Source organism: Polyodon spathula, chromosome 16, assembly GCF_017654505.1.
Source record: "Polyodon spathula isolate WHYD16114869_AA chromosome 16, ASM1765450v1, whole genome shotgun sequence".
Lineage (NCBI taxonomy): Eukaryota > Metazoa > Chordata > Actinopteri > Acipenseriformes > Polyodontidae > Polyodon > Polyodon spathula.
This window is the reverse complement of record NC_054549.1, coordinates 22721380-23007431: the sequence shown is the minus strand read 5'-3', so window position 1 is coordinate 23007431 and position 286052 is coordinate 22721380. Positions and strand designations below refer to the sequence as shown.

At 40.2% G+C, this 286052-nt stretch overlaps 8 protein-coding genes across 9 annotated transcripts; 5 read left to right on the top strand and 3 right to left on the bottom strand.

Annotated features, from left to right (window-relative positions):
* Positions 1 to 15400: 15400 nt before the first annotated feature.
* On the bottom strand, positions 15401 to 35470 carry gpr173 (G protein-coupled receptor 173). Its single transcript, XM_041273178.1, has 2 exons — positions 35363 to 35470; positions 15401 to 16832 (listed from the first exon to the last, which is right to left on the bottom strand). Exon 2 carries the CDS (start codon positions 16650 to 16652, stop codon positions 15525 to 15527), a length of 1128 nt encoding a protein of 375 aa, XP_041129112.1. The 5' UTR covers positions 16653 to 16832; positions 35363 to 35470; the 3' UTR covers positions 15401 to 15524.
* An 8039-nt stretch (positions 35471 to 43509) lies between these two features.
* LOC121329161 lies at positions 43510 to 64448 on the bottom strand. The gene is made up of 4 exons (XM_041274564.1): positions 64319 to 64448; positions 52861 to 52910; positions 49816 to 49880; positions 43510 to 46633 (listed from the first exon to the last, which is right to left on the bottom strand). Exons 1-4 carry the CDS (start codon positions 64351 to 64353, stop codon positions 45095 to 45097), a joined length of 1689 nt encoding a protein of 562 aa, XP_041130498.1. The 5' UTR covers positions 64354 to 64448; the 3' UTR covers positions 43510 to 45094.
* Positions 64449 to 85676: 21228 nt separating this feature from the next.
* LOC121328315 (forkhead box protein P3-like) lies at positions 85677 to 142874 on the top strand. The gene is made up of 15 exons (XM_041272929.1): positions 85677 to 85735; positions 92403 to 92491; positions 107270 to 107403; positions 127853 to 128015; positions 133336 to 133416; positions 134703 to 134811; positions 135072 to 135264; positions 135618 to 135722; positions 136380 to 136467; positions 137164 to 137244; positions 138219 to 138372; positions 138731 to 138807; positions 140390 to 140491; positions 141339 to 141460; positions 142228 to 142874. The coding sequence occupies exons 4-15, from the start codon at positions 127869 to 127871 to the stop codon at positions 142310 to 142312; spliced, it is 1344 nt and encodes a 447-aa protein (XP_041128863.1). The 5' UTR covers positions 85677 to 85735; positions 92403 to 92491; positions 107270 to 107403; positions 127853 to 127868; the 3' UTR covers positions 142313 to 142874.
* Positions 142875 to 145531: 2657 nt separating this feature from the next.
* ccdc22 (coiled-coil domain containing 22) lies at positions 145532 to 167069 on the bottom strand. The gene is made up of 16 exons (XM_041272928.1): positions 166771 to 167069; positions 165153 to 165330; positions 161053 to 161185; positions 160460 to 160566; positions 159434 to 159518; positions 158977 to 159146; positions 157871 to 158083; positions 157182 to 157373; positions 155943 to 156062; positions 155724 to 155840; positions 154776 to 154877; positions 153423 to 153530; positions 153059 to 153154; positions 152320 to 152379; positions 149641 to 149715; positions 145532 to 148737 (listed from the first exon to the last, which is right to left on the bottom strand). The coding sequence occupies exons 1-16, from the start codon at positions 166818 to 166820 to the stop codon at positions 148624 to 148626; spliced, it is 1920 nt and encodes a 639-aa protein (XP_041128862.1). The 5' UTR covers positions 166821 to 167069; the 3' UTR covers positions 145532 to 148623.
* A 14780-nt stretch (positions 167070 to 181849) lies between these two features.
* Positions 181850 to 185977, top strand: LOC121328344 (pyrin-like). The gene is made up of 5 exons (XM_041272961.1): positions 181850 to 181908; positions 183145 to 183439; positions 184447 to 184485; positions 185037 to 185086; positions 185818 to 185977. The coding sequence occupies exons 2-5, from the start codon at positions 183175 to 183177 to the stop codon at positions 185851 to 185853; spliced, it is 390 nt and encodes a 129-aa protein (XP_041128895.1). The 5' UTR covers positions 181850 to 181908; positions 183145 to 183174; the 3' UTR covers positions 185854 to 185977.
* A 2597-nt stretch (positions 185978 to 188574) lies between these two features.
* slc38a5b (solute carrier family 38 member 5b) lies at positions 188575 to 232692 on the top strand. Of its 2 annotated transcripts, none has more exons than XM_041273845.1 (16): positions 188575 to 188772; positions 201954 to 202145; positions 204457 to 204544; positions 205574 to 205689; positions 217318 to 217391; positions 217871 to 217963; positions 218969 to 219050; positions 221338 to 221420; positions 222131 to 222189; positions 224434 to 224568; positions 225315 to 225394; positions 226411 to 226511; positions 228436 to 228560; positions 230201 to 230345; positions 231193 to 231296; positions 232132 to 232692. In XM_041273845.1, the coding sequence occupies exons 2-16, from the start codon at positions 202051 to 202053 to the stop codon at positions 232234 to 232236; spliced, it is 1485 nt and encodes a 494-aa protein (XP_041129779.1). In that variant the 5' UTR covers positions 188575 to 188772; positions 201954 to 202050; the 3' UTR covers positions 232237 to 232692. The 2 variants fall into 2 exon arrangements, with proteins under 2 accessions (XP_041129779.1, XP_041129780.1); XM_041273846.1 differs by lacking the exon at positions 188575 to 188772 and adding an exon at positions 194629 to 194713.
* A 2939-nt stretch (positions 232693 to 235631) lies between these two features.
* On the top strand, positions 235632 to 252822 carry wasb (WASP actin nucleation promoting factor b). The gene is made up of 13 exons (XM_041274147.1): positions 235632 to 235893; positions 243047 to 243187; positions 243753 to 243839; positions 245832 to 245928; positions 247398 to 247439; positions 248444 to 248482; positions 248842 to 249037; positions 249416 to 249458; positions 250492 to 250645; positions 250887 to 250978; positions 251155 to 251307; positions 251735 to 251846; positions 252601 to 252822. The coding sequence occupies exons 1-13, from the start codon at positions 235786 to 235788 to the stop codon at positions 252654 to 252656; spliced, it is 1320 nt and encodes a 439-aa protein (XP_041130081.1). The 5' UTR covers positions 235632 to 235785; the 3' UTR covers positions 252657 to 252822.
* A 4205-nt stretch (positions 252823 to 257027) lies between these two features.
* On the top strand, positions 257028 to 270165 carry tspy (testis specific protein Y-linked). The gene is made up of 8 exons (XM_041274146.1): positions 257028 to 258482; positions 260889 to 260966; positions 261805 to 261916; positions 262821 to 262981; positions 263641 to 263717; positions 265071 to 265171; positions 266371 to 266421; positions 269310 to 270165. Exons 1-8 carry the CDS (start codon positions 257400 to 257402, stop codon positions 269522 to 269524), a joined length of 1878 nt encoding a protein of 625 aa, XP_041130080.1. The 5' UTR covers positions 257028 to 257399; the 3' UTR covers positions 269525 to 270165.
* Positions 270166 to 286052: the final 15887 nt, after the last annotated feature.

The window sequence follows — 286052 nt, the reverse complement described above, 5'->3', positions numbered from 1 at the left end:
AAAATGTTTCTAGTAAAATTGCCCGTACTTGCATTGAAATCTGCCTCCCTTGCCTGGATACATTTTTTGGTACATAAATTTTGCCTTCTCCGTGACCAGCACGCCACTTGCAGGAGCACCTAGCTGGTTGCATTGCACGCATAGTTGAGTGATTTGAATACTTCTAGCTCAAAGTGGGGTGACTGGGAGAGCGGTCAGTTCATAAGCCTGGTTCACAGGCTTGTTCACAGCTTGTACTTCCACTCCATTGCATCATCACTGTGTTGTAGGTTGTAATATAGTCAATCTGATAACACAGGGGCTCCGTGACTGGCTTCCAGTCATTTAGAGCAGCAGCTGATTAAGAAGCAGGAACCAGGTGTGAGGTCCATGGGTAGGCTTTCCAGTAAGAGGGATGTCACATTCATAAATTGGAATGATGAAATGTAGCTGTCACCATGTGGATATATTCTGAAATGAGAAGTGTTTGTCATGACTCAAACCCCGAGAATGAACGTGAGATCGATTTATAGGGAGGTGCACTGAAAGAAACCAGTGGAAATTGTGTTAAATGTTACTTGAATTTCTATTTGGCTGCATTCACGGAGTTATATCCAACATAATTGGCTTTAACTTTGATTATAAGAGGACCATTAATTGAACTTTTGAAAGCTATTGAATTTCTGCTTCATGTAATGAATTTACAACACCAGTCTGTTTTGTTGGTTCAATTGAATGTATATTATTGTGTATTGTTTCTGAATTACTGTAAAATTTACAAGTTATTTTTATTTTATATTTTAACTACAGAAAAACCTACTTTTTACCTATCAGGCTTGTATTTTACAGTTCAGTGGAGAGCAAAGTAAAAACTCAAACCACAAACTACCGATGTCACAAAACGAACACAAATCAAGCTGAAAGTGCAGTTCTTCTTCATTCAGTTTTTGTAGCATAAAACTAAACTTTAATTAAACCCTAAAATATGCAGATTCTGATTTCATAAATTGCTTTGTATTTTGTTTTTATATATTATCTATTGCTCGTTCTTCTCTGTTTGAGCTTGTCTGGAGAATCCTAACTGCCAGCACTGAACAGCCTTCCTCATTCCATTCAAATCATGTGACAGTGTGACTTCAACTGTGTCAGCTCTTACTACTCTAGATAGATAGCTAGCTAGATAGATAGCTAGATAGATGTAATTGAAAGGTTACATGATATGTATAATCAGAATGGAAACATTTCAGTTTTTACCGTGGCGCTTTCTTCAGAGGAAAAACAATGTCACTTCTAAACGTCGCAGTGTATCCAGATCATGCTCCCACCTGCCACAGTGCTGGTTCTCTGATTTAAAAGGAGTGGTGTAGGAACCAAAAACCAGCTTTGTTGCAGGAGGGAGCATGAACTGGATGCACTATTATGCTCATAACATAAATTTCTCCTACGAGGCTGAGAAATGCATCCCCCCCCTGACTTATGATCCATTGTGTGAAACAGTACTTAGTCTTACTTGGCCTCACCCAAATTATAGTATTCAAAGATCAACTTAAAATAGTTGAAAAAGGGCAAGCATTGGCTGGGGGTGTTACATCATTGGCTAACTGATTTATTTTGCAAGAAATGTGTGATGTCAATGTGGGTGTGTTTTGTTTGGTACTGAGGTTTTTAATTTTTATTGGAATTGAAGTGTTCAGTGTTTATTGAACTTGGAAACTCACTGCCTTTTTTATAGACTTAATATACTTGAAAATAAATTCTCATAAGTGAGTCTTGAAACACTATTCCAATAGCTGGCGAAACTAAGATCTAAGTGAAGTAGTTGAGTATTTCTATTAATGCTGTCGGTGTTTGCTTACTGAACAGGTTTTTCTAAACCGTGTATGTATTTCCTCGGTTTCCTTTCTTGTCTTATTCTGGTTCTTTTTTATTATTATTTTATACAAAAAATATGCATTTGTAAAAATTGTTGTAAATAAAAGTCTATTGTACACGTCTTTTTGACTGAAGTGTTAATTTCATTTTAGCTTTATTAAGAAATTAAGAGAAATTAATTTTATGGCCTAAAGATTTACATCCCCTAGAATTGTAGGATTGAGATATATACATGTAATCAAAAGAACTACAAAAATTGTATTGCAAAAGTCTACCGGAAGCCATAATAGTAATACAGTAGTCCAATTTTTTATTCAGTTTTTTGTTGTGTATGGAAAAAATACAAAGCAGTATATAATTCAATATGTTAACGTAACATTATTCAGCAAGTTTCATTCGACTTTATGAAGTAGAATTTCATTGTTTCATTGGTATAACTACACACTCCCTGACTCATTACATGTTTGTTTAACAAAAGTCCATTAAATTATTAGATTTTTATCTTAAAAGTAGCCCATTAGGACCATCCCATACACATCGTATTGTGACCTGAGTTTTGTTACACTACAAATGGTTAGTACTGTGTAAACAGCAACGTGTATTTCTTATAATGGTTACACAAAATTATAAACATTTAATGCATGGATAATGTTTAAACTAACAGCACCCATACTCCCAAGAGTCAGAAACTCAGTGTTGTCATTTGTGAACAAAAAGCATGCGTTGTAAATGTGAGACATATGTAGATTTTTTTACAGTTTTATTCAATTTTATACAATTGGAGAATCATTTTAGATTAACCTTAAATTATGATGTGCTGGGCCAATATTGAATCTGTCCAAACACGTGTATAAAAACAGCTAAGTTAGAATAAAGGGGCTGACCGTATCAAGATCTGAAATCTACAAAAGGGACCAGCTCTTTAAAAACAGAATGTAAAGGTAGCAAAGTTAAACACAATTTTAGCAAACAAGTGTCCCGCTTCAATTGCAGTAGGAACTAGTCATATGAATAAGTTTGCCCCAGATGTGTCTTGGAAAACATAAGAAGTGCTACAGATCGATGGTTAAGTGGTCAGTGCTACTCCTATCATGTATGCAGGATTTTTTTTAACAAGATGACAGCTGTACATTTGTAAAACACAGACCCCTGAAAACACTAATATCCTGTTTCCATGAACCACGTAACGTGGGTACGTGCTCCAGTTGCCCATCCATACCTCCACTGCCATGTTTTTAAATTACTCGGTTGGCTCAATTAGGACAGGAGCCCGAATTCTCTGGTCCAATTTCACACCTCAGGTTGTCCTGAAAGTCTGATTGCGCTGGCAGGAAAGAATGCTGTAAGGGATGGGTACATACCATATAACTGGATGTTTTTGCTGGTATTAAATTCGACGGATTTGCTACCTTTGGGGATTTTGATGGTTTTTGAATTGCCGTTTTTAACTTGGCAGGGTCACAAAGAAAAATGCAACGCAGTTTTGCATTTATACTTTTAATTCCAAAAATATTCAATTAAATGTTTACTTAATGAAATCTGTCTGCTAAAACAGTATCTTACAGTAACTCATTAAAGTAGCATCCTCAGTGTAACTGCAGCAACTGGGAGAACAACAAAGAAGGCCTTCTAATCAGTTAGACTAGCAAGCACTGGTAAAATCCGCTCTGTTTTTTACGGTGCAGAACAAATTTATTTTAACGTTTCGTTTCTGGACTTTCTGATACCTGCACGGTGAGTGTCTTCTGTAATATCTACAATGTATCAATAACAATCAACCATTTTGTTACAGACTTTCTTACAAGTCTGACACATAATGTTGGCTGTTAATTAAACCCTTTTTGAAAGAAAAAAAAGAAACCCCAAAAATGCTTAGCTCAGTTTACAGTGCCTCTGGGTTTCTGACTGCCTCAGATCAATTCCAGATTTTTTAAATCCTTTGATGGAAATGTCCGGGCTACTTTTAATTTTTTCAAGCAAATTGGCTTCGTCATTGCCATTCTAATATCCACTTTGACATCTGACACATCACGTTGATGTTGCATGTGAATGCAAACAGGGAAGCCGTACATCTATAATTCACCTTGCAGAGCTCCAATGAGATTTCTGCTTTAAAACAGGCTGTGGGATTGTTATCTCACGATGCGGCCTTCAGTTTCTGGAAAAAAATGGAATTTGCTTTGGAACTCCTACACAACGTATGTATAAAAAAAAAAGAGGAGGCTTGAAAAGCACTCGAATGACTGGAGAGATTGTGGGAGACAGCTAGGCCCCATTGTAGGGCTGACTAAATATATCTCCTGATTTGAGGAATTAGCATGTGGGGATGTTGCTGTGACAACCAGAGACATTCAGGTGTGGGAGCCCAACTGCTGTAGGGAGCATGGAAAAAAACAGGTTGAAATTCCGATATGTGGAATGGGGTAAGCAGCCTAAAGATAACCAAACCTGTGGAATACAAGTTATGCTTAGATTATATGATGACCTTGTTAGATCAAATTTAGAATACTGTGTCCAGTTCACTCAAACACATAATATTATTGCTTGGGTTTGTGTGTCATGAACTTTACATACAGAAAATCCCAGCTCACTTTACTTCCAAGACACATTGCTCAAACCACAAGACTAGACCACGCTGCTTCCCTCCCTCCCAGTCCCTCAGCTCAATCCATAAAACTAGCCCACACTGCTTCCCTCCCTCTCTTCCAGTTCCTCAGCTCAAACCACTAGACTAGGCCACGCTGCTTCCCTCCCTCCCAGTCCTTTGGCTCTCCCCACTAGACTGTCATTCTCCCCTGTTGAACAGGGCGAGTGTTGGGAGATGTGAAGTCAGCTTGCTTGGAGGTTGGTGATCACAGCTGGTTAATGGGATTGAGAGGATTTGTTGTGGCTCAGCCCTCCTGGAAGGGAAACAGTGTTGAGAGAAGATGAGGGGATTAGGCCGATCCTCAGCAGATGGTCGTAAAATGAGCAGCAAGAGGCTCTTCACACCACGGGTGCCAGTGAGGAGACGCGGACAGTTCTTCATAACACTGAGCACTTAGTGTGCAAGGACACCGGAAAGCATGGTGACAGCACTGTAATCACAGGGCTTAAGCAGTGGGGGGAGCACACAGGAGGATGGTACAGAGCAGGGTAAAGCACAGGGGAGCAGGGTAAACCAGTGTGAAAGGGGCTTTAGTCTTGCATCCAGTCCTGGGTATACAGGGGTTCATGAAGGCTAAACAAATATTGTGAGCACACTGTGGCCCAGCACAGATGCAAGATGGGAGGATGTTTTCTAATTCAACCAAATCAGAATACACAAGAACAAGGCATTGATGAACTGGGGTACATTTCACCTTGTATTTTTACATTTCGCCACAATTTGACATCCCTATCGTCCCGTAACATAGCTTTAAGTCTCGCGAGTAAGAACATTTCATTTTAAATCTCTCAAGCATGTTACAATCCTCCAATAGGGATGTAAGAATTTGCTGCCACTTAGTAGTTGGGGTGGATTTAAAGTATTCAGAATGAATCAATGTGAGATGATTCATGTCAGGAAGGATGCAGATTGCCCAACTGCACCTTTTTGTTTTTGTATCAGGGAAGTTTTATCGGTTTTTATCAGTTAAAACCAAAAATCAGAAGCTCTGCTTATAATTAACAAGTCAGGTTATTTAATTGACATTAATCAGTTTGCGTGTTGCAATGTGACTGTAACAATGATTTAAACATGTTGGGAACGTATTTGAAGAGTAAGTAGCTTCAATGTCATTTGAGTTACTTTTTTTTAAAACAGCCCTTACTATTTTATGTTGCATGCAATCATTCAGAACGATTGCTACAAGATAGCCATCCTCATTCCATTCAAATCACTAGACAATTTGACCCGTCTATACCAATGTAGACGGGCCTGCAAATTCGAATGGAATGGTGAGGGCTGTTCAGTCCCACCATTTAGGATTCTCCAGACAAAGCTCAAATCAGATTAAAGATTTCAAGAAACATGACAACTCAATATCAGTTAAAGTATGATAAGCAGATACAGTAAATAACAAGCTTTGGATAAAAATACAAATAAAATATATTTAATTTAGGACTCCCTTGCAGCAGGTATTAGGGACCCCCACATTGTAGATTCACTCTCCCTGTGCAGCAGGTATTAGGGACCCCACATTCTGACACCCCCACACTGTAGATTCATTCTCCCTGTGCAGCAGGTATTAGGGACCCCACATTCTGACACCCCCACACTGTAGATACACTGTTCCTGTGCAGCAGGTGTTATTAGAATGGTAAATCAATCTTGGCAAGCATGTTCCGAGATAAAATGAAGAACACTTGTCCCACAGTCACTCTGCATTGGTAGTACATTTGGGATACCACTGCACTTATGAGATGGCTTGATCTTAAAAATATTTAGCGTATATTTACAGAGATGATGATCTATTCAGGTATCCCATGATGCTTAGTAAGTAATGAGTCTGAGTAGGACAAAAAGGGCAATAAATGACCCACAATGGTCATTCTTTTTCAAGGCTTGTGACAACACCATTTCAACTGCAAATTTTTTTTTTGTTTTTTTTTTAAGACAATTCAGTCAATTTAAAAATAACTGTTTCCACAGACCGTGAATGCATCAAAAGTAGACATTTTTTTTATTTTTTTGAGATGAAAAAAAAAGAGTTCAATTTACAGAAAGACTCCTAAACACCTCCTTTCATGAGACCGTTTTCATCCGGGACCTCACGAAATCACGTCTTTTTTTTCTTTTTCTTTTTTTAACCACAAAAGAGGGGATTCAGCCCTCGAAACAGCTGCCCAAAAGCAGCAGAAAATACAAAAACAAGGAAAATAAGAAAATCCCACTTAAGAAAAAAAAACTTCCTTACTGTAAATAAAATCAGAAAGACAAAAACAGTTTTGATTATTATTCATCTGTATGGGGAGGCCAGAAACATTTTTTTCCATATAGACCCGTGTTCTATCATATATCCCTTCTTAATGTTAACCTTAGTAATGTTAATTTCTTTATTTAAATAGCTTCTAATTTTGGTTTCCTATTTTTAACCGTCATATCATTATTTTTGCAATCAATTATTGTGTTGTGTTAAATTATATATATATATATATATATATATATATATATATATATATATATATATATATATATATATATATATATATATCTCCATGACTGCTTGTTAATTAACTTATGCAGTAGTTTACATTAAAAATACAACTGTGTTTTTAGGATTACCAATATCAATCCAGTGTAAGATATTCTTTTCATCCTTGCTGAAGATTCAATGAAAATATTGGTTAAGTGTATCAGACATAGAGGATACACCAAGGCCTTTCATGGAAGCATGTAGTTATTCCATGAATTGTGATGAGGCTGAAAATCCCGGCTGAGCCCCCAAAAGGGCTGATTATCCTCATGACTAAAATAACCATTTTATCAGTGTTCATAGTGTTGTTCATACAAGTAGAATGCATGGAAAAGAAACCGAAATTAAACCACTGAGTTCAGAGAATGACGTCAGGTTAGCAACTCAGTGTAATTTGGATTCGGCGACTCAATCTGTCATGCACTTTGAATGAATACAAGATTCCAAATTGTTACACTAGTTGTGAACCACTATATATGATATATATATATATATATATATATATATATATATATATATATATATATATATATATATAATATATGTTATATCCACAATGCTGGGTGAATATTGTTTTTCAGGAGATCTCCTCTTGGAATCGATCTTGCATTCATCCATATTCAACAACAGAACAACCGGGCAAATCGCTCTGTTTCAAATTACCTTGGTCTAAGGAAAGAAAGATCTCTGAACCCAGCTGCTTCACTTAGAGTTAAACATGCTTTCTGTTCCATACATTGTACTTGTTATATAAATGCAATATCAAATGTTCACAGAGTGCTAGGGTTATTTCACTCAATCGTTTATTAAGTGCAGTCCTCCATATAGCCAACAAACACTAGTTTGTTATGTTTAAAATGTGCACTATCCATAAAACACTAAATCACAGATTCAAATAAAACTAAGAAGGAACTGCTTCCTCATATTGTTACTGATCGCTACTTTTTCCCTTTTTTTCCTTTTTGAAACTATTTTTATATATTTTATATATATATATATATATATAATATATAATATATATATATATATATATATATATAACTCAAATTTGAATTGAAAATTGTTTCAGCCATTTCAGTCAATAAGGTTATACAATGTTTTTTTTTTTTTTTATAATAATCATTTAGATATGTTGATTCAAGATTTGTCAGACAAATCAAAAGGATTTTTATACTGGTAGTCCTGATTTACGATCATAATCTTATTCATGCAGAGGAAGTTACAAGATTCATCCTTAACTATTAAACATCACGTAGTGCTCTTAGAAACATTTCTAGTCAAAACATTTTGTCAATGAATTTCTCCACTTACTGGATCACAGGTATGTAGTGGCATAAGAGTTTTGTGTAGTAAACAGCGTATGTTTTGGTTTGGTATTCTATCTTTATCTGTTGTCAGGTCCCCCAGGCCACAGATGAATAAGATCAAACCTTATATAGCTGTTAAAAAAAACATTTAAAAAAAAATGCTTTCCCATGATGACACCTACCTGCCAAAAATCCATGTGATCTTGAAGGTGGATTTAGAATTTTGTATTGACATTTAAAACTATCTTCCACACTGAAGCCCAGCGTCTCTAACAACTGAGCTACTCAAACCCACTGCCTTCCGCACTGCAACTCTGCGCTCTCTCTAACTACTGAGCTACTCAAACCCACTGCCTTCTGCACTGCAACTCTGCGCTCTCTCTAACCACTGAGCTACTCAAAGCCAGTGCCTTCTGCACTTAAACTCTGTGCTTTCTCTAAATACTGAGCTACTCAAATCCAGTGCCTTCCACATTTCACATGGATTTTTAGCAGATTTTTAAATACCAGTTTGTAAGGAAAAGCAGTTTTTAAAACAGTTAGAATTAGTAAAGTTGCCAGTATGAGCACACTCCCAATATTCAAAATTCCACTGTTGATTTATTGTGGCAGAATGTTCACTATTGTGCACTAGAGTCACATTCACAATAGGCTGCATTTCGTCATTACACATGCCGTGTTCATTAGCTCCGACAAGGCCAGAACTCAAAACCAAAACCTTTATTACTTCAAAGAACCTGCGTTAAAAAGTGAATATCATGTTCTCAAATACAGTTAATCATTTAAGCGTGCATACTATATGTAAGCACACCTCCACTGTATATTCCAGCTGCTGGGTAAATACTACACACAAGGGGGAAGTTAATATGCAGTTATCCTGTAAGAATGCCATTGCAGTGCTTTCATCAGCCAAAGTGTGCACAACAAGGCAGTTTTACACCATGAGACTGGCTAAGTTGTACACACTCATTTATAATCAAGACTTACATTATTTTGTCTTACTGATTTATACCCCCAAATTCCTGGAGTTTAGCTAGTTTTAGGTTTACAGCTATAATTTAAGCCAAATTCAATAAAAAATAATACTGAAGCATGTCATAAATACTAATTTATACCAAGAAATGACTTGGTCACACTAATGGGGATAAACATTTGTTAGACTTTTCTAAATGATTTGAAGGTCCCATTAGTCTAATGTTCTAGAGACAGGTGATGATCAACAAATATCCATACAATAGGTCACGTTTTATTTCCAGTGTCATAAATAAGTACTGAATTAATATGCAATTAACCATTTGCTGAAGTTTAGTTTAGTAAAAATTGAACAAAACTTCAGAAAACAGTTAGTTGCATATTAATTAAATACTTACTTACAACACTCAAAATCAACCGTGACCAAATGCACCTTTCTCACTCACTGTGTGTCTACAAAGTAGTACACAAAGCTACTGAACTTGGAGGACAGTTCAAATTCGAAAATAAAAACTAAATGTGAATATTGGAGTCCATTGCTGTCCCTTTCAGCGTGAGCAAGCTGAGATAAAAAAGGAGGCAGCATATTATGAATCTAAAAAGAATATATACTGTATATAAAAATGAATAAAGTTTACTTCTTTGCACTACTGTGCTAATACTGGCACCTTTTCCTTACAAACGTGGCTGATATTTTAAATGACATTTCCCCGACTTTCATTATTAACTTCATTACCAGGTTCCTCTTCCACCCTGATGCTTGTGGAGTTGAAGTTTTCAATTTTTCCATGTGCTGGTTGAAAATCAAAACTAAGTGGATCTTAGTGCTGGGACAAACATTAATGTTTGAATATTTTTTTTATTTATTTTAATTTTCATTTTAGAGTACACAATTATTTTCTCGATTTTCTCCCCTATTTAGAATTTTTATTTTTTTTCCCCTCACCGCAGCACCTCCCCTCACAGCTGCTCAGGAGAACTGAAGGTTCAGCGGGCGTCCTCCGTTCCCACGACCGAGACAGCTTCCTCTTTCACACCCAGGAACTCGAGAGCGGATATCAGTGAGCTGCCGGGTTTATTTCTAAATGAATGCCCAATTTATGGCATAACAGTATTTCCTGAGCATCACCTCTTCCCTAGAGCAATAATACTGAATTGCTTGTTAGTCTAACACAGTATGATGCTTATGGCAGCACAGCACACGGCAGAGGCTCTTATATTTACTTTTCTACTGAAAGAAAGTCTATTTTAAAAACCTCCTACAGTCAGAAAACTTCAGCTCCACAACAACCAAGGGTGGAGTGAAATGATCTTCAGAAAACAGTAAGAAAACGTCAAGTAAAATATATAAAAACAAATATTTCCAGAAAATGTCCACGTAAGTGAGTCCTGATAGAAATCAAATAAACTTCCTATCTGCACCCTCCCCTCTCCCTTATAGCCCCATCTCTGATCCCCACATCCCTCACACACACACACACACACACACACACACACACACATGCGCGAAAAAAAAACGTAATCACTTTTTTTTGTTATTGTAGTCGCCTTTACGTCCAATATAATGCCTGCAGTTATTTTCAGTTATTTTTACAAAAATAATATGCCTGCAGGGTTTTTTCTTCTTCCCACAAAAAAGAAAATGTTTTTTCATCCTTCTCTTTCTTTTTTTTTCTTTTTTTTTCTAAAGAAGCCCCCTACCCACCCCTGTCCCCCCCCGACCAACCTCCCCAATCCCGTACCCCATAGGTTTCCCCCCCGGGGGCGCCCCCGCCCCCCCCACATCCAACAAAAAAGTGTCTCAAAATTGTTTCTTTTTCACATCGCAAATGATGTGTTCCATCGCCTTTACGGGTATTAGTTTTCAAGAACGTTTTCTTCAAGCAAAAAACACAGCTTGCCTCAGAATCGGTCAAGTCATAACTCCATTGTCAGTTTGTAACTCCATTAGAGGCGATAAAAAAAAAAAAAGTCCTCCACAATCCCACAATTCCACAGTGTTTTTTTGTTTTGTTTGTTTCTCCACTGGTGACTCACAGCTTTCCCTGTGGTGGTTCCGTCACCACGGCAACAGTGAATAGCATAAAGATCAGTGGAAACCGAGTTGGTTTTCCTGGTTGTATTTTTTTTTTATTTCCTTTGTGATTCAGTTTGTGTAAGGCCATAAAATGTAAACTATGTTTCCGCTTTTTTATTTCTTTTTTCATTTTTTTTTCAGAAACACTTTTTTTTTTACCCACCCTAGCTTCTTTCTTTCTTTTTCATGAGCAGATAGGAAAAGGAAACAGAATGAAGTCATCATACCCCCAAAATGAAAAAGACAGAGCCCTAGCCCTCTTCAATGGCAGCGTGGACAGGCAGTGGTGCTACAGTGGCAAGCCAATAAATAACCAGGGTAATAACAGCACAAAGACGGCTACAATGGTACTGAGTGTGACTGCTAGTGGTACAATGATACCCTAGTGGGAACATTTCCATATTCCAGTCGTACCATTGTATCATAAGACTCCTTTGCATAGCAGTTTCACCCATTCCACATCTTACTATACGCCTGACTAGCCACGGTGCATAGGTAACAATTTCAAGCATGTATTACTAAACAAACAGTAAAACCAGGAATGCATCAAACTGCTATGTAATGGGAGTCATTTATTACATTTCATGTTTCAATATGTAAACGTTAGCTTCTGTGTTTACTTATACATCAAGGCAGTTATTTTGTCCACATTGCAACCAAGCTATTTTTCTTTCTTTCTTTCTTTCTTTCTTTCTTTCTTTCTTTCTTTCTTTCTTTCTTTCTTTCACCAATGTGCTCCTAAACCCACTGCCTTCCACACGGCAGCCATTAGTTTGAAGGTTGGGGTCTCTGTTTTTATTTTTGTTTAAAATAACTTGTCCTAAAATACAGTAACTAACCTCAATTTACACCATTAGACGCACATTAGCATTTGTGAATTTGCAAGTGCGGTATATTTCTTCAATTGCCACTGTCTGGTATTCCATTGCAGTATCCTGGTACCATATCTGCTCCCAATCCATTGTGAAATTGCCATTGCTAGTAATGCTGTGGTCTGCTAATGGGTAAGCTGGGGGTTTTGTAGGGTGACGGTTATAAAGGTGTATTTCAAGGAAAACAGGAATTAACTGAGTTTAGTACAGTCTTTCAAGGCCTGTGTGTTCACTTCACTGTCAAAACGTCCAAGACGCTTTATAAAAATAGTTATTAAAAAAATGTGTTAAAAAATGAGAAGAAAAATAATAGCTACAGCGAGTCGAAGGAACTGACTTCCTCTAAATCTTTTTTTTTTAAAGGTCTCAAATGTATTGTTTAAAATAGCATTTCTTTCTTTTTTATATAAAGAAGTATTTTAACATTCTAATCTGTATTGGAATAAGTTTCCTTTGTGACTGTTGGTTTAAAAAAAAAAAAAAACAAACAGGAACAAAAATGAAAGCAGAGATTTGCTCTCTATTGAAATCTTTCTAAGTTGTTTCAAGAAACATCAGTATTTTTCTCCAGGGTCTGTTAACCCCACGTTATGATGCTGGGGTCATTTCTTGTTTAAATAAATAAATAAATAAATAAATAAATAAATAAAAAGTCCCTTCTGGCAATTTTTCACTTTCTAATATTAAGTTATTGATGTTGCAAAGCTTTTCTAACAAAACTGTTGTCTGGTACACACGACACAAATTAAATATTTTTTTGTAGAAAGGCCACACTGCTTCCCTCCCTCCCAGTCCCTCAGCTTTAACCACTAGACTGGACCACACTGCTTCCCTCTATCAGCTCTAACCACTAGACCCCACTACCTTCTACATGTGAAATCTTAAAAAAAAAAATAATAATAATATAAATAACTACCTAAGCTCAAGGGTTTACTAAAACAGAACACAGATTTGATAATTCAAGCACGTCATTTTCTCCTGCTTCATGTTAATTTTCCAAAACAAAGTTACAGAATTCGTCTTAACACTCTCTGGTTGCTTCTCAGTTTGTAACATAAAAGGCAATTCTGGAAAAGTACTAGAACATACGAGAAGAGGTCATTCAGCTGATCAAGGGGCATCCCCTCAAACAGCACCATTTGCCCCTGTGTTTTGGATACTACACCTGGTAGGCTATCACATGCATTTATAACTCACCGTGTAAAAAATACATTTTACTCACATAGTGTCTAAATTGAAGAGTAAATTACTCAATGACCCAAGCCTTTATCTGGAGCACTGTCTTCTTCTGTAATTCCAACTGATAAATCCTTTCTTCTACCTCGAATATTTCCCAACCCTCCCTGCATGTTCTGTTTACGTGTTTGCGAACAGAGAGTCAAGCTGGACAGACCAGTTTCTGCTTGTTCTAATGGAAACAAGCCAGACTGATTTCAGGCTGCTTTTAACTTTGTGTTTAACTCAGCAAGTATGACAGTATTAAATATTTGCCTTGCTATGTAATATTTTGAAGGGCTAAAACAAAGCCTCTATATTCATTTCAAAGAGGTCTTCACTACTAGTTCCACCTGCAGGCACAAGTACACTGGTTTACACACATGTATTCTAAGGTACATTATTGTCAACTGCTATCAAAACTGCTTTTCCAGAACTGTCATTTTGTAAACCATGGCCTTGAGAAAGGACACCTGCTTACTTTGGCACTGACAAAAAAGCACTTCTACTACAGTTCTCTCAAGGCTAGCACTGTGAAATAACCAGAACTGCCTTGTTTTATAGAAGTAACGCTGCAGCATATCTTTAAAAGGGAATGTAACGCCGACACCATCTCATCTCACACCCTAACCCACAACATCGAACGGCCAATCTGAATTTTTAAAGGAACGTAAACGGGACATAGAAGCTCAAGGCAACATTATGCCTCTTTTTATTTTTTTCCTCTAGGAATCAGCAGGAAGCTTGAATGCTGTCCTCCCTGTAAAATTTGTATGCCCAAAGATTTTCATTTTAATCCGCAACTACCAAATGCTCAATCGCGCTCAATTTAGAAATACTAAAAAGCAATTCAGCAACAAGCATTTTGATGAGAGGTCTTTTCACAATTCCCTTGTAGTCAAAATGTCTGTCCTCGAATTTCATTTTTACTTTGATTCTGGTGAAGCCCGTTCCCTGTTGCTTACTGTCCGTTCACTTCCATTGTGAAAGAACTCCCATCTGAGCCACATCCAGTCCCCTAGCTCTAACCACTAGACTAGGCCTCACTGCTTCCCTCCCTCCTAGTCCCTCACCTCTAACGACTAGACTAGACAACACTGCTTCCCTCCCTCCCAGTCCCTCAGCTCTAACCACTAGACTAGGCCACACTGCTTCCCTCCCTCCCAGTCCCTCATCTCTAACCACTAGACTAGAACACACTGATCCCTCCCTCCCAGTCCCTCAGCTCTAACCACTAGACTAGGCCACACTGCTTCCCTCCCTCCCAGTCCCTCAGCTCTAATCACTAGACTAGACCACAATGCTTCCCTCCCTCCCAGTCCCTCAGCTCTAACCACTAGACTAGACCACACTGCTTCCCTCCCTCCCAGTCTCTCAGCTCTAACCACTAGACTAGGCCACACCGCTTCCCCTGCTATTAGGGTCCCATCTGAGCCACACCTGATTGAATGTGTGGAATACAAGTGTGTGTTTCAGGTGGCGCCCTAATGCCTGCAACACAGGAAGTGATTTGGGGGCAGGAACATGCAGGAATGTTGAGCTTCACCCTGAAATTGAAATCAGAGGAATAGGGGAGTTTTTAAAGATTTGTCACCCCTTTCTTATCACAGGGGAGAGGCCAATTTGCTACTCTCTTTTATGGTATAATTAATTACCTTTAAGTCGACTGGAATTCCTCACTGTAATACTAGCTTTTAATCTTTTCATCAAATAAACAGAACTATTCATCCGCTAGACTGAGAAGGTTGTTTCTTTAAAAAAAATCCTCTGGCTACAGGTGTAGTTAGTGTTCTTTAGTAGCAAACAGGATCTTGCTTTTTAGTTCAAACCTTATTTTGTGTTTGTGGGATATATATATATATATATATATATATATATATATATATATATATATATATATATATAATCTTATAGGGATCCCCTATAAACCCCTTCAATACCGCTTGGAAGAGGTTAAAAGTAGAACAGAAAAGGAATCCCTTCAAATGGTTGTGTTGTACATTTGAACCTGAATCTAGGTTAGAAAGGGAGGGCAAAATACAGCTTCCTCTAGATTCCCTGCACCACTCTTCTTTCACATGACGCAGTAGGGCTCGCGGGGCAGTTGGGGTTTAGTCCTGCAACAAGGGGGCAGATGAGCCAGAAGACCTTTCTTGAGGTCTTTGTTGAGGAAGAAGCAGATGATGGGATTTACCCCGGCCTGGGCAAAACTCATCCACACTGCGACGGACAGGTAGCGGTGAGGTACGGTGCAGGCCTTCACGAACACCCTCCAGTAGCAGGCCACGATGTACGGTGACCATAGGACCAGGAAACACAGCGTGATCACGTAGAACATCCGGCCCAGCCGCTTCTCTGCCTTGAACTCCTCCATGCCCAGAAGCCGGCGGTTCTGGTTATGAACGTTCTGCCGGATCCCCAGCAGGGTAGGGGGCATGGGGCCGCGCCCAAATCCCGCGATCCAGTTGGCGGCTGCTTGGCCAGTGGCCCCCGGCCCGTGGAACGTCCAGTTCTGGCTGATCGCCGGGACCATCTGGACGGGCTTCATCTTGCGATGCTTGTACTCGAACAGCAGCAGTTTCATGTAGACCACGTGGGTGGCCAGGATGAGGACGGCCAACATGAGCATGAAGCCCAGGGTGTCGTTGGCTTTGAAGTAGCGGTGCTCGAAGATGCACTGGTCCTCCTCGCGGATGAACTTGTAGGTGCCCACGTCGAACACTGGGGGGAAGGCCATGGCCACCGAAAGCGTCCACACCATGCAGACCACAGCCACGCAGGTCCAGAAGGTCATGCGCTTGGAGTAGAAGCGGTGGTGGGCGATGGCCATGTAGCGGGTCACACTGATGCAGAAGAGCATAAAAGCCGCGTGGAAGCAGAAGAGGATGGCCATGAAAGCCACGATCTTGCAGCTGAGCACGCTGTAGGTCCAGGCCGAGCCGTTCTTGATAGATACCAGGACAAAAGGGAAACAGACGGCCGAGCGGATGGTGTCTGCCAGGCAGAGGTCCAGGAGGAAGTAGTAGGGGGCCTTGTGGAGGGCTCGGTCCTTCAGAATGAGCAGGGACACCACCAGGTTGCCCGCCAGACTCGCACAGATGATGAGCCCGAGAAGGACCAGCTTGACATATGTGGAAACGACGGAGGAACCGGATGCCAGCGGGTGGCTGGGTCCCTCGCTGCTCTCGCTTGCGTTGGCCATCCTTCCTTCCGTCCTTCCCTCCTTCTTTTGACCTTTTTTCTTGAAGTCCGTTCTTTTTTTCTTTCTTTCTTTCTTAGGTTCGTTCAGAGCTGGCCCCCCTCCAGAGTGTCTCTCTTGTGGTTTCAGCAACAGCACGGTGTTCTCACTCTGCAGCGCCCCATCGTCGTGTCCCAGCTGCACCTGGTGAGCCAAGCAGAGAGGCTTCATCATTATCCATGGCAATTGTAATATGATAAGCAGTAGTGATGTATGTATTAAATTACATTACAACTATGAAGGCAGTATATCAAAGCCTATGGTCTATATCACTGATATGACCAAAGGTTAAAGAAAATAATGGGTTAAGTTCTACTGGAAAACAAAGAAAAAGATGCTTTGGATTTTTCCACATTATCGACCATGACTTTGAGAATCATAGAATACTGCTGTGCACTGAGCAACAGCTTAAAGTCCCAATATTGTGGCCATCTTAGGTTACAGTTCAAAGTGCTAGGTGCCCTTACGGCCAGTCTGGGCAAGGTGTAGTGGAAGCTGTTTCCAGTGCCGTTCAGCTTTAAACTGTGCTGTGCGGAAAAACATCATCGAAAGTTGTGTGCTGAAAAAACTTTTGAATAATAACTGTTGTAAGCGAAGGCTGTGTTTAAAACGAACCCTACAAAGTTGTTGTTTCAAGGGACACAGAAGATATGACAGCTTTTCCTTAACACGTGGGCAGGAAAAACACATTTATGAGCAGCTGTCAGGCACATTTATTAATTTAAAAGCATTTGATACAAATTGGGGAAATTCTGCGACAGCAGGGGATCGATCGCACTGCTATTCAGTGTCGAGATAAAATTTAAAAAAATGAAAAAAACGAATACAAAAAAATTAAAGATAATAACAATGGGGCCTTTTACTTTTGCACTACTACCTCCTGAGTCAGCTATACCTGACAAAAGGATACTGGAACGCAGACAGCCACCTTTAACTACACCTTCCCCAGACCAGCCAGCTCAGCTACACCTGGGAAAATGCAATGGAAAAGAGGTATAATATTTTGTCAGAGAAGTTGCCATCTGAAATGGTTTCTGAGATATTAACAGGACCAGTTGATGATTCTTTTTAGCTTTAAATGACTATCTGAAACATGATTAGTGCTGTCTAAAGTTTAGCATGATTATCTGTTGTTGATTTCTGTAAAATGTTCCAACAGACTGTTGCTTTATAGGCAGTTGAATACCTACTACTATTGGACCTGACTAGAGGAATATAGAACACTTCATTAGCACCAGACCTTCTGCAAAATGAATAAACAGCTTAAATCTTTTGAAGTTTCTTTCAGATGCAATGAGCTCAACTTGTTTCTACATTGCTCATCTTAAGTATTACAGAGAAAATTAGTGGTTGTGAGCACATTGTCTTTTTATGAATATATAACACTGTGTAACACATTTTTTTTTTTTTTTTTTTTGTTCCTGGGTAGTAAGTGTTATTTCCTAATTGCTTATGCCTCAGAAGTATAGAAAATGGCTATTATTATTATAATTGTAAATCTCGAAAAACTACTCACTTCTAAATCTTTGTAGTCATTTTTGTTAATCGTTAAACAACTCAAGTGATAAAGCTTTGTGAATTTCATTATTCACTTCCCTAAATCTGCCCTGTAACTACACTGCTACAGACTTCTGATTTCCAATCCAAATCTACCCGATACCACTGCTGTATTTTCTGTTCAATTCTATCAACAATGTGATGCTGTGTGTTTGCAAAACGTTTTAACAAAGATTTTAACAGAACGATAATAAAGATGTGGTTAGAAAAACACTTTAATGTTCACGCACATGCATTCAGCCTTGAGCCAGAACCCCAAGGACATACTAGAAAATAAAACGATGCGCCAAGAGGTGTAAAAATCTACTCCATTGTCCCACATCACAATTAGTATATATTTTATAGCATGCAAGTTAAGGGTACACAACACATGGGAACATGTAACACAATACAATAAAAAGGTCCTTATGTACCCTTTAAGAGGTTTTGCATTTAACATTATGTAATGCTTTATTATGAGCACACAGTATACAGTTTTATTAACACACAGACCTAGTGTGATACAGTGTAGCTGTCCTATATGAGACACAGTATGAGCAGATCTATCAGGGGAAGAAGCGATTCAGCCCAGCACCTGGATACACCTGGGGCCTGTTGCACAAAAGTGGTTTAAAGTTATCTGGCTAACTTCCAGGTTTAATTGTGAAATTCAGGCTTATTCGTTTTCACAAAACAAGACAATAACTCAGGCTTAAAACCATGGTAACATATCACGCTTAAATAAACCTACTTCGAAGCAGGATAATTAAGAATAATCCTGACTTTTAAGTCCAGTTTTAAACTTCTCACAGGCTACCGGTACTTAAGGGACTCTTGCAGACACGGCTACAGTATTTTGATCTGTAACGCAATTAAGTAGGGCTCATAAATTGACAGAATGATTAAATAAATACATATATTCAAAGAGGAATGAACATATTTGTGTGTGTGTGTACTAGGGTGGTCATCTGGCTCCAGATTTACTGGACCCTTTGAGTCAGAACAGGATTTCAAACTTGTCCCTAAACTGAAAGCAATTAATGTGTAAATGAACGATTACAACTTTGCTACAATGAATAATGGTGCTTAATTACCATGTGCCTCAAACAAGTCTATAATTATAATAAGAATGAATAAACTGCTTATGTATTTGTATTGTTATTATAAATTTATTTTTTCAGCTACTTGGTCGCTATTTATTTTCTGTTAGTCGATATTCAATTGCCAATAATATGCAAATACTCTCCAAAGCAAAGCATCACCCCATTTCTCATCTATTCATCCACAGCTAATCATTATAGATCTGATGGGAAGCAGCTGATCAGTGTGACTTGTTTGCTATGCACAGCAATTCCGCCACAGGATTAATCTCAGCAAAGGTGTAGTTAATTTACACATCAATTACTTTCAGTTAAGGGGAATTTTGAAAATCCGTTCTGTCTCAAAGCGTCCGGTAGATCTGGAGCCATGTGGCCACCCTAGTGTATGTAAGAATTTATTTTTTACTACCGTCTATTTACGCCACTGCATTTACTTACGTTATTGACAGAAGAGTCCAAAAAACATATTTCTGTCTTTGCTGGACAGTTTAATAAAGACTACCCGGGCAAAACACACTCGACACTGCAATAGAATGCGTGTTAATGGTAGGTTCCACGCGCATTGACAGAAAGTTAACCCAGCTTGAGTTATCTTGATCAAATTAACCTCGATCTACATTCTTGAAACCAAGTTAGCCGGTTAAGTTATATCAAGTTAATTCAAACTAGATCACTTAAATTAAGTCACGTTCATGAAACAGGCCCCAGGTTAACAAAGATTAATCCTGATTTTTAAAACTGAATTTTTTTTTTTTTTAAATGCTATCACCTTTTGTACCGAGGGTGGTAGATGTTGGTGCTGTAATTATAAGGGAATTTCATGGGGCGAGGGTGTTTAGTGATTGCCAGGATCCAATTAATAATCCAGTTTCCACCCTGTAAGAGCGAAATGGGATAGTAGTCCTCTATCTGGTGGATCTTCTCAGACCCTCCCTTGAGCAACCAACCCGACGGAGCACAGCCCTACCCATATACAGGTACTCTGCATAGGTCTAAGATTTATGGCCATTTTTGTATACAGTCGACGATGGCGAAAACCTTAATAAGGCAACAATGTGCAGAGCTATAAGGAAAGTGTACCTTGCTCTGAAGAAGTTGCTGCCAGTCTTGGTGAAATTTCCCGGACTATAAAATGTTTTTGTAAAAAAAAAACATATACAGTGGCTTGCAAAAGTATTCAGACCCCTGACCAATTCTCTCATATTACTGAATTACAAATGGTACACTGAAATTTCGTTCTGTTCGATATTTTATTTTAAAACACTGAAACTCAAAATCAATTCTTGTAAGGTGACATTGGTTTTATGTTGGGAAATATTTTTAAGAAAAATAAAAAAAATGAAATATTTTGCTCGCAGAAGTATACAACCCTCACACATTAATATTTGGTAGAGCCAATTTTCGCTGCAATAACAGCTTTAAATTTCTTTTGGGGTAAGTATGTACTAGCTTTGCACACAGTGTCGGAGTGATTTTTGGCCCATTCTTCTTGGCAGATTTGCTTCAGGTTGGTTGGACGACACTTGTGGACTGCAATTTTCAAATAGTGCCACAGATTTTCAATGGGATTGAGATCAGGACTTTGACTGGGCCACTGTAGGACATTCACCTTTTGTTCATGAGCCACTCCAATGTTGCTTTGGCCTTGTGCTTGGGATCATTGTCCTGCTGAAAGGTGAATTTCCTCCCAAGCTTCAGTTTTTTAGCGGACTGAAGCAGATTCTCTTGCAGTATTTTCCTGTATTTTGCTCCATCCAGTCTTCCTTCAATTGTAACAAGATGCCCAGTCCCTGCTGATGAGAAGCATCCCCACAGCATAATGCTGCCACCACCATACTTCACTGTAGGGATGGTGTGTCTTGAGGCATGGGCAGTGTTAGGTTTGCGCCACACATAGCGCTTTGAGTTTTGGCCAAAAAGCTCTATCTTGGTCTCATCTGACCACAAAACCTTTTCCCACATCGCAGCTGGGTCACTCTCATGCTTTCTGGCAAACTCCAGACGTGCTTTCAGATGGTACTTTTTGAGTAACGACTTCTTTCTTGCCACCCTCCCATACAGGCCAGTGTTATGCAGAGCTCTTGATATGGTTGACTGGTGCCCCATTACTCCACTCTCAGCCACTGAACTCTGTAGCTCCTTCAAAGTGATTGTTGGCCTCTCTGTGGCTTCTCTCACAAGTCTCCTTCTTGTCTGAGCGCAGAGTTTTGAGGGACGTCCTTTTCTTGGCAGTGCCTGGGTGGTGTGATGCAGCTTCCACTTCCAGATTATTGATCCAACTGTGCTCACTGGGATATCCAAAAGCTTGGATATTATTTTGTACCCTTTCCCTAATCTATGCATTTGTAATACTTTATTTCTAACTTCTGTAGAATGTTCTTTGGTCTTCATTTTCCTTGATTCACAGCCTTACCAATGATCCTTCAACAGTGGGGTTTTTATCCAGAAAATGTGACAGCAACTTTAATGGTTCACAGGTGGAGGCCAATGATAAGGTAATTGTGTCCTCGTTAGGGCAATTTCTTTCATCGGTGCAAACTGGGAGTTTCCACAACACAGGGGTTGAATACTTATGCAAGCAAGATATTTCAGTTTTTTTATTTTTAACATCAAACCAATGTTACCTTACAATAATTGATTCTGAGTTTCAGTGTTTAAAAATAAAATATCAAACAGAATGAAATTTCAGTGTACCATTTGTAATTCAGTAATATGAGAGAATTGGTCAGGGGTCTGAATACTTTTGCAAGGCACTGTATATTTTTTTTTTACAAAACCTAATTTTAACAGGCCACACACACCATAAATCCCCCACAATTACCAAAATATCATCGTGTTGTTTAAAATAAAATAAAAACATACTGCTTTTAAAAAATTAGATATTTTATTTCTTTCTTAGTGAGTTTTGTCTGGTTTGCTGATAGGCAAAGACAGTATGGTTAAAGGCATCATTAGGTGGGGGGGGGGGGGGGGGGGGGGGGGGGGGGCGGCAGAAGGACTGTAAACTTGGCAACAATCAGATGTACTTGCGATCGCCCTGCTCTACTGGAGAAAGAAAAAAAGTAAGATCGCTGTGGGTCCATGACATCACCAAGAAAAGAAAAAGGGACAGCGAATATTATTGGCTGATACAGGAGCTCTGGTTTGATGAAGGCAGATTTCAAACCTACTTAATGTTGTATCATACAACTCTGGAAAATCAGAAACCAGAACCTCGAGCTTTTCCTTCATTGTACTTTTTTTTTTCTCGCAAAGGAGCCTCCTACATTCCCGATTGGTTGCTGGTAGCTTACGTCAAGGTGCGGCAAAAGTTGAAAATATTTTACCTCCTGCGCGTCGCTCTGTGATGCCACTTCCCTCTGCAGCTGTGCGTGATCGCCTTCAATATGAAAACAATTACTTTTGCCACGCCGCGTCTGGTGTGAACGGCCCTTAAGTTATATCCTGTTATCTCAAACCAGGGGCCTGTTTCACGAATGTGGTTTAATAAAGCCAGGATTAATTTAAGGGTGTCTCTTAGAGAGTGGAATCTGGATTATTAATCGGATCCTGGCAATCACTAAACACCCTCGCCCCATGAAATTCCCTTCTTATAATTATAGCACCAACATCTACCACCCTCAGTACAAAAGGTGACGGCATTTAAAAAAAAAAAAAAAAAATTCAGTTTTAAAAGTCAGAATTAATCTTTGTTAACCTGGGGCCTGTTTCATGAACGTGACTTAATTTAAGTGACCTACTTTGAGTTAACACGATATGACTTAACTGGCTAACTCGGTTTCAAGAACGTAGATCGAGTTTAATTTGATCAAGATAACTCAAGCTGGGTTAACTTTCTGTCAATGCGCGTGGAACCTACCGTTAACACGCATTCTATTGCGGCGTCGAGTGTGTTGCCATGGTAATCTTTATTAAACTGTCCAGCAAAGACAGAAATACGTTTTTTGGACTCTTCTGTCAATAACGTAAGTAAACGCTGCGGTGTAAATAGATGGTAGTAAAAAAAAAAAATCTTACCTACCTCACTGTACGCACTAGGGTGGCCATCTGGCTCCATATTTACCGGACACTTTGAGACAGAATGGATTTTCAAAATTCCCCTTAAACTTAAAGTAATTGATGTGTAAATTAACTACACCTTTGCTGAGATTAATCCTGTGGCGGAATTGCTGTGCATAGCAAACAAGTCACACTGACCAGCTGCTTCCCATCAGATCCATAATGATTAGCTGTGGATGAACAGATGAGAAACGGGGTGATGCTTTGCTTGGGAGAGTATTTGCATATTATTGGCAATTGAATCGACTAACAGAAAATAAATAGCGACCAAGTGGCTGCAAAAAATAAATTAATAATAACAATACAAATACATAAGCAGTTTATTCATTCTTATTATAATGATACACTTGTTTGAGGCACATGGTAATTAAGCACCATTATTCATTGTAGCAAAGGTGTAATGGTTCATTTACACATTAATTGCTTTCAGTTTAGGGACAAGTTTGAAATCCTGTTCTGTCTCAAAGGGTCCAGTAAATCTGGAGCCAGATGGCCACCCTAGTACACACACACACAAATATGTTCATTCCTCTTAGAATATATGTATTTATTTAATCATTCTGTCAATTTATGAGCCCTACTTAATTGTGCTACAGATCAAAACTTATGAAAATACTGTAGCCGTGTCTGCAAGAGTCCCTTAAGTACCGGTAGCCTGTGAGAAGTTTAAAACTGGATTTAAAAGTCAGGATTATTCTTAATTATCCTGCTCCGAAGTAGGTTTATTTAAGCGTGATATGTTACCATGGTTTTAAGCCTGAGTTATTATTTTGTTTTGTGAAACCGAATAAGCCTGAATTTCACAATTAAACCTGGAAGTTAGCCGGATAACTCTTTAAACCGCGTTCGTGAAACAGGCCCCTGGTCTGGTACGTCCCTCTCCGCTAGCTTCATTTCTCAGTTCTTACCCAATCTCTTATATATTATTTTGCAATCCCCACTTGCCAGTTGTTATAGCATGACCTACAGCTCTGGCCAAAGCCAGTAGTTTGCACATTTGCTATATTTAATACTGGTATGAGGCTCTTTTCTGTTGACCTCAACATTAATTTTAGCTCCAGTACATTTTGCAATTATTCCAATTGAATCAGTTAAAATATAACTGTTTCTCTTTTGCTGTTTTTCCAACTAAAACAAAGACTGGGGGGGGTACCCACATGATGACCCCTACGAAGTGCACCACCCAGGCCATTGCAGATGGTTGCCATGGTTGCACTTTGGTTGATTCCTGGAGCCAGCATCGCTGCTGTTGTGTGAGCTGATGCGCCAGGGAGACCAAAAATAGGCGAATCTCTTGAGCCAGCATTACACTTGAGCCATCAACACATCAGCAATCCACATTACCTGGAGGAGAAGCGCTGAAGGCTCATATATCATAGCAAAGCTATGTCTTGGTTGGTCCCCACCACTGCTCTCTCATTTTATCTTGGCAAATCCAATATTAGCATAAAGTAAACGACAGCAACTGTCATGGAATAAAAATCAGGACCCTCAAATGTATGACATTCAAAGGGTGGGGGGGAGCATTTAAGTGAAATATAAATCAACTCAAGAAGCATGTCATGAACTAAGAGTGGCTTTGCAGTGCTTATGCAAAACTATCGCGATACACAGCATCTCTAGCGCGTACCTTTAAATTAACTCCATGAGCAAACCCTTCAGCTGTTTATTTGCTACAGAGACTGAGAAGCAGTCTCCATGCTCTTCCAGCCCTCTTAACATGCTAAGCAAACGCAATGCTTCACACCAGAAAGGAGGTCAGCTGCTGTTCCACACGCCAGTGCATGTAAACGTAGATCTGTCACAGTAATTACCTAGCCTGTTGCTAAGATACAGGACTGAGTGTGTGTGTGTGCATGTGAATATACAGTAGGCATGGCTGTGCTTTTGTGGGAGAGAAAATATCACCAGTTTAAAGAAAATAAATCTTAATAAAAAATAAACAAATGCATTTCTGTGATAAATGAGGCCTATGGGAGTGTTGTGAGGTAGTGTAGCCTAATGGTTAGAGCTGAGGGACTGGGAGGGAGGGAAGCAGTGTGGCTTGGTCTAGTGGTTAGAGCTGAGGGACTGGGAGGGAGGGAAGCAGTGTGGTCTAGTCTAGTGGTTAGAGCTGAGGGACTGGGAGGGAGGGAAGCAGTGTGGCCTGGTCTAGTGGTTAGAGCTGAGTGACTGGGAGGGAGGGAAGCAGTGTGGTCTAGTCTAGTGGTTAGAGCTGAGGGACTGGGAGGGAGAGAAGCGGTATAGCCTAATCTAGAGTTATTGGTTTTAGCCCAGTTCTGAATGCGATCAAAATATGGTTACCATATGACTCCATCTACACTAAGACAGTCTGGGACAGTTCAGGTTTTTCAACTCACACCCTAATGCATTCTAGTTAAGTGTAGTCCTGCTGTGAAAGGAACCTGAGCGACAAAACATACCAGAATGCACTGTGGTGTGTGTTGAAAAGCCTGAACTGTCCTAGTGTACACAGAGTCATATGGTAACCCGAGCCTAGTGGTTACTGCAAAGGGACTGGGAGACATGCTGGCAGTAAGTGCAGGCTTCTGCATGCAAATTTCTATCTGTCACAATAATTACAGCTGGCTGTTGCTAAGCAACTGCACCTTATAGCTTATGTGTGCGAATGTGTGTGGGTGTATGTGTGCAATTGAAGGGAGAAATGATCTCACAGAAAACAAAAACATTTCTCATGTAATTCAGGGAGAATCTCTATGGGACCAGCAGAGAAGCAGTGTGGTCTAGTCTAGTGGTTAGAGCTGAGGGACTGGGAGGGAGGGAAGCAGTGTGGTCTAGTCTAGTGGTTAGAGCTGAGGGACTGGGAGGGAGGGAAGCAGTGTGGTCTAGTCTAGTGGTTAGAGCTGAGGGACTGGGAGGGAGGGAAGCAGTGTGTTCTAGTCTAGTGGTTAGAGCTGAGGGACTGGGAGGGAGGGAGTAAAAGCAGTGTGTCTTGGAAGGATTATTCCATGTAAAGTTCATGACGCACTGACCAAAGCAAGAGCATCCTTGACCTTTTTCTTCCTTCGCAGTAAATGTGCCTTGGTGATCAAACATCTGCAGAATTTGTGGAAGAAATCTCTGAGTGGCGGGAAGGCTGTGCTGTTGATTAAATGCGGCTTGGTTTAGGACGAGTGGCATAGTAAAGTTTCACTGAAATCTGTTTTCTATACGAGGAGAGACAGAATGAGGACATGGCAGAGGAAAGGAAAGAGAAGAGGCTTGGCAGGAATCTGCCAAAAACAATGCAGTATGTGGTATTTATGAAATGTGGAAAAGCAACAAACAAAATGGGAATTATAGCATTGCTTACCACAACTGGTTGAATATAATGCACCCCAAGTATATGTAACAGGCAGTAAAGTGTTATCGATTCTGACCCATGTCAAGATGAGCTTAAAAGCTCTATAACCATGAATACAGGTCATTTTGCATTATAGTTTGTGGTGTGCCGCATAGGTGTAATTTATACAAGGGATGCAGAGGACATGTCCCCCTCACTTTTTTCAACTACGGGGAAATGTCCCCTGTGTATATTATCTGTTATGTTGTGTGTGGTTTGTTAAATGTTGGTGTATAGTCATTGGTACACGGGATATAAACGGGTCTGTAACACGAGTGTTTAAAATGTATATTTGTATTTAGGCACGGGATTGTACATCACTTCACGTACATTTAAAGTAGTTAATATGTGAGCACGAGGTTGCACATAGTTAATTCACGTGCTGGGATTCAAGTGAATAATTAATTAGTAATTGAATCCCAGCACAACAGTATATATAGATGCACATTTTCACATACTGGCGGTTGGGTGTTCGGTGAGTGGAGAACGGGAGAGAGAGGAGAAATTATTTACAATTGCTATTGCGTGCTGGTGAGACCAGCACGATACTTGTTAATTTATCAACTCACTGTGTTTGTCAGTGTGTCTGCCCGTGCACCGTTTTGTTAAGTATAGTCCGTTTTTGTTTGTCTCTTATTTTGGCGTAGAGTGCCGTGTCCTGTTTCTGTTTGTTTGTTAAACTGTTTTATTTTACAATAAACTGGCGCAAGCAAGCGCCACCAAAATTTCATTTCATCCGTCCTGTCTGCGTATTTCATTCCTTCCTGGTTCTGACACCGCCCACTTCTGCCTTCTCTGTGACACGTGGCGTCCTGCGTGGGATAACAGCGCCTCCAAGAGTCAAACCAGGAGAGGTGTTTTGTGTGGGGGGAAAAAAAAAATGGGACAAAGTGGCCAGAGGAAGCAGCAACCTCCCCAGCAGCCAGAGCAGGTGCTCTGGTTTGAGATGACTGCGTCCATGGAAATTCGGGACGAGGACCTGGACACATTTGTGGAGGCTTGGGAGAGCCAGGGGGGATGGTGCCTCCTGTGCAAGCGCTACGGGCATGGAGTGGCGGACTGCCCTCTCCCAGATACAGAAGGGAGGTAGTTTCCACGTCAGCAGCCGGAGCCAGAGCACCTGGAGGCCCAGGAGAGGAAGGTGAGGAGGAGGCAGAGAAGGGGAAAGGGGAAGAGGAAAGCAGAGTGTCTACCGCCCAAGTCTCCACCAGCAGGGGAAGAATGCCTGCTGGTGTTGCCTCCACAGGGAGAGGAGCCGTTGCTGCCATCTCCAGCGCCAGAGGGACAGGTCCCACCGCTGTCTCCAGAGCCGCACCAGTCCCCTGCAAGTGAGGGAGAGCCGCAACAGTCCCCTGCAAGTGAGGGAGAGCCGCACCAGTCCCCTGTAACAAGGGTAGACTACACGCCGCTCCCACCTCCGTCGCCAGGAGACTACACGCCGCTCCCATCTCCACCGCCAGGAGACTACACGCCTCCGCCACCTCCACCAGCAGGCGCAGAGCAGCAGGAGCTGCCTCTGCCTCTGCCACCTGCCTCTGCCTCTGCCTCCGCCACCTCCACCGGCAGGCGCAGAGCAGCAGGAGCTGCCTCTGCCTCCGCCACCTCCACTGTCCACCAGCAGGGTGAATGCCTGCCGGCAGAGCAGCAGAGGATGAATGCCTGCTGCACTCTGCCTCCGCCACCTCCACCAGCAGGAGGAGAGCAGCAGGAGCTGCCTCTGCCTCCGTCACCTTCACGGGCAGGAGACTACCTGCCTTCGCCACCTCCACCAGCAGGAGCAGAGCAGCAGGAGCTGCCTCTGCCTCCGCCACCTTCACTGGCAGGAGACTACACGCTTCGCCCAAGGATGCCTGCCACGCTTCGCCCAAGGATGCCTGCCACGCTTCGCCCAAGGATGCCTCCGCATCGCCTGGGGTTGCCAGTCGCTCCGCATCGCCTGGGGTTGCCTGTTGCTCCGCATCGCAGCAGGAAGTACTGTGGCCGGAATCCCACCAAGGGGAGCTGCCAGCCACAAAGAAGGGGGAGGAGGTCTGGAGACCACCAACCCCAGCAGCAGTTACACTGTCGGAGATCGTGGGGGAGGTCAGGAGACCTGCTCCCACTGCAGCAGTTTTGCTGCCGGAGATCGTGGGGGAGGTCCAGGGACCTGCTCCCAATGCAGCTTCTTCGCTGCTGGAAGTACGGTGGTCGAAGCCCCACCAAGGAGAGCTGCCGGCACCGAAGAAGGGGTGAGATCAGGAGACCACCCCCCAAGCAGCCTTTCTGCTTCCAGGACTGCCCTGGCAGGAGTATGCCACCCTGCTGTCAGCATTGTTGCTGACAGCCTTACAACCTGTGGGCCCCTTGAAGCCTCTGGTCCTGGCCCAGGACTTTGTGTGGGACTTTTGGGCTTTTAAGGGGGGGGCATATGTGACAAAGTGCCCACCCCTGTGTATATTATCTGTTATGTTGCGTGTGGTTTGTTAAATGTACATCACTTCACGTACATTTAAAGTAGTTAATATGTGAGCACGAGGTTGCACATAATTAATTCACGTGCTGGGATTCAAGTGAATAATTAATTAGTAATTGAATCCCAGCACAACAGTATATATAGATGCACATTTTCACATACTGGCGGTTGGGTGTTCGGTGAGTGGAGAACGGGAGAGAAGAAATTATTTACAATTGCTACTGAGTGCTGGTGGGACCAGCACGATACTTGTTAATTTATCAACTCCCTGTGTTTGTTAGTGTGTCTGTCCGTGCACCGTTTTGTTAAGTATAGTCCGTTTTTGTTTGTCTCTTATTTTGGCGTAGAGTGCCGTGTCCTGTTTCTGTTTGTTTGTTAAACTGTTTTATATTACAACAAACCGGCGCAAGCAAGCGCCACCATCATTTCATTTCATCCGTCCTGTCTGCGTATTTCATTCTTTCCTGGTTCTGACGCCGCCCACTTCGGCTGTCTCTGTGACACCCCCTCACGTTGCGGTGGCACTACATCTCTCAAAAATGCATTTGTAAAATCACTTGTCAGTACATTAGGACCCAGCAGAAAACACCGACCAACTGATGCAGCGTTGGCCTCGCAGTGCATTGTGGGCGATCTCAAGCAGAGAGGAAAAAGCTGAGCCCGGTAATAAAAGAACTGTTTCTTTTCGATGTGACATATCTCAATCGTGATATCATTTCCCATGTCTATGGTCTCAATACTATAAAATATTTGCTATTTGAACACTGGGATTGTCATAGAGTGGATGTGAAATACCCCCTCCTGTCCTCCGAAGAGAGAGTTCAGGACCACAAAGGCGCCAATCTGAATGAAATCAAAGTTTATTTTTAATGTTATTACTACATGCCTCAGCTACTGAGACTGTCCTCCACCTTGAGAAACAAGTTTTCCATATTGGACACACTCCCATCAAAGAAGGTCAACTCCCTCGAAAACCGTACTCCGTCCAATAAATGCCGCCCTCAAACAAGTGCTGCTCTTGAATGAACACTGCAGCTGTTTTAGGCAATTTAACATAAACGTTATTGAAGATATACAGCAATTATTATTTTTAACTATGAAAAAATAGTTTGATTTTCACCCCTCTCAATGTCAGAAGTATAGGGGGCAAGCAGGGCGCCTGAGAGGGGCAAACTGTGCAACTAATCTAGGCATGTCTGTAAGGCGATGTCCATGGATTTTCAGGGAAGGATGTAGAGATGTAAGCAATGGCAAGTGTTGGCGTACAGCCACAGTTAAGTGGGGTGCTTGTGTATCCTGGTACGGTGCCATTATCTCTTATGGCTTCGCCCATGCTCTGCTTGTATCACAGCTTGGTTTTGCTGTATGCCTTGCTGTGGATTTGGCTGCACTCTCCCTATAGCCTGTGGTCACAGCTTTTAAATATACATACATTACACGACTGGTCGACAGCCAGATTGGATTGTGATCTCTCGTCCAAACTCAGCCTGATCTGCTTTTGAATTGGAAAACGCCGGTCTTGCAGACCATGTATAAAATAAACTGACATGGCTTGAAACTCACACACCTGTCGATGTCACCCCCTCCCCCCCCCCCCCCCCCCCCCCCCCCCCCCCCCAAATATGTGTTCCCCTTCTGAATATTGGTACCCCCTTATTTTTTTGGTAACAAAGTTATCTTTTGTTGCATATAAGTCTATATCAATGCATTTTCAACTAAAACCTTCATTTAAAGACCACTTTACCAAATCCTAAACTTGTACTATCCAGTCCCCTCTGATAGGTCCAGTCTTGCCTACAATAATACATGATAAAAGCCTGCAAACATTTCCTAGCAGTATACAGTCATGATTTACATACAAATAGGATACATAACAAACATGCACCTGGGGGGGACAAATGTTTGTTACCCTGGGGCTACAAATATTCAGCGAATGTTTGTTCCTGGGGGGAACAAATATTCGGCAGAACCAATATTTGTTTACACCGACAATCAGTCCTGGGTTTCATAAACCCCTTCAATTAAGTACATTATTGAAATAATTAGGGGCAAGGAGTTTGATTTTACATTAAGTTGTTTCTCTCTTATATAGTAGCTGCACACTCCTGTTAGTAAACTCATAGGTAAGATTTATTCATGCTGTGATGGGAAGTACAATCAGTTCATTTAGAGCAGATTTAGATGGATCATTTCAATATTTGTAAGAACAGACTTCACTGAGAGGAGTTCTGAACCCCAGGGGTGGTTGCAGCAGCAGGGCCAGTGTGAGATTCTAACCCTGCTCAAACTCCTGGCTCCTGACCATTTCAGTAATAATAATAATAATAATAATAATAATAATAATAATAATAATAATAATAATAGACTGCATTGAGGGGAATTTAGAACCCCAGGACTGGGTGCAGCAGCAGTAGCAGGGCTAGTGTGAGATTCTAACCCTGCTCAAACTCCTGGCTCCTGATCATTTCAATATTAATAATAATAGACTTCACTGAGGGAAATCTGAACCCCAGGATTGTGTGCAGCAGCAGCAGCAGCAGGGCTAGTGTGAGTTTCTAACCCTGCTCAAACTCCTGGCTCCTGGTCATTTCAATATTAATAATAATAATAGACTGCACTGAGGGGAGTTTGAAACCCCAGGACTGTGTGCAGCAGCAGTAGCAGGGCTAGTGTGAGATTCTAACCCTGCTCAAACTCCTGGCTCCTGATCATTTCAATAATAATAATAATAATAATAATAATACTTTATTGAGGGGAGTTGTGAACCCCAGGACTGGGTGCAGCTGCAGCAGCACGGTTAGTGTGAGTTTCTAACCCTGCTCAAACTGCTAGCTCCTGATCATTTCAATATTAATAATACTAGACTTCACTGAGGGGAGTTCTGAACTGGGTGCAGCAGCAGCAGGGCTAGTGTGAGATTCTAACCCTGACCAAACTCCTGGATCCTGATCAATTCAATATTCATAATAATAGACTTCATCAAGGGGAGTTCTGAATCCCAGGACTGGGTGCAGCAGCAGCAGCAGGGTTAGTGTGAGTTTCTAACCCTGCTCAAACTCCTGGCTCCTGATCATTTCAAGGTTAGACGTGTGTCATGTTTCTCCGACACTACATATTAAAAGCTAATTTTGTTCTGTAAACTGGCCTAGGATTACTTTTTTGGTGGTCTCGCAACTTCATAGACACCTGTAGGTGACATTACCCTTCATGACAGGTTTTAACTTTGGTCGCTTATAAAAAAAAAAAAAAAGTCACTACTATTAAATGATATTGTAGGGGGTCAACAAAGGTCAAACAAATATTGCTGTGTTGTTATCAACAGATATGTTTTACTCCTCAAGACAAGGAATTGACAAACTGAGGTCTGTTTGACCTTGTGTGTTCTGTGTCTAGAGCAACACACGCCAAGAAATTGATAGTGCTTGGATATTGTTAGGAAAACAGAGCGTAAGCAGAATTCACAAAGATCAGCTTCGCAAACATGCAGTTAGGTAAGAAATGTAAGACAGACACTTCTGAGTTATCAAGTTTTTTCCAGGGTAATCAGTGGAATAACTTGTATTTATTTCAAGTTCCACAGCAATCCCATTTGTTGTGTTTTAAGGGATATTTTGCCTGCTTATTGTCACCGTTTTTGCTTGGATATTAAAAGGTTTGACTGTGCTTCCTAGAACAGCAGTCACTGTAGCTACCAAACTGGAAAAGGTGAAGTGAAGCTCCTATCACTACGAATGTGGCAGCAGTCGTGGTTGGTTTTATACGCGACTCCAATGTATTGAAGTTACGCCTCGCTTTAGACTTCTAAATGCAACCCTGTTCCAGGCTTTCCCAAGATGTCTGCCAATAGCTCCAGGCACAATCCGGTTCATGGCCTTCTCGACGTGGCTGCCCGCAACGCTGCTGGGTGATTTGTTCGAACCCCAGTGTACCAGAAGAAACAGCCAGACCCGCAGCTCAGAATTGCAAATTGACATTAAAAGCCGTCGATCTGCTACAATCATTGCACAACTCGCAAAATAAAATCTGTTTGCAAGATTGCTGTTTGGGTGAAGTCAAAAACTGAAGTTTGTCATCGTCAACGTATGATTGCATGTGCAACTCCATTCACTGGTGGGGTCTTAATTCAAGTTGCAAATTATATCATTTTAATTGAAGCAGTGGTGTTATTTTTCTTTTCTTTTATTGATTTGAAATGTAATTTTAATAAATTAGGTCAGATTACTCAAAGTTTTCTTAAAAAAAAAAAGGGGGGGGGGAATGGGAATACCACGTTATAACTATGTGCCCCTGCTACAGAAGCTGCCCCCTCCACTTTTGCATCAAAGTTCACAATACATCTTTATTATGTTGGCTGAAAACAAATACCTTCCTCTAATAGGTGATTTATAGTATTTTGAGCAGCTAAAAAAAATGAACACTGTGAGTTCCATCCCTACATATTATATATGAAGGCGAATGTCTGTGTGGGAAAGAATATCTCAAAACGTTGGAAACCAAGGTCTGTTTACCTGCTACATGTCCATACAGCTCACACACAGATGCTCACTGCCCTATAACTCTCATACGCTTTTATTGTTAGTATAGAATTATACTATATTCTTAGAAAACCTTTATTTAATCCAGTTTCACTGAAGAGAAGGGAAAGGTTAAAGAGAAGAGCACTAAGGGGCCGAGATACGTGGCCGGTTGTGATGTCACCGTATTGATTTGACGCATGCAAAGCTGCCGCTCTGATTGGCTAACAGTTCCTCAGTCATCTACAACTATTTGCTAAATAGTTCTTGTATTAGAAATGTTGTTTTGCTGATTGCCAGACATAGGCAGGCCTGAACCAAATTAGCACTTTTTTACTTACATAACTGCATAACACCAGCTGGATTATCTGTGAAATGTTGCTTACAATTTGAAGCTATTTATTTGACACTTCAGAAAAATAAACAAAGAAGCACACAGACACACACGTACACAGACAGACAGACAGAGTGAGCCCTGATGCAGACAACTGTTGCACAGACAGATCAACAGACTGACAGGTTTGCAAACTGGATAGAATTACAGACAGCAGATACTGTAGACAGACGGGTGGGTAAATGACAATGGCCCATGGAACAAAGAAGGTTGCATTGAACCCCCCCCTCTCTGATTCAAAGTGAAGGGGGTTTTATTGTGTGCAGGCCTGAGTTCTGGGCCTGGTGAACCGGCCTGTGTGGGTGGGGTGGTGGGAGAGGTGTTGTGTGTGTGTGGTGGGGGCGGGGGGGGGGGGCCCCCGCCCCCACCCACAACGTAGGGAGGAGAGGTTGTGTGTGTGTGTGGGTGCGTGCGTGGGCAGGTGTGTGTGTGGGCAGGTGTGTGTAGGGGTGTGGGGGTGGTGTGTGTGTGTGTGTGTGTGTGTGTGTTGGTGTGTGGGTTGCTTCGCTATTGTTGAAAACTGGGTAGCATCAGCAACAGTCCAAATACTGAGGGAGGGGGCGACGGAATCTGCACCAACCAAACCAGCTCGAATCACACAGTGAACACAAATACTACATGACTGTTCAGATTATGTTCAATTATAAAGAACGTGGATTCAACCAGGTGAATACTGCACATTCATTTTTTTAAAAAAGGTGCTTTTTTTGTTTTGCTTTCGCGTTGAGATTTAAAAAAAAAAATCTATAACATGAATGTACCACATACAATTAGATGCACTATAAATGAAAGTCCAGTGGAATACATTACCATTGGGTTAACAATACAAAATAAATACAGAAACAAAAGACAATGAAAAAAAAGCGATGCGCCCTTTATGAGAAATGAATATCGGTGTGGTGCTTGGGGCACCACGACCAACAAGTTACATCTGAAATATCGCAAACCCCGTGACATACACACAAAAAGCACCAGATACTGTATAATTAAAAAATACAGTCTGTGCATAAAACACGAAACCGTAGACTACACAGATAATTCTTATGTATTTTTTATATAAAACTGTAAATCGCCCTGGGTAAGAGCGTCTGATAAGAAATTAACAATAATAATAATAATAATAATAATAATAATAATAATAATAATATAATCTGTGAGGTGTTAAACGATTACCACTATAAACCACATGAACAGAATGGCCATAAAACCCTATAAAATATGGGCGAAAGCGAACGTCTTATATGATGACACTGTCGTGAAAAATGTTTTTACCTACCTATTTTTCTTGTTATGTAGACAAAAGACGTGCTTTAATTCCAGGCCATTTTGGTGCTGGCAGAAGTGGTGGTGTGGTCGAAAAAAATCACCTCAATGAATAAACACCCACTACTACTTATATAAAGGTACGTGTACTATATATAATATATATATAGATATATATAGAGAATATAGATATATATAGATATATATATATATATCTATATATATATATATATATACCTTTATCCACAAATTAAAATAATTTTCCCCACAGATGTAAAAGGGAGTATCAACTAAAACCACCCAAAAACAAAACGTACTTTAAAAAAACCGTGTTTCCTTTTTTTTTTTTTGTTTTGTTTTTTTTTTTTTTTTTGCGCGTGCTGTGTCCGGAGTATTATTATTTTTATAGTAGTATTAATTTACTTTTAAATACATTAAAAAAAAAAACAAAAAAAAAAAAAAAACGGCTTGGTTCCTGTTAAAAGGGGCGTTGTACTATCAGTAACATTGGGAACGGTATGGAACCCAAACACGAAATACAGGTTTTAATGAACAGAAATGACCGTTTCTTCTTTTTTCGTGTCCATTCCATCTCTTCAGTTTTCCCCATTAAACCACCATACCTCGACACTGGAATCCGACGGTGGGAGGGGGGAAAATATTTAAAACAAAATAAAAATAAAAATAAATGTTCTTCTTTTTTTCCCTCCAATATTGAAGTTTGCTTCACATCTTGCCAAGCAGAGCTTTTTTTACTGTTTATGTGTTAAACGCCACACAGTCCGTGTCCAGTACGGTATATATCTTATTATTTCATTATTACAGTTGGCATTGTTAATTTATGAAAATTTTCTAAGGTATAATCCCGCCCGTTTACACTGAAATGCGAGAAACCGTTACCTTTCTTATCATATAAGCGTTTGGCTGCCAGCTTTCACCTTTCTATTGGCAGCCTGGCGACAATATCGTTCTATGTGGAGAGCTGTGCATTTTGCACATAGATAGGCGTCCCGTATTCTTTTCAAACCAAGGTGTGCCTGAGTTTCCTACCAGGAAAAAAACATACCACCGACTGTAACAGACCCTGGTTAAATAAAAAGGATGTGGCAAAGCCTTTGGAATCCTGCGCGGCTGTTTGAATAAATAATGAAAAAGAGAAGAAAAATAAATGTGACCAAAAAAATGAAATGGCTGTTGGAAACAGCGGCTCTGGCTTTGCGCGCCGTTTCGGCTGTGCTCGGGTCCGTTCGGGCAGCATTCGAGCCCATTCGGTAGTTCTCGCTAGAATGGAACAGGGAGTTGATGAAGCGGCCGCCATTGTGACGGAAACAACCGACCTCCTTCTTAAAGGGAACGCAGGCTAATTGTAAGCCCCGGTTTAATTTAACCATTTCCTCAGGGGACTCTAAACTGTGATTAAAACAAAACTGAAAGAACAGAGATGGGGAAATTCGATTGTTATAAATGTATTTATGCTGCATCAAATCTCACAGCGTGTAAATGTAGGACATACAGAGTTGATTGATCTAATATGAAACTATTTCTTATACATTTTAATATCTAAATAATAATAAAAAAAACTTGTCAATGTCTCCGTGAAGCCCCTTTATAAAGTTGCATTTATTTTGTATTTATTTACTTAACACAAACATAAAAACACCGACAAGACATATTAGCATGTCATAGTTTTAATGTATAGTTTTTGTGAACTCTAAATACATAAAAACGACATATTTACAGGGGTAATAAAAAGAGATAATGACGTCACTATTTTTATATGCATGGGATAAGGTTTTTGTTATATAAATTCAATGTCATAAAAAATGTTATCTTCCAACAAATTATATAATATAATATATATATATATATATATATATATTATATATATATATATAGAGAGAGAGAGAGAGAGAGAGAGAGAGAGCGAGAGAGAGAGAGAGAGAGAGAGAGAGAGAGAGAGAGAGAGAGAGAGAGAGAGAAAGAGAGACAGACTGTTGTGCAGCAAAATGAACAATAAGAAAAAAGAAAAGGCTATTTTAGGTACTTTAAAATGTAGAATAATTGATTACAAATCAATTATCAGGACGTTTCAGACTATTAGTCCTTCATCGGCTGAATATGGGTTTCAGTGAGTTACAGGAAAATAGTTCCATCTAGGGTTCATGTGACGTCATAAACTACCAGACCAGTGGTCGGGGTGCACAGGAGCCAATAAAATAAACACTTTGCGCTAATTAGGCTAATTAATGACTACTGTCCATCCGTTTAAAAGACAATTTCAAGCCGTGTGTGTGTGTGTGTGTGTGTAGTATTATAGTTATAGTTACAGCTCGATTCTTTTTTGTACACGTTGTGCTTTATCATCGGGTTCCTATATATATATATCTATATATATATATATATATATATATATATATATATATATATATATATATATAATAAAGGTTATTGAAACTCAACGGATAATGCCGGTAAAGCATTCTCAAGCCCACTGACTTTAGATATATAACTGACTTTATATGGTTCCGCCTTACATGCTACCCCTCAGTTCCACATTTAAACGCAAAGCAGTTACCTCACATATTTAAATTCAACCCTGTAGAAACAAACCAGCACCACAGAAAGCGGGAGAGACACAGTCACACTGCGCAGCATATGCGCTCGGTAGTACCACAAATACACGCGTCAGCTCTGCACCTGGCAGGAAACAGTGGGTTTTCCTTAAGCTTCTCGCCCCAGTGTGATCTTTCCCCCGCTCGCCGACTATAGCTTCACCCAGCCTCGGCTGTTTTACAACCGTCACGTCTCTCAACACCCCCACCGAACCCTCTCAACAAGCGCTGCTTCAAAGAGTCCCAGCGGCGGTGGCCGGGATTACGCAGCGGGATCCGACTGTTCCGCGCTCACTCCCCCAGTGCGAGCTAATTGATCCCAAGGGCGCGGCTTGTGGTCTCATTCAAGCGGACTATTAAATAAGATGAAACGAAGCGGCCCGTGTACAGTTTTGAGGGAAAAACAATCACTTAAAGTGAAAATATCGGGGTTGTTGGCATTTCTTGAAAAGATTATAGACGTATAGCCTACTTAATATGTATCATTTGTTCATCTGTTTATATTTCTAAAACAAGGCTTTCAAACGTATTTTTAATTTACTTAACAAAGACATTAACAGCATTTACAAGACATAAAGGGATATAATCATTTGAAAGAAATAAAATATATGACGTCATATGCTGAATATGATTTCGTGTAAATAGCATAAATATAAGGATTTTGTGCCATCAATTTAATTTCATAAATATACAGTAGTCAAAAATAAAAGAACATTCATTTTATTATACACATAACGTCACTCGTGTAGTTTAACGAGCGCGTCATCTCTGAGACATCTGACATCTTTGGGCTGTGCAAAAAAAAAAAAAAAAAAGTGGTTCTTTCATGTCACTAATCGTTTATAACCTTCCATACTACTGCTGGCAACGAGAGTAGGAACATGTCAATTTGACTCACAAAGTTACATTCATGTAATTTCAAACAGGTTTCAAAGGTTGGAATCTATACAGACTGGATGCTCAACAAGGCCTGCTTACCTTAAAACGTGCAGAACACACCAACTTTCAATATACCAAAGTTCCTGTCTAAGTACCTGACGTTAAGTATTAAAGATTTGACCAGTATAACTGATACACATCAATAATACTACAAGACCAGTCAAACAACATACCTGAACTGGCCAGGCACGGGTTGAGTTCAAAGCAGACACCTGCCGGGCTTGTCCTCCAGGGGGCAGTAGTTCTCCCCCACTGTGGAGCTCCTGGGTATAAAGCGGTCTTAGTTCTCCTGAGCTGTTTTAGAGAGTCGCATACAGGGAATATGCAGTAATGGGCTATTCTGAACTGGGGATCAATATTGAATGTTGTTCTTTCAACAGTAACTCGGCCCATAAGCTGAGGTGACCAGGAAGAGCAACCAGAGAATAAGACGTAAGGGCCACATATCATGTAGTTAGCGGTTCAACATAGCTGAGATTCTCTGAAATATTTTGTTAGCTACAATCACATTTGTTATAGGAGAGAAGCCATTTTGGCGTACAAAGTAAGCTGTCCCGTTTGTCAGGCGGTAAGGGAAGTGGAGTCTAGAGCCAGCATGGCGCCCGGTAAGCATTTTGTTTCTGCAGGACGGTACGCTGTGCCATCAGGCCCCCCCGCTAACGGCTACAGCTGTCCGAACCGCTGGGCGCCGGTTGTGAGCAGATGGCATGATACCTGATTCTGTGTGTCTGCCAGAGACATGAAAAGGACCAGACAGGAATCTGAATGAGCCTTCAAACAAGCATACGAGTGACATCCATCCCACATCACCGCCACGGCTGTGCAGCAGAGTCAGACTCTGTGCTATCAGTGTGATGAAAAGGCAAATGACCGTAACAATATGTACAGAATACTACAGAAGAAGGATTAGCAAGGAAATCAGAATTTGATAAGCGAGTCTCCAGGAAGATGGACGGGTGGATGGACACTCAGACACACTATACCCCCGGAAACATCTAATCTAAAAGTGGTAATACCAAGCTCCACGGCAATTGAAGAAGTGGTACTCGTAGAAACATGAAAAAAAAAGAGGTGTGTGGCACACATACGTATCAGATATGTTTCAAATCCGTTATAAAAATGGTTGTGTTCAATACAATAAGGACTATCTTAAAAGGTTAACTTGACTGGTGGAACTTCCAAAATAAAAATAAAAACTATGGTCGAGGAAGTTAATGTTATTTATCAAACACAAAATAAGAATTACACTATGTAACACAATTTTTGTTCCTGGGTAGTAAGTGTTATTTCCTAATTGCTTATGCCTCAAAAGTATAGAAAATGGCTACTATTCCCCACAAACTTTGCTTTTGTGACCAGGACAGTGATATTTCAAAATATCACTATTTCCAATGGGAAAACGGGCAAATGTGTGTCTTTTCGTTCACATAAAGTCAGAAAAAAACAACATATGAATCCAAATTAACATGTATTTATACTAAAGTAATACAAAAATGACTACAAAAGATTTAGAAGTGAGTAGTTTTTCGAGATTTACGATTATATTGTATTTACATTTCAGCAAGACCAGGCTGATGACAACGGCAAAGCCTGGGTGCGCGTGAGACTATGTGTCACTGGGCAGTAATATTTGTGTAAATTAAAGTGTACGTGAGATATTGAATGAGTCTGAATCGGACACCAATGGTTCATTAAATTAGTGGGGGAAAAAAAAGCAAAAGTATTCAAGTCAGTTCAAAGACATTGTGATGGCTCTCTGCTCCACCGTGAACTGCAACGTTCCCCTATCCCTTTCTAAACATACATAGTAGACAACCTAATGCTATCCAGCAGGTTTCATTTGACTTTATGAAGCAACATTAGTTCATGTGATGCAAAACTTTGGGCCAGAGTTGTCTATTCATTTCCTGTCATTAAACAGTATTAATGAATTTGCAGTGCACCTTTCCAATGCCATAGCTGTAGATTACGACGAGTGAGTTGAGTGACTGTAGCTAATAGTTGCATAGGTACCAAATTTATAGATTATATTTGTGATAATATAATAGGTAATAGATTTGCAATCACAGCCACCCTTTATTTTTTATAGAGTGCCTTTCATAGTGGACCATCATCAAAAAGCATTTTATAGAGGTAGGCTGTGAACTGTGCATTATATGCAGAGTCACTTACAATAGGACGTTGATTTAACATCTCGTCCACAGGGTGGAGCACAAGGAGGTTAAGTGGCTTGCTCAGGGTCACACAATGAATCAGTCATTGGTAGAGATGATATTTGAACCGGTAACCTTCTGGTGACAGTCTTGGACTTTAACCACTGGACTACACTGCCTGCCATACGTTTTCTCCCTAGGTGTAAGTACTGTATCAGTCACAAATCGGCAGTTTTTAATGAATGTTTTCGTTTTATCTGGTACTACACAAGGTTAAAAGGAAATTATGTTTGGCCACTAGGGGGCGGGTAACTGTATTTTGTAAGATATTTTCCATTTACCCCCCCTTCTGGCGAATTTAATTACTAGAAATGACAGACATTGACACAATGTATCCATATTTTATATTCAGAAGTACAACATGTTTAACATTAAAAAAAAACATGCCCCACCCCAAGAAAGAACTTGTATTTCTGTAATAATTATATAAACACACTGGAATAAAAACAAATAAGAACTCTATTTGCAAATATAATTCATAAACTATAATCACCTGAAATATTTCAGCAGATAGCAAATCTGCAATAACAGAGTAACATAAGCAAATACACTATATATATATAAAAATTTTAAAAAATCAATGCGTAACCTTAATACCAGTTTTATATATTAATACGACACAACAACTTCAACACTGCTTCCCTCTCTCCTAGTCCCTCAGCTCTAACCACTAAACTAGACCACACTGCTTCCCTTTCTCCCAGTCCCTCAGCTCTAACCACTAGACTAGACCACACTGCTTCCCTCCCTGCATCCCAGTCCCTAGATAGATCTTCAGGGGTGAGTTTGGGAGGCCCCACCCTATATAAAGATCAGAAACTTTGTGAGTTTGGTCTTCACCATACAGGTGTGTGGAAACATGTCATGCCACGATCAAAAGAAATCTCTGAGGACCTTAGAAAAACAGTTATTGTTGCTCATCAGTCTAGAAAAGGGTTACAAAACCATTTCTAAGGATTTGGGGCTCCATCAATCCACTGTCAGACAGATGTCTACAAACGGAGAAAGTTCAAGACCACAGTCACTTTACCAAGGAGCGGTCGTCCTACCCAAATCTCTTCAAGAACAAACTGGAAAATCATCAAGGAATTCACAAAGAACCCCAGAGTAACATGTAGGCCACTCTTGCCTTGGCTAATGAAGCTATCAGAAAAAGACTGAACAAGAATGATGTTCATGGAAGGATAGGCAGGAGGAAACCAATGCTCTTTAAAAAGAACATTGCTGCCTGTCTGAAGTTGGCCAAAGAACACATAGATGATCCACAAGACTTCTGGAACAATGGTCTCTGGACAGACGAGTCAAAGGTAGAACTTTTTGGCTTCAATGAGAAATGTTATGTTTGGCGAAACACAAACACTGCGTTTGAACAGAAGAACCTCATCCCAGCCGTCAAGCATGGTGGTGGGAGTGTGATGGTTTGGGGCTGCTTTGCTGCCTCGGGAGCTGGATGGCTTGCCGTCATTGACACAATCATGAATTCTGCATTATATCAGGATTCTAGAGGAGAATGTCAGGCCACCCGTCCGTGAGCTGAAGCTGAACCGAAAGTGGGTCATGCAGCAAGACAATGATGCTAAACATACATGGCTGCAGAAGAATAAATTGCACGTTTTAGACTGGCCTAGTCAAAGTCCAGACCTAAACCCCATCAAAATGTTGTGGCAGGACCTGAAGCGAGCTGTCCATGCAAGGAAGCCCTCAAATGTCATCGAGTTGAAGCAGTTCTGTAAGGAGGAATGGGCCAAAATTCCTCAAAACCGATGTGAGAGACTGACCAACAGTTACAGGAAATGCTTAGTTGAAGTCATTGCTGCTCAAGGGGGTGCCACCAGTTACTGAATCTAAAGGTTCACATACTTTTTCACACATGGATGTTGAATGTTGAATCATTTGTGGATAAATAAATGTTGAAAAAGTATCATATTTTTGTGTCATTTGTTTAATCAGGTTATCTTTATCTATTATTAGGACTTAGATTAAGATCTAGTAACATTTTAGGTTTGAAATATGTGAAAATCCTAAGGGGTTTGCAAACTTTTTCTTGGCACTGTACGTACATACAAGACAGGGTACAGCGAAGGTAAAGTCATGAGTTTCTTGTAAACGCTTCAGAGGGTTCTGAAACACAATGCTTACCGGCTTCAGTTTGATTTGCAAGCCAGAAAAATGAAAAAAAAAACAAAACTATTTAATAACCTTCTTAGCACTGTCAGTCGCTTGGTTCTGTGCTTGTTTTTTGGGACAAATACAGTAAAATCCTGTCTAATCCGACATCGCTTGGGACTGAAATATAGAGTATGCCGCATTAGAAAGGTACGGTAAAATCTAATAATGTATACAAGAAATAAATAAAGACAAGAAAGACAAATAATCTGAATATTACAATACACACAGTAGAAGTGCAGTCTAGGTATATTCTGGAATACATGGATTTTATTCACTTTCTTCACAGACTTGTGCAGAGAGCGAGCAGGCAGGACCAATGAAATATTTCCAATTTGAAAAGGTTGGATTTTAGCAGCCCATTTTGACATTTTGACCCAAAACATAACCGAGACGAAACAAATAAAACTGCTGAAAAACTGATTTATGACCGGTGATATGTTTTTAAACAATATCGAAACAAGTGTGATTATGATGAAAATAATATTGCAAGAAAACTAAACCATGGTAAACTATGGTAAAACTGCAAAATTACAGTGGTAAACTTGCGCAGATGGGGGCTCCTCACTGAAACATCATGTCAATTCAGCACCTAACGCAGAAACTACAAGAGATAGTCCAAGAATGGATAGTAAAATGAAATCTATTGCATTCAATAGGCCATTATATTGGGAACTATTTTCAGCTGTCAAATGTAATGTGCACTGGATTATTTCAGTGCAATTATTTGATGAAACAAATATCACTGGCTTCGATAAGACAAATACAGTTCCGTTTTCATTTTCTTCCATATTTTTGATAGCGAATTGACAAAGTTTACTGGAACCCAGGCTAACACGGTGTGGTCGTTGGATACTGTCACACCTTGGGTGTATTGTGAAGCAAGAGATGAGAAGTGGTGACATCATACAATGACACAAACACACTGGTGTGCCATATTGTGATTCTTCAATGGCCATCAAGGTTAATACAGAACCCTGGTGATGCCACTGCTATGTCACATAGCCCATTGAAATACATAGGACAGTCCTTACCAAGGTATAACAAAGGAAATTGCCAAACTAGGTTTTTATTGGGGCTATTACTAAGAGCTTTAAGGGTTGACTGCAGTGCTTAATTTGTACAGAGAGATGTGCCAGGGTGTAAGCAGTGACAATAATACCGTTCTTATGAACCGCACCTTCAAAATCATAGCAAGTTTACTTGACTTTACTGTACTAGTGTCATAAGTTTACATTCATGTATTCCACATCATATACGAAGTAGTAGTATACACAGAAAAAATATTTAAAAAGAACCGCAGGACAAAATAAATAAATAAATAAATTAAAATATGGCAGTAATTTCAGCCTATTTTTTAGCTTCTGGATATATTCTCCAGCTATAGACCCGTATACCTTTGCCTGGGCTTGCGCTCTCATCATTGCCTGCGTTGAGATGCATCACCTCTGTTATTACAGCCCGCAGAATGGGCAGCTGCTCCCATGGCACTCTACCAAAAACGAACGTGAAAGTCCCTGGCAGGGGACTGGCTCTGGCTCTGTCTTTAGCGCACACAAGAATTTACCGAAGCGATAACACAGTGTTGAGGATTTTAAGATACCGTTGGTGCATTATGGTAAGCCTGACTGGAAATGCTAAATTCTCAGACAGCATGCATTTCAGAGCCATGGCACAGATTAAGCACTGGTTACCCGTTCTTAAGAAGCAGTAACAGGAAACACACTTGATGGGGTTGTGAAGTTTGTATTATCACACCTGTAGCTTCTGTATGGAAACAGCAGCAATAGCAAACACAGGTACAGGCATCTTCCTTCAGAAGCAGAGGCACAAAAGGTAAATCCCCACTATCAGGAAGACAGTAGGTTGATAGAAGCCCACAGACATGAGGATCGCCAAAGACCAACAGGCGAAGGAGCAGTTGAGAACTAGGTTAAGTCTCTCATCCACCTCCCTGAACAGTGGTAGTGGTGATGGTGGTGGTGGCGATGGTGGCGGAGTCTCCAGTTTAGAAACTACCTCCCGGTCACCGCAACCACGTTTCCTCGCAATTACAAACTCTTGGGTGTCTTCCCTATATCCAGGAGACTCTAGGGCCCAGCTCTCGCTTTGGGATTGAGCAGGAAGTATTTGGCTGGCTCTCAGAGTCTCCAAATCGCTCAAACAACCTTCTGGTGAACCGCTTGTCTCAGGGGTTACAGGAACGTCAATGCCTGTGAAAAGCATGGGTTGCCTGGCCGTTGTCATCTCCTGGACGTCTTTACCTAAATCCAAGTGCTCGTCCTTCATGCATTCTACATTGCTTAGATCTTCAACATCATCACTTCCCTGTCCAGTTGTTGTTTCAGGCGCGGTTGGAGTTACCACATTTTCGGGTTCCACCAGACTTGTAAGCGAGGACTCTTCTCCTGTAGGGCCTGCTCTGGTTACTCCAGGAGGAGGCCAAAAGACCGTCACCCCGGACAGATCTTCACCGCAGGTATTTAAAGGATTTGCAATTTCTGATTTCCCTGCTTCGAACACTCTTTGTCCAAAACTCTCTCTGGGTTCGCGCTTCTTCTCTATGGAACTGGATAAGACATCCTGTATCGATAATTCAAGCCCTGCTTCGATTAGATTCAGCACTTCCCCTATATCATTGTCAAGCAGTGTTCCCACCTCTTCTTGAGATAGCTGTAAGATGTCTTCAGTTGCTTCAGTGAAAGTATCTCCATCTCCCATTCCCCTTTCACTGACATCCTCACCTGCCTCTATCAGAGACTTCTCAAGGTCTTCCTCAACTTGCTGGGGTGAAAGAATCTCCTCGCTTCCCGTGTGTGAATCTAGAAACGTTCCACCATCTTTCATGTTCCCTTTTTGTTCCATGTTTTCAATCGTACCTGTCCCTAAAATGTCCAAGCACAGATCTGGGAAGCTTGTAGACATGGCGTTTGAGACTTTTGGGTCTGGAATGAAAGCTTTAGTTTGCCTGTCCGGTTGAATTTCTTCTGCTTCTTGGATGATTGGAGCAACTGGAAGGTTTGGGGTGCCTAAAATAGAGGCGATAACCGCACTAAGGTCTTCAAGATTCCAGTCATTACCTAGGCTGGCATGTTTGGGCACTTCTACAAAGGCACTCGTATGGCTGGGTTTGAAGGTGAGGTTTTGTAGTTTTGCTGTGTCTTTCCGGGGCTGGGTTTGAGGGATTGCTGTTAATACCTTGTGGCTGGTCTTGGGGCTAGTCTCTGGGGGAGATCCTGGGGAGGTGGGGGGCTCATTTGGGGGTACTGGTAACAGGGTGGCCTCTGTTAAAATTGAATGAGGGTCTATGTTGATTTCCTTGGTTTCGGGTGAAAGACTTGACACATCCTCAACCTGAAAGAAAAACAGACGTCAATTTTCAATAACCAAACTGGTTAATTTCCTCACCTCTTTTTTACATCTTTCGAAGCACTCAGAATTATTAAAGTTATTAAGCAAAAACTTTCATATGACATGTTTGCCTTGTTTTACAGGAAAGTCTGCTACTGCTTCACTTCCTAGGTCATTTCACCCTCACAAGTGTTTTCTTGGCATATTACTGGTTGCAAAGCATGTCATTCACTAGGGGAAGCAGCTGATTAGTTACTGACATGAGAGAGGGCCTGGAAAGGGTGGGGAAAATGTCACTCTCCAAATGACCAAGGAAATGAGAGACTGAAAACACGTCTTGCAAATTGAGATTCAACCTAGTGTAGTACAAGACATGTTTTAAAATAGATGTGCAGTGGGTAACAATGTATGGAGTCATTTTCTTAGCTACATCATTTTAGACCTTTTAACAAAAAGGTAAAAGGCACCCAAAACCATAACAATGCAACCATAACCACACTATAAATTTATTTCCTGAGCAAGAAAATACTCAATTATCAGAAAAAAGTGGCACAGAACAATATACGGGTACAGATCATCTACACCAGTATTAAAAAAGTCAGGATCTTAGTTAAGGTCACTTCTGAGTTAATAAATCCAAATGCAACATTTTGTGATGAGTCCTGAGTGTTTTTTTTTCTTCCTATAGCTGTATTTCAGCTCTCTTCACCGCACACAAAGCATGCTAGCTGCCTGTCCTATTTGTTTTATTTCATTTGAAAACTCATGCCATGCAATCTTTTCCGTGCCGCTCTTCCCGTTGAAGGGACGCAGCCGACACACGCAAGATGCTTCTGGGAGTTTGAGTCCTAGCAGGAAAAACAATTCTGAATGTTTAGTTTTTTAAACAATGACTCTTACTAAGCGTGTATATATATATATGCAGCTTCTGCCTTCGCCACCTCCATCGGCAGGAGCAGAGCAGCAAAGAGGGTGAATGCCTGCTGGGTCCTTTTCCACCAGCAGAGGGTGAATGCCTGCTGAATCCCTTTCCACCAGAAGATGATGAATGCCTGCTGGTATCACTTTCCCCACGATCACGAGGAGAGGAGCTGGAGCTGCCTCCGCCTCCATCACCATCAGGGGGAGAGGAGCAGGAGCTGCTAATTTCGCTGCAGGAGTTCTGGGGCTGGAGTCCACCCAGAGGGAGGTGCCGGCTATGAAGTAGGGGGAGAAGTCAGGAGACGACTGCAGCAGTTTCGCTGCCAGAGATCTTGGGGGAGGTCTGGAGACACTAACCCCAGCAGCTTCTCCGCTGCTGGAATTGATCCGGGTGAAGGAGTCAGTATGGGAGCTGTCAGCATGTCTGCTGACAGCCCCACCATTGGCAGCATTTCCACTGCCAGTGGTACAGCGGGAGGAGAGACTCGCCCCACTGTCAGCACGTCTGCTGACAGCATGGCCAGTAGCAACCTGGCTACTGGCACCATTACCGCCTATGAACCCCTTAAAGTCCCTGTTCTTGGCCCAGGACTTTGAGCAAGACTTTTGGGGTTTTAAGGGGGGAGGTGGCCATATTTTTACATACGCTAATGTAATGTGCATGGAAAATACATGTGGCAACGTTGCCCTGCCCCTGTGTATTTTTGTGTTTTATTTTGCATTTTTGTACAGCTTGCTGTAGTAGTCCTCTGTGCGTTACCATCGTTGGTAATGTCACATGGCCAACTTTATTTACTTTGGTTTGTGTTTGTGTTATTAAATCCTGCGCGCCTGTGTGGGGGTTTCAACTTCACCCCCCAGTTGTCTCTCTGTGTGCTTGAATGGCGGCTACCCACACGCATGACACAGGCAAGACCCTGTCACAAAACACTACTGCTATTTCAGCGCAATGATTTATACATTTAAAATAAGTCGAGCACTATAATATGTATGTGTGTGCAATTTATTTGTTCTTTTTTTAACCTGTCGTCTTGATATTTCGGACACTCTGTCCCAGACAGGTCCCATAGCCGTAACAGATGGAGTAAACAGACGGTGTATGCAATTGATATCTTAAGTAGGAGACACAGGTCATTTGCTTACCTTTGGTTAGATGCAATCTCTTGGTAACAATCCGTGACTGTAAATCACACCTAAAACCATTACTAGCCAGTAAAATAACCAGGCAGTAGTTTTATAAATCACATGTTAAATACTACCTGCCCTATATATATATATATATATATATATATATATATATATATATATATATATATATATATATATATTATTTTTTTTTTTTTAATGGCTGGAAATTACCTCCATGAATATGGCCCAAAATGTGTAATGTTTTTGCATGCTATAACTCTAACCCATCCTTAACCCTAACCCTTTTCTGATACAATTGTGTACTTACATACATCATGCAAAAAGATCTACACAGTATGTAGATTGTGAACTATGCATGAGAACATTTAATTATGTGTAAGTACACATGTCTTTAAGTAAATACATAGTAACTAGAGACACAAAGTAGTTTTAGAAAATGTCATTTGAAATGTTTAACCCTTTCTTGGTGACCTCATATGGGGACAGATTAAAAAAACAAATCTCTCCTAGTCATGTATATTGTAACACGGCATGGAAGGGGTGAATAGTTTCCCTGCCAAAAACATGTGCGAATGCACATTTTTGTTAATTACTTTATCGTTTAATTATCACCCACACCTGGATTTACAAATTAGGACCAGGTGCAGGGTATAAATAGTCAGCAGCCAGTATACTCAAGGCTGCTCGGTAGAAGGAGGCAGAAGGGTGCTCTGTTTCTCAGCATCAGAAAACGTACTGTGCTAACCTGTGTGGTTTTGTGTTTTATGCCAAGTAAATGGCTTAGCCGTCCTGCATGTTAGTCAGGGACCTGTTATTGTATAGTCAGAGCTCCAAAACAGAGCTAGGTGTTATTTTATGTTTGTTTATTTTGTGTTTGTGTTTAATAAAAGTGTGCACAAGCGCTATAAAATTCCATTTCCGAGTCCTGGGTCTACATTCTTAAAGGGGCAACAAACTGTGAGAGTTGCAGCTCATTTACTATATATATATATATATATATATGGAAGAGGGCAACTCATATGCGTCTAGTCCATTATGGAAAGGGTTAGGAACACTGCAACACTGGGAGGTATGCCTGAAAGTTTAAGCTAATCTAATGCTGAGGTTGGACTCACCTCTATTTGAATTTCTGGTTCTGGTTTCACTGCGTCTATGCCCACCTCCACACCATTGGAGCACCCTGTAAAAAACAAAGCAAATTAATCAATTTAAATGTATTTTCTAACCGCTAATTAGTGAGAGAAACACTATCAAAAAATACATACCCTTTTAAAAACCCATGAAAGGGTGACAATAAATTATCAGGCATTCACTAACAACCTGGCAAAATAAGCATTAAAATACCCATAATAATAGCATAGCAGTGTGTGAAGAGGCTGACGTGTGTCATGGCATCGGCAATGCTGGCAATGATACCACTGACAGCACCAAGACTGGCTCTTCCAGCCCCGGCAAATCCCTGGAGGCCAGCAGTAAAAGATCTCGAGGGCAATAGCGGAAGGGGCATCCCCAGGTGATGCCGAACTGGCCTTCCCAGGCAGTGCAGGACAGGAAACCCCCAGGTGGTGCGAAACAGGACAGGAGCGGTCCCTCTGAAAGCGATGGCAGCAGCAGACCCTCGTAAGACGATGGCAGATGTGGACTCTTGGGAGGTGACATCAGGAGGGGAGACCCCGGCCAATAAGATGGCAGCGGGAATGCCACTCCCCCCTGATGATGGAGTCAGGACCAGTCGTGGTGCTGGGGTTGGCCACTCTGGCAGTGGCTGCGGCGGTGTTGGCCCTCTTCACGGTCAGGCTGTTTTCCCCCAGTGGTACCCTGACAGCATCACGTCCTGGAGCTGCAGGCAGTCTCCCTCTGGCGGTGGAAGTGGGAGCAGTGAGTAGTCTCCTTCTAGCGGTGGAGACAGGAGCAGCAGGTAGTCTCCCTCTATCATTGGGGACTGGTGCGGGTCTCCCTCAGTCACTGGAGATACTGGTACCTGGGCTGCTGGTCTCTCCATAACTACCTGCAGGTAGCATAGGACCACCTCTACAGCCTCCTCCAGTGACCTTGGCTAGTGTCCTCGCTGCAGGATCTCTTACCTGTCCTCATCCGACAACTTCAGGACATGAATTACTATGGGGATGGACTGGCCCAGGATTCATAGTTGGCCTGCGACTTGCTTCACTTTCATTCTTTTATTGATTTTTTATATATATATATATATATATATATATTTTTTTTTTTTCAAAAAAAAAGAAAGAAACTTCACCCCCGCAGTATTCCTGGTCTGACGCTTGGAGGCGCTGTTGTTCCGGTTCTGACACCTATTGTGAACAGGATGACGTCAGACCAGGAAGTAACTGCAGCACAACACAGCAGACATGGGTTTAAACTGAGACACTACAGCGCTCAGCTTTCTATTAACAAAAACAAATAAAAGATTGAAACAAAACACAAAACACTTGGTAAAATAAAATGGCGTGGTGGCCAAAACAGACAGACACTAACAAACAGGGGAGGAACGCTAAACAAGTATCGTGCTGGCCCACCGGCACCACAGCAATTGTTATTTTTTCTTATTTATTTTCTCTCTTGAGTGAGTGCTTCGTGCCTTTATATAAGCAGCTGTGCCGAGATGCAATTACTCCAACATTAATACACCACAACATCCACTATCATTAACCGCTTAATCCTTTTACAGTGTTGGTGAACCAGAGCCTAACCCGGCAGACACAGGGCGCAAGGCGGGACTACACCCTGGACAGGATGTCAGTCCATAGCAAGGCATCACACACACACACACAAGGCAATTTAGAGTGACCAATCAACCTGAACAGCATGTCTTTGGACTGTGGGAGGAAACCGGAGTACCCGGAGAAAACCCACACGAACACAGGGAGAACATGCAAACTCCACACAGACAGACCCCTGGGCTGGAATAGAACCCAGGACCCTGGCACTGTGAGGCAGCGCTAACCACCATGCCGCCCACATACAACATCAAAACAAAAAATACACATAGGAGAGGGGCACACTGAAACACTAATAAAGCAGGCATGGTAAAGCATAGACAAGCATTGTAAAGCACAGAGGTATGGTAAAGCATAGGCAAGCATTGAAAAAGCACAGGTAAGCATTTTAAAGCACAGAGGTACGGTAAAGCATTGAGAAGCATTGTAAAGCACAGAGAGGTATGGTAAACCATAAGGAAGCCTTGTAAAGCACAGAGAGGTATGGTAAAGCGTAGGGAAGCATGGTAAAGCACAGAGAGGTATGGTAAAGCATAGGGAAGCATTGTAAAGCAAAGAGAGGTATGGTAAAGCATATTTAAAAAAAGAACTGTTAAATGCAAAGTATAACAATGGGGAAAGCATGGGAAAACTGCAAGATTACCATGCAAAATATATAGCTTCTACAGGAACACCTTAAACATTGATGCGCTTGCTTCCAAAGCCTTGCTTCTCATTCCAAATATCATGCTACTCATTCAATGTGGCGCATTACTAGCGCGTTATAAATACTGCCCCATCGCAGACCAAACAAGCTAAGCAACCTTATTAAGCAGCTGGTGAGAAGAGCTCCTGCGGAGGGGCTACAGGGGAGACAGTCATACGCACACATGTCACTTCACACATTTCAACACCTGTCTGCAGAACCGCTTATCCGACTGTCATGAAACGTGGTAATAACATTATTTAGCAGAAGCTATAGTAGAATAGAATATTATGTGTATAGAACTATTTTATATGCATTTTGAAAAAAAAATTCAGAATCTGTTTCTTTTGCATTTGTACATTAAAGAAGTGATTTTCCTTCAGCAACATGACTAGGTAACCCATTCCATCCCCTCCCCACTCTCTGTGTGAAGAAGTGTCTCCTTCAGCAACATGACTAGGTAACCCATTCCATCCCCTCACCACTCTTTGTGTGAGAAGAAGTGTCTCATTTCCTTTGTCCTAAGTCATCAGGTACTATTAGTTTATTGATCAATAAGGATACATTAATCCCTGAATATATATATATATATATATATATATATATATATATATATATATATACGAGCTCACAAAGAAATGGAGAGATCCAGTTATTTTAGGATATAAGAAAATGGATTTGAAAGCCTAGGCTTAGCGATGGAAGCAGAAGATACCTGAGGGTTCACATTATTTACTTACTGCTTATTTCATTGTCCATATCTTCTAGTTCCTGATAATCCATGTCAAATCTGTAAAGAGAGGAAATCAGTCAGGGTTAAAGGTGCTAAGAACAATTATTTTTATGGGTATCCTCAGGAGTGAAATACACACAGAGTGTACAGTCGGGAGCGACAGGCAAGAGACAATAAAACAAGTGCTAGAGTAATGTCATTATAGGGAAATGGGAGCCACGACCATACCACATTCTGAGCTGCTCTTATTACAATTACTCTAAGACCTTAGATCTGATCTAGCCTGTGTTGCATATATCAAAGACAGGCAACTACAACTGAAGAGCAGCTGAACTCCTCAACCTTAACACAAACTAGGGCTCTACATTTACATTTTTAGATGAGATAGTGTTTTTATTGGCCCGATTATATATATATTTATATGGATGAAGGCTATACTTGCATCCTGTGCCATTAAAAAAGGCATAAAAAGTGATAATTCCTCTAGAAGAAAATAAACTTGAATTTTGACCCATTTGACTCCGAGACCATCACTTTCAATTCAAACACAAAATGTCTCATTTTCAATCACTCGACAACACCCAAAGTACAGAAATGTTCATTAATGATCGACAAAATGAGACATACAGCTTGTACATTAGTATCTAGGAGAAACTGGAGAGGGACAGGAAATTAAAACAAGGTAAAGGCAAGCAACTAAATAAAACTGAAGCGCTAACGGATAACGACACAAAACGTCTGTAGAGCACTGAAACACTACGTTTAAAAAAAACCAGCTGTACTGCCGAACCTCGTCTTTTTTAATATTAGCATCATAAGGGTATCCATGTATGTAAAAAATAATAGATGGGCCTCTTCAGTGAGTTACAGGAAAGCAATTCCATCTCAGGTTTCTGTGACAGTTTATAAATTACTCGACCTTTGCTCTTGTAATTTATCACAGAAACACTACATGGAATTATTTTCCTGTAACTGACTGAAGCCCATCTATTATAGATTCTCATGTTGTCATGTTCAGTTACTAGTATCTGACTGATCTCAAAACTTCAAGTTGGGTCTAAAGGACCCCACTGATGACAAGGTCACCCATTCCATCCCCTCCCCACTCTTTGTGTAAAGAAGTGTCTCCTTCAGCAACATGACTAGGTAACCCATTCCATCCCCCTCACCACTCTCTCAGCAACATGACTAGGTAACCCATTCCATCCCCTCACCACTCTCTGTGTGAAGAAGTGTCTCCTTCAGCAACATGACTAGGTAACCCATTCCATCCCCTCACCACTCTCTGTGTGAAGAAGTGTCTCCTTCAGCAACATGACTAGGTAACCCATTCCATCCCCTCACCACTCTCTGTGTGAAGAAGTGTCTCCTTCAGCAACATGACTAGGTAACCCATTCCATCCCCTCACCACTCTCTGTGTGAAGAAGTGTCTCCTTCAGCAACATGACTAGGTAACCCATTCCATCCCCTCACCACTCTCTGTGTGAAGAAGTGTCTCCTTCAGCAACATGACTAGGTAACCCATTCCATCCCCTCACCACTCTCTGTGTGAAGAAGTGTCTCCTTCAGCAACATGACTAGGTAACCCATTCCATCCCCTCTCTGTGTGTGTCTCCTTCAGCAACAGAATTGTCTCACTTCTGCAACATGACTAGGTAACCCATTCCATCCCCTCACCACTCTCTGTGTGAAGAAGTGTCTCCTTCAGCAACATGACTAGGTAACCCATTCCATCCCCTCACCACTCTCTCTGTGAAGTCACAATGCACTCATGATGCACATGAAGTGACTAGGTATCAGATACTACTAGTTTATTGACCAACACAGGAAGAAATCTGTAATCCTGAATTTAAAAAAAAAAAAAAAAGATTCTGATCACAAAGAAAGGGAGTGAAACGGTAATGATATTGGGATATAAGAAAATTAATTTGAAAGCCTTGGCTTTGCAATAGCTCAATCAATGCTTATCCAGTTCCTAAGAGTAGGTAGATACACACACACACACACACACACACACACAGACACACAGATTATATATATATATATATATATATATATATACACACACACACACACACACACACACACACACACACACAGTACCAGCAATTGGGGATTGTAGTGCCCATGTTTCCTCACTGAGACCCCTTACTTACTAAATACACTGGTGTCTTTGAATAGATAATCATCTCCTCTTTAAAAACATGTCTAAATATTTTAATGAGCAAGACATCTCGCAAGTCTCCCAAAATGTTCTCTTTTTCTTAGGAAAGCAGTACACTGGAGATGGGGAGTTTGATAACTTCACTCAGACTACTTGCTCACTAAATATCTTGGTATCTGGAAATAGATCATCGTCTCCTGAGCTCGTCTTATTAAATGCGAGTCAGAAGATTACTCGTTCTGTACATGAGCAAGTCACCATGGTACCCTAATATATATATATATATATAGTATATTAATATATATATATATAATATATATAATATATATATATATATATATATATATATATCTGACAATTCATGCACAGTAAAAAGATAAAGTGAATCAGTCTATATGGTTACCTACTAGACAAATACAGGAAACGCTAGCATTATTTTCACAACAAATGTTTCTCAATAAGCTTGGACTAATGACTAAATAAAGTCCCTCACATGAATTCTGTACTACATACCCTTTGGCAATGAATTTGTATTACATTTTTAGAAATGTTGTAACAGTCTGTGTGAACTATGGAGTTCAATAAGTTGCTCTGCCATAACTTTGGGAAAAAAACAAAACAAAACACGTACAAGCATGCATTATAATATAGATACACAGATAGGAAATGTAACATGGTACAGCTGTGCAGACTAAAGGGGATATGAAAGCTGCATTTGTCTGTTGCAAGTAAGTTTACAACAGCATTGACAACTTTGAAAGCGCGGTAGGCGTTTTTTCTATAACCGATCGTAGACTCTTTTGACCTATACACCCTGCAGACAACCATGGTGGAAATAACATTCCCGTTGAATAGCAGTTTGATGCATTCCTGGTTTCACTATGAGTTTAGTAAGACACACCTGAGCTTGTTACCTACACAATTTGGTTAATCAAGTACACATTAAAACCTGGAATAGGAGCCTTATTCGACAGCGTTATGGCAGCCACCAAAAAAACATGGTCATTTTCTGCATGCAACCCTACAATGTTAATACAGCGCATATAAAAAGAGATGTGGGTTACTGCTTTGGTGGTTAAGATGTACAATATTATGTACTGTTCTGTATCGTCGGCTTTAAAAGGTCAGTTTTCTTTTTCCTCCTCTTGTCTGTCGCCAAGGTCTCATTCTGGGGGCCGTTTTCCAAAAGCAACTTGAGCCAAACGAACATCGTAACATCATCGTAAGAGGAACGTGTCAAATCTGATGCATTTCCCAAACACCGTCTTTAGTCAAGTAGTTCGTTAATAGCGTTGTGGATTCACGAGTGGTCTGGGGCAATCGTGTGGAGAGATGTGAGTCGTGAACGTAGGCTACATAAAGGCATTGCGAGAACACTCCCTTCTTGCTTTATCTGGAAGTATGGCTTTGATTCACAGAATTGTGGAGCTTAATTGTCGCAGACGTCGCCCTTGCAGTACATTAGTTAGAATTAATGCCAGCATAAGAACACATTTAAACCTGTTCGATACACTCTGTGACAAAGAAATAGTTAGAAGATACCGGCTTCCACGGCATCACCGGATTTGAGGAGGAGCACTCAACGCAATTATGCACTAACTGTGCAACTGCTATGTTCGTTGCGGTACTATGCCACAGGAAGCTTTCTCCAAATCGTAGGAGATGGGCTGGGACTCAGCAAAGCGTTTGTATCGCGACGAGTCCAACCAGTGACGACAGCACTTGTTAGGCACGTACCCGAGTACTTTCCCAAGAACTCAGACAGACGTTCATGACACACACAGAAGATTCCATTCAATTGCAAACATCCCTGCAGTTATAGGGGCAATTGATGGTACACTAATTCCCATAACAACCCCGTGGATAGATGAGCCTCTGTACATCTGCAGAAAAGGCTACTCGGCAATAAATGTGCAAGTTATCTACAACCATGAGGGTATCATCACGGACACTGTGGCAAATTGGCTGCGAGGTACCCACGATGCCTTCATGTGGTCCTATTCTGCGATATCCCAGGCAGCACACAACAGGGCAATTTGGCGATGGCTGGTTACTGGGGGAGAGTTTATACCCATTAGGGCCGTATCTCCTCACCCCTATTCTGCATGAGGAAAATGCTGCCGAGGAAAGATTCAGCAACACGCATCGTCTCACTAGATGCATCATTGAATGTACCTACGGTGTGTGGAAAATGAGGTTCAGATGCACTGACAAGTCCAGTGGGGGACTACACTTCACACCAGCTAAATGTTGTGCTGTGATTGTGGTTACAGCAATGCTACACAACATAGCAGAACCTGAAGGAGAAGAAATAGATGCGCGTGTTGCTGATGAAGGATGAGAGCACACTGTAGGGATTGCTACTCGGCTCTGTCTCATACGCAACGTCTTTGACCATTAAACCCAAGAGAGACACTGAATTACAGCTGGCATTAATTTTTTCTTCACATTATTCATAAAGTGTGATATAGACATTGTTAATATACACAGATAATTGTTTTAAGAAATAAATTATTTAATTCCTGTATATAACAAATAAAAAGGTAACATTTTTAACTTGTGTCAATCAAATAATTGTTGACAAACATAAACAAATAAAAACCTCAGTAACAAATAAATGGCAATTATTGGCTTGAGTCATGGGGGATGAGTGTCGAGGTAGTGGTTCACCACTGTGAATCTGCAATGAAAAAAAAAGTGAGTGGAGTGCATGAAGTCTTGATTCCACTCCAAACAAGTTTATGTAGACCTGTTCTTATTAAAATCAATTATTTTGTAACTGAATCCTCATCCTTGCTGTGACTGCACCTTCTACAATGCACTTTAAGGTCATTTTTAAGAGGCAGTTTCACAAGGTGTTTTGGGAAACGCATGTGAAGATCGATCGAACTCAGCTGCGGTCAATCGTGAGAATGACCTTGAAACCTCGAGTTCCAGCGTTATCGGGAAATGACGCCCTGGGAGATTTTGAGAAACACCGCGTAATTCTGCTCTCCGTTAATTGCCCAGTAAACTCCTTCGGGTGACTCAAACCAAAACACAAACTCTATACGGGCGACATCGGTTAGAAACAGGGGAGAGAACATCATCTTAAAAGCGAATTGGTCGGTCTCGCCATCATAAATCGGCAACGCAGTCAAAGTAACTCGCCAAGTTCTCCGTGTTGGTGCGCACATACTAACTGACCTCTGAGACGAGACGTTCAGGACGCGGATACGCACCAGTGCTGAATGGAAGCTGTTGGTCAAAACAGTCACAACTATGACTTTCTGTGCTCGTAGCGTTTCCAAAAATGCATTGTCGGTCGTTAAAACAAAAGTGGAAGACGCCTGGTAAATCGGTAAGGTAACACGAGTGCTGTCCGTCTCCCGGACACCGAAATTCCACCGGTCTTCGTCTTCGCCGGCGGCGTCACCGGAGCATTCGGGCTCGCCAAACTTCTGAAAAAACTTCAAGTCCACCAAGTCGAGCCCCGCAGCGTCCACAAACGAGAACTTCCTGTTTGGAGGAGCATGCGTCTGTTGGCAGACTCTGCAGTGTCGGCTACAACTGATAAACCTTGCTTCCTAAGGATAGGCAAGGGCCTCTGTAAGAGACGGAAAATCAATGCTGCTTCCTCGTCATCTTCATCCTCAGAAGCTGAGTTGTTGTCACCTGAAGCAGCTTGGGCGGTTATGGTCAGCATGGCCTGATTACCGAACGGACAACCGGGGCAGTTGCCCAGAGGCCTCTGGCCACCAGGGGGCCCCCAACAACATGTCATGTAATGTGCATTTATGCCACTGAAATAAATTAGAATGAGCAAGTCAACTGTTTACACACTCACTGTTTAAGCACACCAAATTGACCAATTAAATTGTGTGAATACTTTCTACCAGAAGACATACCCTTTACGACTGGTACAATGGTAAGGGAGGATGGATTTAATGTAAAGGCTGACAAAATTAAGAAAAGCCAGCTAAGAGCAAAAGTAGAAAAAAGCATGGATCGATGCACTCCTAGCGGGTACGTTAAATGAAAGCAAAAAAAAAAAAAAAAAAAAAAAGGAGAAAGAAGCGAGAGGCAGCTCTTTTACAAAGTGTGCCTTCTATCGACTGCTTTTTTAAAAAGGAGCTTGCTAGTTGCTCGTCAGAGGAGGCACCTGTTGCTAGCTTGTCGGCTAAAGTTAGCAAAAAACCAAAACCGAGCGGCCAAATATCCAGCGTCAGGAGGTAGGACACATTCCCTAACAAATGATTTATTTTCTTGCCGCTTACCGAACGGAGAAATAGTTTTAAAGAGATTGGCTCATTTACTCATCTACTACTTTGCCTGTAAGGTTTTGTCCACTAAAACAAATGCGTTTATAATAGGATTCAGCAATTGGAAGCACTCTGATCATATAAATGAACACGAGAAGAGCTACAGCATAGAATTATTATGCTTGTGTTATCACAGCGATGTAATGCAATTGGTACTGTTGATGCATCCCTTGTGCGGCAACTGGAGGGGGAGCGCAAGTATTGGATAGAGGCGCAGAGGGAGGCGCGTTGTTGCCGTGATCAAGTTTTTAAGTGAGAGAGGCCTCCCATTCCGTGGCGACGATGAGCTTCTAGGGTCAGTGCACAATGGAAACTAATTGGGAATTTTAGAGCCGATTGCTCAGTCTGATCCCTTTTGGCTGATCACATTCAGAAATATGGTCAGAAGGGTAAAGGCAGAACATGCTATTGGTCTTCTACAATCCAACTTTTTCGTTCTTATAACTTTTTCATGACATTAAATACCCCTCTGTATAGACGGTCCTCCTCCTCTTTCTCTGATACTTAACCAATAGCAAAAGGACAACCCATTATTCTGTTACTATGTACCATATGTATTTAATTTAATTTAGTGTGTGTGTGTGTGTGTGTGTGTGTGTGTGTGTGTGTGTGTGTGTGTGTGTGTGTGTGTGTGTGTGTGTGTGTGTGTGTGTGTGTGTGTGTGTGTGTCACTATAGTCTAGTGTGGCAACCTCTGAACTCAGTGCATTCCTCTTCAGACCTGTGGTGCCCCAAAAGGTCTACACATTTGGTTTTTGTCATCTTCCTCCTTCATGTTTCTCCTTACTGCTTGGGATCCTTTGAGTCCAGTGGCATTATCTCTTATTCTCCATGAGACCCTTTAGGTCCAACAGCAGTCAATGCTGGGCATTCCAAAAGCCTTAGAGTCTGGCCCCTTCTGGTCCACAGCACTGTTACAGCTTGCAGTCAGTGCTGGGCAAGAAGCTTGTAGGAGCAAAGGCTCTCATCAATTGTTAGCAGTAAATGCAATTTGAACCAAACAGTCTGCTATCTGCAATATTAGTCTCTTTTCCAAAAACAAACATTAGTATAGTGTTGCGCTGACTCAACATCAGCACTTTGGAAGAACTACAGCTCAATAAGGGATGCTTTGGGGAGTCTGTCATGTGACATGCATGAAACTCTTGATACACGACGCGAGGCAACTTTGTTGTGTGGCAAAATGGAACGCTTGGAGACTGCCTTCATGAACCATTTCTGGGATGCCGCCCTACACAGGTTCAAGACGACGGATGAGCTGTTGCAGAAAAGCGACATTGATTTAAAAGACTGCTGTATGACTGCCGGAGTCTTTGTTGTCATTTGTGGCGTCACTTCAGAATGACTTTTCAGACTTTGAAAAGACTGTCATGGGTGTGTGCCAGACCTGCCAGCACGACCTTCATCGGATAAGGAAATGGAAAGCCTTTGCAGATGAAACCAGGGAGCATGAAGTCATAATTGAGGGGAGCCACAAATTTCAAGTTGAGACTTTCAACGTGAAGATTGATCAGTTACTCAGCTGTCTCAGTCAACGACTGGATGCATACAGCCCTCTGAACGATTGCTTCGGAGGTCTGTTTGATGAGTCTGACACCAGTAATATTCATAAGTGGGCCAATCGCTTTCCTCTGCTTACCCAACTGATTTGGTTCAAAGCTTTGCAGACGAGCTCATTCAATTTAAATTCTTGAATCCTGCTCAGCAGGATAACTCACCCTCAAAACTGCTGCAGATTGTTTTGAGAAATGGCCTCAATCAACCTTTCCAGACGTGTTTATTGCCCTGAGACTTTTCTTGACTCTACCTGTAACTAATTTAGAGGGCAAACGATCGTTTTCGCAAATGGCAAGAATGAAAAACTATTTCAGGAGAAGTATGTTTCAGAAACGCCTTAGTGCGCTTTCATTGACAGCTACTGAGTCCGAACTTGTCAGAGAGCTGGACTTTGAAGACGTGGTGACTGAGTTCTCAAGGAAGAAATCAAGAAAGAGGCCGATCTTCTAAGGTAAGAGGCACATTTATTTATTATTACATGCAGTCATGCCCGCTGCTGGTATGTATGATTTCATTACAATTACAGATGGCGTGCTGCTCATTGTTGATTGGCTGCTGTAGCCTACCGAACAATCAATCTAACCAACATTGTTTTACATATAACTAGCTGAGGTTGAATTGATAGGAGGAGGGGTGGGAGGGTGATGCGTTCGTAATTCTGGGGCCCAGAATTAGTTAATCCGGCCTTGATGGTCAGGAACGACAAAGCGTTGTTATTTGACATGAAGCTTTATTAGTGGTCGTTGTTTTAAAATGTCTCCCCCCCCCGCCCACAACTCTCAAGAAAAAGAAAAAAAAAATGTTTTAACCAAGGGTATTCCACAAGAAGAAGCAGCCTAGACCCAAGGTCATGAGGTCTGCCTCATTTCAAATCAAGAGCCGGTTACACTAGTACTGAGGCTTTTGCTTCAGCAACACTGCAAACAAATAAACAAGCTAGTGGGTGTGGCAGGCGTTACATGCAGGTAGGTAGGTAGGTGTGTCGTTCTGTCTCTCACAGGCCACAGACACAACAAAGCTGTTGTATTATCCTTTATTTTAATTATTTTCAAGCAACACATATATTGCCCCACTATTATTTATCTAATATGCCTCTAAAATTGGTTTCTGACTCAAATTAAATACAAATAAACAAGCAAGCAAACCGGGAACGGGGATCGCTACAATACATACATAATATACTATTTATATATATAATATATATATATATATATATATATATATATATATACACATATATACACACACACGTGTGTGTGTTTCTATGTGCAAGGGGGCACTTTTAGTTAATGAATCGTTTGCAGGCTTTATTTAAACCAAATGCTTCTTTTTGAATAGTTTGTGTGCACTAGTAGAAATTATTATTCACTTTGGCATTTCTTTTTCGTATTTACTTTGTTTTTGTGTTGTTACTTTTCACTGTTTGTTCTTTTTTTTTTCTTTTATGCACGCTGCGGCGGCAAACGATAGAACGGTGGTGTTTGGAAGTAAAGTCCGCACGGGAGGGCGGAGAGAAAGAGAAGCACAGGTGAGGCGAGCGTGCTGTTTGAAGACGACGGTTGCGCACCTTGGACCACGTGACTCGTGCAGACGGACATTTGATACATCGAATGTGTTATTATATATATATATATATATATATATATATATATATATATATATATATATATATATATATATATATATATATATATATAAAGCATTTTAACACGGGTGCGAATAGGTATATAGATAATAAGCTTCAACCCTGCTGTTAAAACCATCTGCCCAATTCTAATCGTAAAGGAGCTGCATGCGTTTTAACCTAGAACCTATAATGTTTATAAAGTAAAATCCACCTTTCACACTGTGTATTTTCTATCTGGCATTGCTGACCGGGTGCTCGTCTATTTTGGGATTGTAATTTGTGTCCTGAGGATGCAAACCGAGCGGCTGTTGCAGTCTTGCCCCCGGCCCAGGGTGAGCGGTGCAACTACGATAACACAGATGAGCTTAGTGATACAGCTGTACCCCAGTAGCTCTCTACAAGCCCAGTTCAATGAGGTTCGCAAAAATCGGTGCTTCCCAGCCTCTGTGCTCTTAAAACCAGAACTGGATTCCAACTCAATCTGGATTACATGGATATACAGGGATTTGGTAATCGATTTGTCAAAGATTAACCCACTATATAAAACGTATTTCACAACATACAAGTAAGAACAGTGTATTGCAGAACCGCTTAACTACAAGTATACACGTGACCATTTGACTCGGACTGGCACATTGCAAGGGGCGATCGCGTATCCATTTCCACACACAGTTGGATCTGCCGTTGGACGACGTAAACAAACTGGACAGCCAAGGTTAGAATAATATCTTGCTGGAATTGAACAACACTTAAGAACACACTCTTGTAAATTTTTTTTATAATTAACAAATTAATTATAGTCAGTCGTATATATATATATATATATATATATATATATATATATATATATATATATATATATATATATAATATATATATAGTATATATATAGAGGTGTCAATTCGTTTGTCAAACTAATTTTTTTCTAGACATAATTTTGGTATTAAGAAGTTTATCGTACTGAAAATTCATGACTTTTAATGTTGAAAAATACTTTGAACTCATTTTTGATTCATATAAGTACAATATTAAGAGGAAAGTTACATAATTATTAATTAATTCAAATTAGTAATCATGTAAGTTTTTGTTCAAACCAAGATGTTATACTTTGTCTAATTAGTGTTAATGTTTTCGTAAATAGTTTTTGAATAGGATTGATACATGACGACACGCATGTAATGCTGTGCGTAAAATCAAAAAGTACAAAAATCTGATACCGTGTTTTTGTTACAAGGCCTTTATTTTGAAACGTCCCTTTGCAGGTAACCGTTATTTTGAAAATAATAAATAATAATAAATAATAATAATAATATAATAATAATAATAATAATTTATTAATAATAATAATGAATATGTTAATATGTTATGTATTCAATTAATATTAACGATGAGATGAATTTAAATAATTCATAATTTGAAGTTAAAAATATTTTTTTGCTTTTGTTGAAACTTCAAAAGTTTCCAACATATTCAATTCTAATAAACCTTAAAACTAAATGTTACGTCATCACGAATAAGCACACATAAAGAACGTGCATTAGGATTGACTTTTTAAATTACATTTTACGAAAATAAATGTATGCAATTCAATAAGAAACGTTTCGAAGTCTTTCTCCACGTCTTCAGTAATACACACTGAGAAAGAATTGTACTGAAACGGGGGTCGTTTAAGTCACGTTTAACAATGATTGGTCCCTTATATATATATATATATATATATATATATATATATATATATATATATATATATATATATATATAACGGTTCGTTTGAGTAACAATGTCTAAATATAGCAGAAAACATCGCTTAGCTCACGTGAGCGGTCTGTTGAATTCCCCCGGATCAGTCATTTGCAGTCTCGAAATAATTCCCTTCCTAATGGTTGAAGCAGGCCAGGGAGGGTAGGGGGAAAGGATTCGCCCGTGCTGAGACAAGCTGGACCGTGTCTGCCTTGTTTTCTGCCTAAAATGAAGGGCTGTTTGGGGATGTCACAATACCACTGGTTGACGTTGTGTGGTGTCAGAGTGTTATATGCAATGAAGACTTTCTTGGGTGTTATGATGTTTGCTATAGTGTTATATCGTGAGTGTACACGGGTGTGGCTGTTGCAAAGTGTTTTTATTATTATTATTTCAAAACAGTAACTACCAATTTGATTGGGCAGACCAGTTTAAATGTTAAGAACATTGTTCAATTCCACCACCTTTCGTGTTTTCGCAGTAACTAACTGCATTAGTTTTATATCAGCTAAATGATTAAATGAATTGCATTTATTATGATATTTACTGTGATATTTTAAACCTAAAAACATAGTCCTTTTAATTTTATAAGGGAATATTGTCAATTGACAAAATCATTTCACAGTATTAACATTAGTACCTTAATACACAATATAGCACTTTTATAGGCTATTTATACGTAAATATTTAGATATTATGTTTTTGTAGGTTAATTGTCTGTCGTATCACAAAAACATAGCCAACCAATTTCGTACTGAACAACTCAATTAACAATCTTTACGTCACAAATGATGTGAAAGAAATAACAAATGCATAATAATAATAATAATAATAATAATAATAATAATAATAATAATAATAAGAAGAAGAAGAAGAAGAAGAAGAAGAAGAAGAAGAAGAAGATAAGAAGGCTGGTTAACACTTAATACTTCTGTTTATGAAAAATAAATGCAAGGGGAAATATGGTACTTGAAAGTCCACGAGATGGCGCTAAAATGTTAAATTTCCAGAGACACCAAAAAAAAAAAAAAAAAAAAAAAAAAAAATCACGTGAATTTTGTGTGTTGCCTATATTGGTTGGATTAGAACAAACGATAACATTGTTAGGGCCCTGGAAAGTATGTTGACTTTTGCACAGTAAAAGCAACATAACGAATGATATAAACGTTTGATTTTTATTCTTGAGGCAGGAATATGTAGTCTGCTGCTGGAAGTGGTAGCAAGGGCATGCCATTGACATGTGACTTATCACTTCATACATGCATTTGTAACTGTTTTAAAGACTTGATATTGATACAAGGACCCTTTATGTTATTCAGCTTTCAATACGTCACGTCTCTTCTTCAAGTATATGGAGAGATTTAAATTCAGGGATGGAGATAAGACTCCCATTGCAGAGCAATTTGATCCATTCCTGGTTTTACTGTGAATTTAATAAGACGCACCACATCCTGCTACCTATACACTGGCCAATCAAGCTTGTAGTAAAACCTGGAATGGGAGAAACCGGAGATAGACTTGGGACAGAGGTATGGAATGAGTTACCCTAGTCATGATGTTGCTGCTGAATCTCTGGGACCCTTTAAGACCAAACTTCACAGAGTTCTGAGATCAATCAGCTATGAGGAACTGGATCGCAGTGTATCCAGATCATCAGGGGTTCTGGGACACTAAGCAGGGTCGGGGGTCAATTCCTTCTGAATTTAAATTAATATTTGAGAGACATAATTGCCGTTCAACTGCTTTCATTTGAAGCCAGTTTCATTGACTAACAAACCGTGACTTCAATTTAATTGTTGCCCCCATGGGAGAAGCTCATTTAAACAGAATAATGTGAATTGCAACTTTAATCAATGGTGTGTTTGGAATTGATTTTAATAAAGAATTGGAATGGACCCGGACTCTGACACTCATAAAGTGATCTGCAGTTGCTGACAATGGAAAACTAGTCATTTAAAAAAAAAAAAAAAAAAAAAAAAAAAAAAACAGTTAAAGTAGCAGTGAGTTTGAAAGCTCAGTCAACCAGCAATCCCATTCAGCCAAGGACGTGACTCATGAGTTTGTTCCACTTGGGTATTAAAACTAATTCACACTTTTGGGGTGGGGGTGGGAATAACCACATTATATTACATTCATACCAGTCTTATTGCTCATATCCTATCTCAGTAATGTTGCCTTGGTTAATATAAGCTTTTTAAGTTTTGTGGTGTATCGAGAATGATAAAATTATTGTACTGTATTAGGGGTATAACAAATGATAATGTCAGTTGAATAGGTTGACTAATAGCCAATTTACACCAACTATATATATATATATATATACACACACACACACATACACATACACTGCTGTGCAAAAGTCTTACTTATTTTTCTACTCTGATGCATTATGAGCATCAACAATTTACTCAAAGCCTTCACTAGTGTTTTCTACCATTATAACAACCTTGACTTGCATAAAGAAGGAAAAACATTGAGTGAAATGGCTCACATCACTCATATTTTCAAGGTGTGGTATCCGAAGCATAATCAACAAATACAGAGAAGCATCATCTGTAATTGACAAACCCAGGACTGGAAGAACCAAAAAAGCTCTCTAACAATGATGAGCGATATTTAAAGATAATATCTTCAAGGAATAGAAAGAAAACAAGTGTTGAATTGACCAGAGAACTTGCAGAAGGCACAGGTGTCGTTGTCCATCCATCAACAGTCCAAAGCACCTTTGACCATTGTTCCATAGTCCAATGTGGCAGAGCAGAGCTCTGCCCTATATAGATTGGCAGGGATGGGGTTAAATTCCCCTACCTGCCTGGGTTTATTGTGTTCAGGTGGCTGGGGTTGATCGGAGTAATTAATGACCAATCAGCACCCAGCCACCTGACATAAAAGGAGGCCTCAGCTTCCCATTAGGGAGTGGAGGAAGCTAGTGGATGGTTGTGATTGTGAGTGTTGGGTTGCTGGTTTGTGAATCTTCTGGTCCAGTGAAGGCATTGTCCAGCCTGGAAAACTTTATTTTGTAAGTTTTGCTTTGTTTTATGTGTTTGAATATCTTTGTTTTGGCCCTTGTGTCCTTTTATTTTGTGTTTAATTGTGAATAAAAGTATTCTTTTTTTGAATTGCAGTTTGTCTCTGGGCCTCTATCCACTTGCCAGCCTGTCATGTCCAATTTCTGTGTTCTTGTGCATATTTTAGCCTTTTAGTCTTTCACACTGTCTGGTGCTCTTTGTGAACATATGGGTTGTGTGCTGTCTTTTAAAGCTGCTTGGCATTTTTAGAAACTATTAATGTTCAAATGACATTTTATATGATAACTGCACTTCAAGTTCTGATTCAATTCAAATGGCTGAATACAATTTAAATACTGGCATTGCTAGTTTGCTACAAACAATATTTTTTAGATTTGTAGTTTTGCTTGTTGTAAAACCAGTGTTAATGTATATAAATTAAATGCAACCGTTTCTCTCAATACGGTGCTGTTTTACATGCAAAACATTTCTCCTCCAGCGTATGTTTAGTTTCTAGTAGTCCCTCTAGGACTCCTCTACTTCTGTAGACATAAGGATGGAACTACGACCCCCATTGCATAGCAGTTTGATCTATTCCTTGTTGCACCAAATGTTTGAGACCCACCTGAGCTTGTTGCCTATACGCAGGGGCTAATGAAGCTTGTAGGAAAACCTGGAATGGGTGGAACTGCTCTGCCTTATTTCTAAACCTGGACAAAGAAAATAAAGCTGACTCAATATGGGTCAGAATAACAGACAAATTCAAAGGGCATAATAGGAGCATGTATAGACCTTCAGATTGTGAGCAAAATAATCTGTTATACAATGACATTAGAAATGGTGTAGCAAAGGAGAAGCCATACTAATGGGGGATTTCAACTTCCCCCCCATATAAAATGGGGGGGGGGGGGGAGACCCAGGGGGGGGAGCACGACAGACGAAATCGAAATGGTGGAAATGACAAATGACTGCTTCCTAACGCAATTTGTCAAGGCACTGACTAGATTCCAAAATGTTTTTCCAATATTACAACAGCAAGAGAACATTCAAAGAGAAGGTTATTTGTCTAAGATACAAATGCAAAATCATAGATGAAAGAAAAAAATAACAAATATATTAAATGATTACTTTTCACAAGTTTTTACAAAGGATGATATGGACAACATGCCCCACATGTCAGCCAGTTCCTATCCAGTTTTAAATAACTTTAGCATAACTGAGTGTTGTGTGAAATTTAATTACTTTAAATTTAAAAGGAAGTTGATGTGGAAGTAAATAAGACAATTACTTCACAGAGTAATTTTAAAAGGTCCTTTATTATTTCACACACACACACGCAGTTACATACACAGATGCTATACTGCGAATAACGATATCCCTAACGGGACATAACCCAACAAGGTTACATACAAAGATTATATTAATCACAGATCAATACAATCCATGAGACGCAACTGAACTAATTCTTACCCTTCCAAGCGGATCGGGAGAGCCCTTCGACCCTGGTAAGAGAAAGCAGCTGTCTCCAAGAAATTACCGAGCAGGACTGCGCGCTAATCCTCACGGCTGACTCTCATCAGAGCAGAGGAGAACCCCGTCCTTTATAACTTACCAAGTTAGGCTTTTGCATGCGAGAGAGTAATTGGCCAGATCACTCCCTCGAGGCTCGGCCCTCTGAATAAACTATTCCTTTCCCTAGAACATTCTAACCAAAACAAGTTATATAAACGTGACAAAAACAAGTTATATAAGATATGGGGTTATTATAGGGCAAGGGCAAAGATGAACTCGAACGCATTTCTAGAACTTTCTAAAACACACTTTTTTTTTATTACATTCGGTCCTTCGGTCGAGATTCATCTATGCACTGCCAAATACATTGTTCGCTGTGTAATTCTACGAAGATAGATACATAAACATATTTGCCATACACACAGAAGAAATACAATTCCCAATAATATTAAGATGGGATGGATTAATATAGTTAATGTTCCTTTAGCCTTTGGTGACCATCCCTCAAATATGGACCACCATGCATCTTGTGCATTACGTTCAATAACTTTCCCTAACCCTAAGATGGTATTTTGTGCCATTATCGTTCTAATTTTTAATACAGTAGCATTGTGTTGATGTTGTTTTGCTAAGTCAACTAATTCAGACGATCGATTCAGCAATACTTGATGTTTTTGCAGGGAAATGTGAATTCCTGAATGCAGAACTTCCCACTGGATCCTGGTGAGAAGCTCTTGCTGAGAATGATTGGTTAACAAATAAGTATCATTTCCCCAATGCCAAAGATATATGTCTGATAAACACCCAGAATAAGGCACATAAGTAAGTTGTGGATGGGCATGCACCGTACTTACACATAATTTATGAGGGCCAACTTCGTGCAAAATTTCCCTCAACGGCTCACGTCTCCATTCACACAACCCCTGTCCGTCTGTAAAACACGGGTTAGTATATCCTGTCCTTAATAAGCAAACCATGCCTTGGTCTGTCTTGTCACAATCTAGTAAATCATATGTCTGATTAGTATGTGTATCCAACCACATGCCTGTAACCTGAAGATACCAGTGAGCTCCCCCAGCAATTATAGGATGCACATAGTACTTACATACAGGCGTCACTCTCGTTACATTATGCGTAACATATCTCCCTATACACATAGTTTTGTTACACATAGTAGACTCTTTTACCACATTCACCCATAACTCTGAAATATTCCAAATTTTTGATATTCATGATTACTTTGTCGTAGAATCAATGATTGTACTTTGGTACGTTGATGAGATGCATATAACATTTGTAATGTACATTCTGTCCAGTTCATCCACTTGGTAATGTTCTGCCACTGTTGTAGAGTTACGTTAGTTATGTCTATGACCAGCTCGGATGCTACTCGGTCCCAGTACGCTTGATACACATGCATGAGCGCACCGTCGGGCATCCACTGTACAATTTTATCCAGGGCCATCCGAGTATTATAGCCCACATTTTGCAATTTATGTGCCGTTACTTGTCCGTCAATTGTGTTCATGAGTCCTAGTCCAGTCCCTGTTCCCCCCAGTAGGGTATCATACCAGGCACGTTTAGTTCGCCAGCCACACACAGTGTCCCAGTGACGTTGGCGAATGAACACTTTGTATTACCATTGCAGGTGAAGTTATCTTGGGTTCGGGTTTTGGTGTAGTTATTCCAGCTCAGCGTGACCCGATCCAGCTTTGTTAATTGATGTCCTGGAGACCAGGCCTGCAGCATCCCCACCACTGCCAATATCGCCTTCGTTCACCATACCCAGTGCTTCATGGTGAATCTGCAAACAAACATACACACTCACAACTCATTAGTTTTCTCTTATATAACATTTAGTAGCTGGGACATGTTCCCAGCCCTCTTCACCAGGTTTCATTATTGCTACCGTATTATCTTTTCCTACTGCAATCACATCTGCCGATTGTGGCGGTCCTTCCGCCTGTTGTACCCACACTTTAGCTCCATTAATGTCCGTGGACCCAAACCCTCCTATTCCTCTAGCTGTGTTAGTTAAGGGTTTATTCTGTGACATCATTCATATTATATGGTTTTATCAGTAATTGTGCTATCTTGTCTCCTTTGTTTAGGACAATTGGTACCTCTGACGTGTTAATTTAGACCACAAGTCTTTTCGAGGGATTTTTTTTTTTTTTTTTTTTTTTTTTTTTTACCACCTCCCCCGTTCCCCTGGTTCCCTTAGTAGTTACCACGGAATGTCCACTGTGTATTCTCTTTCTTTTCTTCCTGTGTGCTCCAGTCTCCTAAGTCACCCAGTTCTCTAATTTTAACTACCACTCTCCCTACCTCTGTGCCCACTTCTGATATTAATAAAGCCAGTATGGCTCCCTTATATGGTGGCGGCGCGTCTCGTATTACAGCAGCGCGTGCACCAGCAGTCAAAGGGAACTCATCTACTTCATGCGCGTGTCCGGTATACACAGCTTCTCTCATAGTTAACTCCCGTAAGCGCTGTATGCATTCACTCAAAGTTCCCCATGAACCCCTCATTTCAGGCCAACTTTGCAATGTAGGATATTTTTCATTTGCTCCTTCTGCCATTAAAGTAAGGAGATTAGTATCACCATTATTTCCATCCATTCGGTTATGAAAACCTCTGCACCACTGTCTAATAATGAGATCTGTGCTCAAGTCCAAAAACTCAGAGTAATCACCGACATCTACACGTACATTTCCTGCTCCTGTATCGTATAACCGTAACAACCATTTATCAATTGGTTCACCTTGCTTTTGACGATATCGTTCTCTGATATCAAGACGCTCTTGTTGTGTGTAATCCTCAGTAGACAATTGAGCAGTTATTATGTTGCCTTGTGGACCAGCAACTTGTCTGCGTCTAACAATAGGTTTAGCTTGCAAAGGGGGTGGTTTGGATTCAAGGTCTGGTTCATCATTTGGATCTGGGTCAGGATTATCCGGGTCCCAAATATAGTCCCGGTCATCCGTGTCCGAGCTCCAAATGTCACCATCCCATCGTTCCGGATCCCACCCTGCTACATTTGCACTAGCCAGGAACGCACGGATCTTTTTCTTACTCGGCGTTTTCTTTTTTTTAGCATTAACTTTAGCAATATACACCGCAGCCCTCTCTGCCATTCCTGTCGTTTGCTGTAATTTTCCTCGCAAAACATCACACTGTGCCTGTGCAAGGGATGCACGTCCCATTGCATCAGACAATTCTACTATTTGCCGTTCTTGCCTTTTTTTTACTTGTTCCAACTCCTCATCCTTAATGCGGTAAGCCGTATACACAATCCATAATCTACGTTGCAATGCTCGTATTGGATCTTTATTACCAACTGGTACTTTCTTTAGACATGTCGTTAATTGTTCAGGTTTTGCTTGTTTCAATAGTTTAAACGAAGATTCTGGCAGCCCTCCGCCCTTTCTTAATTCTTGTGCCCCATCACTATAAATGGTTTCATCCCATTCAGGCAGCACCTCAGGCTCAAGCTCCTTATTCTTGCGTTCAAACATTGTGATTATTTACGTCCAAACTTCCTTTTATGATCCTGCCGACAACGCCAATAATGTTGTGTGAAATTCAATTACTTTAAATTTAAAAGGAAGTTGATGTGGAAGTAAATAAGGCAATTACTTCACAGAGTAATTTTAAAAGGTCCTTTATTATTTCACACACACACACGCAGTTACATACACAGATGCTATACTGCGAATAACGATATCCCTAACGGGACATAACCCAACAAGGTTACATACAAAGATTATATTAATCACAGATCAATACAATCCATGAGACGCAACTGAACTAATTCTTACCCTTCCAAGCGGATCGGGAGAGCCCTTCGACCCTGGTAAGAGAAAGCAGCTGTCTCCAAGAAATTACCGAGCAGGACTGCGCGCTAATCCTCACGGCTGACTCTCATCAGAGCAGAGGAGAACCCCGTCCTTTATAACTTACCAAGTTAGGCTTTTGCATGCGAGAGAGTAATTGGCCAGATCACTCCCTCGAGGCTCGGCCCTCTGAATAAACTATTCCTTTCCCTAGAACATTCTAACCAAAACAAGTTATATAAACGTGACAAAAACAAGTTATATAAGATATGGGGTTATTATAGGGCAAGGGCAAAGATGAACTCGAACGCATTTCTAGAACTTTCTAAAACACACACATGGAGTGTGGTAACCAGCGGTGTACCACAGGGATCAGTATTAGGTCCTCTGCTATTCCTAATCTACATTAGTGATTTAGATTCTGGTATAGTAAGCAAACTTGTGATATTCGCAGACGACACAAAAATAGGAGGAGTGGCAAACACTATTGCAGCAGCAAAGGTCATTCAAAATGATCTAGACAAGATTCAGAACTGGGCAGACACATGGCAAATGACATTTAATAGAGAAAAGTAAGGTACTGTACGCAGGAAATAAAAATGTGCATTATAAATATCATATGGGAGATATTGAAATTAAAGAAGGACTCTATGAAAAAGACCTAGGAGTTTTTGTTGACTCAGAAATGTCTTCATTAAGACAATGTGGGGAAGCTATAAAAAAAAAAAAAAAAGGCTAACAAGATGCTTGGATACATTGTGAAAAGTGTTGAATTTAAATCAAGGGAAGTAATGTTAAAACTGTACAATGCATTAGTAAGACCTCATCTTGAATATTGTGTGCAGTTCTGGTCAACTCGCTACATTGCTGCTCTAGAAAGAGTGCAAAGAAGAGCGACCAGAATTATTTCGGGTTTAAAAGGCATGTCGTATGCAGACAGGCTAAAAGAATTGAATCTATTCAGTCTTGAACAAAGACGACTACACGGTGACCTGATACAAGCATTCAAAATTCTAAAAGGTATTGACAATGTCGACCCAAGAGACTTTTTCAACTGAAAAAAGAAACAAGGACAAGGGGTCACAAATGGAGATTAGATAAAGGGGCATTCAGAACAGAAAATGGTAGGCACTTTTTTTACACAGAGAATTGTGAGGGTCTGGAACCAACTCCCCAGTAATGTTGTTGAAGCTGACACCCTGGGATCCTTCAAGAAGCTGCTTGATGAGATTCTGGGATAAATAAGCTACTAACAACCAAACGAGCAAGATGGGCCGAATGGCCTCCTCTCTTTTGTAAACTTTCTTATGTTCTTATCTCTGTGGAAAGGTTATCCCTTACCTCTTCATTCAGCTCAATGGGTTAAAATGCGAAGCGATTACAAGTTGCGAAATAGTGTGCCAGAAGATAGGACAGATGACTGGGTATGCTTTACACTGTGGGACAGATTTATCTTGAAAAAATCTATAAAACAGCAGAGGGAGATTCATTTTTGTAATGCATAGATGTGTGTGAGACCTTTGAAACACTAAAAGAAACATAATAAATTCAATGACAAGTGTCCTTTGAAAAAGACTTCTCTTCGTGACGTTGTCACTTAATGGAAGGGGTTACCTAGTCATGTTGCTTAAGGAGACACTTCTTCACACAAAGAGTGGAGTGGAGATTGAATGGGTTACCTATTCATGTTGCTGAAGGAGACACTTCTCCACCTAGAGAGTGGTGAGGGGATGTGATGGGTTACCTAGTCATGTTGTTGAGGGAAAATCATTTTGTTAATGTACAAATGTAAAGCAACAGATTATGAATAATTACATCGGTACCTTAATTAATTTTTCAAAATGCATATGAAATCATTCTATACACATAATGTTCTATTCTATTAGCTTCTGCAAAATAATGTTAATACCACTGTGATGAGTCAAAGGGATTTCGGTCTGTGATTCAGCCTCCCGACAGTAGATGGCATCAAACCAACTCGGGACTTCCCTTACCAAGATCTCGTGACCATGGCAAGAGTCATCTTTTTGAGGGGCGGCACCTTGGTGAGGGGCAGAAGTACGAGTATGTAAATTCCAGCCACTGGAGTCAAGTGAAGGATAAGGACACTTGTCAGTTGGGGATTGGTGTTCCACTGACTACGGAGGCAGGACATTACATACTAAAGGGAACGTACTACTGTGTTCGGGGTTGGTCCTAAAGTAAAATAGGCAGAGTAACGGGTGGAGGGAGAGACTAGTTTGGTGCAGTGGGATTTTTGAAAACACTAACATTTCTTTTGTCTTTTTTTTGTTTATGTATGGTTCGCCACGAAGACGATTAAAGACAAGTTCTCACTATTTATTTTGGATTTCACCCCTGCATTCCCTCCCTCACGCCGTTTTGTTTTCTTTTGTTATTGAATTATTTTGTTGTGTATAGATAATAAAAATAAATTATTTTATTTCTGTACACATAAATTACTGTCTGGACATTCCATTTAATACACTCTTGCCTCACACATGGTGTTAGCAGTGGGATGGATCCAGCTACAGTTTTGGCAATGTTTAGGAAGCAGGAGGAGAAGTGAGAGGAGAGAGAGACACGGCCTATGAAGATGCGAACGAAGGCGCCGGCTCAGACCCCACTCCTGCCCCTAAACTAACTCGGACCAACCAACCAATGAAGCCCAGAGGGGGTAACCAGACCTTCAGACCATGGAGGTCGAGGTTAGCCCCATCCTGGGTGAGAGAGAATCCCCCTAACCTGCCGGTCGCAGACTCGCAGGACAGATCAACTCCGTTGATGCTTCCTAACCAAGTGTGCTACCGATGTAATGAGCCTGGACACATTGCCAGGAATTGTGCAGTAATGAAGGTGGACCTGGCAACAAGATCCTGGTCAGCAGTAACAGGTAAGAACACTGGGGAATGTCGAGAGGGCCCTTATCAGTTAAGAGTACAGGTCGGGGGAAAGAGTACTTACCCATTTGCGGACTCTGGGTGTGCACAAACATTGATTCGGCAAGCTCTCTTGGATGGGGTAGCCTGGGAGCCACAGGGTAAAGTGGCTATCTCCTGTATTCATGGAGAAACTCGGGTTTATCCCACCACTAAAGTTAGACTTATTGTAGGTGATTATTCAGCTTACGTTAAAGTGGCTGTAGCGCAATGTTTACCATACCCTGTTCTCCTGGGAAGAGACTGGCCGTTTTTTGATCGTATTTTAGGTCGGGAAATGGTCTTAGTTTCTACCAGGGGACAATTAAAGCAACAGGAGAAAACAATTGGCGAGATTTTTCCGTTGCAATCCGATCTGTTTAACCCTAAAATCCGCCCAAGAAAAACAAGAAGAGAGCGTCGGGTGGAAAAATATGAGGGAACTCTGAGACGACAAGGGGAGGGGTCTGACACAAAAGTAAACCAATCGCTTAAACGGCAAGGAAAGGGAGTAGGTATTCAGTGTAACCGGGGCTGCGAGGTTACTGAGGTGGAAGGTCATGTAATAAAAGACACTCCTCTCTGTGTACCTAACCATTAGGACCATGATATTGACTTGGGATATGAACAACAAAATGATCCCACGTTACAGTATGCTTGGAAACGGGTTAGATATATCAAGGGGAAGGATATGCAGGAAGGACAACCGGTGGTATTTCCGCATTTTTCTGTATCTGGGCACTTATTATATAGAATAACCCGGGCTCCCGGGACGGGACAGCTCGTAAAACAGTTATTGGTTCCTAGGCCTTTTCAGTCAGAAGTCATGAGATTGGCGCATGACATTCCATTTTCAGGTCATTTGGGAACTGAAAAGACTCAGGAACGAATTCTGGCCCGGTTTTTTTGGCCTGGGGTTTATGGTCTTGTGCGGAAGTATGTATCGGAGTGTCCTGAATGTCAATTAGCTGCCCCTAAGTCAGTTCGCCCCGCACCTCTGGTTCCACTTCCAATTATTGGGGTACCGTTTGAAAGGATTGGTGTAGATTTAGTAGGCCCTCTGGAGGGAACAGAGTCAGGATATCGGTATATTTTAGTAGTAGTGGACTACGCAACGAGATATCCAGAAGCTGTTCCCTTACGCTCTATGAATGCAATAGCTGTAGCGAATGAATTGGTAAAAATATTCTCTAGGGTGGGAATCCCGAAAGAAATTCTCACTGATCAGGGCACTAATTTTATGTCAGACTGTATTCAGCAACTATATAAATTATTGAAAATTCGTTCAATTAGAACCTCAGTTTTTCATCCTCAAACGGATGGGCTTGTTGAACGATTTAATCAGACTTTGAAAAATATGTTGCGCCGCTTTGTAGATCAAGAAAAACGCAATTGGGCTAAACTGCTTCCCTACTTGCTCTTTGCAGTTCGCGAGGTACCACAATCCTCAACGGGGTTTTCCCCGTTTGAGCTCTTGTACGGTCGGCAGCCGCGGGGTATCTTGGATCTCATAAGAGAAGGCTGGGAAGAACAGTCAAAGGAGTCTAAAAATGTAGTAAAATATGTGTTGCAGTTACGCGATCGCTTAGAATTAGTCGGTCGATTGGCACATGACAATCTCAAAGTGGCACAGCAGAAGCAACAACAAAGCTACAATATAAATGCAAGAATTAGGAACTTTCGACCTGGAGATAAAGTGTTGTTATTGTTGCCCTCATCGGAATCTAAGTTGTTTGCTAAATGGCAGGGTCCCTTTCAGGTTATTCGAGCAATTGGTAAAGTCAATTATGAGATCCGACAGCCTGGGCGTCGGAAAGAAAGTCAAATTTATCATGTTAATCTCCTGAAACCGTGGAAAGAACGGGAAGTCCATTTTATATCTCCTGTACAGGAGGGAGAGGATTTTGGACCCTCAATTGAGCCAGAGTCAGCAATTGAGGTCCCGATGGGGGAACAATTAACTCCTGATCAGCGTGAAGAGGTAAGCAATCTAATTAATATGTTCAGTGATGTGTTTTCTAACGTGCCTGGAAGAACGCATTTGATTGAACATGCTATTATCACTCCGCCAGGTCTAAGAGTTAGACAGAGACCGTATCGCATTCCAGAGAGTCGGAGAGATTCTGTTCGAAGGGAGGTGGAGTGTATGTTGAAACTTGGGGTAATTGAACCTTCCCGAAGTGAGTGGTGTAGCCCAATAGTACCAATAGACAAGCCAGATGGGTCACTACGATTATGTATCGATTTTAGGAGGGTGAATGCTATCTCCAAGTTTGATGCATATCCCATGCCTCGAGTAGATGAACTCTTAGACAAGCTGGGGCAAGCTCGGTTTATTTCAACTCTGGATCTGACGAAAGGATATTGGCAAATTCCATTAACGAAAGCCTCTCGTGAGAAAACGGCATTTTCAACCCCAGAGGGTCTTTTTCAATTTTGTACTATGCCGTTCGGACTTCATGGAGCGCCTGCTACTTTTCAGAGACTAATGGACAGGGTTTTACAACCTCATCGAGAGTATGCAGCTGCGTATATCGATGATGTAGTCATTTATAGTTCTTCCTGGAGAGAACATTTGACTAGATTAGAAGCCGTCTTACAGTCTCTGAGGAGGGCGGGGCTCACAGCGAACATGGCAAAGTGCGCTATTGGAAAAGAAGAAACTAAATATTTAGGTTTCATAATGGGTAAGGGTAGAGTGAAACCGTTGGTTTCAAAAGTCCAGGCTTTGTTGTATTCACCGGTACCTACCATGAAAACCCAGGTGAGATCACTGTTAGGGTTGGCTGGTTATTACCGCCGCTTTATTCCACACTTTTCCACTATAACGACCCCTCTCACTGATCTCACTAAAAAGAACACTCCAAATAAAATTAAGTGGAGTGCAGAGTGTCAGACAGCCTTTGAATCTGTTAAAACTAATTTGAGTCAGGCCCCAGCATTAATAAGCCCGGATTTCAGCCGAGAGTTCGTCCTGCAGACAGATGCATCGCAGACTGGTCTGGGGGCGGTTCTGTCCCAGGAGAGAGATGGTATAGAACACCCGATACTATACATCAGTCGGAAGTTACTGCCCAGAGAACAGAGGTATTCAGTAGTGGAGAAAGATTGCCTGGCAGTGAAATTGGTGGTGGAATCTTTAAAATACTATCTTCTGGGACAACCTTTTGTACTCATCACAGATCACGCTTCTTTAAAGTGGTTAGACACGATGAAGGATTCAAACGCTAGGATTACGTGGTGGTACCTGGCGCTCCAACCCTTCGCCTTTCAAATAAGGTATCGTGCGGGTAAGTTACATCAAAATGCTGATTTTTTTTTCCCTGGAGGGAGGGAAAAGGGAAGGGTTAGAGGTTTCCGACTGTTCCTTCGGCTCCACTCTGAGGGGTGGGATATGTGATGAGTCAAAGGGATTTCGGTCTGTGATTCAGCCTCCCGACAATAGATGGCATCAAACCAACTCGGGACTTCCCTTACCAAGATCTCGTGACCATGGCAAAAGTGAGGGGCGGAAGTACGAGTATGTAAATTCCAGCCACTGGAGTCAAGTGAAGGATAAGGACACTTGTCGGTTGGGGATTGGTGTTCCACTGACTACAGAGGCGGGACATTACATACTAAAGGGAACGTACTACTGTGTTCGGGGTTGGTCCGAAAGTAAAATAGGCGGAGTAACGGATGGAGGGAGAGACTAGTTTGGTGCAGCGGGATTTTTGAAAACACTAACATTTTTTTGTTTTGTTTATGTATGGTTCGCCACGAAGACGATTAAAGACGAGTTCTCACGATCTGTTTTGGATTTCACCCCTCACTCCCTCCCTCACGCCGTTTTGTTTTCTTTTGTTATTTAATTATTTTGTTGTGTATAGATAATAAAAATAAAATTTTATTTCTGTAAACATAAATTACTGTCTGGACATTCCATTTAATACACTTTCGCCTCACAACCACGTTTCATGACAGTTGGATAAGAGGCTGAATCATTGGGATACTTTAAGACCTGACTTGACAAAGTTCTGCGATGAATCAGCTACTAGGAACTGGGCGAGCACAGATGGGCTGAATTGCCTCCTTGCTTTGTAAATTATGTTATGATAATAAGCAGGTACCAATCATATCGGAACAATTAATTTCTAGTTGCATTAATTTAATAAAACATTTGTATGAATGGCAGATAGCTGTACGACTCAATTTCCAAGCTGCTTTTTTTTTTGTTAGTAGTGAAATTGATTGGTATTTTTTTTTCTTTCTTAGAAACAGGCATCTGAATATCAGCTACAGCTTCAGGGTTTGACAGTATATCAGCAAAGAAAACAAAAAATCCAAGAACAACATGAAAGAAAGAAAACAAGAAAACACCACTGCCGTTTCATCAAGGTATGAGATCTGTTTCAGGTTTGTAATAGTGCTGAGTGGTTCAGTATCACTACTTCATATTATTTCTAACACAGAGGATGGTAATATCCATGGTATAAAAATTCAGTGGCTGTAACCATGTTCATTACATTTATTTCACTTTAGTGTGCCACATTGGTATATTTTTCAACCCCATTGAGAGTCAACCACAACAGCCAGTTGGGGATCCTCCAATCCCCAAGCCAGTTGCCTCTTTATGCTACAAATAATATCGACTAACATTTCATCTAGCAACATGCATTGACCCAGGAAGTGTAACAGATAACCTGAGAATAAGGCAGAGAAACTGACCTTTCTATAACTTTAAATACCAGATGTCATTGCTTTAACGTGACTTTCCTTCAACACAGTACATTAAAGACTGCACATGTGGCTCGTGGCAGTGCAAAACAGGTACAATTGATGGGCATTTCTTGCTACCCTTGTAAAAGTTTACCACGGTATTCTTGTAGTTTTACCATGCTTTTCCCAAGGTTTTGCTATGCATAGTTGCCCTGGTTTGCCATGTTTATCAATATGGCTTATCAGACCTTGCTATTCTTTACAATGCCTATGCTTTACCATGCTTTCACTGGCTTCAGTACACTTTGCTGTGCTTTTACTATGGGAGGTAGTTAGTTATAAGGGTAGTTACAGTCGCTTTAATCATTAGTAAGCTACACTAGGTATTCATAAACAAAAAAAGGTCCCTTTAAATAAAGTGTTGCCAAGCAGTCTTTAAAAAGATGCTAAAAATACTGAAATTGTCTCATCAGTTTTCCGTTTGTTTTGAGTCTAACTTGTAATACCAAGAATACCACAGCTTGCAAGTCTATACAGTACAAGCACCACATACTGTACTATTTCAGTGGGAAAAATCCCCTGCCTTGAATCATATCACTCAGGGGTGTTCCATTGCCACTGAGGTACGATTACTATAATTGAGAATTACGAGACATGCACTCAATGTGCAATCTGTATAAAATTATACAGTGCTAGTAAAAACTACAGCTCATATATACACACCCATACCAATTTCCACTTTGCTTCAAATATCATGAATCATTTTTTTTTATTTATTTTTATTCCCTTTGCAATTTCATGATACTTGCAATCACTCCAAGGGGCTGTGTTGCTCCGAAACTGAGTTTTCATATTTCAGCCTTTATATTGGCTTTGAACTTGTCTGGAGAATCGTAAGTGCTAGCACGGAACAGCCTTCTGCATTCCATTCAAATTATATGATACGTCGACTTGTTAACTCGGCTAAACCCTGATTCTCCAGACCAATTACAAATTAGAAAATAGACACCCTTTAAGAATAGGTCTGTATTTTTACATTTGGTGGTAGACAGTGATAAGCCATTTAAATATTGTTTTTTAATAAACGTTTTTTGAAAAAAGATGAATTGGAAACTGAAATTGGCTGTTACAGAATACCACATGACATGAATAAAATGATGGTTTTCAAAAGGCAGTAATAATGGGTGTTCAGCTTTAAGACCACTCCATTTCATTGTCGGTTCCTTATAATGTACAATATGAATCATTCTGTAGTACAGACTTTTACTTTTTGGTTATGGAGAGTTACATAAAAATCCCCTTTTATTCTTCTAATATGTTTTATTTCATCATTAAAAAAGGGTGTTTTGTTCTTTAAAAAATGTTTTGAATGTTTAAAATTAAGAAAAAAAGCTTTAAAGAGCAAAACAATTTGAAAATGTACCCTAATGCAACCCTCTGTAACAAAACAACCACATAGCAATTCATATGATATTTGTTTCAACAAAAAAAGCTGTTTCAAAAAAGTTGTTGAACATTCTTTTCATCAGTTCACCATTTACAGTGACAGAAAATTCTATTTTTGATCAGAAAACAATTTTTTTTTTCTTTTCGAAAAGGAAATCAGAAAAAGTATCTTCTGTTTTCCCCCGAATGTTTCCTGAGACAAGCTAGGGGCGTTCCTGTCTGTCTCTCAGCGCAGAACGCTAACGAATGACCTTTTGCAACCACAAGAGACACAGTATCTGGAGCTTTGCTAAAAATAATGCAGCTAAGACGATTTTACCAGGTAAAAATACATATTGTCTTAATAACACGCTCACGGCCGCGTCATTTTGATTCTAACTGGAGTTTCCCGCGGTCTAACGGTTATTTTGTAGATTGCAGATAAGCGACTGCCATTGACAGGCCGCCATTTTCTGCGCTCCTTATAATAGATGAAATAAAACACAATTAAACTCAGTTGCGCCCCACTGTGGAATCATGCTAACCACAGTTCTAACCCATAAGATTCTGTCTGAACCTTGCCATTTTTTTTTTTTTTTATCGGCTTTTGAAAAAAACAGCAAAACAGCAAGATCGTCTTTCTAAATATAACGCTACTGAATGCTTTATAGCAATGGACGGAATAGAAAACAGACAAGTGATGTCGATACAGTTGATCTAAATTGACGCACCGAAATATTCAATAACGACCAAACTTGTAATTGTTATTTTAAAGACAAAAACACATTGTAAACTGCCAAAGTTCTCAAAAAGGTCATGGAGCATTGTACTTGGTTTGATATATTTAAAGCTGAAGATGATGGCTTTACTCCATATAAAAGCTGGCAAAACTACATTGTATCTCCAATTACTGTGTATTTACATAGTAGCTACTTAGTAAATACATGTGTACGTACACATAACTGCAACGTTAGGCATAGTTACAACGTACCTAATGTGTAAAGCTTTTTGAGTGATATAACCCTAATTCTAAACCTTCTATACTTGTGTATTGTGCAGAAATCTACACCTTAAGTACATTGTACATAAAGTATGTGTAATTACATATAATAACAATAGTAACTACACAGTAATTTAGACACAATGGGAAGGGTTGCCTAAAAGTCTATCATGGTATTAATGCTTCTCTCGTGGTTTTGCTGTGCATTTACCATGGTTTAATCTACAATAACTCTCTGTGCTTTACAATGCTTGCCAATGTGTTGCCATACCTCTCTGTGCTTCATAATGCTTGCCAATGCTTTACTATGCTTTCACTGTGCTTTCTTACACTTTAATGTGAAAGCCAGGGTGTCCTCAGCTCACAGCACACCAGCGAGCCCTGTGGTCTGGCCGGGCACCTGCAGACGCGCCTGTAAGCTGCTCAGAGCTGCGTTGTCCTCCGATGCTGTAGGTGGCTGCATGGTGAGTCTGCAGTGTGTAAAGAAGCGGGCGGCTGATGGCACACGCTTCAGAGGACAGCATGTGTTCGTCTTCGCCGCTCCCGAGTCAGCACAGGGGTGGTAGCGGTGAGCTGAGCCTAAATACCATTGGACACGACTAAATTGGCAAGAAAATAATAAAAATAATAGTTAGCAATGACTAAATGTAAAAAAAAAAAATAATAATAATTGTGAATATTTTTATGTACCTGTAAATCCACATCCATCTGTCCTATTACTCTGTCTCCTAGCAATGGGAGAAATCTTACTTCTGTTTGTGTTTTATTAATGAAGTGTTTTTTTAGCCTTTTTCTTAAAGAAAGGTCCATATTTAAAAAAAACAGACAGTGTAATATTTTACTAAACTGAATATGTGCTGTTTTATCAGGCTCTTGTATTGAAGTTGGATCAATAACAGTATTGATACATTATACACCACTGTAACTGAACAGTATATGTGAAAAGCAATGTCATTTTGTAAAATAAAGACATAACATATGAAAGTAACTATATACCGTATACCAAATCAGCTTTTATTGAAAATGTAAGGGACTATTTAAATGGTGGAAAACTGAAAATAGACAATTGAAAACATATTGCCAGCTTTGTGACCAGTAACTAAAACTATAGGTATTTCACAGGCATTTTGCTCTGCTTGTAAATGGATAAGTACACTAACTTTACAAACAAGACAAAGTTAGTTCTACGTCAGGTCTTAAAGGATATCAGTGATTCAGCATCAACAACATGACTAGGTAACCCATTCCATCCCCTCACCTCTTTGTGTGAAGAAGTGTCTCCTTCAGCAACATAAATAGGTAACCCATTCCATCCCCTCACCACTCTTTGTGTGAAGAAGTGTCTCCTTCAACAACATGACTAGGTAACCCATTCCATCCCTTCACCATTCTGTGTGAGGAAGTGTCTTGTTCAGCAACATGACTAGGTAACCCATTCCATTCCCTCACCACTGTGTGAAGAAGTGTCTCCTTCCCTCTGTCCCAAGTCAATGCCCACTTAATTTCCAAGTGTTCTCTGGTCTTGTAGTAGTTGGAAAGGGAAGGTAGTCAATAAGCCTTGTAATTATACATTTCACACAATAGTATTTCAAACAGAAATATAGCGAGATGGTAGACGTTATTCCTATCAAGACTAGGTAGCTATGTAGGAGTTAGGGTTATCGCACTCACCTATGTAGGAAACAAGGGACCTTTAGCTAAAATCTAATTGACTGTTTCACAATACACTTTTTAAAGTTTGGGAGCTATAGTCTTAAACAACTCATCATATTATCATGCCATCATCTGACACATCACAAAAGCGCGGAATAAAACTGCAACTCATGACAGTCTACTTGCATTGTCATTGGTTTCTGGCAGCCCAGACAATGTGATTCAAAATGAAATTTCCAGTAATGCGACATCATCATCGGTGTTGACAATTCAAATGCAATTGCGCACGAATAAGCAAATTATTTCCTACTGAGTTCTTATGAATCAGGCATCAGCCCCACACCCATTAATTTGAAAACCACAGTCCCTGCTGTACTGCGTTAATGAGAAACCATGCTAGCGTGCAAGTGCATCTGCTCATGTAAACCAGTGCTGATTTAAAGGGTTATTTAATGATGGTAAGCATGGGTATGCCACTGATATACAGTAGACATTTTAAAAGCTGATGAAACTTGGTATTAACATTACTTAGCAGATTCTAGGATAAACAGTTTGTGTGTCAGTCCATGCATTGGTTCATCTGTATGTCACATTTATCTGTAATACTGCTGATCCCCATGTGATGAAGCCTGGTATTAGCACGTTATTGGGAGTCAGATATTGGTGATATATAGAGGTGTCAGTACTGTACGTCACACTTTTTACATCTTGAGAAACACATTCCATTTTTATGAGACTTGGTGTAAACATTACAAATTATTGAGAACTATACAATCCAGTGATGTTTGAAGGTGCATGTGTCCAATCACAACCCAGTCCTGGAGGGTGCAAACCTCAGGGTGTGAGAATTTGAATTTGAACCAGTAGTCTGTGATCATTCCTGTATGAAAACGTTAGACCACTTTGTGCGTTTAAATAGGTAAACAACTTCTAAAGTCTGACCCATTTTACCATTTGTGGAGTTCCTTTTCCCTTAATGCTTTGAACTCATTTCATGTGTGGCTTATTAACGTCATCTGTTAATTTAGACAGTCACTAATTTGACATTTTTCCAAGATTTTCAGTTCCGGTGGTTTGATCTCATAGGCAAATCAAAACGTGTTCTAATACATTTGCACACTGCTGTATATCGTTTTTCATAAACTTTTACAAGATTGATTCTGTGGCTGAATTCAAAGTACTTCATGTGCTCTTTTCAGAGAAAGTATAAACAAGAGGTTTAAAAAAATGAAGAGAAACCTGTGATGGTTAAATGGCAAACAAAATAATACATTAAAAAGACAAGATTTCCGTTCCGCATGTCAGACTGAAACCCATTAAAAGGTTAATGACGCTTGTGGTTTTTACAATGTCTTACACGCTATAAAAACCAGGTTTGTTTTTATACATTTTCTGTTTTGTTATTTTCACAAGTGCGGCACTTCTATTGTTCTTGAAGGAAGGTAAGTGCATTTGTTTTTATTTAATACAAAAGGCTTATTTGTAGAAAGGTGAACTCCAACATCTGTTCAGCTATTAAATATTTTTTACGTCCATTTTAAAGGTTTTTTTTTTTTTTTTTTTTTTGCATTAAGATGCATTGAATATACATGATCAATTTTTTTCTCCATCAGGTAAAATGACATAGTCCATTTTTACTATATATATATATATATTATATATTATATATATATATGATATATATATATATATATATATATATAGTACATTTCCATTGAAACAAAGTCCTCTTTCAGGAGTGTGAGAAACTTTGTTTCAGGAGACTAGCTTCCAGGCCACTGCATCGCACACCAGGGAGACTTGGGGGTTTGGTACAGCAACCACAAACCAAGGTCTCCTGAAACCAGGTTTCAAGCCACTGCTCCAGAAAATGTGGCGCTGTGTGCCCTCAGCTTTAGACTTAGGGTTATTTGTATATATGTTTTGAAGCATTTTACAGCACTGGGGAATCATTCTGGAGTGCATAGACTACCTATCTGTGGTTATCTCGAGACTACATCTGACACTAAATGTTTAATACAATCTCCCTGATACTGAAAGCTGCTCTGAAACGCTTTCGTGCATCAAATAGATTCCTTTGTTTGTTGTAGTTTTACCTATCAAAGTTTGGTACATAGCAAGTGCAGTAAAGGAAGTTCATGTTTAATTTTAAATGGTTATTTTAATGAATGTTTTAATTTAAATTGATATAGGCTTCTGATGCCACGGTAACTACAGTGACTCACTTCTATTCAAATCTATTGTGTTTGATGTAATTTACTACATGCAGAGGAATAGATCTTTGCATCATTAATTATTTAAACTTTCAGGCATCATGGCATTGAGTCTATTTATCCATTTATTTTCCATCATTCTGTATTGTTTATACATTATTATATTACTTCTAAAACTACAAATTGTATGTCATGTAAGTTGTGCATTTTTTCTTGTAAAATGTTCACCTTTTGGTTAATTTTACTCTATAGGCAATTCATTCACACACACACACACACACACATATATATATATATATATATATATATATATATATATATATATATATATATATATATATAAAGCATTTCCAGTCTAACTTCAATTTTTTTTTTAAAGAGGCACAACATATTAGTGTGAGGATTATATCGTGCAAAAAGATGTACACATTAGGTACATTGTCACTATGCATAATAACATTGTAGTGATGTGTAAGTGCACACGCATTTACTAAGTAACTACTATGTAATCAGAGACATAATGTAATGTGTTACCCGTTTCCCCATAAACTCAAACACTCATAGGCAAACCTGTCATGAGAAAGGCATACGCCAAAACTTTGTTTGTTTTATAATAGGTGTTTAAAATGTCAACAAGTTATAAATCACGCAAATTCTAATATACTTTTATGGGACCAAATATACCGTGGGTTTCAATATTGAGGAGTTTTGGCACCTCACCGAAATTGCAAAGGGTTATATGATGCTGCAACTTTCTTCACATTTTTACTCAAAATCATTGTGTGCAATAATAAAAACTATGAAGTTGTACGTGTTTTTCATGTTTGAATAGCTTGAGTTCATTTTCAAATTTCAAAAATGCTAAATCATTTTAAACACATTCGAAAGACACTTTTTACTGTGTGTTTGTTAACTTCAAAAGGTGCAGCAATGTAGCTATCGCCAGACTGACCCTGCAGAGGTATACTCCCAAATCATTTATCACTCCTTTTTCTAAAAACAACAACAATGCTCATTTTAAAAACCTAAGAGTCTACTTTTACATGCAAAAGAAAAAATGAAGCCCTTTACCTTGACCAAAAATAAAAATAACTTATTAAAACACTAACACAACAAAAAAACAGGATACCATTAGAAAAATGTTGCATTTGCTTAAACTTAATTTACAGTAAAGTTGAGTTATTTTTCAGACAGTCTTTATATTTTACTAAAAGCAGTTTGATTTTTTTTTAAAAAGTAAATACAATAGAAATGCAAATGCTCTGTGCGGAAAGCATGGACTTGCATAACTATATTTTAAAATGGATTTGGAAATACTGGCAAACGTAATAAATTAATGGCAAACCTTTTGACTAAAAGCCTTTTTCAATATCTTCAAATACGAAAAGAATGCAATGCATGCAGTGACAGACGTTTCATCTGGAAGACTCCAGTAGTTCCGTATTAGAGAAAGTCTTCAGGTCAGTATATTAAATTAGGCTCTGTGGAATGTTTAGTACTTCTGGATGATTTGATTTACATTGATTTGACCAATAAAATGGATTTCAGTTTAAAATATGTACCCCCCCTGAAATAACTATATTGTAGTGTATTTTAAATGTTTTCATTTGCACTCTTTTTGATTAGACCCGTTTTGCACTAGTCTGTGCGGCTACTGAAATCTATAAGTGTTCAGGATTGCTGGGTGTAACAGATATATGTGCTAAATTAAATAAATCAATAACATGAAATACTGATTTTGTTCATGTAAAGAAAATACTTTTTATGCAAAGCTAGCTGTTTGCCAGTGTTGCAAAGTTATAGATTAAAAACCCAACATGCAGTTGAAATCCTTTTTAGGTATTTTCAATATTTAATAAAAACCTAGACTGTCTTACACAAAGTTTCATGAACATTAAACAGGCTACATAACAACAAAATGGAATGGACTCAAATTGCATCTCCTTACTAACTGATCCGTGCTTTACAGTTAGAGCCACAGTATGCCAACTATTAAGTTAACAATAATTTTAAAAGGCCCTTCTTGGTATAAAAGATACTTTTTTATTTTATTTTTTGACGACTTTAAAAATTTTAATGCATTTCAATACTTTGCATCCGAGCCTCATCTGAATGCAATATTTTGTAATGATTTTTTAATAAACGGCCACAGATTCAGAATGAATTCAGGTGGAACACTACAGGAATAGCGGCTCTAATATCTTAGAATTCAAAACAATTTGCGTACCTTTACTTTCCTTTTAGTCACCTCGCTATTCTTTACCTTGCTTTCACTGTACTCTGCTATGCATTCACTACATGAAGCTTTTATAAGGGTTAGTTTACTCTGGTTTGTTTTTTTTAATATGCTTTACCAGACCTCTCTGTGCTTTACAATACTTGCCTATGCTTTACAGTACCTCTCTGTGCTTTAGAATGCTTCCCTATGCTTTATAATACCTCTCTGTGCTTTACAATGTTTGCCTATGCTTTACCAGACCTCTCTGTGCTTTATAATGCTTGCATATGTTTTACCATACCTCTATGCTTTACCATGCCTTCACTGTGGTCTATTACATTTTGCTGTGCTTTCACTATGTGAAGCTTTCAGGAGTTTACAGTGTTATAGACTGAAACATTCAGCTTATAATTTTTTTTTTTAATTAAAAAAAGGTTCTTATATATCTTAGTGTCTTGTATCCTGCACTCATATCTAAGCCTGATGTAACTATCAGCACTGTTACCTGCTCTTGAACTGCCCCCGATATCAAATCACGCTGTGTTTTGTAGGACTGAAGTCATTGTATTATGTGTCTTGCTCTTAATTGTACTGTAATTCTTGATATGTATTTTTTGTATACAACTGTAAGTCACCCTGGGTAAGGGAGCCTGCTAAGAAATAAATAATAATAATAATAATAATAATAATAATAATAATAATAATAATAATAATAATAATGTAACCTCATCTACTCCAGACATTTGTAGTTTTAGGTCGGGGGTCCTGAAGAGCCCCTATCCAGCAGGTTTTATAGGTGTCTTGACATCATCAGTGGCTAAAGATCTGGAACACCTGTTAATCTTGACTAAGTAAGCCAATAATTGGTTCAATTAAGTAACTCAAAGATTGGTTGAAACGAAAACCAGCAGCCACAGTAGCTCTCCAGGAGCAGGGTTGGAGACCCCTGTTTTAGGTTCTATATTGAAGTATAGTCATAATGTTTTTCAACAAAAATGAATGAGCATCATGAATTAATCTACTGAGAGAATTCATTTGACTCATGACATGATAGGGAATAAACTTGTCTGTGAGGTGCTTCAGTGTAGTCTATTTTAACGATCTAAACAGTATCATAACAGATAAAATGCTTGCGCTCTCTTGGTTTATGTCACTAACAATCATTGATGGGATTGTAGCCTTATCACATATTAATAGGGCCCTGCAATATTCACGGGAGAATTGAAATGACAGGACTAGCCAGCAATTCAATCCTAAACCCCCAGATGTCTGTGTAGCCACTCCAGCTAAACTTATCTAAAAAAAATTAAGAAATTAACACATTCAATTCGGGATAATTAGAAAATACCCCCTAATTACGAGGGACAATTATGGCCATTCTAGAAATTGATGCGTTTTAAGAAAAAGCTTACCTCGAGACTGGCTGTTTTAAAACAAATAGATGCACCAACAAACTCAGAAAGCATTTCTTTGAGAGACTGCACGCAAATATCCACCTGGTGTCTCCACTCTCCCTGATTGCAACTCATTGGTAAGGGACTAGTGGATCTGATAGAGTGGTTTGAAAGCTGTAACGTTAGAGTTGAAATGTATAATAAAGTTGCAGAATTAATAAATACATACCGAGCACTGGCACAAGAGTTGCACAGCACAGATGCCAGTATAAACAAACATGGAGACAGACTCCCACAAGGTTTATGAAAGATTGACGAGCGATTACAAACCTGATCAATGCAGAAGTTTTATTCAAGCAGCTCCCAAGTTTCTGAAGGCAGTAAAGATATTTGACCCATAACAAGTTTGTAGTTTGGTTAGATTGCGTTCCAGGGTTTGACGCTTGCTGTAAATCAGAAATGGAGAGATAGCAACTATATGCAAAAGGAAACGGTAGTGGATTTTTTTTTTTTTGACTGAACTCCGGTGGAATGCAAAATAACCGTTTCCCAATTTAGCAGGAAAGGCTCAAATATTTGTCAGTTGTTATCAATTCTGTGGGTGCTGAAAGAAGTGTTTCTTCGTATTGACACAGATATCAAGGAAATGTAATTTAGTTTTTTAAAAATGCGTAAAAGTGTACTGGTAAATTAAGACCTATAAATAATTTATTTATACTTTTGTAAAATCCTGTTATACGTATTGAGAGAAATGTAAGGGGTTAAATACAGGTCAGTAGCCAGCTACAGCGTTTATTAATCTGCTAATACCTACTTTGTAGTGCTGGGATGACCAATTCAAATGGGTAAAGTAACGTAATGGGATGATTGTTTATTGATTGCTCATTACATGGCTTTCTGTGGTGGCTATAGCGACAGCTTGTGTCTGTAAGACTAAATTACAGGTTTAAAAACAAGTGAAAAACACAGGGCCCTGCTTCGTAGATACAGAGTCTACAGATTTATTTAGCAGTAGTATGTCTCTAAATGTCAAAAGCTTTAACATTTTTTTTTTCTCATAATTCTACAATTGTAATTTTTAAAAAATCTGAAATGTGTCTAAACCAGCGCAATGTAACCAATACGGTCTTTATAGTTTTTAGTGCTGTTATTTAAAACATGGTAGACAATTTTATAAGTACATAAAAATGAAAAATGTTGTGTAGAAAAATGATTTTGTTAAAAGTTTTTATTTTGTTAAAATATATATATATATATATATATATATATATATATATATATATATATATATATATATTACACTATATATATATATATATGATATTCATTACTGATACTATATATCTGACAGAGACACAATTTAGAATGGTGACTAAAACCAGTGACGTATAAAACGGTTTTTAAACCAGCAATACATATATATATATATATATATATATATATATATATATATATATATATATATATACACACACACACACACACACACACACACACACATATATATATACATACATACATATATACATATTGTCTGCACATAGCCACCCCCTATAGTAGGTTATTTTACTGTGTTGGTGTGTTCCCCATTACTTATTCTATGCCAGTACCAAAATCCAGTACTACGTCTGCTAGATTAGCCACAACATGTGTGGATACACCCTAAGCTACTCTATACTGGGGTTACTAATTGACTCCATGTACACTAGGACAATGCAGGCCAGTTCAGGCTTTTCAAATCACATCCCCAATGCATTCTGGAAAGTGTAGTCCTGCTGAGATAGGTTAAACATACCAGAATGTATTGAGGTGTGAATTGTAAAGCCTGAACTGTCCTAGTGTACACGGGGTCATGTAGCAACCCTACTCTCCACCAGACAGGGTTCAGATTCCCAACACATTGAATTAGCAGGATTCTGTAAAACAAATTTACTTAAATTGAAGTCACTGTTAGTCAATTGAAATCAACATCCAAGAAAAGCAGTTGAACAATCACAATAATTATGTCTCTTATTAACATATCAGGGATTGAGAATTGATTTTAAGAAGGAATGGGAATTGCATCATATTTTGACTATGAAAAACGCACACACAAAGAATCAGGTGTTATGTTTCACACAAACGATAGGGGTTCTTTAAGTTGGTGCCTGTCAAAAAAAAAACTCGACCACAAAAAGTCTCAGAATCATGCAGGAGGAGAGAGAGAGGGAGGGAAGTTTGTGTGTGGGCAACAACGTTGTTCTCCTGCCTTTCTTTTGAATGCTGTTTCATTCCTTTACTTTAGGACTTTTTTTTCAAGTGAAGCTTCGATTTGGGCGAGAGAAGGAGGAAGTTACTGAGTTTGACTGTCTAAGACCCTCTACCCACATCAAGGTAGGTAGGCCCCTGTCTCATTTATGCTTCAGGATCTTCCTCACAGTTATAATTTCTGTAACTGTTCAGGATCCCACTTTTCTCAGATCAACCGTGTTTTAAAAATTCTCGAACTTCTTTCACAAGTTGTACTTTTATGACCATTTTTAGTCAACAATGTTCTTCATAAGAGCATATTTAAAAATGTCTTCAGGATTACTGGTTATAACTGATTTTTTTGTAAATCAAACCAGGTTCATTGAAACCTTATTAAACATTGCAAATACTATTAAATTGTGCTATTTAATATAGCATTGCGTTGAATCCCGTTTGCAAATGTTTGAACAAATGCTGTGTAAACTATTGGGAAAGAGAAATGATGAGAACAAGCAAAGATGAACACGACAAGAGATATTTTCACAAAAACATCGCAAACGGTTCCTCTGTAGAATAACATCATTGGGTTACAGGTTTTTGAAATATATGTTACAGAACTAATGTTGTACATTTTTAAACGGGGAGTCACAAATCAAACAGACAGCTCGCTGGATTTTAATATTAGAGTTCATTATTTTAAGAAACCGTATTTCCTGTTCTACTGTGACAAATCCAGATGCATTTCAAAACTACATTGCATATGTCCTAGTATGGTCCTGGTTCAGAAAATGGGGACTCTCTGTCTGCATTTCAGCCATACCACATGGTGACCACGATAACAGCCTTCATTTTGATCTTCACCGAGTTTTATCATTCACTCCTAGCCTCCTATAGAAGTTTTGGGTTCGGCTAGAAATCAGCAAAACTCTTGATTTTAGACGATAGTTATATGATTATGAGGGTTCTATGTGAATTCATTGGTTTTGCAGACAAGCCACATCAGGGGTTCCGAAAAACAAAGTTGACTTAGATCACACAAGCAAGTCTTACTGTGCAGCTCGGGCTAAAGTGTTGCATCACCTTAAATAATTAACACATTCTGCTTCATAAAGTCGAATGAAACCTGCTGAATGTTACGTTACTGTATTGAATTACACACCACTTTGTAGTTTCGCCTTATAAACTAAAAACTGACTAATGGAAAAATGTGACATTTCAAGTGTCTAACATGAAATACTGTACGACTATAGTTTTGTCATTTTTTTCATTACACGATAAATAAAATATCTAAATTAACTTTGGGCATAGGTGTAGATATACCTTTCAATAATTTAAAAAATACATATACTAACAGTTTATTATCACTGGAAAGAAGGTAAAGACATTACATTTCAAGAAGCACAACGTTTTGTTCGGTGATACCTTGAAGATAGAATCCTCTGAATGTGTCAAATACAACAGCTGTTGTTCACAAAAGTCTCTTCAAGTAAGAAGTGAAAGGAAGTACCTCTTGCACCTCAGTTTAGCCTAAGAAAATAAAAATAAAAATGTTTTACTAAAACGTTCTGATTTCTTGGCTATACACAAAGGTTTGGGAATGAGAAGAGGCTGTTTGGCCCATCAAGGCTCATTCCTTCAGAGCACATTTGTCTAGACCTAAGGTGATCTAATTTGATCTGATCTGAATGTTTCTATCTTTTTAGATACTTCATCTGAAGCTATTCCATGTGTTTACAACTGTTAAAGGGCTTACTACCTTCTGTTCTAAACTCTACTCAGTCGTCATTTCTATTGTTCTCTCTCTGCTAAACCTGAAGGGTTTACTCTACCTAGGATTTTATAACTGATGTTCTGCTTGAACTGAAAGTCTTACAGAAGCTTGTGTAATTGTTTCTTGAATTTCTGACCGCTATATAACACATATGCTTAATTTATACACATGCTTCTTTGCTGTCTGTGACTTTTGCAAAGCAAACTTTCAGAAAGCCTGTTTTGTTTCGACGCCTCAAGTACACACATCCGAGTCCAGAACCATTGCGGCTTAGAAATTGCTTTTGTCGTCTTTTCGATAAGCGTGTTTCTACAATCAAATATTTGTTTTCTGTTGTGTTCACCGCTTCAACTTGTCTTGCTGCATCTCATTTTGGAAACAACCTTGTATTCATTGAAATCCAACGACAGAATGACTGGACGAATCGCACTGTTATGTGGCTTTACTAAGAAGTGATTCACCGAAACTAAGCTGTTTATTTCAGGTTTGAATATACTTTCTTGTCCATACATTGAACTTGTTATTTAAACAGAACACACAAGAACATTCAGAGTGCTGTGGCTATTTTACGCCTGAGTGGCCATAAACAATGCACTTTACAGTGTGTCTCTAACCTCTGTGTAATTACATGGTAGTTACTTAGTAAATACATGTGCACTTACATATTATTACAATGCTATTATGCATATTTACACTGTACTTAACATGTACATCTTTTTGCTCGATATATGTAAGTATGAAAAGGGTTAGAGTTGGGGTTTATTGTTAAAAAAAAATACACATTTAGTACATTGTCACTATGCATAATAACATTGTAATGATGTGTAAGTACACCTGTATTTATTAAGTAACTACTAGGTAAATACACAGTCATTGGAGATACCATGTAAAGTGTTATCATAAATTCAATGACAACACACTAGAGACTTTACAGTGTCTTCAATTATTTGAAATACTGAAATGAGGGTAAAATGAAGAACCATTTTCAGCACATTGAAAGGGGGGTCAGAGATAGCGTTAATGAAGCTAGACGAGGGGTTTTGGAAGCGTTGCTTTGCAGTCTTTTAACGCTGGTTTTGCTGGTCTATATGGAAATGCGTGCTGGGTTTGGGTTAAGCTGGCATTTCAAGGCTTCTGTGTCGCAGTACAAGAAAGATCTGTCAGAAGTGTTACTTTCTGTTTCCTTGTTCAATCTTTCAGAGATCATTCAGACATGTTGTGCTTTGTTTGATGTCGGACTACCAGACAGTTTCTTTAGTGAAATTCTCCACCATCGATACAGATGTGGCTATTGGAATAGTTTTGGCTCGCTATCTCCATATTTGAGTGCTCTGATAGGCAGGACTAGCATTGGCTATACTTTTACAAGGGTTTAAACACATACAGGGGAATTGTCTTTTGCATATCAACTCCTGAAGGGATGGAATTGTTTCCATCATAGTATTAAAGTGGAATTTGATCATCTTTCCTTCCCTGGCTTAAAGGATCCTCTTTGTAAATTGCTTAGCTCCTTCTGCTTCAGTCCACATTAACAACTAGACCCATGTCTTATTTATTCCGTTGATCTCTGTATGCTGCTGGTTTTTAAGTTTGACCCACACATGTTTTAATGTGGTGTATGCACTTTGCAATTGCCTTTATTTTCCAGGACCCCCTTTGTAAACGAGGCCTCCGTCTCAATAGATAAATCTCCTGATTTTTTAAAATAAACTGCTTCTAACAAATGTTTGTATGCTTTGCAATTGAGATGGCTGCTTTATCTACATTTGCCTGTGTAGTTTGCTGTTACAGTATGTGTATTGGCATCCCCGCCTTGTCCAGAACACAGCTGCCAGAATGCTTTCTCCCATATTACTCCAGTGCTTGGGCCCCTACATTGGTTCCCAGTGAGATACCGAATTGATTTTAAAGTTGATTTCCATTACATGAGAGTAGATGTTAAAACTTCATGCTGATTTGAACTCGGCTCTTGTCAAGATAAGCACCAAGATGCACCTTATAGTCTGGTGATCGGAGGTTTGAACCCAGGCTATGTCATTGCCAACCGTGATCGGGGGTTCCCAGGGGGAGGTGCACAATTGACCAAGCGCCACCCGGGTAGGGAGGGCTTAGGTCGACAGGGCAATCCACAGTTCACCACGCACCAGCAACCCCTGTGGCTGATAGGGCGCCTGCGAGTCTGCAGTACAGCCATCAGATCTGTGTTGTCCTCCGGCACTATAGGTCTGGTGGCTTCGCTGTGGATCCGAGATGCGAAAAATGACAGCTTGGCAGGAACACGTTTTGGTGGACGCGTGTTTCAACCTCCGTTTCACGAGTCACCGGGGTGTTGCAGCAGTGAACAGGGATTAATAATAATACAATTGGCGTTTCCAAATTGTGGAGAAAACTAGGGTAAAAATCATTGGCAATGATGTGGCAATTATATATATATATATATATATATATATATATATATATATATATATATATATATATATATATATACACAGTACTGTGCAACAGTTTTAGGCAGGTGTGAAAAAATGCTGTAAATTAAGAATGCTTTCAAAAATAGACATGTTAATAGTTTATATTTATCAATTAACAAAATGCAAAGTGAGTGAACAGAAGAAAAATCTATATCAAATCAATATTTGGTGTGACCACCCTTTGCAGCATCAATTCTTCTAGGTACACTTGCACACAGTTTTTGAAGGAACTTGGCAGGTAGGTTGGCCCCAACATCTTGGAGAACTAACCACAGTTCTTCTGTGGATTTAGGCAGCCTCAGTTGCTTCTCTCTCTTCATGTAATCCCAGACAGACTCGATGATGTTGAGATCAGGGCTCTGTGGGGGCCATACCATCACTTCCAGGACTCCTTGTTCTTCTTTACGCTGAAGATAGTTCTTAATGACTTTCGCTGTATGTTTGGGGTCGTTGTCATGCTGCAGAATAAATTTGGGGCCAATCAGATGCCTCCCTGATGGTATTGCATGATGGATAAGTATCTGCCTGTACTTCTCAGCATTGAGGAGACCATTAATTCTGACCAAATCCCCAACTCCATTTGCAGAAATGCAGCCCCAAACTTGCAAGGAATCTCCACCATGCTTCACTGTTGCCTGCAGACACTCATTCGTGTACCGGTCTCCAGCCTTTCGCGAACAAACTGCCTTCTGCTACAGCCAAATATTTCAAATTTTGACTCATCAGTCCAGAGCACCTGCTGCCATTTTCTGCACCCCAGTTCCTGTGTTTTCGTGCATAATTGAGTCGCTTGGCCTTGTTTCCACGTCAGAGGTATGGCTTTTTGGCCGCAAGTCTTCCATGAAGGCCACTTCTGACCAGACTTCTCCGGACAGTAGATGGGTGTACCAGGGTCCCACTGTTTTCTGCCAATTCTGAGCTGATGGCATTGCTGGACATCTTCCAGTTGTGAAGGGAAGTAAGCATGATGTGTCTTTCATCTGCTGCAGTAAGTTTCCTTGGCCAACCACTCCGTCTACGGTCCTCAATGTTGCCTGTTTCTTTGTGCTTCTTCAAAAGAGCTTGGACAGCACATCTGGAAACCCCTGTCTACCTTGAAATTTCTGCCTGGGAGAGACCTTGCTGATGCAGTATAACTACCTTGTGTCTTGTTGCTGTGCTCAGTCCTGCCATGGTGTTATGACTTTTGACTGTAAACTGTCTTCAGCAACCTCACCTTGTTAGCTGAGTTTGGCTGTTCCTCCCCCAGTTTTATTCCTCTTACACAGCTCTTTCTGTTTCAGTTAATGATTGTGTTTCAACCTACATATTGAATTGATGATCATTAGCACCTGTTTGGTATAATTGTTTAATCATACACCTGACTATATGCCTACAAAATCCCTGACTTTGTGGAAGTGTACCTAGAAGAATTGATGCTGTTTTGAAGGCAAAGGGTGGTCACACCAAATATGGATTTGATTTAGATTTTTCTTGTGTTCACTCACTTTGCATTTAGTTAACTGATAAATATAATTTATTAACATGTCTATTTTTTAAAGCATTCTTACTTTACAACATTTTTTCACACCTGCCTAAAACTTTTGCACAGCACTGTATATAGTCACCTTTTATGAATATTTGCAGAAGCAGACTAGGCAGGATCCATGCTGGATGATATTAAACAACAATACAAATTGTTGTATAGCTACACCTCATGAAGACACACTGTCAAAATGCTTTTTTTTTTCCTTTTGATTTGTTTGAATCAAAAATGTGTTTAAGCAAATAAAATGTAAGAATGTTTTGTTGTTTTGAGTTTGTGTAATTAGTCTTATCTGCACACATATCAACAATCAACCATAACCAACAGTACAACCTTCTACAAAAAATGAACACAACATGAACGACCTACAATTTGTAGTTTTTAGAAGAAGTAAAAATTAGATAATGTATAACACTGGAAAGAAATTGATAAATAGACTCAATAACATGATGCCTGGAGGTTTAAATAGATTACAACATTAACTGTGTGCTAAATGACATCACAAACACGTCGATAGATTTAAATTGAAATAAGTGAGGGTAGTTGCCATGGCATCAAAAGCCTAAGAGTGCCTCCACTTTTTGTTTTCAAACACACTTTCCCTTGACAAGGAAGCACTGTTACACTTGCCAACCTCCACCCAACACCAACATTTTTAGCATATTCTTGTCATCTTCACCTATGGCCAAAAGGTTTGCATCACCTAGGTTTGAGCCATAATTAAAAAAATAATAATAATAAACTATGAACATAAATGTAGATATTTTATGTAACATCATGTAATCAAAGAAACTACAAAATGATATGGCAAAAGTCTACTGGAAGCTGTAATAGTTAGTATGGAATTTCATGTTAGATTTTTGTCAGATTTTTAAATTTGTCAGCATTTTGATAACTACAAAGCGGTGTGTAATTCAGTATGTTAACGTAACATTATTGAACAGGTTTCATTTGACTTTATGAAGCAAAATGTATTAATTCTATATAGGGTGATTCAAAATCTTTGGCCAGAGCTGTATAGACCTTTTCAAAATAGAAAGGTGTGTATGCTCTGGTTTATTAAATACAAATAGCACTTGTAACTGTATAGTTTATACTCTAAATAATATAATGGTTATATTAAAACAGGTGCAATTGAACATCCAGCTTGAAATAAAAGAAATGTGTAAAATGGAGATAAATCCAATGCATGCTGTAAAAATACATGCATTTCCAAATGCAAAACAATCCTATGATTTGAAACAGTTGCAAAGGTTGCTGTGCTGTATTTCTAATGAAGACCAGAGGATATGATGCATGTAGGCTGTTGAAAGCAGATTTATCTGAATAAATACTGTATATGTAGGACGACATCATTTGTTTGACGGTTTGAGACAGTCCCTAATCCCGTAGTCCTAAATCTATTTGAAATTGTGTAGCACAGAGAGCCACACAAACAACTGTCTGATATCAGCAATCCATAACTATTACACTCAAATTGTGCTACTTTAAAACAAATACTAAACTTAAATTCAACGGCAAATATTTTGACTTTTTCAATGTCTTCAAAGTTCTACTCCAAAGGTTTCTCATTTAATTTATTGTGTTCCTTTTAGTATTTCTAAATCAACAATAAAGGCTAGAGCCTCACAGCTATTTAATCCAAATTGTATTTATTATCTAAAAGGAAAAAAATAAAAAGAATTGTAGTTAAAAAAATAAAAGTACTTCCAAGTGGCTAAATTAAGGGTTTTATTATTATTATTATTATTATTATTATTATTAATAATAATATAATCATAATATAAGACGCTTTGGTCACACTTTTTTTTTTAATTTTTTTTAAAGTGTTGTAAAAAGTTTTGAAAATCACGATTTTATCACAGACCACTAATGAGGTGTAGTGAATTGCATATTTTGTAATTACTAACAAAATAGATATTTAATCTTTTTTTTTTAATTGATTAAACATTTTTATTCAAATGATCAGTTAATCATATTTATCAGAGTTGAATAAAATGCTCACATTTTCTATAAACATCTCAAGTCAGTTTAAAATGACATGCATTTACTTGAACCAAATACAGTACTTTATTTTTTTGTTAAAGTTTTTATTTTCTTGGTTTGACATTCATTATTTATCCATATTCTATAGTTTTCATTTATGAAATTGTTGGATAAATTGAACGCTTTACAAAAATGTGTAGTTATGTATTTGTTCAGTTAATTTTGATAGATGTTAACCATGTGTCTACGAGGCATCACTACCAGAAGTCGCAGTCTGTCTCTCACACAAAATTGGCATTTCATCATAGACACAATTTTTTAGTGTTTCTGTTGAAGTCACTGAGAAAGAATTGAATTTATTCCATTTATGTTAATATTTCTTTTGATGTTGAGAGACTTCTTGCCAAAATATTTGTCATTGAATTAAGTTTTGCTCAGTTTTTCTAAATCTAGCACTGCTAATACAACTTTCACACAACTATTAAAAGCTTAAATATTTATATTAGGGAGACAAAAAAAAATCACTAAAATGTTTCATGTATTACGTTTAATTTGCAGTTGGAATGTTAACTAAAAGTCAAATAAAAATATCAATTGCAATATACAGTAGCATAATACAAAAATTTCTACAATGATTAATTTATTACCAGAATCGGGTATTATACAGTAGTGTGCCTATTTATTAGAACAGACATTTGCTTCCTTTTTTGAGTTGTTGTGCATATGAAATCATACCACTGGAACGAAAAGTCTTTTTTGTCAAAATAGGCAAATTAAATAGGCAAATTTAATCTGTAAACCTCACATCTCGACTATACTGGACTACATGGCACCCAATTGCACCAGTAGTTGCATCATCTTGTACTTGCATTGGACTGCTCCATACCTTAATGTATTCTACTACTGCTCTCAATTATAACTACTTCTTGTGTCTTGTATTTGATTTTACTCTTATAGGTGTCTGTATTCATGTTTTTTGTATTTGCTCTTATTTGAAATCATTCTCATCCATTCATCATACTTACTATTTACTCTTACTGGGCTTTACTTGTATAAGCAAATATTTACTATATGTTGTAACTGCTTTTAGTGGAACTCACTCTTCCCTATACCTTACTGTATTCTTTATTTTGCTCTTAAACTAGATATTATTGTTCTTTCATAACTGCTCATCTGTATTACAATATTCTGTAATGTGATACTTTGTACTGTGATATTTTGTAAAAATTGTAAGTAGCCCTGGATAAAGGCGTCTGCTAAGAAATAAAAGAAAGAATAATAATAATAATAATAATAATAATATAATAATAATAATAATAATAATAATAATTACTGATCGGCCACACATGCACTTCAATTAAAATAGTAACAAATAGCCACAAATGATAGAATGCATGAGACTTTTTAGAAGTTGTTTAAGATGCCTAATTAAAGCACAAAGTGCTCTAACATTTTCACACACAAGGTGATTACTGATCGGAAATTATAATTCTCACATCCTGAGGTTTGCACGCTTCAGTTAAAGGATCAGAATGCAAGAATAAATTATATCGAATTCAAATCAAATACAATGGGGCTGACGAAACCTCAAACTCCCAAAAAACATAGTCAAAAGAGACAGTGAGAAATAAATGCAGCAGGTATTTCATTGAAGGGAGTTGAAGTAGTTAGGGCGTTTTATTTCTCCTTTTGTGTGTGGGTGTGTTTTTTTCTTTTAAAACTCATATGTAATACTGTGTAAGTACACACGTACTTGCATAGTAACAGTAATTGAAGCCACTATGTGAAGTGTTACCAGATTGCCATTAAATTTCAGTTTCTTTTGTATTTCTAAACTCAACACTATTGTGTTTCACAAGTTATCGATCATTCTTAAAACATTTGACCAATATTAGGTTAAATAAACCAATGTAAATGTCACATAGCTTCCTGAAGTAAATATCTAAAAGAGATGGTTCACATGGAGTTTACTGTGTAGAATTCAGAAATTATCACAGTTTGGCTCAACTGGTAAAACCACAGCTGCATCTTGTGCAGGGTGTGCGACGTCGCTGGACTTCGCTGGATATTCCGGGGGGAGTGTCCCTTTGCCTCTGGCGCTCTTGTGGGTTAGGGAGGCAAAACTGGCAGGGACTGTTTCTCCTCATAGCTCTACAGGGGACCCTACCGGCCAGACGCCCAGTGAGCTCAGAGCAGACACCTGCAGGGTTTGTCCTTCAGAGGCTGGCAGCTCGCTGACGTCCGCTCTCGAGTTCCTGGGTGTAGAAGAGGAGGCTGGCTGGGTCGTGGGATTGGAGGACGCCCGCTGAACCTTCACTTCTCCTGAGCAGTGCTGTGACTTCTCCTGAGCAGCTGCATGGTGAAGGGGGGGGGGGGGGGGGGGGGGGGGGGGGGGATTGGACATTCCAATTGTGGAAAAAAAAGGGGGTAAAATAATTGGGCACACTAAACAAATAAAGAAAAGCATATTCATGTGAAACTATTTTTCCTATAGGGGACGTCCCTACATGTAAACTTTTTAATGGGGATGATTTTATCAAACTTTGTCCTCAACAGAATAAAATAATTTGCCCACACAGATACACACACTCAGAATTAGTCACAATCACGCTAATATCGCTCCTGTTCAAGACAGACTCTGCTTCTTATCAGCACAATTAAATATAAGAATATAATGGAGACGAGCCCCTACACCTAATATCTACTATCAAACAGTAATTTCCACCACAGTCTGGTATTAATATGTAACAAAGGATTGGGAATGAGAAAAAGGCCATGCATCCCATTATGACTCGTCCCTTCTTAGCACACCATTCTCCCCTTCTGGGGTGGGGGGCGGGGGGGGACTAATTTAAAAGCACAGAATCTTTTTTTAAATGCTCCCAGTGTTTTAGATTCTATGGCTTCACATGATTAGCTATTCCATGCATGTGTAACTCAATGCTCAAAGACTTTGCTGAATGATTTGAAACTCCTATTAAGCAATTTTTATTAAGCAGATAACACAGGTGCCAATTACATTTATTAAGTTTCTTTTAATAGTTCTAAATTCAGCTCTATTCAGTGTTATGGATGACATTTAATGCTTCAAAACTATTTTTTATATAGCCTAGTATATCTAAATATACTATATTTGCATTGATCAGGTAAAGGGAGAAGAACAAGCTTTACATTTTAGACCCCCCAAATAGAATGGAATGTGTTCCTTAGCATGGTTCAAAAAATCTGACAGTACTTGTGATCTGCAAATGTCAACAGCACAACACTTGTTTCTTTAAATTTCCTCTTACAGCGGAAGAGACTTTTGAGGTATTGAAAGCCAGTGTTAGTTAATCAACTGAACACTATCATCCTGTCAAATTTATTCTCGCCATCACATTGCGTAACAAATCGCAACAGAGCCCCCTTCTTTTCCCCATGCCCGTCAACAGAAATTGACCAAACACTAGTTTGTAAAAAAATAAATAGTCATGTGCGCATGTTTTAGGACACCCCATTGCTCCTGTAATTGATTTGTTGTGCTGATGAAAATAGGTTATTAGTGATCTAATTTCATTGACGACTTTTATAGGTCACACATGCAACTAATTAAAAATAGCAAGATAAAGGAAGCACAGTGCTACAAAATATAATAAAAAATAAAAAAAATAAATAAAGATAAAATGCATGAGACTCTTTAGAAGTTGTTTAAGATGCCCGATTAAAGCACAAAGTGGTCTAACATTTTTACACATTAGTACCTCTCTCTCTCTCTTCAATTCAATTTTCAATTCAAAGGTGCTTAATTGGTATGACTATACACTTTATAAACATATTTAATTACAAATAGTAAATAGAACAAGACAAATACACTGAATTAAACAGAGAGAGAGCGAGAGCGAGAGAGAGAGAGAGAGAGAGAGAGAGAGAGAGAGAGAGAGAGAGAGAGAGAGAGAGAGAGAGAGAGAGAGAGAGAGATTGTTTTAAAACACTAAGAGAATTTAAATTTTTACTCTGTAATCAGTGATACAGAAACAGGTACTAATGTGTTCTTTAATCAGATATCTTAAACAACTTCTAAAGAGCCTCATGCATTTTAACATTTGGAGCTCTGCACTCCCTTTCTCTTGCTATTTTAAATTCATTGCATGTATGGCCTATTAAAGCCAGACAGAGAGAGATATTTCATATGGTGCTGTTACATTAAACATTTTTGGTGGTGGATCAAACACAAAAGAACAAAGGAGGGTTAAGGAGCGCTTTTAAGTGCACCTGTGTTGCACCCTGTTATATTTACTAACAGGTTTTGTTAAATAGTGCACTGCAATAGCAAGCTTTAAAAATAAACTCTTTGTGTACTGCATGCACTGATATCAATGTACAGCTATGGCCAAAGGTTTTGCATCACCCTATAGAAATAATTCATTTTGCTTCATAAAGTCCCATGAAACCTGTTGTATAATGTTAGCTATCTGTAAAAATATCTAAATGGTCAATCTTAAAATTCCAGTTGATGCACAACCTTTGGCCGTAGCTGTCCTCTAATCTGTCCTGTCACAGCTTTTTAAAGCTCTGTTGTACAGTAGGTCTTTTCCAGTATACACTGTGCCCTGAAGAGAAAGCTTCCTTTGGTTTCAGTATGTGTAACACAACTTTCTTCCGTCAGCCTGTGTTTGAACACAAGCGGTGGGCGCAGCTGTGTACCGAATTAGAACATTGTTTTTCCCTTTCAAATGCAAATGGTTTCCTTCGTATTGTGACGGGATCGTGTAAAAACCCCTTGTATTTTGTAGTCATTTCAGTTAATTTTGTTGATTCTGTTGTCCCGGTTTAATATCTAGCGGCCGCTGCAGTACTGTAAATAAACCTGCGGCGTGCAGAGAGGTTCTTTGTCATTGAGTGCAGATTGTGCTGGGTGACGTCTCTGTAATAAAACAGGCTAGAAAAAATTGCACTCAATAACTGCTATTAAACCAAAAAACATTGTTTTTCAGTTTATGTACACAGTTAAAAAAAAAAAAAAAAAAAAACACTAAAATGATTCAATTCATATGATGTTGAAAAAAAGACCTAGCCAAAATGTTTGTCCCTTGAATGGAAGTTTATTTTAGTATTTCTAAACCCAGCACTAAAAATAAGGTGGTATTTTGATAAATTTTTAACAGGGTGATAAGTGATTCAAAGTTCAATTCTGGTCCCCACTATACAAAACTGGTATTGTTCTGTTTAAAACTTGGGTTCGTTGTCAGACAAACAGCTCATATACTCAACCAACTCTCTCCACACAATAAAATAAAACTGGTCTTACTATAAATATATCAGATAATACTATACATTAACTCCAATTACTGTGTATGTACACAGCGGTTACTTGGTAATACATGTGTACTTTACAATTACAAAGTTATTATGCATAATTACAATGTACTTAATGTGTACAATTCTTAATGGTATATATATATATATATATATATATATATATATATATATATATATATATATTTGTTTGAGAGAAATTACTTTATTAAAATGGGCATGCGATTTTTGTGATTTCAAAGTTTTAGTATTCACAAATTTGCAATTTTGTAGTTTATAGTCACATTACATATTTTGCTAGATGACAGTAAAACTATATTCTCAATATTGGCACCTAAGACACCCCTAAACAAAGAAAAATATCAAAAATCAAAATATGGGTTGAAATGATTCTTTCTTTTAATTGTTTTGTTTAATATAGGCACTAACTTTAACAAAAATAATAATTATATTGGTAAAAAAAAAAATATTTTGTCCCCAAAACGCAACCTCAAAACTGAGGTTTAACCTATTTTTTTTTTTAACGGATCTTCGATAATTTGCGTAACTGCTGTTTGCAAAATTATAAAATGCCCATTTAAATATTGGGTCACGCCAATGAGTCTAATGACAGGAATCTAGTGTATTGCCAGTAATGGTCTGGTGTGTTTTTTCTTAATAAAATATCGATATGGTGAAACTGTGGTTTGCTATGATATGCTAACACATGTAAAAGAGGAGGAAACATTGAAAATAACAAGATGTTTTTGAATTAATCAGAAATTACAAATCCTGTTTGTTACGGGTAATCGGAAAATCTCTTTCTGCAGAAAATGTATTTATATATATATAAAAAAAAACTACACTCTACGTAACAATAAAACATTAAATTATGCTTGATTTTGAAATTCTAAAATAAACTCACTGTGATCACTTTTGACTAGAAGTATTTTGAACACATTGAGAAAGACTTCATTGAAAGACAAAATGTTTGCCATTTAATTTATTAGGTTTCTTTTAGTATTTCTCTAACTAAATTAAAATATTACAATCCTACAATTAAAAAGTCAAATCGTTAATTATTAGTATTCTCATCCAGCACTATTAAATGTTATAGTAAAACAAAAATAAAATCAATAAATTCAATGAAACATGTCCACCATAAGTTTTTATCCATGTCTTCAATGTAAAAAGTTATTGATGATCTTTACAGTTATGGATGAAATAACAAACATTGCAGAAAGACAACCTTAAAATGCAAAAATCAGTAATTTCTGTCTTATTCTGGAATCTACTTAAAAACAGGAAAAAGATAAGTGGTCTGCAGTATTGAGTGGAGTTCTCTTTCCTATACTGCTAGAGCGCTCTGCAATGTGAAGAGTGGAGTTCTCTTTCCTATATTACTAGAGCGCTGTGCAGTGTTGAGAGTGGAGTTCTCTTTCCTATACTGCTAGAGCGCTCTGCAGTGTTGAGTGAAGATATCTTTCCTTGACTGGTATACAGCTCTGTATTTTCTTTTCAATTAATTCTGAAATGTGTTAATTTATTTTTTAAATGAACTTCTTAACCTCTCTAAAACTGATGAAAGATTTAATAAACTATAGACAATATTATTTTTAATCAAATTGGCTGTAAAAAAAAAAAAATTAAATCCTACTTTAAAATAGTCAAAGTACTTTGTTTCCATATTTCGTTCCCCTGGTTACACTTTGTGTACTTTTCACAGACAGTTTCTTCAACCATCCTGTCTGTCTGCTTCTAGATCCACCTACCGCCCTTTCTCGATGTTAGCGGCAATCTTTTTCATTTTGAACCAAGTAGGGGGAAAAAATGATTGCAGCGCTACAGCAAGAAAAGACTCATAACATCATAACTCAATCTCATCTTGTTTCCAGTATCAGTCTCTCCCATGCCATCTGCAGTCTACAATTCAGTCTGCAACCGGACATCAGACAATTGATCATTTCAAGAGTCAGCAATATGTTTCAAATATAACGCTGCGATACAGACAACACTGGACACAGCAAAGGTAATGTCATGTGTTTCTTGTAAACACTGCAGGGGGTTCGTAATGCTTTAAGTAACATTCAGGATATTTTACACAAACTGCAGAGCCAACAAAGTCACACAACAAACTGCAAATTCCTAGGAATCTCAGTAGAACAGCTATTTGGGATCTTGAATTTATTCGGGATATATGTGACAATATGTTCAGTGTAAAATCTACAAATTTAGAATTTAGAAAATCCATTTTGCCAGTACCCTTTTAAAAGTTTACCACTGTAAATTGCAGTTTTCCCAAAGCTTATGCTATACATTTGCTGTAGTCTCTCTGTGCTTTATAGTGCTTCCCTATGCTTTACCTACTCTTTCACTGTGTTTTAGTACACTTTGCTGTGCTTTTACTATGGGAAACTTTTATCAGGGTTAGTTTACCATAGTTGTTTTTTTAACTGGCTTTATCATACCTCTCTGGGCTTTACAATGCTTATATATGGTTTCACTGTGCTTCATTACACTTCGCTGTGCTTTTACTAAGGGAAACTTTTATAAGGGTTAGTTTACCATGGTTGTTTTTTTAACTGGCTTTACCATACCTCTCTGGGCTTTACAATGCTTACATATGTTTTCACTGTGCTTCATTACACTTTGCTGTGCTTTTACTAAGGGAAACTTTTATAAGGGTTAGTTTACCGTGGGTTGTTTTTGAATGTGCTTTTCCATACCTCTCTGGGCTTTTCCACACTTTGCTGTGCTTCTAAAATGGGTACCATTCATCCACACACCTGTGAGTATTCTCTCTAACCAGTTCATGGTGTCATACCCAATGCATATCCATGATACGAATTCCCTCAAGGTGACAGAATCGGGTGTTAGTGTCTCTTTCCAAGGAAATCCTTCAAAGGCACAAGTCTATAGTAAGATGGTAAACTGTCCTGCCAGTAGAAACTGTGTAGGAACGGTTATTTGCAGAGTTTGCACACTGGTGTAAATATAGCCTGTGTGTAGGCTTGTGCAGTATTTATTTAAAAAGCAGGTCAAATCGTGGGAGAGCTCTGCTAAGGGTGCTGAATTTGCCTGACATTTCCGTTGCAATCAGTTCTTTAAGTGTCTATAGTAGGTATGGTGGCTAAAAGGAATATTTTAAGCAGACAGCACAGTTAGAAGTCACATGATTTTAGTACTGATTGAAGTTTTTAAAGTACCACTCTCTTGTACTTCTTCTCCTCCACTGTGGAGGAATGTCCAGCCCAGAGCAACCAGACTAATCCCAGCAGGGCTAAAGGAATGAGTTATGAAAAGAGGCTGAAACAACTGAATCTATTCAGCCTGGAACAGAGAAGAATCAGAGGGGACATGATTGAAGTCTTTAAATTATTAAAAGGAGTTGACAAAGTTAACCCTAACCAAGACCAGAAACCAGGACTCATTGGTAACCAATGCAAGAACCTGTAAATCACATGTTTCAGTCTGCACCATGGCAAAAGTGTTCTCTCTCCCACACTGGCCTTTATCGAACAGATATGAAGGCTTGAACCGGATGCACCTTGCTTGTTTACATGCCTGGAAAAAGTTAGTATCACAAGGACTGAACCTTGGCTTTAGTCCCATGGGTGGTTCAGATATAGATGAAAACCTGGTGCTGTGGTTAGCTGCATGACTTCACAAAGAACATAAGGTGTTCTAAAGATCAAAAAGACACCAGGGAGAGTTGTTTCTTTTTTTTTCTGTTGTTGTATGAAGATAATTTTGGGTTTTAGTTAAAAAATGTATAATACATATATATATATATATATATATATATATATATATATATATATATATATATATATATATATATATATACACACACACATACATACATACATATACATATATATATATATATATATATATATATATATATATATATATATATATATATATTTTTTTTTTTTTAAGATTGTATTGTTGGGGAAAAAAGTGACATTTGCTGAAATGTCAGCCTGTTATCTGGTAGTGTTTTGGGGTTTTTACGAATTTAACATGTAGGCAGATTCTGCATGCTGAAGTACAGACAGGGGCACGAGAAGGGTCCTCTGCTCTAAGCTTTATGCTCATTTGCCTAAGCGGGCACAGCTTTTTAAATTGTTTTCTAACTTTAATTCACTGAGACATTCATTATTTTAACTAGGGTTACCATACGACTCAATGTACATATATGGCCAAAAGCCACCCCATAGAATTAACTAATTTTTTTCATGAAGTCAAATGAAACCTGCTGAATAAGGTTACGTTAACATATTGAATAACATACCATTATGTAGTTCCCATATGACAAACTGACAAATTGAAAACTGACATTTGAAAATCTAACATGAAATACTGTACTGCTATGGCTTCTGGTAGACTTTTGCGAGATCATCTAAATTATGTTCATATGTTATTATTTTTTTCGGTCCATCATCCGGTTCCTAGTAGCTAACTGATCTCAGAACTTTGTCAAGTCGGGTCTTAAAGGATCCCAGTGATTCAGTGTCAACAGCATGACTAGGTAACCCATTCCATCCCCTCACCACTCTCTGTGTGAAGAAGTGTCTCCTTCAGTAACATGACTAGGTAACCCATTCCATCCCCTCCCCACTCTCTATGAGAAGAAGTGTCTCCTTCCCGCTGTCCTAAGTCTATCTCCACTTCATTTCCAACTGTGTGTCCTCTAGTGCTGGTTTCTGTGCTGCTCTTAAAGTACTGGTTCGGGTTAACAATGTCAACTCCTTTTAAGATTTTAAAGACTTCAATGAGAAAAAAACTTAGGTGAGTGTCATTGTTGATGTCTTCGGATTGCTCAGATACTCATTATACACTGGATAAAATCATCATATGTAAAGCTGTAAACCTTTGGCCAGAGCTGTACAACCTAACAGTATACCAACGATATTTAAATCTTTTCTGTTAACAGTTTTTAGTCCTTGAAATCATCTCTTTTCACCTAATTACCTCTTTGTATAGAAGTATGTTTATTAGGCTGCGGGAGTGAGTAAATGTGTGATTCACCAACCAGACCCGTTCACACCTAAAAGAATGATGCTTCTCAATACCAATGATGCGGTAATAGAGAGATTTAAATTATTTTTTATATGTATCTAAAAAGAAAACTTGATTCACACTGTACAAAATGATGGGTTTCATTGCACACAAAATAAAGTAAAAAACGCCTCAGAGTTTCCTATGTCAAGGGGTTCTCCCACGCTTTTATAATACGTTTTAGTGCTGATTAGGCTCATTTCTTTACCGTTAAAAAAAACCTCCCTTTCACATTGACAAACAGTCACACCTTTATAAAGAAATAAACTGGTCACGTTTTAGTTTGCTGTTCCCGGCAATGTAAATGTAAAACAGTACGATCAGCCACTTGATAATATTGTCTTCATCAACCCTTTGTGGATGACATTGGACTAAGTAAAGGGTTGTCAAAAATACAGTTGGATTTTTTTTCAACTGGCACATTAACAATAATCAGTAATACAGCGCTGTGAGTGTCTGTGTATGTATCGACACCCCTAGCACGTTCACTTCTAATTGTGCAGCAAAAACAATCGTTAGCCATCCTATAACCCTGTGGACATAGGACCGAGGGAAAGAGACACTTCTTCACACAAAGAGTGGTGAGGGGATGGAATGGGTTACCTAGTCATGTTGCTGAAGGAGACGCTTCTTCACACAGAGTGTGGGGACACACTGATGGGCTGAACGGCCCCCTCTTTCAGAAATCTTCTTATAGTCTTATAATAAAGAATTTAGTTTTTGGTTATAAGAGCCATATTGATGGCTAGTGCTAAATTAAGAAATACTAAAAGAAACTCAATGACTTCAGAATGATTTCTCGTCAAAACGTTTGTCATCGAATGCATTAACTTCTTTTTGGCATTCATATTTCTATATAAAATGGCTTAATAATCCTATTTTAGATTCAAACTATGCCCTCCGACCAAACCAGTTCCATATTTTGTTTTATAGTTTCTCGCTAGCTGCTTTTTGCTACCCAGTTTTTTTTTCTTCTGAAAGAGATTTAGAAAGTTACCGACACTGTGAAAGCAGACAGCTCGGTTTTGTCAATGTCTGCTCTCAGAAACACCTACCCTCTTTTTGTTGTTGTTAGCCCCAATATCTTTTTAATCATTTTCATTCACTTGAAATGCTGGCTTTTGATCTAACCAAAGAAAGGTTTCGAAAAAAGAAAGGGGGGTTGAAAAAAAGTTGATGAGCAAAACTGGGGCAATATTTACAACAAACCCTGCTTAAAGGAGTGAGCAATGAAGATTCAGCCTGAAACAAAGAATAATTAGGGAGGACAGGATTGCAGTCTTTAAAATCTTAAAAGGAGTTGACAAAATAACTTATACTTTAAGCGCAGCACAGAAACCAGGACCAGAGGACACACAGTTGGAAGTTAAGTAGAGTCAGACTTAGGACAGAGGGAAGGAGACAATTCACACAGATGTCTTTAAGTAAAGAGTCATGGGTCACTGACGCCCATAACTCCCCAAAAATATGTCTTTCCAGTTTATTTTTTTAATTTATTTTGCACCCCCCCCCCAATTTGAGTGACTTTTTAGGTTTTACATCAGTATACATTCCCCAGTTTTTCTGTGAACTCCTACACTTGACCCTACCTGGCACACACAGCCAGTTCACTAAGCTTCCACTCACAAGCGCCTCAAAGAATGAGTATTCTGATAAAGTTAAGTTTTGTGTCTGCGTCACTTTTCTAGACTCAAGAAAGCAACATCGAATCAAACCAGGAAAACCCCAAACTATATTGCTATTAAAACACAAATAAAAATGTTGAAATAACTCAATCTTTGTCACTTACCACAACTATGCAATGTGGTATGCAAGATCCACAGTCATTATATTTGGATCAGTAATATTGTATGAAATGAATAAAGTATGAACTGCCCGTTTTTATACACTGTAAGAGAATGACTGGGTTGGATTGATCATTGTAACAAAATATCCAATATTAGTTTTAATTTTAAAAAACATTTTCTCAACTTCTGTACTTTTGACTGTGAAAAAGCCAGTTCATTGTGTAGCCCTGGGCAAAAAAAAAGTTTATATATGCTATGACTGAGTTGTTAAATGATGATGATAAGTGTACGACCAGCAGATAAAGGTTCGGGAATAGTGATAATGAACACAGGTGACTATATGAAATCTGTAGAATGTGAATTAAATTATACGGATACATATGAAGAAGTTAAAAGCAATACGATCAATAAATCAGTAAAAGAGGTTAAGGAAATTGCGAAGAGACTATACAATAAAGAATTAAAAAATACATGCAGCCACATAATGCAAGAACAGGGTTAGCAAGAGGAAATCCTAAAATGCATAAAGAAAATCACCCTATGCAAATGATAGTCAGCACGATTGATAATCCAACACACATAATAGCTGAAATAGCAGAAAAAACAACTTAGGTCACACATTGAGAAATTACCAAGTTATGTTAAGGATAACACACTTTTTAAAAAGACTCGAATCACTAAAGCAAAATCTTCTAGATGTAAAACCCTTGTAACCTAGTGTCCCTGGTAAAGAAACTTTAGAAGCTTGTCCAAAAACATTAGATAATAGACTAGATAAATCAACACCAACGGCAGAAGTGCTGAACATGATCCACATAGTTTTAGAAAACAGTTATTTTACATTTGTTGATAAGAATTACAAACAAAACGATGGCACAGCAAAAGGATCTAAATTGAATGAAATTTGCCAGTTCATACATGGGGAAATAGGAAGAATTACTTAGAAAATCAGAAAGAGAACCTTTAGAATACATTCAGTTTGTAGATGATATTTTTGGGGTTTGGACACATGGAGAAGAATCTCTTTTCCAATTTCATAAAATGTCAAATGAAATACACAGTAATATTAAGGTGGACCTTCGATGGACAAGAAAAGAAATAGAATTTTTAGATACCGTAGTAAAACTTGAAGAAGGTTCAATTGAGACTGACCTCTTCTATAAACCAACTGACATGCACCAGTATTTACACATGTCCTCTGCACATCCAATACACACTAAAAGGGCATTCCCAAAGGGCCTAGGAATAAGAATACGAAGAATATGCTCTAAAGAAAGTGACTATTTAAAACAAAGACTTGTATTAAAAACAAATCTTAAAAAAAAGAGGATACAAATAAAGAATTATAGAGACATAGTTAAGAAAAGTGGATAAACTATAGATAATCTACTAGATTATAAAAATAGAGATAAAATGGTCGAAAGAGTCCCATTAGTAATGACTAAACTTTTGCCTAATATTACTAAGATAGTTTGGAAATGCTTGCGAATTCTACATAATTCACAAAAATTGAAAAAAGTATTTCTTAAGGCCCCAGTTGTAGCATTCAAAAGAGAAGCTAATTGAGGTGATATTTTAGTTCACAGTAAACAGAAAAGAATAATTGACAGAATAGGTTCTACAAATACTTGCACTAGTAAATGTGTGAAAATACATGGACAAAAGTAAAAATATAATTAAACATAAGAACAACACATGTCCACTAAAAACTAATACCTACTGTAAAAATAGCAATGTTGTTTATGGAATAGCCTGGAAAAATGTGATGAAATAAAATATGCTGGAGAGACTGGAACAACTTTATATAAAATAATTCAGAACCACCTTTCATTAATTAGAAATAAAAAAAAATGAATGAACCAATAGTACAGCACTTCACCAGTCAAGGACATGACATAAACGATGTAAAGTTTGTAGTATTAGAACAGCTAAAGTTAGACAATGCGACATATAGAAGAATAAAAGAAAGTAAATGGATAAATAGACTGAACACGATTATGTCAACGGGACTCAACAGATAAGAATGTATTAATTAGCTCCAATATGTATATAACATTTATTTAAATAAATAAATAAACAAAATTCATTCAAAAGTTGTGCATGCTAATGCTCTGGGGGAGGTCAATTCAAGGCTGATCCTCAGAGCCAGCACTGCATGATAATATAAATATAAGTTTAGAAAAAAATAATGTTAATTAGAATTAATACAGAAGTAAAAATGATGTCACTATCTAGAACAGCATTACATCATGTAGAATAAATCATGGATTTGAATATCTAACTGTACATGAAATAACAGCTTGGTTTAGTGGTTAGAGCTGAGGGACTGGGAGGGAGGGAAGCAGTGTATTCTAGTCTAGTGGTTAGAGCTGAGGGACTGGGAGGGAGGGAAGCAGTGTATTCTAGTCTAGTGGTTAGAGCTGAGGAACTGGGAGGGAGGGGAGCAGTGTGGTCTAGTCTAGTGATTAGAGCTGAGGGACTGGGAGGGAGGGAAGCAGTGTGGTCTAGTCTAGTGATTAGAGCTGAGGGACTGGGAGGGAGGGAAGCAGTGTGGTCTAGTCTAGTGATTAGAGCTGAGGGACTGGGAGGGAGAGAAGCAGTGTGGTCTAGTCTATTGATTAGAGCTGAGAGACTGGGAGGGAGGGAAGCAGTGTGGTCTAGTCTAGTTGTTAGAGCTGAGGGACTGGGAGGGAGGGAAGCAGTGTGGTCTAGTCTAGTGGTTAGAGCTGAGGGACTGGGAGGGAGGGAAGCAGTGTGGTCTAGTCTAGTGATTAGAGCTGAGGGACTGGGAGGGAGGGAAGCAGTGTGGTCTAGTCTAGTGGTTAGAGCTGAGGGACTGGGAGGGAGGGAAGCAGTGTGGTCTAGTCTAGTTGTTAGAGCAGAGGGACTGGGAGGGAGGGAAGCAGTGTGGTCTAGTCTAGTGATTAGAGCTGAGAGACTGGGAGGGAGGGAAGCAGTGTGTTCTAGTCTAGTGATTAGAGCTGAGAGACTGGGAGGGAGGGAAGCAGTGTGCATATGTACACACAGGATGTTGTTTCCAACCACAAATACAAATTGTTCGGATTCATGAGAATTGCGCATTATCTTAAATCTCATCTTGTTGTTATCGCTGCATGCATCACACGTGACAGAAAAGCCCCTTTGGAATTACCTTGAACCTGTGCGTACCTCTCGTTTTTACCAGCAACAAGCTGTGGTGGTTCGGATGTTGTTCGCTTATGAGGAATTGAGGGCAGGCAGTGCAGTGTGACATTTATAATCACCAAAACCACAACGCTGGCTGTGAGCAAACCAGCAGCGTTTACTGCGTGCGTATCAGTGTGATCTGTACAGCGAGTGTGTGTGTGTGTGTGTGTTTGTGTGTGCATGTGGTGGGCTTGGCTACAGCGCTCCCATTCAAAGGAATAATTTAAGGTAGTTATGCTCTTTAAAAAAAAAAAAAAGTCCCTGACTCATTTAACAGAAGTTTAATGTTCCCAGTGTTTTTGATCCTTCACGTGTTTGGTTATCCCATGCATTTATAACTCAAGGAGGTGACCATGTACTTAATGTGTAAATCGTTTTGCAAGATATAACCTTAACTCCTCTAACCCTAACCCAGTTCTGATACAATTGTGTACTTCCATATATCGTGCAAAAAGGTTTACATATTAAGTACACTGTAACTGTGCATAGTAACATTGTATTGCTGTGTAAGCATGCTTGCATTTACTAGGGAAATGCACAGCAATTAGAGACACTTCATTTCAACATAATTTGTTGAAAAAGATAGGAAACCGATGCATAAGACATTGCAAAAGGACAAAACTCTCCTTTCTTTAAAGAAATCGTAGCTAGCAAAAGAAATTCATAACTCTTACCTGTTTATTACTTCCATTAGTTATGTAGATCTCTGGCCAAAGGTTTTGCATCGCCCCCTATTGAATTAACACATTTCTGCTTCATAAAGTTGAATGAAACCTGCTGAATAATGTTACGTTAACATATTGAATTGCACACCACTTTGTAGTGTTTCATATACTTAAAGAAAACATTGAATATACTTAAAAAAAAAAAAAAAGTTGAGATATGTGGCATTTCAAAATCTAACATGTAATACTATTATGGCTACTGGTAGACTTTGACAATATTATTTTGTAGTTTCTTTGATGACATGATGTTAAATATAAGATCTAAATTATGTCCCTATATATGGACATATGGACATATATATGGAAATCTTCTTGTATCGTTATATATATATAAATTATGTTCATTTTTTTTAATTTTATTGTCTGGCTCATAAAATTCTATGTGATGCAAAACTTGTGTCCTTAGGTGTAGATCTCAAATGTGCAGTTTTGAGATCGATTACACTATGTAACACAATTTTTGTTCCTGGTAGTAAGTGTTATTTCCTAATTGCTTATGCCTCAAAAGTATAGAAAATGGCTATTATTCCCTACAAACTTTGCTTATGTGACCAGGACTGGTAAATTTCCAAATATCACTATTTCCAATGAGAAAACGGGCGAATTTGTGTCTTTTCGTTCACATAAAGTCAGAAAAAAACAACATATGAATCCAAATTAACATGTAAAATAATACCAAAATGACTACAAAAGATTTAGAAGTGAGTAGTTTTTTGAGATTTACGATTATACTGTAAATGTACTTTATATATATATATATATATATATATATATATATATATATATATATACACACACACACACACACACACAGTGGTATGCAGTATTCACTCCCTACAAAGTTTTCACATTTTGTTGGCACCTGAGCGTACTCCGATGCTTTCAAATTAGACTTTACATGTAGAATCTACACAAACTACTCCACACTGATAAAGTTAAAAAATGCATATAGCATATAAATAAGTAAGATTTCCATAGAAAACCAGATTAATCTCAGCTACTTAAGTATTCAACTCCTTTGCTACTGCAGCCCTAAATCAGCTCAGGTGCAAATGATTTGTTTGAACGTCGCAAAATTAGTGAAATGGTTTCAGCCTGTGTGTACTCAAAGTGGTTTAGCTTATACATAATTTCCCTCAGGTATATAAAGACTTCCAAGCTGCAACTCACATAGTGATCCAACAAAGCAATCATGAACACCAAGGAGCTTTCGAAACAAGTCAGGGATAAAGTAGTAGAGAGGCACAGAGCAGGAGCAGGGTACTAGAACATTTAAAAGGTGCTGATTATCCATCTCAGCACAGTGAAGTCCATCATTAAGAAGTGGAAGATGCATCATACCACCCAGGCACTACCAAGATCAGGTCACCCTCCCAAACTGAGCAGTCAGGCAAGCAGGAAACTGAGTCGGGATGTCACTCTGAAGCCAACAATGACCTTGACAGATCTGCAAAGTTCTGTGTCTGAGGTGGGAGTCAGTGTTCACACATCAACAATAAGCCGGTCCCTACACAAAGCTGGCCTGTATGGACGGGTGGCAATAAAGAGGCCATTACTCAAAAAACCTCATCTTAAAGCATGTATGGAGTTTGCAAAAAAGTGTGTAGATGATACTGCAGACATGTTGAAAAAGGTTTTGTGGTCAGATGAGACAAAAATTGAACTTAAAAATTGAATTGTTCTGTCTAAATTCCAAGTGTTATGTCTGGCGCAAGCCCAACACTGCACATCACCCAATCAACACCATCCCAACTGTCAAGCATGGTGGTGGCAGCATCATGTTACGGGGATGCTTCTCTTCAGCAGGGACTGGGAAGCTTGTAAGGATAGAGGGAAGAATGGATGGTGCAAAGTACAGGTGAATCCTTGAGTCAGCCAAGACTCTGAAACTGGGGAGGAAATTTACATTTCAGCAGGGCAATGAGCTGGAGCACAAAGCGAAAGCCACACTGGAGTCGTTGAACAAGAAGAGAATTAATGTTCTTGAGTGGCCCTGTCAAAGTACTGACTTGAATCCAATCGAAAATGTATGGTGAGACTTGAAGATTGCAGACCATCAACGATCCCCAATAAACTTACCAGAACTGGAGCAATTTTGAATGCAATTTTTTGCCCATGTAGAATGGGCAAAAATGTCACCATCCTACCATGCAAAGCTAGTAGAGACCTATCCAAGAAGACTCATAGCAGTAATTGCTGCAGAAGGTGCTTCTATCAATTATTGACTTAAGTGGCTGAATACTATGCAACCAGTACATTCCATTTTGTACATTTTCTTTGCAAGTTTTGCTGACATTTAACCTCCTCCTCATATAACAGTGTTCAGTTTAACCACTACAGCTTTGAATAAAAAAAGTTTGTTTGAAAAACTGTAATTCAACAAAATGTGACATTATTTGTAGGGGGTAAATACTTCTGCAAACCATTATGTGTGTGTATAGATATATACTTATTATTATTTTTTAAAATTTGGAAAGCCCAATTATTTTTTATTTCAACCTGCCTCACGGCTGCCACCCCTGCGTTGACTCGGGAGAGACGAAAATGGACACACGCATCCTCTGAAATGTGTTCTGTCAGCCATCCACTTCTTTTCACTCTGCAGACCCACCATACAGCCACCTCAGAGTTGCAGTGTCGGAGGACCGAAAAGGTCAAAGGAATGAGCTGTGAAGATCACTAGATGGAGCTGGGCTGTTCTATAAAGATGTAAAATTGATTTGCGACTAATAAATTAAGAATACTCAGCCAATTGTCTGCCAACCATGGACTGTCCATAGTCAGCAATGGAATAGCCTGGACTTGAACTGGTGACGTCCAGGTTGGAGGGTGCGTCCTGTATACCATGTCACCTTTACCGGATGTGCCACTTGGGAGCTCCGAGGGGCATGTATTTTGTTAGCTACTTTAAAAGATAATTTGATAGCAGGTTTATCATGTTAATTATTTTTATGGCACGAACTATACCTTTGTTTTGAAGGAATATCTGAATATGTGTCAAACACGGAAACCGCGTGTCGGTTTCAGCACTCTCTGAGAACCAAGGACTTGGTGCAAGTACCACTTTCCATGAAGTGTCTCTAATTACTGTTGTACATTGTAGTTACTTAGTAAATGCATGTGTACATTCACATAGTTACAATGTCCTTAATGTGTAAATCTTTTTCAATATATATGTTTGCACAATATAGAGACTTTTGTCATTGAATTTATTTAGTTTCTTTTAGTGTTTCTATTGAAGACACTGAGAAAGACCTCTAGTGGAAACGCCTGTCATTGAATGTATTAAGTTTATCTTTATAGTTCTAAGTTCGACACTGTTGAGTATTTAATAGTTACAGATTATACATCTACGGTACCATTGATAATACTGAGCCATTGCCGTGCCAACTGCATCATTACACGGCCAGAATGATCTATAGAACCAGTTCTTCAATTGTGACAGCTTCACAGAAACTTGGGTCTATCCAGGTGCAAAAACATACATGTTCTTGTGTGTGCGTGTGTCTGTGTGTCTGTGATCTTTTGATGAAAAAAAACAACAACACAGTACAAGTTTGCAAAAGAAAGATCCGGAGTGATTTTTTTTTCTGTTCTTTCTTGAAATGAAACCGCAAAAGTGTTCTGTTTTTTTTTCTTTCACTCTTTCTTTATAGTTACATCCCTGTTTCCTGTAAAGGGGGTTGCAGCAGCTGTAGCCCTAGATTACTGAGAGATTACTTGAACAAAGTGTTTTAACATCTGTGTTGCTCAGGATGTTTGCTAAAGCATATTTTGTTCAAAAACAATCCTGTTAAAGGTTAATTCTCGCCTCCATGTCGACCAGTAAAGCAATCTAGATAGTTACAGTTCAGGCTTTATTTAATTCAGATACAGTAACAGCAACTCTATAAGCAGTACTTATAATATCATATCAGTGATATTAAATTTCTAGTAGAATTTTCTTGAAAACAAATAGGAAAAAAAAAATTGTAGCAAAAGTTTTGCTTTTGTGAATGAGGGAAAAAAGTTACCAGAAATAGATGTCTTCAATTATTTATTTCAGCAATTTGTTTTTCAAAACTCCAAAAATGCAAAAGTATTCAAACTTTGACAAATGAATAGCTAGTTGAGGCACCTTTAGCAACGATAACCTCTTTCTTAACGATTAGAATATTTGTCAATGAGCTTTTGGCATGATTCTTTTGTGATTTGTGACCATTCTTCAACACAAAATTGTTCCAGTTCATTCAAATTCCGAGGACTTCTCTTGTGCACAGCCTTCTTCAACTCATACCAAAGATTCTCAATCGGATTTAGATCGGGACTTTGACTAGGCCGTTCCAGAACCCTGATTTTATTCTTCTTTCACCATTCTGAAGTAGATTTTGATGTGTGCTTTGGATCGTTGTTGTGTTGGAACATCCAGTTGCACTTTAAATCAAGTTTTGTAGCGGAGGGTTTCAGATGATGGCCAATATCTTTTGGTATACTATGGAATCCATTTTACCATGTATTGGAACTCAATTTCCTGTGCCATTAGAAGAAAAACAGCCCCATAGAAGGATAATTCCAATTCTTAATGCTTGAAAGTAGGTATGGTGTTCTTTTCTTTGTACGCCTCACCAGACTTTCTCAAAATTGTATCAGCAAGACCAAGTAGCTTGATTTTTGTTTCTTCACTCCACAAAACCTTTGATCAGAACTCATATCCATCATTCAAATGCCATTTTTCAAACTTTAAGCAATTGTCCTTGTGACGTTTTCCTAGGAGTGGCTTTTTCCTTGGCCTGCGACCATTGAGACCTTTACCATTCAATACTCTACCTGTGGTTCAAATGGAAACCCCAGTCCCAGTTGCACCCAATTCACTTTGAATGTCTTTGGCAGTCAATCTGAGATTGTTATTAACCTTCCTCACAATTCTTCTACTTGTTCTTGGTGAAAGAACCTTCTTTATTCCAGACCGAGGGAGCATTGTGACAGCACCACGAATCTTGTACTTCTTGAGAATAGAAACAATAGTTGAAATTGGGATCCTGAAATACTTGTAAATATTCTTCTATCCTTCTCCAGCTTTGTGACAATAAATTATTTTCTGTCTAAGGTTTTCAGATAGCTCTTTCCTTTTTCCCATATTGACTTATTGGTAATGACATCACTCATCCTATGCCTAGCCCATTTATGCTCTCTAAGAATGTTCACCTACAATCCAGCATTTTCTATAATTAGGTTCTACATTATCATATTTTAAAATTTCTAGCATCTTGTAGACAATACTATCATAGGGCATGAATACTTTTGAGGAAAAAAATTTGTATCAAAAAATGTTTTTCCCAAAATTCATTCAATTGTTTTTCGAAAAATTTCTAGAAATTACAAATTTCCATTGGGGTGTGTAAACTTTTCACTATAACTGTTTATGATTTTGTAAGGAAACTAATTTGATGTATAAAGATGAGCACACGCAATACCAATTTTTATGTTTCTAGTTTTTTAATCCAGTATTCAAATATTCAAAAGTTACACATCTATAGCAGAAACATTTCTTGTGGGACACAATAATGTAGCATCTAGTTATCAGCAGAAATCAGATAATGATCGGGTACCTGATTTTCTGGGAGGAAGCTCGAGTACAGAGATGGTCTTTCAGGAGAGGATTCAGGTAGCTTACCTCACTCACACTCTCAACTCTTATACATTTTACCTAACTGCATGTGTGCAAAGCTGCTTTGTGAACTCTGCTTACACTTTCCCTAACAATATCGAATCAATTTCATAGCATTACAATGTTCTTCCAGACCCAGAACATACATCTCTTCTACACAAGGTGAAATGTACCCCAGGTCGGCCAGGGTGTCCTTGGCTCACTGCACCCCAGCGACCCCTGTGGTCTGACCGGGCGCTTGCGTGCTTGCCTGTAAGCTGCCCAGAGCTGCGTAATCCTCCGACGCTGTAGCTCTGGGTTGGCTGCATGGTGGGCCTGCAGAGTGAAAACAAGCGGTTGGCTGATGGCACATATTTCGGAGGACAGCGTGTGTTTGTCTTCGCCGCTCCTAAGTCAGCGAGAGGGTTAGCGGTGAGCTGAGCCTAAATACAATTGGCCATTTCAAATTGGGAGAAACACAGGGTAAAATCGATTTGCGACTACTAAATTAAGAATACTGTGTCCAATTCTAATCCTCCCAGCACAAAAAGGACACTAGCCCTGGAGAGAGTCCAGCAAAGAGCAACCAGACTGATTAAAAGGCTTCATCCTTTCAGTCCTGGCGTGACCTCAAGGGCCCACCTTATCTTAGCACCGTGTGTTAACATGCCGTCAGAAATCACGTCGGAACCTCACAAGGCTCTTAGGTGTCAGTCTGAGGTTGTGTAAACGTTGTCTGTTCTTAGGTTCACTCAATAAAGGACTTTATTTTTCAGCTCGACAAAAATAATTCAAGACCGAAACGGTCAAAGGAATGAGCTGTGAAGATCACTAGATGGAGCCGGGCTGTTCTATAAAGACGTTTTCCTGTAGCCTGTGTTGTATATATCTCTGTCAGTCAACTAGAAATGAAGATCAGACTCCCCTTAACAAAGACTTTGTCGAAGCAACACGCTAAGTAATATTAACACCTGGAATGAGTGCAGAAATTACAAAAAAGGTAAAAGGGACAGCAAAAAAAAAAAAAAAAAGTTAATGTCTTCATTTTATAGTCAACCCCTCAGTTTTAATTTACCATTCTGCCAAAAATACCACTGCACCCCTAACAGCTGGAATGGAAGCAGTGAAGCAATGTCCCCCAGTACTGCTTTAACATAAACAGGCTTTTACAGATGGTAGAAATGTCTTTGCTGAGAGAAGTGCCGAAACCCAAAAGATCACGTTGAAAACCTCACTCACAGCGAAGCCACTTTCACAGAAAATAACAAAAACAAAACAAAAAAAAAATTCCCACCTCAAAACAGCTGAAACTGAAACTTTGTGGAATTACATCACAGCGCAGTACATTAGCTGTATTGAATTACTGTGTGTAGTGAATGCTCTGCTTAATATGCATTATACCTGAAACGAATATTTAAAAATGACCATTCTTGCTCAGGTTTAGAAATGCCTTTTTTTTTTTTTTTTTTTTTTTTTTTTGTACGTTCAGGTCCTTCTGCCTGTCTCGGTTGCTCCAGGTTAATCTTTGTGTAATTCATGTTAAAGCAACATTACTCAACAGATTTCATTCGACTTTCTGAAGCAAAATTAGTTCATTTTATGGGGGGGTGCAAAACCTTTGGCCGGAGCTCATCGTAGACTGCTCTGATTGGTGCTGTACCCTTTCTGACTTTAGGGATTCCATTTCGTAACCCTCCAGCCCTGTGCAGGCATGCCCTCTCTAAAAAGGAGTCTGTGGTTTTCTACCCCCACCTGTCCTGTGTCTGTGTGCCCCCCTGTTCTGTGTGTGCCGGAGTGTTTGTCTACAAACTCACCAGAGTGGCTCTGTGCACCTGCCTGTGACCACAGGCTCCCTTCCAGGCACACACACACTCTCTCTGTCTCTCTTGGCAGGTGCTTTGGGCCTCCGATCAGCACCTCAAAGCCTTTCATGTCCCCAAACAGCACGCAGCGCGGGCGTCTGAAAAGAACAAGAAAAGAAACAAAAGTGAAATGCCATTCTCTGAAGCTGCATGCCACAAATACCCATGCTCAGTTTGACACAGACTGGAGGAACATATACAAAGTTTGCACAATTGTATGTTTTGGAGGTTCCTCGCGTTTTAGACTTTACATTGAAATTCTAAAATGTTAACACTGATGTGGGTGAACTTAATTTATGCCATTTAGGATTTTTTAAAGTTCGACTTATGAAGCAAAACCTAGCTTTTTTTAAAAAAAACATCTCCTTTCTAAATGGTGTTTTCATATATTAAGTACTGATAACATCAGACAGGCAGTGATCTGTTAACATAACAACCCCTTAAATATGTAAATGTGCGTTTTTGGTACCAGAAGTGTGAATAAACAACCACACATTTAGATCAGAGATTTCTTAAGCAATTTCTCAATTTTAGTAGGAGTCTAACATTCAACATAGCATCAACTGTTGCTACTGTTTAAATAACATGCCTGTATTTTTTCTTATCATTGTTATCATCCTGACAACTTTTTACACTTACAACTTTAAAGTCTGTTTCAAAGCTCTTTTCAAAATGCCCGCTCTAGTGCACTGACAGTGTAAGGAGTATTGCCCACATTGTCAAACAGGTAACACACGTATCCATGATGTGGTACGGAACAGCAAAGCTAGAACCCTTGCAGTGATTTAGAGGACGGATCTCAAACCCCGGTGCACTAGAGCAGGCATTTTGAAAAGAGCTTTGAAACAGGCTTTAAAGTTATAAGTGTAAAAAAGTGGTCGGGATTTTAACAATGAAAAGAAAGATTGCAGGTACATTATTTAAACACGTGGAGGTGTATAAGACTATTTTTTTGGAACCCTGCTACTTACTCTTAGAAAAGACTACAGTGATCCCCCTTTATAACACTGCAGTCAGGCGCCGTAGTTAAGAGACCGTGCTATTTGTGTTCCATCTTATAACGAGAATACTGGTGTTGGTGTAATAGCATTATGGGGCAAATGGGAGCCATGACTGTACCACCTTATAACCTGTTCTGCAGTATAATTAACTTCTGTAGTTATTTATTAACATCATCTAATCAACGAAACTACAAAATGATCTTGCAAAAGTCTACCTGAAGCCATAATAGTAGCACAGTAGTGTTTGCATGTTAGATTTTGAAATGTCACATTTCTCAATTTGCAAGTTTTTTCGTTAAGTATATGGAAAACCTACAAAGCGGTGTGCAATTCAATATGTTAACATTATTAATGTTATTCGGCAGGTTTCATTTGATTTTATGAAGCCAAATTAGTTCATTCTATAGGGTGATGCAACACTTTTGGTCAGAGCTGTATATTGAACATATACAGCACACTGTAAAAAACATAATAATACATCATATAAAAACATGTAAAGATGCACAGTGAAAGACAACAGCAGGTGCATTAAATGCACGCACATACACACACACACACACACACACACACATAGTCAGATATGCATTGTGGTCAAGTGGTTAGAGCCGAGGGGGTGTGAAGCAGTTAGGGAGGCTGGCTCTTACATCTCAGGGACAGGAAAGTTGCCTCACACAGCGGTTACAGAGCTGATGTATTGAGGTGGACACAGGTCTGAATGGTTAGAACGCATGGATTGTGGAGACGTTAAGCATCAGAGCAGTTAATCCGAGCCGAGGGACCGCTCAAGTACTGGGTGATTAAACTTTTTTTATTACAGTTTGTAATCTCTGAACTTTAAAAAAAAAAAAAAAGAAACATATACTGTTAAAGTAGCAACTACATTTCATTAACATTATAACGTGCTATTTGTGTAAAACCATATTATCTGTGTTCTCTGTTATGGTAAGATTGTTACCTAATATGCTTAAACTATTATTGACTAGTCTAGTGATTAGAGCTGAGGGACTGGGAGGGAGGGAAGCAGTGTGGCTCTCAATATCAAGAAGTCTAGTGATTAGAGCTGAGGGACTGGGAGGGAGGGAAGCAGTGTGGTCTAGTCTAGTGGTTAGAGCTGAGGGACTGGGATTAGAGCTGAGGGACTGGGAGGGAGGGAAGCAGTGTGGTCTAGTCTAGTGGTTAGAGCTGAGGGACTGGGAGGGAGGGAAGCAGTGTGGCCTAGTCTAGTGATTAGAGCTGAGGGACTGGGAGGGAGGGAAGCAGTGTGGTCTAGTCTAGTGGTTAGAGCTGAGGGACTGGGAGGGAGGGAAGCAGTGTGGTCTAGTCTAGTGATTAGAGCTGAGGGACTGGGAGGGAGGGAGGGAAGCAGTGTGGCCTAGTCTAGTGATTAGAGCTGAGGGACTGGGAGGGAGGGAAGCAGTGTGGCCCTAGTAGTGATTAGAGCTGAGGGACTGGGAGGGAGGGAAGCAGTGTGGTCTAGTCTAGTGGTTAGAGCTGAGGGACTGGGAGGGAGGGAAGCAGTGTGGTCTAGTCTAGTGGTTAGAGCTGAGGGACTGGGAGAGAGGGAAGCAGGGTTGTTCAGACACACTGCATTTGTGAAGGAAAGGTGGTATAGTGGGTTAATATATCTGGAGCAATGGATTGTAACAAGGTATGGATTAGGGAGTGGTTAACATGTAGAAAACAGAAAGTACTGATTAGAGGAAAAACCTCAGAATGGAGTGTGGTAACCAGCGGTGTACCACAGGGATCAGTATTAGGTCCTCTGCTATTCCTAATCTACATTAATGATTTAGATTCTGGTATAGTAAGCAAACTTGTTAAATTTGCAGACGACACAAAAGTAGGAGGAGTGGCAAACACTGTTGCAGCAGCAAAGGTCATTCAAAATGATCTAGACAAGATTCAGAACTGGGCAGACACATGGCAAATGACATTTAATAGAGAAAAGTGTAAGGTACTGCACGCAGGAAATAAAAATGTACATTATAAATATCATATGGGAGATATTGAAATTGGAGAAGGAATCTATGAAAAAGACCTAGGAGTTTTTGTTGACTCAGAAATGTCTTCATCTAGGCAATGTGGGGAAGCTATAAAAAAGGCTAACAAGATGTTCGGATACATTGTGAAAAGTGTTGAATTTAAATCAAGGGAAGTAATGTTAAAACTGTACAATGCACTTGTAAGACCTCATCTTGAATATTGTGTGCAGTTCTGGTCACCTCGCTATAAAAAAGATATTGCTGCTCTAGAAAGAGTGCAAAGAAGAGCGACCAGAATTATTCCGGGCTTAAAAGGCATGTCATATGCAGACAGGCTAAAAGAATTGAATCTGTTCAGTCTTGAACAAAGAAGACTACGTGGCGACCTAATTCAAGCATTCAAAATTCTAAAAGGTATTGACAGTGTCGACCCAAGGGACTTTTTCAGCCTGAAAAAAGAAACAAGGACCAGGGGTCACAAATGGAGTTTAGAAAAAGGGGCATTCAGAACAGAAAATAGGAGACACTTTTTTACACAGAGAATTGTGAGGGTCTGGAATCAACTCCCCAGTAATGTTGTTGAAGCTGACACCCTGGGATCCTTCAAGAAGCTGCTTGATGAGATTTTGGGATCAATAAGCTACTAACAACCAAACGAGCAAGATGGGCCGAATGGCCTCCTCTCGTTTGTAAACTTTCTTATGTTCTTATGTTCTTAAGTGAAATCAGTTGCAGGTTCCATTGACAGTAAACACAGTGCAGCACACATTCCTTCCTCAAACACCAAAGGTAAAATTGAAGAGAAGAAAGAAAGTGTGTTTAGTTATATTTCCCTCAGATCGGAACTCCTTACCCTTCTTTATCAGAGGTGCTGCTTCGGTTAACGGTTTTAAGTCAAGATTAAAGACTTGCTTTTATAGTTTAGCCTTTTAACCAGCCATATAAACATAATTCATTGAATCTATTTTATTTGCATAATTTTGTGATTTTTGTTTTACTTATCATTTGTATTAATTTCTTGTTTTCTTCAATTTGATTTAGATTTTATTATTATTATTATTATTATTATTATTATTATTATTAGTAGTAGTAGTAGTAGTAGTAGTGTTCTGTATTTTTTACTGCTTCTTGATATTGCAGACATATTTCTGTTTTAACTGCATTTTAGATACTGTGGTGCAAAAGGCTGTGTAAATAAAATTAAAAGTGATGTAAGCCAGTGTGCTTGTGGGATTCTCTGTGCAGGGCACCCACTGAAGCGATGCCTGGAAGTGAGGCAGTGGCACAGGGCAGCTCTGCATCCAGCAGGGGGCAGCAGGTGGCGCAGGGAGGAGAGCGTCTGAGCAGGAGCACCCCTCAAACAGGAGAGCACAGCCCCCGCGAGCCCCCAAATCAAGGCATCAACCAGGTAGGTCTGCATTTGGATGGGTCAGTTATACTGGTGCTCATGTCTGCAGATGCCTGTGTAAAGTTCTAATTTATCATACATAACATTGTAAAAAATATATATATATATATATATATATATATATATATATATATATATATATATATATATATATATTTATATGAAGGCTATATTTGCATCCTGAGCCATTCTAAAAAAAAATGGCATAATGCCAGAGTAGTGACGTCAAAAAGTGATAATTCCTCTAGAGGAAAATATTTTACTCCTCGAGACCACCGCTTTCAATTCAGTTCAACACCCACAGTATAGAAATGTTCTTTGATGATCAACAAAATGAGAATACGTTAAAAAGAAAAAAATGTAAAGCTGGTACATTCGTATCTCAGAGAAACTGGATCAACGGATAATGTCAAAGAACGACTGTACAGCACTGAAACACTACGTTTAAAAAAAACCCAGCTGTACTGCTGAACCTCGTCTTCTTTAATATCAGCATCACAAGGGTATCCGTGCATTAGAAAAAATAAGAGATGGGCCTCTTCAGTGAGGTACAGGAAAACAATCCCATCTCAGGTTTCTATATATAAGTTGATAAGAAAAAAATATTTAAAATAAAATAAAATACAAATAATGTAGACAAAAAGTTTAAATGTTTAAAAAATATTTTACTTCGGGACATTTTGGGCAAAAGCCCATATTTGGGTGAGTAGAAAGAAAAGTAACACAGTGCAGTAAACTTGCTGATTTTCAAAAATTCTCAGGATGATGTTAAGACGATGTCAGAATAGAACGTTCATTCCAAGAGGCTCCAAAGTTCCAAGTGTGAAGATAAACTCACGTTCTCTTTCCTAAAGAGTAGAATTTGTACCAAAACACTGGCTGATTCCACAGATGGTGATGTCTTCAGCAGGGTGATTATTGCTGTTGAAGTGTCGGGCTGCTGGAAATGTCAAGGTGTTGATTCGAGTGCTTCGTAAATGTTCCACAAAACGATCTGCTAAGCGTCTTTTAGTTTCCCCAATGTATAATTGCATTTTAATTTTGTGCAAATGATGCAGCACACTACTCCTTTAGAAGCACATGCAAAGGGCTGGTGCATGTGGAGTGACGATTCAGGGCCTCTGATCTCAGTTTGGGAGTTAGTATATTTGCATGGCGTGCATCGTGGTCTGTTGCATGGGACTGTGCCTTTTAAAGGTTCTGTAGAAGAGCGAATTTGCTGAAGACATCACCATCCATGGAATCAGCTAGTGTTTTGGTACAAATTCTACTCTTTAGGAAAGAGAACGTGAGTTTATCTTCACACTTGGAACTTTGGAGCCTCTTGGAATGAACGTTCTATTCTGACATCATCTTAACATCATCCAGAGAATTTTTGAAAATCAGCAAGTTTACTGCACTGTGTTACTTTTCTTTCTACTCAGCTGAAGAAGGTTTTTTGCCTGAAACGTTGGAAAGTTGGATCTTTGAGCAAAAACACAGACATGCACCCACACATATATATATATATATATATATATACTATATATATATATATATATATATATATATATATATATATATATATATATATACACACACATAGACACAGCAGGTTGCTGTACCTAACTATCTGGGCTTATGTAACCACACGTGAACATTTCTTAGTGCTAGAGTTAGAACAATTCTAACTTGTTGAAACTTCCCAACAGGTGACCACATAAATCTACATACATTGCAGAATCTAACCTTGAATTCTCTTTGCCAGTCAAGTGCTCAAGCAAAGAGAGATCACAGTAGATTTAACACGCTTGATCAGCCCAGACAGGTTTCTCACTACAGGGATTATACTCATGTCAGAGCCGAGAGGTGTTGGGCTGAATTGCCACCCAGCTCTTTCACAAACGGATGTGTGGCACTTGCAGAATTCCCCTCCAGCACAGCTAGCGTGAGGGAGGAGGGAAAGTGAGAGGCAGTTTGTTTACTGTGAGGGTGTCGCGGTTAGTTCTATTTAACGTTTCAGCCCCAGTCTTCCCACATACATGAATTAATTGGTACCATAACAGTGACACACTTTGAAAGTGTACTTACTTTTCTGAACAGCCTTTTCCTACCAACTCCCATGGCTTCTTAGCAAGAAAAGTGTTGATTCTGAAACATTTTCACTGCCGTCCAGAACACTAATGAGAGTACACTTCAAACTACAGTAGTGTGCTAATATATTGGCTAATTTACTTAACACCTCAGTCATTTCTATCCTTTATATACCTGCCTGCATGGAAACCGCTGGGTGTGAGGATTTCAGTTTCCACTCAGTAATCAGTGAAACAATAGGACACGCTTGTGTGAAAATGTTAGACTTCAAACAACTTTTAAAAAGTCTCATGCATTTTACTGTGTGTGGCTATGTGTTCCCTTTCTCGATACTACAAAATTAAGTGAATGTATGTCCTACTTTAATTCAAGTACATAATCAATTATTTCAGTTTTGATGATGTTTTTCAGTAACAGCGGTTTGATTTCATACGCACAAGAAATCCAGACTACAGCAGCAACTAACAGTATGCGTATTGCCTTTAGGGTCTTGATGTACGTCGTGTTTCGGGATTGATTAAATATTTACTGCCCCTTACCTTTACCTACGTTTTTTTTTTTTTTTTTTACAATGTTTTCAATGATCCTGAGTTGAGCTTCGAATTTCAATTACTCAAATATTGTATTTAGCTATTCGATAAGTCTGAGTTCAGGAGCCTTTATAGTTATATATATATATATATATATATATATATATATATATATATATATATATATATATATATATATATATATATATGACACACAAAAACGTCCTGAAATGTTAAACATACTGAAAACAACTTCACAACAGCTGACCACAGAAATCTGCTTACATTGCAGAGTCTAACCTTGAATCCACTTTATATACATTGCCTGTAGAAAGTCTACACCCCTTGAACTTTTTTCACATTTTGTTGTGTCAGTGCCACAGAGTTTCATGCATTTAAATGATGACTTTTTCCCCCACTTATCTACACACCATACTCCACATTGTTAAGGGGAAAAAAAGTTTTTATTGAGAAAAAAATTATATATTAAAAATACAAAACTGAAAGATCATAATTGGGTAAGTCTCCACCCCCCTGAGTTAATATTTGGTGGAAGCACCTTTGGCAGCAATTACAACTGTGAGTCTGTTGGGATAGGTCTCTACCAACTTTGCACACCTAGATTTGGCAAATTTTGACCATTCTTCTGTACAAAACTGTTCAAGCTCTGTCAAGTTCCTTGGGGAACGTTGATGGACAGCAATCTTCAAGTCATGCCACAAATTTTCGATTGGATTTAGGTCGTGGCTCTGACTGGGCCACTCAAGGACATTTACCTTTTTGTTCCTTAGCCACTCCAGTGTAGCTATCGTTGTGTGCTTTGGGTCATTGTCATGCTGAAAGGTGAACTTCCATCCCAGTTTCAGCTTTCTTGAAGAGGGCAGCAGGTTTTCCTCAAGGACTTCTCTGTACTTTGCTCCATTCATTTTCCCTTCTATCTTGACAAATGCCCCAGTCCATGCCGATGAGAAACATCCCCATAACATGATGCTGCCATCACCATGCTTCACAGTAGGGATGGTGTTCTTTGGGTGATGCGCTGTGTTGGGTTTGCGCCAAACATAACACTTTGCATTTAGGCCAAAAAGTTCCATTTGCGTGTTGTCAGACCACAAAACTTTTTGCCACATGGCTACAGAATCTCCTGAGTGGTTTTTTGCATACTTCAAACAGGATTCAAGGTGGGCTTTCTTGAGTAACGACTTCGTTCTTGCCACCCTACCACACAGGACAGATTTGTGGAGCGCATGGGATATTGTTGTCACATGCACACTTTGACCAGTCTTGGCCATAAAAGCTTGTAGTTCTTGCAAAGTTGCCATTGGCCTCTTGGTAGCCTCTCTGATCAGTCTCCTTTTTGCTTGGTCATCCAGTTTGGAGGGACGGCCTGATCTGATCTAGGCAGGGTCTTGGTGGTAACATACACCTTCCACTTCTTAATGATCGTCTTGACCATGTTCCAAGGGATATTCAAGGCCTTTGATATTTTTTTTTATACCCATCCCCTGATCTGTGCCTTTCACCAACTTTGTCCCAGAGTTCTTTTGAAAGCGCCGTGGTGCTCATGGTTGAGATTTGCTTTGAAATGCACTACCCAGCAGAGGGAACCTACAGGAACTACTGAATTTATCGTGAAATCATGTGAATCACTACAGTTTAACACAGGTGGAGGCCACGTAACGTGGTGTGTGATTTTGAAGGCGATCGGTTACACCAGAGTTAATTTAGGATTGCTTTTACAAGGAGGGTGGACACTTATCCAAGCAAAGCTATTTCAGTTTTTATTTTTTTCACTTGGAAGTTGTGGATTAGGATGTGTAGATAAATGAAAAAAAAGGATATTTTAACGCATTTTAATTCCAGGCTATAAGGCAACAAAATGTGAAAATTTTGAAAGGGGGCATAAACTTTCCATAGGCACTGTATATAAAGCTAGCATTGGTTAACAAAATAAAAAAAAAAAAAAAAAAAATTAATTTACACTGCTTTTCACTCACAATCAATTCTATAGAGGTTTAATAAAGGTGTGACCTGAGAATAAATGTCTTTATTGTAGTTTACAGTGTCATCTAACGGCAAGGTGGTGACCTAAATTATTTATTACATTTCAAGTCAATAAAAGAAAAACAACAACAACAACAACAACGACAACATTGGTTCATTTAAAATAATATAATTTCCAGCTTGAATTAAAGAGCAGTACCGTGTTCCAAAATAACATAGCGTTCCACGTTCCCACGTGTCGCTACATCTGTTTAAATAACGTGCTTGTCATTTATCTTTTCATTGGCAACATCCTGACAGTGTTTTACATTTAAAACTGTAAAGCTAGTGCACTGGGGTTTGAGATCTGTCCTTTAAATCACTGCAGGAAGAACAATGCAAAAAGTAGCAAGTGTTCTGGCTTTGCTGTTCCGTACCACATCATGGATCGTTATTGCTGCGTTACCTGTTTGACAATGTGGGCAATAATCCTGACACTATTAGTGCACTAAAACGGGCATTTTGAAAGAGCTTTGAAACAGACTTTAAAGTTGTAAGTGTAAAACGTTGTCAGGGTGTTAATGAAAAGAAACATTTTTTACTTCACCCAGACGGCGATCTTACATAGAAGGTTTATTTTGTGGGTCTCTTGGGTGGTGTGTATGGAGTACTGCAATGCAAAACTCTTCCTTACTTGTTTTATCAGTTTGTTCTTCTCACCCCTCCTCTCACAGACCCACTTTCCTGTTATGATGGTTGGACCCAGAGCAACGCTGATCAGCTCCTCCCACCTGCAAGCTCTCATCCTTCAACAGGTACAGTGCATGCAGTGAACACATCCGTTCCATCCACCACGTTTGAATGAGTATTAGTATCAAATATCTCAATCTTCCCAGCCTAGACGAAAGAAGTGAAAGAGGGGGTTTGATTGAAGACTTTAAAATCATTAATGGTCTAGATAACGTTAACCAAGACATGACTTCAAAAGAAGTGAAGTAGTAGGATCTAAAACACTGGGAGCATTTTAAAAAAAGACGAGATTCTGTGCTTTTAAATTAGTCCCCCAAAGTAGGGGAGAATGGCGTGCTAACACCAAACTTCCCAAACTTTTTCTTAAGTTCTTATGGAAACGTGATATCTGGTACTACTTTAGGTTAAAGGAAGTTTTCAGTTTTTATACCTATTTTTCAGAGAATCTATTTCATCACACATCAGCAGTGTCTCCTGGGTCACATTCCTGGTTGAAAGCATGTCAGTCAATAGGGAAGCCACTGATTGGTTAATGATAAGAGAGAAATCACTGAAGAGATGGGGACATTTTCACCCCCAGGTGACTAAGCAAGTGCAACGCTAACTGAAATCATGGTTTGCAAATGGAAATTCTTTTAACCAAGTGTAGTAGCGGTTATCAAGTTTTAAAATGAAAAATGCGAGTTTAGTATAGTATGTGTTTCTTTCAAAACTACATTTCAGGCTGTATGGTCCAGTGGTTAAAAAAAAAAAAAAACAGGCTTATAACCAGGAGATCCCCGGTTCAAATCCCAGCTCAGCCACTGACTCACTGTATGACCCTGAACAAGTCACTTAACCTCCTTGTCCTCTGTCTTTTGGGTGAGACATTGTAAGTGACTCTGCAGCTGATGCATAGTTCACACACCCCATCCTCGTATCTTGTAAAGCGCTTTGTGATGGTGGTCCACTATGAAAGGCGCTAAATAAAAAATATTATGATTATTATTATTATTATTATTATTATTATATAAGGAATTTAATTGCACTACAGGTAAGTTATGGAATTATTTTGTAACCAATGATGTTGGTCACATGTATAAAGCATGCAATCTCACTCTCCCACCAGGGGATTCTGAGAAGTGTTCATTCATGCAGGAATTCACGCTTATACATGTGGCCATGTGTTACAAAGGAACATGGAATGAACATGGGTAATTAAACCCACAGGAATTAACAGGGGCTGAATTCAAAATGAATGACTTCAAAACCCCAAGGAAGTGTTTAAGATATTTAGTTGTGGTATTCAGTTGGAATTCACTGGGACTTTGCATTCACTGTTTGAAAGTTTTCCTGTGTGTGGCTGTGTCAGTGCGCAGGGGACCCTCTCAGGAAGCAGCTGCTCCAGCTCGCCCAGCAGAGACCCTCCGTCCTGCGGGGAGGAGGACGCCAAAACCAGCCCCTTTGCCCCGTGCAGCCAGGTAAGCTCTGTAACACTGTCTCCATGATAAGAGCAGGGGTTTTCAACCTTAAAACTGTACCCTGAGGAAAAGGAGAGGGGTTTAGAAGATTTTTACAAGTAAAAGCGAAATAGTTACAATGGAAGTAGTTTCACCTTTGTCTTCAACCGCTTTACTATAAATTGCTTTTATTTTTCAGCTCACAAAGTATTAAATCACTCGCTAGTCTCCCTTCATTCTAACTTTTGCTACTTCCTCTTATTTGTGTCTCTGTCTGTCAGGAGCGTCTCCGGCTTCCAATCTGGCTCAGCCCTGTCAGGACTCAAGCCCAGCCCACAGCTCTGACTCCTCACTGTGCAAGAACGAGCCAGGAGGCAGCCGCAGTGTGCCCTCCCCCCACCAGGGAGCCTCGGCACGCAGCTCCCCCACCCCGAGGAGACTCAGCCCCGCTGTGCAGACAGCCAGGAACCACAGGTACTGCAGGCTGCTGTGCATCTACTGCAGTGATGTGAAATATGAATTCGTAGGACTCTGTGTGCACTAGGGCTTTTCAACACTAACCCTAACTAGAGTCCAGCAACAACCAACTGAACTAATGCCAGGGCTTAAGGACAATGGAAGGAACTGAATCTCCAGTATGCAGCCTAGAATTTGATCAGATTAAAGTTTTTAAAATCTTAACAGGAGTTGATAAAGTTAGCCAATACTTTAAACTCAGAAACAGGCTGACCAACAGTCCCTATCTTATATCCCCAGATTTGCTTCCTTGGTTCTAGTCCTATACATGTCTGCTGAAAGTAACTCCATCTCTCTCTCTCTCTCTCTAGCCCCACTCAGAAGGTGTCGGAAGCCTCCAGCACTCTCTTTGTGAGCGGCCTGTGCAAGTGGCCTGGCTGTGAGGAAGTGTTTGAGGAATACGGACAGTTTATCAAGTAAGAGCAAAGCTGCACTCAATTCTAATTCACAATTGTATTGTGTTCAATCACAATTATACTAAAAACTTACATGAACTGCAGACATGAACATGTGTACTCTCTTTATTCTATATAACCAATGAATATTCACAGGTACAAATACAGAAACATATTGTATAGCTTTTATTTTTGAGAGCAATGAGGTCACTAAAAGTGGTTGAAAATAGTGATTGCTCAGTGTAAAACGCAACATGGAACTGTGAATGATTACGCTTGGAGAGGTGTGGCATTGATCAATTATTCCAATTGCAACTACAATTACACAGTCAGCAGTGTCTTCACGGCAGGCTTGAGGCATGGAGACTGAACTGCTCCCTCCCTCCGTCCCTCACCCCCTAAGAGAAAAGGTACTCCCTCCAGTCCAGGGCAGGCTTGAGGCATGAAGACCAAAATGCTCCCTCCCTCCCTCACCCACCTAAGAGAAAGGATGCTCCCCAAGTCCAGGGCAAGCTTGAGGCACTGAAACTGAACTGCTCCCTCCCTCCGTCCCTCGCCCCCTAAGAGAAAGGGTGCTCCCTCCAGTCCAGGGCCTGCTTGAGGCATGGAGACTTCTTCCAGTTTCATGTAATTGAATAAAAGGTTGTGTTTGTGCTTCCCGCTGTGTTTTTGTTACAGACACCTGCACAGAGACCACAGTCCAGATGAGAAGAGCCTGGCTCAGTGGAGAGTGCAGAAGGAGGTGGTGCTGCAGCTTGAGAACCAGGTGGGTGCCTGTCTGTCACAGAGAAGAGCAGAACACAAGGTCAGCCCATCAACACACACAGAATCATGAGAGCATTTACAAACGAGAGGTCACTCAGCCCATCAGCGCTTGTCCGTTTCCTAGTGGCTGACTGATCAAAGATATTGAAACGTATGGGAAGTGTAGCTACATTAGAGGCTTTTCGATTTCTAGTAGCTGATTGATCTCAAAACGTTGTCACGTCGGGTCTTAAAGGATCCCAGTAATTCAGCCTCAACAACATTACAACATGACCCATTCCATCCCCTCTCCACTCTCTGTGTGAAGAAGAGTCTCCTTCCTTCTGTCCTATGTCCTTTGGTGCTGGGTTCTGTGCTGTGCTTGAAGTATTGGTTAGGGTTAATTTTATCGACTCCTTTTAAGAATTTAAAGACTTCAATTCAAGTCTCACCTGATTTGTCTTCATTCTAGGCCAAAAAAAGCCCCTTCAACCTAGTGTATCTTCATAACTCATTATTTAAGCCCTGGGATTAGTATGGTGGCTCTTTGCTGGACTCCAAAGGTGTCTTTTTAGTAATAAACTAAACTAAAAGCATGGAAAACTGAAAAATGACTGGTAAACCAGTATAAGGGCTAGGCTTTACAATATAGTGCAGATTCGCGGTGGTTTTGAGTCGCTGTGAATTGATTTTCTCTCTCTTTCTCCCTCCCTCACAGCTTACTGTAGAGAGACAGAGACTGCGGGCCATGCAGCTGCATCTCCACTTCACAGAGCACAGACTGAGCACCAGCAACACAGTGAGTGCACAATGCACCCTACATAATGTACAGGGCACCCTGCACACTGCATAATACACATTGCACAATATACAGGGCACCCTGCACACTGCATAATACACATTGCACAATATACAGGGCACCCTGCACACTACATAATACATATTGCACAATGTACATTGTATACGGCACACTGCATAATACACATTGCAGAATGTACATGGTACCCTGCACACGGCATAATACACACTGCACAATGTACATGGCACCCTGCACACTGCATAATACACATTGCACAATGTACAATGTACACGGCACCCTGCATAATACACAATGCACAATGTACACGGCACCCTGCACACTGCATAATACACATTGCACAATGTACACGGCACCCTGCACACTGCATAATACACATTGCACAATGTACACGGCACCCTGCACACTGCATAATACACATTGCACAATGTACATTGCACAATGTACACGGCACCCTGCACACTGCATAATACACATTGCACAATGTACACGGCACCCTGCACACTGCATAATACACATTGCACAATGTACACGGCACCCTGCACACTGCATAATACACATTGCACAATGTACACGGCACCCTGCACACTGCATAATACACATTGCACAATGTACAATGTACTCGGCACCCTGCACAATACACAATGCACAATGTACACGGCACCCTGGGCACTGCATAATACACCTTGCATAATGTACACGGCACCCTACACACTGCACCTTGCATAATACACATTGCACAATGTACAGCGCACCCTGCATAATACACCCTGCACAATACACATCGCACAATGTACATAGCACCCTGCACACTGCATAATACACCCTGCATAATACACATTGTACAATGAACATGGCACCCTGCACACTGCATAATACACCCTGAATAGCCGTTCAGCAGATCAGGATGCAGGATTTCTTCCCAAGTGGTTTAATTGGTCTTCCTTCTTTCTTAGAAAATGCGGGAAGCTTCTGAGAACTCCTTCTTGGCACATGGTTTCCCTTTGTCTCAACCCCGCCTCCAAGAGAGATCCTCAGCCAATCATAAAGAGGCAGCGGAGGTGGGTCGGCATGGATACTGGCACCTGCCTCCCATCCCTTTCATGCCAGGTATGTCACTGGAGTAGGAGGCAGTGAGGCCCACTGGCTACATTGACATGGTAACATGGATAGTGATTGAGTCAGCAGGGTGGTCTAGTCTAGTGGCTAGAGCTGAGGGACTGGGAGAGAGGAAAGCAGTGTGGTCTAGTCTAGTGGTTAGAGCTGAGGGACTGGGAGGGAAGCAGTGTGGTCTAGTTTAGTGGTTAGAGTCGAGGGACTAGTTCAAGTATGGACCTATTGGGAAGCAGTTTCCATTTCAAGCCTATGTGCTCAAAAAGATCCTGCCCCAATTCTAACAGTGAAGGGATTTATATAATATTTATAAAAGCTACAGATCATATTTTTGATGTGTAATTCTATTCAACAGAAATGGTTCCCAGTATGGACTATTACAAGTATAGCAATATCAGGCCACCGTTTACTTACGCTTCACTGATCAGATGGGTGAGTGGATTTGCTTTTTTCTATTTTCTGCATTCTTCTGTGAGTTGCAATTGTGTTAGGATCTCACCTGCAGTCCTACATGCCACTCAGGGAGTTTGAAGCTCAGGAAGGGGTCTTCATACCTGTTAAATTGGGAATGAATCTACAGGGTAAATGGTCTTGAGTCAATGGAAAAAGAAAGTCTGGCCAACTAAACGATCTGCTGCTAAACCGACCAAACTAATCCCAGGGTTTAAAGGAATGAGATTGAAAGAACTGAATCTATTTATCAAAGAAGAATTGGAGGGGACTTGATTGAAGTCCTGAAAATATTAAAAGGGGTTGACAAAGTTAACCCAAACCAATACATTAAGCGCAGCACAGAAACCAAGACCAGAGGGGGAAGGTCAGTGGAGATACACTTAAGACAGAGGAGAGAAACTTCTTCACACAGAGTGGGGAGGGGATGGAATGGGTTACCTAGTCATGTTGCTGAAAGAGACTCTTCTTTACACAAAGAGTGGTGAGGGGGTGTAATGGGTTACCTAGTCAAGTTACTGATGCTGAATCACTGGGATCCTTTAAGACCCGACATGAGTTTGGTGATCTTAGATGGGTCGTATGACCTCCTCTTGTGGGTACATTTTATGATCTTACATAAAATCACAAACTTGTGAGGCAAAGTTAAGTGTTAAAGCCTTGTTATAAGTTTAGTTTCCTGGATTCAGCTGTCGAATTTTTAGTATATCCAGAGTCCAATTGCAAAACTGCTTTGAGATGTTGCTTTCTCATATCTACGTCAAAACACTGAGTTCAATTAAAATACCCAAAGTACTACTTGAATACAGGCCAATCAGACTCAACATAAATTCTACCTTTTAACAATGTCTTAAACAAAATGCAGGGAGGTAAAACAAACTAACAAATCACATGGGCCCACAGAGGGGGATTAGAGCGCTCGACAGCGAGTCTTTTACAACCATTTCTATTACAACCGATCTGGTATTTTGATCCTACATTTTTGTGACCGGCGTGGCATACTTTATGTGTTGATTGCAAATGAAATGCCAACAAATGTAAAGAGTTACACGCTGGCCAAAAAACCGTGGGATCCAAATACCAAATGGGAGGCATAGCACTACAACAGGTCCACCGTGAGAAAGCCCTCTGTGTTGTTTGAGACTCATCACTGTCACTAACCAGATGGGAAAGCAATCACAAAGACCAACAGAATGATTGGGTATGTAGCCAGAAGGGTAGAGTACAAATCAAAGGTTATGATGACATTGTATAATGCACTGGTGAGACCACACTTAAGAGTACTGGGTTCAGTTCTGGTCACCACAGCACCAGAGGGACATTGTGGCCCTGGAGAGAGTCCATTGAAGAGCAACCAGTAATCCTTGGATTTAAAGGAATGAGCTATAAAGATAGGCAGAAAGAACAGAATCTATTTAGCCTATAACCAAGCGACTTGATTGAGATGTTTAATCACAGTAGTAGACCAGAGTTCACCACGGCACCACGGTAGATTGTGCAGCCGTGGAGAGACTCCAGTGAAGAATGGAGTTGTCTAATCCTGCATATCTTTCAAAACCTGCAGGCAATCCTGGAGTCCCCAGACAAGCAGCTGACCCTGAACGAGATCTATCATTGGTTCATGAACATGTTTGCCTTCTTCCGATTCAACACTGCCACCTGGAAGGTACTGTAGGACCCAACAATACAGAATTGCTGAAGAGTCTGAACAGGGCAGGAAACTCGCATGAAGAGTGCTTCTGTGTTAAAGAGACTCGGGAGATCAAGGGCTACTCTTCACTTTGTTGATGTTTATATTTTCCTGAAATTGTTTTTTCCCTGGCTAAAAGTTAACCGAACTTGGCCCTAGATCTCTGAAGACTTACAAAGACAATATCCAAAAATGACAGTGTGGTCTAGTCTAGTGGTTAGAGCTGAGGGACTGGGAGGGAGGGAAGCAGTGTGGTCTAGTCTAGTGGTTAGAGCTGAGGGACTGGGAGGGAGGGAAGCAGTGTGGTCTAGTCTAGTGGTTAGAGCTGAGGGACTGGGAGGGAGGGAAGCAGTGTGGCCTAGTCTAGTGGTTAGAGCTGAGGGACTGGGAGGGAGGGAAGCAGTGTGGTCTAGTCTAGTGGTTAGAGCTGAGGGACTGGGAAGGAGGGAAGCAGTGTGGCCTAGTCTAGTGGTTAGAGCTGAGGGACTGGGAGGGAGGGAAGCAGTGTGGTCTAGACTAGTGGTTAAAGCTGAGGGACTAGTTAAAGTATTGACTTATTGGGTAGCAGTTCCCATTTGAAGCCTGTGGGCTCAAAAAATCCTCCCCATTTCAACAGTGAAGGGAATGATTGATTGGTTTTGTATTTTTGAAAGCTACAGATCATATTTTCTGATATGTAATTTTGACACAAATGGTTCCCAGTATGGACTATTACAAGTACAGCATTATCAGACCACTGTTTACATAAGCTTCGCTGATCAGTTGGATAATGCTTTCCTCCTTGACACTAATGCTGAACCCTGGATCACTATTTTCTCCTCAGAATGCAGTGAGACACAACCTGAGCCTTCACAAGTGCTTCGTTCGAGTGGAGGGAGGGAAGGGCGCTGTGTGGACGGTGGACGAGACAGAGTTTCAGAGGAGACGGGGACAGAAATTCAACAGGTACATGGCAGTTCAGGTGTGATCTGTAAAATACCACGTTCCAGTCAGATAGCACCATCTAGTGTGCAAAACAAGCAAGACAGTTTAAATCCCACAGAGCACAAAATCATGCCCTTATATTTAAGCATTTTTGTTAATAGTTTATAACATTGGTCTTATAACAGCTTTTAAAAGATGCATTCAGAATTTAGTTATAAAAAACAATACTTTGTATTTTCCAATCCCTGGCATAACAAAATACTTCATGCTTATCCTTTTTTTGTGAGGTCACATTTTATTATTTTCTCCGACTGTTTTTTTTTTCAATAATGAAATATTTTTATTGTAAATGATTTTACTTTAATTACCCTAGGGTTAAAGTCAAAGGCATCCTAGATCCTATTGCATCTCACTCTCTGTGTAAAAAAAATGATTCTTGCCTTCTGTTCTAAACATACCCAGCCTCTCATTCTGTGTTGAATTTGAAGTAGTGTCTTTGGATTAACTTTATTAATTTATAATTTTAAAGACTGCAATCAAGTCCCTTCTTTTTTCCAGGCTGAAGAGATTTCATTCTTTTAACCTGCCCTTACATCTCCTTGAGTCCTTGGATCATCCTAGTTCTCAAGTGCAATAATGATTTTTTTTGTAGTGAGTTGACCAAAACTGTGCACAGTATTCTACGTGGGGTCTAACTATAGCATTGCATAAACATAACCTCTCTAAACTACATTGCAGTAGAGAAGCCAGTCAGATAACTCATTTATGAATCTTTTGTCTGTCTCCAGAGATCAAGATGTGAAGTGGTTGGGTCCCTATGCTTACCTCTGCCCTCAGGAGCCGTGGTCTGTCTCCCAGCCTGGCTCCAGTTGAAACAACAGGATACCTCTCGCACAAACTCTCACCCCTCGACCGCAACTGGAAACCAGCGATAACGAGATCAGCAGATGGTGCTAACTAAATAACTTAAGGAAATCTTATCTAATCTGAATCACCATCTCTTCCTAGATCTCACATTTCTTATCGAAAGACACATTATGATAAAGAGTAGTGGTGTTATTTTGATAGCGACTGTAATCAATAAAACTGCCGAACTTCTCCTTCACTCTTTTCCATTCTGCTGTTCCTGTTGAAGGGACCAGGTCGACACACGCGAGATATTTCTGGGAGTTAGAGTCCTTGTAGGAAAAACAATTCTGAAAGGTTTTTTTTTTTTTTTTTGGTTAAGAGTAAAACCTAAAACATAATTTCTGTTTCTATTCCTGTTTGAGTGACGCAATAAGTATCTGAAATGTGTCATTTATAACCCCCAGCCGCTGCATGTAGCCTGCCCAGTTGGCTATAAAAATACTTATTAATCACACTAAACTGTTACATTTATGTTTTACTTTAAAAAAAAAAAAAACCTGCAGATTCATTTAAATTATTTTCAGCAGAACTAAAAAAAATCTGATGAAATAACATAGAACTGAAAATATTTTTTTTTTCCCAAGGGGGTGGGGGGAAGCATATCAGTGTGGTGCAGGCTACATCTATGGGCATCCATGCACAGCGCAACACTAATAAGTTTCCCCACAAAGAAAATCAGCTTTGAGTTTTTTCGGAATTAGTTAGCATGATCATTATCGAAGAGGAAACAGTAATAGAGAACACAGACAAGGATATCAAACAAATTAAATATTAAGAAAATATAGCTGATATAAAAGTATGATACAAGATAACAATGTAAAACGCTTTAGCTAAACTAGTGTAAACCTCATTTTATCCTGCAGCATCTGCAGTACATTGTAGACAGAATTGTTTCAGCAAGCCAAACCACAGACCACACAAGGTTGAAGGCAAGAAATATTTTTATAAAAGGAACAAATCGTACAGACATAATGACTCTTAAAGAGATGCAAAAATCAAACCTGATTGTGTGACATGAATGCCATTGTTTTAGAATGGTGAATTGTACATTTCTGCTCGTTTTAAACAGATAACCACAGCTCCCTCCCCATCCCCAACCAAAAAATAAAAGTCTTTATCCCATAAACACTGGAAGGATTGAAGTCAACCTGGAAATAATGAATGACTCCAGTTTTCCTGGTTAATAAGGAGGGGTTATATTGAGGAGACTGAAAAGCAGCTCATCTGTGCATTATGAGTTTTGACAGCTGTCTGAATGAAAAGTAAAGTTTGTTCCACTGAATGAGATTCATTATTTACACTGTAAACTCAGATTGTCTTGGTGCTGGGATTGAGTGGGACAAATTGCAAAAACCACCTTTAAATTTAAATAGAGCTTTGAGCACAATCACACACTGGTGCTTGAATTTTGATTTTTGGGCAACAGCATACAGAACCAGTCAATTTGTTTAAGAGCCCTGAACACTCCAAGAAATGTGACAAAGGAAAATAAGCACCAAAAACACAAACCTTAATTACACTGGCTTTAAAATGATGATTATGTACAAGCTCAAACGAATTCACAAAATACAGAATAAGATGTGTGAAGGTAATCTCTCGAAGTAATAATGTAATGTTTTATACTAAACAATATATTAGTCAATGCAATACAAGTTATTATTTGTTCTTTGATTTTAATGGGATATTTTTAATTAAACAATCTGTTCCCTGTTTGAGAAAACCCACTAAATAAAGGACCTTTCTTTTAAAATATGTATCAACCATTACTTCATCAAGCCACAAGGTGACAGTGTGCGCTTGTGTGCACTATGTGTGTACAGTACTTGCCTATCTATACATTGCATTTTATTTGTTCAAGGTCGTTTCCTAGACTGTGAAACTGAGGGAACATCAAAACCACTTTTTAAGGAAGTGGCTTGAAAACTGATTTCAGGAGACCTAAGCCCCAAGCCTCCCCTAGTGTGCCGCGCGGCGGCCTAAAACCAAGTTCCAAGCCACAAAGCAGCTTTGTGTTCCCTAAATTGTAGATGTGCTTAGCAGTACAGTCTGTTCTCGCAATGAGAATCAATCAGCATTTACGTTGTTTAAAGTAAAAAGCTAAACAAATCTAAGCAGTCAAAATATTTTTTATTTTATAAATCACGAATGAAAAATGAAAAACTTTTAAAAGGATGTGTTCTGGTGTGTCTTGTCTCGTGTGTAGGTGTCGCCCTGTTTGTAGAACTTGCATAGGGACAAAATTCTAAAGTGAAAAACACTTCACGGGTTTTCATTGATTAATCACACCTGTGGGCTTTGATCGATTACATAATAATAATAATCATCATCATCATAATAACCTACTCAAGTGCAGTATGAAAAAAAAAAAAAAAAAGAAATAGTGAAAAATGTTATTTAAGACCTTAGTAATAGTGCAACTGGAAGGCACAGGCAATATTTCACACTCTCTCAAAATGATAAAAAGACTTTCAACATTTGCTCATCGGTGCTTTTCTTTTACAGCAGTACTACGAGTTCACTGTATCATCCGAATCGCAAGTAAGCTGATTTTTCTTTTTATTCCACGTATTTCTTTCAAAATGAACAGCTATATAATACTTTTTCTTCAGCTAACTAAAATAGAATAGCACTCAGTAATTACCTGTTAGTCTGAAACTTGAAAGTCCAGTATAACAAAACTGGCTCTGTTAAAACACAGCACTCTAGGTGGTAGTGCAACTGGTAATTTACAGCAATATATGTTTTAATCTTTTTCTTTTAGCCATGGCATTTGACTGAAGGAAACGCAAACGGGCAGTACAGCTCAAAAGAAAATGTCAGATTACATCACTAAAGGCATGACTTATAATTGTCTTTCAATACAATTTCATGTCACTAGCAAACAGGAGTGATTAAATGGACAGTTGATCGGATTCTTAATTGATGAATAGAAAATGCAAAGATTAAACCCACCTACTTGTTACGTAGCATTTATCATTCTCTCGTCCAAAGTGCATTAGAATAACTAACACGACACACGACTTAAGTTATATCACAAAAAGGTCCGGGATAAAACTACAATGAAGCAGACGTCACAGAGAGTAGGAAGTAATGATTTCCTTTATTATAAAAACTGACAACGTAAAGCAAGAAGCTACAGACAACAGCCGTGCGCACCATCAGTTGACTTTGACTTAGCCTTGCTGCTGTATTTGTGAGGCTTCCAACTGTACCAGAGTAAACACCTCCAATCAGTTCACTACTAACAAACAAACCAAGATCCATAAACTATCAATCCGCTTGCTCCTTTTCAGTTTTTATTTTTCAGGGGCTCACAAAATACAGAAATAAAAATCATAGCTTTTAGAGTATTCGATTGGGGTTCTTTGTTGGAACACCATGAATCTGTTAATTATACAGCAGGTTTCATCACTTTCAGTTTAGGAGGAGTTTCTGATCAGCTGAACTGGTCAACACATTACCAAAGGGACATTGTGGCCCTGGAGAGAGTCCAGCAAAGAGCAACCAGACTAATCCCAGCAGGGCTTGAAGGAATGAGCTACGAAGACAGGGGACTGAATCTATTTAGCCTGGAACAAAGAAGAATTGATTGATTGATTGAAGACCTTAAAATCTTAAAAGGAGTTGATAAAGTTAACCAGAACTGATGCTTTGAGTGCAGCACAGAAACCAGGACCAGAGGACATAGCTGGAAATGAAGTGGAGACGCACTTAGGACAGAGGGAAGGAGACCCCTTCTTCACAGAGTTATGAGGAGATGGAATGGGTTACCTAGTCATGTTGCTGAAGGAGACCCTTCTTCATGCACAGAGTTGTGAGGGGATGGAATGGGTTACCTGCTCATGTTGCTGATGCGGAATCACTGGGATCCTTTAAACATAACAAAGTTTACAGATCAATCAGCAACTAGGAAACGGAGAGGCTTAGATGGGCCGTATGTTCTTATGAAAAATAAAAGTGGAAAAGGAGCGAGCATTAACTATAAACCAGCATCGAGCAGCATTGAGTTTCAATCTCATTCAAACTCTGACATTTCAGTCCATTATTAAACACTCCAGCCTTGTTTCGGATAAAGATTGGCTGTACATGTATATATTTTTTTTTTCACACTTCCCATGCCAGCACTGGTATATGTATGCCTACAATTGCCTGTTAAAAAACTACAACCCCAACAATGCACCTGATCAAGGTCCATCAACTTCCTGACAAACCTAGTGCTTGTTTTTCACTTTTGTTACAGATTTATATTTTCTATTTGAACTATGGGGGGGAGGTGGTAGGGGAAGTTAAATTAAGTTATATAAAGCCTGTTTTGTTTTATTGTTACTTTGCTATATTACCTGTATATTTACATCATTTTACATTGTTGAAGTACTCATGAACTTAAAGGCAGTTTGTGTGTGTGTACCATTGAGTTCTATCCAAATTAGCCATGTCGCATCATCTACGTTCCGCAAATGTGCTGTCAAATGGATCAGAAAACATAAACCTCAGTGGACACACCGTTTAAAGCACAATCACTTTTCATCTCTATATCCCTAGAACAGTGACATTAGCACATTTCTATATTTGTCAGATCAAATGAAATGTCACAGATTATCCAACAGAGACTGAAATTTTGTGTGGGTCCACTTATGTTGGTTTTAAACTGTCATTTGACACCACATTTGTTTTCAGTGTGTGAGAAAGGCAATTCTAAAGCACTGGGGCAAAGCACTTGGTCTCTCAAATCTTTTCTAAGTTGCAGTCTTCAGCAATTAAAATAAGAGTGTAGAGTACACATTCAAAGAGGTTATGATGAGGTTGTACAATGCACTGGCAAGACCGCACTGAGAACACTGCATTCAATTCTGGTCACGACAGCACCAAAGAGACAGTGTGGCCCTGGAAAGTCCAGAGAAGAGCAACCAGACTAATCCCAAAGTTGTAAAGATAGGGTGCTAGAACTGGATTTATTTAAGAATAAGGAAGGCCTAGGGGACATGACTGAAGTTTTTCAAATCCAAAACCTAGTTACTATTTCAATCAGAACAGAAACAGGAGGACGCAGTTGAAAGCAGAGTAACACAGAGCGGTGAGGGGATGGAACGGGTTACCCAGTCATGTTGCTGAATCACTGGGATCCTTTAGGACCCGAAGTTCTAATGTCCGCTACTAGGAACCAGATGAGCAACGATGGGCTGAATGGCCTCCTCTTGTTTGTAACATTTATGCTCCGTGATTCTAGTTTAAAATAAATGGATTATCTTTTAAAATTGCATTGATTTGTTATTCTTCTTAAATCAAGATGATGCTGTTATGTTTAATAGCTCTGAGCTAAAAGAATGTCTTTAGTTTCTTCACAACTGCACAAGCAGTTCTCTAGACCACAGAGAGAAAACGTTATCCTTTAAATCAATCTAGCGGAGCCGATTTCTGCAAATGGATCATGTTCTGTATTAACATATTGGTTATGTGAAACAGGCAGAGAATATACTGTTGCTAGCTAGCAGCTTGCAAAGTGTTTCATGAAACTCGCTTATCACTCCTTAAAAGAGAAAGGGCAAGGGGCTATAAGATGGATGCTACCTACAAGCGACAGCCAAAAATGAAATTTCTACTATGGGTCTATTTGCAGAACTTGCCTATTGCCTCCATGTGTATCAGATCATATGTAGGCCAAGATTGATGGTGCTCTTAAAATGGATGCAAAGTGGGACAAGTCCATAGAATTAGCAAAATCGCCAAACCGGGCCATCAGTGCACGCACACATAGGATCCTCATAACAGAGAAATAATCGCACAGAACCTGAAAGATTAACAATGTATTAAAAAATAACAATAATTGAGAGCTTATCGGAGTAAAGCCTATCCAAAACATTTAAAAGGCTGGATGTGTATGATAAAAGTTTGGTGCAAAGTCAAGACAGTTATCTTGCTCACCACATAAAGTGGCTGACAGACTTATGCATAGGCACGAGCAGCACATAAATGTCCCTAAAAATGAAACAATAATCAAGTTCTGCAAATATATGGTAGCTGGTATGGTACACATCACTCGTAGGCAGAATTTCCATATTACAGACCCTTTGCATTAAGTTTTCTGGGAATCAGAAAGAGAGGATGTCCGGTAATGATTTAGGCAGCTCAGCAAAGCCTGAATGACCATGAGTAGAAGTTCTGGTTCTAGTGTTCCGAGTCGGGGGTCTTGTGGATTCTTCTCCTGGACTCGTCTCCTCTTAGCTTACCCCCAACAGGGAGCATGGAGGCAGGCTGGATGGCAGGAAGGCACTCGCTCATGCGTCCCGGATCATGGCTGCCAGTGCGGAGTTCTCCTGTCGAATTGCCTTGTAGTCTTCTAGTATTTTCTCCAGATTACTCACAGTCTTCTTCCCATTTTCCGTCTCAATCTGAGGATAATGAAAATCAGAGCAAAGAAGAATGAAGTCTTGAAAACCTCAAAAGGACAAAAGTTAACCCATCCCAATACTTTAAGCACAGCTCAGAAACAATACCTCGCTATTCTTTGTAATGCTTACCTACTGTATGCTTTTACTGTGCTTTATTACACTGTGCTGTGCTTTCACTACGGGGAACTTTTATAAGGGTTAGTTTAACATTTTATTTTTAATTTAGTAGATGGCAATTATTCTTTATTTACTCCCAATTTAGGATATCCAATTTTTTTTTTTTTTTTTTTTTTTTTTTAAGCTCGGCTCACCGCTACCACCCGTGCCGACTCAGGAGCGGTGAAGACGAGCACACGCAGTCAGCCGACCGCTTCTTTTCAAACTGCAGACTCACCATGCAGCCACCTTGAAGTTACAGCAAGCCCGCCGGAGCCCGGCCAGACTACAAGGGTCGCTGGTGTGCAGTGAGCTGAAGACACCCTGTGTTACTGATCAAGTTTAATCACCGTTGGATAAGTGGCTCTCTAGATTTACGTGAAAATAAGTGTGATGAACATATTGGACATTTTATTGGAAATAGTGTATGAGCCCTCTATCGGCTCAGATTTCCATTGGTATGCTTAGACACACACACACACACACACACACACATGTACATATATTTCTATATGATATTATATAATAATAGATATATATAAAGATATATCTTAATTGAGCTGCGATACAGACCGCACAAGCTTAATTTTCTTACCTTGTATTACTGCTAGCAACATTATCCCCTGTCCCCCTTTAAAGGAGCACTGACCACTTATTAGTGGAAGTGGAAAAAGTAGACACCTTCTTTACAACACTACATTGAAACACCTTAGAAATACAATGGCTGGGGCTGTGCACCCTTTTTACCTGCTCCTCCAAGTCTCTGATCTCTCTCATGATGGTTCCTGTGTCTTCAATGGTCTGGATAAGCTGCGTGCAGTTCTGTAAAAAAGAGACAAAGGTTTTTCATGTTTAAATAGTGATAGATTTTTAATTAGCTGGAAATAGCAGTTAAACAGCAGTGCTTTGACGTGGCCTGAGCTGAATGCCATTTATACAAGCCCAAAGAGGACACTGAATTTAGCAGGGTGCAGCGACCGGAACATAATTTGGTAAATGTACTTTTTGGTCTGTAAATAGACTAACCGTAAACCAATATATGAAGAAGTTGCAATTTTATATAAAATCTGGCCTACAAATTTAGACTATGGTTACTATGAATTGTTGGTAATAAAAGGCATTCACTGCCATACACAAGGAGTGATGATCTATTATCATTTAGTGTTAATGCTGTCAACTGTAATATGTTATGTCATGGTAAAATATAAATTGATGAGTGTTACTTTAATGCTTACCATACGTTTAGCTGTACTGTAAGTGTTGCTTATCAATTTTGGTAACAACCTATACCGAGCATCAAAAGAAACTTCTCACTATTATAACACATTTATTTTTGAAAAAAAAAAGGTATATTAGTACAGCTGATAAGCAAAAGTATTGTCCATTTTATGTGAAAAGTGTGCCAGTTTCTACAGTGTTTCTACATACCTTAATCCATCTTGGATTTGACTTCTGATGACCGTGAGAGATCAATGACCTCAGACAATGATAATTTGCTATTTTAGAACCATGTGTCATAATAACACAATCAACTCCCTAAATTACACCATTTTTGATGTGGGTTTCTGTGTCCTGCAGACATCTACAGATTATTTTCAAAGGGGATGTTTGCCAAGTATTTAAATTTAGAGGTCAATGACCTTGAACAATGCTGATTTACAATGGTCTGTACATCAGCACCATAATGTAATGTTTAAATGAAAAAATAAACTACTTATAAGAGTTCTAGTGTTGTTCTGTCCCACAGTGTTTATATTGTGGTCATAACGATGTAGAAGCCACCACATGTTTATGAGAATAATGGCCACGAGACGTCAATCAGCATTTTCAACTCGTGACACTATGCTGTAAGGCGGCCTGGAAGTGCAAAACAGAATTACAATATTTTGAGAACACATACAATATTTTTTAAACAAACTATTTTGAGGACACACATAAAATATTTTTAAAAACACACAAATATTTTTTAAACTTAATTTTTTTTTTTTTTTTTTAATAATAATATTTTAAGGACATCAAAAATATTTTTGGTTCTCAAAATATTTATTTTATATATTTTCACTAATTGTGTTTTGCACTTCTGGGCCATCACAGTGCAGTACTATAATGACACTTATTATATGCTTGTGTGTTGCAGGTGAATCTCTTTTGCATGCTCAGCACTCCTGCAAACACTTTAGTGGTGGCAGCCTGTGTAGAAACTATTAGCACACTACCTTGTTTATCTCCCTCTCCTATCTCAATGGCAAAACCACACATCCTGGTAGACCCTACCGTACCTAAACCCTACACCCCAAGCCAACTGGCACAATTAATTGGGAGCTTTGCAGTGTCCAGCTAAACCAACCAAGGCACCCATTGGCAGAGGCTACAAATCATTAGCAGGTCACCTCAGACAGTTACAGGAACTTGGGAACATGCCAATGGACACTGACACAAAGATTTAACCCTTTGTAGTCCGATCAAACATCATCAAAAAGATGTAAAGCAGAGTTCTCTAGAGAAAACCTTTCAATGGCCGTGTGAGACCGATAGGAGCCGAATGAAACTGAAAAGAAAAAGGGCGGTACCACATAGCCCCATGTACTACAGAGATAACACGGGCATAACAAAGGAAGTAGCTGCTTCTGCATCCAGCTCTCAAATAATATCACAGACATTTGCAGAGCTTTTTGAAATGTTATAATAATAAAATAATGACTTGGATCGAATTATTGAGGAGATGGGTGATAAAACAAGTGATCAGGAGAGGATTTATCAGTATGCACGTCTACAGAGAGGTATGTGAAAAATACAGCGAACAAGGAGTGGCGCTTGGCTGGAGATGCAGTACCGAGTGTCCTTTTGCGATTCAGTGCATTTTAAACCCGTTTTACTCTGGGAAAAAAAAGGATTTGAAAACAGCGCGTGCAAAATAAACAGTGTGCGTTAAAATAAATTGGACCCGACACGCCTGACAAGCGCTGAATAAATGAACCGTTAAGGGTTAATGATGGGGATGGCATGGAGGCCACAATGATGGCACAGCTCGCCAGCTGGTATAAAAAATGCTGGACAAGGACAGCGTACTGTGGCTTGCTGTCTTGGGTGCTCACAGCCAGCAATTTCAAACCCAGTGAGACGGTATAACCAGCCACACTCTGTCAATGACAGGCCACGAACTGGGAGACCAAGAGTCACCAAGATCGACAGATCACTTTGCAGCACCTTTGTGATGTCAACTGTTAATCAGCACAATAAAAAGTCACTGCATCTGCTCTAAAACAGAGTTTGTCATTTTTCGATCACATCTAGTGAACTGAACTGAATTTTATCCAAACATAACTGATACCGTTTCTTTTGATGCTCAGTATACATATATCAAACTGGAATCATTTGTACAGAGAATAAGAACCAATTATAGCAAATAATTCCAACAATACTTACCTCATGCAGAGCAGCCAGGTACTTATAGGCTTTCCTGACTGACTCGTCTCGCTTGGCATCCTGCAACAGGCAGAAATCAGGACAATAATCTCTCATTGAAATGCATACAATACACCAGCAAGTAAACCAGACCACCACGACCATCATCAAAACTGGACATGCAGGCAGAAGGATAGTCTTCTGACAGTCTCAATAACTACAGAAAGACACCAGGTTTCACCCCAGCTGGGCAGGCTGGGGGATGATAAAAAAAAAAAGAAAAAATGCAAGCATAATACACAAGGGTTTGCCTTTATGAAACCGCTTGCATGAGAGTTCACTGCATGTAGTAATTTCTTACAATAGTATTTTGTTAACACTAGTACACTGCATGTAGTTTGTTAACACTGTGTGCAGGCTGTGTGGTCCACTGGTTAAAGAAATGGGCTTGCAACCAGGAGGCACGCGGTTCAAATCCCAGCTCAGCCACTGACTCGCTGTGCGACCCCGAGCAAGTCACTTAACCTCCTTGTGCTGCGTCTTTCACGTGAGACGATGATGTAAATGACTCTGCAGCTGATGCATAGCTCACACACCCTAGTCTCGTATCTTGTAAAAGCACTGAGATGGTGGTCCACTATGAAAGGCGCTATATAAAAATAAAGATTATTATTATTATTATTATTATTATTATTATTATTATTATAACACAAGTACACTATGTATTTTGTGTAGTTGCACTGTCAGACTGTTCATTCACCTTGAAGACCAGCTCATCCGTCACGGCAAAGGTCCGGTCCAGCTTCCCAGTAAGGCTATTGATCTCTTTCTGCAAGTCCTTGGTGTCGGAAAGGATCTGAAACAAGAAACCCAACAGTCAGTACTCAAGACTCCACTAGATGAGAATACCAAATTTAATAAAACCCAAATTGGTTTGAAACATGATTTAAAACAAAATCTATTTCACTTGTAGAGACGATTAGTGCAAAACTAAGATTCCGAAACCAGCTGGACAAAACATGCTGTTATCTGGCTGCTATCAGGGAAATAATGCGTTTCTTTTAGGATTTCTAACCACAGCACTGTGTCGTGTTTAACAGTGATGGATGCTGCATGAACCTCACCTTTGTGATCTCCTCTTTCTGTTTTTTAATGTTGCCGACGATCTCTAGTATCCTCTGTGTGTACGCAGACCTGGAGACATCACCGGGCAGGTTCTCAAACTCCGTCATCTGAGACACACAAAAGGATAGGATTCACAATCAAAAACACCAACGACTAGAGGGAAAACCTACACACTGGCTATAATCCAACCATTTTACACGTAAGATGAAATAAACTGCCACTAAATGTTGGGTCTTTAAGGATCCTAATCACATCTTCTGTCCCAATGCGTCCTCTGGTCCTGGTTTCTGTGCTGCACTTAATATTGGTTCGGGGTTAACTATACGGCAACACCGTTTAAGAGTTTAAAGACCAATCATGTCCCGATTCTTCTTTGTTACAAAATAGACTCAGTTCTATCAATCTGTCTTCATGGCTCACTCCTTTATTATTTATTGCATTTATATAGCGCTTTTTACACACTGTACCTGCCCCTTCAGGACCTCCTTCCCTGTCAGTAACCAATCAGCTGCTTCCCCTTAATGCTTTGACCCATAAGGCACTTCTTAGGTGAAACAGCCCAGGAAGTGTAGGAGTCATCCTGAGAATACGGCACACAAACAGAGAGCTTTCTCTGACCAAGTGGAGTACCAGATATCACGGGTGAAACCCTTTCAGGTGGTGACCTCATATAGGCTTTTAAAAGATTGTTAAACTTTTTATTGTCATGTATGCTTTAAGTAGAGAGACGGCAGGGGATATAAACCTGGAAAGGCACGTTCTAGTCGGAATAGTATTAATAGATATCTTGAACAACATATTTGATCATATTTTTTAAAATCCACGTAATATAAAAAAATTACACATGGACTGCAGTGGATTTCAAGAAAATATTTACTCCCAGGGTCTCGCGCCTCTTGCAGTTTCAGCTCACAAAGCCCCTTAATTGAATTATTCTCGTAATGCACTGCGGCCCGTATATTATTCTATACAGTCGTGTGCAAATGTATTAGAACACCTCAAGATTTGTCATTTATATACTTTATATACCTACAATTGCAATTGTTGGTCAGTAATCAGCAACATAGATACAATAGGCACTCGTGTGAAAATGTTCTTTGTGCTTTAAATTTAACTTCTAAAAAATACCATGCATTTTACCATTTGTGACTAGGAGTTCCTTTTCTCTTACTGTTTTAAAATAACTGCATGTGCGGCCAAATTAGACAATCACTAACTTGCCTATTTTGACAAATTTCGGTTTGATTTCTTATGGACGGCAAATTAAAACTACAGAAGCAATCGGGTGTTCTAATGCACCTGCACACTGGCGTATGCATTGGGTTGGGCTGCCTTGTAAGTGTGAATCTCACCAGCTGTTTGTAGAGCTCCTCTTTCTTTCTGGCTTCATCAGCCGCTTGTCTGGTCTTGTCATGCAGACTCCTGAGCTCATCGACACGGCGAGTGGACTCCAGCTAGCGAAAGAGAGCAGAGAAATGCACTCTGTGCAATCAAGCCACGATCACCCAGGAACTCAATCCCACCTCTGAGTTCAGCTGCGTAAAGTACGATGTTACCTGGCTGCTCTCAGGGACTGTTTTATTGCTTGAGAAAGTGTCAATAAAACTGACCACCTCACCTGACCTAGTGCCAGTAAGAGTTGTCTGGTCAAAATGTTGCTGACAGAGGTAAGCCAGCAACTAAGCTTTGCAGGGGTGCAAAAAAACTGCACGAAACTAAATGTCATACCCATTCATTCCACATTGGTAGCAAGCGGATAATATTTGGGGTAACACAGCACTTACGGGAGAGACCGTTCAATAAAATCTTTTTTCATATTTTTAAAAAGGAGACAATTTTCTATTCAGGGCCACCAAAATATTCAGTGAGCAAGTAGTAACAATCTCCCCATTCCCAGTTGTACTGCTTCCCTAGAAGAAGAAAAAAAAAAAACGGGGGACTGTGCTACTACCGAGATGACTTCCGAGGATTGCCTATTCAGAGACACCAGGATATTTAGCAAGTAAGGGGTCTGAATGTGGAAACGCCGGCACTACAATCCCCACCCCTAGTCTTGCTGTAAATCATTTGTTGTTGCTGCTGCTGCTTTGTGTTGGGACTGAATATGAAAGACTTATGTGACACAGACTGAAAAACACCCCCAAAGTTATGATACTCACCATTACTAAAACCGGCATGTAAAAATGAACACAGTGTCAACATACCCCAAAAAAACTGGCACCATAGTGGCTCCAGAGTCAGTAGGATGCACTAAAGCATGTAGTGGCTCGAGCCAACATGGTGGACACTGGTTTGATTACCTCTCTGCTGCCCCAAAGCTCCTTGAGCTTCCTGCGCTCCTCGATGAGCGGCACTCTGTGCTTCTCCCACTGAGACGCCAGGTTCACTATGCGCTTCGCACTGCCCTCCACCAGCGCCTGCAAACACAGAGACACAGTGCTTGAGAGACAGCAAAGCCAGTGACATCCACGTGGGATTCAGAAACGGGCAGGACAGGGTTAATTCCGCATTGAGCTGACCTGCAGTTTGGGGAGGTTGTTCTCTGCATCAGGCAGCAACTCAACGGTCCGCTTCTTCACTCGCACCAACTCTTCTTCCTCACAATTACCCAGCTCCCTCTGCTTCAGCTCGTCAGACACCTTACAACAAGACACAGAGCCAGGTCAGAGAGCAGGGGTGCCCTCTCACCGCTTTCATGCACATACACCCAGCCCCGTTTCAATATCCACTTCTACGACCAAAAAATCCTCGCACTTACCTTACCTACAGCGATTGCCTAGAGTGTTGCATCCCTATATAGGATTAACTCATTTTGCTTCATAAAGTCAAATGAAACCTGCTGAATAATGTAACGTTAACATGTTGAATGACATACTGCTTTGTAGTTTTCTATATACTTAATGAGACATGCCCTTTCAACGTGTACAGCTTTTTGTGTTCTTTGAATTAAAATAAGGAGCTGCTTTTTTTTTTTTTTTTTTTTTTTTTTTAACATTATCAATGAAACTGAAACCATCTCATTCAAGTCACAGGAGAAAAAACTAAAGTGATCTTGTTTCATTAATATTTTTCTGAGTCAAAATGACATTAACCCATTACAATTTTTCTTTCCGGTCCGACATCATCAAAAAGATGTAAAGCACAGGTCTCTAGTCTTTTTTTCCCTCTGAAAAAATCAGAGGAAACCTTTCAATGGCCGAGTAAGACCGATAGGAGCCAAATGAAGACAAAAAAAAAAAAAGGGGGGCGTATCTGATCGTCCCATGCACCACAGAGATAACACGGACATAAACGAAGGAGAGAGCTGCTTCTGCATCCAGTGCTCAAAGAATATCACAGACATTTGCAGAGCTTTTTGAGATGTTATAGTAATAAAATAATGACTTGTATCGCATTATTGAGGAGTCTGGTGATAAAACGAGTGATCAGGAGAGGATTTATGTATGTGAAAAACACAGCAAACAAGGGGTGGGGCTTGGCTGGAGATACAGTACTGAGTGTTCTTTTGCAATTCAATGGCTTTTAAACCAGTTTTATTCTGGGAAAAAAAGCAATTAAACAGCGCAAGTGAAAGTAAACTGGACCTGACGTGCCTGACAAGCGCTGAATAAATGGACCGGAAAGGGTTAAAGGTTCATCGCATCATAAAAAAAAAAAATTAAATAAACCAAGTGCCCTACTTTAAGCAACAGGACTGAAAACACGCACAAGTAACTTATGTGACGCTCAAATCAAGGCAGCAGGATAGTTTGACGCACCTGGGTCATGGACACAGCGAGTTTCTTCACGTCTGAAGTTACTTCCTCTACCCGCGAAGACAGCTGGTCCAATTCCTGCTGCAGAGATGTCACTTCTTCTTCCTGCCGGGCCTGGACATCCTGCTCGGATTGTTTGGAGGCTGGGAGGGCGTCGGCTGCTGTCTGCATCTGCTGGACCACTTTTTCAGGCTCCTGCAAGGAACCGCAGATCAGGCAATAATCAGGATGCCACTTGGGCACTTTCCCTCCCCATCACTGGCTATATGTCTTTTGTTTGCCATGGAAGGCAGAAAAATCTTTTTGCGTTTGCTGATTTAAATATTCACCCTGTTTGCCGTGGCTATGTGCTTCGTTCAAAGTGAAATTGTCCCACCTCTTAAATACCTGATTTCCCGTCATTAACCAACCGACTGCTTGCCATAGGGACTGACATGCTTTCTGCCAGTAACACGACCCAAAGACATTGCTGAAGTGAAATGACCCAGGAAGTGTCGTTAACAGAGAATAAGGCATAGAAACGGGGGTCTTCCTTCAGGCTAAAGTAAAACCAGACCATGTTTTAAACTTAATACACATTTGCTATAACTTGTGTTTCTATCAAAACTGCACATTTGAACCAGATTTTGCTCACTGACATGCAAAACAGCTTCAGGGAATGCTTTTCCCAGCTGAAGTGGGAAATGGCGTACCTGCGTAAAGGTGAATTTCTCGGTGTGGGTGAATCGGGTTCCCTTCGTGAGCACGTCACGCCCCCCTGCCCCCCCGCTGAAGGAACGCAGCACATCAGCGAGGTCCGAGCTGGAGCGCAAGGCATGCTGGGAGTCCGGGCCTTGCTGGGAGCAGTGCCGCAGCTGGTCCTGGAGTCTCTTCTGAAGGCGCTGTCGCTTCCGAGATTTATACTCCTATACAGGAACAGAGTGACAGGCTGCAGTGAGCTCCCAGCGACAGAGAGACAGGCTGCAGTAAGCTGCCAGTGAACGTACCCCCAAGGTGTGTCGCTTACAGCTCATTTACAGTGTTGTGAGTAAAACTAAGAAAAGCGAAACCATCGCTCCTCACTGGCTTAGCTGGAGTAACAGACATTTCATTTGCTGAAAACAAATTAGTAGAACTTGTGTGCAGTCTGATCGATTCAAAATTAAACGAAATTCAGGATCCTAAGCTATTAACAAGGCTTTAACACAACCTGACCTCAAGTTTTATTTTACAAATGAGAGGAAGTTATTCAGCTTGTCAGACTCCTAGAAGCTGACTGATCTCAAAACTCAAGTTGTAGCTATAAGGAGCCCAGTGATTCAGCATCAACTACATGACTAGGTATCCGATTCCATCCCCTCACCACTCTCTGTGTGAAAATGTGTCTCCTTCAGCAACATGACTAGGTATCCCATTCCATCCCCTCCCCACTCTCTGTGTGAAGATGTGTCTCCTTCAGCAACATGACTAGGTAACCAATTCCATCCCCTCACCACTCTGTGTGTCTCCTTCCCTCTGTCCTAAGTCTATCTCCACTTAATTCCCAGGTGTATCCTCTGGTTCTGGTTTCTGTGTTGCGCTTACAGTATTGCTTCAGGTTAACTTTGTCAACTTAAGATTTTAACGACCTCAATCAAGTCCCCCTAATTCTTCTTTGTTACACTGTAACATTTAACATTCACAGTCTAAATTAAAAAAACATGCTTTAATGTGCTTTTATATAACTGGTTATAACTGGAGTACAAATTAATTTGTATTGTATTGTCCGACATTAAATTTCCATTGCAGTTTTTCTGCCCAGTTCTGCATGCGGTCTTACCTCAGGGTTGAGCCGAGACCCGAGGCCCTGACTGTTCCACTCGGCCTCCCACTGCTGCACTGAGCTCACCTCTGCCAAGTTCCTCTCCAGCAGAGAGGCGGGGAGAATGGCATGCTGGGAAGGCTGGGCGGTGACTGGCGGCAGGAATTTGTCACAATACTCCTTGACCTCTGAAACCACAGACAGACTGCTCTAATTTTTCCACTTCCACAGTAAATGTCCATGCCCAGTCTCCGCCCTGCTACACGCAGCACAATATTTTATAAGGACTGTACAGTACATTTTTACATTTACACTCCAATATCTTACAGGGTGTTGTACAATACAATTTTAAACACTGCAATCCATAGACGATGCTTTGACCTTTAGTCGAATCAGCCTAACAGACACCCTTAACCTGGGTCCCTGCCTGCTGTGGCGAACGTATTGCGAGTCGAGTCTCAGTTCAAGGACTAACCTTTTGGAACTTTCTTGCCGGACAACGCCAGATTGTGAGGTAAACTGAGCTGTTGTGTGTGGAAGCTGTGTGTCAGTCCAGGACTCTGCAATCACAAAGAAGATTATTAACAAAACTGAGTATTTTAGGGCTCCTGGTAAAGGTGCACAATGTACCCTATAGCCTGGATGTTGCCAGTTCAAGTCCAGGCTATTCCATTGCCGACCGTGTACGGGAGCTCCCAGGGGACGGTACACAATTGGCCTAGCACCTCCCGGACGGGGAGGGCTTAGGTCGGCCAGGGTGTCCTCGGCTCACCGCGCACCAGCGACCCCTGTAGATTGGCCGGGCGACTGCGGGCTTGCCTATAAGCTGCCCAGAGCTGCGTTGTCCTCCGACGCTGTAGCTCTGGGTTGGCTGCATGGTGGGCCTGCAGAGTGAAAAAAAAGTGGTCGGCTGATGGCACACGCTTCGGTGGACAGTGTGTGTTTGTCTTCGCTGCTCCAGAGTCAGCGCATTGCATTTGTAACCACCACTATATCAAAGTATGTGTTTTCAGGGATAGAAATAAGACTCCTGTTGAATAGCAGTTTCACCCATTCCAGGTTTTGCTATGACTTTGATATGTATAGATAACAAGCTCAGGTGTCTTATTAGACTAATATTCCAAGCTTAAATATTATCATGAGATATAATAATGGAGCACCTAGTTATAAACAGAAATAAAGCAGTAATCTATTGCTAAATTCCTGGTAGAAGATGGTCACGTTGTCAGGAGAGGACTCGGTATGCTTCTCAAATGCACGCTCTTTTCTATAGTATTTTACAAAACTAGTTACAAGCTTGTCAGCAATATTTGGACCAAACAGCTGTAGCTGGCGCCAGGGTCAGTTTGCTCGGTTTATTGCTGCTTTCTCAGGAAAGAAAACATTTTCTACCAGATATAACAGCAGATGCTGCACAGCTCCACTCAGAGAATATGTAACCCTTTGCTCTCCTTACAGAGGTCTCAGTTCCAGTTAGGGATGGGGGATTAGGGGTGCCTACCTGGGACCGGCAGAGCAGAGGTGCCCTGCAGGATGGAGGGATCCATGGTACTGCCAGCTGAGCTCTGATCTTGGCAGCAATGGATCTCTGGAGCACAGCGGACTTGCCTATAGAACAAGCAGACAAAATGCAGTGAACAACATGCCAATCAATTCAGCAGGGCTGTAAAAAAAAAGACTCCCATTGTATAGCGGTGTCACCTATTCTAGGTTTTACTTATACAAGCTTGATTAGCTACAGTGTGCATAGGCAACAAGATCAGGTGTGTCTTATTACACAGAGTAAAACCAGGAATGGATCAAACTGCTATGCAATGGAAGTTCCCATCCCTGCTGTGCCGCTGGTCGGAGCTCTCTGCTCTAGCAGGCAGTCTCAGCGTGTCTGTGTATTCGCTGTACCTGCGGGCTGGTCGGAGCTCTCTGCTCTAGCAGGCAGTCTCAGCGTGTCTGTGTATTCGCTGTACCTGCGGGCTGGTCGGAGCTCTCTGCTCTAGCAGGCAGTCTCAGCGTGTCTGTGTATTCGCTGTACCTGCGGGCTGGTCGGAGCTCTCTGCTCTAGCAGGCAGTCTCAGCGTGTCTATGTATTCACTGTACCTGCGGGCTGGTCGGAGTTCTCTGCACTCTCACGGGGCAGCTTCTCCACCAGGTACATGAGCAGCGCTCGGATCTCAGGCTCGTTGCTGTACAGGAAAGTCTGGTAGCCAATCTCCCCCTTGTAGCCCAGATCCTGAAACCCAAAATACATATTTGCCATTATGTATTAAGCCAGAAAATGCATTTTGCTGGGCAATCCTTCTGCTGTATTAGAAACCAGGGATGTTATATTCTAAAAGTTTTTAAACGTAAACTTTAGGACTAACCCTATACGGTCCTATGTCAGACCAGGTCTGTAATTACAATTTTCCCTTTCCAGTCCGATATTATCAAAAACACATAAAAGCACAGGTCTCTAGGCGTTTTTTCTCCGGAAAAAGCAAAAAAAACCTTTCCATGACCAAGTGAGACCGATAGGAGCCAAATGAAAACGAAAAGAAAAAGGGGCGTATCTCATCGCCCCATGCATCACAGAGACAACACGGACTTAACAAAGGAAGTTGCTGCTTCTGCATCCAGTGCTAGAAGAATATCACAGACATTTGTAAAGCTTTCTGAGATGTTATAGTATTAAAATAGACTTGGATCGCATTATTGAGGAGTTTGGTGATAAAATGAGTGATCAGGAGAGGATTTATCAGTATACACGTCTGTAAAGATGTGAAAAATACAGCGAACATGGGGTGGGGCTTGGCTGTAGATACAGTACTAAGCAGAGGAGGTTTCTAAGGGGAGATTATGTTTTATATATATATATATATATATATATATATATATATATATATATATATATATATATAATTATATATATATATATATATATATATATAATATATATATATATAATCTATATAGATATATATATATTATCTATCTATATATAGAGATATATATCTATCTATATCTATAGACAGATATTCATGTCAGCCTCACGCAATCTCCTGTGAACAGTCGATGTTGAAACATCTGTACTTCTAGTAGCATTTAGCTGAGCTTGTATTTCAAGGGCAGTTAATCACCGGTTTTGCAGACTTGATGTCATCCTTGGCCTGCCTGACCTTGTTTGGTCCTCATGAGTGCCAGTTTCTTCAAATCGTTTGATCTTGGTCACAGCAGTTGCAGACACTTGGAAAGTTCTTGCAATTTGTCTTAAAGATTGACCTTCATTTCTTAAAGTTATTACAGACTGTCTTTTGTCTTTGCTTAACTGAGCGTATTTTGCCATTTTCTGCTCCCTTACATTCAGGAATGACAAATTTGTGCCTATGCTACCTATATTTATAGTAATCATGGAACCTCACCTGTTAACAATAATTGGTGACAAAAGGTTAATTAGGTAACATGCTAGTTAACTCAGAGAACATCTAACAAAGACACTTTTTTTACTTAGGCCAGTGTTCTAACACCGTGTTATACACATTTCAGACTTTTAACTGACTTGGGCTTCAGACTGAAATCCCCTTGCTTTGGGTGACCATTTCATTGAAATTGACAAGATTTTTGAATGCAGTGTATTTATGATTATCAGCTTATATAAGTACACATATCAAAATTAAATATTAAGTGTTTATAGACAAGTTTATACAGTTAAAAGCATAGATAATCATGAAAAACCTGGTTTCAAGCAGGTGTACTCAAACTTTTGACTGGTACTGTGTGTGTGTGTGTGTTAATATATATATATAGAAATATATATATATATATATATATATATATACTATATGTGTGTGTGTGTGTGTGTGAGATCTAGAGATACATATATCGATACATATATGTGTATAGATATCTATGTCGATGTGCATATATATATATATATATATATATATATATATAGTATATTATATATTATATATATATATATATATATATATATCTATATTATTACCTGATATATTGACCAGAAAACATATAGTACAATTAATAATACAAGTGTAAGTCCCTGTGTGTGCGTGTTAACAGTACAAAAATAGAGATTGCAAGAAATATATCGCCCTCTGCAATTATTATTTAGACTCAGAGCAGGGGTGGTAACGGTGAGTGAAGGCGAAGAGAGCGAAGACGAACACAAGCTGGCCTCCGAAGAGCGTGCTGTCAGCTGACCGCTTCTTTACACACTGTGGATTCACCATCCATTCTATCCGGCAGCTACAGCATTGGAGGACAGCTAAGCCCGCAGGCGCCCGGCCGGACTACAGGGGTCACCGATGCGCGGCAAGCCGAGGACACCCTTGCCGACCTAAGTCTTTCCCTCTCGGCTAGGCTCAACCAATTGAGCGCCGCCTCCTGGTAACTCCTGTCCATGGTCGGCTGTGGAATAGCCCAGACTCGAACCGGCGATGTCCAGGCTATAGAGAGCATCCTGCACTCACGCAGAGCGCCTTTACTGGATGAGTCACTCGGGAGCTGCAGGTGCAATTCTAATGGTGGCGTTTCCTCCATGGGCCCGGTTTCTTCCCATTGACTTTACATAAGACACGTGGTGCTTGAAAGCGTTCTCTTATTGCATTAAGCGCTGTAATTTTTTTAGTACAGGGAGACCGCGCCACCGACCCTGTATTGCACATGTGCGATAGAGCGAGGATTGAGAACAGTGACAGCACGGAACAGTGAGAGAGAGTGAGAGAAAGCGAGAGACAGAGTGAGCTAGATGCTATTGGAATTTTGAACTTGACAATTTTAATTATTGCAGTTACACCAATTAGGAAATATTAATATATTTGGAGGAAGCATTAGTAATTAGGGCGGTAGGAGAGGAGGTCCTTTTTTTTTTTTTAAATTATTGTTCAAATTGTCTACTTTTTTTTTTTTTTTTTTAACTGAGTTAGAGCGCTGATTCTCCACTCGCGCTCCCATGGATGCAAAGATTTTTTTTTTATTTTTTTTTATTTAAAAAAAAAAAAGATTGTATTTTTTTTTTATTTTTTTTTATTTTACAGAAACATAAGAAAAGTTATGAATGAGAGGAGACCTTTCAGCCCATCAGAGCTCATCCGGTTCCTAGTAGCTCATCTGAAAACGGTCAAGTCTGTCTCACAGAGTAAATAGCGTGTTCCGAAACATACAGCGCTCCACGTCCCCAAGTGTTGCTGCAACTGTTTTAAAAAAACGTACCTGTCATTTTTATTTTCATTGTAAACTGCTCTGGTAGCGTAAGGTTTATTGCCCACATTGTCAAAAAGGTAACACAGCAATAACGATTCATGATGTGGTACAGAACAGAAAAGCCAGAGCACTTCTTGTTATTTATTTTTTTTATTTTTTCAAATCGCTCTTCCTGCAGTGACTTGGAGAACCCAAGTGCACTAGAGCAGACATTTTGAAAAGAACTTTGAAACAGATTTTAAAGTTGTAAGTGTAAACAGTTGTCAGGATGTTAATGAAAAGAACAATTACAGGTATGTTATTTAAACAGTTGCAGCAAAACGTGGGGACATATAACGCTATATTTTTCAGAACCCCGCTACTTAGTTTTTAAAGGAGCCCTGTGATTCTGCCTCAACAACATGACTAGGTAACCCATTCCATTCCCTCACCACTCTCTGTGTGAAGAAGTGTCTCCTTCAGCAACATGACTAGGTAACCCATTCCATCCCCTCCCCGCTCTCTGTGTGAAGAAGAGTCTCCTTCAGCAACATGACTAGGTAACCCATTCCATCCCCTCCCCGCTCTCTGTGTGAAGAAGTGTCTCCTTCCCTCTGTCCCGAGTCTTAATTTCCAACTCTGCTGCTGGTCTCCGTTCTGTGCTCACAATTGTATTTTTTCATACAAATGAATTTACCAAAAAGGTATCAAAACAAAGGAAAGAAAAGTCAAAATTATATCTATAATAAATTATACACATCCTCCCATACTGAAGACTTGTGAGGAGATTTTTTTCTGTAAAATGTTATGAATTCTGTTTTCCAGCTAATTTAATATTAAAGAACATTCAATAATCAGTTTAGATTTTTAAAACAATATTCGAACATAACAAATCCATATTTATCTCAGCCCTATTTATAAAACTCAATATATCATATTTTCCCTTATCCTATAATTTATGAGGTGTTTCAATGATATCCACCCCTCGGTCATTCCTGTCCCCCTTCCTTGGATCTCACCTGACACGCCTGTGCCAGGCTCATTCCCAAACGGAATCTGGCCGACATTCCGGGAGGCAGGATGTGGCTGAGGCCATTCCCAAGGGCTGGTTCGATCACTCTGAGACATCGGACTACTGCTTCGACGATGAGCTCGCTGGAGAACTGCTTCACGGTCTGAACCTCCTCGCCAACCTCCCTGGAAAAAAACAGCACAGCATCACCACTAAGCCAGGGTCTCCCAGTCCCTCAGCTCTAACCACCAGACTAGACCACACTGCTTCCCTCCCTCCTAGTCGCTCAGCTCTAACCACTAGACTACAACACCCTGCTTCCCTCCCTCCCAGTCCCTCAGCTCTAACCACTAGACTAGGCCACACTGCTTCCCTCCCTCCCAGTCCCTCAGCTCTAACCACTAGACTAGACCACACTGCTACCCTCAGATCTAGTCACTAGTTGATATTGGCTGTGTTTTTTTTTTTTTAAGTAGAAATAATTTCAAGACTTGAATTTAAGATACTAGATATTTCTATAATGTGTGTCATATGAAGCTTTTCTGTGCTGCAGAAGACCACCTATTAACAAACAGATAGCTTCACAACAAAAAAGGAACTAGCAGCCTTATTTGTCAAAACAATTTGCTTATTTTAGACTACTTGTTGTAACCAAACTTTAGGTTTCTCAAATGCAGTCACCAGAGTGACTCTGTTATATAAAAAAAAAAAAAAAAAAAATCTTCTGGAACCAAATCATTCCACATTTATAAAATTAACAAAAGACAACAGTTATAGGCTAGGCTTAATATTTCTAGTCTACTTCAACTCTGACAGCCATGCTAAAAAGGCGGTTTCCGACCGGGTCTGGCTGCAGGTTTAATTGGAGCACTTAAACAATTTAGAACAAGCTTGGAACACAGATTAATTTAATGGAAACCAGAAGGGACCTTTAGTCCGCCTACGGGGTGGAAGAGCCCGACCTTACACTACATTGTGAGACCCTGTTAAAGAACGCCCCTTTACTCACAACGTTTTCTAATCAGATGACCAGGAACACGTTTACAAAACGGTCTGGTCTTGAGACTCAGTTTATTACAGCCTCTTTTTATAATGTAATAACCAGGAGTAAAATTGTGTGCACTGCAATTCATTTATGCAGTAGATTTTCATTTAAAAGGAATATACAATGAATGGAACTTCTTTTAAAACGGCACGCAAATCGTACAGTATTAAACGGGTTCTCGTGTTTAAAAAGCCTTTGTCATTTAATTGCATCATAATATTTACCATCTGCATTTTTAAGCAGTTTACTCCAGTATGTATTAATAAATAACAAAAAAAGCAGTCAATGTTAACCAATAGTAGACACGTTACAATTTAGTAAAAATGACACAACGCTGTCACACGCCCAAGTTCAGGTAACTAAGTTCTAAAATGACCGTACAGCACAAAAAACATTAAAAACGAAGACAGTCACAACTTTATAGCATTATTTGACAATGTCAATGATAAGAAATTTGACCGTGGTCTTCCTGCCAAAATGCAAGATATGATTTCATTATGAAGGTATCACATTACAGCAGACAGCGTACTGCGTAACGTCTTGAAATAATACAAGAATAAAACATGCAAACGTTACTTACGTCCCAACTTGTGTAAGGGAATGAATTAATATTTTATCAACTTCCTCCATAGCCGAATTGTATGTGTTATTATCACTAGGCTGCCGTTTTTGAAAAATAAAAAATACATTTAATTTTTAACATCCGAACTGCTTCACTATGTGTCCCGGTCTCGTATATTAATTCTTATTTGACCGGGTTAAGTTAAAACCATATGCCTGGCTTCCGTAAAGTTTTTTAATGTGAGAAATCTCTGTAAGAGAAGACAATTTAAAACAAGCAACCACTTTCATCAGCTGCTTCAGGAAGACAGGAAGACAGGAAGTCATGTGCAAGCGCTGCCGTCAAAGACAGGCGGTGGGGACTGTAGTTTATTTTCCTTTCACCGTCTACAGAACACAGAGCGAGCAGACTACAAATCCCGGTATGCATCGGGCTCCAAGGTCCCATGATAGGAAAAGCATGGAGCGCAAGGGTTCTGGGAGTTGTATTTTGTCTCAATTGCTTAACTGAACACCAAGAATTGTAAAAAGACGGATAGGGAAATCAGCCTCATGCTTCAATGCATTAAAAATCACAACAGGCACCATTATTGGAGCCCACACAGATCACCAATTGAGATTTTGCAAGTAATGACAGGAAAGATGCCACTGAAATTAATGAGAAATTGACTTAAAATAATATCGGAATAATTGGAATAAGATCAAATATTTTAGTGAGGAAGATCCAGTGAGGGGGAGTAGTGGGAGGAATTGGTGAAGAGAAAAGGACAGGAATGTGTTTAAAATAAGGAAGAGATGTTGCAGATACACAGGTGGATCAAACGACCCTAAATCCGGGGAAACAGGATATGCTTACTATATACCAACATGTGAAATATGTAAAAGAGGAAGATTATCAAACCATGTGCCATTATTTACTGCAGCGTTGATGGCAATTCTTATGGCCATAGACAAAACTGAGGAATTTAAGGAAAAGGGATATTGTGATTTTTACAGATTTTTAGAATCAGAAAAAAAAGAAGACAGATATTATATATGAAATTATTCAGAAATTACATTCTAGCTATAAAAAAATGGTAAAAATACTCTGATAGCCTGGATTCCAAGTCACGTGGGTATCTTAGGGAAAAAAGCCATCTCTCTCTCTCTCTCTCTCTCTCTCTCTCTCTCTCTCTCTCTCTCTCTCTCTCTCTCTCTATATATATATATATATATATATATGTGTGTGTGTGTGTGTAATTGTATATATTTGTGTCATTCTTGATTATACGTTGATGTCCTGGTGAAGGTGCGGATGCACTGAAAAGTCTATTATTGGCTTTTAAAAAAAAAAAAAAAATTGTAGAATAAAATAAAATTATAACAACTGAATTTAGTTTCATATATATGGAGTTGCCGATGTTTCGGTACATCTACAAGAGCAGGGTTTACCCCAGTGTTGCTGTTAAATGCATTTTAAAACAATCGTACATCATAGTTTATAGCATCATAGCTCCGCCTGTGTGTGGATTATCTTGCCCTGTATCATGTGCCTGTCTGCGGGAACTGAGGTCCAATAAAATGCTTTGTATAAAATAGTTTTCGTGCGCTAGGGAAGGGCTGAAATAATATAATAACAACTTCCAACAAATGTTAACAAAGAAAAACAACTAAATTTGTTCCCGGAGAAAGGAAGCATAATATTAAAGTTGGAAAATATATCTAATTTTACAGACGCTCCGGGTGTCACAATCTAATAGGCATATCAGCGCGCAGTGTCTTCTGGGAATAGTAGTTTATCTGGTCGACGCTTCCAGGTGTCATCCACGCATGTCAACAACATTGCTCGCTTTGTATTTAACTTTTTGAAAATTGTCTTGGCGTTATGATGGATTTTTAAAATGTATGTATTTATTTTTAATAACGATTATTTTAGAACGTATAAGAATTAATTCTGCACGTATTTGCATTGGTTGTCGAGTCACAGCAGAGTTACTTCAGCCTTTGTTCAGACTAGTCAGTCGAACTGTAGTGGTGTTGCGTAGTCTGAGAAAAATATGACGTTGCATTGTTGTCTGATTCTCGATGTGATCCCGATAACAAAAATGTATTTTCATCGCTTTCCACAAGAAGCAAAGATAAGAAAAGAGTAGGTGCAGAAAATAAACAGACATCGGCCCAAAATATTTATTTCAATAACAAGAATCATCCAGTTTAGCGATGTATCTTCACATAATAATAATATGAGAAACTAACCCTGTTCCTGTTGCAGGACGCTGTGCAGTTTAATAAATTATTTGAAATGCGTAATTTTTATAAATATTTCCAAATACATAATGTATATACAGTAAATTATACAATTATACTTAGATAGTGTGTGTAGCCCTGTACCTTAAGAATCCCATGTCTTTTTTGGAACACCATACATGCCAACAGTCGGTTATGGTCGAGACAGTCCCGAATGCCTAACAAAGCCCCGCGTCCCGATGCATAGGAAGAAAGTCCAGATATTTGCTTTTATATTTATATATATATATATATATATATATATATATATATAACGGCCAAAACACTCAGAGTCTCTAGCCTGGAAAACTGATCACTGCGGTAAGATTCTACATTTTATGAGTATATTGAGATTGCTAGTTGCCTTAGTTTCTTCAGGTAGATTCTACTGAATAGAGCTGGTTTCGACCCCTCTACAGAGATTGGTGCTAATTTTTTTGTCTCTTTCTTTATCTCTGTAGTTCTTACTGTGCTTGATCGCGTGAGTTATTGTGGCAGCTGCTGTCGGGTGACCCTGCTGTCACGCGGCTCTGTCCCGATGCCGTTTGACTCGGCTCCAGCTACCATCCAGCTTGTGCCTACCACGCCCTTCTCAGCCTCTCAGTGACTCTCTCAGCATTTACCGTGCTCCTCCTTGGCACCGACCCCGACGATGATTACTCAGCCTCGACTACGGTCACTGACGGCGACAGCTACCCGGCACCGAAACCTACTGCTCGGCACCGACGCCCACGCTGCCATGTCAGTGCGCTCTACAGGATCCTCCTCTGGGTTTCATCAGCGCGACCAGTGTGCAGCGAAGCTCCCAAATGAGGATGGGCACACTCGCTGTGTCCGGTTTTTGGGACTGGCTTATGCAGCCAAGGCGCTGACAGGAGAGTCGGATTGCTGTCCTTGTCGACGGTTCACTAATAGAACCAGGCGCAGCAGGGAAGCCCTCTCCCCATCGGATTCCCATTCTTCGGGGCAGGGAAGGGTACTCTCTGCTGCAGCCCAGGGCCCTTCTCAAAGGACCTCCGGAACCCTGCCTAATACAGCAGTGAGGGAGCGCCCCCGTACCCCTGGTTCACCCTCTCCTACCCCACCACCAGTATGGAGGCGTAAACGCCCTTCTATGGAAGGCGCTCACCTGGAGGTAGACAATCACCGTGGAGGTACAGCTCCCCTTCTCTTTGTCGATGCAGGCGCTCCCCTTCTGCGTTTACGGAGAAAGGCCAGAGCTCTGCAGAGAGGTGTTTTCTGGTCGTGAGAGCCCAGCAGGCCATGCTTAATACCTTGCTGCAGGCTCAGGGGAGACTGCCCCCCTGCTACCGGGCAGCCCTAGCTCCCCCACTCCTGCTCTCTGTCTCTGGCCCCACCTAGACCCCCAAGCCCCGACGAGGTCTCCTTTACTGCCTCAAGGTCGGATGTGTCCGACATCGCCACCTCGGTCAGGTAGGCCACAGCCGGGGGCTCCACACCAACCCTCCCGCATACCTCTCAGAGGGAGGAGTTCCGCGCCCTGATGCAGCGCACAGCTGCTGCCACAGATGTTCCCTGGTCTGTGGAGCAGGAGGGAAAGGGGAATCGCATCCTCAAGTAAAGAGGGCACCTGACACAACATACCCTTCCTCTCTATGAGGACTTTTTGGAGCTGGTTCGCACTTCCTGGAACCACCTGACGTCTGCTTCCTCTGTCTCACACACCGCTGGAGCCCAAGAAGCTGGCCTGGGCACGTTCCCTCCCACTGGGGACACGGTCACTGTGTTGGTGCAAGGGTCCACCTTCACCAGAGGGGATAAAGACCTTACCTGCCCTTCTAAGCCATGCAGGACAACAGACGCAGTGCTGAAGAATGCATATGCTTCAGCGGCGTTGTCGGTGAGAGCGGCGAACTCCATGTCCATCTTGGTGTTCTACCAGTCACAGTTAGCGGCAAGACTGCAGGAGTGGGTAACAGAGACAGATGCGGGGGAGCTTCAGGCAGTGACAGGAGTGATGACTGACCTGATGGGGGAGCTAGGTCAGGCATCAGGGAGGTCTCTGGCGGCGCTGGTGGCCGCCCGCCGACATCTTTAGTTGACCCAGACCAAAGTGGTGGAAACTTTGTGAAGGCTGTGTTACTGGATGCCCCAATAACACCGGGGGAGACATTCAGAGCAACTGTGGATGTGAGCATTGAGAGGTTCCTCAAGGCCACGGAGGTCGCTTCAAAGTTCTCGTGCCTTCCTGCCTATTGCCAGCGATCTAGGTGGCCTTCCCAGTCTGCTGGGGCAGCTAGGCGTGAACGCCGCCATCCACCTCCGGCCAAGCAAGCAGACAGAGGAAAAGCTGGCAGCAAGGGACCACCACCGGCCAGGGTTAACCGGTTCTCCGGCTGTAGACTGAGGCTTGGGCCTAAAAAAGATGTGCCCCCTCCCAAGCCCAAGGGAGACCGACCCTGAGGGGCTCCGGGTGCCACCCCCTCACAACCTGACTGACCACTGGACACAACCCGTGGCAGGGCTGCACCCAGGACTCCTGGGTGTTCACGACTATGAGACACGGTTACACTCTGCAATTCCACTTAAGCCCTCCACCCTTCAAGGGTGTGCTCTCTACCACCATCGGACCAGCGTGTACGATTCTTCTCCAGCAGGAGATCGCCACTCCAACAAAAGCATGCTGTGCACTTGGTAAATCCAAGCGATGCCCTCAGCGGGTTCTACTCCAGGCACTTGCTAGTACCCAAGAGGGACGGTGGTTTCTGACCTATTTTGGACCTCAGGGTCCTCAACATGTTCTTCAAACAAAGGAAGTTCAACATGTTGACCGCACAGTGTATCCTCCAGTCCGTCCAACCGGGCGACTAATTCACATCGATCGACCTGCAAGACGCCTACTTCCATGTCCCGATCCGTCCCATACACAGAAAATATCTAAGCTTCGCCATTCAATGGAAGCGCGTACAAATTCTGCGTTCTGCAGTTTGGCCTCTTGCTGGCACCCCACACATTTTCCAAGTGCATGGATGCAGCACTGGCTCCACTCAGGCTGCGGGGTGTTCGGATCTTGAACTACCTCGACGATTGGCTAGTTTGCACGTGTTCCAAAGCACGCACTGAGGCACACACCAGACCGGTCATAGATCATGTGACGAAGTTAGGGCTCTCCATACATCAACAGAAGAGCAACTTCGTACCATCTCAGTCCACAGTGTTCCTGGGGATCAAATTGAACTCTGTGAGTATGCTTTCCTCACTGTTGGAAGACAGGATTCGGTCGTTGGAAGTCATGCTCCCCCAATTCAGGGAAGATGCTCTTCTACAGGCCAGAACGTTTCAAAGGTTGTTGGGGCTGATGGCAGCCGCCTCGAGAATCCTTCTCCTAGGGCTGCTGAGAAGGTGCCCGCTTCAAGCTTGGGTTAATGGGCTCATGGTGTGAGTGTGAGTTTCTAGACAATGCCGGAAGACACTGGAGTGGTGGCTTCGCCCCGGCAATCTGCGCCTCGGATCTCCCTATGGCTCCCCTCACAGAAGGGAACTTGTCACTACGGATGCCTAGAGCCAGGGCTGGGGAGAGGTCTATAATGGGAGGGGAATACGAGGTCAGTGGAAGGGATCTTGGCAGCAAGCGCATATAAATGCCCAAGAACTGCAAGCAGTAGCCCTGGTGCTATCTCATTTTCGCCAGCAATTATCACACAAACACATGCTGGTCTGGACGGACAACATGACAGTGGTCGTCTACATAAACACCAAGGCGGCCTGCGCTCACCTGGCCTTCACCACTTAGCACACAGACTCCTGTCCTGGACGCACAGAAACTTGCGCTCCATCAGAGCGGTCCACCTCTCCAGTGTGGACAACACAGCAGAAGAACTGCTGTCCAGAGGCGCTCCAGACAGCTCGGAGTGGAGACTGCATCCTCAAGTGGTGAAACAGATTTGGGAGAGGTTTCGTACAGCACAAGTCAACCTCTTCGCCACATCCGAGTCCACTCATTGCTCTATGTGGTTTCTATGGAGAGAGAATTGGGTCCCCTAAGAGTAGATGCGCTAGCTCACCCCTGGCCTCAGGGGCTCTTGTATGCTCTTGTAGGATCTCTAGAGAAAGCCCAGGTTTTGCTGATTGCACCCAGATGGCTGAGGCGCCCTTGGATTGCTCTCCTTTTCAACATGTTGTGGGTCCAACCGTGGCAGCTCCCGCTCCGCAAGGACCTCTTGAGCCAAGAGGGGGGGGTATTGTGGTACCCAAACCCGGCCCAGCTCCAACTCTGGGTTTGCCCGTTGAGTGGAGCCATCTATCCAGACGAGGTCTGGCAGACGCAGTGGTAGAGACACTGTCTGCTAGGGTGCCTAGCACCAGAGCCCAGTATTCGTATAAATGGAAGGTTTTCCAAAACTGGTGCATTGCTGGGGGTCACGACCCTGTGACTTGCCCTATGGAGACAATTCTAACCTTCTTACAACACCTGTTTGATGCGGGAAAATCTGCATCTACTCTGAAGGTAGCAATATCGGTGTGCCACGATACAATAGACTCTGTGCCCGCTGGGTCACACTTCCTGGCAGTGCAATTTCATAAAGGGGTTTGGAGGCTCCATCCTCCTATGAAAAGCATGGTCCCTAAGTGGGGTCTGGAGCTGGTGCTGGGGGTCCTTATGGGTCCCCCATTTGAGCCCATGGCCTCAGCAGACCTGTGCCCTGTTTCCCTCAAAGCCATTATGTGTGCCAGAAGAGTAAGTGAGCTTCATGTGGTGTCCATCGATGACACCTGTATGGCTTTCACTGGTAATGACTCACAGATAACATTAAGAACTAACCCGGCCTTTTTGCCAAAGGTGGTCTCTTCATTCTGTATTAACCAACCAGTGGTTTTGGAAGTTTTCAGACGTCCACCGCATGAGTCAGAGGAGTATCGCAGACAGCACATGCTTTGCCCGGTCCGGGCTCTGCGCTGTTACCTGGATAGGACAGCATCCTGGAGACAGTCCAACCAGCTGTTTTTCTGCTATGGGTCCCGCGTTAGAGGTCAAGCCCTTTCAGAGCAACATCTACACACTGGGTGTCAGATGAACAGACAGACTCCCCCATGTCAGGGGATATTACAGCCCATTCTGCCCCATTCTCCAGCACCAGTCCCCTGCAAGTGAGGAAGAACCGCACCAGTCCTCTGCAACAGTGGGTGACTACACGCCGCTCCCACCTGCGTTGCCAGGAGACTACACACTGTCTCTGCCTCCGCCACCTCCATGCCAGGAGCAGAGCAACAGGAGCTGCCTCTGCCTCCACCACCTCCACTGGGTCAGGAGACCACCTCCCCCCGCAGCACTTTCGCTACAGGGAATTTGGGGGCCAGAGTCCTACAAGGGGGAGCTGCCGGCTACAAAGAAGGGGGAAAAGGTCAGGAGACCACCCACACAGAAAGCCGGGCAGCGGCCAGGATTGCCTTGGTTGGAGGAGCCTTCCTGAGTGCAGTCAGCCTGGCAGCTACAGCTGTTGGCCGCCACCTTTGGCCCGTTGCTGCCCCTGTTCCTGGGCCGGGACTATAAATCGGGACTTTGGGACTGAGGGGGGAGGTGGCCATTGAGGCCAGGTGTGCTGCGCACAAGGGGGGGCATATGTGGCGGAGTGTCCCATGCCTTTGTGTTTATTTGTGTTTTCTGTTGTATGTAGTGTGTTTAATGTTGGTGTTTATGTATAAAATACACAGGATATAAATATGGGTTACGAGCACAAGTGTTTAAAATGTTTATTTTGTATTTAGGCGCAATGAATGCACAGCACTTCACGTGCAAGTAAAATAATATGTGAGCATGGGGAATTGCACTTTTATTAATTCACGTGCAGTTGTACCGAGACTCCAATTGAATGATTGATTAGCAATCGAGTCTCGGTACAGCTGCATAAAAGCTGCATGTTTTCACTCACTCGGGGTTGTGTGTTCGTGAGTGGAGAATGGGTGAGAGAAAGTCTTTGAGATTAAAAATAACAATTGCTACAGCGTGCGGAAGGTGCCGGCAAGATACTTGTTTGTTAGGTTCGTCCACGTTTGTTTTGTCTTGTTGTTTTGTGTGTTTTGTTTAACACGTTTTGTTTATTATTATTTGCAATAAAACTCACTGTCATTCATCAGTGTTTGGAGTCTATTTCTGGTCTGACGTCACCCCTGAAAAGCCATCCTGTTCACAGATGGGTATGAAAATTGTATAGCGTTAGACATGGACAGAAGACTAGAAATTTCCGAGAATAAATTTTAGATCAACCAGTGCGGAGGTTATACAGACCTTGGGCAAAACTTATAAAGCACTGTAACTGTTTGCTCATTGTAAGTGTTAAAATTATAAAAGTATACTGTTAGAGAACCAGATTGATCACCTGGAAATGGGAGAGGATCCCAAGTGTTTGTCAAGACAAGAAACTTATATCGCAGTATAAGAATCTGTCTATTTGTGTATCGTAACAGAGGTTATAAGATGTCATTAAAACCTCTGAATTCAAGTTAAAGAAGAGTTAAGTTACAGCCTCTGAACAGAGGCTATAAAAAAGTTAAGTTACAACCTCTGAACTTACACAAGTTAAGTTGGAAACTCTGAACTCAAGTTATAGAAGAGTTAAGTTAGAACTTCTGAAATCACTGTGTTAATATGTCTAAACAAAATGACAATGTTAACTGCTGTAATGATTGGACCATTTGGAGTGTGGACTGGACAGCTAAAGATTGTAAGGAAGGTCCTTATGAAAGTTCTGAGAATGAAATAAATATGTATGAACACATATTGAGCGCTTGTGGGAGGCGCAATCAAAAAAAAAAGAAAAAGAAAACAAAGCAGGCAAATTGTGGAATGGCTAGGAATCAAACTGTTGAATATCTCAAGGATAAAGTTGATGAAATACCCAAACTAAAATGCCAAATTGAAAAATCAGAAACTGAATTAAAAGAAAACAAACTAGAGCTGGAAGCGTTTAAAACGGCAGACAGTTCTTGTTGCTACACAATCAGAACTTGGAAAAGTGAATGACAATCTTAGGGATAAATGAAGTTCTACAGAAACAGAATTGAGGGAAATTCAGAAAGAACTGATGGATATTCAGATAAAATATGTGAAATTGCTGAATAAGCCAGTGAGAACACAGGGCAATTGAATTGTGAAAAACATGAGAATGTCATAATGAAGAGAAAAATGGCCATTTTAAAACAGAAAGCAAAAGAAAGAATGTGATTGGTTTTTGATCATTATGAAAATTTCTTGGAACAGTCGGACCAAGATGAGAGATCTGTTATTTACAATTCACAAATGCTGTAGCCATCAAACACAAAACAGGTAATCACAGATAGCTACAGGGAGATAAGTGTAACAATGGAGCCTGATAATGGGAAGGTGTCAGACATTCAGGAAACACCCTGAGCTGTGTCACAAAGATACACAAACAGAATCTCTGCTACAGCGAGAGAGTTTAGCGGTTAACAACCTAGACTTGCCAGTTAAGAAACCAGACAATTTGTGGCAATTGAATTTAAGCACAGTCAATTGGATAAGAATACTGAACTCTGTGTTGCTACATCAATAACAAGTGGCCCAGATATGAAGTCATATTTGCAGGAATGCTTACTGTCGTACAATGCTATTAATGATGTTGATGTTTTTTGGTTTCACAAGAATGGAACAATTTGAGTGGAAAAACATAAAAAAAAATAAACATAATTAGGAAAGCAGCTATGGTTTGAATCAAAGAACTATAGTCTGACTTGGGAACATGTTATGCATAAGCCATGTCGAGGAATATGTATAATAATTGAAAGAATTATGCGAATAGCAATGCATAGTGATCTGGTTTAACAATGATGCATCTAATATTATATATAAAAATATACAATATTAACCTCCTAGAGATGGAAAATTTAAACAGTTGGGAAAATTTGATAGACACGGGAGTGAGTAACCTTCACGTCCTGGAGTCACAATTGCACATATAAAATCATTTAGAACATAATTAATATCGTGCAAATTAGAATAATTAAGAATGTCATCAACTGTATTCCATGCTCAAAGAGAAAGTATCATTTTTGGATTGAACATAAGATAAAGATGATATGTACTAACACATGTATAATGTTACTAACATTATTGTTATTATTATGTTTGATTAGCACTGCAGAATGGATAGATATAGATATGGTTAAATCTATTGAAATGGAATGATATCTTGTTAGAAGAGATAGGGACAAAAAGAGCAGATTGAAAATGATTAATAATGGAAATTATTAATAGTGCATTCTCAGCGATCTCACAGAATTTTTATATGTTAAATCTAGGTGAAAAGCACCCCCTGACTTTCTGTTTTGCATTAGCGCACATTTTTCAGATGAGACACAGTAAGTTACCTACCCCAGAAGCCAGTGAATTCGAAACGAAAGCCTGGTCTGATATTTACCTGGCACATGAATCCGTTGAGTTTACAGACACCCACAGGTGAAGATGAGGAAAAATTCTGGCAGAGAACAAGTCAAAGCTCCTTGAAAGCCAAAAGAGAAATGAGCGTGGCTCCTATGAACGACAAAAGTCCTGAAATAGGATGGGTGATCTGTTGAAGAAGCTAATAAGCATATTTTGGAATCGGATATTCTTTGGAATAACTTTTAAAGGCTTTAGAAATCTTCTTTCATTTCTTTAGTTTTAGTTTAAACTAGCACAGAACAACAGAGATATAGGGAGTGTAATATTTATAAAGAAAAAACAAAACTTTTCTTCTTAAATATTTAAAAACCGGGGCATGTTGGAACATTTTATTTAGATATAAATGAATTTTTGGTCTTAAAATACAACTCACCGAATGGGTTAAAGATTAAGTCAGATTCTGGTTAAATTCCTACTTAGACAATAATTTGATTAAGATCTTTCTGGTCACTTTGATGTCCAGTTCTAACATGTAAGGCATTTGCCTTTTAGGGTGGATCATTGTTTTTATGTTAAACGTCTTTACAAACTAGAAATAGAAATTTTCTTAGGAAATTAGTTGATTTTATCATGGTTATAAAAACTGGCTACTTCAAAGAGAAACTGGATGGTACCAGATGCTTTGAAGCTAGGGTTAAGACAAATAGACAATCAATTAAGTCATAAGGGATCTGTGTCTTTTTCTGATTGGTTTAAGGAGGACATCCCTCTTCAGCAGGAGGTGGGAGGGACTTCCCCCTTACAGCAGGGGCAACTTTCTTCATATGTGCTCAGTGACTGACGGGTCAGAGAGGCTCTTCCCATTTGCTAATGGCTGTCATTCTTTTCAGGGAGCCAAGGTTATGGTAATAACCGAACGTTTTCAATTCCACTTACAGTCTGAACAAGGATAGCCTTTCTGGGCTCCAGGCACTCGCCCATGTCTTAACTTTGCCCATCTATTACATCACTGTCCTATCTTTTTACTATCCTTGAAGACGAGAAAGTGCTGATAAGATAGCGCTGTCATGATAATAGTGTATATGAGGCTATTATGCAAACGTCAAACAAATGCATTTTTCTATTTTTAAAATTTGTATTTTGTTAAAAATGTGTATTATGCATTATTACCATACTAGGTCAACGGAATCTCTACCACTATTATATATTCTATTATTTTACCATCCAAACCAGCACATATTCTCTTCAGCGCACATTGTAGTAAATTACAGCATAGTGTTTTTGGACAATACTCTAATATTTTATATGGTTTTAGTGTCATGAAATTCTACACATCCTAGGTCAATTCACCTGCAGAGTGACATAAGAGGCAATGCCACCCCTTCAACACCTTTTTTCATGTCATTAACCAATGATCTTCTTCCCCTATTGATTGACATGCTTTGCAGCCAGTGACATGTATAGACTGTAGCAGACTTCCTGAGAACAGAGTAAGCAAACTCGGTACATACTTTGACCTGGTATTGAAGCAGGGATCATGTTATAAAATGAAATGATATGTGTTTCTTTCACAACTGCACATGTTGAGAAATACTTAGCAAATCAAACGAAGTGCCCAATAGGTAACATTTATGGTATTATTTCACTTGAAACCCAGATTGTGGTTAATAATTTGTGACAAAGGAGGTCCAGAACACAGTTATAGGCAAGTACACCACACTTACATATTAGGTTGGCAAGGATGGGGTTAAATTTCTCCCTGTCAAAACACGTGGAATTAGGCTGCGATCCACACTGGTGTATAAAATAGGTGTTCACGGGTCGTAATGGCGAATGAGAGATCATTTATGTATTAGTAGAGGAAGGGGTGGTTTGTGAAGTGCTGTGTAAAAAATAGATAATTATTTAATGTAGGGGAGTTTATGTGTTTATGTTTGGAAGCGCGTGGCTCGATCTACAACCACCTAGTTAAAGATATAATTGTGTTTATTTTTGTTCTAGTGTTTATTTTATTACTCCTTCCTGGTTGAAACATCCTGAGCAGAGACGTCATCCTGACATTGTAATTCTGTGACATGTGTGTTTAATAATTAACTATATGAAACACACAGCAATTAGATACACTTTGTGTAAAGAATTAGCCAGGAAAGGTAGTCGGGCATCAAACAAACTGATATTACGAAGAAAGGTGATCTGGACAGATGAAGACAACAGTTATTTACAAACTAACTAGCTAGCTATTAATATCCCTCTTGGTTTCCTTCATGTCGGGTGTTACCAGCAGGAAGTACTGTGGTCTCTGTGGTCAAACTGTCTACATGCAACCCATGAGCATTTCCCGGGTGGCCTGTATGAGCAGAGGCGGCGGCAGGCGCCGGGGGGGGTGCATAGATACACACCAGCCTGTTATATCCACTGCGTACAAATTGCAGGGATATTCCTTCCCACTCCATCTGAAATGTAATGGGTATTAAACAGAGTTATGAGACGTCACAGTTTTCAGCCATCATTTTCTGTTCCGTTCAGAAACATGTAGAATTGTAAAATATTGTTTTAAAAAAAACTGTAGCCCTGTGCTCAGCACATTGACAGCACAATCATTTATTAAAAAAAAATACAATAAAGCAACCTATGGATTATTTGTTTAATTATTCATATTCTGTTTAACTTCCTGGAACATGGTTATTTTTGTACAAATCTTTGAAGTGCTACCTATTAAGTTAGCCTTTTAAGTTAATCTCTATTGTGTGTGTGTGTGTGTGTGTGTGTGTGTGTGTGTGTGTGTGTGTGTGTGTGTATACATACCTAATGTTACCTTTTTATATTATGATTGTGTTATTATATAACTTAACTGCTTCTGAACTGCTACAGTTTCAATGAATTTAAGAATTCCCAGTTTTTCACTCTTTTTAAATGTAGTTCAATGGGTCTGTAGTAGGATGGAAGCCCTGTCGTGGAAATAGTGTGTATTTTGTGGGGTACAAATAAAGTTAAATTATTTAGAATTTAAGTTTGGCAGGGATGGGGTTAATTTCAGCCTGAACAGACGGCGCATGTTGATTTGTGTTCGTTCAAATCATGTGTTTTGTTAATTAAAGTGTGCATCCGCGTTTAAACTGCAGCCTTCCGACTCTGGGTCTACTTTTGTGCCATGTGTCAGCCTTGACCACGACGTTACCCTTTCACAGGGTCTACAGCCCCTTTCACACTGGCATGTTCTACCCAGGTGTCAGGACCTGGCGTCATGCGAGATTTCACACTGCTTTTGAGAAAGGGTTGACCTGGGTGACAGACACAAGTACACAATACGTGTATCAATGGCCTTGGAAGCAGCTTCCTACTGACGCTTCCATCCAAGCTTCCCTGGATTGAACCATCTGCCCAAATGTTGATCATAGCAAATGTTTCTTCATCCCTGCTGCAATCTGGTTCATGCTGTGTCTTAATCAACAAAAATATGGCTAAACGGAAATTTTCCTTGCAGAAGTGAAACTTTCACGCAGGCGTGGCTGTTGTCGTGTCGACTCACGAACATCCATCAAGCAACCTGGGTCAAATCATGTCGACCCACATCCTGAGGTGGGTCTCTGGGACCCCTGTTAACCTGGGTCTGACCAGGTACGTGGTTTCGGACTACATGGGATTGAGACCCTGTTAGCCAGGACCGAGTGCCAGTGTGAAAGGGGCTTAAGAGAGATGCTGTCCCAATATAATCGTCTGCACACTAAGTGTTGAGGTTTAGTTTTTGATCGCATGACGTCCCTTTAAATTTATTTTAGCTGATTCTGTTTTCTAACTCAACTCAGAAAAAGCTATTAATTGCAAAATTATGTCACTGGTTTTTACCGTCATATATCTTGACTGAGCTTGATTCGGTTTCGCTTCATTTTTATTTCAAACAGACGTGACAAATGGCATTGATCGCTCATCGCTGATCCTAATTGCATTTCATTCTGGCATCCACCTAGTTTATCATTATGCTTTTGTTTTTTTTACTCATTTAACAGAGTTATCCTGATAGATTTTTCAGCATTAAATAACAAGTCCATCCATTTAAAATCTCCTTCAGAAAGCATGTATCTTAAACCCAGTTTAAGTAAACCCAGAGAAATACTGGGACTTCAGTAGTTTCTCTTTATTAGGATGAAGACAGCTTAACAGCTACTAATTAATACAGAAAGGGAGGTAGAGAAGTGGGAATTAAAATGGTAAGACCTAATGATAAGACATATGTCTTTGAGGTTAGCGGTTCAAGTCCAGCCCATGCCTCTCCATTCACTTCAATGGACCCAAATGGCGATTTCATTAGAAAGCTAGTTTACAGTGTAGCCACACAATGATCAGACAGTGACTGCATTACCAAACTAGAGCCCCCTTTCTTTGAAATGCCTTTCACAGCGTGTGGGTAAGCTGACAGGTGTGGTTTTAACACCCTTAACAGGATATTATCACAGTGGTTTGTGCTAAACAGAAAAGTCTGGGTACTTTTCAGTAATAAAAAAAGAAACATTTCTCAGCATTTCTCAACAAGAAGTAAGTACAATGTTTTGCTTTTTTAGTAATAATAATAATAATTTTTAGTAATAATAATAATAATTGTGATTCTGTTTTAATATGTAGAGCAACCAGACTAATGCCAGGGCTAGGAATGAGATACGAAGAGAGGGTGAAACAGATGAATCCATTAGCCTGGAACAAAGAATCAAGGGGGACATGATTAAAGTATTTAAAATCTTAAAAGGAGTTGATAAAGTTTGACTTTAAGCGCAGCACAGAAACCAGGACCAGAGGACATAGGACAGATGGAAGGAGACACTTCTTCACACAGAGAGTGGTGAGGGAATGGGATACCGAGGCATGGTGTTGAGGCTGAATCACTGGGTTCTGAGATCAATCAGCTATTAGGAGCCGGACAAGTGCTGATGGGCTGAAATACTTCATAGTGCTACATTTTAAAACGTGGTGAACTCGTTTAAGTTTTGACTAAAAGTATCTTAAGTAACCGAAAGAGACTTTTAGCCAAAACATTTGTCATTGAATTTCTGGAAGTTCCCCTTTTTAATTAGACACAACGGTACAGTAAAACTAGGGGTAGACAATTGTTTCATCGTATGTCTTTTGCAATAACTGTGGGTAAATATGTTGAAAATGCAGAGTGCGGTTGTAAAGATTGGTTTCTTATCGATCTTGCAATCTAATTCATGGGAGTCTCTTATGCAATAACGACGTTAATAAGCTCATCTGTAATTAAGGACTGCAGTAAATTAAGAATGAGTTATACTAGTAATTTCAAAACATTGAGCACGTTCCTGTTGCAATGTATGTCATAGAAGTTTTTAGTAAAACTACATATACCCCTCTTGTGTGTCTGATCCCTGATAAACTTTCCCCTTAGTAAAAGCATACCAAATTGTAATATCACATAGTGAAAGCATGGTAAAGCATATATAAGCATCATAAAGCACAGAGAGGTCTGGTAAAGCATTTTAAAAAACAAACCACGGTAAACTAACCCTTCTAAACTATCACCATAGCATAAGCAAAGTGTATTAAAGCATGGTAAAGCCTGGAGACGTATGATAAAGCACATTTCAAATGTGGAGCATTAAACTATGGTAAATTCATACTATAGCCATGGGAAGATTTCTGTGCAAATGTACAATGGTAAATGAGGTCATATTGTTTAGTGTTTAGTTTGGCTGTCTAATCCACCTCAACAAAGCTTAGCAGTTAAACTTGCAGATTTGATCTGAGGATCCCTTTCCCCAGGAGGCTGTGCTGTGGTCTTGTTCAGGTAGCATGATGGAGGTGCTGCTGAAAGTCTTGGATGAGCTGCAGGAACTCGAGTTCAGGAGGCTGAAGTATAAGCTCTCCGAGCTGGCTGTGGACAAGGGCTATGACCGCATCCCCCGAGGACCTCTGGAGCTGGCCAGCAAGGAACAGGTAGCCAGCCTACTACTGGATTACTACCCAGAGGACTACGCTGTGGAGCTGACAGAGCGGGCCCTGAAGGCAATCAACAAGCGGAGGCTGAGCTGTGACCTCATGAAGCATTCTGCTGCAGGTGAAAGGGGGGCTTGAGTTCACAAAAGTATGAAGCTGTGGCCAAAAGTTTTGCATCACCTAGAATTTTAGGATTGAGACATCATTTGAAATGTCATATTTTTCCACACAAGTCACAGAAAAATAAGTATCAATATTATGTCATGATCTGCTCTGGGGGGACAGAGCTTGTGGCCAAAAGTTAAATGTTTAATGCTGAATAATGTTACATTAACATATTGAATTGCACACCGCTTTGTAGTTTGCCCATATACTTAATGCAAAACTAACAAATCTGAAACATTTCAAAATCTTTCTCAAAACACGAAATACTGAACTACTGTTGTGGCTTCCATTAGATTTTATTTGTATCATTTTTCTTTCACTACACAATGTTGAATAAAAGCTATAAATTAAGTGCAGCTAATGTTATTTATTTATTTTTAAATTGTCTCAATCCTAAACTTCTATGGGATGCAAAACTTTTGGTTGTAGATGTAGGGTTACCATATGATATCATATACACTAGGACAGTTCAGGCTTTTCAACACCCCAATGCATTCTGGTAAATGTAGTCCTGCTGTGAAAATTACCAGTGACAAGACAAGGGTTACAGTACTGGAACAAATTATGGCAACAAAAAATGATTTACAGCAAGACTATGGGTGGGGATTATACTGCCCATGTTTCCCCACTCAGACCCCTTACTTACTAAACAGCCAGGTATCTCTGAATAGACAATCGTCTCCTCTTTAGCTAAATGTTTGATTAAGCAAGACGTCTCACAAGTAGAACGGTCCCCCAAAATGTTTCTCTAGGAAAGCAGCACAACTGGGGATCACTCCTAAATATTAGACACCACCATATGCTGCACACCTAGAGTCTGATATTCTCAAAAACTTAAACTAAATATTGTTAATACCAAGTTTCAGGATAAGAGGTTCTGCAGATATATGCAGTGGCTTTCATTAAACCGAATAGAATATAGAAGGGTAAGATGTTCATGTGTTTTTCTTTTTTCTCTTTTAGCTAGAAACACCTATTTCATCGTGCAGCCCGCTGAAGCAAGTAAGTATATTCTAACCCTGGGCTTCTCAAACTCGTCCTGGGGACCCCCGTGGCTGCTGGTTTTCATTCCAACCGAGCTCTCAATTACTAAACTAGACCCTTAACTGAACTGATAATTTGCTTAATTAGACCTTTTACTTGTTTTCAGCTCTTAAAAAGCCAAAAAGTTGCAGTTCAAGTTACTTATAGAATGTTACAGCTAACTTGAAATATGCAACTGTTCAAGAGCTGGAAACAAGCAAAACGGTCTAATTAAGGAATTAATTAAGGGTCTAGTTAAGTAATTGAGAGTTTGTTGGAATGAAAACCAGCAGCCACAGGGGGTCCCCAGCACAGAGTTTGAGAAGCCTTGTTCGAACTGGTCTCTTTTTATAACGATCACATCTTTCAGTAGTACAGACATCCTGTACCCTATGAGATATAGTTCTCTAGCTATGTCAAACTCTAAACTGTCATACAGAAAGGTAGCTGGACAACGAGACTTCCAGTCTCCATACACACTATACATATGCAAAATGCAATAATCATTTTTGTGCCTCTTTTTCTTCCAGTTCGAAACCACAGCTGTCATCTGTCTTGGGTTTTCAGGACAGTGCTACTGGTAAGATTCTATAATGGGAAATGAGAAAATGAGAAATGAAAAAAATCTAACTAGTAAATCGAGACTTAACCTTTATAAATCCAGATTTTTTAAATGAGCTGCAAATTACTGTTACATAAACTATATATATTTTTCAAATCACTGTCATTAGGGACAGCAGCTGATTGGCTAATTGCACCCAGTAGAATAAAACTAATTTGCTAAATGTACCAGGTACAGAGGTCACAGTTTCACATGATTTCTCATGACCAGGAAGAACCAAGTAATAAATAGCAAAACCACACAGATATTAATTCTGAACACTTCTAAACGTATTATAAGCTCTTTGTTCTCAAATAGGTTTTACATTATATCCTCAACAATGTACAATGGCTGAGAGAGAGGGCACGCGTGCACTTGCTGTAATTAACTTTTGCTTGTTTATTTTCGGAACGGGATAACACTTTTGGGGAGTGCTCACGCTAGCCTGGATCGGAACTAGAATCTGAACAGGACGTGGCTCCCCATCACCCATGACCCCTTCAGCTATTGGAGCTGTTCCAGTGATCATGTTACAATAACTGGAATAAAACCCAACTAAAACCCAAGGGACTAATCTATCAATACTTCATAGTACCAATTGAGTTCACCTGCGATTCTTTGTAAAGCAGGTGAGGTTAGTCTATATCGTGATTTGAGTTCCGCGTGTTAAACAGACGTCTAATGCAGATGTACCGTTTCTTTCTTTGCAGCTCACAACCTGGTATTTAAGAAACAAGAAATCGTGAAATCAACTTGAGGATAAAGACACTTTTGCACCGTCATACAAATGGACCTGCAAGGATATTTGAGTCGCATTTTATTTTTTTCGTGTGAAATAAATTTAAATACTTAAAAATAATGATCTCTTCTTTACAGCGTTTCATTGAGGCCCTCACATTTTACCGTGACAACGAAAAAAAGTTTTGTATGTATGCTTTTTGCTATCATCTTTTTTGACGTTTGTAATTATGTTGAGTGGATCACTTGCAATTACTCAAACACAGTCTGAATCCACTCACTTACCCTTATAAAAACGTCCCATAGGAAAAGCACAGCGGAACGCATTGAAAGCATGGTAAAGCATAGGTAAACATGGTAAAGCACCGGCAGTCATATCTGGCTGAATGGCCTAATATCATTTGTAAATGTTCTTATGTAGATCAGTCACACTGTCTTCAAATTATTCAGCAACACCAACGAAAACTTGATCTGTCGACCACTAGATGGCGCTTGCTCCTACTTCTGTAAAGACACTGTACTGCCTATGTAACATATCTATAGCAGGCAGCAAGAATTGAATAGCGCATCGGCTGAACTATCTGAGCGGCGTACGTTTACACATGCAATCGGAAATCACGCTGCAACCTCGCGGGACTCCTGGGTCCACGTCTGAGGTTATGTAGTTCCTTTTTGAATTCTCCAACTTCATTTCGACAAAAGTAATTCAGGACCGAAAAGGTTAAAGTAAAGCACCTTAGCTCAGACGTCAATAAAAAAAAAAAAATGTGGCAATCTGTGTGTGTGGTTACACATTACACTCATGGTATTTTAACTACAGTTCCATGCCAGATAACATGATAAAGGAATATCAGGTAGAATGTGTCCTGAGGGCATCAAATGCCATTTACTCCAAACTTTCACTTCCAGAGCTCGGCACTTCTACGAAATCAAGCCACCCTTACCCTAACCCAACCCCAACCCTAAACTTAAGCAACTCCTGCCCTAAAACCTAACCCTAACCATTAATAATCATCTGATGCCCTCAGAACACTTTCTGGTGGACGTCCCTTTCCCAGCCAAATCATTTTAACAAGCAAGCCATAGACATTATTAACCCATGAAGAACCATTTTCCTATGAAGGACAATCCTCAACCACAAAAGTTAAGTCTAAACCTAACACAGCCCTTCAGATGCTTTTATGACACCTCAATATAAAATAAGAATCTGAAGCCTAAACATGATAGATTTCTTGGTGTTTCTGTCCCCCCCCCCAAGGATGATAAAGCTTTAGTTTTGACATTCATAGCCAGTGTGACATTCCACTGCTCTGATTACGAGCGCGTCTGACCTGACTCTCCTCAAAAAAAGGATGCTTGGAAAATATGTTGTAAAAATATGTTTTACACATCGAAAAAAATTAAAAAGTTTTAGAATAGTACCATGTAGATTTAGAATGTATCAAATTACATAACTAGAGCTTGTATTGTGATTATTTCATAGAAACATGTATTTGGTTCACAGAGAGTGGTGAGGGGATGGAATGGGTTACCTAGTCATGTTGATGAAGGAGACACTTCTTCACACAGAGAGTGGTGAGGGGATGGAATGGGTTACCTAGTCATGTGGCTGATGCTGAATCACCTGTCCCAACTTGACAAAGATCAGTCAGCTGTTTCAATATTTAAATGACTTACAGTGCCATCAATAAGAACTAAACAAAAAACAAACAAATGGGCCAAATTACCCTCTCTCGTTCGTACATATTATGATGTTCTTATTACTGTGACCTATATATGCATAACCACTAGACTAGACCACACTGCTTCCCTCCCTCCCAGTCCCTCAGCTCTAACCACTAGACTAGGTCACACTGCTTCCCTCCCTCCCAGTCCCTCAGCTCTAACCACTAGACTAGGTCACACTGCTTCCCTCCCTCCCAGTCCCTCAGCTCTAACCACTAGACTAGACCACACTGCTTCCCTCCCTCCCTGTTGCTCTATCACTAGGCCTCTCCTTGTATGGAAAATAAAAATCTGAGTGTTTTTGCAGTTGGCTGTCGTTCAGACCTCTGGTCTTGGGTCTGGGCTCTTGTATAGTTTTTGGAAAGTCGCCACATGGCCTGTTTAGGTGCTTAATATCTTCCACTATATTGAGCCAAAAAACTAACCCTGCTCACCAAACTACACACAGACACACAGCCCCCTTCCTTAAGAACATTTTGGACAATGATTAATCCAACCTAAATTCTTAAAACTACATAGGTGGGCCAAATGGATGCATAGATGGACCTTGGTGACCTATTCCTTGCCCTCACCACTCTCTGTGCAAAGTGTCTCCTAGCATCTTCTCTAAGTCCACTCAGATTTCCAACTGTGGGTCCTCTGGTCATTGCGCTTGAAATACAGACCTGGTGTAACACTGTCAACTCTTTTTAGGCTTTAAAAAACAAACAAACAAACAAAAAAATGCTCTTTGCTCTTAATCAATTCAGTTCCCTCAATCATCTCTATACCTTTTAGCCCTACTGTTTCACTTGACTCTGCGTGCCAAGATATGCTGAAAAATGTATTTGCTGCCGTACAGACAGCATGGGACACAGCAGAGGCATTAAGCAATGAGTAAACACTGTGGGGGGGGGGGGGGGGGGGGGGGGGTTCTAGGTCATTTGAAACATAGAGACTCACACTTTACATTTATTCTCGTTTCAAGTTTCAGGGAGGGGTTGAGCAGTGTAACAAGAGTAATATGACACTCTTTCTCAGTTCTGCTGTTTCTGACTCATTCGGTCTGTTTTCTCTCCCTTTTCTGCTGCATACCCAAGCTTATTAACATCCCAGTCCTGCCTGTAATTGTTTTAAAAAAAGGAAAATACACCTTTCAAAGATCCAACTTGTTTTAACAGCGATTTGTTGAACCGCCCTGGCAAGCCTGAACATCGTACAAGGTAAAGAAACTTTAGATTTAAACTTTTCTGTACTGCCAGTTTTTGCTAAAATGAAAGTAAACTCAAGTGGAAGACACTGGAAGTTTTCTCCATGTGTGTGCTGAAGTGAATTCCGTTATAGAAGAGAAATGGAGGTTATAGGAATGTGTGTGTGTTTTTTTTTTGGCTTGCTCTGTACTGAATGTACATTGTATTATGTGCAAAATCTTTTGCATATTTTTTAAAGGGAGGTGATTATCCATTCAGAGATACCGAGATGTTTAGTAAGGGGTCTATGAAAATGTGCAAAAAAATGACCACCCCAGTCATTCTGTAAACCATCTGTTCTGTATTATGTTTCAGTGCTATATGTTGCCAGCAGTTTGTAAAAGGCAAAGATGAAAAACTCACATTACAATAAAGGTGAATTTTATCTTTGAATGTAATTTATTTGAAGCTGTTAGTGAAGAATATTAATCGAATGCTTCTTACAGATACTTTTATGCCACACTTGAGAGAACTAAAGAAGGAAGTAAGTTGACAATTAAGACACGTCAGTCATAAAAGCATCAATAGGGACAAGTTTTATTGATTACAGATACTAAATCAAATCAAATACACACATAGCTTCGTAGTGTAGAGAATGATTTGACTCAACGGGCTATTAGGCCTTTCTCTTAGGGGGTGAGGGAGGGAGGGAGCAGTTCAGTCTCCATGCCTCAAGCCTGCCTGAACATGTTCACAAATTAGCCTATATCTCGTAACCTGCTGTTTTTTTGTTGTTAAAAAAAGAAGACAATTAAAAAGAAAAAAGTACACAAACAAACTTAGTGACAAACGTTTCCACTAGAAGTCTTTCTCAGTGCCTTAGATGGAAACACTGAAAGAAAAGTAATAAATTCAATAATAAACGTTTCCACCATGAACACATTGTATTCAGTACTTCTGTTGTAGAGTTAGAAACGGTTAGAATGAAAAGTCCTAAAAGTTTTGTTTGTTGTTTTTTCTGTGGTGAGTTACTGGAATTCGCAAAGACAATTGCAAAGGCAAGTATTTGTCAGAATGTACTTTCATGTGTTCAGCAAGTGAGTACATCCCAGAAACTTTAATAGGAAATACCAGACATCTCTCCAAGATATGCAAAGGGGCTAATGAGATTTCACTTGGAACCAAAAGCATTCAGCATCAACAACATGATTAGGTAAACCATTCCATCCCCTCCCCACTCTTTGTGTGAAGAAGCGTCTCCTTCAGCAACATGATTAGGTAACCCATTCCATCCCCTCACCACTCTTTGTGTGAAGAAGGGTCTCGTTCACTCTGTCCTAAGTCTATCTCCACTTCATTTCCAACTGTGTCCTCTAGTCCTGGTTTCTGTACTGTTAAAGTATTGGTCAGGGCTGTAAACTTCTTTAAGATTTTAAAGACTTCAATCAAGCCCCCTGATTCTTCACTGTTCCAGGCTGAATAGATCCAGTCCTTTTAGCCTTTCGTCGTAGCTCACTCCTTTAAGCCCTGCTGGGATTAGTCTGGTTGCTCGTCGCTGGACTCTCTCCAGGGCCACACTGTCTCTTTGGTGTCGTCGTGACCAGAACTGAACACAGTATTTCAAGTGCGGTCTCACCAGTGCATTATACAACCTCATCGTAACCTTTCTGGTTCTGTACCCTTTTGCCTCTATACCCAAGCATTGCCTCTTTAATTACTTCTCTGCACTGTCTGTTTATTCTGTTTAAACTTCTTTGTTCTAAACAGATTCTGTTCCCTCAGCTCTAGCGTTAAGAAAATGTAAATGTTTAAAGTGTCACTTCATTCTGAAGGAATTACCAAAACTAATAACGAAATTAAAAAAGAGGGGTCCCAGATTGTCTCTCCTGGTAAAGGCACGGCTGTGTGGGGTGCAAAGTGTCACACAGTCAGGGGAGCACAGGTTCCTGGGTGGGAATGTTGCTAAACTTCACTGGAGATCCTACAGAGAGCTGAGGTTCTGGCACCAAGTTAGGGAGGCAAACTGTGTTTTCCATACTGGCCAGGTGCCCAGTGAGCTCAAAGCAAACACATGCAGGGCTTGTCCTCCAGGGGGCGGTAGCTCACTTCCGCTGTAGAGCTCCTGGATGTAAAGAGGTGATTGGCTTGGGGATCGGAGGACGCCCGCTGAACTTCAGTTCAGCTGTTGTGGGAAGCGTAGTTGGACATTGAAAACCAGGGAGAAAAACAAGGGTAAAATATTTAGACATGCCAAGTGTAGTAACAAAATGAAATAAATGGGCTGTAATGTAATGATCAATAAATTGGTGGTGGTTAGCTGCACTCTGTGCTGTACGTTTAAAAAAAAAGTAACAAAAAAGTCTCTGTTCTGCAGGAAACAGCTTGGGCTCTTTGGTTAGCTCTAAGTACAGGGTTTGTGTTCCCAGATCAGACCCCAAAAGGCAGACAGCAGTCTCTGAGGTTGAGGTTGAAAAGGGGAACCGTCAAGAAGTGTAATTGATTACTGCAGACTTGTCAGTGAAGGATAATATGTGGTACAAGATTCAGAAAGGGCTGCTGCAATGCAAAAAATAACTTTACTTATAAAAGTTTCCCACAGTGAATCTGCATGGTCATTTTGCAGTTTTCCCCCCTGTGCTTACCATAGCTGTACTATGCATTTATCATAGTTTGCTATGTTTAGCTTTTGTTAATATGCTTTATCATAACTCTTCATGCTTCACAATGCTTGCCTATGCCATTCTTGCCAACATTTGGGGGGCGGGGCATACGCATCATACACATGGGAGGAGTCATAAGCAAAAAACAGTCATTATCATATAATAGTTGTATCCCCTCCCCCCCAACTAACTCAACACGACCATCATGACGGTAAAAATAGACATAATAAAGTGTTCTTACCTTTGTATAAGTTAGTGATCAGCAGCGTGTGGTTTTCATTAACTCTACTGTGCAGAATAAATTATTCGTTTTTTTTTTCTATGGGCAAATATGGGGACTTTCTTCCTATGCATCGGGACGCGGGACATTTGCTAGGAAATCGGGACTGTCCCGACCATATAGAGACTGCTGGCATGTATGCTATGCTTTACCATACCTCTCTGTGCTTTACAATGCTTCCCTATGCTTTACCAGACCTCTCTGTGCTTCACAATGGTTGCCTATGCTTTCCATGCTGTCATTGTGCTTCATTACACTTTGCTCCCTCTTCTGTCTAGAAAGAACAAAAAATGAGTTACCAGTATGATAGCAGCTGAGCAGCACAAAGATAGACACAGTTAAAATAAAGCATGCGTGTTTTTACACATGCACAGTAGGACTAGCTCATGTGGGTCATCAAGTCAAACCAGCTACTTCCAAAAATATCTGCTCAAACCAGCGTGGGAGATTTCAAAGAATGTTTGAATGTTTTTCTAATATATTAATAACTTGACAGCGTGGTACACAATTCCATTGACACACGCAGCGGCTTTAGATACTTTTAATACCAGTTGTGAAGGACTTCACTTATTTTTAAGGTTCGATTGCCCTTTTTCAGCAGACACAGAGTGAGAAGAAGCAGTTGGCTGATGGCACACACTTCGGAGGACAGCGTGTGTTCATCTTCGCTGCTCCTGAGTCAGTGCAGGGGTGGTAGAGGTGAGCTGAGCCTAAAAAAATACCATTGTATATTTCCAACTGGGTTTAAAACAGGGTAAAATCAATTGGCATCTACTAAATAAAACAAACAAACAAACAAACAATGAAACAAAAAAAACCTAAAACAAAAACCTAGCAGCTAAGCTATTTTACTGATTACAACAACCCACAGTTACACACACACAGTTTCAACACAAGAACTCCGGTTTACACAACACCTGGGTATTGACACCGACAGCCTCTTCTCAAGCAGACTGCCCTGAACAAACATGTTATCCCTGTTAAACACCTGCCTGGCAATCCCCGGCAGGTGTCCCTCATTCATTCATAGAGCCAGGTGAACTGCATCCTGTCTCCCTCCTGTGGCATTCTAGGGGGTGTAGTCCTTTAGCCCCTCCTGGACTACATTTTTCTCTCCTCCTCCCCCTAGTCTGCCACAGAGTGCATAGAATTAAACTGTGTACTATTTACTGTGCATGTATTATGACAACGTCAAGCTATTTTTAAATGTTGCCAAAAAACATGCACACAGATTACATTACAGATTACATTACAGATTACATTACTGGGGGTTATTTATAAGCACAAATGCAGCAGAATCATTGGCTGAAATTGCAATTAATACAATCTACACAATTACAGTTGAGATGGAGTCTGTTGCAGAGTAAATGTGTTCAAATTATTACAATTAAAACATTTAAACTGTCCTCTTACCTTTTTAGGTAAGTTTACAGTCATTTCGAGTGCTTCTTATGGAAATGATTCAAATATTTGTGAGTGTTAAGCTACTGTTAGCTGAGTCCAGGAGCCACTTTTCATTTCTATTAGCCTGCAATAGGCATGATGTAGGCTAGATCAGCCATCTTTACCTTAGTGGCAGCACCATCTAGAGCACAGCTAGAGTATTTTAAGCAAGCATATCCAAATCACTAGATGGTTTAATTACAATTAGTTTCAATTGCTAGGAATTACAAATTGCACAATGACTTCCACTTGAAATGGCACTGGTGCTTACTTTTGTTGATTTGATCTAGCCTGTGTTACATATATCTACAACTGAAGAGATATAAAAAAATATAGTTAGTACAGCAATTGCAGTAAGAATCAACTAAAATATTTGCAATCTGAAGGTCTAGAGACAGCTGATAAAAAAACAGGGTGTTTGTATTTCACCTTATACCTACACAGACACCGACACAGAAACAGATGCATGAGCTAAGGTCTTTATATCAGTGCCAGTAAAAGCACATTGCTGGATTGCCGGCAAAACTGGCAGAACATGTGAAACTTGATCCGAAGTGACAAATCACTAGATGATGCATCTGTGTCAGGCAACAAGATCAAAAACTACATATGCGATGTAAACCCTAGCACCTTACAAACGTTCACCACAGTAAATCAGCATGGCACTTTTGGTGTTTCCCAAGCTCTTCCCATGGTTATACTGGGCGTGTACTGTAGCTTTCCATGGTTTGCCATGTTTAACATGCTTTACCATACCTCTCTGTGCTTTACAATGCTTCCCTATACTTTACCATACTTCTCTGTGCTTTACAATGCTTCCCTATGCTTTACCATACCTCTCTGTGCTTTACAATGCTTCCCTATGCTTTACCATATCTCTCTGTGCTTTACAATGCTTCCCTATGCTTTACCAGACCTCTCTGTGCTTTACAATGCTTCCCTATGCTTTACCATACCTCTCTGTGCTTTACAATGCTTCCCTATGCTTTACCATACCTCTCTGTGCTTTACAATGCTTCCTTATGCTTTACCATACCTCTCTGTGCTTTACAATGCTTCCTTATGCTTTACCATACCTTTCTGTGCTTTACAAAGCTTCCCTATGCTTTATCATACCTCTCTGTGCTTTACAATGCTTCCCTATGCTTTACAAGACCTCTCTGTGCTTTACAATGCTTCCCTATGCTTTTCTGTGCTTTCATATTCTTTATTATACTTTGCTATGCATTTTACTATAGGAAACTTGTATAATGATGAGGGTAGACAAAAGTAATGCAACTTTTTTTTTATTATATTCCTTACTATACATCTCTTACTATGCTTTGTCTCGCTCAGCTATACTGTGAGAAGCTTTCTGTTGATAACAGTGAATGAGTTAACAAGGCTCCAATGCGAATACCCCCCCCCCCAAACCCCCTCCCACCCCCCTGCCACCCCCTTCCTTTTCTGCCTTGAGCTAGCTAAGCATTGCAGCAGAGCGCTAAGCAGGTTTAAACTCATTCACAGACTGAATGGCAGTGAAGCAGAAAGCCAGAGGAGACCTCAGAATTTAACTATAAAAGCCGAGAGGGAAAGCAATAATTCAGTGCTGGTGAGTGCAGTTGTTTGTACTTCATTCATGAATTTTCTTTGCATTGCAATGCAGGTAACAGAAGGAAAGCTGCTGAGGTTGAAATACAATAGCTGTCTGAAGTACTCAATCTTGGTGGGATATTGCATCATGCGATCTGTGTGTGCAACTGACAAAGCATGTGTGAGGGTGTGTGTGTGTTTATCTGCATTGTGAGACACTGACTTCCAGGCAAATTGTTGACTTTTAAAGTGGCTAGATCTTACTATTGTGACATGTTTGTGGAAAAGTCTAATGCAAAAAAGATTAGGAATCAAGCATTGCCAGGTTTCTAGGTGTTAAAAGTTTCAAATTATATGTTGCTGTCTAAGATACAGTAGAGGTCAGCTGTAGTTTTACACAGTGTAAAGCTATTTATTATGTTTCATATACACACACATGCATATGTCATGTACACATGTAAAGCTGTGTATGTAAAAAGTACCCAATATGTTTAAATGCTTAAATAATAAAGTTGAAACATTTCAAATGAACCCTCCTAAAACAAAACAAAACAAAAAAATCTCTTCAGCATCTATTTGCAAACAGTAAACAAAAAAAAAAAAGATTAGAAATTGTTGTCATTTTTTTGGAGCAAATCGTGTTGAAATTTGTTGATCTTTTGATAGGCTACATCATTTGTTTTCAAAGACTGTCACAGTCTATAATAAAGAAGATTTTGTTTTTACATTAAAATAGTTTTCTGCCAAATTCTTTCTATCCTCTCATTTGGCCTCCACACATCTCTCGTGTAATTGAGCCGACAGACATAACAAAATCAAGCACTGTGACCTTTCTTTGGTTTGTTACTTTTTATCAACTACAGTAACATGTAGCTTCAAACGTTACTTGCATGGTAAATGTATGATATGGACAATTATGGTAAATGCATAGTAAAACCATGGGAAAAGCATAGGTAATCTACAAAATTAGAATGCAAATATATACAGTGGCAAACTTTTTTGGAGGGCAACTTTCAATGTAGTGTAGGGATTGACGGTCAACAATAGTAAATCTACACTTAATGAGACTTAATGTTCTGCATAATGAAACAGTAGTGTGTGTGTGTGTGTGTGTGTGTGTGTGTGTGTGTGTGTGTGTCTATGTGTGTGTGTGTTGTGTGTGTGTGTGTGTGCGCTGTGTGTGTATGTGTGTGTGTGTGTGTGTGTGTGTGTGTGTGTGTGTGTGTGTGTGTGTTTCCATTCACATGGAATGACAGCCTTTTAAAGGAGTCAATTTAAAGTTGAAACTTCACACTGAAACCTTGAAACTCTGTTACCAAGTAACATTGGGTTTAATTCTTAAACATTTATTTTGTCACATTTACATTATACCTTTCCATGAAGTGTTTCTAGTTACTGTGTGCTGTGTTTAATTTACATCGTAGTTACTTAGTAAAGACCTGTGTACTTAAACATCATTACAATGTTATTCTGCATAGTTACAATGTACTAAATGTGTAAATCTTTTTGCACGATATATGTAAGTGAACACTTGTATCAGAAAAGGGTTGGGGTTGGGGTTGGAGTTAAGGGTTATGTCATGCAACAATATTTACACATTAAGCACATTTTAACTATGCATAAAGCGATGTGGTATCCATTATTATATGTTTGTAAATTGAATGACTACAAAGACATGCAGTAGAAAGACAATGCCTGGGTGGCTTGCAGGTGGTGCATTTAGCAGCACCGAGACATTTACACAAGTTGCATAAAAATAGGTTTATTAATAAGGAAAAATAAACTGGAGCATACATGCAGTCTACATATCCAGCATTTAAATGAAAAATATCCACTTTTGCTGGCTTTTAAAAATGACACAAAAAGGGTCCTGCATTCACACAGCTTGTTTGTTGTTATGATAACATTTTGTTCACTGAATTGATCTGTGGCACAAATCCATGAGGAGAAGGTCTTTACATATGCATAAAGGGAAGTTTTGTGGAGATTCACCAAGCAAACACAAATATTAGAGGTCCTACTATTCTTTACGTTGTAAAGCAAAGCCAGCAACACATTTTTGTTCTATGAGACACATCCCAACATTACCAAGCTCACACATAGCTGTGAAGATTATAATAAGAACATTTATAATATTTATTTTCTGTTAAGTTCAAAAGACTGTTTTAAAAGGAAAAACTAAATAAAAGTAAATAATAATACAAGGGAAGTGGTGACCTGCTCATAATAACATGGCTAATAATAATAATAATAATAATAATAATAATAATAATGTAATGTTCAACAACAGCAACAACATGTCCGGTGTGGATGTACCCTTATCCAAAAAAATGAAATAACTACAATGATGTCATAGCCCTCATCTGAGGACAGTCACTTTTTGAAGCACTTTAAACTGTTGTCGTTTTCTTTTATTGATTCCAAATGTCATTTTAACAATGTAGGTCAGATTAATCATGGTCCACAATGTTCTCGAAGAAGGGGGGTTGTTTTGGTGGACTGTGTGCGTTTTTAACCCAGAGGCAGGCAGAAGGAGAGAACGTTCGAAACATTAAACAGTGCCGCTTGCTGCCTGAGTCTGTTTCATTTCAATGCTTTGCTGAAAGGCCACAGTCTGTCAAGCTTGTATTTAAACAAAGAGCATAGTAACCCCTCAGCAGGTGCCAGCTCAAAAGAACAGCAGCTACCTCGTTTATATACAGGATTTGCATATTCAGTTTTATATTGCATTTCAAACCTGCTCGTTATTCAAAGAGCACGCAAACTTATAAGTACAAACTTTTATCTGTCATTGCCACGGCTTCAAAATTAGAGCTATCAGTAAGATGAAAAAGTGACACACCTACGATCATAAGAAATTATTGGGAATTAGAAAAGGCGATTCTACCATCAAGGCTCATTCCTTGTTAGCATATCGTTCTCCCTCACCTGGTCGGCTATTCCCTGCATTTATAACTCTTTGTGTAAAGAAATGGCTTCTCGTCTTCTGTTCTAAACCTTCTCAGCTTCTATTTATTGTTCTTCTTTCTGTGCTACTTAAAATAAAGAGCCTAGAGTCATTCAAAACAAAAAAAAGCAACAGCAATTCACCTTTCTGTAGCATCTTTCATCGCAAGGATCCCAAATACACTTCACACACACAAAAAAAAATTAAACCACTATATTAAAAACAGCCTAATACAGAATTTGATAAAACAGAAATTAAAAAAAAAAAGATTCAAACATTTTTGTTTTTAATTGAAAAAAAAAAAAAAGGCAGTTTTAATTGTAAAATAGGAAGACTTAGCTAGAAAAGCTATTTTGTAAAAATATAAATTTTCAATCTCGAGTCCCAAGCTTCCCTGACAGAAAAAGGCAGAGCAGTCCACAATATAGGAGGTTTACAAGAAGGAGAGTCTTGGGTTAACTTTATCTGTACCATTTATGATTTTAAAGACTTCAGTCAATTTCAGCCAGGGTAGTACAGACTGGTCCTGCCCCATTCATACCGGCCTTGGCCCTCTCCAAATGGACAATAACCCAAACATGCAGAGCCAAAAGTGGGCCAGAGTTGTCTCTGGTGATATCCATGTTGGCTGTAATTTTCAATGTAGAGACGTGGCAATGGGGGATGCAAGTTACTGCAATGCATCCTTGCTGATAGTAAACAGGTCTGAAGGCATAGCTTTTGCTTTAACTCGGACGTGTGGTGAGAATAATGAGGGCAGAGTTCTGAAGTGGAAAAATCAAATATGTGAATTTCCATCTACCTCCTATCAATCCGGCTTTGTGAGTTTCTGAGAGAGGGCTGATTATTGGCATGTGACTGGGCTGCAGCTTGTGTGAGAACAATTAACACACCATAAAACAGCTCAAGGGTAGGTGCCGTGGGACTGGGAGGGAAAGAAGCAGTGTGGCTTAGTCTAGTGGTTAGAGCTGAGGGACTGGGAAGGAGGGAAGCAGTGTGGCCTAGTCTAGTGGTTAGAGCTGAGGGACTGGGAGGGAGGGAAGCAGTGTGGCCTAGTCTAGTGGTTAGAGCTGAGGGACTGGAAGGGAGGGAAGCAGTGTGGTCTAGTCTAGTGGTTAGAGCTGAGGGACTGGGAGGGAGGGAAGCGGTGTGGCCTAGTCTAGTGGTTACAGCTGACGGGCAGAGTTGTGCTGGTCGTTTACTTATGAAAGGGGTAGGAGCATGGATTGTTTGGGCTGTCTGTTCTGTTTCCCACGGAAACATAAAATCCCCTCCTACAAATATATGCATCGTGGCAGAAGATATAAAACAGAAAAGTGTCAGTGAGTGTTTGTGAAAGGCTGTGTGTGTCTGTCTCTGCTCTGTTAGTTTGTGAGTGATGTATGTAGCGATTGAGTGCGAGTCTGTGTTTGGCTGTGGGTTTAAATCCCTCTGGATCAAAAGTGCACTTATCTCACTCAAGAAAGAGTTCAAATTAAAATGCTTATTCTTTTATTGCACACTCTTTACTTCACAATCCAAGTTGTATTGTTGTGATTCCCTTTAAGAATTTTCTGTAACACTTTAAATTAAGTGTCTCTAATTCCTGTGTATTAACAGAACAGTTGCTTAGTAAATGCATGTGCACTTAGACACAGGGCTCAAATTCTCATGGAATATATCCCGGAGCCTAACTGCCACGAATCCCCAGATCTGGCCCACGCCCCCCCGCCCACGCATTTCCGTAGCCAACTAGGAAATTACAGAAAAGTACACAAGTAAAACTCCAAAAGACAGATGCGTGAATCGACCACAAGTGCAAATTGCATTGCTATAAAAAGACAAGACTTTACATTTACTGTTTTAAATTCACAAATCACTGTAAAGGAAAAGAAAAAAAAAAGGTTTTCATAAACTAGTGCTGACAGTGTTCTAAATCGTTTCTCAGGTCTTCCGGGCAACTATTTCAATTTGTTATAATGTTTCCAACTAGTTAAGCTTGTATTCTCAGGCAACCAAACAGATATCTTGTTTCAGGTCTGCTGATAGTAGTGACTTATTTCAGTCACAGCAACAAAGCAAATACATTGTGTTATGTTTACACTGCAGTTAACTTGTTTACAGTTGCACATGATACACACACACACACACACATACACAGCACTAGCAACAACCAGCGAATGGTTCCATTCGTGAACATAAATTGTTCATAGCAAAGTTGTATTTTGTATTGTTTTCATATGTGCTCCAGACAGCTCTGGCTGAATTTAAGACCTGCTTAAACATAAAGTAATGCTATTGTGGATAGCTACAAGGTGAATACAAAATTGCAAAACCAGGATGATTTAACAATTTTACTACTTCTTACCAGGTGTGACAGGGTGGCTGGTAGTGGTGAAGTCAGGCCAGAGATGTTGAGTCCCGCCTACATAGCTCTGATTTGATAATATGTATTTTGACTTACAGTACAACTTTGCCACGGTTTATTTTTAAACTACCAGGAGAACAGTGTTTAGTTTTTGTTTTTCGATAATGGACTTCCAAAAAGAAAAAAAAATAATAATAATAATTGGTATGTGCCAAGATATTCTAGAACCTCTTTGGTATGAGCCCCAGCAGAGGCAGGGCCCAGGTGCAGTTGCAGCCCCCCCCCCCGACGCCAGCCCTGCAAGCCCCTTTCTTTAATCACTGGAGTACCAAACCTATTATAGAATTTTAAAAAAAAGGCAATAAATAATTGAATGAAATTTAGATAAGTTGTGATCAGGTAATCTAAGTAGGTATTTGTATCATGGCAAAGTATTAAAATTGATTTACAGTAAGTGGAATAACTTCTTGGGTTCCTGAGATAGAAATTTGGTAGTAACATTATGTAAGAGTGTTCATCTGTCCTTATGTACAGCCCTATTTTTTACATTTCAGTCATGTGGTACACAACACATGCTTCCACAATCTAGACAATCGATGTGTATGACTCACTTGGTAGTCCGAATCTTTTTTCTTTTTTTAAAGGATTTTATGGGATTTGGCACATTCCGTGCAGAAAAAATCAACTGGCTTGGAATGTCATTTTAACCACCAGACAGACAGAATGCAAACCCTTTAACTGTTTTGCTGCATTTTCCATTGTTAACTTCACTCACACAAAAAAGATTTCAGTAATGGTGATTAAGACTAGCATGGATGCTGAATGCTGATTTATATCTCGTAATCAGAGCCAGTATTTGAACTGCTAGAAGCCGTCTTTTTTATGTTTTTTAAATTTAGTAGTCGCCAATTATTTTGTATTATTTTTTTCTAGTTTAGGATATCCAATTATTATTTAAGCTCGGCTCACCGCTACCACTCCTGCGCCGACTTGGGAGCGGCGAAGACGAACAAACGCTGTACTCCGAAGCGTATGCTGTCAGCCGACCGCTTTTTATCACACTGCAGACTCACCATGCAGTCTCCTCAGAGCTACAGCGTCAGAGGACAACGCAGCTCCGGGCAGCTTACAGGAAAGCCCGCAGGCGCCCGGCTAGACTACAGGGATCGCTGGTGCGCGGTGAGCTGAGGACACCCTGGCCGACCTAAACCCCACCTCCCCCCGAGCGGCCCTCCTTGGAACTCCTGTCCACAGTCAGTAATGGTATAGCCTGGACTCGAACCGGGGAGGTCCAGGCTATAGGGTGCATCCTGCACTCCACGCAGAGCGCCTTTACCAGATGCACCACGCGAGAGCCCTCATCACTGGAATCCTTTAAGACCCTACTTGACAAAGTTCTGAGATCAATCAACTACTAGGAGACGGACAAGCACTTATAGCCCAAAACCCACCTCTCGTTCACAAACTTTCTTATGTTCCTCTGTTCTAATCTATGACATAATCCATCCACTAACCCTTATAAAAGTATGCCATAGTAAAAGCATAACAGTGTAATAAAGGTATCGTAAAACATAGGGAAGCATTGTAAAGCACAGAGAGGTCTGGTAAATCATAGAGAAGCACTGTAAAGCACAGAGAGGTCTGGTAAAGCATAGGGAAGCATTGTAAAGCACAGAGAGGTATGGTAAAACATAGGGAAGCATTGTAAAGCACAGAGAGGTATGGTAAAGCATAGGGAAGCATTGTAAAGCACATAGAGGTCTGGTAAAGCATAGGGAAGCATTCTAAAGCACAGAGAGGCATGGTAAAGCATATTAAAAAACAAACAATATTACCAATCTTACCAAGACTGATCACATGTATAGATAAAGCTTTCCTCTCTATATATGCAGTACTGTTGGGTTTAGGAAAACACCAATCACTGGCACAAATAATTGACATCAATACTTTGTATTTGCATTGCAGATCTTTTTTTAGTGAATGAGTGCTAAACCACGTTTCCTGCAAGATCTGTCTGACTTTTGAATCTAGTGACTGACTTCTCACCGTCAACAACATCACAATGGAACTTGAAAAACTCTCTGAAGCAGAAGGCATGATGGGAAACGGGAATCATGGGGGGGAGTTAGGTCCGGAGAAAATCACGATGGAAGACGGGTGAGTTGATACACAGAGAAGTCACGAAAGTCACCTGTTTAGAATGACTGATTTGGTTGAAGTCAGACTTGGCAGAAGCCGCTTATCTGATATCAATTTAAAGCAGGATTTTAACAATAAAGCCCCTTGTCTTGTAATAGAGATAACTAAAGTATAGAGCTGGTAGTATCTATTTTTCTTAGGGCTAGACATGAGGTGGCCATCCAATGCTGGTCTTTGTTCCAAACCTGTTCTAAATTGTTTAATTCAACCAATTAAACCCCTGCTTCTAAAGGAATTCAAAATCCCTGCAGCTGTATCAGTCACGGCTTCCTATGACTGATGTGTTTTCAATGTACTTTCTTCTTGCAGTCTCTCTAGCTTAATCTGTAGCATTGAAGTTTCTGTCCTAACAGCTTCAAATAAAATACCATTAAAAAAGTCACTGTTAGTCAATGACATTTTTTGAACAATCACAGCAATTATTCTGACTCTAAAATATCAAATCCAAGTCAGGTTTCTTCTAAGGTACAGGAATTGAGAACTGATTCCAAAAAATTGGAATTGAAAATCAGGAACGGATCTCTATCTTGTTTGGATAATCTAGCCCATAATACAAAGATCATTATCAGACAATTAGATCTGAAAAGCCACTTCTGTACAAGAAACGTGACACAGAAATAAACAAGATGCAGTATTGTTGTATTAATTCGACGTGGATCACTCAGAAACATAAGAGCAAATCAAGTGAGCTGTAAGGACGTTGAGCTCTAATAGTGGGTGAGTTGTATTAGTATGGTTTCTGGTCTGTACTGGGTAAGTTTGTGTGAGGGTAAGTTGCTAATCTCTCAGAGTGCCAGGGAGCCTAACAAAGAGACTTCTCTTTCTCTCCTTGCACTGGAATTAGAGCTGCTGTTGATTTAGGAGAGTCAGCAACTCCCACTTATATTATACTGCAACATGGCTTCATAACAGCAGGGTGCAACCTTTTATAGGTTAACACTTTACGTGAAGTGTCTCCAATTACTGTGTATGTACATAGCAGTTACGTGTGCAGTTTCACATCATTAAATGTTATTATGCATAGTTACAATGTACTTAATGTGTAAATCTTTTTACAGTTGTATCAGAAAGGGGTTAGGGGGAGGTTAGGTATAGAGTTAGGGTTAGTGGGGTGTGGGAGATTGCACTTTAGGGGATGGAGGACAGTGTACACAGATTGGACAGTCAAGCATTGCAGTTCAAAATCAAGTGTTTATTTAGACCATACGCGTCTTGCAATGGGAATATTTACAGGGGTGAGGCAAAATAAATAAGGCAAACAAAATACACTGGTAGTACCGGGCACTGACATCAACAGCCAGTGAATGAGCCAGTGTAAGTACCAACAGTGGCAAGGGATCCATGGAAAAGCAAGACTTGGCAGAAGGGTAACCACGACTAGAGTCTAGAACTCGGGTAGTTTCGTGTAACGAGTCCAAAGTAGGATTGATGTCCTTAGCAAGCAATTCGTAAATCTCGCTGTGTAGAGTGTGGCTCCAAGCCTCTCTCCTGGGATCCCCCAGCACGACTAACTCCCGAACAAGCACACCTCCCCTATATACTCCAGACTCCACTCCTTCAATCAGTTCTGCACCTATCCCTAAGAAACGGGTGCAGCTAATCCAACAATGGTGTAAGGAAATGGCGTCTGTAGCACATGTGCGATTTTCCTCTACCAAGATGGTCGAATACTAGATTGGTAAGCAACGGGAGTTAGTGAACACAGCGTCACCACCTGTCAGGAGGCTGAACATGGGAGAATACTTTACCCTGCCATAGAGGGGTTGGGATTAGGGTTATATTGTGCAAAAACAAATTACACTTTAAGTACATTGTAACTGTGCATCATAACCTTGTAATTATGTGTAAGTGTGCATGTATTTACTAAGTACAAAATAATCAGAGACACTTAATGAAAAGTGTTACCCAAAGAGGCCCATCAGCACTCATCCGGTTCCTAGTAGCTGGTTGATCTCAGAACTTTGTCAAGTCGGGTCTTAAAGGATCACAGTGACTTAGCATCAATAACATGACTAGGTGACCCATTCCATCCCCTCCCCACTCTGTGTGAAGAAGAGTCTCCTTCAGCAACATGACTAGGTAACCCATTCCATCCCCTCACCACTCTTTGTGTGAAGAAGAGTCTCCTTCAGCAACATGACTAGGTAACCCATTCCATCCCTCACCACTCTCTGTGTGAAGGAGTGACTCCTACCCTCTGTCCTAGAGTCTCTACACAAAGGATCAGAAACTATGTAATTTCTTAATGGACTTGCATTTATTCCCGCAGTTATGAAGTGCCTGGGACAGCCAAAGAAGAATGTGAAGAGTTTTTACCACACAAAACTGATGGAAAGAAAAGGACACAGTTTACAGATGTGAGTACTGTATGAATGAATGGATAATGAATGTGGCAAAGCTAGGAAATGCAAACAATTTGTCTAACATGTGTGACATGCCCTTAGACCTGACTACCGCTGTGCAAACTGGGTAATATATTTCTTTGCTGAGTTTAATCAGAGATCACATCTTGCCCCGGACTACAATCCCACTATTCACAACAGAGATTTCTAAGGAAACAAGCCAGTGAAATCAAAATGATTTTATATCAGAAGGATAAAATAATCACAGCTAAAAGATAAAGGATTTGAGTGATCTGATCTCGGCAGGATTTGATTAGTTTTACGTCACATAACTAACATATTTCATTTAATTAATATCTCACAACTTCAAATTTCTTAAAGGGAATTGCTCATAATTGCTCACCCGGTAGGCTGTTCCAGTGGTTCTCAAACTGGGGGGTGCGCCCCTCAAGGGAGGCACAGAATGAATCCTGGAGGGACGTGAGAAGATTCAGGACAAAATGTATAAAAATTACCACACACATATTAAACTTCAATGAAATCTTACTCCTGACACCTCCAGGCATGTCAAAGTTTCTAGGTGCATCTGACTGGTGCCTTTTAAGCTTGTATATTATTGGATGAAGGCAGCACCCCCTGGCATTGCATGGCTTCCATCCTATACAGGGGTTATAGTTTTGTGACTGGCTTTCAGCACCCCCACTTTAAAAATTGTTCCAATGCAGTGTGTGTGGAGGGAAGGAGAGAGGGGAGAGGCAAGTATCCCAGACAAGACGAAGGAGCACGTTCCAGAAAGTTGGAGAACCGCTGGGCAATTGCATGCATTCATAACTGTCCAAAAAGGGCTTCCTACCTTCTGTTCTAAACTTTTAGCTTCCATGTATGCCCTCTCTCTCTCTCTCTCTCTCTCTCTCTCTCTCTCTCTCTCTCTCTCTCTCTCTCTCTCTCTCTCTCTCTCTCTCTCGTCCTACTCCATGCGCTAAATCTCAGCTGGACAATTGAAACATGAAGAGAGATACTGATGTGGTTTCCTGTTTCTTTCAGTTTGAAGGGAAGACATCATTCGGGATGTCTGTGTTTAACCTCAGTAATGCCATCATGGGCAGTGGGATTCTGGGATTGGCGTACGCCATGTCGAACACTGGCATCGTGCTCTTTGTGTGAGTACCAGCCTGTCGGCTTTCACATCATCAATCGTTCCTCAGTATTGTCACAAGAGCTGCATCTCATCCCCGTTGAGTTCATTGATTTCTAGTCAGGATATTGCAATGTCTGGATAATAGGGGATACTAGAAGCTTATAAATATTGTTTGTAAAAAAAAAAAAAGTAAATAGATTCCCAATTCATGTAAAAGCCTGGGAATTCAAATCTTCAGCACAAGCTGTTGGTATTTCCATAACCTTGAGCAGATAGGAGTCTGAATGTTGTAACTTCTAGAGCAAGAATTGGTTAGTCAGCTTTTGGGGAGAGTTTACATTGTGCCTCCATTGCAAAATGCTTACTCTCTTTCTTTGCACATTAAGTACATTGTAACTATGCATAAATAACATTGTCATTATGTGTAAGTACACACATATTTACTAAGTAACTACTATATAAATACACAGTAATTAGATACAGTTAATGTAAAGTGTCACCTAAAGTCCTTATTTATCTTTTTTTTTTTAATCCCTGAAACTTCTACATTGTAATAATAATTGCCAATACAATATTTCATAAAATCTGCCAAAAATCTGTCCCAGACTTTCAGCAGCCTAGATTAGTGGATGGCCCCCAGCCAAGTGGCAGTTAAGGTGGGCAGCTTCTGTTTTCCCTCTCCATAGTAGGGGGTCGTGTTAACTTGGCTTAATCAAATGCTAAATTCCCAGCAGGAGAGCTGCAGTCGCACACGTCAGACGTTCAGAGAGCCAAGTCATGGCTATTTTAATAAATCCAGTCCTGCCTGAGCATGGATTTATGTGTCAGAGAGAATGACTGTAAACAAGTTACCTTCTTTGGATGTCCAGTGGTAGCACTAGTAGCTACTGTGGAAGCAGTGTGGTCTAGTCTAGTGGTTAGAGCTGAGGGACTGGGAGGGAGGGAAGCAGTCTGTTCTAGTCTAGTGGTTAGAGCTGAGGGACTGTGAGAGAGGGAAGCAGTGTGGTCTAGTCTAGTTGTTAGAGCTGAGGGACTGGGAGGGAGGGAAGCAGTGTGGTCTAGTCTAGTGGTTAGAGCAGAGGGACTGGGAGGGAGGGAAGCAATGTGGCCTAGTCTAGTGGTTAGAGCTGAGGGACTGGGAGGGAGGGAAGCAGTGTGGTCTAGTGGCTAGAGCTGAGGGACTGGGAGGGAGTTTTGTCTTTTTCTTACCACCTGAAACTGGAGCTTCAGTTCTGATCAGTATGCCTCTCTAATGTACTGTCAGCCTCCTGAATTCAATTGTACCCAATTTGCTTAAGGATTTATGTGGGGTGAGATTCAATTTGGTAATAAAAATTCTATTTATATATCGCAGTTAAAGCTCTTGTGATCTGACTTGGTCAACTAGCCAACATCCCTCATCCCATTTCACCATGCGTCCTCTATATCTAATTACTTTTACTTTTAATATGCACAGGGTTACCCGGCATCCCTGGAAAGCTGGGAGTGTTCCAGTTTTCAGCCTTCCTTTTTTGTCCCGTTCAGAAACAGTAAAATTGTTACATTGGCCCTGTTTTGATTTTTTGTTTAAAGGCTTTTGATGCCATGGTAAGTGTGGTTACCATGGCATCAAACGTCTATAAGTTCCTCCACAGTATGTTTTCAAACACACTTTTCCTTGACAAAGTTGGCTCTTTGAGCAAAAATGTATAGTACTGTGCAAAAGTTTTAGGCAGGTCTGAAAAAATGCTGTAAAGTAAGAATGCTTTAAAAAATAGACATGTTAATAGATAGATTTATCAATTAACTAAATGCAAAGTGAGTGAACAGAAGAAAAATCTAAATCAAATCCATATTTGGTGTGACCACCCTTTGCCTTCAAAACAGCATCAATTCTTCTAGGTACACTTCCACAAAGTCAGGGATTTTGTAGGCATATAGTCAGGTGTATGATTAAACAATTATACCAAACAGGTGCTAATGATCATCAATTCAATATGCAGGTTGAAACACAATCATTAACTGAAACAGAAAGAGCTGTGTAGGAGGAATAAAACTGGGTGAGGAACAGCCAAACTCAGCTAACAAGGTGAGGTTGCTGAAGACAGTTTACTGTCAAAAGTCATACACCATGGCAGGACTGAGCACAGCAACAAGACACAAGGTAGTTATACTGCATCAGCAAGGTCTCTCCCAGGCAGAAATTTCAAGGCAGACAGGGGTTTCCAGATGTGCTGTCCAAGCTCTTTTGAAGAAGCACAAAGAAACGGGCAACGTTGAGGACCGTAGACGCAGTGGTCAGCCAAGGAAACTTACTGCAGCAGATGAAAGACACATCATGCTTACTTCCCTTCGCAATTGGAAGATGTCCAGCAATGCCATCAGCTCAGAATTAGCAGAAAACAGTGAGACCCTGGTACACCCATCTACTGTCCAGAGAAGTCTGGTCAGAAGTGGCCTTCATGGAAGACTTGCGGCCAAAAAGCCATAGCTCTGATGTGGAAACAAGGCCAAGAGACTCAACTATGCAGGAAAAGGTGCTCTGGACAGTCAAAATTTGATTTGGCTGTAGCAGAAGGCAGTTTGTTCGCCGAAGGACTGGAGTTCCTTGCAAGTTTGAAGCATTGTGGAGGCTGCATTTGGGGCTGCATTTAAGCAAATGGAGTTGGGGATTTGGTCAGAATTAATGGTCTCCTCAATGCTGAGAAGTACAGGCAGATACTTATCCATCATGCAATACCATCAGGGAGGCATCTGATTGGCCCCAAATTTATTCTGCAGCATGACAATGACCCCAAACATACAGTGAAAGTCATTAAGAACTATCTTCAGCGTAAAGAAGAGCAAGGAGTCCTGGAAGTGATGGTATGGCCCCCACAGAGCCCTGATCTCAACATCATCGAGTCTGTCTGGGATTACATGAAGAGAGAGAAGCAACTGAGGCTGCCTAAATCCACAGAAGAACTGTGGTTAGTTCTCCAAGATGTTTGGGCCAACCTACCTGCCGAGTTCCTTCAAAAACTGTGTGCAAGTGTACCTAGAAGAATTGATGCTGTTTTGAAGGCAAAGGGTGGTCACACCAAATATTGATTTGATGTAGATTTTTCTTCTGTTCACTCACTTTGCATTTTGTTAATTGATAAATATAATTGTGGAAGGGGTGTGGGTAATTCACTGACAAGGAGACAGACAGGTGTATTTGGAAAACACCACACAGGTGCCCAGTTTTATTTTAGGCCGGCTCTTTTCCTTTCCCTGTAATTTTTCCCTCCGGTAGAGGGCACTGTTGACCGTGGGCTGCCTATCAACGATGATAGACAGCACCACGGAAATACCACAGCTGGTACACGACCTTCAAATGCACTCGCAGGTGCTCAAAGAAATAATAATGAAAACAGAAGGCGAAAAGAACAAGGGAAAATAAAACAGTAATAAAACTACAAATAAAAGGTGCTGCACTCGGCAGCGTTATCCCGGTCGCCGCTACCCGCACGACCCGGATCACCGTCCTACTCTCTCGGCTATCTCGCCTGCTCTTTCACAATACGCCGGGGTCTGCCCAAGGGTTCCCCGCTCTCTCTCTCTGTCTCGCTGATTCCCGGTCCTGAATCAAAGTGTCCGCACCCTTAGCGCGTCTAAGTGGGCAGACCTGAGGAAACAACAGAGCGTTATTTTATAGGACCGACAATCACCCAAGACCCGCCTCTCGGCCATTCAGAGAGGGGGAAAGTCCACACACCCACTTTCCCACCTCCCCGTGTCACTGCCATGACTCACAGGCGGTTGTTGGGCGACTGCCGCCCTCTTCCTGCAGCCCGTGAACACGCCAGCAGAGTCAGCACAGATCTCTCCCTGTTACATATCCTTCCCCTCAGAATGACACCACCGGTTCATTCGAAAATCTTACACCCCCATGCCTTCCCGAGAGAAAAAGTCTGCGTTTTGATGCAGCTTTCCTGCTCGGTGGACTACCCTGAAGGCATAGGGCTGCAAGGCCAAGTACCACCGTGTGATTCTGGCGTTGCTATCTTTCATCCGGTGAAGCCATGCTAAGGGGGCATGATCTGTAACCAGGGTGAAGTGTCGCCCCAGGAGGTAGTACCGGAGTGACTCGACTGCCCATTTTACCGCGAGACACTCCTTCTCGATGGTGCTATAATTTTTCTCGCGGGGAAGGAGCTTCCTGCTGATATACAGGACTGGGTGCTCGCTTCCCCGAACCTCCTGCGACAACACTGCCCCGAGACCTGTCTCTGACGCATCCGTCTGCAGGGTGAACCTCTTACCAAAATCCGGGCTGCATAGTACTGGCTTACTACACAGCCTCCGCTTCAAGGCGAGAAAGGCCCTCTGGCACGACTCCGTCCACTGAACCGTATTTGGGGCAGCCTTCCGGGTGAGGTCTGTCAAGGGAGCAGCGAGCGTAGCGAAACTCGGGATGAACTTTCTATAATAGCCCGCTAGTCCCAAGAAAGAGCGCACCTGGGTTTTGGTTGTAGGAACCGGCCAGTCAGCCAAGGCTTTCACCTTAGCAACTAGCGGTCTGATCTGGCCGCCCCCTACTCGATACCCCAAATACTCCGACTCACTCTTCCCAATGGCACACTTCTTTGGGTTAGCAGTGAGCCCCGCCTCCCGCAAGGATTGCAGCACCGCCGCTACCTTACACAGATGACTCGGCCAATCCTCACTGTGGATAACCACGTCATCTATGTAAGCAGCGGCGTACTGCTGATGGGGCCGCAAGATGCGATCCATCATCCGCTGGAAAGTGGCGGGGGCTCCGTGCAACCCAAAGGGCATGGTCCTGAATTGGTACAACCCGAAGGGAGTCGAAAACGCCGTCCTCTCTCTAGATTCCGGGGTCAGGGGTATCTGCCAGTACCCCTTCGTTAAATCCAGTGTCGTCATAAAATGAGCCGTGCCTAGACGCTCCAGCAACTCATCTACTCGGGGCATCGGATAAGCGTCAAATTTCGATTTCTCATTGATTCGTCTGAAATCAATGCAAAATCGAGTTGACCCGTCTGGCTTATCGACTAAAACGATCGGACTGTTCCAGTCACTTTGGGACTCTTCTATTACCCCCAGTCTCAGCATTTCGTCAATTTCCGCTTTTATTACCTGTCTTTTACGCTCAGGTATACGGTACGGCCTCTGGCGAACTAGCGCCCCCGGCTCAATATCAATGTGATGATGGGCTACTCGAGTCTGCCCCGGGACTGAAGAGAACACGTCAGGAAACTCTGCCACCAGACCGTGAGCCTGACATTTCTGCGTTGGTGTCAGATTCTCTGCAATCTGTACCGATCCTTTTCTTGCCAACACAGAAAGATCAGGTCCCAGGTCCGTGACGTCATCTGCATGCGCCACTAACAACGCCTCTGGCTGTAACCAAGGCTTTAAAAGATTGATATGGTAAATGTGTTTCTCTGTCCGTCGCTCCGGCTGGCAGATCTCATAGTCCACCTTCCCAACCTGGCGTGTAACCTCAAAGGGTCCTTGCCACTTAGCCAAGAGTTTCGACTCAGAACTGGGTAATAATAGAAGTACCTTATCCCCCGGCTGAAATGTGCGCAACCGGGCTCCTCGGTTATATTGTGTCTCCTGTCTGTGCTGCGCCTGCTGCAAATTGTCATGCGCCCATTTCCCAACAGACTCAAGACGTTTGCGCAGGTCCAACACATACCGGACTGTATTGGTCGAATTGTCCTGCTGCTCCTCCCACATCTCTCTGACCAGATCGAGCACGCCCCGGGGTCTCCGCCCATACAGCAGCTCGAATGGTGAAAACCCCGTAGAAGCCTGGGGAACCTCTCTGATCGCAAAGAGAAGGGGAGGAATCAGCTGGTCCCAGTAACGCACATCACTACGAATAAATCTGCGCAACATGTTCTTAAGGGTCTTATTAAAGCGTTCCACCAAACCGTCTGTCTGAGGATGAAACACAGAGGTCCTAATGGTCTTAATTCCCAAAAGCTTACATGTTCCGCGGATTAGTCGGGACATAAAATTGGTGCCTTGATCGGTTAGTATCTCCTTGGGAATCCCCACCCGGGAAAAAACCTTCACAAGCTCGTTGGCAACAGACTTAGCGGACATAGATCGGAGGGGAATTGCCTCTGGATAACGCGTAGCGTAATCCAGAATGACAAGTAGGTGGGTGTATCCTGCCGCACTCCTTTCTAGTGGCCCAACTATGTCCATCCCAATACGCTCAAACGGAGCTTCCACTAGGGGCAAAGGCACCAGTGGGGCTCGTGGAACGGCTCTAGGGCTGGCCTTCTGACATTCCCCACAACGCTCACAAAACCGCTTAACATCGCCATCCAGCCCCAGCCAGAAGAACCGTGACACAAGCCTTGCTTTAGTTTTATCCCTTCCCAAATGACCAGACAGGGGAATAGCGTGAGCCAGCTGCAACAAATCCTCCTTAAAGGGCTGAGGAATGAGCAACTGATGACGCACTTCACCGGTCTGGGGTAATTTATCAACACGGTACAGTAGGTCTCGATCAATTTCAAAGTGGGGGTACGTGGCGGCGCGTCTGGGCTCGACCACCCGACCATTAACCACCGCTGCTTGGTCAAAGAGCCTGCCCAGCACGTCGTCACGCCCTTGCTCGAGTCGGAAGTCACGGGAGCGAGCTAAGAAATCAGCTCCCATGGCTTCCAACTCGGGGTCAGGTCGGTCCCGAGCAGAGGCAGCCGAGCCAGACCCCTGCGCTGGCTCCGCGACCTCCCCCCCGGACTCTTCACCAACCGCCCCCACCTGAAACTTCTCCGACTCCCTCCATTGCCAGCCCTCATTCTTAGCGATCCGACGCTCCCGTTTAGTTTTACGGGGTTTAAATCTATGGCAAAACCATTCTGGATCGCGAAAGGGAAAAATCTCTCCAATTACTTCCTCTTTCTTAGCCAATAAAGAAGACGGGGCTGTCAGAGCAGCCAACCAATCTTTAAACTGCTCACAGTCCCGTCCCAGAACTACTGGTACCGGCAATCGAGGACATAATCCTACCTGCACCTGCGTCACCTGCTGGCCAATAGTCATACACACATTTATCTTGGGATAGGAGCGGACATCCCCATGAATACATTTAATATGCACCCGTCCCAATATACGTTTATGCCCCGGTGAGATTAGGCTCTCCTGTACCAGAGACTGACTACACCCTGAGTCCAGGAGAGCCTGGGTTTTTGTACCATCCACTGTCACAGGAATAACAAAACCCGTGTGCTGAAGTGACTGAGGTAATTGAACGTGCTTACCTGGTCGGCTGAGGTCACACTCCATCACGGGGCAGTCCCGGGAGAGGTGGCCCACCTCCCTGCACGTCCAACACCTCGGTGGGCTGGTTTCTCTCCCCGAAGTTTTGGAAAGAGGGGGAAACACTGGAGCCATAAAAGGGGCTCGCCGATAAGGCGTCCGCGCGAGACCCCGGTCCGACACTGCAGCAGCCCGTGGGTATCCCCACCCTGCCCCAGTACCCGGGCCGGGAGCTCCCGCCGACACCCCCCGACCAAATCCTGGACTACCCCTTCCCCCCAGTCCCTTCGCCCTTTCCGGGGCCAGTTGAGGGGACGATCCAGCAGCCACACTCCTCCCGGGCAGTTTCGCAGGCGTTGGCTCCGCTGCCTGGTACTGCTCGGCAAGTTCGACCGCCCGGTCCAGCGTGTCTGGTGCCTGCCGCTGGACCCACAGCCGAGGTCCCGAGGCTAGACACTCCAGGAAGCGCTCCACCACGATCATTTCCACCACCCTGGCTTTGGTGTTTAGGTCAGGATTCAACCAACCCATGGCGTAATCCTTCAGACGGTGGGCGATGGCTCGTGGGTGCTCCCCTGCCGCAAACTGCTCCTCCCGGAATTTCTTCCGGTAGCCCTCCGGTGTGGCCCCCACACGATTTAGGATGGCTGCCTTCAGCCGGGGGTAATCCAACATGTGCTCCGGGGACAGCGTCCTCGCAGCTGCTTGAGCCTCCCCAGTGAGTTGGGGCAACACATAGCTAGCCCACTGGGCTTGGGGCCATCCGGCCGAGATCGCCATAGCCTCGAACACCTCCAAGTAGGCGTCCGGTCGATCCTCGGCCGTCATTTTGGTGGGTCTCTGGATGGAGTGGTCTGGAGCTGCGGGTCTAGCCGCCCCCTGTACTGCCGCGGTGAGCGTCTGGCGCAGGAGGTCCATCATTGCGGCAAACTGAGTCGCATCCATCGCTAGTCTGCTCCTTCTCTAGCTGCACTGCTTGGGGCAGTGCCAGTGAATCCCACTTCTGACACCACGTGTGGAAGGGGTGTGGGTAATTCACTGACAAGGAGACAGACAGGTGTATTTGGAAAACACCACACAGGTGCCCAGTTTTATTTTAGGCCGGCTCTTTTCCTTTCCCTGTAATTTTTCCCTCCGGTAGAGGGCACTGTTGACCGTGGGCTGCCTATCAACGATGATAGACAGCACCACGGAAATACCACAGCTGGTACACGACCAGCAAATGCACTCGCAGGTGCTCAAAGAAATAATAATGAAAACAGAAGGCGAAAAGAACAAGGGAAAATAAAACAGTAATAAAACTACAAATAAAAGGTGCTGCACTCGGCAGCGTTATCCCGGTCGCCGCTACCCGCACGACCCGGATCACCGTCCTACTCTCTCGGCTATCTCGCCTGCTCTTTCACAATACGCCGGGGTCTGCCCAAGGGTTCCCCGCTCTCTCTCTCTGTCTCGCTGATTCCCGGTCCTGAATCAAAGTGTCCGCACCCTTAGCGCGTCTAAGTGGGCAGACCTGAGGAAACAACAGAGCGTTACTTTATAGGACCGACAATCACCCAAGACCCGCCTCTCGGCCATTCAGAGAGGGGGAAAGTCCACACTCACACTTTCCCACCTCCCCGTGTCACTGCCATGACTCACAGGCGGTTGTTGGGCGACTGCCGCCCTCTTCCTGCAGCCCGTGAACACGCCAGCAGAGTCAGCACAGATCTCTCCCTGTTACAATTACAATAATCTATTAACATGTCTATTTTTGAAAGCATTCTTACTTTACAGCATTTTTTCACACCTGCCTAAAACTTTTGCACAGTACTGTGTGTGTGTGTGTGTGTGTGTGTGTGTGTGTGTGTGTGTGTGTGTGTGTGTGTGTGTGTGTGTGTATATATCTATATATATATATATATAATGATTGTATATACATATTTTACCTGCTTCAGAGATGTTACAGCTTCAATGAATTGACAAAAAAAGAAATGTCCCTGTTTTTCATTCAAACTAAACAGTAGCCTTCTAGTATATCAAAGACAGTGTTAGGGAAAACTGTAACGTCAGTTTGTAATGTATTTAGACATATATTTACATTCTTTAGAAAGAATTATAGTCTTATAATTTTCTTTTATTTTATGCTACCCATAAAATGCCTTTTGTGTTTATACGTAGGGATATTCCCCAAATACATGCATTCCCACTTCATAGCTGTAGCTAACTGTTTCACCCCGGTGCAATCAGTACTATAGAAATACAATGTGTGTGTGTGTGTGTGTGTGTGTGTGTGTGTGTGTGTGTGTGTGTGTGTGCGCGTGTGTGTCAGAGAGAGAGAGAGAACCAGGGTTGGATACCGAAGAGGATGTGAGCGAGATGAAACCGCCGACAGCCGAGTGAGTAGCTGGAAGTTCGTTTATTATTGAACAGAGAAGATTAGTTCAGAGATTGTAGACCCCACCGGTGTTTGTGTTGTATGTAAACCATGCGCTGCCATTGCTGGTAGTGTCACATGAGCTCTTCAGTGTGTTGATATGTAAATAAACCCTGTTCGCCTGCGGGGGGCATATCAACTTCAACCCCCTTCTCGCTCTGCTGCCTGTCACTCAGCAGCGAATGCACGCACCCACACGGCCACTCTGTCACAAGCATTAAAACCCTGTATCTTTCTAAACAAGGGATTTAGGGAAGCTCCCTAATAACAGCTGAATCTCAAAACAATCATTGTGTGAATAAAGCAATTGTTACAGCTGTGTGTAATGATATTTAAAACAGGATTCATTTATATCTAATAAATATTTAACTAACCTAACTAACCCTTTTATGATACAATTGTGTAATTCCACATATCGTGCAAAAAGTTGTACACATACAGTACACTGCCACTATGCATAATAACATTGTAATGAGGCATAAGTACATGTGTATTTGCTAAGTAACTACTATGCAAAATACACAGTAGTTAGAGACACGTGTTACCAAAAATCAGCTTGTTTTCCTATATTATAGAAGATGTGCAAGAGGGAAGGCTGGAGGCTGGAAAGCAGTCTTATATAAACCTAGAGCTGGGGTAGTGCTTAGAACAGCAGATCAGATTGACTTTTAAAAATAGCAGTTTGCTGGCAGATTGAATGGTGTCTGCTGTAGTAGTTAAGGTTCCTGCCACCCTGCTTTGCTAGTAGTGAAGAGAAAGCCAATTGCCTTGCATGTGAGTCTCGTCTGCCTGGACTCTAATCAGATTAGTGGATTGCAGTACTTGTTTAACCTGAGCTAATCTCTGCTATAAGAAATACTATACCAGCCCAATACTCACCGTTAGAAACTCTCTGTAGCTCTAATTGGTTGGAACCAGGCAATCTGAAACCTGATTGGAGACTGGGAAAAGAGGTGGGGAAAAGAAGAAAGTGCCCTTCGTAAAAGCATAGCAAAGTGGAATGCAGCACAGGGAAAGCATGGTAAAGCATAGGGAAGCATTGCAAAGCACAGAGAGGTGTGGTAAAGTACATTGAAGCATTGTAAAGCACAGAGAGGTATGGTAAAGCATAGGGAAGCATTGTAAAGCACACAACGGTCTGGTAAAGCACAGGGAAGCATTGTAAAGCACAGAGATATCTAGTAAAGCATAGGGAAGCATTGTAAAGCACAGAGAGATATCGTAAAGCATAGGGAAGCATTGCACAGCACAGAGAGGTGTGGTAAAGCATAGCGAAGCAACGTAAAGCACAGGGAAGCATTGTAAAGCATAGGGTAGCTTTGTAAAGCACAGGGAAGCATTGTAAAGCACAGAGAAGCCTGGTAAAGCATAGGAAAGCATTGTAAAGCACAGAGAGGTCTGTTAAAGCATATTACAAAACAAACTATGGTACACTCATCCTTATAAAAGTTTCCCATAGTAAGGCATAATAAAGCACAGAGAGGTGTGGCATTTTACACAATTAATTTCTTATTTTACTGTAGCTTTTTTGTCTCTGCACAGAAATTGCCAGGACTATTCACAACAGAACCCAATAGGTATTATGGGCAACTGAGAAATCCCAAATTGTATTACCTATTCTAACTGATAAGTAAAATGAAAGCATGGTAAAGCATGGTACAGTAAAGCATAGATAAGCATTATAAAGCAAAGCATATTCCAAAGCATGGTATGGTAACTGCATTGTAAAGCACAGGGAAACTGCGAAATGACTGCACTCTCTAGCAATTCTGATTGGGGCCAACAATTTAAATAGACTTCAATCTGCTGAAAAAATCTGACGTGTCAATCCCCAGTGGCCGATAGAAAAATTGGCATCCAGTGGAGCAAACCCATCCCACCTCGACGTTGGGTATCCTCGTGATCATATTATTTTCTTATATTATTATAAAAGTCACCTTGCAACCACCGCTTATCTAACAGAAAGACGGGCTTTGTGTTTTCTAGAATTCTCTTACTGTGTATTGCCCTCCTGTCTGCGTACTCCATACACTTGCTGTTGAAATCTGCCGGCATTGTGGGTAAGGTTACTTTCCAGTTCTTGTTACTATCTAGGATCTCAGGCGAGAGATGATGTTCTGTTTTTTATTGTTGCTTCTACAGACATAGATATATGTCTACCAAAATAATTGCAGTAAGGACTATTTATCAAACTCTCCTTGCAGATTGTGCTGTAATTATGGCCAACCTGTAAAAGTTGCATGAAGGAATTAACGTTGAAAATACATCAGCATTAGGAGAAGCAGTGAATGGTACTCAAATGCAAGCATTGTAATTATAACTGTAATTGACCCCAGCTCTGATGTAAGGCGAACCTGGACACAGGCAATATTCGCTGTATCATATCGTCCTAACTAATGCATTCTTCTTTAGTTCAGAATCATTTTGTATAGAATTGGCAGTCAATCCACCTTTTAAAAGCCAGAATTGCTCTCAAACATCTTTAGGTCTAGCCGGTAGACCAGAGTGCAACCACTAAATTTCTCTTTTTGTTTTGCAGGGATCAGGGCTTATGAGCAGCTGGGTAACAGGGCGTTTGGACACCCGGGTAAAATTTTGGCAGCACTGATAATCAGCATGCACAATATTGGAGGTAAGTACAAAGGCTTTATCTTTCCTGGTCACACTGACATATATCATGCAAAAGGATTTCCACATTAAGTACATTGTAACTGCATAATAATATAAGGTATATGTAAGTACACAATTGTATCAGAAAAGAGTGTAGTAACTAAGCATACAAACAATTCTTTTTAAAAATCAGCTCCAACTTCCAATTTCTTCGAAGAAATTGGAATTTATATTTTGGAGATGTAATAATTCTTGTGATGGTTCAACTGCTTTCATTTGAAGTCTGACAAACAGTCACTTCAATTCAGCTGCGGGGTTCCAAAAAATATGGCGTTATACTGACATTTTTCCTGACATCTTTTTACACTTAGAACGTTAAAGTCTGTTTCAAAGCTCTTTTCAAAATGGCTGCTCTGGTGCACTGGGGTTTCAGATCTGGCCCCTTACTCACTGCAGGAACGGAAAAAAAAAACATAACAAGTGCTCTGGCTTTTCTGTTCTGTACCACATCACAGATCGTTACCTGTTTGAAAATGTGGGCAATAATCCTTACACTACTAGTGCACTGGAGCAGACATTTTGAAAAGAGCTTTGAGACAGATTTTAAAGTTATAAGTATAAAAAGTTGTCAGGATGTTAACTATGAAAAGAAAAACGACAGGCATGTTAGTTGTAGCAAAAGGTGGGGACATGAAACGCTATATTTTTCGCAACCCCGCTACTTATTCTTTAAGCCACTGTAAAAGGCTCATTTTAACAGAATACTGCTAATTGCCATTTTGATCGACTACATGCTAGAATTGATTAAAAGGGAATTGGAATTGGGAGCATACTGTATGTCTATGACACGATAAACTTATATAAGAGGAGATGGGGAAGGATATCAGTGCTGCACAGGAAGTTACACTGCAAGATGCTTCTTGTATGGGCATCAGAGCAACCCTAATAAACGTCCTCATCTCCTATGCAATAGAACTCTAGTTCAGTCTGCTGTGCGTTGCTAATCAATGTGCACTTCTCTCCACAGCAATGTCCAGCTATCTCTACATTGTGAAGTATGAACTTCCCCTCGTTCTGCAAGCCTTTTTAGGCAAGACGGAAAATACAGGGTGAGATTTGCACCAATGGGGCTCCACAGTCTGATAGCAAAGTGTGTCAGGGTGTAAAACTGGAGTACCGACAAGGCCTGCTTAACCAAGGAAGATTAGTGAGCTGTGGAGGAAAGTAGTTAACAGAAATCCTATTACAGTTCAAAACTGAACATGATTGTGAGGTACTGCGTCTTTGAAAAGCTCTCCCATACTTCTACTTCTATGAAGTCTACTAGTTGACCATCCCTCATTGTATAGATTGTCATTATCTAAACGGCAGCGCTGTTCCCTCTTGTAAAGCTTCAACTTGAAATAAAATGCAAAAAAAAGCAACACAAATGTGTAATAAGATGCTAGGCTCCCAGGTTCCCTCTCATGTCCACTGCATTTATTTAAATGGAACTGCTGTTGCCTTTACTATACTCCAGTCTCCCAATTGTCATGAAACTTGGTATTAACATAATGTAGCAGATGTCATTGAGTCTCAGATTCTGGGGGATGTAGGAGGGTCTGTCTGTCTATCCATCTGGATAATTGCTTATCAAATTATGATTAAACAAGGATTCTCTACTGTACATACTGTTCATATACAGAGATGGAAAGAAGACTCCTATTGCAGAGGACTTTCATCCATTCCAGCTTTTACTACAAGCTTGATTAGCCCCAGTGTATAGGTATCAAGCTCAGGTGTGTCTTATTAAACTCCTAGTAAAACCAGGAATGGATCAAACTGCTACGCAATGGGAGTCTTATTTCCATTCCTGATATCGTCAACTTTATCGCCCTGTAGCTCTGATTTTCAATTTACTGCCGTGCTTGTTTGCCTCAAGCCAAAAAAGGGCTGGCTCATCCCTTCAAAGAAAAGCTGTGCATTGATCTGACAGTCATAGTTAGCATACAGCAATGTGCAAATGTTTAAGAACACCCCATTGCTTCAGTATTTTTTATTTGTTGTGCATAGGAAATCAAATCACTGCAACAGAAAATCTTGGATAACTGTCAAAGCAGGGTAATTGGTGCCTGATGACTAATGGGCTGCACATGCAGTTCATTTAAAACAGTAAGTGAAAAGGAACACAGAGCCACAAATGGTGAAATGCATGTAACCTTTTAGAAGTTGTTTGAGATACCTAATTAAAGCACAAAGTGCTCTAACATTTTCACACAAGTGCCTGTTGTTTCTATATCGCTGATTGTTGACCAAAAATTGAAATTCGCACACCCTGAGGTTTTCATGCAGGCAGGTATACTTTTATAAATGCCTGGGTGAATGCATGTGCTATGTTTATTGACAACCAATGTAAACATCTGGTTTATTTTATTGGTTTACAGTCGTAACAGGTAGCTATACACTGATGTTGGCTTGTATGGGGGCAAATTAATTCCCTAGTTTCTAAACTGCATTTATTCTCTGTTTAATAATAAATAGGCAGAAAGCATAGTACAGTTTTAACATTTGATAGTGTAGTTTACATATCCGCAATGTTATTGTGCATGATGGTCTTTCGGAGTAAAACAGAGCGCCCTCCAAATTCCATAACAATTGCACAGTCATTCAAATATTTGTAGAAAATTGAGAGTATATTGGATTCCAGCCAAATGCAATCTAAAACATCTGAAGGAGGTTAGAAGAGTACAAAACCAAGGCAGTTGTATCATTCACCTTGAAGAGAGGCAAAGACAAATGGACTGAATTAGCACATTTTTAGAATGGGGTCTGAGAACCTTTTGTTGGACTTCCAGAATAATAATAATAATAAGACGAGGGACCCAGGGTATACCAGGAGAACATGGCCCACACCACAGTGATGGTACTGTAGAATACATACAAGCATAAGAGCATTTACGAATGAGAGGAGGTCATCCGGTTCCTAGCAGCCAATTGATCTCAGAAACTTTGTCAAGTCGGGTCTTAAAGGATCCCAGTGATTCAGCATCAACAGCAAGACTAGGTAACCCATTCTATCCCCTCCCCACTCTCTGTATGAAGAAGTGCCTCCTTCAGCAACATGACTAGGTAACCCATTCCATCCCCTCCCCACTCTCTGTGTGAAGAAGTGTCTCCTTCCTTCTGTCCTAAGTCTACCCCTGTTCCTGGTATCTGAGATACAGTTAAAGTATTAGCTTGTCAAGACCTTTTTTAAGTTTTCAAAGGCTACAGCTCAGTCCCTCCTAATTCTTGTTTGTTTTCTGGGCTAAATACATTCCTGTGATTTAGCATCCGCTGGTCATAGGCTCGTAAGGGTTAATTGATTGTTTTCCCTCCTGTGTCTCTAAACTGTGTCTTTGTGCTCCTCGTCCACAGGGAATGGTTTTTGGATGGAAAGTATCTGATCATCATTGTAAGTGTTATAGTTATCCTGCCCCTGGCGTTAATGAGACAACTTGGTACGTCCTTACAAATGATTATTATTATTATTATTATTATTATTATTATTATTATTATTATTATTATTATTATTATTATTGCTAATTAAATACAGTTTAAACATGTTCCAATTGTTAAACATTTATTATTGGTCCTAAATGTGTAATCATTCTCAACGATATGCATGTTAAACACAGAGATCAGCTGCAGTATTTTTGGCCTACAGTAGGATGCATGTGTAAGGTTACCAGACGTCCCAGGAAAATACATTTAGTCCCGTTAAGAAACAGTAAAACTGTTAGATCGTCCCGGTTTAGCTATTTTGTATTCACATCTTTTTTTTTTTTTTTTTTTAACAATTTTTTTACCCTAGACCTCCAGAACAGATCGACAAGCTGTTGATAATAAAAACCTTCACGGTCGTCGGTTCAATTTGAAAATACAATTAGGCTGACTGTAGAACTGATTAACAGTAAAAACGTTGACTACTGAGATATATATATATATATATATATATATATATATATATATATATATATATATATATATACACACACACACACACACACAGTATAATGCCAGTCTAATGCTAGATACGCACATGGATTGCATGTCTATTGACTGTTTATTAACATGTAACCAAACTTCAGCAAATGACTTGTTACATATTAATTAAATATTTATTTACAACACTCAAAGCATGACTGAAATGTCTGTGTTTTGTGTCTAGGTTACCTTGGCTACACCAGTGGATTCTCATTGGCCTGCATGGTGTTCTTCCTTATTTCGGTAAGTTTGGAGTTTCAGTCTAGGTGGCCTGTCACTGGCTTGTAATGCATGTTTATCCCTTTTGTAGTTTGCTCAGGTCACAAATGTAGAGTTTGGTCTAAACCTAGTGGACATTAGACAATCTACAACAGCAGTGGCCAATCAATCACAGACCTGAGGGCTATTCCACTCCAGGTTTAACAGGTAAAATCAGATAATGATCTACTTCAGAAGGTTCATGATTTTTTTATTATTATTATTACTGTACACATCTTAACATACATCAAATGAAATCTTACTGCTGGCATGTCAAAGTTTCTAGATGCTGCTGATGCCTTTTCTTTAAGCTTGCATATTATTGGACGAAGCTGCCGCCATCAGGTGATGTACTTTGTTTATCAGGTTACTACAGTGCTGTGCACGTTGGTAAAGCGCTGGACACAATCGTAAAATATTATTTGCAGTGTTAATTTTGCTCGTTACGATGGATCGGTGGCTGGTTCTATGTGAGATGAGATGTGGCAGATCACTAGTTTGTGGTTGCTCTTACTTCTAAAGAAGACACTGAAGATGATGAAGGACGATCAAGCCTATTATCTGTCTATAGCACAGGGTTGAAGGAATTGGAATTGGAATTTGAGATAAATAACTCTTGTGATTTGTTCAACTGCTTTCATTTGATGTCAATTTAATTGACTAACAAACAGTGACTTCAGCTGAAGGCATTTGTTGTCACTGTGAAAAGCTCATTGCAATTTTGATTGATGGCGTGTTGGAATTGATTAAAAGACAATGGGAATTGGGAATTGAAAATTTATTTTAAAAAAGGAAAAACAAACTGGAGTTGACCCCGACCCTGCTATGGCAAACAGAACTGAAGAGCAGCTCCTGAACTCACAGTCAAAGCAGCACAGACTGAGCAAAAAAAGTAAATCACACAACCACAGCGCATTGTAGTTAAAGAACTACAGCTCCCAGCATCCCTCACAATTGCCGTGAGCGCAGATGCATGCTGGGAATTGTAGTCCTAGCCAGGGCTGTACCGATTCACAATACACTACAATAACAATGGCAGTGCAGCCAGCTCCTGAGCTCACAGTCAAAACAGCGTAGACACGTCACAGAATTATGGATGCGTTCAGGGAGATCACTCTACGCAGATTCTGTGCAGAATCTGACCAATTTAGCCAATGGGTGCATTCGCGAGATCACTCTTAAAAGATCATTGGATAAACTGGTCAGATTCTGCACAGATTCTGCATAGAATCTGCTCAGAATGATCTCGGTGAACGCAGCCACAAATAACACAGTGAGTATGGAATTAGAAGCACTCAGAAGGAAAAGGGTGAGAGGGCAGTAAGTGAATTAAAAGTGTTAGTCTGTAGGATGCAGTATTATTGTTCTATTTTAAAACGAGGACAGAGGCGGAAAAACATTTCTATCCAGTTAAACTGTAATTATCCGCAGTAAACTAGTGTGTTTTTATTCAACCCTGTAATGCCAGAAGATTTTTGCAAAAGAGAAAAGCTACTTTATTTATGAAACTAGATTCCGTTTCTTGCACAAACTCATTTTTGTTTCTGTCCCGCAATTCTGGCTTGCGAGACTGGATTTAAAAACATAATAACATCAAGGGGTGTTGTTACAGGGTAAATACGCGGGCTTACTAACAACGTTCAATATATAATTTATTTCGCTTCCTTTAACAACAACTGCCAATAGCTACTTTCAGGGCGTGTAGGGATTTTTCTGCATGGTCACTCCCTGAAGGGTGTAAGGAATATGGAATACAAAGATAAACTTTAGCGGAACTTCTCAATTCAGACCAGTCACAAGTTAACAGGGAAGTGGCCTTACCACGAAAGGGCCGTTTTCTGTAACAGATCAATAACATGGGATTTTGAATAGGCTAGTTGATAAGTTTTTTTTTTTTTTTTTTTTTTACACTGATTAAAGTTTTCTTCAAATGAAACACGTTTTATTTAGTTTGCCTGTTGGTCTTGATATTAATTAATGTTCTTTTAGAAAACTGTTTCAATTTACTGTCTTTTTATTTAATGTTGTAACTATGCATAATAACATTGTAATGATGTGTAAGTACACACATATTTACTAAGCAACTACTAGGGAAATGCACAGTAATTAGAGACACTTCATGGAACGTGTTACCAGGTAGGTATGTGTTTTTGTAAGCATTCTGTGTTCAAACGAAAATGAGAAGCTAGTGACTTTTCCATTTTCAATAAGCTTCTGTTCTGATTTTAGGTCATTTATAAGAAGTTCAATATCCCCTGTCCACTCCCGGACAATGCGACCGACACCAGCCAAATCTCAAATGTCCCATTAAACCAAACCAGTCATGACCAGTGCACTGCCAAAATCTTCACCGTCAACTTACAAGTAAGCACGTTGCAATACACCAGGCAAACGACAAACCTGCTGCCTAAAATGATTTTTAAATAAAAAGTTAATATTTTAATTGTATTGATGTTTGTAATTATGATTAGAAACCCCGATTAGCACTAATACCCAAGGTAACATTAGGTAGTGTGTGGTTAGTGATAGCTTCTGATATCAGTTAGCATATAGTGTTGTGAACTTAAGATAATGGAAAGGCAATACAGTACATTTGCACAACACTAACAGTGTTGGGGAGTAAGACATTATGACACACAGTAATCTGATTACATTGTTTTGTTCTTTGCAACTATAATGGTTTGTTTTTCAATGTCAAATGTAAACTGTGCCTGAGAAGTAACTATTTATAAACTGTAACAAGTTATATTGTTTTTTAATACGTTTATGTAACTAGTTACAATTTTATTTAAGTAACTTGTAACTAACGGATTACCCTTTAAAAGTAACTTCCCCAGCCCTGAACACTAACTACTTTACAAAAGCTCAAAGAAACTCGATAAATTCAAGGTCTTCTAGTCGAAATGTCATTGAATGATTTTAGTATTTTTAATAAACAGTTTTTAATTGGCAGTCCAAATAGTGTCTCATTTTCTGAAAGACTTAAAATACAGTTTCACTCACACACAACAATGTCAGTTTTATGAAAGCCTAACAGGTAATATAAGTGGATGGAAAACTCAGTGGTATTTTTTTTTTTTTTTTTTTTTTTTTCAATCAATCATTTCTAGACGGCATACTCCATTCCTATCCTGGCGTTTGCCTTTGTGTGTCACCCTGAAGTCCTCCCCATCTACACCGAGCTACGCAGGTCAGTTCCGACCATATTCCTTTACAGCAGAATCTCAGAGTTGCCAACACTTTGGGAATAGAGGTTGTTGGTACTTCTGAAATGCCCGCAACTCTGAAAATGTGTTTTCAGTGGTTTTATTAAATGTGCGCAGTCTACACCCACCAGTCTGGTGGATAATACAGCACAGTAATTCAATACACACATTCTTATGGTTCTAAAGTCTTTAAAACTATATACATGGAAAAAGGCTACATTTACGTTACAGTTGAAATTGTAACGGCAGGAAAAACACTGATTCTTTGTGGATTATCGTAGTGCTGGTTTATATTTTTAACACCATGCATTTGCGAATGCTTTTTCAGCCTCCTTTAGCTTGAATAGAAAAAAAAAATTGAGCTTTAATTAAAATTAAAACGATCCTTGTAAAATCGCCCGTAGTTGCTTTGCATGTCTGTAAATGTTTGTGCAGTAATTTTGCCGTTGTGACCATCGCGCTGCTTGGAAGAGTGGCTGTCTGGTTGCGTTGCACGTATGGTTGGGTGATTGTATACTTCCCGCTCAAAGTGGGGTGTTCGTCGGATGATATAAATGAGCTGGCTTGATCCTGACAGGTTCTGTATTAAATAACACTGTCAGATTATTATTGATCGATATCAGTTATTAATCTCTAGAAGCAGCATCGGACACAGCGCTGATGCGTGTTCATAGAGGAGCTTGATGCTTCTCGAATGCACCTCCCAGTGCTGCTGTTTTATAGTCTCGACACCCCTGTGCGTGCGAAGCTTGCTGGCTTATCTCTGTGCGTCAGCAACATGTTGACGAGACCACTCCTGCTCAGATGAGGTCAGTTATGGACACTCTCATGCATTTAAACATTCCCTGATAGCAGCCAGATAACTTTGCACAGCTGCGCTTTGAATGGCAGTTTGGTCCTTTAATCACCGATCTTAACACTGATACTGCAGTTCGATTCTGAACTCGCAGCTGTGGTGAGGGATGCATGTTTCTGATCTACTTATTTTTAAATTTGACAGGGCAACCCAGAAGCGAATGCAGACTGTGGCAAACATCTCAATTCTGGCTATGTTCGTCATGTACCTCCTCACTGCTGTGTTTGGCTATTTGACATTTTACAGTAAGTGAAGAACAATTCTGTCTTCAAGCACGCTTAAAAATGCAGTAACAGCCTCCGCGTTTCGAACATCTTGGGAATGAAGATGGTTCGTAGCTCTGAGATGTCTGACTCTCAATATGTTTTCAATAAACGTGCACTTGCTATCTACACCCTCAGCCTGGAGAATAATACAAAGACACACCTGGAAAGAGGCTTGTGACAGGGTGCTCGTGTCACGTATGTGGATAACCGCTGATATGCATGACAGAGAAACAATGGAGGTGCAGTTGAAAACGCCAGCACACACGCAGGATTTATTCACAAAAACAGAAAGTTAATAAATGTGGTCATGTGACGTTACCAGCCACGGTAACGCACAGAGGACACATTCAGCAGGCTGTACAAAAATACAAAATGAAACAGTACAAAAACTACTAGTAAAAGGTGCCACACTGGGAGCGCACTAGCCTTATAAACTATGCGTCCGCTCCAGGACCCGGTTACACTACGTAACCCTCGCTATACATCACATGTGATTCCTTAAACGAACCAACTTCTGAGCCGGTATTCATATGACAACTCCTGCTGCTTCTTATGGCCGTGGCTGGGCATTGCCCTCACAACCACCTTATTGCAGTTTCAGGGTTGCGTAGCTGTTGTTCGTGCAAAACAGGCGCTCTCTTCAGTAGCATGGCGTTACAGTCCTCTAAAGCGACTCGGTCAAGACCCGCCCACCGGCTGATTGAGTACCAGTACAGCCAATCACTTACTGACCTTCCCCTCAACCAAGCCAAGCAGGCAACGTGTCTCAGTGGAGCGGCCGTCTATAAACAATAATTTAATCACACAAATCAACTCTAAAAAGACACACAGTAAACACATTTCCACATATAAAATCACACCAGCACTAAATCCCCACCTGTGCAAGGCAATCGCCCTGCCACAGGCTGCATTTAAAATTTATAACTACAAAAACACAAATTTAAACGTCTACGAATCGTAGTGCTTGTTTTTATTTTAAACTATGCATTTGCGTAGCTTTTTCAGCCTCCTTTGGCTTGAAAAAAAAAAAAAAAAAAAAAAAAAAAAAAAAACTGTGCTTTGCTTAAATCTAAAATATTCCTAGTAAAATTGCTCGTACTTGCATTGAAATCTGCCTCCCCTTGTCCGGATATGTTTGCTGCTACAGTAATTTAACCTTCTCTGTGACCATAAATAGAGCAAACATGTATGGGGGCAGTAATTTATGTTAATTTTTAGTATACTTGTAATAATAACTGTAATTTAACAAAATAGAATTGTAATTGCAATTTCAGCCAGAAATTCTGCTGTAATTATAACTATATTTGACCCCCAGATCTGAAAATTAATTTATGGGAATTCATGAGCGCTGTATTGCTATTTGTTATTCATGTAGTCTTGCACCATCTAGTGGTTACAAGATGTTTTGCAACCACCACTGCGTAGTCGACCAGTTGGTTAATCAACCACCGGTACAGAGCAAACATACTTTTATTAAGTAACAGCTATGTAAATGCACAGTAACTATAGATACTTAACTGAAAGTGTTACCGAGGAAACAGAAAGATATCACCATACTTTTTGTTATAGTACAGATAGTGGCATTGTGAATCTTCTTTAAACACAAGGCCTCTGACTCGCTGGTATTTGTTAACCCACAGAACTTTGCTTGGTAAAACTCCTATTTCTTTGCAGATTACTTCAAATCTTTGCTGATTGATATATACGTTTGTGTTGTATTTATTTATTTAGTTATTTTACTGCTGTAGTGCGAACCTCTTGGCCAGGTCGTTATTGTAAATGAGAATTTGTTCTCAGCTGACTCACTTGGCTAAAGAAAGGTTAAATTAATAAATTAAATAAAATAGAAATGCTGAGAAAGTGTCTGCAGTGTATTCTAATGGGTTTTCCTGTGGCTGTGCAGGTAACGTCGGAGCTGAATTGCTGCACACCTACAGTACAGTCGACCCCCTGGACATTCTCATATTGTGTGTGCGCGTGGCCGTGCTGGTGGCGGTCACCCTCACTGTCCCCGTGGTGCTATTCCCGGTAAGGATAACGTTCTTCTTTACATTGATTTCTGTAGCTTAGTAATAAAGTTTACAGAAAAGAGGTGCGCACTGGGCAATTTCTACGCTGGAGATGTTTCATTCTTTTAACAGCAGGAGGTGTGTGTGGGGGTGGGGTGGAGGGGATGGGGTATTACTATCAATGTACTATCAAAAAAAAATTGTTTGTTGTCGACTTTCATTCTGTGTTGAGTTTTGTCTGACTGGAGTTAGAAATAGTAAATTAAAATATAATGAGAGTCAATGAGAAGTCCCCACAAATATAGGAATGCAAACGTGTGTGTGTGTGTGAAATGCATGAATTGTTATTAGAAGGAGAAAGAGGGAACCAAGTTATATTGGAAAACATTTACAAAAGAAGGGCTTATTAAAGAATGATGTCATCACTGGCTGGGTATAGAATGATGTCATCACAGGCTGGGTATAGAATGATGTCATCACAGGCTGGGTATGAACAGGCTTGGATATAATTTACTTGTTGGACCAAAGGAACAACCCCGAAATTGTTAATTATGCACAAAGTGCCCGACTCGTATTGCACGCTGATTTTCAGGTTTAATCCAGTATTACATTAATATTAAGCAAGAGGAGGCCATCCAGCCCTCAGTGCTCGTCTGGTTCCTAGTAGCTGACTGATCTCAGAACTTTGTCAGGACGGGTCTTAAAGAATCCCAGTGAGTCACCATCAACAGTATGTCTAGGTAACCCATTCCATCCCCTCACCACTCTCTGTGTGAAGAAGTGTCTCCTTCAGCAACATGACTAGGTAACCCATTCCATCCCGTCCCTGCTCTCTGTGTGAAGAAATGTCTCCTTCCCATGGTCCTAAGTCTATCCTCCTGTGCTGGACTTAAATGTAAGAGCCATTTGGAGCACAGTATAATGAAACTGGACTGATTTGGGCTAATCAGCCCAGTTTCATTATACTGTGCTCCAAATGGCTCTTACATTTAAGTATGAACACAAGAACGTCAGCACATAGACCATTTATGATTTTAAAGACTTCAATCAAGTCCCCTCTTTCCCTTCTTTTTCCTAGTCTGAAGAGATTTAATTCTTTTAGCCTGTCTTTATAGCTCGTGTCATTAAGTCCTGCCAGCCTAGTTGTCTGTCTCAATATGTTCTCAAGGTCAAAGGTGTCTTTTTTGTAAATTTTTTTTTTTTTACATCATTGCACTAGAGAAGGTACAGAAAAGAACAGCTAGGCTGATCCCAGGACTTAATGACATGAGCTGTAAGAAAGAATAAATCTCTTCAGCCTAGAAAAAAGAAGGGAAAGAGCTGAATTGATTTAAATCTTTCAAATCATAAGTCATCTAGATAACCCAAGACATGTCTTCAAATTCAACAGAGAGAAGAACAAGAGGACAGAAATGGAAGCTGAGTAGAGTCTAGAACAGAAGGCAGGAAGCACTTTTTTACACAGAGAGTTATAAATGCATGGAATAGCAGACCAGGTGAAATAGTAGGATCTAAAACACTGGGAGCATTTAAGTAAAGATTCTGTGCTTCTAAATTAGTTCCCCCCAGTATGGAGAATGGTGAGCCTTGATGGGCTGAAAGACCTTTTCTCGTTCCCAAACTTTTGTTATGTTTTCTGCTCTCCTTCCCCTCTTTTAGATTCGTCGTGCTGTGATGCAGTTGCTGTTTCCGGGGAGGGATTTTCACTGGGCGCGCCACGTAGGAATCGCAGTCTGTCTCCTCATTGTCGTTAACCTGCTCGTCATCTTCGTGCCCAACATCCGAGACATCTTCGGCATCATTGGTGAGGAGGAAAGCAGGACCAGTTATTCAGATACTTTCATCCACATCATGGGGCAATCTCAAAACAAAGGCTGAGGTGCTCCTTCCAGTCCAGGGCAGGCTTGAGGCATGGAGACTGAACTGCTCCCTCCCTCCCTCACCCCCTTGAGAGAAAGGATGCTCCCTCCAGTCCAGGGCAGGCTTGAGGCATGGAGACTGAACCGCTCCCTCCAGTCCAGACACGTGCCCTATTTCAATTGTAATATCCCTGTGCAGGAGAAAATCTAGGATATTTTATGGCTGTGGTGTCTCATAACTACACTTTTATTTACACTGAAAACATCTCATTTTAAATAAGAAGGGCCCCATATCTATTTCCTTCTATCTGTTGTTAAGAAACTGCTCATAAACCAATTTATATCAAACAGGCCATTATGCGTCTCTCCAAGCAGTCACCTTATGATATATACCATAAATATAGGGCAGTACATCTAGATTCTCTTGCCAAAGCTTGGTATTATACATATGTTGAAACCATGTCATGAACTGCCCACCCATTCAGTACAGGGCATTCAATTCCTGCTGTACAGTGCTCTCACAGGGTGAGAGGGAGATTGTTGATTCAGATTCATTCGCTCTCTGTCATAGTGACTAAACAAAAAGATCTAAATAATATACTTTTAAATGATGTCTCAGTCTAAAAATTCAAGGTGATCTTTGGGTTATGGCTGTAGTTTCCTGGGTAGACAAACTTGTTCCGAGTTATTCTCAACTGAGAGCTATACAAATCTTACTCCAGTTGCTGGTCAACTTGGTATGCTTGATCATCACATGTCTCTCCAATGCTAAGCTTATCCCTCTGTATCCAGGTGCCACTTCTGCTCCCAGCCTCATCTTTATCCTGCCAGGAATCTTCTACATACGGATTGTCCCTGAAGAGCGAGAGCCTTTGAAATCCAGACCTAAAATTCAGGTATGTCAAACTCTCCACTGAAACTCAGTTATGCTGTACATTAGATCTAGCATATTAAACACATTAAACTGCTATGACTGATTAAGTTGGGCGAGTGTCAAAAACAATACAATAGACCAGGCACGTTATTATAGTGAAGAACACAGGAACTTTTACGAGCTAGAGGAGGCTATTCTGCCCATCAGTGCTCGCCCAGTTCCTAGTAGCTGACTGATCGCAGAGCTTTGCAAAGTTGGGTCTTAAAGGATCCCAGCAACACACTATCTGGCACTGTGGTCACCAGAATTGAACACAGTTATAAGTGCGGACTCACCAGTGCATTACCTAACCTCATCATAACCTCATTTGATTTGTACATTTTTGTCTTTTTTTCACTGCTTCGTTTCACTGTTTGGTTGCTGACAGCGATAAGTCCATTACAACACGAGTACTTGGGGTGTGCAAAAACTCATTTCTCATTATTGTCTTTAAGAAGCATTTATCCACAGGTATTCAGTAAATCCATTCATTGATGTGCTGATTTCAAGCCAAGGAAAGCTGTCCTTCCTCACTTTTCCAATTGAGTAACTTGGCAATTGACTTCCGCACTGTTTTAAAAGCCGATTGAATGAGCTGAAAGCACCCAGTTTGCATCTTACCTGGAGCCTGAATAAGGAGTTTCTGCACAACTAATAGAATCAGTATAAACCTGGACAGACCGGAGTCGCAAATGGCTCTAATTAGTGAGAGTCGACTGTATCTTACTTCCTCTCTCTCTCTCTCTCTCTCTCTCTCTCTCTCTCTCTCTCTCTCTCTCTCTCTCTCTCTCTCTCTCTCTCTCTCACACACATTGCAGGCTGCTATTTTCGCTGCTGTCGGCTTCATCTTCATGATCATGAGCGTATCGTTTATCATCTTGGACTGGGTTAAAGGAGGAGGAAACAACGTGGGTGGACACTAGCCTCAGAGGGAAACCAACAGAGACGGATTGAAACCTTTCCCCACTGGACTTCAGCAGCCCAACCGAAGACAATGGCTGTTCGCTCCAACCCAATCGCATTTAGAAAACCCCCAAAAACGATCCCCATTTTTTTTTTGAAAACGTGTCATCAGTTGCAAGCAATGCCTGTCAGACAATTGCCAAGCAAACCAGCGTATTGGTGATATTCAACCCTAACCTGGATTTCTGTACTGGTGATTCTGCGTTCGCAAAATACAGTATCTGGGTTTTACATTTCATCCTTAAAAACCTTTATAAAAACTTATTTTTATTTTTATTTTTAAATAAGTGTTGAAAGATAATTTCAGCAATCATGTTCAATGGTCCTAGTGACTTGTATTTTGGTAACATTTTACATTGTGTCTGCTGTGTATTTACAAAAGATTTACTCATTAAGTACACTGTAACTATACATAATAACATAGTACTGATGTGTAAGTGCACATGTATTTACTAAGTAACTACTATGCAAATACACAGTAATTAGAGTGTAAAGTGTTACCCTTTTTTTATGACACTTCCACATTTGTAAATAAAATAACATTTGGCCAACTCAAAAATAAGAAAATATTTTAAGAATACGTTTATATATATATATATATATATATATATATATATATATATATATATATATATATATATATTATATATATATATATATATATACACACAGTGGTGTGTGTGTGGTTCAAAAAAAAAATCACAATTTGAGAATAAACTAAATGCATTGATAAATTGCCCTGGTAATAAAATCAATTGTCTTTGTTAAACCAGGAAATAATTTGATAACGAGGGTTCTTGTAAAAAATAATTGATTCATTTCTTTTTTTAAGCTATTCTAGTAAACAACGAGATAAAAAGGTTTAGTCACAAGTAATAAAATAACCCCAAATTGTAAAATAAGGGATTGGAACAGACACGGTATCCATCTAATCACAAAAACTACGTTTTTACAGTCACATGATTAGCTGTATATGGACCCTTCACTATTTCACTGTTCACAGTTTTCTGATGTGTAAGTCATAGACCAAGGCTGTCCAATCCTGGTCCTGGAGGGCTATTCCACTCCAGGTTTAACAGATAACATGAGATCCTGAACACTTTCTGGCTGGAGGTTTAATTGCTTCGTTTAGAACAGGGTTGGCATAAAAACCCAGAGTGGAAGTGCCAGCTTTGAAATATAAAGAGCACAGTATTTCAATAAAACAATTCATAATAGGGACTTTATTTATATTTGAACCAGCCGAACAAAAATACAATACACTTTTATAAAATATTATTGGTGGCGGTTGGTTCTAATCCACATATCTGATGTCTCCTAAATGTATTACATAAACCAAAGATTTTGATTGGCTTGCCCTGAGCCAATAATAAGGTTCTAATGTTTATACTGAGCTGTTCAAATGGAACGGTTACAGATGTCAGCTGTGTGTTCTTGTACAGGGACAGTAAGGGTTAATAAATGGGCTATTGCTACTTGAGTGGAGTCTGAGTTTATTGTGTTTTAAGAACAATGCCATTTCTTTATTTAAAGTTCACAAACCAATTCCAGTACACCTTACCTATGTCTTAATATCTATCATGTTTTCCATTATAAAACCATTTACCTGCCCCTGGTGGATCTGGGAAATCCACAATGTGTGTCGTATTACTGATGAGTTTCTGAAATTGATTGGAGGAATAGCAGTGGACCAAAAGCATCGGACCCTCCTACCTTTCCAAAGCAAAACGTGGTAAGATATTTCTTACCTCGAGCAATGCAGAGGAGGGGAGTTTTCTAAAAAAAAAAAAAGAAAGAAAAATCACCTAAAATCCCCACCACTTCACTTGATTTATTCCTATCAATAACCAGCTGTTTCCTCTACTGACTGGCATGCATTTACGCAGTAATTGACTTCCTGGAAAGCAGGTAAACAAACTGATAACTTAATGTAATACTGGATGATTATTATATGTGTTTCTTTAAATCAGCCAATGGAAGTGCAGCATGAAATGACATCATACTTTTTGGCATAGCAACAATAACACCACAAAATACAGGAAGAGAAATAAACAGATCATGCAGTCCAACATCAGGCAGCCAGGCTAATGGGGTGTAAAGTATTTTATGGTTCCTACTTTTATAGTGCAAACATGTATGCTTTACCATGCTTCTATTGTGCTTTATTATATTTTGCTATGCTTTTGCTATGGGAAACTTTTAAAAGGGTTAGTTTACCATGTTTTGTTTTTTAATAAGCTTTACCTTACCTCTGTGGGCTTTACAATGCTTGCCAGAGGTTTGTTGTGCTTTTGCTATGCTTTGTTTCACATTGGTTACCCTTATACAAGTTTTGCAAGAGCACACAGTGTCATGTTTTAGCAGTGATCACACGTCATACTGCTGAAGAACATATTGAGACTGAAGTAGCTTAAAAGCATTCAAAAACACATGCAAAGTTACTTTGAGAAAAATTGCATTGGTGGGCCAGCACAGGATTGCAAGGTGGGGTTGTTTTTCTATTGCATATGTTGCTATGCTTTGTGGATTTTCTTTAACTCAATGCACAGGCAAGCTTGTGGAAAGTTACTGAGAAGGACACACATTCACTATGTGGCTATGATCTCTGGAAGTTTGTTCTGTGTCTTTTAATCTCTTGTAGCAGGATGTGTGGGTCAAACGCATGGATTGTGAGTGTGTGTATCTTAGTAAATTAGAAGTGATGAAGAGAGAGACGGTATGGGAGGATACCAAGCTGTGCTGAAGAAGAGTTAAACAGTGAAAGAATTGTTGAAGAATGATGGCGCCACAGGTAAGGCATGAAAGCTCTTGTTAGAGCAGAGGAAGAAGAGAAAAGGGCTACAGCCTGCATCTCCAAAATTGGTAACTACGCCAGTTTCGTATGGCTTGCTGTTGTGTAAATGCAATAAAGTATTTGTATTAAACTGACTAATTTGTACTGAGGAAATCCACAAAATAAGACTCACATCAGTGAGCCAGTTCCCAATAGGGTTCAATACACATGGGAAAAAATAACAATGTGATAAGAGACAGGTTCTGCAAATATGCACAGCATTACCTTAAAGGGCAAATCAACTCCCATAGCAAATATGTGTGTCACTTGTTGGTAACATTCCCATAGACCTTTGTCCAGTCACTATGCATACGCCATGTACTAAAAAGTCACATAGTAATAAGTTTTATAACGCTGCTAGATAACTTCTGATTGTTTAATGATCTGGGTTTGAAGTCAAAAGCATGTTCTATAAAACAAACGTATCTCTCAGCTGCACATCACAGTTAAAAAACAACAAAAAAAACCTCCCCAGCAAATAAAAATAATGAAGAAGTCCAAACCCTGCACAAGCTGTGGTGAGGTGACTTCCTGTTCTGAGAAGCAGTTTTTTAAAAAGCCACGCGGAAGTGTCGAGGGGCACAGTCTTTGTTTGTACTTATTTACACAGTTTGTGGGGGGGGGATCTTTAGAATTTTTTGTGGGGGATTAGGACCTTTTTGGGGTGAATTCAAGCATGAGCAGAGGTTCGAAGGGAACCCAAGCGCAGGAGAACTGGCCCAGTTCTCTGCTCAGCAGCCAGGAAAATGACAAGCTTTTCAACCTGCTGGGACGCAAATGTGTGGTGAGTCAATCAGGCCTCATTCGTTTCCTTAAGGGTTACCAGATTTCCAGAATGAAAAACCGAGACATGAGAAGCTGTAGCAGCGCAAATCACGGTATATAATAAAATAGCACTGGAGTCAATTCAAAGTTAAACATCGGGGTGTATGTATTGCAGATCAGAATGAATCGTGGCTGTCTTTCGTTTGTCATATATATAGTCAGCACTCACATATCCGACCCTATAAAATTTTGACTTCAGTGACAGTTAAAAGAGTGTGACGCATATCTGATTATTTCATTTTGGTCTGTTCCAACCCTTCTCTGTTTTTCCAGGAACACAAAAAAGATACAATGTCAAAAATACACAGCTGAAAGGACTGTGTCTTAAAATAAGTAGGTTTCCATTTAGATGTACTGTAGTTGGTTTTGTTGGTACAATACTGTATGTTCAACAGTGTTTTCAATCAGAACGATATGATTCTGAAAATATCACTTGCCAATAGAGGTGACAGGTGGACTATAATACAGTACATACTTTTAAATCCGGTATGTATTGCAGCAGTATGTAAAATTCCCCATTAACGACCCAACAGCAAAATGAAATCGAAATGTTACTCATGCACAGAACTGCTTAAAACATAAAAGGTAATGGAATTTAGCAAAAGATAAAAAAAAGCATTTTCCAGAATAAAAAAAGTATCCAAAGTCAGTATTCTACATTGCAGAATATAGTGCTCAATAAGGCCCTAATGTCACAGTTCACTTGCAAATGAAAATGCACAAAAGCAAATAAAGATCACAGACTTAAAAAAAATACATCACAGTGTCTAAAACTGTGCAACGATTAACTGTTTTACATTACAGTAGCGGCTTGTTCGCTTTGTTTTGACTGCATTTTCGCCACAGTAAAGACAGACTGATTTGCGCATGCGAGAAAAAAAAATTGCCAGCTGTGACGGATAATCAAATAAATTGTAACATTGAAGAGCTGGGCTTTGTGTCAGAAAACTCGAGGCGGTGTTGGAAATTCTTAATACAGGATGGTAAAACGCAACTGCCGTGTCACATATCTGAGTGCTGACTATATACATACATATTGTAGCAATCTCGTTAACGCAGGCAGGTGCCTCACGCAGGATGAGGCAATCCACACACAGGCGGAGGGTGGGCGCAAACCCGGGACCTCTTGCACTGAAGCAAAGCGCCGATACCACTGTACAAAAGAGCCGGCTCCTTTGCAAGGAACGTATATCGGGCATATGTCTTTGTATGTGATTACCTCACCTACCAGCCCTTCTGCTACCTTCCCCCATGCATGCTACTATATATATATTTATATTTTCCACATTTTATTGTGTTATAACATGGAATCAAAATGGATTTAATTAGAAGTTTTTGCCACTGATCAACACAGAAAAGTCCAGAATGTCAAAGTGAAAAATAAAATCTACAAATTAATTACAAATACAAAACAGAAAATAATTGATTGCATAAGTATTCACCCCCTCGAGTCAATATTTGGTAGAGGCACCTTTGGCAGCAATTACAGCCATGAGTCTATTTGGATAAGTCTCTACCAGCTTTGTACATCTGGACACTGCAATTTTTGCCCATTCTTCTTTGCAAAATTGCTCAAGCGCCATCAAATTGGATGGGGACCTTTGATGAACAGCAATTTTCAACTCTTTCCACATATTCTCCATTCGATTGAGGTCCGGGCTTTGACTGGGCTACTCCAGGACATTGATCTTTTTGTTTTTAAGCCACTCCAGTGTGGCTTTGGCTGTATGTTTGGGGTCATTGTCCTGCTGGAAGATGAATCTTCTTTCAAGTCCCAGGTCTCTTAAAGACTTCAGCAGGTTTTCCTCTGGGATTTCTCTGTACTTTGCTGCAATCATTTGCTTTCTATATTCACAAGTTTTCCAGGCCCTGACACAGAGAAGCATCCCCATAGCATGATGCTGCCACCAGCATGCTTCATGGTAGGGATGGTGTTCTCAGGATGATGTGCGGTGATAGGCTTGCGCAAAACATATCGCTTAGCGTTGAGGCCATTGCTAAGGGAGCTAAAACCAATTCCAAAATGTTTTCCCAATATTACAACAGCAAGAGAACATTCAAAGAGGAGATTAAATGTTTAAGAGATACAAATGGCAAAATCGTAGAGGAAGAGAAAAAAATAGCAAATATGTTAAATGATTACTTTTCACAAGTTTTTACAAAGGAAGATACTGACAACATGCCCCACATGTCATCCAGTTCCTGTCCAGTTTTAAATAACTTTAGCATAACTGAGGCAGAAGTGTTAAAGGGACTAGGAGCTCTTAAAATAAACAAATCCCCTGGCCCGGATGAGATCCTCCCAGTAGTACTCAAAGAAATGAAAGAAGTAATTTACAAACCGCTAACCAAGATCATGCAGCAGTCTCTTGACACAGGGGTGGTACCGACAGACTGGAAAATTGCAAACGTAATACCGATTCGCAAAAAGGGAAACAAAACTGAACCAGGTAACTACAGACCAGTAAGCCTGACTTCTATTATATGCAAACTTATGGAAACTATAATAAGATCCAAAATGGAAAATTACCTATATGGTAACAGGGTCCTGGGAGACAGTCAACATGGTTTTAGGAAAGGGAGATCGTGTCTAACTAACTTTGCTTGATTTTTTTGAGGATGCAACATCGATAATGGATAATTGCAAAGCATATAACATGGTTTATTTAGATTTCCAGAAAGCTTTTGACAAAGTCCCGCACAAAAGATTAATTCTCAAACTGAACGCAGTTGGGATTCAAGGAAACACATGTACATGGATTAGGGAGTGGTTAACATGTAGAAAACAGAAAGTACTGATTAGAGGAAAAACCTCAGAATGGAGTGTGGTAACCAACGGTGTACCACAGGGATCAGTATTAGGTCCTCTGCTATTCCTAATCTACATTAATGATTTAGATTCTGGTATAGTAAGCAAACTTGTTAAATTTGCAGACGACACAAAAGTAGGAGGACTGGCAAACACTGTGGTAGCAGCAAAGGTCATTCAAAATGATCTAGACAAGATTCAGAACTGGGCAGACACATGGCAAATGACATTTAATAGAGAAAAGTGTAAGGTACTGCACGCAGGAAATAAAAATGTACATTATAAATATCATATGGGAGATACTGAAATTGGAGAAGGAATCTATGAAAAAGACCTAGGAGTTTTTGTTGACTCAGAAATGTCTTCATCTAGACAATGTGGGGAAGCTATAAAAAAGGCTAACAAGATGCTCGGATACATTGTGAAAAGTGTTGAATTTAAATCAAGGGAAGTAATGTTAAAACTGTACAATGCACTAGTAAGACCTCATCTTGAATATTGTGTTCAGTTCTGATCACCTCGCTATAAAAAAGATATTGCTGCTCTAGAAAGAGTGCAAAGAAGAGAGACCAGAATTATTCCGGGCTTAAAAGGCATGTCATATGCAGACAGGCTAAAAGAATTGAATCTGTTCAGTCTTGAACAAAGAAGACTACGCGGCGACCTAATTCAAGCATTCAAAATTCTAAAAGGTATTGACAGTGTCGACCCAAGGGACTTTTTCAGCCTGAAAAAAGAAACAAGGACCAGGGGTCACAAATGGAGTTTAGAAATTCAGAACAGAAAATAGGAGACACTTTTTTACACAGAGAATTGTGAGGGTCTGGAATCAACTCCCCAGTAATGTTGTTGAAGCTGACACCCTGGGATCCTTCAAGAAGCTGCTTGATGAGATTTTGGGATCAATAAGCTACTAATAACCAAACGAGCAAGATGGGCCGAATGGCCTCCTCTCGTTTGTAAACTTTCTTATGTTCTTATGTTCTTAAAAAGCTCTATTTTTGTCTCATCAGACCATAGAATCTTCTTCCACTTGGTCTCAGAGTCTTCCACATGCCTTCTGGCAAACTCTAGCCGAGATTTGATGTGAGTTTTTTCAACAATGGATTTTTATTTGCCACTCTCCCATAAAGGCCAAAGCACCTGGACTATTGTTGCCGTATGCACAGTGTCTCTCAGCTCAGCCGTGGAAAACTGTAACTCCTTTAGAGTTGCCATAGGCCTCTTGGTGGCCTCCCTGACTAGTGCCCTTCTTGCCCGGATACTCAGTTTTTGAGGACGGCCTGTTCTAGACAGATTCACAGTTGTGCCATATTCTCTCCATTTCTTAATAATGGACTTTACTGTGCTCCGGGGGATATTCAATGCCTTGGAAATGTTCTTATATCCTACCCCTGATTGGTGCTTTTGAAGAACCTTATTCCAGATTTGCTTTGAATGTTCCTTTGTCTTCATGATGTAGTTTTTGTTAGGAAATGTACTAACCAACTGTGGGACCTCCCAGAGACAGGTGGATTTAACCTGAAATCATGTGAAACACCTTAATTGAACACAGGTGGACCCCATTCGACTAATTATGTGACTTCTAAAGACAATTGGTTGCACCAGAGCTTCTTTAGGTGTGTCATAGGAAAGGGGGTGAATACTTATGCAAGCAGTTATTTTCTGTTTTATATTTGTAATTAATTTAGAACAATTTGTAAATTTTATTTTTCACTTTGACATTATGGACTTTTTTTGTGTTAATCAGTGGCAGAAACTCCTAATTAAATTAATTTTGATTCCATGTTGTAACACATTAAAATGTGTAAAAGTCCAAGGGGGGGTGAATACTTTTGAGAGCCACTGTATATATATATAAATATAGGTTGGCACAGGCACCGGGTATCCATCAGGTTTTAAATTACCTGACCTGGGTACCTTTATACTACCCAGGTATCAGTTTATTAATTTGAGAATTTAAAGACAATGTAGAAAATACGACAATACATGTGTAAGTGCGGGTCTCTGCCTGGTGTAATAAAGACAACATTAAAACAAGCTTTGCATTAAGCTTTTTCTTAACTGACAGGATATCAGTGTTTACAGAAAACAGTAACACACAGTGGCAAGCTCATCTCAATAATAATAACTGTGGTGACTGTTCTTAAGAAACAAAATCGGAAAGAAAACAACATGACAGCATCCTGTCGGGTTTGTCAGTGATACTCTGTGATACGTTAATAACAATGTTGTGGCTTCCAATACGGAATGCTTTATCTGCAATAGTTGTGCAGATATAGTGTCTTACCAAACAGATCAAATAAGTATTTAAACCAAACAGACACACGTCCCACTAACTCTTTTGCGATTGCTGTCAAAACCCAGCTGGCTCAATTTACGTTCGCTATTGGCACAGTCCATAATGTAATAGTGGTGCTGTACTACTGCATTAGTTTAAAAACTGAACAGAACAAGAACAGCAGCAGTGGAATATGGCCAATAGATGTTGCAAAGAATCCTGCAGCATGAAACGCTTTTAACATTAATAACTGTACTTAAACGGCAATGTTTCTTCTTCTTCTTCTTCTTCTTCTTCTTCTTCTTCTTCTTCTTCTTCTTCTTCTTCTTCTTCTTCTTCTTCTTCTTCTTCTTATTTCGATGTTTCCGTACTGAAAAAGGTTACACAAGTCTACAGATCATAGGGACTAAATGTATGTGTACTATATAATATTTAATATGTATTATGCACTTAACACATAATATATGTAATCCCCCCCCCCCCCCCCCCCCCCCTTTTTTTTTAAATGACTACCCGAAAAATATCCAGGTATATGTCATGAAACTCGAGGGGTGTCCACACATGCATTAATAAAACTGCAAATCTGAGTAAGTGCACTATTTCTGCACCAGCTGTCTTACTGAAGCAACCTTTAGTGCTAGAAACGTTTAGTTTTCCCTAAACTAAACTAAACTGCATGTGTGCAATAGAACTTTTCAGATCGCCCCTTTTCTCTTTTCAATTTTCCCGCTTCCCTCCTGTTCTCTTAGGCCCGTCTCTTCCCACTCCCTATAGACTTCCGTCCTCCCCTGTTCTTTGTAAAGCTGAAAGCTATTGGCTGATCTCGACACACAATTATACAATTGTGCCAATGAAAGACAGTCTATAATTGGCGCAATTCTGTCATCAAGACTTTCATTTGACACGCGTTTGTTCGAGTCGCATTAGCAGAACGTTTATTATTATCATAACGTCTACACGCCTGTTTTAATTAGACGATTTTAAACCAACAAAAATGAAACTCGCTGACCCTCCAAATAAAAAGAAACTCAAATCTGGATGACAAAAACGACAGGAAATACAAAAAAAAACAAAAACAAAAAAACCCCGCAATCGTTCTTATCTCCAGTTGCACAAGAGCGAATGCATGTCTTAGCTCTCCTCTCAATGCAGAAGCAGATTATTTCTGAAAAACGAGTGTTCTGGTATGTGTTAACTGTGTAATAAGTAGGCTTCGGCAAAAAAATAAAAAAAGAAAATGCACTAAAATCTTTTAGTTTTAATAACACCCGGTATAAACAAGATGTAGCATCTGAGATTATCTTAAGATACATGGGGGGTCTGTCCATTCATCTGGTCATCACCTTCGAGATGTGCTACAGGATACAGAGCTAAACCACTTCCTCTATTTTGAGCCACAAGCAGGGTCTCTAACTTCAGTCTTTGAAACTATGAGAAATTCAATGGAGATAGAAGATCAGTCTATTTGAATTCAGTGCTAAAACCACAGAAAAACAACAATTGCAATACAGTATGGACCCTGGTAAAAGTATAGCTTAGTAAAATGATAGCAGCATTTATTAAAGCATAGTAAAGCGTAGGTAAGCATTGCAAAGCTAAGAGAAGCATGGTAAAGCATAGGAAAGCACTGTAAAGCCCAGAGAGGTATGATAAAGCATAGGCAAGCATTGTAAAGCACAGAGAGGTATGGAAAAGTATATTAAAACTAACCCTTATAAAAGTGTCCCATAGAAAATGCATAGCCAAGTGTAATAAAGCATAGTGAAAGCAATCTACTTCAGATCACTACTAAAAATGACATTGTTTTGTAAGAGGACCGGGTTTGAGAAGCCCTGGCATAATATAACATGGGGCACAATTGCAAAAATAGCATGCAAAAATACTGTGGTAAAGTTTTATAAGGGAGCCTATGCATTATTCAAAGGTTTGTTACAGGGTGTCAGTCACATGTGTGTATGTGTGTGTGTTTCAGAGGTTTGTTACACAGTGTAAGTCACGTGTGTCTTTGTGTTTGTCTTTCAGAGTCTCGCATCCACAGTGGTTCAGCTCTGCATGGCTCTGCCTAACAGCAGGGATCGCTGGAGTCCACAGCACTGCGGAGTTGTGTGCTTTGTGAAGGACAACCCCAAGAGGTCGTACTTCATCAGGCTCTACGACATCACGGTAACTTTCGGGGCAATCCGGGACAAGCAAACCTCTCAATATAACTTCCGTGTTTAAAGAGTAAGTAGCCGGGTTCCGAAAAATATACCGTTCCACGTCACCCCGTGTGTTTATACAACTGTTTAAAATAACGTGCCTGTATTTTTTCTTATCATTGTTATCATCCTGACAACTTTTTACAATTATAACTCTAAAGTCTGTTTCAAAGCTCTTTTCAAAATGGCTGCTGTAGTGCTTGACATCTGTCCTCTAAATCACAAGTCCTCTGGCTTTGCTGTTCCGTACCACATCGTGGATCGTTATTGCTGTGTTACCTGTTTCACAATGTGGGCAATAATCCTGACACTATCAGTGCACTAGAGCTGCCATTTTGAAAAGAGCTTTGAAACAGACTTTAAAGTTGTAAGTGTAAAAAGTTGTCAGGATGTTAACAATGAAAAGAAAAGTAACAGGTGCATTATTTAAACAGTTGTAGCAACACGTCGGGACGGGTAACATTATATTTTTCGGACCCTTGCTACTTTCTCTTTGAAGAACCGTTCTAAGCAGCTGTTTCCTGTTTCAGGAGGGGACATTGATCTGGGAACAGGAAATCTATAACCAGTTTGAATATAACGCACGATCCTCATTCTTCCATACCTTCAGTGGAGACGTGAGTATTGACGATGCAGTCACAGGCCTTAAAATAAATAATTTTGTAAAATTGTATTGTATCAAAAATGTATCATGTCACAATTGACATGACAGTAGACATCTCCTTCTTGCTCGGTCATTCAGTTTGGAGGGATGGCCTGATCTAGGCAGGATCTTGGTGGTGCCATAAACGTTCCACTTCTTAATAATCATCTTGACCATGCTCCAAGGGATATTCAAGGCCTTTGATTTTTTTTTATACCCATCCCCTGATCTGTGCCTTTCAACAACTTTGTCCCGGAGTTCTTTTGAAGGTGCTTTGGTGCTTTGCTTTAAAATGCATTACCCAGCAGGGGGAACCTACAGGAACTGCTGAATTTATCCTGAAATCATGAAAATCACTACAATTTAACACAGGTAGAGGCCACTTAACTTGGTGTGTGATTTTGAAGGCGATTGGTTACACCTGAACTAATTTAGGATTGCTATTACTAAGGGGGGGTGGACACTTATCCAACCAAGCTATTTCAGTTTTTATTTTGAATTAATTTTCTACAAATTTCTAGAATATTTTTTTTCAATCGAAAGTTGTGGGGTAGGATGTGTGGATAAATGAAAAAAAAAAGCATTTTAATTCCAGACTACAGTATAAGGCAACAAAAGGTGAACATTTTGAAAGGGGGTGTAGACCTTCTGTAGGCACTGTGTATACTTTGTGCCTGTACAGTATTTACCCACAAAGATAAAGACATGTTGTGTGATACACTACCGTTACGGATTCTGTCCTGTTCCCTGTCATTAAGATGAGGTTAAAAACTTTAAAACCACGAACTCTAGAACCATGCATTGTGGTTAAGACGCTTGCTGTGGGCGGGGTCGCCAATTCGCGCCCAGCCTTTGCCCTGTTAGACGTGGATCTCATATATTGGCTGCAGGTATGGTGTTGAGGCAGAGCCATTGGGGTCCTTTAAGACCTGACTTAACCTTTGAGATCAACCAGTACTAGGAACCGGACAAGCATAGATGGGCTGAGTAGCCTCCTCTCGTTCCTAAATGTTCTTATTTTTCTTATAGAAGGGTGTTTTAAAAAGTCACCTGGATAGCAAAACAGAAGATAGTACTGTGAACATGTGGGTTGCTGTTCATAGTGAAAGGGCGATGCTGGAGCTCCAAACAAGGACAAACACAAAGTTCACGGTTCAAGTTGTTAATTTAATTTTCCTTAACCTCTTTCACCGTTCATGAAGTAATAAAGCTGGCTCTACCCAACAATGGGCATCCCCAGCACCAAAACGAGGGGTTACAGTCCCGAAATAATAATACAAAAACACAGACACAACACAGACAGACACGTCTCCGGACAGTGCTCTTAGCGTAGGAGCAGTGCTGGAACAGTGATGCTGGTTAAGTGCAGGTGCGGTGAAGTCCAGGTGAATTGTTGGCCCAAGGCTGCAGCTCCCAGCTCCGTGCTCCGTCCTCGTTTCTTCCCATCAACCACAACAAAGGAACCGATTATGACATCAACGTACCCCCCCCCCCCCCCCCGAAAGTACCCCCCCCCCCCCCCCCACCCCCCCCCCCCCCGAAACCCCCCCCCCCCCCCCCCCCCCCCCCCCCCCCCCCCCCCCCCATAGCTAGTTCAATCACGTCTCCTCTAATTCATGAATGAAACTTCGCTCACCGTACTAGGGCTATGACTCCTGGTACCGTGATGCCATCACTTTCCTGAATGGTTGGGCAGTTCATTTCGGGGGAAGTCGGAAGCCGACTTTCATTCATGAATTAGAGGAGACGTGGGCACGTAATTCCTGCTGTGCAGTGCTCTCACAGGTCGAGAGGGAAATTGTTGATTCAGATTAATTTGCTCTTTGTCACAAGTACACAAAATAATTATAAATTACAAGAAGAATTAATTAGTTATCTGTGATATTTTAGACAGAAATACATGGTCCCGTCACAGAGGAACCAGGACATTTTAACCGATTGATTTTTCCCATCTCTCCTGTCAAAGGACTGCCAGATAGGGCTGAACTTCGCAAGCGAAAATGAAGCGGAAGCTTTCAGAGTGAATGTGGAACAGAAGATTCACCAACGATCGAACCGACAGGGTGAGTGGAAGATCTGGCCTCTCTGTCTGTCTGAGAAAGACACTGAAGGCTGTGAGTCTTATTCAAAGAGCTCTGAGCAGGTTGTTACTCCACAAGCAGATGAGAACTTGAAGCATATATGGAAGCTACTGGAAATCAAGGTCAGGACATTAGGTCTAGAAATAAAAATGATATCCCTCGTCCTTAATTACCGTCAGGAAAACTCGTGTGATTGACTATTAAAGACAATACTATATGTGGCAAAGTGGCAGCTGATTGTGAACAGGTGCAGAGGTGATGCAGTGCAAGAACAAACACAGACAGGAAACTGTAATCCGTTCAGGAAAGGGGTCTTTATTTTGTAACTCCCTGTCTGGCAACCAAACAGTAGGTTCCGGCTATACACACCAATATGTAAAACACAGAGGTAAAAAGACAGGGATTGCAGCCCAAATAATAAACACACGTTATCTGCCCCACAATAATACTAGCCACGGTTTAGAGTGACTGTGGTGAAGTGTTGATCTGGTTTTGTGCTGGCCCAAGGTGACAGCTCCAGATACATGTTAGCAGTCTGGTGGTTTACAAACACAGACAATTACTAACAGACACAAACAAACAAAACACTCACGGATATTCTTTACAAACAGATTTGTCCGGGTCCTTCTAGTCTCAATACAAAACCAAGGAGTAGATTGCGATTCTCCGGCCCCTTTTATGCTGTCCCACATGACCCCTTGGTAAACGAGTGCAGCTGTCTCTACAGTCTGCAGCTGCTACTTCGTTTCCCTTCCGGGTCAATACATTTTTGCAACGGAGTCTCGCCTTCTTCCAGACTGACCAACTTCCCGACCCTGGGAAAGAACTGTCAGGCCAGCCCGTCCAAAGAACTACTTTCTCCGCTTAACGCCCTCACAGGTCGGGAGGCAGATTTACAACCAAGATGCATTATACGTTATACATATTTTCATCACATCTTTGGCCTCACCCTTCGAGGCACCCCATAATTCAGTTTGCTGATAGTGGACAGACTGCCTGTAGGGAAGCCATGGGGAGGGGGGCAGGATAGCTGCCCTCCCATGTGAGACGATACTGAAAAACAGGTGGAGGCTGGGGAGCACCAGATGAATTCTGACGCACAACAGGGACGAATGTATTGAGGTAAGATATAAATCCCTTCCTAGCTGATCACTGTGTTGTTTACCGAACGATGAGGTACAAGCCATTTGACTGACCAATGTTACAATAATGGAGGTGCCAATATGCTTGATGTTTACGATTTTAATCTAAAAGTGAGTGCCTGCCCAAACCACAGATTTACTGAATATCCACTAGCTTTTTGTTCACGTTTTTGTGAGGCACTGACTAGGTGTTTTAAGGGTGTTACTAGAAAAATTTTCGAATCGTGCCCAAGAAAGGCAGCATTTGGCAGTGGAACCAGAGCCGCTAAACAGAGATACATTTAACCGTTCCTCTCTTTTCTACTGCAGAGAAAAGACAGAACCTCCCTCCTCCACCTGTTCCTGCTGATGGTGAGTTCATCCCTTGCTTCCTCTTGTCTTTTTCCAGCTCTCACACACTTACTCAATCCGATTACAAGTCTGTCTCAACCTTTTGCTTTTTTAGACTTTTTACATTTACACCTGATCTGATCAGTCGATTCAATGGTACGTTATCAAGCAGAAATCATCCCATAGGAATGGGCCAGTAGGTACCTACTAGCTTACTAACAGGTAGAGTCGGTCCGGATCCAGCTCTCTAATGGACTTTGGATGAGTAGCCACTAGAGGGTGCTAAAAAAGCAGTGTTGAAATAATTACGTTAATAGTTTAGGAGTAGAGATTAGGTTTACCGGTAGAGATTAGGTTTAGGTGTAGGGGTTAGACTAAGGTGTTGGGAGGCTAGTAGGTACCTACTGTTCCATTCCAGTGGGATCATTTCTGCTTGATAATGTCCAATTCAATCGACTGATATCAATCACATCGGCTGACATTTGAGTTGCGCAATAAGAATGGGTCATGCATTATTTTAAGGGCCGTCTATTAACTGTTTACAACCCGCTAACAAACACGTGAATATACATTATTTCTTTTTCTGTTAATTGTTAGTTAATCTATAATAAGCCAGCCAAAACTGCAAACATCAGAGGCCTCCGGATGATCAATTCCCAGTCGATCATGTATTTGAAATCGGCTCGCTCATAGGGGACAGAATACTTAACACTCCCCGTTAAAGTAGTTGATAAAGATCTTAATGTATAACCCTTAGCTCAAAATGAACAATGTTTGTTAACAGTTAATAAACTAAAAAATTGTCCCTGAAACTAAAGGATGACTAAAAATTGTCTTGAACCAAACAAGGTCCAAAGCAAGTTTCTTCATTATACGACAAACGGTTGTCTACACATGCCTCACCATATTATTCATAACACGATTCAAATGTTGTTTTATGGTATGTGTGTCTATGTGTGTGTGTGTGTGTGTGTGTGTGTGTGTGTTGTTCAGCAGATATCATACAACTTTTTTGCTCTCTCTAGACAGAAGAGGTGGACTGCCCCCTCTCCCACCACCAAATGGTGAGTCTTTTTACTAGGGCTGTGCTGAAGTCAGCGAGTGTTAAATAAATCGATTTATTACTGTGTTCATTTCAAAGCTGTCCTTTTGAAAGACATACATGCTTTCTGGTACGACACCATATTGAAGAAAGTTATCAGTTTCCTTACCCTCAGGGCGCATGTTACTGCTGCACTGCCTGTCACTTCACCCTAGCAGGGGTCTTAAGTGTCGTGCTACTGTCAAGTGAGGATACCATACATTTTCGTCTTCCATATGTCCCCATTTAAAGACGAGAAGAGAGTTCCTGCCGTGCAGTAAAACGTTAGTTTTTCTTGTCGTCGAAATTTCTACATCCCTCTCTCTTGCCCCCCCTCCCCAGGTATCAGGTCCCCTACTTCAGTCCCAATGCCCACCATTGATATTCAGAACCCTGACATTGTCACATCCCGTTATCGGTCAACCCCAACCCTGGCCCCCGCCAGCCTGCCTCTCGACAAGGGCAAGAAGAACAAGAAGAAGGCGGGCAAGAAATTCAAGCTGAGTAAGGCTGACATCGGAGCGCCCAGCAGCTTTGTGTGAGTTCCACCAGGGGTCAACTGTATCGTGCAGATTGCAATGAATCAATCCTTGGTGGGCGCCCTTGAGCGGGAGGCTCGGCTGCAGGTCATCGCAATTATCTCATTGGTTTAATGTCTGCAAATATTAAATTAAATCAAACAAGCCCATTAACTGCAGCGAGCAAAGCTGCCCTGCCCTTGTCTTTACAATTGAATAATTAATGCAATGAACTTGTGTTTTAAAAGCCGACTGAAAGAGAATTCTTCCAGTGAACCTCTCCTTAGCCCCATCTTCAGAGCAACCACAAAGACATTAAAAAAAAGTCTTCTAGTCAAAACGTTTGCCATTGAATTTGTTACAATTATTTTTTAAACAGATTTTCTTTTCTTTTTCAGGCATGTGTCTCACGTTGGTTGGGATCCCAATACTGGATTTGATGTGAGTTAGGGTTGAGTAGCCCCCTTTATGTTAAATCCCAATTTTTGCACATTAATAACTCTGACTTTATTCAATGGATTTGCACAGAAATTTGGATGTTTTAGTCTCGTGGGTTAGATCTCTTGATTTCATTCCGTTCAGGTGTAGGGCTTCCACGATCCAGACAGTGAGAGAATGCAAAAAATCGGATTTTTTTTGCTGGGTTTTTTGTCACTCTTCAGCGACCGAACAGATCCAAATTTTTGTCTGAGAATTTCAGGGTACGAAGGGGGCTGGCCCAGAACAGTGCTGTCCATTCATGAGTTACACGGATATGAAATGTTGGGTTCTGAGCATGCTCAGTACAGCTCTTCAGATTAGGTGCTTGAACACAAAAGAAGAATTGGCCTCATGACAAAAAAAGGATTTTATCAGTTCTGTAAAGGGTAAGCTTTAAGTTGCAATGAGGCAGCTCAAATTGTGACAGCCATAGTAACGTACTTGATCGAAGCAGCTGATCAGTTAATAATAATGACGTCAGCCTAAGACACACGCTTGCCTGTCGACTACAGACCTTGCTCTTTAGTTGAATGGTAAGAAGTTCACCTTTGAATTTAATGGTTGTGATTTGCGTCTTTCCATTCAATTCAATGGGCTGAGATTCCAATTCATTATAAAAAGGATGGATGTTATTAGACTGCACTTGTATTGATCTCTTGATCCGCTCCTCCTACAATGGTCCGAACTTGCCTGACCTCAGCTCCACATTAATGTATCCTCAGCTGATGCACTATTGCACTGCCATCATGTAATTGTAGATATAACTTGTTGTAATCCTACCTTTTTGCATCCTATTTCATATTGTATATTTAATAGTATAATTTACTCTATACTGTATTTAAACATTAATCTTGCATTATAATACTGTACTGCCCTGTAACACCTGTAAGTCGCCTTGGATAAAGGCGTTGCCACATTAATAACAGTAATAACTAATGTTGTGCCACTGCTTGGTTGGTAGAAGGAATAAGCAGGGTCTGTGGTTGCTTTGCAGGTTAACAACATGGACCCCGATTTGAAGTGTTTCTTCTCCAAAGCTGGGATCAGCGATGCTCAGTTGGCGGATGCAGACACTTCGAAACTGATCCATGATTTTATTGAGCAGTCAGGGGGGCTGGAGGCTGTCAAGGAGGAGATGAGGAGACAAGGTAACGGGAGAGCTTCATTCTCCTGCTGGAGGCTGCTTCATCCTGCAGAATCCAAGTTGCCAGTTTACTTCTGCTTGTAAGGCTGTCTCAGTTAGTTTGGGCGTACAGATGGGGCCCAGTGAGTTTGTTACAGTGCAATAAAAATGTTCAGAGTTACTGACAGTTCAGCCACCATTCGCAAGGTGATAGTAACTCTGAGGTGAACTTTGAGATGCTAATTCTCTCCCCTTCTCTGTTCCAGATCCTTACCCACCTGCCCCTCCGTCCCGTCGCCCGGGAGCAAGCCCTCTCATGGAAGAACTTGGGGGGAGGGGGGGGCCCCCTCTAGGCCTGGTGAGGGGGGACCACGGGTCCTGTTTGGGGTTGCGCCCCAACGAGGAGGGAGGTCTTCCCTCGGGGGGGAGCTGGGCGTGGGTAGTTGTCTCCCCCAGGGGGGGGGGGGAGGGGGAGAGAGTCGAGTGGAGGGGGGAGGGGGGGACGGGGAGGAGGACGTCCTCCTGGTGGGGGAGGGGGAGGTGGGGGAGGAGGCGGGGGCCCCCGTGGGTCCCAATGGAGGGGAGGCAGGGTTACCTCCCCCTCCTCGCTCCGGAGCCCCCCCTCCCTCGACTGGAGGAAGAGGGGCCCTTTTAGATCAGATCATTTCGGGCAAGAAGCTGAAAAGTGTAAGTCTGAAATACCAGTTTAACCTATATGGAGCAAATGGATCCCTCATTCCCTATAGCTCTGGCCACAAGGTTTGCATCCACTAGAATTTTAGGATTGAGAAATAATTGAAAAAAAAAACAAACAAAAAAAACGCTACGAACATTATTTAGATCTTTTATTTAACATCCTGTAATAAAGAAACTACAAAAATGATCTTGCAAAAGTCTACCTGGAGCCATAATGTAGTACCGTATTTCATTTTGTGTTTTGAAAATGTCACATTTTTTCAATCTGTATATGGAAAAAGCTAGAAAGCAGTGTGTGATTCAATATGTGACTTAACATCATGTGGCAGGTTTCATTCGACTTTATGTAGCAAAATGTGTTCATTCTATAGGGGGATGCAAAACTTGTACCCTAATCCTGTGTGTGTCTGTGTCTCAGGTACCAGACAGGCAGGACTCTGCTCCCTCTGACCAGGCAGAGAGCAGTGAAGGGCTGGTGGGGGCGCTAATGATGGTGATGCAGAAGAGAAGCAAAGCCATCCACTCTTCAGGTGAGTACAAAAGCTTCCTGCTGTTCTTCCTGCTGTCCTGTTGCTCCCAGATTTAATATAGAACACCAGACCTAATTTCACACCTAAAGCATTGTAAAGCATAGGCAAGCATTGTAAAGCATTGTAAAGCATAGGCAAGTATTGTAAAACATAGGCAAGCATTATAAAGGATAGGGCAAGTATTGTAAAGCATAGGCAAGTATTGTAAAGCATAGGCAAGTATTGTAAAGCATAGGCAAGCATTGTAAAGCATAGGCAAGCATTGTAAAGCATAGGCAAGTATTGTAAAACATAGGCAAGCATTATAAAGGATAGGCAAGTATTGTAAAGGATAGGCAAGTATTGTAAAGCATAGGCAAGCATTGTAAAGCATAGGCAAGCATTGTAAAGCATAGGCAAGTATTGTAAAGCATAGGCAAGCATTGTAAAGCATAGGCAAGCATTGTAAAGCATAGGCAAGTATTGTAAAACACAGGCAAGCATTATAAAGGATAGGCAAGTATTGTATAGGATAGGCAAGTATTGTAAAGCATAGGCAAGCATTGTAAAGCATAGGCAAGCATTGTAAAGATACCAGAATATTTATCTTTAAAATTATACAAACTAACATTTAATGAGTGTACTTCATTACACTTTCCATAACAGTGAATGCTGCTAGCTTAAATGGGTTTTGAGATCTTCATAGCTAGTTCCCCAGGTAGTGTGTAAACAAATCTCGGGTGCCTAGCGTTTCAACAACGGACTTTATTTTCAGATGAAGAAGAGGAAGAGAGAGGAGAGGACGATGATGATGATGACTGGGATGACTGATCACGCAGTTTCCTCAAATTCGATTCGATTTTAAAATTCAAATTACGTTTTTTTTTTTTTAAAGCTGGTAGCACACTGTCAGAAATCTTTTGAGGTAGTGACTTCATATTTGAAAAGCAGTGAATGCTGAATTCTTTAAAAGAAAATACATTGCAGACATTTATAAGACTTTTCCCTACGACTTAAGAAATTTTCTTTTATGTAACGTCTGTAAATATATATATATATATATATATATATATATATATATATATATATATATATATATATATATGGATATATAGATATATATATAACATATCCTTGTGCGTTCTAGATCTAAGAATATATGGTAATAGCCATTATAATAGTTAATTGAATATTGCAGTGTGTGGTACACAGATGTGTTCTTTAGTTCCCTTAGTTAAATTCCATTAAGAGTGTTGTCTTGATTTCTTTCTTTCGTTATGAAGTAAAAGACATACGAAAGACTTTTTTTTTTTTTTTAAATGATAACGTAACTGTCCAATTCAAGTGCACTATATATTGCATTGTGGGACTCATTCAATAAAGTGCGCCCTCTTGTGGCCCATTGTAAAAGTGCCGTTGGTTTGGGATCAGCCTAGTTGCCCTTCTCTGTGCCTTCAAGTGCAGTGATGACTTTTTTGTAGTGAGGCGACCAAAACTGCACATGTCGGTGATAACTGGGTGTAGTTTTATCTCTATTAGTTACACAGCGTTTAGTATTTTGTATTTCCATAGTTACAAATTATTGATACAACTAGGTACTTCTGTTACTGAAGCAAAACATTGTTTTATGTTTTTACTTCTGTTATTGAAGCAAAATTATGTTTTCCACTGTGAGTTGTTGAATAAAATGTTCTAAAAAATAAGATAGGTCTTTATCTCATTTCACAGACACTTGGCTACTTAATTCGGTTATCTCCATTAACGTACCTACATATCTGCATATAACTGCTTATCAAATTGAATATTTCATTGCTAGTGCTTATTCTGTATATACTGTTGCTATGTGTGTCATGATCATCACATTTTCTATCTTCCTGATAGCTCCGATTCTGAATTTTGAATGTATATCCGTGGCGAAGGGGGAACAGTCTTATTGACAGACTTGTTTTTAGCTAGACTGCCAGTTAGGCAAATATTTATTTAAACACAAGGCATGTAAATGTGTAATTGGATACTGGTGAACCCTGTTTACCAGCACGGTAACAAATCCTGTTTAAGGTGTGCCAACTACATTTTTTAAAATGCCTTTTGTTACCTCTTTTTTATGTAATATTTTATTTATTTATATTACCTGCAAACAAAGAAATCAGCAAAAGTTTAAGCACAGCTAAGCCCACAAAACCCTACCTACTGCTATAGAATCTAACAAGGAAACAATCTTGAACAAAGATGATTGAAATAATCAATATTTAAACTTAATATTTAAAATAAACAAATAAGTAAATAAATAAGAAATATTATGATAGATAGATAAATAGCTAGATAGCTAGATAGAGATATATACACCTATGGCTAAGCATTTTGGATCAAGTATTTGGAAAACTACAAAGGGTATGTAATTCAAATATTAACGCATCATTATTCAGCGGATTTCATTAGACTTTATGAAGCAGAATTCGTAGAATAGATTGATAGCTAAATAGACCATTTCTTAAATGAATAACTATTTTCAACAGTTGCAAGACAGAGATTAGTACTGAGGATGTCATTCACTGATTGGTTAAGGCGTCAGTACTTACAAACCTGAAAAGTTGAAATAACGATTCCAGACCATGTCAGATTCTGTGGTGCTATCATGTAGTCAGTGAGTCTCTCAAGAGCTGCATGTTCAATCATTAAATGAGGTCAGTATGCAAATGAGACATTAGTCCTGAGTTTCCACTTTTTGTAATATAGCTTTGCTTGCTATTGCAAGAGAGGGGGAGAAGTAGAAATGTGGACTGATGGAGGAGTGTGGCATTCATTTACAGAACCACTTCTCCAACTGAAACGTGCTATGGCATTTTTAAGTTATAGTTTGTATCATAATGCTGGGGTATATGGAGGGTGTCTATCTGTCTTGTCTATATGTCTGTCCATCTTTCAGCCACACGTGCATTTTTCACATATACAGCGCTGACCAAACATTTTGCATTACCCCATAGAATGAACTCACTTTGCTTCATAAAATCGAATGAAACCTGATGAACAATGATACATATTGATACATACTGAATTACTCACTGCATTGTAGTCTTTCATATACTCAACGAAAACCTGACCACAATTGAAAAATGTGACATTTCGAAATCTAACATAAAATACTGTACAGCTATTATGGCTTCCGGGAGGCTGTTGCGATATCATTCTGTAATTTCTTTGATTACATGATGTTAAATAAAAGATCTAAATTATGTTCAATAGTTTATTTATTTATTTTTCATCGTTTCAATCCTAAAATTCTGGGCGATGCAAAACTTTTGGCCCCAGCTGCATCTAGTTAACCTCTTGTCCGATTGTGATGAACCTTGATCCGAACCTTCTTTAGAACCAGTTATTGAGAGTATTAGAAGCTGGGGGTAACCCAATGCTGTCTGTGTTTATGAATGTCACATTTATACCCCATCTCTACGGCCAGCCCCGGCCCAAAAAAAGGGGGTTTCCCCTGCTTGCCACATTGGCCCTGGCTGGCCTGGTTTGCTGTATTGTACCCAATGTGACCAGACCTGGCCACAAATAAATTCTGTCATCATATAGCAGGGAAGCGTGTGCTGGATAAGAAGCCAACAGGAGAACACAGCTGCACATTTCAAGCTGTTCTCACAACTGCAATGGCTGAAAAAAGATCTATATATATAGAATATATATATTTTGTCATAGGTTTCTTTAAAACACAGCACAATAATATCCCACAATCCCCCAGTGACTTTTTGAGCCATGAGCCTTCCAAGGACAGTCATGTTTTTCTTGGCCCTCAGTGCAGATGAGGCTTTATATTGTTTTATTTCTATAGTACACAAGGGCGCTGGAACTAGGGGTGCTGGCAGCACCCCTTGTCTTTGCATGGCTTCCATCATATACAGGGGTTACAGTTTTGTTCAATGGCTTTCAGCACCCCCACTATAAAAAATGTTCCCCTGATAGTACATCTAAAAAAAACTTGAAATGGACCTTCTTTAGCAACACTTATTCAGCGGATTATGATTTAGAGTGCCCTGTGTCACACTTTCCTTTTTACATAAAGCGATTATGATGAACCTATTTTAAAACATGATGTATGGTACACTAGGTTGAAGAACTCTGTTGGCAAGTATTGCTTTCAGATGGTGTTACACTTTCCTGTCCTTAACCAATCGGTTGCTCACCCTGTTGAGTGACAACCTCTCAGCCAGTAACATGCTTTGAGGCAGAAAAAACTGCTCTGGTGAAATGATACAGGAAGTGCAAGCGCAGCAGATTTCAAAGGCATGGAAACAGGATTTAGTGAAGTACCAGATATGTTTTAAAATGAAAGTAGAATTTTGATAAACAAGTTTCTTTCAAAAAAAGCACATTTGAGACTTTTGCAGATTATAGAAGTACAAGAGTTTTTTTTTTTTTTTTTTTTTTGTATTGTTTTGCAAGCTGAAATATCTTTAGTGCAACGCCATTTCGTTTCAGTGTATACATTAGCTACTGTGTTTGCTTAGGCGGTAAATGCGCTTTTTATATTATTAATACGACGAACAGCTAGTTCTCTTACTACGTTCGAGTGTAGTACGCACAGCACGTTTTACGAGTACATTTTTTTGTCGTGCTTGACGAAATACTTAAAAAATAAAATAGAAAACAAACAAAAAATATTTTAATTAAAAAAAAAAAAAAAAAAAAAACGTTAACAGAGTACCAAATCGGTTTACTCCAGAAAAATAAGTTGCATGGTTTATTTAATATGCAATAAAAAACGTTTTTCAAATTTAAAAAGCGATGCTAATGTATGTGCTCAATATGTGTTTATAATTTATTTAGGCATTTGTTATTCAAAAGGTATAAAGTGAAAAACACAGTAGTCTTTTTTTTTTTTTTTAATCACAGAAAAAGAGCCGTTTTTGTGACACACTGTTCGCAACAAGCTTGTTTGCTTTTTTTAACAACAACAACAAAAAAAAAACTCGATATGCGTTTGTGAGGTGACGTGTTTATATAAATGATAAAATATTATTATTGTTGATTCTTTTATTCTGAACATGCAGTTTAGTCTACTCGGCTGACGCAAGCAGGCCCGCACACAATACAAAAAAAAACTTTGCAAAAACAAAACTACGTCACATTCCCTCGGCCTACTGGCCAGGGGCGGTACTAGGGGGTACACGGGGGGTTCTGATTGGTCTAGCGTTTGCGTTCGTCCGGCCAATCGGAAAGCACTAAGAGTGTAAACAAACCACGAGGACGAAAAAATCCCTCTCTGATAGGCGGGCGGGTTTCGGCGCGGCGGCCGAGAGCCAATCAGCTGGACGGGTGCCCTGTTAAGCTAGCAAGAGCGACGCTGAGGGAACTAAAACTAAAAGCAGCGGAGAATGAAAAACAAAACAAGAGAGGAGGGAAGTTTTTGCCGCAGGCAGTCGTTTTATCACCGGTATGTGTAAGGCAGTTAGAGGACTGGGTACACGTTGTTTTGTTTAAACAGAAGTTAGACGGCTTATATTGACTGGGGGGGCGGGGGGTTCCGTTTTTTTTTTTTTTTTTTTCAATTTAATTTAACGTCAGGGAAAGAAAATGAGCGACTGCTCGGAGAACGGAGACTCTTCGTCGAAACCCAAACTGCAACGCGCGCCCCCGAGTCCGGAGCGCGCTGCGCCGGCGGCGAAAAAGGCGAAAGTGGATAAGACAGAGAGCGAGGCGCTCCTTTCTCCTCCTCGGAACGGAGAATCGAAAAAGCTGAAACAAAGTGCTGCGAAGAGGCCGAACGACGGGGAGGCCTCTGTTGAATTGTCCGCATTTGCTGCTGAAACGGATCAGGAAAAGGCGCGGGAGTGCGACAGCGCGTCCCCGGCAGCCGAGGACGCGGATGGCAGCTCGAGCGCTGCGCCTGTCGGGGACGCGCCGCCTGTTTTGGGAGGCAAAACAGAAGCCGCGGCAGGGAGCGCGCGTCTTAAAGAGGCAGAGCAGCAGGACTCGGACTGGGCAGCAATGGCTGCGGCGGAAGCGTTGGCTAGCTTGACACGGGGGGGAGGAGGAGGAGGAGGAGGAGGAGGAGGAGGAGGTAGTGGGGACCAAGGCCGCTTTTTTGTCAGTGTCCCACAGAAGGCCAAAACCAAACGAAAGCCTGATAAAAGCAGTAAAACAAATAAAACACCAGAGGACTGTATGACAGAAGGCACCTCACAACACACAGACTCGGATAGCGATGAAGGTAGCCGGACCCCAAAACAGTCGGACACCAGCCCGGATAAAACAGGAACTGGGTCCACCTCAGAAGCAGGCAAGCCCAGTAAAACGGGCAGGGTTGTGGACAGCGAGAGGGCAGAGGCGGTGTACACCAGCGTGGAGGACGATGAAGCGGAGGTAGAAACGGGCTCTTCGTCCCCTGCTGCCTCATCCTCCTCCTCCTCCTCCTCCTCCTCGGAGAACGCAGAGGATGCGGAGTGCGCTATCGTTTCCGTGGAGACCCGGGTTGCCCCGGAGACCAGGCGTTCCCTGGAAACGCTGGCACAGATCCAGGGCGAGCTGGAGGAGATTGAAAAGCGCGCCGCACGCCTCTACCGCCGCATGGAGCTGAAGTTTAACCAAATGAGGCGGCCGCACGTAGAGAAGAGGAACGCGGTCATCCAGGGCATCCCCGGGTTCTGGGTCACCGCTGTATCCTTTTATTACCAGAGCCACTGAGAGCAGCAGCTGTCAAACACGATCAGAAGTTAGCCAGCAACGTAGTAAAATTAAATGCGTTATGCTACCGTAATTAGAAGCCCCAAACAACTTCAATAACACTTTCTTTCAGTCTGCCTTGTGCAAAATTCTAACACGTATGGCATGAATATACTGTACACTTATTTAGTTCCAATCCATGTACTGTATTAAGCCAAATATTAATATTTCAATGCATCTGCCTTAACAGTATAAACAGGACAGTATGTGTACAAGTTGCAGTTATTTACTGACTGTTTTATCATCGCACTGTGCAATGCATTTTTAATACATTTGAAGAAAAAAAAAAGTTTTAGTAGGCCTACTTACAAGCAGTATGCGCAATCCAAACAGTCCAACGGTGATATATATTCGTGCAGTAAATGAAACAAAAGAAAAAAAAACACGTTATTTTAACAGTACAGTAGGCTATGTACTTGATGACGCAGTTTCATAAACAAGCTGTTACTGTTGAAAGCTCAGAATTGAAACAGTTTTTTTGACCCGTAGTCAGACTGAATCGTGAGTGTACAGATCCCGCAAAACCATGGCAAGAACTTTATTTTTTATTTATTTTAAACAAACTCATTGCGTCTTACTTCCCAAAGAGTTAGGCGATGTAGCTGCAATGATCATGTGATCGCAAGGCTTGCTAGAATAAGGTAGATTGATTGAGCCAAAATACAGTTGGTCATACATTTCCAGTTGAAAGTGATATTAAGTGGGGGTGAATGGGGTCCTCGGGACCCCAGTGTCTTCTGTTTCCAACTGAGTTCTTGATTACTTTTAATTGAATTAATCTTTTGCTTAATTGGGCCTTTTTTTAATTGTTCTCAGCTCTGTGGGAGATTAAGTTGCCTATAACATTTTGTAAGTAACTTGAACTGCAGCTTTAAGAGCTGGCAGCAATTGGGAATACATTGTGATTTGCCCAAAGCAGGGGTCCCATAGTTGTACAAGTCTGCATAAAATGTCTGTAGCAGCTCACTCAGGATTGGGGGGCCATTCCAATTTCATTTTTAAATCAATTTCCAATGCTCATTCTCATAAGTGATTTCAATTTCTTCAAAATAACCCTTTGAAGGAATTGAAACCGGAATTGATTAAAAAGGAATTTGAATTTTGGGGGGGGGGAGACACCAGACCTTCTCAGTCTCTCGCAATGCAATGGACACAAGCACGCCATGAGTCTGAATTATGAAACTTGTGGAATTTGCATAAACGATTCATGCACAGCAGTGTTTTTCAACCCTGGCCATCTGTTACCTCCAAAATATTCAGATTTGAGTGTCTTCTATTTTCTATTTGTATTGCAGTCTTGTGGTTAACATCTGCAGCAATCGATTTATCCACACACTTTAAAGTCTCAGTTAAAAGCTTAACGAAGACACTTTGACTCGGAACTTGGTTTCAGGAGACTAGGTTTCAAGTTACTGCACAGCACACCATGGGAGACGGGACGGGGGGGGGGGGGGGGGGGGGGGTTGAGGTTGATACAGCAACCTTAAACTAGGTCACCTGGACCCAGGTTTCAAGCTGCTGTTCCTGAAAAAGTGGCTGCATGTTCCCTCAGCTTAAGAGCTGTCTAATGTGCATTAGAAAAAAATGCAAGCTTAAATCTAACATTTGAATTGAGGCCAGAGTTAAAACCAGTGCTATGCATCATCTGATTTGTCTTGCTTTCCATAACATCTGAAAAACACAATGCTGTTCCTTCTGCCAAATGCGTTTCGTTGAATAGAGGGTCCTTAAAAGGCTGGATATGTTATGGAGGACAGATCCGTGCAGTGAATTTCCTAGCCCCAGTCTTTTTACACTTATAACTTTAAAGTCTGTTTCAAAGCTCTTTTCAAAATGTCCGCTCTAGTGCACTGACAGTGTAGAGATTATTGCCCACATTGTCAAACAGGTAATGCAGCAATAACGATCCATGATGTGGTACGGAACAGCAATGCCAGAGCACTTGCTGTGTTTTTTTTTTTATTTCTTCCTGCAGTGATTAAAGGACAGATCTCAAACCCCTGGTGCTCTAGAGCGGATATTTTGAAAAGAGGATGAAAAGAAAAATGACAGGTACATTATTTAAACAGTTGTGGCAACACGTGGGGACTGTAACGCTATGTTTTTTAGAGCCTCGCTAGTTGCTCTTTAAGAAAAGTTACAAGTGAAAGGAGATATCTATGAAGTCGTTGATTACCAGTTTTTTGTTTAGCCAGATTTAAAGCAAAATCAATAAACTAAAAATAACGTGTAGGTTTTATAAAGCGTGTCAGTTTTTTCCAGTACAAATCGGACAGCACTGAGAATGAAGTGTGTTGGTTGTGTTGCTCTCTCGTTGAATCCTTGACTGAAGCTCTGCAGTTCCTGAACCACCCTCAGATCTCAGCCCACATCGATGAGCACGATGAAGACGCTCTGAGCTTCATGACAAACCTGGAGGTAAGATGGTGCCCTCTTTATCTGAACTGAGCGTCACCCTACTAGGGGTGGAACGATGCACTACGCCGTTCAAAGAAAGTATCATGATTCATTAGTACACAGTGAACACTTCTCAACAGCCTGGCCTTTTTGTGTTTCAACCAATCTCTGTAGTTTTTTGTAAATTAGTTTTTAATGAAATGCTAAAATAAACTTTAATTCAGTGACTGAAATAGATTCAAAAATGTTTTTGTTAAATTTAAGTTACTTTTTTGTATTTTTAAATTCAGCGCTATTGGGTGTTTTAATACAGCATGGCCACTTGGTGTGCAGGGTGAGTCATACAGTCAGGAGAGCACTGGTTCCAGGCTGTGCGACATCGCCGGTCTTGGCTGGGGATTCTGAAGGGAGCGTCGCATTGGCTCTGGTGCTCCTGCGGGTTAGGGAGACAAAACCGTCCGGGACTGTTTCTCCTCATCGTGCTACAGCGAACCTTGCCGGCCAGGGGCCCAGTGAGCTCAGAGCGGACAGGGCTTGTCCTCCAGGGGCTGGTAGCTCGCTGACATCCACTCTCGAGTTCCTGAGTGCAGAAGAGGAAGCTGGCTCAGTCGTGGGATCAGAAGACACCCACTGAGCCTTCAGTTCTCCTGACCAACTGTGCAGGGAATTGCTATGGGGAGGGGGAGACACAATAATAATTGGACAGAAAATCAGGCTAAAATAATTAGGCACTGAAAGAATTAAAAATCGAATAATTGAAGTGTCTTCAGAGATGTTGGTGCTTACCAACAAAACCATAAAATTAACATGTTGTAAAGTGTGTTGTCTTTTTAGTGCAGCTTTTTCATTCTTCTTGCAGGTAGAGCATTTTAAGGGCGCACGGCTGGGCTACCGGATCTGCTTTCGCTTCAGTAGGAACCCCTACTTTCATAATGAAGTCCTGGTCAAGGAGTTCCATCTCAGGACCAATGGTAGGGGGTGCTGTGGGCTTGTCTGTTTTGTTTGACAGGGATGTACTGGAATTGGTTGTCTGTATGTGTGTCACATTTCACCCCCCCCCCCCCATATATCTGGAAATCCGCTTATCAAAATCTTTGGTATTAACATTATTTAACTATTGAGACTGTCAGATTCTGGGCATACTGTATGTGGGGGTGTCTTTTGGTACATATGGCGATCTGCATGTCACACTTTAGCAAAACTGCTTTTTAAATTTTAGTGAAACCTTCAAAATATTTGCATGAAACCAAGAGTTTATCGAATCAAATGGAAAAATATAGGAAGCTGGGAGTCTGATTAAATGTTTTAATTAAGATTGGTGCTAAATCAAGGCAGCTGTCATGTTCACCAAGAAGAGTGTGAGAGACAGACAGACATATCAGCACATAAGGGTCTCCAGTGTTTTGAACAGACTCCATGGTGTCTAAGGAAAACCCTTGTTTGTTATCCATTGCTCTCTGTTCCATTGGACTATTCCATATGTGTGTGTGGTAGGGATGGAAGTAAGAATCCTATTGCATGGCACTTTCACCCATTCCAGGTTTTAACACAAGCTTGATTAACCACAGTGTTTGTAGGTGTAACAAGCTCAGTGTGTCTTCTCACATTCCTAGTAAATCAGGAAATGATCAAACTGCTCTGCAATGGGAGTCATTGTCAGCCATGCACTGAACTGAAACTTCATTTCACCACTACTGGAATTACTTTGTGATTACATTTAGACTGTACTGTACGCCCATTCCATGTAATACAAGCTTTATTAGCCACGTTTATACAAGCTCAGATGTGTCTTGCAAAACGCCGAAGTGCTATGCAATGGGAGTCTTGCAGTATTTCTAGCTTTGGTGTGTGTGCTGACAGTACTCTGTCTTTCAGGAGCCTCCATCTCGTTCTCGAACCCCATCTGCTGGCTGCGAGGCAGGAACCTGGCTGCTCACAGTGGGATGGTGAAGGGGCCGGGGAGCCTGCGAGTGTACCAGAGCTTTTTCAGCTGGTTCACCGACCACAGCAGCCCTACCACCGACGAGATAGCGGAGGTACAGCTCCCTCCTCACTGCATGTTCCAGTCCGTTAGACTGCAGGGCTTTGTCATGCGTTATTATTATTATTATTTATTTGGCAGATGCCTTTGTCTAAGGAGACTTACAGGTGTTACAGTGCAAGCTTGCAGGAATTGCAAATACTACTAAGTACAATATGAAGTAGGATACAACGTGTTAGGATAAGTTAAGTTAAAAAATTAAAAACACAAACAGGCTTGGTAGTTTACTGGTTAAAGAAAAGGACTTGATAACAGGAGATTCAAATCACGGCACAGCCACTGACTCACTTTGTGTGACCCTGAGGAAGTTGCTATTGGAAGTGACTCGGCAGCAGCAGCAGCAGCAGCAATGATGTGTAGTTCACCCCCCCTAGTCTCTGTAAACTAGCCACAGTTTGTCAGTGGATCGTTGCTAGTTAAATAAAAAATGATAATAAAAAGCCCAACCTATTGCAACACTTAAAGATGCCTGACATAAAAAAAAATCTGAGCTAAGTAAAATCTGGTTGCTTTGCGCTGAAATGGCAGGTTCCTCTTCATCTGAAACAGAAACAAACTGCTCTGCAGTAATTGGGGAGGGAAGTACTGACCCAGAACAAAAGGTCAAAGGCAGCGGGCCATCATCACGATATCATCACTCTGTTTTCACTACAGCTTCTGAAGGATGACCTGTGGAAAAATCCGCTGCGGTACTACCTGCTTCCACTGAGCCAGGGCACAGAGAATGGACGGTAGGTTCCAGCTTCTCGTACAGAATTGTTAAGGCTCTTTGTCTTCAGGTTTTATTTTTGATCACTGGCGGCACAGTGGTGTGGTAGTTAGCGCTGCTGCCTCGCAGCTCCAGGGTCTGAGGTTCAGTTCCGGCCTAGGGGTCTGTCTGTGTGGAGTTTGCATGTTCTCCCCATGTTCGCGTGGGTTTCCTCCCACAGTCCAAAGACATGCTGTTCAGGTTGATTGGTCAATCTAAATTGCCCTGTGTGTGCACGTGTGGTGCCCTGCGATGGACTGGCATCCCGTCCTGCCTTGCACCCCTGATTTGTGATCACTTGATGTTGCTTTTAAAGTTTAGAGCTGACTCTGTTTCTTAATTAAGCTCTCTTGTGGGGTGGGGGGGGGTTTGACCACTTTTGTTTTTTCTCTCCCGTGACTTGAATGAGACGATGATTCTGTTTCATTGATAATGTAAAAATAAAAAATGGAACTCCTTGTTTTTAATTCGAATCGAACACAAAAAGCGAGTGATCCAACCAGTGCGAGCAATCAAAATATTTGGTGTACTTGAAGGCCATTGGGAATAAATAAAATCTGCACATAATGGCAAATTCATGAAAAAAATTAAAATAATAAACTGCTATTTTGTACACTACTATTATAGAGAGCTCACAGGCAACATTGTTATAACGGACGATTATATTTTCTAGAACGTTCATTTTAGAGTTATGTGGAGGGATACATTTTAAAAAAAAAAATACAGTTCAAATAAATAAAAATGATAATTCATTGTGGATAAAATTATTGAAGTATAAAAATATATATAATAAGACCCAGGCATTATGGACAGTTTGGTTGTAATTGCATTTAGACTGTAGTACATTGCTGGGTTGACTCCTATTGCCTGACCCAAGCGTTCTGTAATGCCTGGTAATGCCTTCTGTGTCAGATCATCTTGCTTATGCATCTAAAGGATGTAATGTCTTGTGTTATCTTGGTGTAAATCAATCAGTGTTTACACATGCTTGAGTTGGCCAAATTAGAGGAATTTTTCTGTAAAAATATGAGAATGTATTAATTGCCTGAGCATATTACACAAACCATGGGGAAATTATGTCGGTGCTTGATGTAATATCGCAACCAGTGTCTAAGCAAGAGCAGCAAAGAAACAAACAAAAATAAGGTTTGTAGTGGAGCAGTCCATAGAACAAGATATCTCATTTGCTGCTTGATGTGTCGGGCGTCTCTGTGTCTCTGGGACTCGTCTTGGAGTTTTTTCTCGATGTTGCCGTTGCGCGTAAACCGGCTGAATGAATTTTGTAAAGTACACCGCTCCAGTCTCTGATCGCTGCTGTGTCTGTTGTTGGTGGCAGGCAAGTGGGCAACGGAAGCAGGGATGAGTGTGTGGTGATCTCTGACTCGGATGAAGAAGTGCCTGCTGAAGATGAATCGAAAGAAGAGGGCAGCGAGGAAGGTCAGTCCCACACGCACTTAACCCTTTCGCTGCCATAGTAAATAGAACGTTCTGATCCGTACTGTGCCACGGTGTATCAACTTTAAATTGTGCTGTTATTTTACAACTAAATTGTGTTTAAAAAAAAATAGTAATAATAGTAATAGTAATAATAATAATAATAATAATAATAATAGTAATAATAATAATAATCAGCAGCACAGTACTGGAGTGTTTTCTTGGCATTTTTTGTCGTCTTTGTTTTTAGAAACAGAACTGGAATCCTGATTTGATTACAGATACGTACGTGTTCAACAGCAAAGGCCAACAGTTTTGCATCTCCTAGAATTTTAGGATTGAGACATAAACAAAAGAAACTGCAAAATGATATTGCAAAAGTGAACCGGAAGCCATAATAGTAGTACAGTATTTCATGTTAGATTTCGAAATGCCACATTTTATCAATTTGTCATTTTTTGCTTAAGTATATGGAAAACTACAGCACGGTGTGTAATTTAATATGCTAACTAAATTTATTCGGCAGATTTAGTTCAATTTACTTTACAAAATGTGTTAATTCTATAGGGTCATACAAAACTTTTGGCCAGAGTTGTATATATTTGACTTGATAATTTTCACTGTTTCAACTTATTTCTTTCTTCTGTTTAAAATGTTTAAGTTGCAACAAGTAGTTTCCAAGAGACCACAAGTATAAGATGTGTGCTATACAGTGAAGCCAATAGAAAATGAACAGATTCACGTGTGTGTTTCTGTATTGCCGTAGTACTGAAAAGAAAATCCTTCACTAAAACTGATGATTTAATAATGATACTGTTGTTCTCTGTGTGCTAATTATTAGGGGTACAAGTGATACACTAATGTCACATTAGTTTATATATCGTGATGTACATGATGCATAAAAAGATCCTATATAAGATTGTTTAATGAATTAGGGAGAGTATGTATTCAAACCTATTGTGGAACACACTTATTCTTCATTTAACTATTTGGTGATCTCCAATAAGGTATGATGTGCTTTTGATCTTGTCACAATACAAATGAGACATACCTCTTACGATATGACATAGCATATAATAGAAAGTATCAGGATTCATTGATACACAGTGACTCTAACTCCCCTAATAATGTATAGAAAACATTCCTAGCATGAGAGTGTGCAGTCAGGAGATTAAACCGAGTCTTTACTCCTTTCTCAACAGGGGAGAGTTCTGAGGAGGAGACACAGGCAGAGAGAGAGGTTGTCATTGATGGTGAGTCTCACATTTGCAGAAAGCTAGCCTTCCAAAGCACAGTGTAAATCTTACTAGGGCTCGGTTTGATCAAACTTCACCCCCTCTGAGATAAGCTATTTTACAGCACCAGGGGTGCTGTACAGATTGCATAAACTACCTGTTTTTAGGAGGCTCGTGGGGGGGGGTCTCGAGTGGTTCAAGAAAGGAGCTTGTTACCAGGAGGTTCCCAGTTCAGTCCCAGCCACTGACTCACTGTGTGTGACCCTGAGCAAGTCACTTAACCTCCTTGTGCTCCGTCCTTCGGATGAGGCGTAAAACAAACAAGGTCCTAAAGTAAATGATTCTGCAGCAGCAGTCGTTAATGCACAGTTCAACCCCTCCTCTCTGTAAGTCACTTTGGATAAAAGCGTCTGCTAAATGGCTTAATAGAATTAATAATAACCACAGATAGGTGGCTGATGCAATACAGGGTGAATCCCCTGTGTTATAAAAGGCTGTAAGAAAATGATGACACTTTTTTTTTTTTTTATAGACTTTGAAATCATGTGCCTTCCTGCAATAGTAGTTCATGACCAAGCATTTTTCAATGGTCCCTCAGGACCAGCTGTTTTTTGGCTGTTGACTCTTCCTATATAGATTCAATCAAAATCAATTATTTTACAGTAGGATCTTGAAAATTGTGTCCTTTTCTTCAGAACACACTGGAGAACATTATAAAATACTTCAGAAACCATATAAACTTTCTGCTTTTTTTTAACACTATACAAATAAATATAAATACATTTATTTATATATATATATATATATATATATATATATATATATATATATATATAATGTGTAAAATCAGTACCAGTCAAAAGTTTGAGTACACCCGCTTGAAACCAGGGTTTTCATGATTATCTGTGCTTTTAACTGTATAAACTTGTCTATAAACACTTAATATTTCATTATATGATATGTGTACTTATATAAGCTGATAATCATAAGTGAATTGCATTAAAAAATTATATTTTTAAATTTCAATGAAATGGTCACCCAAAGCAAGGGGATTTCAGTCTGAAGCCCAAGTCAGTTAAAAGTCTGAAATGTGTATAACACAGTGTTGGAACACTGGCCTAAGTATAAAAGTGTCTTTGAGATGTTCTCCGAGTTAACTAGCATGTTACCTAATTAACCTTTTGTCACCAATTATTGTTAACAGTTGAGGGTCCATGATTGTTATAAATATAGGTAGCATAGGAACAAGTTTGTCATTCTTGAATGTAAGGGAGCAGAAAATGGCAAAATACGCTCAGTTAAGCAAAGAATAAAGAGAATAAAGTCTGTAATTAATGAAGGTCAATCCTTAAGACAAATCGCTAGAACTGCAAGTGTCTGTAACTGCTGTGGTCAAGACCATCAAGCGATTTGAAGAAACTGGCACTCATGAGGACCGAACAAGGTCAGGCAGGCCAAGGGTGACCTCAGAATCAGAGAACAAGTTCATTTGAGTCACAAGTCTGCAAAACCGGCGATTAACTGCCCTTGAAATACAAGCTCAGCTAAATGCTACTAGAAGTACAGATGTTTCAACATCGACTGTTCAGAGGAGATTGCGTGAAGCTGGCCTAACTGGAAGAATTGCTGCAAAGAAACTAGAATAAGAGGAAGAGGAAGAGATTTGCCTGGGCCAAAAAACACAGAAACTGAACGTTTGAGGAGTGGAAGTCGGTCTTATGGAGCTGGGAAGACATCCTGCTGAAACTTGTTAACCGAATGCCTCATGTTTGTGAGGCTGTTATTAAGGCAAAGGGTGGCTATTTTGAGGAATCCAAGATTTATAGACAATTTTCAATTTTCTTGAACATTGCTTTGATACTTCTTATGTTTTGTTTTGTATATTGTAACGTGTTTTCATTTTCAAGTATTTACAGAAACGTGTATAACGTAAAACATTGTCAATTATGAAAAAAAACCTGGTTTCAAGCAGGTCTACTCAAACTTTTGACTGGTCTCTCTCTCTCTCTCTCTCTCTCTCTCTCTCTCTCTCTCTCTCTCTCTCTCTCTCTCTCTCTCTCTCTCATTCTATTCTGCTTAGAGGCACATGTATAAAAATGCGCTATTCTATGACCCGAGAGACCTTACAGTACTTCCTGAAAGTTCTGTTGAAAACTATTCTTGGTTGGGCAAACAAGACATTGTTTCACCTGAGTGATTTAATACCTGTCTCAAGCAATAAGGGACACTGCTCTCTATTTACTTTTGCAAAATAAATATTTATAAATAGAATTATAGTTATTAATTTAATTATCAGCAATGAGGAAAGAAAAAAACCTGATTGAAATAGTAGATGCTTATATCCCCTTGTTTCTTGATATTTATACATATTCTAAAAACATATATTAAAACACATGAGACGGAATACATGTTCTTATATAACTAAGTCAAATACATGAGATTTAGTGTTTCCCCTTTTTTATTCACTCTAAACAAGTTTTGTTTGTGCTTTTGTAAACTCCCCCCCCCCCCCCCCCCCCCCCCCCCCCGACACTAAATGCCCCTCTCAGTGACATCACACGGGGGAAAAAAAAAAAATTATCATGACGTGAACGTTAGTCCCTCACCTATCCAGTGATATGTGTTTCAAGCCTGTTCTGCACAGTACGGTGGCCCTGTAAGTCAATTCTGGTCCTTAAAGGGTTAAGAAAAGGCATCCTAGTTTCCTTCACACAACACTCTGGAGAGTATAGAAGGCAATGGAACATCAACAAGCAATTTTCTCTTGGCAACTCAAATGGACCTTGTTTGTCAGTAATTGACAACTCGTGTTGTCAACAAATTTTCGATTGGCAATCGAGCTGCAAGAATAAAACCACTGCTCTATTTTCAGCAATTAACTGTTTCCCTCCCCTTCTCGTGCACAGGATCGGAGGAGAGCAGGAGCGGAGAGGAGAAGGAGGAAAGTGATGAGGATGATGATGATGATGATGAGGGGGTCTCGGATGAGCAGGACGAGGAGGAAGTGGACGTAGAGGAGCTTGACGAGAGCCTGGGGGGCAAAGGTCAAGAGGCAGAGATGAAAGGTCAATACGAAGAAGACCAAGAGGACATTGAGGTGGACGGAGATGAAGACAGTTAAAGAAATGAATAAAGCTGCAAAGCCTTTTTTTGTTTTTCTTACCAGTATATAAATATATATTTTTTAAACAAAAAGAAAAAACTTTCTAAATCAGGGTTAAAGAAAATTCATCGACCTCCTGAAGACACACTTCAAAACCCAGCTGTTTTAATTACTTATTTCTCAAAGCATGTCACCTCATGTGAATATGTATTGCAGTTTATACAAGTGTTCAGGTCTGACTACTAGGCTGTACTGCTTTTCTTACAGTCTCTAACACTGAGAGTAGCCCACACTAACCCTCCTAGTCCCTTGACTCAAAACACTGTTGCTAGCTGCCTGTACCACTTTGTGTATTTGTTAACTTGCATCATGGTTAAAAAAGAGAACAGTTAAGAGATCACTTATTAATGTTACACTGTTGAAAGCTCTAGCAGTCATAATCTGGTATGATCAAAGTTTTGTCTCCTAAATTATTTGGCTGGTAGTTTCCTGTTAAACCGCACTAAGATGAAAGCCAGTTAAGAATTTAAAAGAAAAAAAAAAAAAAAAGATTTGTGGTTATTTCTTCTTGCGTCATTGAAACGTTTGTTTGAGCTGTACAGTTTCAAATGAGTAACAACATACAAACTTGTTGAAGAGTAAATTATTTCAAATAGAAATATTGATGTTTGCTGTCATTTCATTCCCTTTCCCTGGTAGCTTTTTTGTAATTAGCTGTGTGCTAAAATCACCTCTTAAGTCCTGCATAACTATTAAACGTCCTCGAGCGCTGACATTAGCAATACTAATAGAAACGTTAGTGACAAAGTATTTCAGTGTCTTCGGAAGACACTGAAAAATACTTTTGTCGAAACGTTTGCCATTGAATTTAACCCATTAAGTATGAAATAGAAATTCTTGGATAAAAATCAGAAAACAAGCTATATTTTACATAATTTAATACATGCCAAATCGATATGCATCCAGTTTGAACGTTTTCAGTCTTAGCAGTGTAAAATGAGGCATATTTACAACATGTATTCCCAGCATCCTATTTTGAGGACAGTCAAGTTAGATGTGCTTGTAACCAGACCAGTAACATTTCACTGGTGTCATAAAAGCATCTGAAGGGCTGTATTTACATTTTAGACTTTTGTGGTTGACAAAATTAGAGTAAGTTATTGTATCACCAAAGTTCAACAGAAAAGGAAATAGATCCCAGTTTAAAAAATAAATAAAGCTCCATACATGACAAAGTAGCCTGTCCTAAAATGGGTTAAGTTTCATTAGTATTTATGCCAGAAGAGTTGAAAAATGATAGCGCTTTAGAAAATGAGAAAGTCGAAGCCAATTTCTGGGCACTTGGCATTTTAATAAAACTGAAATCCGGAACCACTCTGACTAATTGCAAACATCACAGATGTAAAAAAACAAAAACAAAAACAAACAAAACAAAAAAAACTGGCATAGTAAAAATAAAATCTTTTGCTTGTATTTTTGTAATGCAGGAATGCTCGTGGTACTGCCACAATGGGAACAGTGGATTTGTATGTAATGAACCCTTAGCAATGGTTTGAAGACCGACCCAGTTTCCCACTCCCCATACTTAACCAAGTATCATTTTGCAAAGGGTATGTAAATATTTAGAGAACGCTGTAACGTATGTTGATTTGTTGTAAACATTTGAAGGAGTAAAAAAAAAAAAAAAAGGAAAACTATATTTTGGCTGCTGCCTTTTGTTATCTTTTAATAGATTTTACAATTAAATGTAGTCCTGAACTTGTTTCATTTGGTTTGGTTTGGTTTTTCTAAATAAAAAAAAAATAAAAAAAGTAATGGGTTCTAAATGTGTTTGAAATTGTTGATTTGTTAACCCCTCTGGTTCTATAAAGTAATTGCATCTAACAAAATAATTTAATTAATCTAAACCCTTTGGCATTTGGGGGGTCAATTTACACAGACAAAAGGAAGGGGGGCTCAGTCCAGAAAGTTTAAGAACCTGGGCTAGGGTGACTCCAAGTGCTGTAAAATGCCTTAAATATTCATCTTATCAATGCAACCACTGAGCCTGTCATTTGACTAGAGTGATTAGGCCTGACCTAGCCTTGATCGGAAGTACAAGATCTTTTACAGTATTGCAACAAAAAAGTATTCAACGTGAACTTACATATTTGTCCAGCAGGTGTCACCATTGTGCAGTCTTCTGCTGTTAGTGTCCTCTCAGCTGTAATTGTTTGATCATTGAATTGTATGTTCATGTGAAAGAGGAGGACGGAGGGGAGGTAGCACTGGCTGCAAGTGAGGGCCATGTTCAAATATGCACAAGATATCCACAAGATTTACGTTTTTAATTTGACTTCAGTTTTGAAGACACGGAAACACGTTTGTCATTGAATTTATTAAGTCTAATTTTAGTATTTCTAAATTCAGCACTATTGAGTGTATAGTTATGGATGATGAAATGTCCCTGATGCACTGCCTAGGCCCAGTAATACTAAATTAATAGCAACAACACTGCATCTAGAGCGTCGGAATATCTGCATATTCCAAATTGAAATCCATAAAAACAAAGCGAGAGGAGGCTGTTACACTGGTTCCCAGCAGCTGATTGATCTCAGAAACTTTGTCAAGCCAGGTCTTAAAGGAACCCAGTGACTCAGCATCAACAACATGACTAGGTAACCCATTCCATCCCCTCACCACTTTGTGTGAAGAAGTGTCTCCTTCACTCTGTCCCAAGTCTGTCTCCACTTCATTTTAAACTGTGTCCTCTGGTCCTGGTTTCTGTGCTGCGCTTAAAGTATTAACTCTGGTACTGCACAAGGTTAAAGAAATCTATGTTTACAAACCTTACTTTCAGTTAGTGTCAATTATGGTTAACTGTGGCAGATAATTTTAAGATATTAAAGACTTCAATAAAATCACTCAAGCTAAGTTTAGGCCAACAGAAGAATAGGGTGGGCAGTGATAATGACTATTATCTTAGGTAAACCTTGTTGGATATTGTCTTGAACTACTGACTTGCACTAGGGCTTGGCCATGCTGTACAACCAGGGCTGGAAATTAGACTCACGTTACATAGCAGTCTGATCCATTCCTGGTTTTACCAGGAGTTTAGAAAGTTTAGTGCTTGTTACCTGTACGCACTGTGGCTAATCAAGCTTGTATTAAAACCTGGAATGGGTGCAACTGCTGTGCAACAGGAGTATTATTTCCATCCCTGACAACATGAACTCTGTTGTCATAAGGAGTGCATTTCCTTGGCAACCACAAGTAGGTCAGTAACATCCATCGCCCACCATGGCTGTTAATTCAAAATTAGAGCCATTAGCATGATAGAATGTTAATGACCATGTATGTCTAGAATAGTGTAGAATAAGAAATGTCAATTGATATATTAATGAGTAAGGGGTATTGAAGACCTATATGACATTAGGTAAACAAGGTATTAGTTTAATAATAAAGTATATAAAAATGATTGACTTACAGGATGTGGAATAACTTATTGTGTTCTCAAGATATGTGTAAAAATGAAAGCGTGTGTAAGGATAAACACGGGCGCCTATATCCCCCACAATCTGACACTCCCGATAATGTATGCTTAATAACGATAGGTTTAATCACAATCGGATAAACAGTGTTCCAGATAATGTGTATGGGGAAAAGTATAGTCTCGCCAGGGAGATATATAAGCTTTTAAAACCCTGCTTAGCACTTTTGAGCACAGTATTTATTTGACTATTTTTGTTGGAGAGGCAGGCGGAGTAGATAGAAAGTAAAAAATGAAAAACACCCCAGTGAAAAATGATAGTAAAAAAAAAACACTTTGTCAAGTTGCAAGGCCCTGACAATTAAAAGCTGTTGTTCTGACATGACTGCAAGGCTTGAGAACAGACAGCTGTGGGATTATCGTGAGACCGAGAAGAGAGGGGAGGGTGCATTTTAAATGCTTTGCTGTATATCTGTGTAAGGTTTTTACTGTTTTATTCTGAAACCAATACAAGATAGTTATAATTGCCACAAAACAATTCCAGAAATCTTACTTCTTGCGTGCCTCCATTCGCTATATAGATATTAATGTGCAGTTTTGAAAGAAACACATTCTACAGCAAACGTGTACTCATGAAAACGTCATTACGAATCACTTACAATTCTAATTGACCACAGGTCTGTTAAATATATAACTGATGTGACAGACGATACCAAATTATTCTTTAACACAGTAATTAACCAAAGTATCTTTATTCGGAGTGAAGTTCACGCTGTATTCTGAGCTTAATCGTTTGGCTGACAAATACCTCTTTCAGTCATTTAATTTATTGTAGACTGGAAATGATACAAGGGTCTCAGCTTATAACGAATCCCTATAGTTGGGAATACGTGGAAACAAACACTGTTTACACAATGCTGTGTTTGTTTATAGTTTTGGTTTAGCTGGATTTGAAGAATAATGCATTTTGCTAGGGGAGAGACCGCGAACACTGTAGGAATGCGATGTTTACTCAGGGCAGCTTTGTTTGTGATAACAACGCACACAATGACAAATACAGTTCTGCTTTGAGAGCATGTCACAATGGAAGCAATCCATTTTTTTATTAGCCAGGCTTCCGTAAAAATATAACACACTGACATATGCACTGCGTATGCTATCAGCTGTAACCCTATTACAGTGTTTCTCAATTGCTTTCCTGAAACGCTATTCACATTTTCAAAACAGTTAACACAAACCCCACAACAGTATCGCATTTTGCAAAACGACACATACCAACTGCAAAATGCACTAAGACTATCAAAATATAGTACACATTTCAAAATCAAATAAGTACATCAAACAGTACAAGTGTCATAAAATGAAAAGCTCACCTTATCAGTATTTAAACAAAGGCTAAAATAATACTAAGTATAAATTTCAATATGACATGAAATCCTAAATACAAGCTGCCTCATGCTGCAGTCAACTTGAAACTGTGTTACTGTAAATACTGTAAGCATGTTACCACACACACAATCTTATATCAACAAAAAAGTTTTATTTTGGAACCAGGCTCCATATATTTTACATCCAGCAATGTCAATTTACATATTGTGCAGTATGGAAATGAAACAATATTGCATTCTGTAAATTCTGCTCAAATCCAATAAGGCGAAAAAGTATACTGAAGAATAGAAAAACAAAAGAACAATAGAGATTTCTATTTGAATTCAAATGGGACTTCAGGGACCAGCCATTCTCTCCTCTCTCAAGTTTTCGTCGACATCGCATTTAATGTTCTCCCTTGCAATGCAGCCAGGATAAAATCATCTGGCATGATGAATCCATCCCCTGCAGTCTTCTGCTGTGATGGCTTCACAGCCTGCGTTCATTGCATCCAGCAGTGACACTTGGTCGTGAGGATGGTTATCATACACCTTCCATCTCCATGCTGACAAGAACTCCTCAATAGGGTTTAGGAAGTTCAGGAACTCCTCACCAGAGCAGCGTGGTGGAAAGTGACATTGTCCCACACCAACACATCAGTTGGCAAGTCAGCCCTCACTTGATCCCTCTCCTCAACAGGTATAAGGCTGTTATAGACAGCATCCAAAAATGCCAAAAGGCAAACAGTGTTTTATGGTCCAAGGGTGGGAATGTGTGCAATTACACCATTTTCAGCTATTGCCGCACACATTGGCATGTTTCCCCCACTTTGTCCTGGCACATTCACCATGGCTCTGTGACCAATGATATTTCTCCCACATCTCCACACTTTGGCCAAGTTGAGCCCCGCCTTGTCCACATACACACACATGTGAGGGGATTCATTGGCCTCCAGCTCCATTATTCTCTGCAAAAGATTAAATACAACAGTAAAGCAACATTGTTTGTTACTGTATTCCAAAAGTAAGTGTTAATATTGCAAGTAAAGAAATGACTGTGCTTTCAAGAGGCCTTACCTGTATATATTGGTACCTTATCTCCTTCACTGTTGCTGCTCCTCTCAAAAGGGACAATTAGGATTTCTACCAATGAGAGAAAGATAAACAGATTTGGGAGTGGTTGCTTCCAACTGAACAAATTAATTTGTTTTGTTTAAGGAGACCAACTTGATTGACTTTTATGTCAAGTGCTGAGATTTGTATTTAGAGTTTTGCAAAAATGTGCCTGACATTTGAATTATGTGTCAAAACAATCATAAATGATATGGTGTTTTGCAAAATATGTCACTGTTGTGGGTTTTGTGTTAACTGTTCTGAAAATGTGTTTAAGCAATTGAGAAAAAAAAAAACTGTAAGCACAGCAGTGTTATCACTGCCCCTCCCCTCCCTCAGAATTTTTTAGTTTTTTATTTTTATTTTTTTAAAGCAGATTCTCTTGATAATTTGTGAATTTAAATAAATTTGAAGCTCTGCTGGTATAGCCCAAACACGCATCCCTATTCACACACACTGAACTGCAATGCCACGTTCAAAGTGACTGTTAATACTGACAAGCCCGTTGATCGTCTCTTTTTGAACAAACAGCGGGAAGAAACCAGGACGTTGACCCCGAGGCGTTATCCGAGGAGTTTGTTCACCGACACAAACAAAGCGAGTCCCCGAGAGATGAGGATAGAGGAGCGGCTTTGGATTCCACGCAGCTGGGCTTACATTCACAGAGCCGCCGGCTGAGAGGCGATAGACAATTATGCAGATAAAAGGATTTAAGTTATTCAGCTAAACATATACATCTAACACAGATGACGAACCTCAAGAATGAACACGTCTTGTTTTTTTAAGTACCACGGCAGGAACACTAAGCTACAGTATTTTGGATTTGTTATAGCGATCCCAATAAGCGTGCGTTGTGCATAAAAGTGTATTATTTGCACACAAATGCTGCAATTTTTTTTTTTTCCACTACGCTTTCCCCACTGTTATACTATGCATAGTTTACCGTGTTTTTTTTTTTTTTTAATACTATGTACCATACTTCTATGGGCCTTACAATGCTTACCAATGAATCACCCTGCTTTTGGGTCTGATTGTTAAACATCATCGTCATATTCTCCCGCAGTAACGACTATGTTTGAAGCATAACACCGTGGTTAACGCAAGCTAGCGCTATCATTATGACGAAAGACTTGATGACCATGAGCTATACGACAATATGTGCAGAACGAATATTGCACAATGGGAATGGTAAAAGTGGTATTTAGGAAAGCCAATGACATGTCACGGTACTGTAGCGTGTATGTGGAAAGAATCCAGCTGGAATGGTTGCTTCGCCCTGTATGATGGGCCTGCCTGCGTGAATCTGAAACTCCCAATAACTAATGCGAAATAATGTTAATAATAACGATTGCTCTCTATTTCCCAGGGACTTATCGTAGCAAAATGGCCACCAGCTACTGCACTATTGTTAAAGCCATCTTATATATAGGGAAATGTCTAGGAAGGGATGGATATTGGATAAGGTGAATTATTGCATTAGCTCTGTGTAACTTTCTTTAAGCTCCACACAGATACCTGGCATGTAAAAAAGCCCTAACGTATCTCTCAGACTAGTTTCACATAATCGAATAACTCAGATGTAGCACTGCACAGCTTGCCAGCTTCATGATTGGGAAGGGTGTATTGAAGATCCATTGCGCTTGAACTAAAGTGTTAAACTCTTATCTGTTTTTAATTTAGCTCAGGGCTTTGTTACCTAGTGGATGTCAGTCCTTTATTGATGGATAAAAGATTTCCCTTTTTGGTTCATTGTTATTGGAAGCTGGCCCAGTCGTTTCTCTTCTTGTAAAGGTTGTGCTTTCTCCTTCGGAAAAGACAACGGGCTCACTGTGTTAAGCATAGGTAAATAGCTGCAGTGCCAGGAAAAAGGCTTATTTCATGGCACATCACCGTCAAAAAAGTGTTACTCCGTGATATTTTGTGACGAAACATAATATTTACTAAAGTAGATACATTGCTTTCTCACATTTAAAACTGGTCATTTTTCTCTACAGTTTATAAACAACGAATGCTCCTAAATATTTCACTATTTACCTGAACAATAGTAAATGCTACATTGCATATTTCTTTATGTCCACCTTTTAAAGATTCTGTTTCCACCATCAGTGAATTATCAAACTAAATACAAACATAAATAAAAATGTAAAGACATGTGAAATGTCCTCTTCTTGTGCTGGACGGAGCGATCTTTAGCAGAAATCTTTGATGCCACTGGTGTCTTTTCCATTAAAGACTTTTATACAAATTATGCTGCTCTAAGCAGTGTGTGTTCAGTCATTTACAGGAAGCAAACTAAACCAGCTGCCAGGTTTCTAAAACTGACAGCTTGTGAGTCAGGAAAGAAAACATTTGCTGTATTTATTTTTAAGCTCTGAAAAATAACACTGTCAAGTTACCATAGTTTTACTATTAAACTCCTTGCTATATTTTTACTATGGTATATATGTTTTTATAAATTACATTTTGATTTTTTTTTTCTATTAAATTCAGTAGGGAGGGCAGTGCGACTGCTTACACGGATTCCTTTCTTGTCTATTTTAGTAGTTGTGTAGTTCTGGATTTATTTAATCTGATCAGTAAGTATGATAACGAACACTTTAGTAGAAAAGCAATTTGGAATAAAGTTTGTTTTTTACAAGAAAAATCTCGAGTCAGTGTTTGAGTGGGCTGTATTTGGAAAGAAAGAGAGGGAGAGAGTGAAGGGGAGAGAGAAATACTCATAAGTTTCATCATTGTTTTGGCTGGGGGTGAATTTTTTTTAGTGACTTTTTAGTAGCTTGCTAAATACAGATACACTGTCAACACTGAACCAGCCTTTCTCTTAGGGGAGTGAGGTAGGGAGGGAACAGTTCAGTCTCCATGCCTCAAGCCTGCCCTGGACTGGAGAGAGTACCTTTTCAGTGGAGGTCAGTTCTAGACTGAACTGCTCCCTCACCCCCTAAGAGAAAAGGTGGTCCCTTCACATGCTATCTGAACTTTATTTCTTTTTCATATCAATTAAATCTGATCTGATTTGAACTGTTTTGCCTGGAGGCAGTTATTTGTACAGCTTTGAAGTTATTCAAATTTATTGTTTTTTAAAATGACTTTCTGTACAGTAAGTTCAGGCAAGTTCTTGTAAATGGAAAAATATGATGAAACGCTAAACAACAGCATTCCCTTCACATCTTACACATTTAAATACTTTAAACACAGCACAGAAAGCAGGACCAGAGGATACAGTTGGAAATTAAATAGAGACAGACTTAGGACAGAGGAAAGGAGATACTTCTTCACACAGAGTGGTGAGGGGATGGAATGGGTTACACATTCCATGCTCTCACCACTCTTTATGTGAAGAAGTGTCTCCTTCAGCAACATGACTAGGTACCCCATTCCATCCCCTCCCCACTCTCTGTGTGAAGAAGTGTCTCCTTCAGCAACATGACTAGGTAACCCATTCCATCCCCTCCCCACTCTCTGTGTGAAGAAGTGTCTCCTTCAGCAACATGACTAGGTAACCCATTCCATCCCCTCCCCACTCTCTGTGTGAAGAAGTGTCTCCTTCAGCAACATGACTAGGTAACCCATTCCATCCCCTCCCCACTCTCTGTGTGAAGAAGTGTCTCCTTCAGCAACATGACTAGGTAACCCATTCCATCCCCTCACCACTCTCTGTGTGAAGAAGAGTCTCCTTCAGCAACATGACTAGGTAACCCATTCCATCCCCTCACCACTCTCTGTGTGAAGAAGTGTCTCCTTCAGCAACATGACTAGGTAACCCATCCCCTCCCCACTCTCTGTGTGAAGAAGTGTCTCCTTCAGCAACATGACTAGGTAACCCATTCCATCCCCTCCCCACTCTCTGTGTGAAGAAGTGTCTCCTTCAGCAACATGACTAGGTAACCCATTCCATCCCCTCCCCACTCTCTGTGTGAAGAAGTGTCTCCTTCAGCAACATGACTAGGTAACCCATTCCATCCCCTCTCCACTCTCTGTGTGAAGAAGTGTCTCCTTCAGCAACATGACTAGGTTCTCCATTCCATCCCCTGATGGAATTACAAGATAATTATTGTGCTAACAAAGCTTCAACAAATAATTTAGAAAAATGAATCATCGTTGTGCAACTTCTATATTACAAAGCACAATTGAATTTTATTTTTAAAAAAATAAATAAATAAAGTGTTATATTATAATTCTGCAAAATTGGTTGAGACGTGTTTATATTACCAATTGGAAAATTGCATTAAATGTAGAAGTTGTTGAGCTTGGTAGGGGACCAACACACAGCACTGCATTGGTCTTGGCGTCCCTACAGGGTGAGGGAAGAAAACCAGCTGCGTTTAGCTTCGACATTCAAATTGGGTAGTTCAAATAGAGTAGAACACCAGGGATAATCGTTAAGAACACTGAAAGGCAGTCAGCAATGGGAACAGAAAATCTTCCAGAACGCAGAAATCTGAGCCCAGATTGAAAGAAATATGTAATCTGAGAGAGAAGAAAAGAAACCTGTTTGCCTTTCATTAAATGTCCACAGCAGGACCTCAATAGATTGCAGGGTTACCATTTAAAAAGTAAAGAGTAACAAAACCAAAAACTGCAGCTTCAACTGCTTTCCACTATAAACCGGCTTCTATTTTTCAGGCGCTCACAAAGTTATAACTCACTCACATTTGGCTGTGGTTCTTTGCTGGAACACCTTGTAAATTATGAAACAGGTTTCACCACATTGGGTTTATGAGTCATTTTTGATTGTGCAGAGATCCCTGTATCCAAATTCATTCAGAAAGAGTCAGGTACCTGTTTCATTGGCTGAGATAGTCCTTAGCTTGGATTTCATGTAAGCTGATAGAATACCTCATGGGTGGCCAACTCTGGTGGTGGAGAGCCGCAGGGTCTTCTAGCTTTCTCTCCAGGAGTTCTCAATGACTTTGTTGAGCCAATTATTTTTCTGAATTCGTCAACTGACTTTTTTTTTTTCCAGGTCCGTAGCCATTGATTTACAAATATCCAGAAAACCTGCAGGATTGTAGCTCCCCCGGACTAGGGTTGACCACTCCTTGGATATATCATTCATCTTTAAATATTACACGTGAATGAACTACACCGGAAAAAAAAGAGCATTTTTATACACACACACATGGTGTTTATGGATGTATAAGGGGCGATCCCCACAGCTTAATGTTTAACCAGGTCTCCCATCTGCTTTAGTTTACACAATGCTGACACTTTAGCTCCACTCCAGTGGCAGGTTTGGGGAGTGAGAGACAGATCGCTCTGCTAATTAGCTCCATCCCCATGGATCTGACACAGCTATGCTGGAAGATGGATAGCTGTGAAAGATTGTCTGGTGTGTTCACAATTAACAAGTCCTTCAAGGGTATACACAGCACTCTCTAGACTAAGATACAGGGGATCTCTGTGAGGAATGTTATAGACATATAAGAACATTAGAAAGGTTTGGGAATGAGAAAAAGCTATCCGGCCCATCAAAGCTCGTCCCTTCTTAGCACACCATTCTCCCCTACTGGGGGGAAACTAATTTAAAAGCACATAATTTAGTGGGTTTCTTTCAATGTTCCCAGTGTTTTAGATCCTAGTCACCTGGTAGGCTATTAAATACATTTATAAATCTCTGTGCTTTCCACCTTCTGTTCTAACGAGAGTATAAAAGTCTCCCTTTCTCTTTTTCGTTTACTTATACTATCTGAGCAGAGAAAGAGAAAGGAGGCTCTTATACACTCTGAACAGCCTCCCCCATTCATCCCCTCCCCACTCTCTGTGTGAAGGAGTGTCTCCTTTAACAACATGACTAGGTAACCCATTCCATCCCCTCCCCACTCTCTGTGTGAAGAAGTGTCTCCTTCAGCAACATGACTATGTAACCCATTCCATCCTCTCACCATACCCATTATAGCTCATGCCTTTTAATGCCTAATACCTGTAGGTCTGTGTATTTAATTCATACTTTGGAATGGATGGAATGGGTTACCTAGTCATGTGGTTGAAGGAGACACTTCTTCACACAGAGAATGGTGAGGGGATGGAATGGGTTACCTAGTCATGTTGTTGAGTTGCTGCTTGAGGGAAAGTAAATGGAGAATGTAACTCTGGAATGAAATAGGGGGGAAATAATAGTGCACACTACATTTATAAAACAAAGAACGTACCGAGATGGTCTTCTAGAAAGAAGGTTACTGCATCACCTTGTCTAGAATGTAATTGTTTTCTAAACTGAATCACTGGTATGTCTGTAGATATTAAGCAATTGCATGTCTATGGTTGCCCTGTTTGTTCATTTACCAGACCTCTCTGTGCTTTGCAATGCTTGCCTATGCTTTACCATACACCTCTGTGCTTTACAATGCTTCCCTATGCTTTACAACACCTCTGTGTGCTTTACAATGGTTGTTTATGGTTTACCATACACCTCTGTGCTTTACAATGCTTCCCTATGCTTTACCATCCCTATCTGTGCTTTACAATGCTTCCCTATGCTTTACCACACCTCTCTGTGCTTTACAATGCTTCCCTATGCTTTAACATGCTTTCACTATACTTTATTAGACTTTGCTGGAAACCTTTTATAAGGATTAGTTTACCATGGTTTGTTTGTTTTTTTTTAAATATGCTTCACTATGCTTTTCTATGCTTTCACTGTGCTTTTTTACACTTTGCAAGCTGTTTTTCCTAGTTTTTAATTAAGTATATTAATAAATCAAGATTCAGAACATTTGATTCTAAAGTCTACTAAAGTGTTTAACAAGGGAAAGCATTGATGGGGATTAACAACCTCTTTTGATTCCAAAAACTGTTTTTCATTGAAATGAATTGAAAGTTTGAAACACAAACTTTTGGGTGGCGTTCAGGAACATGCTACAAAAAAAAACAAAAAAACAACACAAAAACAAAGAAAACAAATCTGGATATACTCTGAAATTTGGAAGCGCTAATTAAAACAATCCCAGTGTATTTTTTTTTTTTTTTTTACTGCAGCACACGTCAAAGGAAATGGGGAAAAACACTATGCTAACCAGAACAATATGCATGCAGTTTTTTTTTTTTTTTTTTTTTTTTTTTTTTATTGCTGGGCGAAAAAGGAGGTCAATTTTGTTACACAGCTCTGTTAAGTAATAACTGGAAAACATGCACAAAATGCCAGGTGATATATTTCTTGGCGCACTCTCAATTTGTAACTGTGCAAGAGGTCAAGGTAATGCTTGGTCAGACAACCAAAAGTGTAAAGCACATATCTAAGGCAGTCATGATGAAGCTCTATAATGCACTGCTGAGACTGCATTAGTTCAGCTCTGGTACCATAGCAGCATTGTGGCCCTGGAGAGAGTCCAGCAAAGAGCAAGCAGACTAATCCCAGCAGGGCTTTAAGGAATGAGCTACGAAGACATAGGACTGAATCTATTTAGCCTGGAACAAAGAAGAACCAAAGTCTCTCTGAAGTCTTTAAAATCTTAAACGCAGTTGACATGGCAAACCTAAAGAATTAAGGTGGACTTCATTGATTGATGCAAAGGATTTTAATGATCAATTAAGTTAACTATTGTTTGATTGATTAAGTTAACCCTAACCAATACTTTTAGCGCAGCACAGAAATTATATTAAGTGGCGACTTAGGACAGAGGGAAGGAAAAACTTCTCACACAGAGAGTGGGGAGGGGATGGAATGGGTTACCTAGTCATGCTGCTGAAGGAGACACTTCTTCACACAGAGAGTGGGGAGGAGATGGAATGGGTTACCTAGTCATGTTGTTGAGGTAGAATCACTGGGATCCTTTAAGACCCGACTTGACAAAGATCTGAGATACTAGGAACCGGATGAGTGCTGATGGATCGAATGGCCTTGTTCGTACATTTTCTTATGCTCTTAAGTTTGTATGCATCCTTGAATATGCAATAGTTGACCACTTTATTAAGACATATCGGCCCAATTCTGGGAGTGTCCCAGTGTTCAGCCTTCATTTTTTTTCCTGGTCAGAAACAGTAACATTTTAAATCATCCCTGTTTTGCTATTTTGTTTTCACATTTTTTGTAAGTAGTCCTTATTGTATTTTGATTAACATTGACATTTCAAATGGAGAAAACAGACCTGAAGAGCAGCTTCTGAACTGTAAAGCTATTGAAGCTAAGAAAATAGTTCCATGCATTTTCTCTGCCATGCCCAACCATTCATTATATAGGATTCAAATGTACAGTTTCGAAAGAAACCACATGGTTTCGCAAACATGTATTTTGTTTGCAACATGACATCCTGTGCTACACTAATTAAAAAAAAAATAAAAAATCTGTTTGCAAGCCATGCTTTTAGACTGTCTAGCACTTCCTGAGTCACCTAAAGAGTAAAATTGTCCCCACCCCACTGGCTTCTTTCCCGTCAATAACCAATCAGCTGCTTCTCCTGTTGACTGACATGCTTTCAGCCAGTAGCATGACCCAGAAGACACTGCCAGGGTGAAATGACAGAAAGTAAAGCAGACTTCCTGGAAGGCAAGGTAAGAAAACTGAGAGCTTTCTTTAGCCGCTTTTAGTAGATATCATGTCTTTGTCTTTAAGAGCTGCACATTTGAGATCTGTGTAGCTACTTGGCATGCTAAAGGGGTGGCTGGAATTATTTGACTAGCTGCAATCACTTTCATATTTGGCAGTGTTTGGAGTTTGAAAAGAGGTGCTCCAGAATGTGTATTGTAAACATTTGAGAATGGGAATAATTAGGGATGGCAGCTCACTCCCAGATGGTCCTAGAACATTGGGATCAAGGCCTGTTTTTAAAAGACAAAGTATATTGATGCACAATGAAAATGCAATAGTCTTAAGTTTTACATCAGTAGCTCATTGGGCACATACATAATGTTATTCACATTTTAAATAGTGAGCAGATGGGTTTGTTGATTGTTTGAGTAGTATTGTTCCTTGGGATAACAAAATACTGAGCTCAAGACATGTGATTTCATGAAAATGCCAGGTGCTCAGTGTTTGGTAATTGAGTTGAGTTAAAACTGCCAAAATGAGTTGATTAAAAATCTGTATGAATAGCCATTTGAAAAGACATGATTTTAATTAATGCAAGAACAGCCAAAGATATGACCGTATGAAGATTGTCTGGTTGCTATCGGCATGAAGGTGAAGGTGGCCTGTCTGTGAGAGAAGTTGCCTGGAGAATGAGATGTTCTGCTTCAACAATCAGCAGACTAGTCCAGAGAAACCAGGAAACCAGCTCTGTGAGGGACAGGCCACATCCTGAAAAGCAGACGGTCACCACACCAGCCTAGGACCATCACATCCCACTGATCCATCTGTGTAATCATTTTCAGACTGCGTGGCTACAGCATGAGAAATTCGAGGAAGAAATAACTCACGCATCAGCGGAATGACTGTAGCTCGCCATCTGCATGAAAATCATTTGCGTGCTCAGAGGTCATTGAGGGGTAACGTGTTGTCAACTAAGAGATGAAAACGCCATCTTCTGTGGGCCACAGAGCATCTGAGGTGGCGGCAGAAAGAGTGGTGGAGTGTTTTATTCACCAATGAATGCCGTTTTGCCCTTGACAGACCTGACGGAAGACAACGTGTGTGGAGACGTCATGGTGAGCGTTATGCTGACTGTTTCATTGTTCAAGTCAACCGGTGGGACAGTGGAAGTGTGATGATGTGGGAAGGAATCTCCTTTAACACAAGAACTCCTTTGGTGCAGATTGAGGGCAACCTTACAGCTCAGCAATACATTGAGAAAGTTCTTGAGGCAATAGTTTTTGTGGATTGGCTTGCAGGAACGGAAGTGACCTGAGTCGAATAGAACATCTGTGGGACCAAATCGCCAGTGCCATCAACAGGAGATAACCGTGACCAGCCAACCTTCGCCAGCTGGCTGCAGCTGCACAGGAAGGGCGGCAGAACATCCCTCAGCAGTCTATCAAGAGGCTGATGCGTCAACGCTGCCAGGATTGTGTTAATGCTCAGGGAGGTCATACCTGATACTAACTGTGTAATATTTTCCTTTTAACAGTGTGTCACGTTTCATACTGAAACCTTATCATGATTTTTTTACCTGTATTTTTGTTCACATTTTCTGTGTGATTTTGTATAATATCTATGTTTAACATAGTTGAGTAAATCCATTAGACCTGAGTGTTGCAGTTTTTTTTGTGCATCAGTATATATTTTCTAACATACCAGTAAAAGCAGATTAATTGCCAGGCAGAATGAAATCTTAATGGGAAAAAAAAAAAATCCAAGTAGCTATCCTTTGGTAAATGATTGAATTGATACGCATTTTCACCTTGACGATCACTGTGGTGTGCTGCTGGCATGTAGAATTTTCCACAAGTCACAGATGAGAAGTGAAAGCTTAATAAAGAAAACAATAACACCACAAACTAGCAGGCTATCATAGATACGGGTGGGAAAACGAACATGCTGGCAAAACTCAATGACTGTCCTCCCCAATCGTTTCACAACTCCATCTCTTCAGAAAATCACAATATTTAAAACAAATATATAAATACAACATTTTAAAAATGGAGGCTGAAAACTGGGGCAATCACGTCCGAGAAACCTAGTTAAGGTGAAAAGCCCTGGCACAGAAAAGGATAATATTTCAATTCT

Coding starts and splice junctions, on each gene's coding strand:
- gpr173 (XM_041273178.1), bottom strand. CDS start 16,652: ATGGCCAACGCAAGCGAGAGCAGCGAGGGACCCAGCCACCCGCTGGCA.
- LOC121329161 (XM_041274564.1), bottom strand. CDS start 64,353: ATGACTGATCCGGGGGAATTCAACAGACCGCTCAC. Junction 52,911..64,318: donor GAATTCAACAGACCGCTCAC/GTGAGCTAAGCG, acceptor CTCTCTTTACAG/ATTTGACATGGATTATCAGG. Junction 49,881..52,860: donor TATGGACAATGAAATAAGCA/GTAAGTAAATAA, acceptor TGTTTTTTACAG/GGTGCTCCAATGGTGTGGAG.
- LOC121328315 (XM_041272929.1), top strand. CDS start 127,869: ATGCCTGGAAGTGAGGCAGTGGCACAGGGCAGCTCTGCATCCAGCAGG. Junction 128,016..133,335: donor CAAATCAAGGCATCAACCAG/GTAGGTCTGCAT, acceptor CTCCTCTCACAG/ACCCACTTTCCTGTTATGAT. Junction 135,265..135,617: donor CAGACAGCCAGGAACCACAG/GTACTGCAGGCT, acceptor CTCTCTCTCTAG/CCCCACTCAGAAGGTGTCGG.
- ccdc22 (XM_041272928.1), bottom strand. CDS start 166,820: ATGGAGGAAGTTGATAAAATATTAATTCATTCCCTTACACAAGTTGGG. Junction 159,519..160,459: donor CTCTGCTCTGCCGGTCCCAG/GTAGGCACCCCT, acceptor TTGTGATTGCAG/AGTCCTGGACTGACACACAG. Junction 156,063..157,181: donor TCGCTGTGTCCATGACCCAG/GTGCGTCAAACT, acceptor TCTTGTTGTAAG/GTGTCTGACGAGCTGAAGCA.
- LOC121328344 (XM_041272961.1), top strand. CDS start 183,175: ATGATGGAGGTGCTGCTGAAAGTCTTGGATGAGCTGCAGGAACTCGAG. Junction 183,440..184,446: donor CATGAAGCATTCTGCTGCAG/GTGAAAGGGGGG, acceptor TTTCTCTTTTAG/CTAGAAACACCTATTTCATC. Junction 185,087..185,817: donor TTTTCAGGACAGTGCTACTG/GTAAGATTCTAT, acceptor CTTTCTTTGCAG/CTCACAACCTGGTATTTAAG.
- slc38a5b (XM_041273845.1), top strand. CDS start 202,051: ATGGAACTTGAAAAACTCTCTGAAGCAGAAGGCATGATGGGAAACGGG. Junction 217,964..218,968: donor CAGCATGCACAATATTGGAG/GTAAGTACAAAG, acceptor TTCTCTCCACAG/CAATGTCCAGCTATCTCTAC. Junction 224,569..225,314: donor TCTTCACCGTCAACTTACAA/GTAAGCACGTTG, acceptor AATCATTTCTAG/ACGGCATACTCCATTCCTAT.
- wasb (XM_041274147.1), top strand. CDS start 235,786: ATGAGCAGAGGTTCGAAGGGAACCCAAGCGCAGGAGAACTGGCCCAGT. Junction 235,894..243,046: donor TGCTGGGACGCAAATGTGTG/GTGAGTCAATCA, acceptor TTTGTCTTTCAG/AGTCTCGCATCCACAGTGGT. Junction 250,646..250,886: donor GGAGGAGATGAGGAGACAAG/GTAACGGGAGAG, acceptor TCTCTGTTCCAG/ATCCTTACCCACCTGCCCCT.
- tspy (XM_041274146.1), top strand. CDS start 257,400: ATGAGCGACTGCTCGGAGAACGGAGACTCTTCGTCGAAACCCAAACTG. Junction 263,718..265,070: donor CAGGGCACAGAGAATGGACG/GTAGGTTCCAGC, acceptor TGTTGGTGGCAG/GCAAGTGGGCAACGGAAGCA. Junction 266,422..269,309: donor GAGAGAGGTTGTCATTGATG/GTGAGTCTCACA, acceptor TCTCGTGCACAG/GATCGGAGGAGAGCAGGAGC.